Below are 280,599 nucleotides of genomic sequence, written 5' to 3' on the forward strand. Positions count from 1 at the left end.
GGTACTTTTTCCAACTGGAAGTATGCTTCTAGGACCAATGGTTCGCCAGTAAAATGTCATATGCCCCGTTATCTATGCGCCCTGTATATTCTGTATATTAAATATAGTACGGGTGTGTGGTGTAGCAGTAGTAGGTAGGGCCTCCAAAAAATGGCTCGGGGATCCATGATGTTCTAAAGTCAGCCACCTCGTTGGGCAGTTTGCCTGTTGTGGCGTTGTATTTGTATAAGAATGCGTATTTTGGAAGCTACAACTGACATTTCTCAATGAAACCATAATCATTTACAAACAAAAAAAAAAAAACTAATTTGGAAATAATACAAATTTCATCCAGTACAGTAACTTGATGACATCGTGCCATCTTCAAGCGCAGAGTCTACATTGACTGAAAATGATTTATTTTATTTTTTACTGTATTCTGTTTGTTTTGCTTTTTCATTATTTTCATAAATTAAAAATTAATCAAATTAAATTCAAACATATTTATACTTCAGACAATTTTTGAATAACTATCTTCTAATGGGAAAACGGGGGGGGGGGGGAGTAGAAAATTATTCATCTTCGCAAGGGGGGCCACAGGAATGAGAAATGGGTGAAAGGGGGCCATGGACAAAAAAAGGTTGAGAACCACTGGTCTAGCCTACCACGAAACTAGGCTGGAAGAGGTCTCGGCAACGAGATAGAGTCTTGCGTTCATAGTACCAGCCGAGGAGGCTATGGTCTAGCTTACTCAATTTCGTTGACAAAGGTGGGTGGGTCAGTGCTTTGCTTGTTTATGCTGATAAGGGGTCAAAAATGGCCAAAATTCTGCTGACGTATGGCTCCAAACAGTTACGAGAGTAAAAAAAAATGGTGGTGGGGAGAAGAAAAAAACGGGAAACGAGAGAGATTGTTAACGCTTACTTAATTTGATAACTTTATAACCAATGAAAGGACACAGTTTATATTACAGCTGCTAAGGATTTTGTTTGCATAAAGCTAGCCTGTGTGCATTTCTCTCGAGAAAAAGGGAGTCAAGCCGTCCGAACGTTGTACTGAAAGTTTGTTTAGAGTTCATGTAACGTGCAGCCGGACTCCAGTAACATCATTTTCCGTGTAAACTAATTTTTTTCGTTTGCAATTTTTAGTTAAATGGGTTTAAAAATAACATGTCGATGAGGAAGAATGATTTTCTGGACTACAATAATTAATTTGTGGGCAATGATATTGGAATATAGAATGGCTATTATTTTTGTAAATGTTAATATAGTGACCTACTAGCGTTACATTTCCGAAGATTCCAATAGAAATACTCGAGACTAACGTTTTGATATGTAATGACGGAGGGAGTCTCGGAATAGTGTCGTAGAATAGTTGTATGATAAGTGTCATAGAATAATAATAACGCAGACCTTACATGTTACATAGCAAAATGTTTATTGAAATCTGCAGAAATCTGACGCTACACACACACACACACACCTATTAAGACATCCTGTAGCAACAAATACATTTTGTTGTTACATGAATGTCGGATACCTTTTAGAATTCAAAAAATTAAATAAAAATTGAGGGAAAGTAAAAGCTTTTGCAATAAAACTTCAACTGGCAGCCATATCTATGTGATGGCCAACCTCTTCAGTAACTTTTCCACAGAACGGAAAATTGGCTCCATAGACAATACTAAATTCACCTATATTTCATAGTTACCTGTTTAAATTGATCAATTATTATTGTCAGTGTAACTAAAACTGCGGAAGAAGCCCAATGCAAAAGTTTGGGCTTTCTTTTGTTGGGTCAATTGATACATTGTGTTATTTGTGCCCTGGTTTAAAAAAATTAGAAACCTTTAACTTGTGAAGAGATAATATTATAAAAAGATTTAATGATCGAAAGAGTGAGATTATGGAAGTCTATTGCTTTAAAAAAATTTAAGGAAAGTTAGAAGTTACAACTGAGATAAGACCTGTGACACTATTGATTCAGCGGTTCTCAATCAGTCAAACTTGATTATAACTACATCGAAGATTTAGCAAAATTTTGTCGTTATAACCTAGATAGACGGTTTCAAGACCTTTATAAGTTTGAAAAATATAATCAGATGCTATCGAACAGTGTGTAAAAAAGTTTTATATCTAGAGTGACCATATTGGATAGAAGTACAGGAAATTTTTAGATCATAAATACGGGACATCGCCAGTTCTGATCACTTTTACCATTTCTTTCGTTTTTTGGTGACAGCTGGGGAATATAACACCCAAGTTCCCTTTTCAGTTTGATTGTATGAAGCATAAAACATGTCTAATAAAATAAACTGTACATTACTGAGTGAGAAAAAGATATGGAAAGCTAGAACAAACCTTGCTATTATTTTAAGTATCAGAACATAGAATGCATACTTGAATTTTTATTTTTCGCATAGATTATTCAAACACAAGTACCATGGTTATTGTTGACATAGATCAACCTAGGTGGGATCAAGGCACTTACTGGGGCAGAGCAAAACATTTTTTCACCACTACAAATCCAGTAAATCTGCTGTGCAGCAATGAAGAATTAGAAAAAGCTAAAGATATAGTTTTACGATGCAGGTACCTATTTACTTTGACTGTCATAATTATTTAGTTAATTATTTTGTTTATTTATAAGTAGATTCTCGATAATCTGGCCATGTGCTAGTCCGGCCCATCTAATAATCTGGCATTTTTAGTTGGGTTTTCTTTGAGCATATAGAAGAGGAAAATGTTATTTCATGACTGCACAAAAGTTTATATTATTTAAATTGGGCTTTTTCAAGTAATCTTCCACACCCTGCTCTGATATGTACTAGATTAGCAAGAGTCTACTGTGTATGTTTTCTTAATTTATATAGAATCTTTATGATTGTTTGAGTTTTGCAACAACTTAGTTTTTCAAACAGGATTTCTTAAACATCTCTTTGAAACATTTTTTCTCAGACTCGTTTATATTTTTTTAATACACATTATTGTTTTGAAATATCTCCTTATTTTTCAAAATATAATATTTGTAATATAAAACTACAATAGCTGATAAAAATAACTTCTTTAAAATATCAAATTCAATAATAAAACAAATCAGGGTATTTCTTTCTGTTTGGAAACCAATGCCTTGATGGTCTAGAAGTATAGGAAATTTTATCTGAATTGTCAGAAAATAACTGATGTCAAGTCAATCAATAGCTTTTTTTTCTATTCGCCATTGTGGTGTTTCTCCATTATTTCAGCAATATTTGGAAACTTTGTTTACTTTTGGCATCATTTTTGGCGATAACTGGCACGTTCTGTATTTTCCCGTATTTCTCTCTAGGAAATATGGTCAGCCTACACATATGCAAAGAAAAACTAACATATTTTGGATTCCTTAAAAATCTTCTAAGTACTGTTATTTTTTACTTTTTTTTAAAATTAATACTCTATTGACTACTATTTCTGATTTCCTTAGAAAAATATGTATCTTGAAATTGCGGGAGGTTTCAATGAACACTATTCTTATAATGAACCCACCATTGCATTCCTTTTGCAAATACAGTCATATCCTGTTTTAACAAATACCGTTATAGCAAAGATCTCATTATAATGAACACTTTTCTTATCCCTCATAAGTTTACATAGGAACAATGCAAAAACCTAGAATTGCTTTATAACAAAATTTCCTGATAACGGAGTGATTTCGCTGATCCCATGGAGTTCGTTATAATGGGATTTTACTGTATTAATCCAAGAAACCCCATCAAATGACCTGTCAAGGTTGTGTATTGAGAATATTAGCTACACAAAGAAGCACAAAATTTAAAATTACCAGTTAAATGAGATTATTAAAGAAATTAAAAAATTTTAAAAGCCAAAAAAATTATCCTAGACTGAAGAGAGTGAAGTTGTGAAAAATTATTTGATTTTTCCAGTATGCTGGAAAATACAGGGTTTTCTGGCATTCTGTTCAACATCGTCATTTTCGGGCATGCTGCAAAATGCATGAGAATGTGGTAAGTTTAGTCAAGTTTAAACGTTTGGAGTAAATTGGTTTTCGTTCATATTTTTATATTATTTAAGAGCTGGAAAATAGTAATTTGTGAATAAAATTTTATATTTCATTTCTCACTAAGTTGGTACATTTTTTATTACAATCATTGAAGCTTTTATGAAAAAAACAATTTAATAAGAAAAAATTTCTGATACTGATAGAAAGTCTGAGAAGATTGATGGTTTAACAGTAGATGAAATTTGGAGAGCAAAACATGTGTATGACTCAGCATTTCATCCTGATACTGGTGAAAAAATGATTCTTATTGGTCGTATGTCTGCTCAAGTACCTATGAATATGACTATTACAGGTTGTATGTTAGCTTTCTACAAGTAAGTACTGAATATACTCTTTCACACCTTATTAACTTTTTGATTACTACATTCAAGTATACTGGAGCAAAATACAGATGAGCTCATTAAATAGAGAGGTCATTATTTCTATTGTACTAGTATAGAGTGAATTGTAGTTGACATAGATCTTTCCCCATAAAAAAGGGGGGGGGGAAACAGATGAAAGAGAGAGAGAGAATCTTTAAATTTATTTTCTACACTCGCAAGTGTCATACTAGGAAGAACAACTTATCATAAAATCTCTTTGTTCATCACTCTAATTTAAAATTAGTTTGCACAGCAAAATGTTAACATAACCCACAGAAAATGTTTTTATATATTGTATACTCACATGAACATTTAATAATTTTTTGCAAACCAGTACCCTACCCTAGCCAGGGGTCTGTCCAGCTGAAATTTGGGTCTGTTTTTTGGACTCTTCACAAAATTCTGGATTTCCAAAACAGACCCTTCACAAAATAGAAATTAACAAAGCCATTAATTTTAAATTAAATTTATTTTCTACAAAATTAACTAAATTGATTTGCTTCCCACAAAATTACTTACTTTTCACAAATTGGACCCTATGAAAAATGTCTGGACAGACACCTGCTAGCTTAACTAGTGTACATGCTGAAATACAATTAAACCTTGTTATTGCACTCCTAATGTTGTGCCAACCCCGCTTAGCACCAGAAAACTTCAGTGGAAAAATCCTCCATATGTAACAGTAGTTCTCAAAGTATGCACTGTGGCTCCTAGGGGTACCATAAACCTTTGTCAGGGGTGGTGCGCAAGCCGGAAATATTGATTTGTGTACCTACTTAGGGGTCGTTCAAGTATTACATGAGCAATTTTTCAGCCATTTTTGACCCCCTCCCACCTTGTCAGCAAAATTTCATTATCTGCCCCCCCCCACCTCCTATCATATATTGGTGGACCCCAAAGCAGAATGTTTTGCGATGTTCTGCAACGGCCCTCAGCTGACATGTTCTGCTGTAAAAATTCGCATATACATAATAGCAATTTTCTACACTTTTCTTAAAATTCTTCCAGATTGTTCTGCAACAGCACTGGTTGTTCTGCGACGTACGTCGCACATTTCAGCATATTCTGCTTTGGGGTTGGTGGGATCAGAGACTGTATATGGGGAGGGGGTACATAAGAGGGCTTCTGCTCCCCCAAACGATAAAAAAATATTTAGAAAGAAATCAAAATTACAAAAGAAAATACCTTTATATGCTATTATAATCAATTTGTTAACTTCAATGCTATTCGAAGGCTAAGAACTCAAAATTTCCTTTTAAGAAATTCCTTGTGATCCACCCTCTAAGCCATATAATGATAGCCCGTGGACCAAATGTGGCCTGCCCCCTCAAACCTAATTTTGTAAAAATTAATTAAGCGGCACATTTTTACAGATCGCTTAGGTGACCCATGGCACAATTCCAGAGTATTTAGGCAGTCCATCGCACATTTTTTCAGATCACACAAGTAGGCCTGTGGCACATTCACAGATCACTTAAATGGCCTGTGAAACAGCTCCCGAACACTTAAGCGATATCGAGGAGAATATTAGAGAATATTCTCTGGTATACTATTATAAATAACTTGAGAATATTCTTATAATTTCTTGATGAGAATATATATATATAAATAAATAAATAAATAAATATATATAGATATAAATAAATAAATAAATAAATATATATATATATAAATAATAACGTGATCCTCACGTATACCCAAGGGATCAGCATGATCCGTCCAGGGGATTTGTTAGTGTTAGTAAACATCTATGCCCAAACCGGGATTCAAACCCAGACCTGCACAGTGAGAAGCTAGTTCCTTAACCACTCGACTGCCAGGCGGCTATTCTCCTGTTATCTATAATATAGTTAGGTATAATATCCTTGAGAACATTCTCTGGAAGGACTACTTTCATAAATTACTGGGGAATATTCTTATAGAAAGTAATAAGAATTATTCTGAAGTTATTAATAATATTCTTCAGTTACCGAAATCTTTCCAGAGGGTATTATCAAGAATATATGTAAAATAACATGTATTATAATAAATAATCTCAATAAATAACTTGAGAATAATTATTTTTGATAAGAATATTCTCTAGTAATTTATAATAGTGGTCCTTGGAAAGAATATTCTCAAGAATATTCTCTGTTCCCGTCAAGAAGATGAGAATATTGAAGTTTGTAGATCACAATATTAAAGTTTGTAGATCACAATATTAAAGTTTGAAAGCAAGAAAATTAAACCAACAGGGCTGAATTGCATAACTTTTAAAGAAATGTGAGTGATACAGAACTTAAATGTATGTGCATTGAAGAAAACAACAGTTCTGTATCTTCTTAGAATGAATGTGATTATATAAGAATAGCTTCCTTTATCAATCAACTTTGATTTAATTTCTTTTGTTGTGAACTTATTTCTGAAAATTTATCTAATTTTAAAATAATTTTTCAAGATTTTAATTTAAAGGTTTCTAAAATCTTTATAACCAAACTTTTAAAACCTCTCATCATGACCTGGAGAATATTCTTGAACTAAAAGTTGTCATTGGAGGGTGATTATACCAAAAATTGTTTTGTTGTAAATGTTTCAGGCAATGAAAACTGATTTATATTTCACAATATAAACAAAATTAGTAAAAAAATTTAAATTATGTAAAAGAAAAATGAATATTCTCGATTATTCTCCAATTTTTACATTCAGGAGAATATTCTTAGAATATTCTATCAGGAGAATATTCTTAGAATATTCTCGTTCTCCGATAATATTCTCACCTCACATCTCTACCCTTGAGTGACAGTTGGAAGTCACAGAGTACTTAAGCGACCCCCAATGCGGCTCTACATCACTCAAGTTACCCCTGCACATTCCCAGATTACTTAAGTGATCCGCGCCATAATTACGGATCACTTGAACGATGCATGGCACAGTTTGAGAATACTTAAGCAGCCAAAAAACACATTTCTAGATCACTTGAAGGATCCACCAAACATTTAGAGATTACTAAAGTGGCTCTCTAGGAGACTTATCAATAGGGAAATTGTTAGTTCAGGTGCCTAAAACCACCAACTTCAAGGCATGAATGCGAGCCGATCCCCCCATTAAAAAGTCTTGTCACAGAGAGCAACAGGCCTACAACGTTACAAATATTCAATCATTACACTTCACTCACAATTTGAAGTATAGATGGCAGCACTGAACTATTAAACACGACACTAGCTACACACTCAGACTGTTAGGTGCACTCACTTTGTCCCAGACTCTGCCACGAAGCTGGGCTGGAAGAGATCTCGGCAACGGGATAAGTCCGGTGGCAGAGCCCCTGGCAGTCATTCAGGTGCCATTAAGAATATTTCATATTTTTATAAAGGGTGGTTGATGACGTAAGCATCATCCAAAGCCCCCTCCCCCCTTGTCATCAAAAGTCAGCAAATTGGAAACCCCCTCCCCCTATTGATGTTGACGTAATACTTGAATGACCCCTTATGCTTCGAAGTAGTTCTTTTATGAATGCACAATATCTACTAAATTATTCTGGTGAGCCGCAGATGAACCATGGATAGGGCGGGGGGAACCGCAAGTGACGAAAGTTTGATAACCACTGATGTATAGGGATCAAGCGGGTTCAACCCTAATTCGTTATAACACACAGCTTGTAAAAGCATCAGAATTCTGAAAAATAAATGGTGTTAAACCTGGGTCAAACTGCATATAGGTCCAAGATTGTAGATTGGTCACAACATTGTCAATATTTTAAACATATTCATCAGATTCATTTGGTATTCTCGGAATAATTATTAAATTATTCTTTCCTTTTTAATTTTCAAAATGTTCTAAAGTTAAATTAGTTTTAATTTAATGCCATTGAATTATTAATTCCATGACTTTTGATAATATTTTATGAAGAAAAATATTTGAATGTGTTAATAGTAAAAAAAAAAATACTATTCATATGGACAAATTGTGTTTGGTGCTATCTTTCATATTGTTAACTTCACTTAGTTGGTAAGGTGCACAAAGGGTCTATACACTTAGTAAAAACATGGCAAGGGAGAAAGAGTTTTGCTCCCTTATTATCTGTCGTTAGGGCACTCCGAAAGTAACAATTATTGATGCCACCATCCAATTTCCAAATAAAATTATGTTGGAAGAAAAGTGTAATATTTCCACAATTTATAAAATATGATAGCCAATGGCGATTGTATTTTAAAAAATAGTGATTAGGTACACTGTATTAATTGCATAGCATTGCTGAATTGATTTCCTTTAAAAAGTTTGGGATTTTGTGATCAACTTCCAAAATAGGAATTATATTTATATATATGACATGCCCTGACTGACTGATTCACTGATTCATCATCGCCGAGCCGAAACCACTCGAGTTATGAATATGAAATTTGGTCAGTAGTTTTATTTTATGAAGTAAAGACCCACTAAGAAAGGCTTCTTCAAAATTCGACCCCTAAGAGGGTCATAAAGGGGTTCAAATGTTATACAGAGAAATCATACTGAGCCAAAACCGCTAGAGCAATATTTATTTAATTTGGTTGGTAGTCTTATACGATGACGTAAAGACTCACTGAGAAGGATTTTTTCTCAAAATTCAACCCTGAAGGGGGGTCATAAAGGCGTTGAAATGCTATGTAGAGAAATCATGCCAAGTGAAAACCGCTGAAACTATAAATTGGAAATTTGGTCAGTATCTTCATTTTATGATGCAAAGACTCGCGATTGAAGGGATTTCTCTAAATTCACTGCCTAAAGAGGTGTATAGGAAGAATTTTTGGATTACCAAATATACTCGCTCACGTGAGCGAAGCTGCGGGTAACAGCTAGTACAATATACATATACAGAATACCGTTGTAGCAAAAATCTTACTGTAATGAAAACTTTCTAATTCTCGAGATAAGTTTACATAGGAACAATTTAAAAATCTGGAATTATTTTGTAATGAAATTTCTTTATTACGAATTGATTTCTCCTCCAGTTTGTTATATTACATTGCTATATATATATATACAACAGGATTCGACTGTATTTGAACGTGCATCGTTAGTTTTTCCCCTTTCAACATTTTTGGGAGTGTGGTCTCCAGAATGTTATGGCATAAGTATGAGTTCAAATACAGTAAGCCTATAGTGAACACGTCTTGTAATTAACTTTCCCTCTAGTTTTCGTTTCACTTTCACAGACATGTTGCTTCTGTGAGCGAAATAGTATTATGCCATATCCATCAAAGGTGTTTTTCATAATTATTTTGTAACAATAGGCCTATAATATACCATGGGAAACCAACTTAAGTAAACCCGAAATAGAGAGACTACAGCTATAGTTAATGTGGAAAAAAAAACTGACTAAGATAACATATAACTATAATATACGGAACAGTAGATTGAGCAACATAACAATTATTTATTTTATTTATTTACAATATTAACAAAGGTAAAATGGAACAGGATTTGGAGGCGAGCAGGGATATGTGCAAAGATGCGACAGACAAATTTAAGCAATAAAAACTCTAGCCAGACAGCCTTTACTTTGGACTTCTTGTGATGTTGCCACAAAGAGAAAAATATTTTATAAGTACTGGGTGGGAAGGGGGGGGGGGGGTTAAGACACCACATTACTCCCCCCAGTGAGTAGAAGAAAGTGATAGGTAATGACAAATTGGTTTGATGGGTCTTCCTGAACGAGTCTGTTGTCATTGAAGTTTTGATTTATCAGTCTCACCTGAAGTCTTCACTGTCATAGTAAAATAGACTTTTTTCTCTTCCGATGAAGAGGAAGTGAAGACCCCGGATGAGGCACTTGATTATCGTTAGGATTCCCAAGTGACTTGAGATAAATGAAGGTTCTCAGTGAAGCAGGGTTTCAACTGGTTTGTGATGTTTTTTCTTTGCCATTTACTGAGAATGTAGTACTGCTCTGTCCTTCTGATGACTTGGTATGGACCTTCGTACACAGCTTGAAATGGTTTTCTCACATTGCACCGGGCCGCAAAGTTTCAGGGACCGCAATTCTTTCAAAAGAAACCATTTTCTTTCTCAACAGGAGTTTTGGAAATTTTTGATTAAAATTTAATTTTTTTTCCATTAAACTATTATTGATTGTGAAAGCCCCAATATCATTTTTATTGTTATTAGGTATAGCATTAGCTTATTTCAAACAGGAAAAGCATGTATGCAGGTGGTCACATTCTTTACCCCTGAAAAAAGTCTGACTTTTCCTTCTGCCATTAAAGAAATGCATTAATCAAAGGGAAAAAATGCTTAGGACATCAAACGAAAAGGGACACCACAAAAGAAATCTTGTAATTTTCCCCCTTGAAAACCTCCCCTCTTGTTGAAGTTACCATCTGGATCTGGTCTGGAGGTACCAATGGTGTGCACAAGGTGAATGTTTGTAATTTCATCCGGCGGTGCTTCCACTAGCCATAGAAGCCTGTGGCATGGACATCTCTAGAGGACGACTGCCCTGGAGCGAGGCAACTTTGACTGTCCTTCAAAGTGTTAATTGCATGCCTTCCTGGGAACCTCTGAACTGTCATGATGTTTCCCTAGGGAGCAGGGCTGTAGTGTGCCTTTTTGGGGTTCTGGGGCAGACTTTTCCTTCGAGCCCTTCTTGAAAGGGTGGTTATTAAGCAAAATAAGTGTAAATTTTTTGGGCCCTCCCATTCGGCTCTGGGCCCTAGGCAGTGCCCCAGTTGCCCCAGCCTAGTTACGACCCTGCTAGGGAGGCTTGAGAACTTCAACATTTCCCAACACCACCATCTGTGAATCATTGTCATATATTCCAGAAGACGGATATACAATGTATGAATTCTAAATTTTTACTACTGAACTTCCGGGGGGAAAAAAGTAAGACGTCTTTCTCTGATTTATTTTTCTCAATCTAATTACTCATTTAGTACAGTACCGACATTAGAGATATTTTGTTTCATGAACAGAGAGTTTATGCATAAAAACATTTAAGAGCACAAAGGTCTGAAAATTTAGGATGTACGCTATGTTGCTTGCATCCCCGGTAGTTCAGTCTCTGATAAGAAAATGCGTTTGCCAACTATGTCTGAGGTTTAGGCTGATTGCAGCTAGTGTTGTTAATATTCGATAACCTATACCAGGGCTTAGAGAGGTTTGATTGTATTGAGATTACAATCTTGGATTTTATTTGTGGCAAGAAACTCTTGGTTTTAAACAAGTAATAACATTGGAGAGCTCATATATAGTGAATCCCACGCGTTTTCCAAAAACTTGTCATAAAAAACATTGTAGGCGGGAAAATACTTTAAACGGAAAAATTCAATAAGTGTTAGTAAAAGTTAGGAGATTACAAAAATAAGTCGTACTAAGCGAGAAAACTTTCTAAGTGGGAACATTGAACAGAATATACTGCAGTAATTTTGAATTAATCTATATTTTTAAATACAGTTCTAATGTGTTTCAGAATGTTTTTCTTTATTTTTGGGAATCCCAGTGCTTGATTCCTTTTTCGATATTAATTTACATTAAACAAAAACAGCAATAAAAGATTTGAAAAATGATCAGTTGTTAAATTGCAACATATATTTGATGAAGATGACGAAACGCTTTAAAAGTTTGACAAAAATGTATGTCTGGTCAATATGATTTGAGCCACGATGCAGGTGGACCTCGCTAATTGTTATTAATCATTTATAAATTTTGTCAAATTAATTAAAATAATTCCCTCTCAATATATCGTGTTTGATTACTAGAGCCTGGAAGTTCAGGAATTTTTTTTTTGTTTATTTTCAAGCTTTTCTGTAAAAATACCTTTTTGAAATACTGCAAACAACTATGGCTATTTATTTTACATTGATATTTTTTGGTATTCGATTAAATAGACCAGAGTCACCCTCAGGCGTGTGCGCCTGATGTGTCACACAGGGCCCCCCACATGCAGGAGTCCCGTACCCAAAAGCAGAATGTTTTGCGATGTTCTGCAACAAGCCCTCGGCTGACCGAAAATGTTCTGTGGTAAAAATTCGCGTATACATAATAGCGTTTTTCTACACTATTCTTAAAATTTTTCCAGATTGTTCTGCAACAGCACTGGTTGTTCTGCGACGTATGTCATACATTCTGCTTTGGGGGGGTCCCATATATGTGGGAATATTAAAAAAAAGTAAATTCTTTTCCAGCAATAGCACAAGGTAGCTATGTTTCAACTATAGAAATGATAGTGATTATTCCAAATAAATACATAAAATAAACTAGAATTATTCGCAACTCGGAGACCCACAGATAATTTTTTCTTTAGGCTTCACATCTGCTAATGGCAGCCCTGGAATTGATCTGAGGGACCTCAAATACTTTATTTTGGGCTTGAAATAATTTAACTTGGATAATAATGCAGTTATTACAAACTTTAATTGCAATTATAGATGGATTAAGTGCAACCAATTTTCCAGCTAGTTTTTGGACCCTTAATACCTTAGTTTATTATTTTTCCTTCCATAAATTATAAATGCCTTTTTAGTGCCTATTTCAACCGTTTTCAGTGCCTAAAGTTCCGGGCTCTATTGATTATGATATCATCTATCAACGCGTTCCTGAAATAATGAAAAAATGAGTATAATATATAAAATGAGTTCTTTATGAATTTTTTTTTTCCCTTTCAAGATTTTGTTTGTAAGTCTAAAAATGTATAAGTTGGGGAGCGACTGCATAAAATTTTTTGTAGGGGCTGCAAAAATTTTTTTGCACCGGGCCACAAAGTTCCTAAGCCCGGATATGGATGGAGACATCAGTATTTTTTTTCTATATCATGCAAACATGCTACATGTTTTGCTATATCATGTGCGTGCGGGAAAATAAGGGTCACCAAATATAGTCAATGGAGCCCCCCCCCCCCCGACTTTAAGATATAACTATAATATACGAAACAGTAGATTAAGCAACATAATTATTTATTTACAATATTAACAAAGGTAAAATAAAACAGGATTTGGAGGACAGCGGGGATAGGTGCAAAGTTGCCACCAACAAATGTAAACAAAACTTTAGCCAGATGGCCTTGACTTTGGATTTTTTGCGATGTTGCCACAAAAAGAGAAATTATATTTTATAAGTAAGACACCACACAGCTATAACGTGTCTAGCTGTAGTTTCTCCCATTATTTTGGGTCTACTTAAGTTGGTTATCCATGGTATATTGTCTCACCCAAAAGGCAATTTTTTTCTGTCTAACAATAGGCTTATATATGTGACTAGCAAACTTTGAAAAACAAAATTAGATGCAATTAATAAATGTCCATTTTTTGTATTATTTTTCCTATTCACAATTAAAACGTTTAGCCCCTTAAAACCATCCATACTTTGGCATAAAAACAAAAAAATTTCTAATATCTTCACATTACTGCACCTGTCTTTTCTTTGTCTTCCAAAAAAGTCTATGGGAGGTTGACACAATAGACTTATCTTTGAAAAACACAGCACAATCATAAGAGATGAAATTAGAAGAAAAACTTGATAAGCAGATAATAGCAATTTTGATCGTATGACTAACTACACTGTAGGATGTTCTCACTTTTCAGGCAGAGGAACTTTTCTGCAAAGTAAATTTTGTTCTTCTCTGATATGGCTTTGTTGGGCAGCATGAATGTATTCTCATTGGTTGAGAAAGCATGAAATACACAAATTATTAAAGCAATTATTAATAGCATTATTGTTTTTCAAATTATAATTTTTTTAGCACAGTCAACCTGTTTAAAGATATCAGTACAGTATGCATTTTGTGTAAGATCTAATCCATATTTTCTTATTAAATTAGGTATAGTGGACTGAATATCTGGTCCCTTGAATTTTTTTATAGCAAGGTTTTGTCTGTACTAAATTCAATATGATACTTTGTGACAACACATCTAGTTTTATTGTTCCATTGAATATGATTTGGTTTTGTTGATTGTATGTTTGCATAGTTTTTTTAATATTACAGAACTACCCCACAAGTGGTTTTCTGGCAATGGATAAATCAGTCATTTAATGCCATAGTCAATTACACTAATCGAAGTGGTGACTCTCCTATACCATTGACGTGAGTGATTATAATGGTTATACAAGAATGTTTTGTGTTTACTATATCATATTTTTAAGATATTTTTCATGTAAATTCTCAAAATTTTTACACTTTCAGTTAAAAAAAACCAAAGATAATAGTAAATATAAGCATAAATAAATAAATAAATATTTTTAAATGTCAGATTCACAACCAAATACACTTTTTATGTGCATATACCCTAGGGTGGCCCTAAGCTATAGTTAATTTTCCAAACCTTAACATTTTGCTGCTTCCTCTCCAATCTTGTTCCAATAAAAAAAAAAACTATCTAAAATTTTAGCTCAGTCGGACAACTGCTAGGCGACCCTCAAATGCCTTAAAGTTAGAACATAGGCATTGTTAATTCCCTATATGCAATGAGTAATTCCATTCAAAAGTGGTATACTCTTCCTATCTTGACCATTTTTTCTCCTCTTAGAGAAATTTATGAGGACACATCCAGGCAACCCCAGTAATTGTTTAAAAACATTCTGAATCCAATTTCCCAAAAAATTTGTCCCAATTTGAAAAATACCTGAAATAAACACATAGAAAAATTGAGAAATATTAGGTTTTTTAATAATGCATGCAACTTCTATAGGCGAAACACATTTTTATTTCCAGCTTAATAATTTTTAAACAATCAAAACATAATGTGACCGAATGAACATTGAACATTATTTTTCCTAAAAGAGAATTTAGTAGCAGTTGGGTATTTTTTTTACGGTCTCTGGCACAATCTGTGTAACAGATTATTACTGGGGACGATTTTTCTTTTTTGAAAAATTAGATTTAGAATGTTATTAAACAATTGCTGGGTTTGCCTGGATGTGTCCTCGGAAAATTCTTTAAAGGCCTCTTTACACGTACGCTTTTGCGCGCGCGCGATAGCTGTAAACAACTTCAGAACCGCCTTCAAGAGTGTGCGTGTAAAGGCGAAAAAAGTGTGCAGTTAGGAGTGCGCGCAGGAACTGGTCATTCCAACGTTCAATCGCGAACTCAAAATTGTACGCGACAAATCCCTCGTCTCTTGCGTCGTCTTCCTTCATTATCATTCTAAAAAAAGAGATGTATAAAATGTAAATAATTTTTTTCAGCGATATTAATTGCAATTTTTTTTGTCTTGAGTCTTTTTGACGATTTTTCTTCCTTTTTCCACCGAATTGTTTCTTTTTAAAAAAATGATAAATTTGTTTCAAGTGCCATAATTACATTTATTAGGTTATTGCAATAATTTTCGAACTTTGATTTGGTTCCTTTACAAACATTATTATATCAGATTTATAGATATGTTAAATTACTATTATTTTGATAACTTCACAAGCTTTCATTTACCCTCAGGGTGTGGGGAAAGATTTAAAATAGTTTAACTAGGGGCTGTTAACCCATAAGTTCTATTTTTTTTCTATTTAAAGAAAGTAATTGCTTTTTTTAATAGAAAATAAATATTTTAAGAAAGATCAGTTTTTCAAAATTTGAAATTAACGATAGAAGTATGTACATAAATCCATAATCAATGCAAAATAATGTGAGAATAGATGAAAGCCTTTCAATAATTTGGGGCCCCTTTTGGATTTGGCACTCGTTTTATTTCCGTTCACTCACCAGTTAAGACGCCTACCACTGGCTACAGAAATTTCGAAAAAAAAACCATTTTATTATTTAGAAATTTATTCAATAAGCATATTTTTAAAATATGGATATAGATCTGGGGAACACAAAGTTGATGTTGATGTTTTTAAGTCGCTGTTAAAACGGTTAAGAACATCTGATTTAAATTTGATAGTATAAATTTGACTTCAACACACTAGAAAAGAAAACTTTAAAAGGGAAAGAAAGTTGTTGTAGAAAAAACTTCCATTATCTGAATGTCTGAAGGTTAACAATGATACTGTTTAAAAAGAAGCACCCTGTTCATTAGATCCAGCCAACTCTGCATTCATAGCAGGTGTTCAGTGGACATTGTGCTGTATTTTTTCATGATAACATCACAAAAGATGTCCAAGGTCAAGTGATGTGCAAAATACCTAGTAAAAGGGATGTTTCGAGTTATAAGATTACCGCCGATTTCATTTAAAACCAAAAACCACTGAATATCATGAATGATATCCAACTAAAAATGTATTGCTATTCGCACTTTTAATTTTATTGCTGTCATTACACTGGTAAAAATATGTGTATAGAGCTGCAAAAATTTGAAAAAATTATGCTTCAATTTATTTGTTATTTTTTGTATTGTTATGAATGGCTTGTGCTCGGCAACATTAAACTGAAATGATTTTTTGAGGATATGAATACAACCGAGAGAAGTTTATGAATAATTTCTTAAAAATATCTGAAATAAAGCAGTGAAAAAAAGTGCAGTGAAACCTCAATATCACGATACTCAGCGGAACAAGGAAAAAATATTGTTGTAGAGGGATTATCATTATATCGGGAGGCAGCAGTTTAACATTAGAATATAGATATTTCCAAAAAGATTTGAAGATATATTGTTGTAAAAGGATTTATCGTTATATCAAGAATCGTTGTAGCGAGGTTTCACTGTAATAATTTTATAATGCTTTTATCTATTTTTCTGGCTGGTAGTATTAAAAAAAACATCGGCTACACAACCGAGTCAATAATTGATGGAAGAAAAAAAATCTGATTTTTTCTTGTTTCGGTAAAATTATAATATTAAGATTAATTTAGAGATTAATTAGAGAATTTAATAAACAATTAAATTCAGAAAATGTAGTTAAGAGCTAATTACAGCAATTAAAGTCGAATCAAAACAATAAAAATTTGAAGTTAACGATCACAGAAATTTTATTTCTCAATTTGTAATCAATTGCATAAAAAATTACCATAAATCTGTAACAGTAATTTCAATAAATAATTATTGAATTTTTTAAAAAAACAAATAATCTACGTAGTAATATAATAAGCTTTTGAAATCCATACTTTTCCTTTGGCCAGCAACGTGGAGTGTTGCGCTTCCCCTGAAAGTCCACACGCCATGCAAAAGCGTATGAATTTCGCCACATGCTTCCCTTTACACACACAATTCTGAACGGGACCTTCTTTCGTGCAGGAGAGAGCGTGCGCAAGAATGTGTCTCTTTTTACAACGTGCTCTTGAACAGCGCATTCCTAACCGCCCTCCAGTCCTTCGCGCAAGAACGTCCCACTCCGGGCATGTGGGGAAGATTGTCGTGTACGTGTAAAGGGGCCTTAAGAAGAGAAGAAATGGTCGAGATAGGGAAGAGCATACAGTTTTTTGAACAGAATTACTCATTGCTTATAGGGAATTAACATTGTCTACTATGTTCCAACTCCAAGGCGTTTGAGGGTTGCCTAGCAGTTATTCGATTGAGCTAAAATTTTGCACACAGTTTTTGTTGTTGATTGGAACAAGATGGAGGGGGAGCTAAACTTTTAAAAAGTTGAAAAATAAGGGCCACCCTAATATACACTGCCGGGCATTTGAATTGTTCCTTCTTATTGTTGCATTTATATAATCTTAAAATTTGCATTGAGCAGAGGTGCCAACTGCTATGGATTGTAGTTTCTACAGATGGCCCCACTCAACTATGGGAGATACTCTTAATACTATGGAAATAGTTTTTTCTTCAAATATTTTTTTCCCCAAAAAAATTAGGGTCTTTGGGTTTCTTGCTGTATTTTACTTATTTTCATTATTTTTTTTGAAATCATGTTGATCTTTATCATAATAAATTTGCATACATATGTAAGAGAGTTCAAGAGAAGACAAACTCAGACTTGAAAAGGGTCGGTGATCAAATTTAGCGTACCGGCGGGCACACATATGTAGGAGATAGGGGTGCTCTCTCTCTCCCTCCGTCCCTTCACAATATTTCATATATCCTATATACGCATGCTTACTGGAAGGTTAGAGGAATACCATGACGAGCTTGTGCTCCAGGCTGACATCAGAGCATGATGATTGGGCCAATAACAAGTACCTAATGTCAGACTTCAAAAAATTTGAAAAGTATAAGAAATATGTGAAGTCAGTCCTCCGGAAATGCTTGTGGTTGGTCCCTGCATCTGGTAAAGGTGGTTTTGGATCCACCCGTTGCACTACTCAATGCCCAAAGGCATGTGCTGTAGGGTGGGATTGCATTAAATCTTCATGAATTACTATAGAATTTGGCAACCTCACAAAGTTGCTCTGGGAATGGGGGGCTCATGTTGTCTACTAGATTCCAGGGCCTATGAGGTGCTGTATTTAAATAAACATTTAATTGAAATTCAAAAAATAATTTGCGAGTTTTTTAATTGGACTATGTTTATATTGTCCCGGGGAGAGGTACCCCCCTCATGACAAAAATCAACATTCATCATTACTGAGAGGCTTCATGCCAATATTAGCATGTCTGATTATGCCAAGATCCTGGAAAAAAAAGAAAAGTATGCCCCTGGAAGTGTATATAAAAATCATGTATCCCAGTAAGTATAAAAGGGAAACCATGAGACCTTGTTTTAAGTATACAAATTGAATTTTCCCACTGTTTCTGTGCATAAAAAAAATTGTCTGTAAAGAAATGTAGTAGTTGTATGAGCTACTGTGGTGGTCGAGTGGTCATAGTGATGGACTCGCATCATGAGGACTTGAGTTCGAACCCCACCGCTATCACGGTGGTCTTCTTGTAGCATATTAAAGCGCTCGAGTCCCATATTCAAGAATCCAATTAATTCAAAAGACAATAATAAGTGTACTAGGCAAGTTCCAAATCACAATATTGTTACAGCATATTTTAAACAAGTTACATGTTAGAGTTAAATATAAAGCATGTTAGTTCTGAAATTGATGCCAGTAACAATACGCTGATTTGCAAAATAACATGAAAGGTCTCGCCCAATTCAGCCGGGGATCATCCGTTTTCAGCGATACATCATGGACCTAGCATTGGCTAGTCACTGGGGGGGGGGGGTTATTGTGGGTGACAAGACGGTAAAAATGTAACGTGAGGCCCAAAAGGGGCGATGCCTTACAGGCTGAATTTGGTTTTCTGTGGCTCCCAACTTCAAGGTGCGAATGCGAGCCAATCTCGCTGCTAAAAAGTCTCACCTCAGAGAGCAACAAGCCTACAACTGCACAAATATCCAATCATTACACTTCATTCAAAATTTGAAATTCAGATGACAGTGTTAAAAATTCACACACAACACTATATACACCCTTAAACTGTTAGGTACACACATGCTCACAGTTCTGGACAACTCAAGTGGTAGTAAATTTCCCATGGCGATAGTCCAGAGTTGTGCTCGGATTGAAAGAAAGTAGTCGTATGAACAGACTTTTAAAATTTATGACAGAAGAATCATACCTCACTGGAACTGACCAAAAAAAAAAAAAAACTTTTGTGGCAGCCTTCCTAAAGGAGAGATTTTTTTGAGTGAATTTGGGTACATTGCAAAACCTTTATCAGCACACATGCATGATTAACATATGTTCTTGCATTGCTATTCCGGTCGGTCGCCTATCACCATCATGTTACACTGCACCTTTTCCATTGAATCTTAAGTCTGCATGTGCTTGTACATTCAACTGCAACCATTAAATCTCTGAAGTTTTGAATGCTGTTGCTTACCTCTTATCTTCAGGGCTTGCCTGCACTAGTTTCCATCAGGACAATGCCAGACTATACATGAAATACAACGTATTATAAAATAGTGTTCCTAAAATTTTCTCCACAGACAAGTGATAGGAAGACACATCCAGAAGCTTGTATGCAAAGCATGATAAAAATGTACAGTGCAGTTTGCCAGTTGAACAATGAAATCCTTGTCAGGTGATAAATAAAATCACTGGGTGATCCACAGAGTGAAATGAATCTGAGAACACTGACAATACCTCAATGTGCATTAGGTTTCACCACTTCCACTGCCTGTCTGCTGTCACTTATCAAACATGCCTTGCCAACGATTGCCCAATGACATGCACATCACAGACCACTTTTTTATTTACAACCCAAATTTCACAACATATAAGATTAGCATAGTCATATTCTAAACATGCTTCCACAGCTTCTTTCTACAATGTCAAGCAATAGCAATTATTGTCCACTGTGACATCTACAAAAAATACTGATTTCTTTATGTATGACATGATGTTGCTTTCCACTTGTTGATGCAAGATGTACAGAAAACTGGATGTTGTGAAGATTTTTATTTGAGATGTTGGTTTTTTAAGGACGGAAAAACTCATCTCTGCCTCTACCGGGAGTCGAACCCGGGGCCCTTGATTACTGGACGAACGCTCCCACGCTTTAGTGAAGGAAAATCTTTATCTCCTCTGTAGCTTAGTGGTGAGAGCACTCGTCCGACAATCGAGGGACCCGGGTTCGACTCCTGGTAGAGGCAGAGATGAGTTTTTCCTTCCTTAAAAAATCAACATCTCAAATAATAAATATCTTCACAACATCCAGTTTTCTGTATATCTTGATTTCTTTATGTTCTACAAGTTAAACAGGGATTTTTTTTTAGTACCAATCAGTCTTTATTCTTTATGCTGTTTGTATTATATTGACTTTGATGGTTTTTGACCTTCAGGGTGTTAAATTTTTCATAGCCACTAGTAAATTCTGATATTTGGACAAAAAATATAAAATGGTGTACAAATAGTTTTTTTTTTTTTTTGCTAATTAAAAATCTCTGTGCAGGTGCACACACACGATAATAAGATATACAGAGTAAAACCTGTCTATATGATACTCTAAGGAATCTAGAAAAAATATTGCTATAGACAGATTATCATTGTAGACAGTTTGAGCATTTGTGCTATTTCCTATTGAATAGGAATTCTGCTGGGACCAAAGGAAGTATTGTTGTAGGCAGGTTTATTATTATAGACAGTATTATTTAGAAGACACCAACGAATAAGGCAAATACACAAAAAATAAAAATTTATTATTTTTTGTGTATTTGCCTTATTCGTTGGTGTCTTCTAAATATTCTTGGGCAAAGTGGATCAACTCTTCTATAGACAGTATTGCTATTCACAGGTTTCACTGTATTTACACTTTGCAAATATTTGTTTTAAAAATAATACTCAATTTATTACAGTAAGTAAATATAAAAAAGCTCATATATTTACTCTGAAAATATGAGATTGAAATTTAGTAAAATACACAAGCACTGTATTAGCACGTAATTTTAAGAAATACTAAAATTAGACCTTTTACATTAGATTAGATTTTTTAGCTTTTCATGTTGCAACTACCAATAATGGCAGGCTGCACTCAATAGCTTTCATGCTTTCCACTCACATTAGAGTTTTGATCAGTGTAAATATTTAATCAAATATAAGGTGTGTTTCAAAATGATAGAGCCATATAAAATTTTCTGTGAATTACGGAATTTATTTTTTCCAAGTCAAGGTTCTTTTTTATTGAAAAATCATTGACCTCACAGTAACAAAATTCAAATGATTTGATATAAACAGTCGAACCCCATTGTAACACAACCATCTGTCCCAAAGAATTTTGGCACTATAACGAGTTTGATATTACATCGGATCATGGTTGGAATAGTGTTTCAGAGAAGCTTCATTGCATAAATTCAAATGTTTATTATGAACTAATGTATATCTTATTAGTGTTACTCAATAAATAAAATAACCTATTTCCAACGCATTCAGTTTTGAGATGAGAAAATTCATAAAATTGTAAAAACTGTACAATTATTTAAATATTTTGTGATATAAAACTTAAGAGATACATATACGCTTACCTTTTTAAAATTATTTTACTTCTGCATGAATTTAGTGACACATTTTATAAGTACAAAAACAAAATAAACTAAGGGAAACAATGGTGGCATTGTTTTTTAGTCTATACAAATACAAATACAAATACAACGCCACAACAGGCAAAATATTGGTTTGATAACCACAAATTTCTCGTTTTCCAGATATTGAAAGAACTACTCCTTTTGACATGATTTAATGAAGCAAATCAAAGGAGTGATAGCACTCGAAATGTAATGACCAGCTATTAAAAACATGCACTGTTGAAAAACTTTCCTTGAACAAACTGGGACAGTATGCTCATTGTACACTTTCCCTTATCTCTAAATCTGTTTCATTGAATACAACGGTTGTTTTAGTCCCTATGCATGTTCAGGTATTCAATGTGCTCTCTAAGACACTAATAGTAGAACCTAAGTTCTGCTCCAGAGAATTGGTGCAAGAGATACACAGAAAGAGACAAATAATTCAAAAGAGCGACACAAATAACAGGGGTCGCCAAAACAAGTTGAAATTGAATTAATAGAAAATAATTTTCAAGGTATTTAAAAAATTATTGTGCAAAATATACATAGAAAATGACCAAGATGAGAAAAAAAAATTAAAGGTTTGAGACTTTACAATGATTTTTTAAGAAAAGAATCAATGAGCAGGGCACCTGTATACCTACAGTATATTCTGATTTTGGTCACAATAAACATACATATACACTTGAGCTCTTTTCTTTTCGTTTACCCCTAAAGAAGATATTGGAAAGCCTTCTATCTCTTTTGTATTACTGTAAAAATGAAAAAGAATGGAGGAAATCATCTCCCTTTAAGCACCCTATTTTTCTACTGACAGGAACAAGAGAAACTGATAGTTTTTTTTGTGGGTGAGTGTTTGAGACTGGGCAGTTCATGCCTATTTTTTTCCGACTTCTAGTGAATATACGGAATTGAATCACCAACACAGTACATGTTTGAAAAAAATATGAAAGTAAGAAATATTTTAAAAGGCGAATGAATATATATAAAAATCTGTGATTTTTAGTGCCCGCTTTGAATAGTGATTCTATGCTCCAGCCACGTTTTTACCCATCACATGAGGAGAACCAAATATACGTACTCATGTGGGAAAACCCATGTACTTTGGCACCCCAGACCTTTGGTCCGGCGAGCCAGACTTTCCCATGCAGCTCGGTAGCATTGGGCACGCTCTAGAAGGGGTGCCAAATTCGAGGTGAAAGGACGAAAAAAAGTTAGGGAAAATTATTCCTGTCTACTCTTAGGAGGGGCATCAGGTCTGAGTTAAAAGAACAAAAAAAAAACTTTATTCACCAAAAAAAAAAATTAGGGAGAGCAAATACTGTTCACTTTAGAAGAGGTGCCAAATACAGGGTAAAAGGACAAGAAAAAAATTGAAATGATATGCTATATCTATAATATGAAATCTCACCGTTCCTTTGAACGCATCAAAACAAGTCCCGATTGAAACAAAAGTTTTTTTTGATGGAGGATTGATCAGGGTTAACTTAGAGATTTTATCTCTCACACCTGAGTGCAATCTATATACTCTTCCATGTATGTGTGAACCGAAAAAGTCTAACAAACCACACATACACAACTGAACACCTTTTAGAGTTTCATAAACCTAAGTTCAAGATACCCAGACCTGGAATTAAGCAGGTGCGTAAGATAAAAGCGGTCTGGATACTACCTAGGAGTCATCTACCACTTTATAGAGCAGGCATCTTCAACCTAGCGAGCACCCATAGTGCTCTATGCCCATGTATAATTTCGTGCTCACGAGTATTTAATCTCCCAATTAAACACCTTGTACAAATTATATTCAAGGATTAAGATCATCCTGATTTCATTAATTTGGGTGTCGAACTTGCCATAAGGGTGCTCTTCTTTTGATGATGGGTACAAACAGTAATCGCGACTAAAAAAAGGTTGAAGACCTCTGGTATAGAGCCAATCCGAAGAGCTTTCAAAGAAGAAAACTTTATTGTTATTAATACTCACAAAGCTGTTCTTTATTTTTAATTTTAGCAAGATAGTATTGTTTAAAAAAAATCAGCTCTCTTGGATGATTAAAAAACTTATGTAATGTTATAATATTGTTTAATATTTCTTTTTCACATCAAATTTTCCAACCAGAAGTTCATCAATGTCAGTTTCCATTCCATACGGAAATTACAAGTTGTAACAAACACTTTTTTTTTTGGAAATTTTTCATCCACAAGAAGTGAGGATTCCTGAATTGCAGAATTTATGTGTAGGCCTACTTTACAGGACACCCGGGGCCGTATTAACATGGCACAGAGACGTAAGTTGCATAGGGCTTCCATGATAAGATCCTTACAATGATTTATGAATACAATTATACAAATTAAGAGGTGGTTCTTAAGCCCCCTTTCATTTTGCTTTGGAACTATGATGCTGTTGTGACACATTTTTTTTTATAAGCATTTTAAAAAATTGTTTGTATTCTGTATAGAACAGCCTCATTATTACCAAGGGTTCTGTGGAACAGCCTTAGGCTGCGTTCATAGTGGAGCGAAGAGGTACGAGTAACAAGAATTGCGACCGGGAAGAAAAAATGCATAGGGGTGGAGGAAGAGATTTCCGCACATAGTAGAAGAGGATAGAGAAAATGGCCAGATGAGTTTTGAAATGTAAGGGTGTGATGATGATGATCCCTTCACAGAAAAGGGAAAGAATAATATGGGAGAAGTGGACCAATCAGTAGATAGTGAAAATCGGCAGATCGGGGTGAAAACAAATGTGTGTTCAACTCCTGCACCTATTTGAGTATCCTTTTTCTCGCTCGAGTTTTTTCGGTGTGGAACAAAACAAAAACATTGTTTTTGTTGCTAGTCTATTATGCACTCCCGTATCTTTTGTTGTCTCGCTGTGTGCATGCCTTAGGGTATGAACATAGTGTATGCTGGTTTCCGATTCTGCAGGTCGGTGCCGTTGCTGATTGATTAAAAACATAAATTTCAGGTTTTTAAAAAAATTTGCAACAATGCCAGCTCACAGAATCGCAAATGAGCATGTACTATGTTCATATCCTTATCAAGGGGCAAGAGAAAGTATGGCATGACTGGACTCACAAATTTTCAAAAATTTGTAATTATTATAAATATGCCAATATAATATAAATTATGTCAAATAAAATTTAATGTTAAATAAAGTTTTGCACCAAAAACAGTTTGCACGCATGACAAAATAATCAGACAATTCAATAAAAAAAATTTCAAAATAAAATAGTCAATTATATATATATATATAGGGGCTGGCACTGTGATATCACAAAACTTGCATTCTTGTGTGAAATATACTTGTTCATGTGCCTGGAGGGAGGGCGACACCATGAGGAGTAGGAAAAGGTAAACTGTCTTTGTCCAACACAAACTGCCATCCCCTCCACCCAATTTTATTTTCTTAAACTGTCGAAACTGTATTGACATCCCCGAACACAACCTATCTGCTTCTCTAAACTTCATCACACAATCAGTTAGAGGGAAAAGAAAGTGTTTCAGTTTTTGTGATGTTTTCTTTTCCTCACAGAAATTCACTGTTATGTCGCTATAGAAGTTTCACTTTAAAAAATAGTGTTAGGTATAGTGAAACCTGTATAAAACTGAAGGTCAAGAGACTGAAATTATTTTCCATTTCAGACAGGTTTCCGTTTTATAGAGGTGCACATGAAAATATATGCAGTGATTTATTTCTATTGTTTACGAAACTTAAGTTTTGAGAACATTGCCCTAATTTCTCTAAACCAACGAGTATTAAATAGAGATATGCATATTATTATTTTGAATTTTTTCATGTTTGCTGTTTCAAATAACTATACATTTGAAGTTTCATATTTAATGCACTAATAGTTAAACTTCAATATAAAACGTTCTCCTGAATCACAATAGAATGAACACTTTTGTCAAAAATGAAAAATTTTCCTTCATCTGGTGTTTCATCTATTTCTATTATCTTAACTCTTCTCTTTCATTTACTAAGAAATCCCTTCTCTATACCCATTTCTTCAGCCAAATTTTGTACTTCCTGGAAATTTTGTTCAAAACCTGTATCTCAAAGCCCTTGTAATGCACTACATAATCCAACAATTAATTTTGTTCTACAATCTATTGAAAAATCTTTCTGTTGTAATGCTTTATTTTTTCGATCGATGCATTGTAGAATTTTATTCCATTTAGAAAGAGTACAGATAAATCTGATTTGCAGAATCAAAATTTTTGTATTCGATACAGCTTCCAGATTTGAAAAATTGTTTACAGTCTTTTCATTACTGCATGTAATTGTAAATACAGCGCCTTTATATTACATTGGCCTTTGATGACCACCTTGTATCAGAAAAACTTTTAAGCGATAATTTTAGGCACTTCATTAAAATGTCCCAATGTGTTGAGGACAAGAAAAAATCAAATAATTTCTTTGCACTGTACCAAAAATAATCATTTATGGAGTTGTAGATGCAACATGGACACCAGCTAAATTTAGATTATGAGCTGCACAAGGTACTAATATTGCTGAATTATTAATTTCCAAAATACATTCACTTACTCCCTTATATTTGCCGGCCATATTGGCACCGTTGTCAAATGTTTGCCCTCTGCAATCCTGAATATCAAATTTTAGTTTAAAATTTCAGTTGATAAACCTTCTCCCGTTTTTTCATGTGACTGAATAAAGTTGATGAAGCTTTCTTCAATCATTACCTTTCCATTACAGTCAACATGGACATATCATCTGACTCATTCGCTCTTTTCTTGAAACATCAGGGGGTGTAGTACTCTACTTTCTTAATTCTGCATGATTTCATTTCTAGTTTTATCCCCAACTAATTTTATTATTTCATTTTGAATTGTGGGTGAGAAATAAGAAACTGAACATTTTTTATGTTTTTCAATATGTTCCTTCAAATTAATATTATAATGGCCAGCAAATTCAATCAAATTTAAAAAAATGCTGCAATTTGGATCTCCAATAATTTTATTTGACCTTTAAGAGCAATATTATTTTTGGCACAGAATAGAATAGCATCCAATATTTTCAATATTTCATGCCATATCATTTTTTTCTTGTTAATTGAATGAACTACATAATCATCAATTGCATTTCTTGATATTAGATTCTTTTTTCTATCACTTTCCATTTCACATACAAATTTTGGTGCTCCAGAGAATTTTCTTGTTGGGGAATAACCGGATGAAGATGCCTCCAATCATGAAATCCTTTTTAGTGGGTCTGAAAGATTATGCGATTTGTGTCTAAAAAGCATCCAAGGAAAGCAAAATACTGCATTTTGATTGATGTATACATATAAAATAACATGTCCTGACTGATTTATCATTGCTGAGCCTATAAACACAAAATTGGTTGTTTTATTTCATGACGTAAAGATTCACTAAGAAGGGGTTTTGACCCCTAAGGTGGTCATGAAGGGGTTCAAAGGTTATATGGAGTAATCATCCCTGAAGCTATAAATATGAAATTTAGTCAGTTGTCTGGGTTTTGTCAGTTGTCAGATTATTATTTTGTTATGTGAAGACTCACTAAGCAGGGACTTCTCAAATTTCAATCTCTGAGGGGGGTCATAAGGCAGTTTAAAGGTTACATGGAGCAATCATGCCATGTGCTGAAACCACTGAAGCTTATATTTTATGATGTAGACACTTACTAAGACAGGATTTCTAAAAATTCAACCCCCTGAGGGATCATGATAGCTTCAAATGTTGTATGGGGAATCATCGGTGAGTAATTTTCAGATTGCTATATCCACACAAGCGAAGCCGCGGGTAACAGCTAGTGGAATATAAAATCTATTTTCTTTTAACAGTTTTTCCATTAATTTCTTTAACATAAAATCAGTCCTTTGTAAATTTTTGCCCTGAATCATGTGCTTTCAACATGTTAAAATTAATGTCACCTTGATCTGGACCATGTGTGACAAGGGAATATATTAATATATTTGTAGTACCAGGCCAGGAATGGGGATCATTGTAATTTAGCAGTATTTCTTCTACAGTAGAGCACATATTTTGTATGGTATTATCAATTTGTAAGACTACTTACAAGAGGCTCGTCCTCTTGCGAATTATTACGGGACAACTGTAGTAAAATATCTTGTGTAGCAGTGTAGATTTTTCTTCTTGCAGTGGCTCCTTGTGTTTTGCTTCTCTGAGAATTGTCATTCATTGAAGGGGTGGATGTCAAATGTAGTGTTGTATCATCAGCTTGTGAAACAGTAATACATTTGACCTCTTCTACACTTTTTCCGCTCTCTCTGGTGTTTCTGTTCTTAGCCATTTAACAAATTGTTGCGACATTGACTTGCATTCTTCTAATTTTAATTTCCTTATGTTTCTCTTTTGTACACCCAACAGTTGCTTAGACATTTTTAAGCTAGAACTTAACAAAAGTATTATTTTCAACATATTGCCTGTACAAGTATAAAACTGTTCTAAGATACTGTAAACTGTATGGGGCCGTTCAAGTATTACGTAAGCAAATTTTAGCCATTTTTGACCCCCTTCCCCTTATCAGCAAAATTTCGTCATCAGCTCTGCCCCTCTGAATCCTAACGCATATTGGTGGGATCAGAGACATACACAGCGGGCATACGGAGGCTTGTGCCCTGCCCCCGACGATCAAAAATTTATTTTTTTAATGCAAAAAAAAATTTTTTTTTAATTGAAATTTCAGAAGTACCATTATATGTTATTATAATCAATTTCTGTTCATTTCAATGTTATTTGAAGGCTATGAACTCAAAATTTATCTTTAATAAATTCATTGCGACCCACCCTCTAAGCCCTATAATGATAAATCGCATAAATGCACTTGGCCTGCGGACCAAATATGGCTCTGGGGGTTATCTGATGCGGCCTGCCCTCAAACCTAATTTTGTAAAAATGAACTAAGTACATTTACAGAACGCTTAAGTGTCACATGGTACAATTCCAGAGCTTTTAAGCAGCCTGTGGCACATTTTCAGTTCACTTAAATGACCCGGGACACAGTTCCAGAACACTTAAGCAATCTGTGACACATTTTCAGATCACTTGGATCCGTGAAACATTTAGAGATCACTAAAGTGGCTCTGTAGGGCACTTATCAATAGGGGGAATGTTATTTCAAGTGCCCACAAACTATCAAAATGTTTTCTTGTTTTTGGGGCACTGAGTATGATGCTATTAAGAATATTTCATATTTTCATAAAGGGTGGTTGGTGACATAAGCATCATCCAAACCCCCTCTCCCATGTCATCAAATCGGAAACCCCCTCATCTATGCTGACGTAATACTCGAATGACCCCTATACTAACTATTATTCATAGAGCGAATGCAAGCACGTGACAAAATATCATTTGATAAAAATTGTTTTTTCGGGTTCGAAGACCGTCGTCCGTTTGAGTTTGTTCTCAACGTTTCCCCAACACTAGTGGTTGGCATCATCAGGAGAATTGATAAACTGGATCAAAGTCAAGTTTTCCGGAGTCTCAGGTTGTATTTATGCACATAAGTGGCTTGAACTACACTATTGTTTTGCGATTGGTCAGTTGATTCTATGGCTGACAGCGTATTGTAAACAGTTGTTATGCTGGTAGAACCTGATTGGCCGAGAGATGTGGAGTTATCTGATTGGCTGTTGTCATCATTCTGTTGCTGGACCTTGAAGGGGAAGGTTCTTGTTCTTCTGAGAGCTGGTGTCCAGGATCTGCTCAATTTCAAAGTTTCTTCTCTTCTATTATAGCTGTTTTTGTGCTTGTATATTTCAATAGCCTCTCTGTAGATTCGTGGGAAGAAGTGGTCAACATTAGCTATTACCTGTGTTTTGCTGAACTGTACACTGTGGTTGTCGTAAAGCGCATGCTCTGCCACCGCCGACTTTTCTGTTTGGCCCATTCTGCAGCATCGTTCGTGCTCTTTTATTCTCGTGGCCACAGATCTTTTTGTGGTTCCAATATATACCTGACCACAGGTGCACGGTATTCGGTAGATCCCCGGTGTTGATAGAGGGTCACGGTGGTCTTTTGCTGATCGCAGCATTTCACATATTTTTCTGGTTGGTTTGAAAATGGTCTTTATACGATGTTTTTTCATGACCTTGCTGATTCTTGCCGTCACTCCGGGGATAAAAGGCAGCACAGCTTTTCCAATTGATTGTGACTGCTCATTTTCCGTTGGTGATTCCTTGATGGAGCGTAAGGCTTTCTTGATGTCGTCTTTCGTGTACCCATTAGAGCGGAAAACTGATTTTAAGTGCTCAATCTCTTTACCTAGATCTTTTCCTTCACATAGTCTTCTTGCCCTCTCGATCAAGGTTTTCAGTACGCCTCGTTTTTGGTGAGGATGATGATTGGAGAGCTTATGCACATATCTGTTGGTGTGAGTAGGCTTACGATAAATGCTGTGGCCTAAACGTTGACCTTGACGGCTGACCAGAACGTCCAAGAACGGGATCTGTCCTTCTTTCTCTATTTCCATAGTGAACTTGATGTTCGGATGGATTCTGTTGAGATGGTCCAAGAATCGGTGTAAATTTTCTTCACCATGCCCCCAAACAACGAATGTATCGTCAACGTAGCGGAGCCAAATTGTTGGTTTGAGAGGTGCTGTTGTTACTGCCTGCTCCTCGAATTTTTCCATAAAGAAGTTGGCAACTACCGGGCTCAAGGGGCTTCCCATAGCTACTCCATCCGTCTGTTCATAGATGACGTTGTTCCAGGTGAAATAGGTTGTAGTAAGGCAAAGCTGGAAAAGGCCTACTATATCTTTTTGGAATATTTCATCGAGTAGTGCTAAGACGTCTTTCAGTGGCACCTTGGTGAACAATGATACGATGTCGAAGCTCACCAGTATATCATCAGGTTGCAAGTTGATATTTCTTATTTTTTCGACGAAGTGACCAGAATCTTTCACAAATGTGCTTGTTTTTCCTATGTGTGGCTGCAAGATGGTGGTTAACACCTTGGCTAGATTGTAGGTGGGAGATCCAATGGAACTCACAATCGGCCGCAACGGAACCAGTTCTTTATGTATTTTCGGCAAACCATAAATGCGAGGAGAAAGTGCTTCTGTTCTGCAGATACCTTTTTTCTCATTCTCAGGTAAAGACGAGGATTTTACCAAACTGTTCATCTTCCTCAGGATCTTTTGTGTTGGGTCTTTTTTGAGCACTCTATACGTTGATGGATCCAAGAGTTCTGTCATTTTACGGCCGTATTCTTCTGTCTTCATTATTACCGTTGCATTTCCCTTGTCTGCTGCCAGAATGAGAATATCTTTATCGGAGTTGAGGCTCCTAATCGCTCGTAGTTCGGCTGCTTTTAGATTTTTCCGGGGTGGCTTGGCTCTTGTCAGAATTCTGGATGTTTCTACTCGTATTTCTTCTGCTTGCTCTTCTGGCATGTTTCTCATGGCTGCTTCAACATTTGCGATGATTTCTTCAGTGGGAATTTCACGTGGGGTGATGGCAAAATTTCCTCCCTTGGCGAGCACTGATACTTCGTTTTCTGTAAGCACTCGATCTGTCAAGTTCACCACAGTCTTTTTCATGTCCATGGGTGTATGCTCAAACCGGCATTGGTTGATCTTATGAAACTTCACTTTTTGACGTTCTGTGTTGCGGTTGATGTGGTTCTCCATACTCCTGTACGTGATCCCATCGATTTTATTCCAGTCCTCGGGACTCAGCTTGCTACTCAGGTGATAGAATATATCCAGTATGTTTTTGTCGGTTCTGGCAAGTTCACTTAGCTATGCAAATACAAAAGTACCTAGAGAAATAACAAAATTGACAGGGTTATCCAAGCATGTTCGTCATGTGTCTGTTAATGAAATCCTCGAAATATTGCAGTCAAATAATCTTAATATTATTATTTGCATTCTTACCTGTTTTCACAAACACATATACACAAAAACACAAGTATAGGGACTACATAAGGAATTTTTTAGTATTTCCTGGCATTTGCCTTATTTGATGGCGATTTGTTTTTAGTATTATCAGGCAAAATCATCTACTCTTCCTTAGTGACTACATTGCTGTATGCACACTGCAACCTAACCTAAGTTGGGCAAGCTATCATAGGCACGAAAATATCAGTCAGTTCTGCCATTCATTCGAATGTTCATGTTGGTAATCACAGACATCTAGGGTCTAAGTAAGACAAAATCTAATCACCAAACTGCACAGTTGAAAAACGGAAAAATTTAAAAGTACAATTTCTTGTGAATAACATTTTGTGCTGCCCCTTCCAAGTGAGTCCTGTGCAGGTGCACTTGCCTAGTTACAGTGCTGTGTAGGGATCAGAATTCGGAAGAGTTGGTTTCCTAACGGTCCTGATCTTGGTCTTTTGGATTGTCGGGTACCATGTCTTACTCAAGTGCAGCCCCTCTTTGCTGTTGAAATTATCTTTGTGTTTATAATGATCTCTATAGCTTCACAGTTCAGCTGGGAGTAGAAATGTGTTTGTGAAGTGAGGATATCGATGTCATGACCCTTGACGAAGGCATGTTCAACAATAGCAGATTTTTCTGTTTGCCAGGCGACAGTGGTTCTAACCTCACAGAGCCTCAATGCTGTTGTCACTAAACATGCCTTCCTCAAGAATTATGACATCCACTTCCAAGACACTGATATCCTCTCTTCAGAAACACATTTCTACTCCTGGCTGAACCGTGAAGCTAAAGAAATCGTTAAATATAAAGATAATTTCAAAAGGAAGGAAGAAGGGCTTCACTTGAGCAAGACATGACACCCAACAACCCGAAAGACCAAGATCAGAATGATTAGGAAAACAACTCATCTTAATTCCAATTCCCACCCACTCAATCAGAAGTCATCGCTTCCCACCAATATCAACACATCACTTGCTCAACGTCACAATGACAAAGTTGATCCTTCCGCATTTCCAGTAAAAGTGTCAGTGAATAACAGCCATCAAAGGTTGTCTCCTTGCTTGTTGAAAACTGCACTGAAGACATCCACTGCAGTAGTGGACGTGAAATATCTGCTTCAAAGAAGCCTGGAACATGGCATAACAGGCAAACATGGCAAAAGGTATGAACCTTATTATTCTCCAGGGCTGCTGCTTATGAAGTCCCCCATTTTCCCTATTAAAGAATGAACAAAGCCTCTCTTTCTGGGATGAAGGTCACACAAGGTCAGAGGCCATCTTTCTGTGGTCATGCTAGGTAAACTTGTATTCAGAAAAAACGAGAAAAATACATATGGCTCTATCATTTTGGAACACGCCGTATTAGTGATTAAATATATTTCATGAACTGTAATGCTTTTTGAAAGTCAGCAAAAGATTATGGAACTTTGTAAAATTTTGCATGTAATTATTAGTCATTGCATGCAACTAACAAGAGGTAAGCAGTTGAAAAAAGCTTAATTTTATTTTTCTCTGATCCATCTGACCAAGTTAAACCATTTGCACTTGAGTAGCAAGTGAGTGTTTTTTTCACATATGATTTGTTTTCACTACAAGTTCTTGCTAGTGACATTGATACATTAGGGTACAGGGGCGTAGCCAGAAATTTCATTCGGGGGGGGGGACCAAAGTGACAGGACAATGGATTTGGCCATCTTTTTCCCTTTTTTTGGTCATTTTCTCACATTTCGGGGGGGGGGGGGGCAGACCTTCAAGTCCCCCCCCCCCTCGCTACGCCCTTGTTAGGGTAATCTGAATTTTATTATGTGTCTTTCTATAAAATTCAATAAAACTATTTCAAAAGTGCTGATTAGATCAGGCAGTTTTTGCTGATTATTATTGCGTATTTTCTTTTGTTAAAAATGAAGAAAACTAGCTGTGTGTTTATACGTATATGATAGAAGTTTTTCTGTCCAGCGCAGAACTGGTTTTTGGTGCTTGCGTTTTCAGTATTTGTTAACACAGAGCAAACAGTTTTATAAATTACACTTGAAGAGAATTTTAAAAAATCTAAATGAAAAACAGACTACACATGCTTCTATTTTAACCTCTAGTTTCAATGAAATTCATTTGAATAGAGAGCTTCATGTTTTCCTGTAAGGAATAACAAAGGATTGCAAGGTTCGCTTTCAATGAAATAAGTCTGAAATAGAGAAACAATGTCACTCTCCATTGTTCAGACTTTGTACACCTGAAACAGCATAATTCTGTGGTATTTGTCTCCAGATATACTCAAGTTGCATCTTGGTGATTATTTTGTGAAATACCAATATAAAAAAACACTGAACTCTCTGTGTATTTAAAATTTTTTGTTTTTCAATTTGTAGAGTCAATTTGAGTGTGTGGTCATTCTATGTTGCGTGTAAAAAGACTGAAATCTTTCTGGAAATTGTCTTCAGTTGCTAGTTTGCCTTGTAAACATGCTCAGGTGCAAATGGTTGAACTTGTTTTTTTTTTTATTCAAGATGTTCTGCCTTGTTCACAAGATTTTTTGAGCTTTTTTTATGATAATATATTTAGAGCTTGCAATTCTCACTATAATCCACTTTTTCCCTCTATGTTAGGCAGCTTGGTACTTCATATGTTCTAGCTACATCAGGTGCGCTTGTAACAGCATTGGGGTTGAATAGTTTAGTTAAAGTATGTTGATTTTTTTTAGCTGAATTATTTTATTGTAACAATTTTTAGATAAATTCCAGATTTTAGAATTTTGATTAGAATTATAACTGAATATTCAGTAATTTCAACCAGGCTTGAATATCAAAATCTTCATTATTTTGAATTCCTGTGAATTATGTAAAGCTCCATGTTGTAAGCTTCTCAGGTTAAAAAAAAATTGTATGAAAAAAAATAGTTTCTTTACATTTTCAACATAATTCAGAAAATACATTTTTATTTAAGCTGAATTTTTATCTCAACATACACTGAAAAACTACTTTTTTCCCCTAGCTTTTCAGTGCATATTGACTCATTGTATACTCAGTCGTATAAAAAAGTTTAAATTATACTGTTGGATGGCTTGTAACAAACACCCATATTACAAATTTTCATATGTAACAAAAATTCTCCACGAATTTTGCATTCCGATTTCAGCACAATACACCTATAACAACTTTTCAATTGGTTTTCAAACATGAATTCTTTGTAATCTTGTCGGAATCTTATCTGTAAATTTATCTTTCTGCAGTATCGACAACTTGTAATATCCCATTATTTTTTCTTGAAGGCATTTTTGAATTCTCACTGTAAAATTCCTTTAATTTAATTTTTTTTACTGTTCTCTTAAGTTGTATTTTGCTTACAGAAAAATTATTAGGAAGAAAAGATAAAATGACTTCAGCACGAAGGGGTCTTGGACAAATCAGGAATAAAGAGGGGTGGGACCCTGTGAGTAGGGCCAAAGATATTTAGTAAGTGAATATATTTAAATTTTAAAGCTCCCAAAATAAAGGGGCCCTGGTCAAATGCTTCACATCCCTATGTAGAAATTAGACCCTTTAGAGATTATTTATATAACCTAATCTAACCTCTAAAATACCTTTGGTGTACATTCACCAATCTTTGGCTAGATTTGGACAATGGTTATAGTGGTGTTATATTGTGAGCAAGTTAATATTGAGAATGTCCTAGCTCAAAATGCTATCCACATTACTGTGCGTGGAAAGCCAAAAATGAAGAAAAGGTAAGATATCAAAGAAATTTAAAATTCCTTGAAGTTCATTATCCATGATTTTGAAGAACAAAGAGGTATCGGAGAAAAAATTTTCCAACTGTGAACTGATTATCTGCAAAAAGAGGTTTCAAGAAGGAGCTGATATAGATATGGAAATAGCTCTTATTAAATGGTTCGAAGAAATGTTCAAGTGACCAGGGCCCTTTTTTTTCTAAAAAGCAGTTGGGCGTACATAAAAGGATTTTAACACAAAACCTTTTAACAGCTACAATCACATTTAAAAAAAGTAACGATTGACACATCTTTGCTTATGTATTCAATTACCTAAGATTTAATCCAATTGGAATGAGATAAAAATTTAGTTTATTGAGAGTTTTTATTGCTTCATCTTTATTACTATAGTTTTATATTCAATCATAGTGTTATGAATTTAATATGTATTTCCTTCAGAAAGCACCTCCTCTGATTGGTCGATTTGTTCCATTTTGTGCTGTAGCTGCTGCCAATTGTGTCAACATACCAATGATGAGATTAAAGTGAGGATTTAATATGTTCTTTATGTCAATCTAATTAACTTCATTTGAAATGAGATGAAAGTGAATATATATATTTTTTGATTTGGCAGGCATACAGTATCAAGGGTTTCATATTACCTATTTGGTAACACAATAAAGAACCAAGGATATATATATAAAGGCAAATAGTGCAAGGAAAAAATCATGAATCCTAATGTATTTAGACATGCTATAGGTGTTGTCTTTAGAAAGTATATTTATCCACTATGATGTTGGCCAGGTATCATGGGAGTGAACTAGCTTCCAATGCTTATAAAGAATAATCTGATAGACACTCCTTATTTATACTGTTTATGACTATATATGGAGAGAAAGTGAAATTTTGGTTCCAGCTTCATGAACAAGCAGCGTTTTTGCTCCATATCTACAGAGGAAGATAAGGAGTTGGGAGAACACACGCTAAAATTCGGGTAACAATATTTTACACTTGCAATGGCATTGCCTTTGTGAAAAATCCATATTTTTCCTTTTTTGAAAAATAATCTAGATACAATTATAAGAACATTTAAAATACATCCATTTTCTTATGCAAACAGCAATTACTTTCTTTTGTGAGAGAAATGGGTGATTTACACCTTTTTCACTTGTAAAATGCCAATGAATTTTTTATTCTGCGATTGATCAAACTCAATCTGAAACTGACATATTAAAAGTTGTGAAACTGCTGTAGATATAGTCATGAAGCATATAAGTATTTGAAGAAAATTATAAATGAAGTGAGACATGATTTGTTAAATTCTTGAAACTGTTGGCCTTGATCAATCACAATTGGTGATTGTGTAATAAAATCCTGTTTTGAAAAACAGAATAATTTTGATTGACCAACGCAAAAACTGTCTTATACATGGGAAAAATCAAAGTTGGTCTGGGGCAAACATGATTCTTCAGTAATTAAGCTGCATTCGAATTTCTCTGCTGAATTGTTATGCTAAAATAGCACAAGTAATGAAGTTTGTGCTGAAATATATGTATTTAACTAGGAAATATAATTCTTAAAAAAATCCACTAGTTATGTGCATGTATAAAACCTTGTTCAATAGCAAAACAAATAAAAAGAGTGACGAAAGCACCATCTAAAAGGAAAAAACTTTTAATGCATAATTAGCCAGATGAAAAGGCACTAAGGGAAAATAATTCTCCCCCCCCCCCTCAATTTTTCCCCTTTCATGTTACATGGTCTCAAGGATAATTCTCAAGCATTATGATGTAGAGGTGCACCAGCTTCCATTGCTCATAAGGAATAATCCGAGAAAAATTCATTATTTTAATGAGTTTCTCTTGGGTTATTGTAAGTTTAGCATAAAATTACCTGACAAAAAAGATTTTAAGATTATTATTCTTTACAGAGAATTACGGGAAGGAATCCCCGTGGTTGATGAAAACTCAAATAAAATTGGGGATTCCAAAATTGCTGCCAAGTGGGCCATAATACAAGTTACTTTGTCAAGGATAGGCATGGCTATGCCTGGAATGTGTAAGTACATATTCAAATGAAAAGTATTTGAAGTCTGAGAAATAAATGTAATGATGAAGAAATAACAATTCAATGTTATTCTTAACCCAGAATAAGGATAGATTTTAGATTTTGGTTAAAATATCTTTTCATCTTATACAAGAAGCAATATATTTGTATAATTATTCACTTTTATGTATTTATAGTCAGTATATCACTTTAAAAAAAAAAAAGTAAACACGTTTTTGAAATTTACAGTGGAAAAAATACCTATGTACATTTGATGTTTGTTATAACAACCATTACCATAAGTACCAAATGTTTTCTTATATAACGACCATTCAATATAACAATTTTCGATGAACTGATGAGGGGTGTTATAAAAAGCTTTTCTTTTTACTGTACTGTGCTGTTGATGCATATGTTTAAAATATGTTACAAATTTTTATTGTACAGGCATCCTTCGCTTTACTCAATTAATTAGTTCTACAAAATAATCACATACAATGAAATCATGCAAAGTGAGTTGAATTTAACATGGGAGGAATAGGGGTTTGTTTTCTTCAGAAGGATTAAAAAAATTGAACCCAACAGCAAAGGAACTTTTTTTAATGAATTAGTTATTCAATCTTATGAATAAATCCCATGAATTTATTCATTACGAATGAATTAATACTTTTGCTGTCTTCACTACTTCTGATTTGATTCTGGTCTGAGTGCTGATGTTTTATTTCCTAAAGAGTCTGATATGACATGCTGATAACGTTTTTAATGAAACAGTTGGGATTTGGCTGACAAGCAGCATTTTTTGTTTCTTTACAAAAACTTTAGTAGAAAAGCCAGAAAATTCTGCATTTTCTATTTCTAGTTTCTCTGGAACTGCTTTTTTGATTAAATTTCTCATGGCATTGTGTCAATGTGTTGTACCAAATATTGTTCGTGTTCATCAGTGAGATCTGGTGAGTTGTACCTGAGAATTTCTTTCATTATTTGTCTCAGTTACATCATCAAATCCATCATATTTAGTCATCAAAGAATTTAACTATGTTATATGTCTTCGATTTGCAGGGTGCGGTAGCCCAGGTTGATAAGATATTTGCCTGAAGTACCAAAGGATGTTTAGAGGTGTCGCAAGTTCGGTACCTGGTTCATGGTTCGTCCTTGTCAGAAACTTGCCTGACACAGGAGTACAAGAGAAACAGTGACATGACCACACAAAAAGATTGTTACTGCAGGGAGTCCCACATCGAGGGATTAGCTCACCAACCTCTCGATGAGTATGAAAAAAGGCTGCAGTTTGGAATCTGCAATAAATTGTAGGTCCCGGTCTAATTAGCCATCATGTGCAGAAAATGACCGTGGTGCAATAAAAATGATCAATGATCTTCAATTTGCAAGCCCATTTCCAGGATTAAACACCAAGCCAAATTTTGCAGGTTGGAATTCCTAAAATAAACTTTTAAAAATCATGTTATAGCAAAATCGTGTAAAGCAGTGATTCCTGCTTTACACGATTAACTTTAAACGTGGGCGTTAACGCCCCCTGGGGGTGATGGAATGTTCCAGGGAGGGCGGTAGAAGCTACGGGTATAGCATAGGATTCTATGGGTGAGATTGCGTTGGGAGAAAAAAATTTCTGAAGAGGGGGGGCGATGGGAGAAAAAAGGTTGGGAAACTATGGTGTAAAGCGAGGGATACCTGTGCAAAAAAATGATTGAAGTTATCTCAATATGCCACAAGTTCTGTCTGCTCTTTTCACTGAAAATCAGTCTTTATACTACTTATTTTATGTGCAGAGAATCTTTAGTTACTTGATGTTGCTGATTCACAAAGAACAGGCAGACATGCAGGATGATATTAAACACAATCTAGGCATCTGCCATTTAAACTTCTAATTCAAAAAGTAGATGGCAGCACTTCAAACACAAAACAGGCATACGTCAGACATGAATACCTTGGGGGGGACACGTGAACATATAAGCATAACATATGCACCAATTTTTTTAGAAATTTCCCAAGAATGTTTACAAGGTTCATGCACGGTTCAGTAGTAACTACTTCATATGCATGTGTACATTATTATTTTATAAGCTTCAAGATCTATTGAGCTTCAAATATGTCATGTGTTTGAATTTTACAGTGTATTCAATTTTTTATCATCTTATCCAAAAAAGTGAATTAACTGAGAGAAGACATAAGTAAAAGAACCCCCTTTCACATAAGTAGGTATCTACTACAGAAGTGTGGGAATACCAATCATAATTTTTTCTATCAATATTATATTTCAGGTTCATTAATATGTTTGTATTTCACTATTTATTAGTACTATGAATGCATGAAGATTATAAAATATTCAATACAATTTAAAAAATTGATTACTTTTTGTAATATCAATCTTGGTATTCATTCAAATTACAAAATCAAACTTTTCATCTTTTTTTTTAAATCCAATAATTGTCAATTTATTTAAACTTATTAATGGATGGATTTGAATTAAATGATTTAATTGAATTTTTTTCTTATTGCTTATATTGTTTTTTCATATTACAGTTTCAAGTTTATCTGGGATTTGTCTGTTAGTCTTCAGGTTGATTTTAAATAACATCTTTTCTTGAAATTTCTACACCATACATTCAGTATATACAGTCGAACCCCCTGATTTAACAAATCAATTAAATGTGACATTTTTATTTGTTAAATCAAGGATAATCATTATATCGGGGTTGAGATTAACACAAATATAAGCACAGAAGTTTCTAAAGAAATTTGTTAAATTGAGGAATCCATTTAATAAGAATTTGTTATATTGGGGGTCCAACTGTATACAGTTTAATTGCTTGATCTTTTTATTTATTTTAGTGATTCCTCCATTCATCATGAATTATTTGGAGAGGAAAGGAACATTAAAGGTTAGTTCTGCACTTCATTGCATGTTAGGATGACAATATTCAGAATTTCTCGTTTAAAAAAAATCCTCTTAAAAACATAATTCAGCTAATGTATATTTGAAGTTACTTCAGAAATTTAGCACTCGTATACGTGGATAGTATTATAGATATCTTTTCAACTTTTTTCCAAATTTTAAGCCCAAAAAATATTGGGGATTTCTTATGCACATTAAAATACAGTAAGTAAACTGAAGTTGGATATCCAGAAACTTTTGATGGGATTGAGGCCATAAAATTTATTGCCATAGCATATATTAACATTATATACTAACTTTCTCTTTCAAGCAAATTACCTTTGCTTGCAAGTAAGGGTATGAATAAATTAAAATTTCTAACTTGTTAGAAATTGTTTTATATTGGCAGAATTGAAGGATCACATATTTAATATTGAGTCATCTTTGCAATGTAAATCTGGCAGCAATTAAAATATCAACATTGATGACTTGGCCAAAGTTAATGACATAGTTAGGTCTATTGTAAATGAAGTTAAATCATAAAGTTATCAACTGCATGGAAGTCCAGGGTCCCACCACTGGCATGAAGGTAAACACTTTAAGCGTCCAACATAAAACAAACACATTTTTCAACATTTTAATATATAACACATTTTTAATATTTAATGTATAACTTTTCAAAATAAGGTGCATCATGTCTCATCGCTGGGTTGCAGCTATTTGAGAAACTTCCCCCCCCCCCCAAAAAAAAAGAAAATTAACGAGCAACACCAACAGACCCTAGGATCACCCATACAAGTGTAAACCAAGATTTCGATAGGACATCAGCAGTCTGACCTCTGATTCTGTTCTCATGCAACTGCTGGACTTAACAAACTGGCCCAAGCCGGTATGCCAACCTCTAGTACTGGATAGGGTTTCTGAGTTGAACCTACAATCATTACTGTAATATCCCAAGGGTGAGGTCAGAAGAAATTCATTGGGAACCTTGTATTAGAATATGCTGTAGCCCTACGGCCATCTGGAATGGGCGTTCCAGATTACCTCTCTCTTTGTGGGAATTGTTTTCATAGAGGAGAAATAACAAACACTTTGTCAAGATGTGAGAGTTATGGCTGTAGTTAAATTATTTTTCATTGTCTGTGTCTCGTGCATACACTGCATAGTTTATAATAAGTTATTATTTCTATATATTTTTTTTACAGAGATACCCGTGGATTAACGCTCCAGTACAAGTAGGGCTGTGTGGAATATTGTAAGATTTACTTTAGCTCCCTTTTCACCATGCATCTATTATAATTGTGGTTATTTAACCGTATATAACCACTTAAAATTATACCAAGTATACTTGTATGTGATCAAGTAAACAAGTTATTTGAGTGCACATAGCATGAAGCTGAAGATCAACCCTACAATGAGAACAAAAACAATTCGAGAACTTCGGGTGCATGTAGGATTATTTGTTAGATACACCCTTCATGGTCAGAATGCTAAATGTTACTTATCGGTCATTGTAATGAAATGGTTGCTAAATGTGGGGTCCTTATAACAAGTGTCAACTGTATTGTATATATAAGTCCCAAATGTTTTAATATTATGACTACCTTATATGAAGGAGAGATTTTTTTTCTGGGTATTATATGCCAATATTAACTCAGAAAGAAAAGTCTGTGCGGTCTCTGCCGGGAATTGAATCAAGTCCTCTTGCAAACTGGGCAAGCTCGCTATCCATATACACCACAGAGACACTACCATTCCTACATTATTTATGCACTGTGGCATGACATACTGAAGTAGAGTCTCAGTAGCTTCCTTTAACTTCAGTAAAGGGTCCCCAGGTGGCAAATTTATAGGCTATCCTATGTGTTTCCCTTTCAATACAACAGCAACTTGATATAACATCAGTTTTTGATGGAACAATGGGGTTGTACCTAAACTGATGGTCAGAACTGTAAGGGGTGATAGAACTCTTATTCATCAAAACAAACAACTTTCACCTTACAATATAGGGTTGGAAAGCGAGCAGCGAAAGGGGCACCTTTTTTGGAGTGGATGAAACGTTGCCTTTTGCAAAACCTTCATTCATCTGTTATTTGTCCTTCAACAGGTGCTGCCTGATTTTTTACGAAATGTATCAGCAAATCTTTGAGTGATTATGTGGTTGCAGCACATTTCATCGGGATTGTGCAGAACTACTTGGACATTGCCTTCCCAAACAGATGGATTGGCTACTGTGAGCCTATCGCTTGGTCTCCCAGTTCTTCCTATCTGTCCTGCCTGGATTTTTTTTCTCTGAGGACAGCTAAAAAACATCTTTTATGAGATCACCAAAGGACCTTGTTGTTCGAATTAGTTTCGCAGCTGCAGATGTTTGTGAAATGCCAGGAATCTCCCAACATGTTGTAGCGTAGTGGTGAACTCATTTTTGCCAATGAGATAACAAATCATTATTCCTGATTAAATGATTTTTAATTTTAAATAACAATATATGTACATTCTACATTTTAATTAAAATACTTTAAGTGTCGACCATGTTGGTCGCACATCCATTCACTATCTCGGTTCGTCTCTCTCTGTCTAAGTTCTTATCTCTCGTTAGACGACGGCGTACTACCTCTACAGGAGCAGGTGTTTCCAACCGGCAGATGTTTTGACTGCACCCGCCGGGGCAGTCCACATATGTTCAAGGGGTAGGATTCAATGGACGTCACAATGTATGCGATTCACTCGATAGCCAATGTGACGCTTGTATTGCGGTTGATGGTCCCTCCTTTGAGCATTTGTAAATTTTTCGATTATGAAGATTCTTTGTCCTTTATTATTCATCTTTACTTTCTCCATTTTCACAATGTAGGCGCCCTCTGGTAGCTCACTGCTTGTTTTCTAACCCCCACATTATATGGTGAAAGCTGTTTGTTTTGGCGAGTTCTATAATCCCTTACAGTTCTGATAATCAGTTTAGTTACACCCTGTGTACATGTATGCTTATACAGGGTGCATAGTTAATGCCTCTCGCCGCAAATTACTGGTGAACCATTCATCCTAGAGGCATCTAATTAGAAAAAGTACCCAAATAGTGTGATAGTGTGTAGTCTTCAGATATATACATTTTAATAAGGTGATCCTCTCACGCATTCCCAAGGGATCAGCATGATCTGTCCAGGGACTTTGTTAGTATTAGTAGACATCCATGTCCGAACCAGGAATTTGAATACGTCATTCATATTGCAAGGGGATTGTATAGTTATTAAAATAAAAAAAAATTAACCTTTTCTACGGACACCCTGTCCTAAATACTTAATTGTAAAGTTGTTGCCCTGTCTCTCCTGAGACCAACAAAAAAAAAGTTACATGTTTCCAAGTGCAATATTTGCTGAGATATTTGAAAAATCTGAGAAAAGTTGGCAAAGAACAGCACGGACGAGGGAAAGAAGCATCCATTTGTTGTTCTCTCCTAACTTTTCTCAAACTTTTGAATTCAAATATCTCAATGCACCTAGAAATGAGGATTTTTTTTTTTGGCATCAGGAGAGACAGTGCAATAACTTTCTAATTGAGTTTTGAGGACAGGGTGTCCATATAAAGTTATTTTTTTAAATTTTAATAACTATACAACCTTTTACAATATAAATGTAGACTACACATTATTTCAGTACTTTTTCTAATTGGATGCCTGTAGGATCAACGGTTTGCCAGTAATTTGCAGCTAGAGGACTTAGCTATGCGCCCTGTACATTGATCTATAGAATGTGATGCAGTATCATTTTTCTTTTTTTATTCACCATGTTATGATTTACATAAAAACAACTTTTGAAAACTAATAACTCTTTTTTTTTTCTTTACAGTTTAGTTTTTGCAACCCCTCTTTGCTGTGCTCTATTTCCACAAAAAAGGTGAAAATATTTAGTGTTTATACGACTTCAGGGGTCCAGGATTTAATCATAGTCTTATTTTTGTGAAACTAAAAATTTTCATTTATAATACCTTTAATTTAATAACTCCACAATTTATTCTCTAATGCGATCATACGCAAAGATTTGTTCACAGATTAAAAAATTTATATACCCCAAAGCAGAATATGCCGAAATCTGCAATGTACGTCACAGAACAATTAGTGCTACTGTAGAACAAGCTGAAGAATTTTAAGAGAGAGTGCAGAAAACACTATTCTGGGGGATTTTTACCGCAAAAAATTTCCCCAGTCAGCCGAGGGCTTGCTGCAGAACATTGCGAAACATTCTGCTTTGGGGTTTATATCAGCATCACTCTTTATGAGAACAGGAACTCTCATAAAATCAGAACAAATATTTTTCTCAGAGACGTACAGGTAAGGGCAAAACAAAAAAAATTGAGGTATTAACAGAAAATACATTTATATGCTGTTTTAATTCATTTCTTTCAATTTAACAGATTATTTTTTTTGGAGGTAGGTGACTACTACTACTTAACCGTATATGCACCATGCACATAGATTTTTCTGCGGAATTTCTGACAAATCAGTGTATGCTGCAGCATATGTTCTGAGTGTATGTCCTAACATATTTGTGTTTCCGGAGTTGTGCTTTATTCGTGTTCTTGCTGGTACTGCCATCTGTCTTCCACATTTTGAAGTGGAGATCGGAACTGCTCGAGTTTTCTTGTTAGTATCACATTGAAGGTCTGTCTGCCCTCTGGGGAGACAGGTGAGTGAAAACTTCTCTAGAAGAGTGCATCCTTCCTTGAAGGTCTGTTCTGCAAATGTCTATTCCCCCCACCACCACCCATGAAATGGAATCTCTATATAAGACACCCATTGATTGAAACATTTTCCCACTAATGGGGAATGTCCATTAATAGGTAGTGAAATATATTGAAGCCTGTTTTTTTGTTTGGTTTGGCATGATCTGTGTGGACTCGTGTATCGTGGGAGCAGTCAAAACTTAGTTTTCACAGGTGCAATAATATCTCTAACAGTGGTTGTGATTGATGAGATAGGAAGTCTTAGCAACATGCATGCATGCCTGAGAAGGGCACTCAAGGTCAAGTTTCTGGCATCGCTGAATGAAGTACTGTAAAATTGTAATTCCCATGCTTTATTTCTTAATATTTGTTTTTGTAGACATGGAATTGTATGAAAATCCTATTTTCAGTTCCAATAGTTCAAAATGCTGTCTTTCACTCATGGAATTTTGTGGAGAATCCATTTTTCAGATGCAGAATTTTGTGAAGTGTCTGTTCAGCTGGACAGCCACCTTCAACATATGTTTGCTGTTTGTAAACTTTATTTTCTTTGCTTGACTTTTTATCTATAGTTAGAATCAAAGTAGTTACTACAAATTACAGTTAGAATCTAATTAAAATCAAAATATTATGACACCTGTTAAAAAAAAAAAGAAAACCTGCCGAAAAAACCCTTAATAACACTTCTTTTTTTTTTTGGGGGGTATGAACTGTAGATCCTCATGTGTATAAAATAAGTGTGGTGGGACAGAAATGATGTCCTATTTAAAAATTCTCTTCAGATTTAAAATTCACGTAAAATACATACAGGCATGAATTTTCAATCTGCCAATTTGTTGCTTCCAAATTTGAAAGACAGATTTTAGCAGAAGAACACATATTGTACATTCCTTAAAACAATCATCTTTGCGTTAGGAATACAACACATATGCAGCACTTTCCAGCATGCACCAATTCATTAAAATTCCCAGAAGAAATGTTTATGAGGTGCATGTGCGTTCTAGTAGTTAGTCTTGTGGTATCATTCATATTGCCCGATAAAGGGCATTATTTTCAATGGGATGGATAGGATGGTCCATGAACTTTTAGTACACTGCCAATCGACTGCTTTTACAAGGGGACACCAGTATCAATTGGTGAGGGACAATACAAGGTTATGGTGTCGCAGGGATTTTTTCTCTAATAGGGTTGTTAATAAATGGAATAGCTTACCACCGGAGGTAGTAAATTTTAACACAATTGACACGTTTAAAAAGAAATATGATAAACATGTTGGGGTAAATCGAGAAGCTATCCATACTTAGAATCAGACAACCATAAGTATTCTTTATGGGCATTGTGTAATATTTTATCATGTGTATATATTGTTTATAATTTTTATTAATTGCATTTTTAATTGTGTTGCTATATTTTTGAAATATATGACATCCATATTTTTATGAGCAACTTTTTCTCAGCCACCTCGTTGGGCATTTTGTCTGTTGTGCCGTTGTATTTGTATTTGTAAAGCCTGGAAAATCGGTTTATTTATTTATTTTTTTTTTGAATATTGACATGTCACATTGAATAACTTTTTGTATGTGCCAACATGGTCCATGCGATCCTTGGTGTTTCGAATACTTGATGATGTGTAATTATGTCATAAATTTTCTAGTTTCTGACAAAACTAGAAAAATATATATTAACTTAAAAAATAAAATCAGAATGGATGAAAAGATTCTTTGATAAAAGTTTTTTTAGTACGTACGTCCAAATTTTTTTTTAATCAAGTTCTATCGAAATTGTCTTTTTTTTTTTTTTTTTTTTGCTAACTGAAAAATGCCCTTTCTTCACATGACTCGCCATTCTTAGCTTGTCAAGACAGAGCACAAACTTTTGAAATAACTTTGTTTCCTTGCCGATTCCAAACGTTCTAAACATGCAGACAGCACATTTTTTTAATGGTATTGGCTACTGAAACTTTTCCACACACACTCTAAATGGCTTTATTACCTCCTCTGTTCAAAAGGAACAGATTTTTGTTTCCCACTTTTGCTTGTTTGTCTCTAAAGAGCTCAAGGTCAAATCTCCGAATTGTGGTTTTGGGTGACGAGAAATAATAAAAAAAATTGTTGTATCAAAAGGGCTTTTATTTATTAAATAAGGGTTTGTGTGTGTGTGACTTTTGTTTTTGCCACCATTTTGGTAAGAATTTGTTGAATCAGAGTTAGTTATATCAGAGTCCGTCTGTATTTAAGTATATCGAATAATTTGTGTGTATTTATACATAAAAATTTATCTTTCTAGTTCAATATCTGTGACTAGTTTGGAACCTGAACTACAAGCCATTTTGAAATCGCATGAAAAGCCAGATAAAGTTTATTATAATAAAGGTCTCTAGTTTTTCAACATGGGGCTGCTGTATTTGTTTTTGCATTTCTGTTATCTATGTTAATATTCATAGATTATATATTTTATTCTTTGTTGGTGGTGGATTTTTTTTTTTTGTTACGTTTGTTTTGCATACTTTCTTATACAGAAATATGTTATTGTGGTATTTCTTTAAAATAAATGTTTGCTATAGTCTCTTTGGTGCTAATTAATTTTGTTGATGTATTATTTTTGGGGAGTAACAAAATGGCATTAATATGGCTTTATGGCCGCTTCTGATCATAATCATAGATTGTTTCATGTTATAATAAATCAAGGGCCATTTTCAAAGTCCATTGTTCATGCTTTAACTTGTTCACATCATTTTATGACTGATTTTGGTCGAAGTCATCTTTCACTTTGTGACATTTTAAATGACCATTATGATGCATCTCACACTTTTAAATTCAGTTATTGATTTTTACAAATTATAGTTGTTTACAATCTGCGTCATTGTTTTATTGATATATGTGCTTTATACAGATACAAGGCCACAACAGGTAGAATGCCCCTATTTTCAGTGAGTGAAAATTTCAGTTTTAAAACAGGTGGGCGAAGAAAATAAATTCTACAATTATTTTTGTAGCACATCTGAAGTTTTCCCTGAGAATGAAGCTGCATTCCCTTATGGATTCACTGATAATGACATTAAGGCACATTTATGATTTTGCCGCTTGCGGACTATACGAGTTTTTCCGCCTTTATCCCAATTCTAGTCTAATTTTCTTGAGTACTCTTTCGTCGAATTTGCCACTCTGTGCAATAACCCGCTTGGTCTCCTTCCACTTCTGCAAGTGCACCTGTGATTCTAAGTCACACTTTTGGTCACTCCCAAGCTTACACTCTTTAAGTTGCTCATTTAGTCATTCACATTCTTGCGCACCGTTCTGGTCACTCACATGCTTGCACACTGTTTTGGTCACTATTTTCATTGCTCACTGACATAGTTCCTTGCTGGGTTGCTCTTTTGATCATTTACTCATGCTCTAGGTTATTCTTATGGTCATTCACAAGCTTTAGCTCACTCACTAATCTGATTCCTCACTCTGTAGGTCATTCTTTTGTCATTCACATGCTTGCACAAACTCTATAGGTCACTATTTGGTCGTTCACAAGTTTGCACATGCTCTAGATCACTGTTTTGATCATTCACATGCTTTTGGTCATCCACATGCTTGCACGCTCTATAGGTAAATCTTTAGCTCACTCAGGAGCTTGCAAATTCTCTTTTTGGTCACTAACTGACCTAGCCTCTATCTATCTAGGCAGAGACGGATTTATTGAGGGTTAAACAAATTTTGCCACCCTTGTCCCAATTTTCTTGGCCAATCATTCTTCAAATTTGACGCCCCTCGGAGCTAGCCGCCCTGGGCTTTGGCCCGCTAAGCCCCCTATAAATACGCCACAGCAGGGGCCTTCACAGGGTGACGCTAACAGGGCTCAGGATGAATCTCATCACTTTTTGATTTTAAAGTCTACAAACTCACTATAGTGGGGCCTAAAAATATGAAATATCTGAGCAAAGGGCCTTCCCCAAAAGAAAACCTAGCTCAAGAGCCCTGCTTCAGAAGGTGAGCTTTTGAACATAGCCTCTCTATAATATGAAAATAAAGGCCTCCGCCGCATCCAATAATTTGAAGCCTTTATAAATTTCAAATCTTTATCGGGTGTGAATAAATAAGCACCTGGATCAAACGTTACAAGTCGATCCCGCTAATAGCATTTCTCCAAAAACCGTCATAAAAAAACGTTGAAAGCGGAAAAACGCTTTATACGGGAAATCAATGAATATTAGTGAAAGATAAGATCACGAAAATGAATCGTACTTAGCGGGAAAAGGTTCCAAGAGCATTGCCTTGACCAGATGCTTTTTTAGCATTTTACCCCTCCTAATGTTGAAGGGAGGTAAAAGGATGAAATACACTCCCCCTCCACGGTCCAGCGCCCGGGGCACCAAACCCGCCCTACAAGTTTCGGCCCTGAGGAACATTATAAGCGGAATCCACTATATAAAATTGATTATGTGGTGTCGGATGTGCTGCGGGAATTAAATTTAACTAGGAGAGGAATCTTTTCAGACAAAAAATCTTAAAATTAGTATTGTGCACTTGATAATCATAAATTATTTAAAAAATGCAAATCATTCCATTTTCCATGAAAGTAAGTTTTTGTTATTTAACGTATCCGTGGCGGAAAAAAGTGTTTTTGAATAGGTTTTTGACAACCATAGTCTGCACAAAATTGAAAGAAATTTATTATTTTAAATCGTGCAATATTAGAATTTCATTAGGAAGTTTTTTAATCTTAAATTTTTTTTAATTATGCCCAACAATTAGTACCCACAAATTTTATTGAAATATGCGCTAATTGTTTCATGTTATCGAAAACAATCTGTACGTGTTCCAATAACTTTTCAATGTTATATTTTAATACTTATGAACTATTTTTATATTTTATCTTAACTTTCTACTCTCCCATAAGCCCGATTTACTATTCAGTATTTTGTGTGTTTCCAATGTATTGTATTGTTTTGTATTTCCTGATTAGTAATTCCGAAACTCGTGCTAAGGTGCTTCCAAATTTAAGTTTTCGTTCTTTATGAGTTTTTCACAAATTTATGAGAAAATTTGAGAAATTTTCACCAACGAGAAATTAATGTTTGAAGATTGGGAGTAATTTTGATGCTCTTCAGTCAGAAGCGCCTTCACGGTTTTGCCGCGCGTGGGCTACACGAATTCTGCCGCCCTTCTTCCATTCTAGTCTAATTTTCTTGACAATATATACTCGTTCCTCGAATTCACCACCCTGCGCTATAACCAACTTGCCTCCTTCCCTACACTCCTCCACATAGGTGGAGATAGACTTGAAAGTCTTGGGGGGCGAAAAACCCGAATTTCAACTTTTTTTAGCTTGAAATTCGGGTTGTTAACCAATCGGAGACGACGCGGGTGCACTATAATCGCGCCCTAAGTGTTGACAGAAGGAAAACCTGCCTTCTTACTGAAGCCAAAGAACATAATTTCAGTCCCACGGAAGACTGCATCCTCAAGCCAAAAAGAAATAGAACTGCGTTCCGGAAAGAAAGTGTGTTTCAATGTATATATAACTCGTCAAGAGCCTGTGATCTCTCAGCTGGAGGGAGGGGGGTGGCCATGTAGCTACCCTTTTCATCAGTATTTTATTATTATTACTTAGTATAGTGTGGAAACAAGTGTAATTTTTGGAATCAAAGCCGACCATCACTGTTATTTGTTTACTTTCGTCTTACCGACACGTCTAGGGAATGGTCTCTGCAGCCGATAGCCCTGCTTAATTCAACTGTAACTGTAACTGTACCGACACGTCTGTCGCACGCTAATAGTGTTATGTTATTAATACTTGTATAAATTGTAAATAAACGCACATGTAATTAAAATATATTAAAATCAAAATATATAATTAAAATTCGATAACTAGCCGGCTCTCCCACCGCACAACGGCACGTCCTACACACCCATATTAGTTTTCTCTGTAACGGGTAAAGCTGATAACAGAAGAATGGTTCATTGTTTTCAAAGAACCAACTTTGATCTTATGAGAGAAATTTTAGCAGGAGTTAGAATCAGTTGGTGTGGTACGTCAATGGAAAGAATTTAGGGCAGAACTATCCTCTGATTTACATGACGTCATAACCTTTGTTCGTAAAACCCGCGTTTGTCGCAACCCATTTGGGCTAAGGAAAATTTGCATAATGTTCATATTGAAAAGAAAAGGGTATTTAGAGAGTATAAAAGTGGAACAGGTGACCTGTCACCATTTACTGAAAAAAGCAGGGCATTGAAGAGGGTGATTAGCGAAAATAAAAAGAAAGTTGAATCTAGGCTAGCAGATAACACTGGCGCTGATCCAGAATGATTTTTTAAGTATGTCAACAATGGATGTAAGGGGACAGTTGGCCCCGTCTGAATAGAAGGATCTGGGGTAGAGAGCAATGTAGGCATGTGCAATGCTTTCAATGACTTTTTCGCGTCGGGTTTTAATAGGGAAGATGATATCGAAAGTACGGGTGTGTCATGGGGTGATAAAGTCCTCAATGATATTCAAGTGTGAAAGTACTAACACTTCTGAAAAATGCATGTGCGAGCAAAGCACTAGGAACAGATGATATTTATCCTCTCCCACTCGAAAACCTTGGAAATTATTATCAAAATCCAGTTGGATAATAATTGGTGGATATACCATAATAACGTATTGTCGCAAAACCAGCATAGGTTCAGGAAGGCGAAGTCATGTGTAATTAACTTCCTTTGCTTCTTTGATCACGTAAGTAAGACTTTAAGAAATGGCAAAAACGTCGATGTAGTTTATCTTGATTTCCAGAAGGCATTCGATGGGTTCCATCATTGTAAAATCTTGAAGCGTTAACGTGAGATTGGGATGGGGGCAACTTGTTGAATTAGATAGATTCGTGGTTGTGAGAGATAGGTCACAACGGGTTATGGTGAACGGATAATTTTCTGATTCTGCAGGTGTCAAAACTGGAGTTCCTCAATGACACGTCCTTGGTTCCATTCTTTTTTCACTTTTTTTCGATAAACTCGGTCAGGGGTATCTATGGGATTGTTAACAAATTCACAGATGACGTGAAGCTAATGGCGGGAATCCAAGCGACAGTAAGATGCCTCAGACGAACTTAATGATTGCAGCATGAGCATGACCTTTAATGTTGGTAAATGCATGGTTACTTATTTTGGTCCGCACAATTCACGTTTCTCTTGCGATTTGAGTGGTATTACTATCGCGGATGCAACTCAGGTTACCGATTTGGGAATTGGGCGTCTCAGGTTTTCTAAATATTGTTCAAAAAAGCGAATAGAATGCTCGGTTTCATTCTTAAAAAGGTCTCTTCGTGTTCTTCCAAAGTCGTTTTTCCGCTTTTCCGAGGCTTAGTTCGTCTTGCACTGGAGTATGCCGTAAAGGTTTAGAGATCTTACTTACAGAGAAACATAGACTTGGTTGAGGGGGAGCAGAAAAAAGTTACGCGTGCTAAGGGTTTACAAATTCCTGACAGTTTGACAAAGAATTCCTCCGGAATTGGGAACGGGAAATCGTAATTCCCGAGAAAACTCTAAGCACCTTCTCAACCAAGTCTACATTTCTGTGTAGGTAAGGTCTCCAAATTTTTACGGCATACTCCAGCGCAGGACGAACTGAGCCTCGGAAAAGCGGAAAAATGCTTTAAGGCGCGTATACACTAGCGTGCAGATCTTGCAACGCACGACCCTCTGCAACGGTTCGAATCCGCCCGTGGGTACACAAACTTCCTTTGTGTTCCTTTCTTTCTTTGTGTTCCTTTCTTTCTTTGTGTTCCTTTGTGTTCCTTCCGTTCGTTGAAAAAACCGGTTCCAGGTGCTGCGTCCAGTGCGTGTGAAAACAGCTCAAGAATCGTTCGCTACACCGTACAAATTACTGAACAACCAATTGCGAATGCTTTTATTGCATGATCTGCGCGCTAGTGTATACGTGAATTTAGGAGAATGCGAGGAGACCTTTTTGAGGATTGGATTCACAACTCCCTTCGTTTATATGACGTTGTTTTCGGTCTCGATTGCTCTTTATAAACTTTTTAAAGTTAAAATATTTCATTTATGCGCCACACAACTTACATGACGTTTTCATGACACGAATCCAAAATTTATAATTAATTGATTAATATTATATTATTATTATACACTGCTCAAAACAATTAGGGGAGCAAGCAAAAAAGTGAAGAAAACCATGCGAGATAGCCACGTATTGGCATACAATGGATAGTACACGCGTATCAATGCGCAATACAGAAAAAAGACGTAAAAAAATTTGGAATTAATCTTTAATTCTTTGAAAATATGGAAAAAACATGAAAAGATGATTTAGGGCAACAATTTGGTTACATGTAAACGGTAAAAAAAAGTACTGTTTAGACATGATGCATGAGTTTTAATAGGGCGTGTGGTCTCCTCGAACAGCTAAGACTGCTGCACACCTGTTTGCCATGGATGCGATGAGGTTATCGATCAGACTTTGGGGAATACTGTTCCACTCCTCAAGAAGTGCAATCTGCAAGTCTCGGACAGTAACGGGCGGCCTTGGTCGCGCAGCAATGCGTCGTCCATGCTCGATTGGATTCAGGTCAGGAGAGCACGCTGGCCATTCCATACGCTGTATTGTTTCAGCTTCAAGCATGTTCTCCACCAGACGAGCTCTATGCGGTCGGGCATTATCATCCTGGAAAACAAAGGAATCTCCAATGGCTCCAGCGTAAGGGATGACATGAGGTCGCAGTATCTCGTCTGCATACCTTCGGGCCGTCAAAGTGCCATTCCGAATGATATGCAGGTCCGTACGTCCGCCTATGCTGATTCCACCTCATACCATCCAACCAGCTCGTCTGTATTGTGACCTTTCACGAACGAATGCGGGGTTATTTCGAGTGCCCCTGTCCCTCCATACCAGAACACGTCGGGTGTCACCCTCCAGACTGAATCGGGACTGGTCTGTAAACAGCACTTGGCTCCAATCATGTTGCTCCCAGTCTCGAAGTTCAGCAGCCCATCTTCTTCGGGCCGCACGGTGGCGTGGGGTCAACGGAATGCAGACCATTGGCCTACGTGCATAGAGCCCTCCCTCATGAAGCCGATTACGTACTGTTTGGCTGGACACCCTTCGTCCTGTTGCCAAGAGCAACCGTCTTTGCAGCTGCGTAGCATTCTCTGTTCTGTTTCGACGGGCTGTTAACCGTATATACCGGTCATCAGTTGCTGTAGTGGCGCGTGGCCGACCTTGCCCTGGTCGACGTCTAACATTTCCTGTTTCTTGGAATCGATTCCACAGCCTTGCAACAACACTTCTGGCGACTCCAACAGCGTCCGCGACACTACGTTGTGTTTGCCCGGATTCCAGTCTGCCTATAACACGCCATGCCATGGAGTCCGGTAAATCACGTTGTTGAGACATCCTCAAGTCACCTTGTCTCAAAAAAAAAAAAAAATACTGCTCAATCGAATTTCACAGTTACGGCAGTAAAACAGACGTTTCTGCAACATCCCGATTTCTGCCCTTATCTCCTTTTTCTGGTTTTTGACGTCATGAACTTTGATTTGCATATGAAGTTTTCTTCTTCCGTTTCCTGCTAGGCTTTAAATTATGGATGATTCATTTTATGTTACTTATCGGTATACATCTTTGCGTAATTTTGTTAAAACCATGTGCTCCCCTAATTGTTTTGAGCAGTGTAGTATACATTTATAAATTATTATAAAATTAATGATTTATGCAGTTAAACGTAGAAGGTTTACAAATCTTTGCGTTAAAGTTCAAATTGGCACCCGTGCTTGTGTACTTGACTCTCCTGGTAGCGACCCTGGCACCAGGTCCTAAATTTTATTGCAGTTTGGCAGGCTCCGAAAACCTTGTACGATTCATATTTTTCCCGTTGCAGATCAAATTAAATTTACGCAGCATGCAAATTTTATTTTCCCTAATTTTCCCACAGTTAGCAAAGGCAAAAAAAGAATGCCTTACCTTTTGTATAGTTTGAATTACAGCAACACTAAGATGGTTTCATTCCAATTCTGTTGATTACATGCTTCATCACTCCTAATCACTACTGATAAATATAATATAATTTATACCCACTAACACAGAATAAGCATTCGAGAATTCTGCGTTTTAAACTGAGTCTAAACGTTTGAGATTTGTAGCTTCAACTGTAAAAAGTGATTTTTCCCCCACTTGTACAGCACGGGTTATTTTTGCCATTTAAAGCCATTCAGATAGATAGGCCGATGGTGGTCAGTGGTCATTCCACTTGAAAGTTAAAAAAAAGCAACCCCCATGCCGGCAATTGCTCTTTTATTTTCCTGTAAGATTGCTAAAACAGTGGGGTCAGTTGCGAACGACAAATTTTTCCAGGGAAGGGACTCGCGGGTACTAAATTTAGGCAGCGTAAAGCCATAAAACTTCCTCACACAATCACTTGCAGGTAGTTAAATGAAAAGAATAAGTTTTAAGGTTGTGGAAAGACAAGAAAGTATTGAAGGGTATTCGCGATTATTCTCCATGGAAAAAGGACTTTTTAAGTAAGGCCATTAAGTAAGGGGTGATGATGAGTGAGGAAAATATATTAGGTATTATGCATGTTTTTGACTTTAGCAGAGAGCTTCCGTTTTTATCAGAAATGGACGAACCCCACACATAGAATAATTGGTATAGCTATTGACGCGCTATAACACATTTAGAAATCACAACAGTCCGGAATCGTAACACTGTCCTTTTTTCAGATATTATCACTTTCGTTCATCTCTCGTGTTTCCACTTCCCCAAAACAGTATTAAGATTTCATGGTGGGCAGGGTTGCTAGTACAGTTTACTCAATCTGAAAGCCCCTCCCCTCTACTTTTTTTTCCTTTTAATCTATTATATATATATATATATATATATATATATATATATATATTTCTCTTCCCCCCCCCCACCCCACCATCTCTTTTCCAAGCAATGCTACGCTATAGGTATAGAAGATAAAGTAAATTTGCAACAAATATTCCTATTGATTTTTTAAAAAATCTTTTATATTTCATTTCTATTATTAATGTATCACAACAGTAATTTTCCCGATTTCCCGGGAATTTTTCTTCGGAAGACAACGGGCAGACGGGAATTCTCGCACTGAAAACCCTACGCGTGCTCATCATCTATGATTGATAGGAGCCCTTCTAAGGGTTAAAAAACAAAGCCCTACTGGTTTACTCGGAAGAACTCAACCTAAATTTAGTAGGCCTATCATATGTGTCACGAGAATGATTTATCAGTTATTTTAATTTAAAATGTAAAAACAGTCATCGTTTAATTATTTTTTTTTGTCACTCCATGACGATACAATATTATTCCAACGATGGTTAATTGGACTAGGACTTGTAATATAAAGCCTGTTTCAAATGGACCCATCGACACGAAGGTGGAATGTTTACCACTTGACTGACTGGTGACGAAAAAAAACCTTACAGTCTTTCACAGAAGGCTTCTCGTGAGAACCAAGAATTGTTGCACCTAGCTTCAATTTAATTGTTCCTAATATAAAGCAGCGTTTCTCAACCTTTCTAAACCCAAGGACCAGTAAAATATCTGAAACAATTCGACGGACCACTTGTGCCCGTATTACAGGACATTCCAGTATTTTCAGTTGTTCGAATTGTTTATACATATGCCCAGTTTTTTCAACGATGCGTATTTAAATTTGTAATGTTTATCGAAGTCGTGATAAACTGCGCTTTCATAATTATTATGATAATTACGGCTACAAATATTCATCTTACGTATTTGTCAGGTTCAACGTTTTTTTATCAATTTTTCAACGATTTCAACATTAAGGATTTTGCTGACTTGTGACAATGTTTTTGACATTTATTTGTAGATCATGACATTTGGCGACATCCCGTACTTTACAGTACTTAAGATCCCAGTTTCCCTTGTTTTTCTCAATGAAATACAATTGAACCCCAGTTTAACGAATCGGAAGAAATCCACAATTTTATTCGTTAACCCTTACAGCGGCAATCCCGAGATATCTCGTCAAACTTGATCTGTTTTATTTCAGTCAGCCCGAAATATTTCGGGTTCTTAAAACTCCTTTATTTCTGCATTGATGAGCCCAAATAGGCATTGAAGTTGTTTTTACAATCAAACATGTTTTTCACACCCCCTGCATTCGATCAACTGCCAGTGGGCGAGTCAGCATTTGTTCAAAGTTAGATAACAGAAGGAGAGAGAGAAAGAAAGAGACTGTGTTTTTTTTCCCTCTTCTTTCAATTTTCAATTTCTAGTTCAAATTTATTTTACACACAATTTGTGTGAATACATATTATGTAATGTTAATGACAACCAAGGAGACGATGTCCCGTACTGGTTGTTACAATGTGAATAGGTTTATAAAATACAGTACAGTAATTCTATTTTCAGATGTATGATGGAAAAAAGTACAAAAGAGAAAGATAGTAGTTACAATAAAAATAGAATGAATAAAAAAATAAAATATGTTAAAAATTGTAATAGGATAATGTGTATCAAAGGATAATCACATGCAACGGTGGAGGTGCTATAAAAATTACATATTAGTAATATCAACATGAACTCTTCATATAGACTTAATATGTACCCAAAATACCAATAAATGAATAAATAAAAGTATGTTAATGATATAAATCATAAATATGGAGCTAGTACATGAATTTGTACAGCATTTATGGAAGATAATTTAAAGATACTTTACAATTTAATTAAGCAATGTTAGAGGATGAAATTAGAAATGAGACAGTTAATGAGTTCGAGCAGATAAAGTTTTAGGCGTTTTTTAAAGGGAGTAAATGCAGAAGTTTCAGTGATTTCTCTGGGTAGATTATTATAAGAATTTTTCGGAATCAGAAAGCTAAAGTGCTTTTTAAAAACATTTTTATGAACTAATGGCAGTAAGTACAGTAGATGGCACTTAGACGAGCAGATGTACGAGATACATTAAGAGTTTATGAGTATTGGCGTTTTTTTTATTATTAACAAGGATTTATAAAAATGGAGATAAAGCACTTGGAAAATTCTTAATTGATGAAATTGATTAAATAGGGGAGTAACATAATTATTTATGATGCATCTGACAGCTCTTTTTTGGAGAGAAATAATAGGCTTAATATTGGTTAGATAATCTCCTCCCTAAACTGAGAGACCATACATTAAATATGAGAGTGAAACATTGAATAATAGAATTTTATGGGAAAGTGATTATTAATGTACGGTTTCAGATGATAGAGCTTATGTAAAACGAATCGGAGCCGAGTTTGCAGGTATTTAATATGCGAATTCCATTTCGAATTTTGATCAATATGAACGTCAAGGTATTTAATGGATGTTACTTGTTCAAGACATTGGCACGTGCATGAGGTGAAATGATAACAGACATGGAAAGTTATATCATAGTTGATTTGTGGAATGGATTGAAGGGGAAAATTAATAAATTTGCTTTCCGTTACATTTATTTGTAGATCATTACATTGAAACCAATATCTAATTTTGATGAGGTCATTGTTAATAATGTCAGTGAGTGACAAATATTCCGTTTCTGAATAAAGTATGACTGTGTCATCAGCAAAGGTAATAATTTTACCTACTATTTCGAGGTTACAAAGGTCGATAATGAAGATTATGAATATCAGCGGGCCCATTACCGATCCTTGAGGGACTTTTTATTTGCATGATATTACTCAGAAAGCTGTTGCATTTTACTCTCTGCGTTCTATTGTCAAGATAAGTTTCCATAAGCATATAATTTCGAGAGTAGAATACTATGATTAAAACTGTCAAAGGCTTTTTTGATGTAGAGAGAAACGATGTCACTCTCCGCTGTTCATACGAAGTACGAAAGCCTGAATAATTAAGCGGAGATCAAGATGTAGTTCGGAAAGGAAATTCACATTCCTCTGTGGGGAATCGAACCACCAATCTCTCATTGTCCGGGCGAGTGTTCTAACCATTGAAGTACAGAGGACAGCCATTTTCATTCCTTAGAGCATATGTATGAATGCTGACAGTGCGATTTTTGATGTTGGATCCTAATATTTTATTCGTTAGTTTCCAGGTGACGTGTTGGAATTTAAAAATTGTACTATATAACAGTTTTGCTGAGCTATTTTTATTTTGTCTTTGAGAAACTTTGCAACATTTTTGTAGGCATGATTGAATAGTATATCGTATGGATATTTTTTAGTTTTTGAATATAATTTTGTTTGATCTCGATAAAGTGGGCTAGGTCTGAATTTATCTAAGATTTGTAAGATTTCTTGTTAGGAGTTTTATGGTAGTGTATTTAGAATGATTGTTTATTATTGTTTGAAAAGTTTTAACATAAATTCATCAAAGATGAATCCGGGGATGCGCTCTTGAAAATAAAGTAATAGTTTTCTAAGTAAGATACTAATATGCGCGCTCTGTGAAATTCGTGTTTCTAATGTAATTGCCCATCTTATCATTTGATTTTAAAGCATGGTAATTGTGAAGTTCAAGTTACAAATAATAAAGAAAAATTCTATGTTAATTCTGTATTGTGAATAGATGATGAAATTTGATTAATTTTATTAGAGTTTCGAACAAAGATGTGATCAATGTAAGTTTGTGAGGGAGATCTAGTTACACATTCACATGATTAAGGGGTATGATAAGCTAGCATGTCCTGATAGTCGCAATGGATACCTGAGGTATTGTTTAGAATGCCTCAGGCTATATAGTGGCCTATTATTAGTACATCTCTGCATTTATTATTTTTATCATGATTTCAAGCTCTTCAATAAATTGCTTAACAGGATAAGAATGTGATCTATATAAGCTAATGATGTGTTGAGAATTTTAGGGTATAATCATAAAGTACTATCGATTCTCCAAATTGCATCATGAAATTGATCATTTGATTGAAATGGAAAGATTTTTTAGTATATGCAAAAATACAGCCAGAACTATTGTAATTTCTGCACCACGTAAATAAATTAAATTCTGGTAATATGTAAAAACTGATCTTGTCCTCAAAAACCCATACTTCTGATAATACAAGTATACCAATAAAATCAAGAAATCATTCAATAAAACAAGTAGTTGGTCAAAGAAAATATATTTACACACTAAGCAATTTGCACCTCAGAGGATATCAAAAAGTATATATAATTGAGTTTAAATTATTAAACCCTTTACGATCAGGGACGTAATATTGCGTCCAAGTTCCAGTGGAATAAATTTAATCGAGCTGACTCTTTCTTCAACCTCTTTTTTTCTTGATGGCGAAGGCTTATTGTAACCCTACGAAAAAAAGTTGTGTGTTTGTTTTCCCCCTCTGTTCTCCCACCACCATCGTGATATCTCAACGAGATAACGATCAACTGATAACGATGATGGCGGTTTCTCTCAGCTTTATCCCCCCCACTTCATACACAGACACATTCAGTATAATACAGTATAATACATCTTTCTCAGAACAAATAATTTTCCTAGATTTTTCTAAAGCATTGACAGGGCGCCCCATAATAAACTTCTACTAAAACTTTCAAAGTTTGATCTAAATGTTCAACTGCTTAAATGGGTGGAGGCCTTCCTCATTTAACCGCAGCCAGTTTGTCTCATTCAAGGGTCAGAACTCCCCATTTCTTCATATTAAGTCTTCACACCCCAGGGTTCGGTCCTCTTACCATTACTATTTCTAATTTATATAAATGATCTACCTGACTCCATAAACTGCCGTATCAAACTCTTCGCAGATGATTGTGTCATTTACAAAACAGTGTCCAATATATCCGACCAATCTCTCCAACACAACCTTAACATTATTTCCGAATGGTGCTCAACCTGTGAATTGCCCCTCAACTCCTCAGAAACAGTTTTTACGAAAGTTACCCGTAAAAGAATTCCCCACGCTGGGGAATTCTTTCCCCCGAATTATTACTCGATAAACAATTCTTTGATCTCTGAGGTTTCCCATTTATAAATATCTTGGCATTATAATCTCTTCCGATCTCCGCTGGAATCTTCACGTTGATTATATTTTTAATGAATGTCTCCAAAAACTCTTTTCCTTCGTCGTAACTTGAAAAACTGCACCCGTCATGTCCGTCACCTGTGCTACCAGACATATGTCCTCCTTGCTCTCTTCTATGCCCCGTGAAACCTGGAACCCCCCCCCCCCCATACCCAAATCAACATAGACAAATTAGAATCTATTCAAAATAAGTCCACTCGCTTCATTTTTAACTGTTGGTCTTCGTTTGTCTCCATATCGGAGCTCAAGCGCCAATTCAATATCCAACCGCTCTCCTTTCTTAGACTCATCTCTCGTTTAACTTTTCTTTTCAAAATCCTCCATGGGTTTTTTAATACCGACACTTCCAACATTCTAATTAAACCCTCACATTTCTCTGTTTTAGACTCAACCATTCCCAAAAATTATATACAGCCCATCTGTTATGTATCTGGCAACACCAGAAAATACAGTATTATGTGGTACGAAGGTGGCAACACTTCAAGGGAATGACAACATGGCGGGAATGAGATGTAAATATTGTTCCGTAATAAAATAGTTAAGAATTATCGTTCATCTCATGATTCACTACCGAAACGGCACATAAAAGACAATAAACCATTTTTGCTTCTTCAGATTGTCACAAATTTAGCTTCTTCCCAAGAACTATTATTGATTAAATCAACCTACCACCAAATATTGTAGATAGTACTACGATTTCCGAATTTTCCTGTATCATCAATCGTTATTTTCGTCATACATAACTTCCGCATCATCTTGTATAGGCCTCGGTCAAACAATATTGAATAAATAAATTTAAAAAAAATCCTTCTATTTCATATTAACTAATATAATTAGAACTATAATCCTTCTATATATTGTACATAAGAAGTGAGAAAGAGAACACAAAAAAGTAAAGGAAAAACTACAAAACACGAGTTTGTAAGGTGAGGGCGAAAAAAGCAAGGCACTTACTAATACTCTCTTATCCAATATATCTCTGTGATATCAGTATTCCTGATCCTCTCCAACCTTATCTCTTTTTTTTTGTTTTTCCCTTTCTTCCTTTTTCAACGTGGAATAAGGCTTCTCTATTTATCGCCTATACGTTTAATGCAGATCATTCAAATTTATCGTCAACTGCTTGTACTCGAAAAGGTTAAAAAAAAATTTAAAACTTTATAAAATATGGCACGTTACAAAAATTAGATTGAAATTTCAAATGTAAAAAATTTGGTAAAAGCAACATATGCATTATTTTGATTCGACACATTCATTTAAGGCCTGTATTACACTATAAAAGTTTAGTAAAGTCCTTTTATAAAACTTGAAAAATGCAGCCAATAAAACCACCGATTACATTTTCTAGAATGTAACCAATAACCTTATTGGTTAGATTTTTCAAGTTTTATAAAAGGGATTTTATCAAACTTTTATAGTGTAATACCGGCCTAAGAAGGATATGATTGTTGAGAATAAATTTTCTGGATGTAATGTCGAAACTAATATTTGGAAAGAAAAGTAATTTGTCTCCTCCGGGAATCGAACCCGGTTCCCCTTGCATACCGGGGAAGGGAGCTAACCAATATGCCAGAGACACACTTTTCAACTCCTTATAATCATTCCTTATTACCATCTCTTGGTATGATTGTTATAAAATTTATTAGGAAACATGGAATCTCAATCTTGAGAGCCCAAATACATAGATATATAAACTTATTCACTAGTGCGTTGTAAAGATCGTCAACATGGTTTACTTTGAATATACTCTGGATTTCACTGATTCCTTTAAATATATTTTTCCATTACGAGTCCAACAGAATTTGTAATTGCTATCCGTTTTAAAATTTTTAGCATGATGGAATACCTATTTATTATACGGTGCTAGGTGTTTTCGGTTAAATACATAAATACGGTTGGGTGCGAGACGATCTGAAATGCACGCATCTTCGTTTGGCGAGCTGCATTATAACATAGATCACGTTTGTTTCTAAAAGTAAACTGGATTATATTATATACAATCGGTTTCATCCTGTCTTTCCTTGAAGATGGAATACGATGCACGGCACTAATACCTCCCACTAGTTCCAAAGGATTCAAATTTTGAAGAATCGTAGTTTTTGTTCTCCATGTCTTCTTTCTCAGTCTCAGGAAGTTCAAGGATTTATATGTTGTTTCGTCTTGAATATTTTTGCAGTATCGGATTTTTTTATCTCACTCACACACACACACGCGCGCGCAATTCAGCATTTTCAGCTTCTATTTTCATTTAATTTTTCTTGTATTTAGAAATTAGAACCCTCTGCTGTGCTACTTCAGATTTTAGTGCATTTTATTTTAGAGTGAGCCGAGAAATTCTCAGTCACCAGATCAGTAAGAGATCGGATGTGATTTTGGATCATTGAGGCGATACATGTGACCAGTTTTGTTGATTCTGGTAGTAAAGAACTAAAAAAAGATATCGCTTAAAAAAAAAGAGCACTACATATATATATATATAGTTGGGTTTAAATTGGGTATTTGTAAGGTTTCGCTCTTTTGATTAGAGAAACAGTCAGCAGATGACGCATACACCATTTATGGGTTTTTAAAATTTGGTTTAGCTGCATGAGATGCCGATGCTTTTTCATTTTGCTGTGTTGTTGTACGAGATGTAAGATATACTCTAAGAAAAGCCCGACAGAGAAATTGCCCCGAACTTTTCACAAAATATATTCAACTGAAAAAATCTTTCCGTGATTCATGCATTCGCAAAAAACATATATATTTCCAAGAAATCCACCATAAAATACAAAATGCAACTAATTCCTCTGAATTTTGGAAAGCTTTGAACATTTTTAGACGAAATGCATATTTTAACCCCTTACTAATTTATAAACAATGTTGGTTCGATCATTTCTCTAATCTCTTTGCGGCCCGCTCACCAACTAACCTAACCCACTCCTTTGCCCACCCTTACTTTAATAACTCGTGCAGTTTTTTAGAGGCGGCCATCTCAGTTTCCGAATACTTTTCAGTGCTCTCATTACTGAAGCGTAATAAAGTTCCAGGGAGCGATAGCATCTCCAATGAATTCTTGACGAATTTGCCTCCTGACGGATACACATTCCTCATTAAATTGTTTAACTTCATTTTGGAAAGCGGTGACATTCCTCGGTCTTGGTCCGAAATAATAATCTCACCAATTATGAAAAAAGGCTCTCCGTTGGACCCGAGCAATTACAGAGCTATATCTCTCTTGAATTGCACCTCAAAATTTTTCTCCCTTATACTAACGAAAAGGTTATATCATTGGTCAGAACAGAACGGGATCCTCCCTGAATCTCAGGGTGCATTCCGTAAGAACAGGGGTTGCACTGACCACATTTTCACACTTAGCTCTATTGTTCTAATCCATCTTCGAAGACCTGCTCGCAAAGTTTTTGCGTGTTTTGTTGACCTAAGTCAAGCTTTCGATTCTGTTAACCGAAGCATTTTGTGGCGGAAGGAAAAAAAAAAACCAGAGAGAGAGAGAGAGAGAGACAGAGAGATATCTGGGAATAAACCATAAAATTATATCAAAATTTACGATCTGCTTTCAATGATGCTCGTGCAAGGGTAAGAAGCACTAATGGGTTAACAGATTCTTTCCCTGTAGCCAGGGGAATTTCGCAGGGCGAACCTGCCTCCCCCCCCCGCTTCTTTTTTCTCTTTTTTTAGCTGACATTGAAAAATCTTTTTGTCAGCCAATCTTCATGTCCATGGCATTTCAATTAATAACTCCACTGAACTTAACATCTTCCTGTACGCAGATGATATTGTAATACTGGGTGACTCAAAAATACAGTTGCAAAAAAAAAAATCAATCTTCTTGACTCACATTTTAAATCTAACCACCTTACTGTTAATTTAAACAAAACAAAAATCATTGTATTTAGAAAGTCTGGCCGTCTCGCAAAAAATACTAACTGTTTTTGGGATAACGTTAAACTCGAAATAACCAGTAGCTATGTCTACCTTGGCTTCCATTTTTCATTTTCAGGAAAATTTTCATTAGTAGCTAATTTCATGATTAAAAAGGCTTTTGCGGCCATGAACCAACTACTTGATTTACTGCGTAGCTCCAGAAACACCTCGCTGTGTGTGGCATTCAAATTATTCGATCTACTCTATGTTATGCTGCACCGGTTTGGGGTTTCTTTTATGCTGATATGCTGGAAAGGGTTCGTACGAGCTTTCTGAAAAAGTTATTAAATATAGGCAAATATTGTCCTGGTTATCTTATTAGACTTGAGCTTGGTCGCCACCCCATTGCCACCCAAATGTTTAACCAACTTATCACGTATTGGCTTAGGCTTCAAAAAATGGACGAAAATCGTCTACCAAAAATTTGCTTTCTTGAACTCTGCCGTCACACAGATTAGGAAAACTGGGCAAATTTAGTCAAGACCCTTCTGAATAACTGCGGTCGACCTGATATCTGGTGCACACCCACTCTTTACCTCACTCCAGTAGCTTTAACATCTCTTACTAATAATTATTCTGATATATCTCTCCAAGAAGACAGATCTCGACTGTCTGCTTCAACATTTTTTTATTAGGCAGAAAAATAAATCATTTGAAGAATTCACGTTGAATAGAGATGAGTTGAGGTCAGCACCGTGTTTAGAATTAAATCAAGTTTTTTAAAACAATATAATATTTTAGTTAAAATGTTCGTAATGTAGTACTAAATAGATGAAAATCAGCAGTCAAGAGCTCACTTGTGTTGCTGCAACCTCGACCACCGTTGCCACCAAACTGGAAGCGCAGCAAAGAAATATACGCTCTTAGTATAAATAATACAAAAATATATTTTTTTCCAAATAAAAAGCCTTCTGCCCCTTCCTAGAAAGACCTACACTTCATGGCTGGTGCCTATGACCTCTATTTTTGCCTAAATTTCAGAAAAAATTCGTTAAATCGATCAATTCCTTGAATACAGGAGTTCGTTAAATCGGGGTCAGACTATATGGCCATGTATTCAATTGAATGTTTTTTCGTCAAGTACACTTGTTTACTACGATTTGAAGTAACCCATTATTTTTCTCCATCCTTCATCTATTTTTGCAGTAATTGGAAAATTTGTCACAAATTACACCTTTTGGCTACAATAAGTGATATTCCGTATTTAGGATCACATTTTCCCGCATTTTCCTTGCTGAGGTATGGTGAACATGATGGTATATGTGGTGAGGTATAAGATACAATTTCTCTCTTTGAACCCATATGGATATTAGTTATATAAATTACAATTGAATAATTTTTCATTCAGCTAAAATCGAGTTATTAAATCTGCTGGCAGACCATCCATGCCATCGTCGCAGACCATAAGTTGAGAAACACTGTAATAAACTAATACGGATTTGTGTTTTTAGTGATTTTAGGTAGAAGAAACTTTTATCAATTAGGTAAAAAAGCAATCACAGTTTATATTTGCCTCCCAGAGACGATTCTTTTCTGATCTTTCCCAATTGACAATCATATTTGTGGTGACACTTATCGTTTTAGGATCGAGATGTAATGTTATCACACACACATCGAGGATCGCCGACAGGCGGCGCAGTTCGAATGCAATTTAGGCGAGCGGATTCCGTTGGCTCGCCCACTGCAACTACAGGTTGGAAGCAATCCGCACACGGCCTGGCGCCAACAAGACTGATTGCGAATTTATTTTCCACGTCGCAAGCACGTCCTCGGGATTTCTTCCGCCTGATCCTTCCCCCATACATCTCCCCCCTCTAATTTTCATTTTACTTTGTCTTTTTCTTTCAGTCACGTAACTACATTAATTCAGTCAATCATGGTCGTCGGCAACCGAAGGAAGGTAAGTTTTACGTCTTTTCTTACGTTAAGAACAACACGCGATTATTTAAAACATTGCTAAGTTTTAACGCGCTTACAGGATTCATTCTCGATGATTTCGACGTTTTTTTGTTGAGTTTTACGGGCGAAAACGAAACTTGTGTTTTTGCCTTCTTTCATTGATGTGTGTATTTTGTTTATATACACGCCGCTCTTCTCAAAATCTATACGAAATCGGCACGTTTTTAAAAAACGTGCTTTTGCCACAAAGGCGTTCAAATATTTTTTAACGTTTAAAAACTTATTGGTTGCAATATTTCATAGTATTCAAATTTCGAATTTAATTTTTTTTCATGTCTAGAAATGACCGTTTAAAAAACCGTAACACCCTCGGATACAGAGTTGTCTGGGATGTCCACTCATGGTTGTAAATGTGTAAATCATTGTCTATTTGTCTAATAATATCTGACACAATACTGCGTTTCTTCGGAAATAGTTAAAAAAAATCAAATTTTAATTTCTCCGCGGGGCTTCTATGTTACTAATACTGTTCAAATGTCTCCGAAAGAATTAGTTTTCTGGGTGAAATTTTTTCGAATAATAAGTTTTTGACGTTCTAATTGTAATAACTCATGAGACAATATGAATGAATTTAACCAACTTGGCAATTATGTGTTTAATGGACGTAATATCTGGGATCGTTTAGCATTGACAAGTGCATGGTCGCTTATTTTGATTCGAACAACCCACGTTTTACTTATGGTTGGTGTTATTCCGGATGCAAAACTAGGATCACCGTGATCTGGGTATTCTTATTGACACTGAAATATTTTCTGAACACTGCTCAACGGTGGTCAAAAAAGCGAAAAGAATACTCGCTTTCATCCTTGAAAAGGACTCTTCGCGTTCTCCTCCTCGTCAAGTGCCTTAAAATAATGTGGTGTGACAAAAAATGAACGAGTGTATAAATCACTACGGTGTTACTGCACCACAAAACTCTCGTTAAATTTACTATTGCGATTCGTAAGAATTTAAATCAACAGTTTTTTGTAGTGAAACAACTAACAACATAGCATTCTGTAATGTAACATAAGAATTTGTACTGTTCATTAATTATGCTTGAAATTTTTATTTCAAAAACATGAATTTTATTGCCAAGATGTTTTAGATGAAATGAAAAAAGAAATTGGGGTAGGCTCTTGTGTCATAGACAGGGTCGCAAGTTTTAACATGAATACTTTTTTTGTGCCTTGAATCACGTGGTAGGTACTGACATAATCATCATCGGCTTTGTGTTTGGAATAGCTAACAAACGATACCAATGCAGTCTATTTTCGTTGTGAACTACTCGAGATATAATGGAAACAATTTGTTACGAATCAGGGCAGCAGACCTGGTGTTTAGACGGGAAGAGATATTGAAATCTGAAAGTTATCATTGAATGCACCTTTGCAATGTGCATCCGACTGTACCATTGTTTTTTACGTGCACTGCGTACTTTTTAAGATATGAGCCTTAAAAGAATTTCGTCGCCTTTATTTTTTTGCGAATGCTCCCAGTATCGTCAGATGATTTAAAAGACGTATTAATTTCAAAAAGTTTTATATTTACGTTAGATGGGGCATTCGCATCGTCTATCAATCTAAGGATTTAGTTGGTATAGAGCAGTGGTTCTTAACCTTTTTTCCCTTAGTGCAATACGATATTTTCCCGCACCCCATTGGATAATGCGTTTTCTATTTCTTAAAAATTTTTGTTTTTCTGCAATAATTATTCCATTATTTACATTTGTTATCTATTAATTAATACCTATATTTGATCGAGTCCAACATGGTAAGCTCATGAAGCGTTTACGCGAGATTGGGATTGGGGCAACTTGCTGAATTGGATAGAATCGTGGTTGAGAGATATTTCACAACGGGTTATGGTGAACGCATAATTATCTGATTGGGCAGGTGTCAAAATTGGAGTTCCTCAAGGAAGTGTCCTGGGCCCATACTTTTTTCACTTTTTATCGATAAACTCGATCAGGGTATCGATGGGATTGTTAGCAAATTCGCAGATGACATGAAGCTAATGGGGTTAGTTGGGAATCAAAGCGATAGGGAGTTGCTCCAGACCCACTTGAATAGGATTGGAACATGGGCAAATGAATGGAGCATGAAGTTTAGCGTTGACAAGTGCATGGTTGCTCATTTTGGTTTGAACAGGCCAAGTTGTTTCTCTTACGAGTAGAACGGTATCACTATTCCGGATGCAACTAGGGTCACCGATTTGGGATGTCTCATTGACGAGCGGCTTAGATTTTCTGAACATTGTTCAGCGGTGGTAGAAAAATCGAATAGAATGCTCGGTTTTATTTTCAAAAAGGTGTCTTCGTGTTCTCCTATAGTGATTCTTCCTCTTTTCCGAGGCTTAGTCCTTCTTGAACTGGAGTATGCTGCAAGGTTTTGGAGACCATACCTACAGAGGGACATGGACTTGGTTGAAGGGGGTGCAGAGAAGAGCTACGCGTGTCCTCGTTGGCACAGAGAGACTTTATTTTTTTAATTTTACTGTTTTTATCTATTTTCCACAAGCGGCCGCGGAGCCCTTGGAGAGTGCACAAGGAGCCCCAAGGGCTCCGCGGAGCACCGGTTGAGAACCGCTGTGCTAGAGGAAGCCAAAAGATGAAGGTGCCGAAATATCTAAGATTCATATTTTGTGAGAATGAAAAAATTCAATTTTTATCATCATTTCAATTTTCCTGAATTACCACAGTTAACATGTTGCAATTTTTTCTCATCTCGCACCCTTAGTTAAGAACTACTGGTATAGAGGCAGCCGTAGACCATTTGTATAAAAAGAGTTCTATTTTCTAAATGGTAAGAAAGCAAAAAATTACCACAAACATTCAGACTTTCGCATAAGGGTACGCTTATAGTGCACGCTCGTTTCCGAAACAGATAGTGGGGGTGGTTTACTCGTGCCGGGAGGGTGCACTAGTACGAACACTAGTGCGGCTGTACTGTTTCCCACTGCTCTGTACTCTTTGTACTGTATACTTTTTTTAACTTGTCAAACCGGCGGGAGGAAAAAAGCGAAAAAAATGCTGACGTAAAGAAAAAAAAAAGCAGTTTCGATTTGGCTTTTACACTGTGGGCATTGTATTTTCCTTTCATCTTCAAAAACATCATTGTTTATTTGGTTGCGTTCCCATCCACATGTAATGAATCAAAAATTAGTTTCTTCTGCAAATTATTTCATCCAATCTATTCATATAGTTTGAATTTCTCTCACAAATGTAACATTTGTTCCAACTTTTTTTCAATTATTATTTTGGTAAAATAGGCAATTTGCCAAACGGGTGGCAGAAAAAATAGGAAAAGAAATTGTCCATGTGTCAACTTTCAGGAGCAATTTGTGTCTTCGAAAAGGAGTATGGTGATAACCAGGACCCGGATGTTGATGACATGCATTTTTTGGGGTTTTTTACTTTTAGAGCATTTTTTTTAGTTTTGGGACGTTTTTTGGCATTTTCACGATATTTTTTTCAGTTTTTAAATTTTTTTTGACAATGGAAAAGATTGAGAAAATTATATGACTACTGATTGTGTGTGTGTGTGCATTGAGCACTTATGAAAACATATGCTTGAATTTTTTGGAAAATAAAATAAAAGATGCTTTTTGGCTTCCTAACCATAATCATGTGCATACACATGATGTCCTGGGGGGGGGGGGGAAAGGGAGGGTCATATTTTTCGTGTTTTATTGGATAAAACCCTATTTCCCCTCTTCCAGTACACCAGTGGTGCCCCCCCCCCCCAGTCTAGCAACAGGGCAGTCCGATCAGATTCTTCACAGGATTCTCAATACCGAATTTCTTGTGAAAAAACAAAAATGATAAGATCCATCTCGAGCCTCCAAGCAGGAGCCCTGTAAGCCCCACCAGGGGGGGGGGCATATCGCCAGTGTTCCTAACCGAATCATGAATTATAACTTGTTTATTAGAAAACTTGTTATTTTTGATGAAATCTAAACGAGAGAGAAAAAAAATGAGAAGAAAATTTACATATATGATTTTGATGCTGTCAAAACTTCCACTTCGATATTATTAATTAGTTTATCAAGAAAACTTTGTTTTATTATTTTGATGGCATTTTTTTAGTCATTTTTCAAGATTTTTAGAGCAACAACATCCTGGCCTTGGTGATAGCATAGTAAATTATTTTCTTCACTCTAACAATAATGAATGTAAGTAGTTTTCCGCTGTGAACGTTGAACAGCTAGAATAATGATCACAAATTTAAATTTGATTTAACACCTTGTAAATTATTGATTTTAATTTGATAATTTTACCTTGTCGGGGGCCCACGGGCCAGCTTTTGGCCATCCCTGCCAAAATGTATTAAAGAAGGGTCTTGAAAAAATTTATTATTTTTCCCATCCACTCTGGGCCCAGTTAACTCGCCTCGGGAAGCGGTTCAGTTAAATAAATAAATAATAATAATAAAGTTAATATAATCACTTTTTCTTCATTAATTAACAATATTTATAATTAATAATCAGTCTGCCGGATCGATTTGGAGGATTGAAAATCCCTTCAGATTACAAAATGGATGCATGTCAGCTATAAGGTTGGTACGGTATTACCTTTTTTTGTTGGGTTTTTACCGCCTCTGGAAAAACTAAATATAGGCCTAGTATAATTATTTTGTAACTATAAAAAATATTTTGATCAAGTTCTCCCCTTAACAAAGAAAGAAAAAACATATGTGGTGAATTCGTAAACTTTTCTCCTAACTACTTACTGATATGTTGAACGATTCTCTTAATATTTTCAAAAATTTATCAAATTACCAATTTCAAACTTATCAGAGTACCAACTTTGAGTTTTCAAAAGAAAATTGATAAATATCATTTTATGTTAATCAATGAATCTCTCTCTCTCAGTATCTTCTTTCTATATATATATATATATATATATATGGCTCACAATCTAGTTCAAATTCTAGTTAGACACGCGTGGAATCTTTAACCAGAAAGAATTTTTCTTTCCGGGGCTTTTTCTGCTTTTCACAGACGGTTCGCGTAAAGCGGCGACACGTTATGCAAATGAACGGAGCGTTCCCCCATTCCCATTAGTCCGATTGCCGGAATCGGAAACACCAAGAAATTTTTCCCCTTAGTCGTTCGAACCCTGAAAACTGAAGAAGTTTAAATTCAGGATTTTAACCAATCGGAGACGACTAGGGTTTCAGAATCGGAAACACGCACGCACTACGTGCACACCCTAACACAGTACACGTGTAAAAATACGCATTCAATGATAACGCAAGCAGAGCAATGTTTCGTTTTTTATGCGTGAAAAATAGTAAATAAATACAATAATTCAGTAAGTTCAATAAATACATTCTCTCAAGTAAAAGCAAGGCAAACTACAATTTAGAAAAATTTAATTCTTAATTTAAAGAAAATTGAATTCCCAAAACAAATTGATGAATACTTGGAATTTGCCAAAAATACTTGCTAGTAATGAGAGCAAAAAAGAGAAGACATGAACAAAAAGACCAGAATTTATGTATTACTTTTGTTATAAATAAATAAATACATTATATGTTGGATGCTGATTTTAGACAAGAAATGAAGGAAACGTTCCAAATAATGAAAAAATATTTGGCATTATATTATAAGAGCAAAAATTTTGATAATCGAAGTTTTCTGAAAACTCATTGTAAAAAGCTTTTTTTCGAGCATCAAGTGTTTATCTTATCACAGTAAGAAAAGTGATAGTTTTTTAAAATTTTGTCAATATGTAATTTAATTTTGTCAATATGTAATTTAATTTTGTCAATATGTAATTTAATTTTGTCAATATGTAATTTAATTTTGTCAATATGTAATTTAATTTTGTCAATATGTAATTTAATTTTGTCAATATGTAATTTAATTTTGTCAATATGTAATTTAATTTTGTCAATATGTAATTTAATTTTGTCAATATGTAATTTAATTTTGTCAATATGTAATTTAATTTTGTCAATATATATTTTTACAATATATACTGTATTATTTTGTTAACTGTTGGGACAAACTTTTTACGCTTGAAAATTGTTTTCTTATCAGTTCTTGTGTAGTTAATGTATTAATAGTTTTTATTTAAAACTATTAAACATAATAATAGTTTTATTGTGTAAATGGAAATGAGTTAAGTTTGAAATGATTGAAAAATAATTTTTGATAAAAAATAACGTTTGTAGCATATATCAATTTTTGAATAACTATTGATAATTTCATTATCTGTCTGACACGTGTTACTCTGGAAATTATTAATTTGTGTGTAATCAGAGAGAGAGAGAGTTTTTCATATTTCACTTTAAAACTCTTTGGAATTGGAAGAATTTTTTTTCTCAATGTTTCGTTATATCTCTACGTGTTGCTATTTTTGTAACGAGAATCAGAAGCTCTTGAAACGATAACGTTACGTTTTACATCCTAATACTAGGGAAGAAAAGAGAACGATACGATAATATTGGGTGTCTTCTCCTCCTTTGGATAACATTGAAATATTGCGTAAGTGCCTTATCATCACGCGATGAATGTCTGCGACCTCAAGTGCTTCGAATCTTTAGATCATTCTTTTCAAATCATTTATCAGGCACTACAACTATTTATAGTTTTTTTTTGCAATCATTAGAGGACAGAAAATGATTGAATCTTCTTTTTTTCATTTCATATTTCATCGCAGAAACTTTATTTCCTTTCATAATATTAGGTCAGAGTGAAATAGTTTTTCTGATTTGAAAATAATAATAAATTTGCATTTAAATTCATGGTTTTTCTCTCAAATACTTCCCTCCGGAGTTTCAGCAAATGTAATTTTTTTCCTGTAAAATAACTTTCCAGCAGAATTTTGTTTATTTCATCAACATTTTGACTCCTTCTAAACCCTACACTGGTTTCGAGTACAGATAATTTCATATCACAAGCATTATTTGCGAGAGCGATGATAGAAATAATGGGAATCATTGACTTCAATATAAATCCGTCTTATAATTGCATTCAAAGATTCTTAAATTTTTTTGCTGTCACCAAGATTTTGAGATGCCTATGAAAGAGAATAAAAATAATGATTATTATTCATTTAGTTTAATTAGAGTGAAAATAGCCTTTTAAAACATGAATTATAACGAGAAAAGAAATTATATTTATTCTTCATTTTTTTATCTTATTTAAATTTCTTGTTAGCAAATATTTAGATTCGGTGTTTGCTAATGCATTTAACTCTGGTCATTTTAATCAACTGCTTTAAGAAAAACTGAATATAAATACTGAAAATCCCGTATACTTCTTTAGATTTAAGGTTAGATGTTTAATTTGCAAAAAAAAATTAATTGAAAAAAGAAATTCTGTTGCAGTATCAATATCCTCACTGGTGTCTTAAGATAAGGAAAATGTGACAAAGTTACCTATTATATTTTTACGCATTTTCTCTTTAACTGGTATTTCCCTACGTGATTATATGAATGTTTGTTCATTTGATCGTAAAGAGCTCACTAAAACAGATTCGTAGAGATTAAAAAATATGAACAACGTGAAAAGTTCGATTTCTGCATTTGATTTCAATATTACTTCCCATTCAAGGTATTATAGTTTTACTTTTCCCCTCAATCAAAAATGATGATTAATGAAGGGAAAATATCGAAAGAATAACATTTTATACGCTGTTAACAAAATGTTTAAGGGGCAGATGACAAACCACAATGAGACAATTGTATCAAATGATTATTTATTAACTAAACTATTGTACCCTGCAGATAGGGAAGTTATGCATATGAATATAGCATTTACAACAAAAAAGAAAAGTATCTTGAAGGCTATACCTAGCGAGAGATAGACATGTTTGTCCTTGGAAGGCACTTCTTCTCAACTCTTCATATGTAAAGCAAAAATTACAAGGTTAATTTTAATTGATCGTCCTAAACAATTTACGATACGTCTCATGCCTCCTATCACATACCAATGACAAGAGCTTCCTCAATCAATTTAGTAATGTTATTCAATAAAATGAATAAAATTATACAGATATTTTTCAAATTTCAATGAAAACTATATTTGCGTAGAAGGAAAAGTTTTTCCTTACAAATGCTGGAAGATTTAGTGTTAATGTCCCGTTAAATATTAAACTTAATGGAATATATTTTGAATGCATTTGATTAAATCATTGAAAAAATTGATGCTGATCTGGCTGTTTTCTTATTTTCTTGAACATTTACATAAAGGTTTCTTTTCAATTTCAAGACCTTGCTGCTTCTGTTGATGTCAATCAAACCACCTCCTTGAACTTTTATAGGTCAATTTGATTAGCATACGTGTTCGTAATTGTTAGCGTAATTATTGTGCAGATGAACTTCAGATTATACAACTTATATCAAGATACACTTGATAAATGCGGAGTTCAAATGTCGAAATCAAAGTAAATATTAAGTCGAGTCTTTTGTTGTAGAAACTGTCACCACGCATAAATTTGGGTTTAAAATTATTGTGCTTAGAATTAGAACATTTTGAAGAAAATTCCATCAACGAGACAACACAGACAAGAAAAACGAAAAAAATAAATAGCTTTTTTATAGTAAAATATTAATGCACAATTTATAAGACTAATTTTTTTAGATTAGTTTTAGATTATGTTATTGAAAAGAGTTTTTTGTTTGTAATAAACTAAACTTTATTTTTTGGTGTAAGGTAAGGTGAATACTCCAATTGTGGTATACATCGCACATCAAGAATCTGGACTCAATTAGAATTGATGTTTACAAAAAAAAAAAGAAACATATATTACCGTAATAAAGATTTCAATTAATTTTTTTATCACTGAAATACGATATTTATTCATATCAAAAATGAACTAATTTTAAATGCCTTATAAATTTTATTAAAATAAAATTGTTTTAGTTCGGAAATAGTTCGAGTCAGTATTCTACAAGAAAGTATTAAGGTGGACTTAGCACAATGGAGAACTTCGTGATATACATTTACGTACAATTAGAGAATTACAAAGAATTGAAAAAATAGATGGAAGGGGGGATTGTGTGTATGCGTCTGTGTCAACGATGACCTTCATTTTTTTTATGTAGTAATTAAATTAAATAAAACGTAAAACATTAAACTACAAATATAAGATCTTATACAACATTGCTTGAAAACTTGTAAATAAAATATTTTTCCTGTATTTCTCAGTTTATTTCTTCGGTGGCAGTTCGTCTTTTTGATTTGATCAAGTAAGAAAAAGAGATGAATAAACATGCTCACGACCCAAATTTTATTAAAAATCGCATTTTTTGTGGTTCTCTTTGAATAAAATTTTCCCCCTCGTAAGATGATCATACTTAAATATAAAGAATCACGAAGTGATTGTGCTTTCAGTGTTTCTTCGGATTTTATTTCAGCTATATTTATGAACTTTTGGACTCTCGTTTTTCTGAAAAATTGTGATTTGTAGGTCCTTTGTGTTTCGAAATTTACATTCACTCTCTTTTGTTTGTATGTTTCCATAGTGAGTTATCTACGTGATATATTCCAGTTCTATTAAGCTTCGTATCTGAGATGTATACCTCATGGTAATAGAATATAATTTATTGCTTTATTTTAGAAGGATATCCATATCAACGACTACCGCTGTCGCGTACGGGCAAGGAAACAAAAGTTAAACGAGCAAAACAAATTTCTTGTGGTATTTAGCATAGCTAAGCACGTTCTTAAACTCGTGCATATACACATTTTGTCCTTCAGCAGTTTAACGTTTACATGTCTGTTTAATCAGCCGCGTAATCCATCATGTCGACAGCTGGGCTGATTCAAGTGTTAATGAATGTTGCCTCCGACATGTTTCCCTTTTTAGCTTTCACTGATCGAGAACCGTCTGGAATAACATTTCTCGATGCATAATTTAATGTTGTATTTTCAAAAGGAAAAAAAAAATGAATGTAAGGAATGCATATTAAATATACGTAATTAAAAAAATACTTTGATCTTTTTAGAAGGCCAAGAAGCTATGAAATTTGATTTGTAATTGAAAAAACCCCTATGTAATTAATATAAAGAGGGAGCACTAGCAACATAGCACAGTATCATGCATTATTAATATGCTATAATCATTAGAATATGCTATAATCATTAGAATATGCTATAATCATTAGAATATGCTATAATCATTAGAATATGCTATAATCATTAGAATATGCTATAATCATTAGAATATGCTATAATCATTAGAATATGCTATAATCATTAGAATATGCTATAATCATTAGAATATGCTAGGCCTATAATCATTAGAATATGCTAGGCCTATAATCATTAGAATATGCTAGGCCTATAATCATTAGAATATGCTAGGCCTATAATCATTAGAATATGCTAGGCCTATAATCATTAGAATATGCTATAATCATTTCAGTGTTAAAAGCACTAACCTCATCAAAAACTGAAGGTATTGTTGAAAACAATAAAATAATCATTATTGATATCTTTCCTTAATTTTTTGACACATATCGGCTGAAGTGATGAAAGAAGGTGTTTTTGCTATTCATTTCAGTCTTACTAGTAAAATTGAGGGCTCATGCCAAGGTATATTTTGTCATTTTCGGCGTAAAATATACATATTATTATACAAATATGTACATTTATATGTACAAATATACACAACAACATTTTTTCAACATCCTTCTAGAAAAAAGTAAGAAATTAAAAAAAAATTTAACATTTTATTCGGTGTGATTATTGTTTGATGGTTCCTAAAATTGATGAATGCGATGAGCATGAGATCTATCTGAAACGTTTTACAGGACTACGGAACGTTCTGATAGTAAATAGTCCTGTACTACGAACAATATAAATCCTAGTTTCCCAAACTTTTCGTTCCCCATCGGCCCCTTCTTCAAAAACATTTCTTCTCATCCCTCCCCAAATTAAGCTTCCCATAGGAACCTATACCTATACCAAACTTATTTTGCTAGCTTTGTGGAGAGCTTTTTACTAGTTTTTAGCTACTGCTCTCTTCCCGTTCCCTGCCCCAGCTTTCTTCATCACATCATAAATAAAACTGTTCTACTGTGTCCATTAAAATACAATTTTTTCTTTCTCTCTTTGTATTTTCTTTTAAATATTGTAAACTATGTAATTTAATTGTAAACTTTGACTTGTATAGTTTTATCGTAATTGACTGGGAAAAAATAAATTATGTTATGTCACAGCTGCTACCGCCCCTGGACCATTCCCTTGCCCCCAGGGGGCAATATTGTTTGTTCACTTTGGGATACACTGATATAATACTAAAAAATGAACGGTAGTAGTCATTGACTTGAAATTTCTCTGTCGGAACCAACTGCGGTCGCAAGCCAACGACTTATCGTAGTCGTGGCAATATGGATAGATTTTAATGGGTTTTTTTTTACTTTTATCTATCTGTTTATTTCAAAAAATGAGAACATCCTAGAAGCTTACAAGTGCAGTTCATGAAAGGATCAATCCCAATTTTACAGTAAAATAGTTATCCCGATTTAGTCTTCTCTAATATTCTTCTTGAGCATAATCGCGGTAAAAAATTTGAATTGTGTCAAAATTGTCAAAATACTTGTTTAGAAAAAAACCAAAACACCTGAATGAAAATATCTTATTGCACAAATACTTCTTTCCAAATGGACATCAACATATTCAAATAAGAGTGTTGCGCGTCTTTTTTGCTTACATAGGCGAACGTAGACCATCTAACCCAACATTTACGTTCCAAAAAAAGAAAAAAGGTATGTTTCCTACAAACATAGAACCACGTGTACTGAATGCTTCGTTAGTATGGGAAAACACGTGCTGATATCAAAAATACAATGTCTGTAGTTTGATCATGGATTTTTTCTATCATGGCATATTCGGTAAATTTCTGATATTATCATAAGCACAACCTTGACCCATGGCCCTCAAAGCTGCTCCGATATATCACTTTGCTGGCTTCCCTTCAGTATGACACCACAATGTCTCGATGGATTAGCACCAGGTACCATTAGAGGCATGCACAGGTAGGGGCACCGAGAGCCTCCCCCAAGACTATCAAAAATTAAAAATATTTTTGAAATAATTTATTTGTAAAATAATTAATATACCGGAAGAAAACATCTTTTTTGCTATTTTAATCAATCTCTGTTAATTTGAAAGGCTTTTTGAAGGTAAGTAACTGAAAATTCTCTGGAAGAAATTCATGGCCCCCCCCCATACCCTGCATGTCCCCTCCAAAGATTAATTCTGCGTATGCCCCTGGGTACCATCATATGTATTACATATACTTACCGAAGCATCGTCAAGGTTTCATAAGTAGTATATCCGAATTCTAGATAGAAACTTCGTTTACCATCTTGAAAAAAGTATTAGGCAGGGTGCAGCATACTGGACCGATACGACCGCGACGTGGAACGAAATCGACACGGATTGGTTGAAAACATGAAATCATTACCAGTTTCATGTTTTTAACCAATCAGTGTCGATTTCGTTACTCGTCGTGGTCGTATCGGTCCAGTGCCTTAACTATTATTTTTATTTATTTATTTAGGCGAGATAAACAACCACAAAATCAAACAAGACAATAACAAAAACAAACACTATTTGACCCAAAGGGATGATCCTTCTATGGGTCATAAAGTAACTTACAAGATTCATGGCAACATCCAATTATACAGAAATAAACAAAATAATAAATAATTAATAATCAATTTAATATTTTTTTTTAAACCACAAGAACTACTTGAAATAGAAAGTAAATCTGTTTAAAACGGAGAAAATAGAAGTTCAATTCTTTCGATTTGGTTTATCTGTTTTGATATATATATATATATTAGGATTAGTATATTAGTACAATGATATTCCCAGTTGCACTCTCATATTCTGGTCAAGAATTTGCTTCAATTGGTTGTTCTGGACTTCGGCCAGGATGTAACGCATGGTACAAACAATTTCTATAAAAAATATATATAGTCGAGATTTTAATGATGATGCAATAAAAATAAAAGTCTGATCTTAACGACTGGACATATCACATCTTGGCGGAATGAAATGAATTATCAGTTGTTATCTAGCTAGTGGCGCGTCTAGCATCTCAACCAATCACAATATCTCGGCAGCTTGGCTATCCTCCAACATTTGTTGTTGATTCGACGGAATAGCACTTGCTGAATCTTTTGACGTCACTTGCGACATAGACCTGCTTGTAGCAATTTTTTTCTTCTCTAGTTTCTCCTTTCGTCCTTCAGCGGGCGACACAATTCTTAAAGACTTCTACGCTCCACCTCTACTACTATGAGTATCACGTGGCAACGAGGAAGTGACGCACTTTCCTGTCTGCTATAGGTTCTCTCGTTCCGATAGCAATTTTTTTAGTCCATTCCACATGCGATTTATACTCATATCAGAATGAACTATTTTTAATGAACCCAATATAGTGTCATTGGAATGAGAAGCAGGTCATCATTCAAAAGATATTTGAAGATGAGCAAAAAGAATGAGAAATGGATGCCTGATTGCCATAAATCGATGTTTTAGAACACGATATTCAGAAAGCCAAAATCGGTACGTGAGAACGAGACTTTTTCTATTGCTATTAGAACCGAGTTTAGATTTCCTGAAGCTCGTTTTGATTGTATTCAACCAGCTTTCCACACATTAAACATCAAAATATTCTACGTTATCACGAAAATACGAAAAACAAACGCACCGACATTAATGATTTAGTCTTAAATTTCTTGAACGAATTTTGATTATTAAAGTTTCAAAAAGTTAATTCAATTTTTTTTAAAACACGCAAAGACGTTATTACTCTCGGTCATTTATTCTTGACTGGATGACCAATATATAGTGATTATATATAATGGAGAAAAATACGATAAATTCATTAATAAAATAAGCTATCAGGGACGTTGGTCGCATTTTAAAGTAATACAAATGGTGGGAAATTTTTTTTCTCAGTGCCATCTACAAAGAAATTGATTACAATATTAACAGATAACATTCTTAGTCATCAACTGATTTTCAAAAGCTAGCCATCAAAATTACATAAGGACCTAAAAAAATCTAGATACATATCAATGTTTGATATTGAAATATGAATTCAAAATTTATTGATATTCAGACTTGAGCATAATAGCTATACTGAGCGTTCGAAAACAATATAGGCTTAATATCCTCGAAAGGTTGTTTGTATCTCCAAAATTCGTGAGCAGCAGCAACAAATGAAAACACGTTATTAGAGATGCTACATGTACCAAAGTGACGCGCATGGAAATTGTAGGTGTGTTGAAGGCAGAGACCGTTCCTTGCGATTGTCATTGGTCGCGACGTTTCTTGAAGACTTAACGTTCAAGGATTTCCTTACAATGTTCTTTGAAACTTTATTAGCTGTTACATGAAAAATAGTTCTCAAAAAGTTTGAGTATAACGTCGATACACAAAAGATTTACGTCGAAATACAAAAGATTTACGTCGAAATACAAAAGATTTTTTTTATAGCATATATAAACGCACCAACAAAAAACAATTTTTTGCTTCAAATAAACTTACGAAAAATTGTACATATATCTGATAATACTTGTAGTCATATAAAGATGGGAAAAATGTTCGAGTTTAGTTTTATAATGTAAATACAGACATACCTCGGTACAGAGCCATCTTGACGAGTTTAGGCTCACGTTATTTTGGGCCTCTTTCTATAAATAAATATATAGAAAAGCTCCAATTCTATATATTTTGGAGGAAGAATTGGTCGACATTCAATAAAGTATACAATAACGTACAGAAATATTGAAAAATACCCGCATAAAAATATAAGCACACACTAAAAATTGAATAAAAATTGAATAAAATAATATAAATAATTTCAGAGTTAATAATATAAATAATTTCAGAGTTAATGAAAATTTTTGTTAATTTGGGAGTCTCTGTAAGAATCTACCCGGTTGATCCACTCGTTAAGATGCCACTGTTTCGTTACTCGACATTTTCAGAATTTGTTACGTTCGGCACTCGTGTGTGTAGTATATTTACAACAATAAAAAGTCTCTCCAGTCGAGCATATTTGAAACCCATCAACCTATTCACCCGACTCTGAGAACCTAAAAGTGTCCTAGTGAATGAGTTCGGTACTCGTTGGTTTTGGCACTCGTCATGAGTTTCGGAACGAACTACCATACCAACAAGTACCGAGGTACCACTATAAAGAGTTGAACTAGGTTGTTAAGAGAAAATTAATTAGTAAGATTATACAAATTGAAGACTCATCATAAGACATCCTAATAAATGCAACACCTACCAACTACATATGAAATTGAATTGCAGTATAATGCGATTTTTAGTTAGCGCATGCTAAAGAATCATTTTTCCGAGAATCGGATCGAGAACTCCGGTGATACTGACTCACCTGAAAGCATTTCTTCATGACATAGAAAACGGTCTCTTTTGAATACAAAAGCATTTCTCATTCAAAATGCAAAAATATGTTAATCCCCCGAAGTTATCTGAGCTCGAGAAACTTTTATGTTGCATGAGTACGCATCGATCTTTGAAAAAATCGAAGAAAAAATTTGGAAAAATTTACTGGTTTTGGATTGTTCTTTCGCCACGTTAAGTCTTTTACGAACAAAATTATATGGGCTAAAAAATTCTTATTTCAGCACTTGTAAAAGCGTGAAAAATGCTGAGATCAGTTGTGATCTTGTATTAAACAAGTTCTGTATATGTTTTGTGAAAAAAAATGATACCAAAAAAAAAAAGAAAAAATGAAGTGAAGCCCATGTTGAGGAGGACGTGCTACGCATTTATTGGATTTTGATCGGCTGCATGGTGTACCCAACATTTTACTTGAATACAAACGAATAATATGTCCTTGACTTCTTACCGTAATGAACTTGATCTTTGCCTGACATATGGAATATTTTTGGAAACATTTATAAATATATAAAGCGCTTTTTAATGAATAAGGTGACATGTATCGCTTTGCCTCCGGCCGACTTCTCTGACACGCAATTACGTCAATTCGAAAATGGAATTTCGTAATGCTTTACTTGGTTTTTTTCTGGGTTTTTTGTAGAAAATTTTCTACATAATATTTTTATTTTGTTTAGGTTCTTGCTTTTTTTCTCGTTTTACTTCAACGTTATTTTTGCTTAGTATGCTCTTTGTTTTCTTTTATTCTTTGAAATCAAATCGGGGGTTCTAATTTTTCGATAGTAAAGCGAATATATTGAATTCCTAACGACTTTTCAGCTATTATTTTCGTTTATATACTCTAGAGATCAGTGTTTCCAAAAGTGGGCAATGGTTTGGGGGGGGGGCAGTAGCAGTGATAAATTTAGTATAGAATCCTATGGATGAATTTGATTTGGGGGACGATGAGAAGTTTTTTGAGGACGAGGGCGATGGGGGGGGGGGGGAACAAAAATTTTGGGAAACTATGCTCTAGATTCTAAATACCATTATATCTTCGTTGAGTATTCATATGCACATTCGAAACTCAGATTCAACGAAGTTCTTCAGTTATACTGTACATGCTGAAAACATTTTCCATCCAAATTTTTTTTTCCGTCCTGGTATGCAATTATCGGTAACAATGATACAGTTGTTGTATTCGTTCATGTACAAGATTCAGATACACCGTAATGAATGGTTGAACGATAACGCGATACGGTGTATGTATGATTCTGAAAGACAGGTCAATAAATTATCAATATCATGGTGCAAGGCTATCTACCAAAAAAAAAAAAAAAAAAGAAGATAAACCCTTTGGGATTTACGTCAGACGTCCATTATCAATATCAATTACCATGACTTTATCAAACACTCGAGAGGTTTGAGTTCTCGAACTTGAAAATATCCTAGGTCAAATGAACGTGTATAGTAATAACAATTTCGGATAATTAATTTATATGTTATAAAGAATTTATTTACAATTACCCACATAATTATATAACTGAAAGACAAGAGGAAATTTAGACAACACTGGTCTACAAGGTTTTTATAATATGGAAAAATTTAGCTGTTCTTAAATAATTTTTGGGTGACTTAATTAATTTTCCATGCCTGAGTTTAAAAAATGGCCATCACGTCTAGTTTTTTTGTTATATGGTATTTAACATTGAATCTTTCAAAATTAGCGTATTTAAGCTATATGTGTGAAATGATAATATATATACTAGAGATAATCATATTTTTATTTTTTTCCATCTAAAACTTGGAGAATGGCAACACTGGTTTTATTTCTAATAACAACCGGATTCTCCGTTTTTTCTTTTTCTTAATTAAAAGAGAAACGCACACGCTTTATGTTTATGCAAACCCTTTTAGTCAAAAAATGGAGATAAGTTATTGTTGCAGATGCATTGATGTTCCAAATAAGCTTTGCATGTTTTGCAGCCACCACTTTATATTAAATTGGGACTGATCCAAGAGAAGCCCCAATTAATATAGAGCGGAGAGGCATAGCAATAACATAGGCGGGAGGGGGCATAGGGGGCTTGTGCCTCTCCTAAGAAGATCAAAAATTTAAAAAAAATTAACATGTTTTGGCAAAAAATAAAATATATGGAAAGACTAATAAAATACTTTACCAGCTATTTTAATCAATTTCTGTCAAGGTATCCGACTACGTACGAAAGCACTTTTCTATACAATGGTACTGGTGTGAATTTTAATAAAATTTTTTCATAGAAAGTATCACAAAATGGTGAAAACAATAATACATTTTGAACTACCTATGTCATTTTCTATGAAAAAGTCCTTTTTATGTCACATTTTAAGCAAAATTCAAGTAATAGTCAAAACACGGTTATAAAAAAATTCTATCGAGGAATAATCGAATTGGTGTGGGTTGTAGTGTATCAGACTGTGAACATGGTAACCAAAGTTCGAATCTAGCTCGTAGAAGTTATCAATTTATAAGACAACCATAAGTATTGTTTATGGGCATTCTGTAATATTTTATTATGTATATATATTGTTTGTAATTGCATTTTTAATTGGGTTGCTGTATTTTTTAAATATATAACATCCATATCTGTTATGGGCATCTTTTTATCAGCCACCTCGTTGGGCATTTTGCCTGTTGTGGCGTTTTTTTTGTATTTGTATTTGAATGTTTTGTTATTTTCACAGAACATTCAGTTAGTAATGGTGCGAGTTATGAATCAAAATTCAAAGGATTGTACGGTACGCTCAAAAGTTACACTCAAATCTGTTAATGTGCGTTTGAATTTTGTGAAATTTCATTCTTCATATTGTCTATAAAACACTGCAATTAGACAAATACATGTGATAGACCTTATATTTTGGTTCCTAATTTTAATATTACAGAAGAATATATCATGTTAAAATTTCGTAATGATACAATGAATAGATTTTTAGAAATTATGTTTCAAACTCAAGTAAAATGTCGAAAATAGCATTCTTCGTAAAACTCGTTTAAAGTTTTTATTCACCGATACTTGCATGTAAAAACGCATCACTAAAGTGTACGTAACTTCAGTTCTGAGAGTCATAAACAAAAAACAAGGCCTGTTTTGGAATTACAACAAAGAGAGCTTTCATGAAAAAAAACGATATTTTTTGCAAAATGACGTTTTCAACGTAGTCGATACCTTAACTTTAATGTTATTTGAAGGTGAAAAACTAAAAATTTCGCTGGAAGAAAATCCTTGTGGCCTTTCCTAAGTTGATCCTGCGTATTCTCTTGGGGCTGATGGAAAACATTATGAAGTTTATGGACAAATCTGGCCCAGGTTTCTCGCACCTGAAAGAAATATTTCCCAAAATTAAATGAGACAAAACTATAACAAGGAGTATTTGTAGGTCCTCAAATAAGGAAATTACCGAGTGATTTTCTTTTCACATAGAACTCTCTGCATAGCAATCATTCACATTTGCGATGAAGGGGTTTTTAGGGATCCACAAAAAAGGAAAATTACCAACATTTCATTCAAGACATACTCTGTACAAAAATCTTGGATACCGAATGTGTCTCCAAAATTCCATTTTGCTTTTTCCCTATTAACCTGGGAGCAGTCAGTGATGAACAAGGATAAAGGTTGTACCAAGACAATCGAACTATGGAGAAGGCAGATGGGACCCTTCAATGATGAATGATTACTGCTGATTTTTGCAGAAAGAAGACACCACAATACATAAGAGAAAGAAATGAATTATTTCCATAAAATACTAGAAAAATGTGTGTAAATTTTGTTTTGTGTGTATATGTTACCGCTAAAGTGTAGAAATCAGTTATTCTACAGATTATCTAGGTATCAAATCAGCTAATCTGCAGATTAGCTAGGTAATGTGCACATTAATGGCTTTCGAGCTTTAGCGGTAACATATATACATGTGTACTCTATGGATATTATATGTATGTATGTATACGTGAAGAAAAAATTTTTTTTTTCTATTTTATATACTGTATAACGATGTAGTATGAATTTGATAAAATAACTATATCGTAATAAATGTATAATGTTTAGTAAGTTTATAATCTGTTATTAAGAATATTCCAATTTCGTCCATTTTCAAGATGTGTAAGTTTTTCATTGTGTGCATATATGTATTTCAAAAAATGACCATCATGCATATAGGAAACTGTACGTGATGGAGATATTTTACGTTGATATTTGAATTAAGCACCCAAAAATTAGTCTAAAAAACTTATTTCACTCGTGTTATAAAAAAAGTTAAAAATTGTTGACCACAGTAATTTATGACTTCGATACTGAATGGTAATTCGTTTTTACGATACAGCGTTGTTTATGTAAATGTTATACGATATCTGTCTAAAGAGATGATGATTCGGTCCTAGCGCTGTGAAATAACTTTAGCGGTTTGATTTATATTTCCTATTATGGTTTTTCCTGTCATATCTATGAGGTTCTTTCTATAAAAGGAGATTTTTAGAATTTTTGTGAAAGATCTGTTGCCAGAGAGGTTAGTTCGGTAATCATTATTTACTCATGCAGTTACCTCTGATTGTCGTATGTTTTTCTGCTCAAGTTAAGAAGAGATTAAATACAAAAAATTCTATTAATATCGTTTATAAAAAAAATTATGTTTATAATTGTTGTTTAATTTGTGAATCGAGCTTTGTTTGCCATACAGGAGAGAGGGAAAAGGGTAAAAAGGATGGTCCACGCACTTTTATGGCACTTGAGTAATGAAGAGTTTGCTTTACGTGATAAGAGATGGGACAACTTATTTATCTGTCAACTGAAGGTCAACTGCTACTTCTTGATAAAAACGAGGTCTCACAAAAGATGCTCTAATCACTCGATAAATTACTGGTCTCGGAATCTTTTTATGTATTTTCCTCTCTGCATTTTTTTTTCAACCGGTGTTGTAACATCAATTAATCCTTTGGTTGAATGAAAACAACCAGCAAGCAAAAAAAAAACCACCGCGATCCAATGAAAGTCAAACGAGGAAAAACTGCGTGAATCTCATACACTTTGAAATCTTGACATGAACCATTCCAATTATAGTATAATATTTAGTCCTGTAGGTCTATTCTATTCCCGTATTCCAACAATTTTGAAGACTGATATCGTTCAAGACGTGGATTTTTTTTGTAGGCATCAGAAAAGAGAGGGCAACAACTTTTTAATTGTGTTTTTGGGCACACGGGGATTGTATAAAAAGTTAATTTTTTCATTTTAATAACTGTACAACCTCTTGAAACATGAATGACGTATCTGAGTTCTACACGTTATTTGGATGCTTTTTGCAATTGGAAGTATGCCTCTAGGATCAACGGTTCACCAGTAAAATGCCGCACGTGCTGTTATCTATGCACCCTGTATATGAAATGTATATGGTAGGCCTATACTAGTAAAATATGTATGTCCATAAAATATGGATGTATCTATGCAAAATATTGTCCACACACGATTTGATATAAGTTTGGTGACGGATTAGTGTCGAATTGTGAGACTCAACTATACACATTATTTTATTTGTTGCCATAAACTTTATTTTTTTTTTACTCAATGGAAAAATATAATGGAATAGTGAAAATAAAACCTATATCATCAAGGACTGAGAAAATGATATAGGCTATAAGAAATAGCTTAACCTTGAAACATGATATCAGTTCATTTGATGAGTGGATTTCAATGTGTCAATTGTGACCTCAAATGCGTGTCTATAAATGTGCCACACCCTTGGATGTCATGCAAATTTCAAGACGTATGGTGAGGGAAAAAAATATAATTTCGATATCAAATCGTTCAACTTTTATTAGAATAATTAATAATTTTTAATATGAGAAATAATCTCGCGAATAGAACTACAGCTACGGGATAACAACCGCATCTCGTAGTGAGATGCGCAGTCAATTTCAGAAGCGGGTAATTTCAGTTGCGTATTTACAGGGGGGCTTAACAAGCCATAGCAGAGGGCCGGCAGATTTGAGGAATGAAAGACCAAGAGAGAAAATTAGTAAAATGTTAGGAGGGCGGAAAAATTTTTATAACCCTCATTAAATCCGCCTCTAAAGAGACAGGTAGGGATTAGGTCAGTGAGTGACCAAAGAAGTGACCTAGAGAGTTTCCAAGCACGTGAATGACCAAAAGAGTGACCTGCAGAGTGAGGGACAAGGTCATTGAGTGATCTAGAGCGTATGCAAGCATGTGCATGACCAAAAAGAATGACCTAGAGCAGCCATCTTCAACCTGTCGCTCGCGAGCACCACGGTGCTCCCTGACGCATCAAGAGTGCTCAATACTCATGTCCGATTTCGTTCTCACGAGCACTTGATACACGCTTTAATTAAAAACCCTATAAAAATTGCTTTCAAGAATTACAATTATGCAGATTTAGGCAAAACTACCGTGATTTCACAAAACTATGGTCCTAAGCCACATCTATGGTCCAAACATCCGTGCTCACTGAAACATCAATAATCGAAATGCTAACAACATCTAGTGGACTATTGAAATTCTAAAGCAAAGAGCATAGATAGTGTAATATTTTGATGTGGTTAGAACGCACTCTGTCCGATACTTCGCCCCGCTGTTGGTTAGGGTTATGTTTTATAAGTTATCTTGTCCAGCTGCAAACTTTCTCGGCCACAAGTAACTACAAAAAGCTATTCTTCGTTCTTGATCTTCTTCTTCTTCTACATTCCAGGTAATTTAGTATTTTCATATGTTTAATGAATATGTGAATGAATGACGGTTGCACATGCATTGTCATATTTATTGGAAAAATAATAGAAAATAGTACTTTGTTTTCAACTATGGCCCTACCATTTTTATGAACCATAGTTGTGTTCGAACTGTTGGTTTCAGTTCTTTACATTATTAGCTTATTTTCGGCCGTTGAAATGTCATTGGGGGCAAATACTTGATGAATGGAAAATGACACCACACGGAAGAAGCAGAAGCATGCCAACAGTCCCCAAAAATGTATTTCCTCCATTATTCACCCTAGATAACTAAACATCCGACTCATAGACTACAAATTAAAAACAAGTAGCGTAACTTAAAAAAAAGAAAATATGCTTGTTTTTAATTTGTAGTCTATGAGTCGAATGATTAGTTCCTGAGTAACACTGATTTAAGTTTAGTTATCTAGAATTAAATAAGCTGTGGAATAAATTTCACAAGTCACAAGACAATTTACAAGCTGTGTTCAGGAAAGCTGGCGTCTTTCCTCTTTGTGCAGCCAAAAGTCCTATCACGCCTGCCATCATATTCCTATCCTAATGCCACGGGCCCAGATGAAAGTGCTGTTTTAGACTCCTTCATAAAATATATTGAAATGACGAGGAAGCAAGCAGTAGGACAAGAGACATCCGTAAAGAGAAGAAAGTAGAAGCTTAATGTTGAGCCAAATCAAAGTATATCAGCAGAAGAGATTGGAAAAACTTTCCATCTACTTCTCGTGTTGCAATTTTCTCAAATAAAAAGAAAGTTTCTCGCAAGGCGAAGTCTTTAGAAAGTTCTAGTGAAGAAGATGAAGATCGATATTCCTTGGTCTTCATATACTTCACTGAACTTGTCAAACAATGATGAGGCCTTTGAGGACCCAACAAACCATGAGATCCTGTGTGATGATTATATTCCTGCAAATGATGAATTTGTAATTGTAAATTACGAGGAAGAATACTGGCCTGGTCAAGTTGTGACAGTGGAGGCCAATGGAGCTCATGTAAAATGCATGACAAGATCTGGCAACCTATGGAAGTGGCCAGAAAATGAAGTCTTTTATCATACTGAAAAGGATATTGAATAATCAATACAAAAACCAAAGCAACAAAGCACCACAAGGAAATTCTCCCATGTCCTGAGCTTAAGGACAAATGGGGTTAAGTAAAAAAAACCCACGTAAATTTTGGTAATGTAAACAGAAAATGGTTCTTTTCTGTTTTTTGTTTTAATGATTTAACTAATGCTCATTGATTTTATTTTGATTTAAATTGTAATTTTTTGTAAGAACAAGTGGTTGCATTGAAATAAATAAATATATAATTTGTTTCTGTCTTCTGCAAATCTGTATTTTTTATTAAAAACGATTCAATATTATATGATATAATATTTGTAACACATTCTCTCAACTATGTTTCGAAAGCTATTTATAACACGGAATATTTGATGGACTACAGTTCGGACTTTATAACATAAATATATGGTCCCAAATTTAATTTTTAAAAATCCATATTTGAGCTACATAAGGAATAAAAAAAGTGTTTAATATTAATGCTTGATCTTTTTACAGGCAATATCAGCAAAAAAAAAAAAAATGAATGGCTTGAACACAGAAGTTATGATGATAAATCTAGAAAATTTTAATGTTATTTTGAACCATAGTTGTGTGAAATTACGGTACGTCAAAGTTGCCGCGTAAAGGGTGCTCCTCGTTTGATGATGGACATTGGCAGTGCTCGTGACTCGAGAAAGGTTGAGGACTCCCGACCTAGAGCATGTGTGAACGTGTGAATGATAAGAGTGACCCATAAACAGGGATGGGCTTAAGTATTTTGCGGCTCGGTGCAAAAAAAAATTGCTGCCCCTTTGAACAGGGGTTTACCAATACCCCAGGGTATCCATGGGTACTCTGGTGCCCGAGAACGACTGTAAAACTACTTCGTGGTCATAAAAAATGCCATTTGGCAATACATATGGACAAAAGTGTCCGCTTCCCAGTGAAAAAATTGCGAGTGCGCCCCCAGGCACTTGAAGGTTTAGAGCTCTCAAGGCTAGAAACTGATTATCTACCCAGGCCCTCAACCTTAGAGGTTCTCTATCTTCGACTGAACTTTAAGCTATTTTTTTGTTAAGAAGTTGAAGTCAAAATGTAATAACCCACAGGCGGAAAAACCTTAAATGCGCCTGTGGATGATTTATTTTCTCGTGTTTTAACGTGGATCATGTTGATGGTGGTTATTGACTTTTGCCGTATTTCTCTGAATAAGCATAGTAGTGTGATAAAAAATGAAAATAAAACACGTAAATCTAACGCAAACACGCATAAAACTAAAAACTTTTAGAAATTAAATTCTAGTTTCACGTGATACAGGAAAACCTGGTTATAACGACATCAAAGATTCTATGAAATTTTGCAACCAAGGTTTGAAAGACCTTTTAAATACGAAAAATATAATCGGATGCAATCAAATACTACTCATGAAATTATTTCATTATGATCATAGGCGGAAATAGACTTGGAAGTCTGAGGGGCATGGTCATTATTTCTGGGGGGGGGGGGGGTAACGGCACGATGATGATGTCAATTCATATATGCATATATACATTGGATCAGTCAACTTCACCTTTGACGCTGGGGGGGGGGCATGCGCCCCCCCCCCCGTATCTCCTCCCATGATTATGATTAGGAGTGACCATATTTCAGCGACAAAAATACAAGAAATCGGGATCATAAACACGGGAGATTGCTAATTTTTGCCAAAAAATTTATCAATTGTCAGCGAAATTGCCGTAAATTGGGCATAAATAAACCCCTGTTGAGAAATAACGTGCCGCAGCATGTTTTCATTTAACTGAAATGTATTTAACGAAAGGAATAAGTTGAATATGACGAAAGTGTGATATAAATATCTGTAGTGTGTGTCATATTCATTATAATAATTCATAAATTTTTTGCTTCATTTATCTCCATTCCCAATTTTAATAAAGATTGTGAATTAAACTATATAAAGCGTCGTAGAGAAAAAAACGGGGATTTTTTTTAAATGTCGGCAAAATTACGAGAAAATATGGGAATAAGCAAGATGGAGCGTCAAACGCGTAATAAATAATTTTTTTCACCGTTAGGAATAGAACATCTGACATACTTCCCTTGACGTGATGAGTTCTAGTTATAGGGATTTTTTAGGAAAACGTCTGAAACGGAAGCAAAAGCGTCAAAAAAGTATCTCGTAATTTCGACGTCATTGCGTTTTTATTGACGTTTAAACCAAGCTTCATTAACATTATTCTCTATGGGAATCAACCGGAACCGCTAACTAATGACATTTTTGCTTGGTAGGTGTCATTATTGTCGTTGAAAATAAAAAGCAACTTTCAGAAAACACGCTTCTTTAACATGATAGCAGTTTCGAAATGATGGAATGCCACCTTTTCGAAGGTGGTGCGCATAAATGACTAAATTTATTGTCGAAAATGGCTACTCCATTAACTGTAACATTTTAACTTGTTAAACGTTCTAGAGTACTAAGTACAAGCGTGAGGAGTATTTTGTTAGGGACCACTGCTGAATACGGACGCATTAAATCTTTTCTTCACATATTTGTTAAAGTATTTTGGGCTATAAGCATACTGATGTTTCAATATGTACTTGCTTGCTGAATACGAATTATTTTATTTCATGTCTAACTTTTGATTTTATTCGATTTCAGATCGAATCACTTACTCGTGAGTTTGTTTTAACCAATGACCAGCTGCAAAAGGTATCTGCGTGCCTCCTTCACGAGTTCCACAAGGGACTTGCGTGGGAGACTCATGACAACGCAGCTGTGAAGATGTTTCCAACTTATGTCACGGATGTTCCAAACGGAACAGGTAAATCTTTTCGAGCACTTGTGTTTCTATACACGTATTAATTAACCTTTAAAATGTCCGCGAACCCTATCATATAAAACAATCTTTTGTATACGAATTTTGCGAGCGAATTTTGACTTTCAGACTTCAAAATCACCGTATTTTAAAAATTAATTTTTCGTTTGCCGTTTTGTGCATTTTTATCTCGCGAAGATGTTACTCAAGAAATAAAAGCGGGTAGGAAACTCTTCAGTGCAATAATCATTCTGGAATGAGTAAAAACTAAACGAAACATTTATGGAGGTAGTTGAATCATTTTTTTTTTTTTTAAATGTCGAGTGCTCAAAAAAAAAAAAAAAAAAAAGAGTTCACAGTTTCTCAAATGAACGCATTTATAAATTTTAATGCTGTGGGAAAATGGGAAAAAAAGCATTGTGAAAAGGCGACACCGAAAATAATTTATTTTTTTCAGAAGAAAAAAGTTTTGTTTTTTTATAAGAATTTTTTCGATGTTTATCTCAACTAATCTTTTGTTGAAAAACGATTTATTTTCGTCCAATATCATTTAATTCCGACCCTTGCGTAGTTAAATAGAATAAATGATTACGCAATTCGAAGGATATTTTTAGATAATAGTTCAGAGCGGTTTTTCGATTGATTCCAAAGTAACCTTGAGCCTACTGACTGATAATTGCAAAGAAAAATCTACGTAAACAGGAGTAGTGAGTGAATATTAAAAGGTATGAACTAGGTAATGTAAACAAGGAATGCATTGAAAAGACGATGCAAAATTATGCTAATGAATTCCATGTTATTATGTAGTCTTGAATGCAACTGGAATGCTAATTTTTGCTTTCCATTATTCGTTCTTTGAGACATCCCACGACGTTCTGAATACTGAAGAACTTCGTTTATTTAATTTTTTGAAAAATTTCTGAAATAAGTTCAATTTTTAGTGTAATTTTCTTGAAATTAATAACTAACAAACGTAAAACACCCGACTCTAGATTTCTACCAAAAAGAACGTTTATTAAATATTCTACGCTTATTTAAAGCCATTTAAAAAATTGCTATTTTAAAAAAAGCTATTTTAAATTTGCATGTTCAATGTGACGTTAGTGTTACACTGCTGCAATTTCGTAACCTGTGTATAGGCATGACGTTTCAAGTATACGGATGTGGTGAATATTTTTGGATTTCATTTTTTGCGGTGTACAAGAAGTGAAACTTATATATAGATACAAGTGTTTTATTTATTTTTTCTCCTTATAAAAAACTATCGACTCAGATTAGCAGAAATCCCAGTGAATTCAAGTGGGAACTATACAGATTGCATAGGTAACAGGGTGTATGGCATTTTACTGGCGAACCGTTAATTCTAGAGGCAGACATTCTTACAAGAAAACGTATTCAAATAAAGTGTGGTACTCAGATGTGTCATTCGTGTCGCAAGGGGTTGCATAGTTATTGTAGTTATTAAAATAAAAATGTTAACTTTTTATACGAACACCCTGTGCTCAAGAACCAATCTACAAAGTTGTTGCCCTGTCTCTCCTGATGCCAACCAAAAAAAAAATTCCACGTTTTTAAGTGCAATATTTGTAGAGATATTCGAATTCTAAAAACGGAGGAAAGTTGGGGAGAAAACGGCGTTAAATACGCCGAATTATCTGCATTTTTTCCCAACTGTCCTCGGTTTTTCGAATTCAAATATCTGAGTGAATATTGCACTTGAAAATGTAGAATTTTATTTTGTTTTCATCAGGAAAGAGAGGGCAACAACTTTCTAATTTGGTTTTTGAGCACAGGGTGTCCGTATAAAATGTTAAGATTTTTATTTTAATAACTATACAACCCCTTGCAACATGAATGACATATCTGAGTACTACACGTTATTTGGATACTTTTTCTTATTGGAAGTATGCCTCTAGGATCAACGGTTCACCAGTAAAATGTCATACCCCCTGTTACGTATGCATCCCATCCTGTATATGTATATAGTATCGTATTTGACAAAGCAATTTGACCGTTTGCATTTTTGTGTGAGTGTATGGTCACTAAATACTTAATTAAGGCTAAAGCACATCGAGGAAACCAGCTTAAAGACAGTCAAACATTTGAAACTTAAAAATGAGAAATATTTTTTTTAAATATATAATAGAGGATTGCTCACCTGTCTAGATGTCTAGAATTTTTCTTTTCCGTTCTTGTAAAACGTGTTTATCGCATCATTCATTCGTATGGCGTAGAAGAGTCGAATCTTTTGACACATTCAATGATTTATTACGTCTCTCTCTCTCTCTCATCTTAATTCTACCTATTTTTTTTGCTATGATAATAATTGGCGTCTGTATGACAGCTTTCAAAACTGGACTGGCTATTTAAATTTTTTTACGCGTCACACAGAAGAAAAGTTTTCTTTTTGACTATTTTTTGGATGTTACATACTGTATATTAAATATATATTTATACATAAATTCACACATCCGCGTGGAGACCTAAAATAAAAGTTTTACTTTACTGTATAATTAAATGTTGGCATTATATTGAGATAATTATAATGAAAATAAATTATTTAAAATAAGCCAGAGAAAGAGACAAATAAAATGCAAATCGTTTTTAAAGACATGAGTTAAGTAATTACACTTTCGAAAAATGAGATATTCATGTGCATTGTTTGAATTAAGATGGTTAATTTTTTTCATTTGGAGGTTTTTAACTTTACTTTTGAACTGATAGAGACTTGAATAATTACTACCTTTTTATGAGCAAATAATTTCCACGTCAATGAGAACTTGCAGAATTTGGGATGGTTGTGCATCAATTAATTTTAAATTACCTTATTTTCAGAACAAGGAAAGTTTTTGGCACTTGATCTTGGTGGCACAAATTTTCGTGTACTTCTAATCACATTGGAAGGTGAAGATTTCCAAATGGAGAATCAAGCATTTAGCATTCCAGAACATATTATGCTTGGCACTGGGACGAAGGTAAAGTTAATACGCTTTACGACAAACTATTTTGTTGGTGTAGTAAAGCCTAAAAATTATTAAAAAGATGAAAATTTTCAAAAAATATATATATTCATACAACTTAAAAAATATATAATAAACGTATGTGAGAATAACGGAAATATTTTCTGTCACTTCATCGGTCATCACGTATTTCTATCAAAATTGTGAAAATTTTGATAGAAGAGGATTTGATAGAAGAGAACACAATTCACTGTACGTTAGAGAAAAGATACATTGAAGAAAATCACATTCAATTCAAAAACATTTGACTCAAAGTATAAATGTTCAGTTCACATGGTATCTTCTTGTATAATCGTACTTTTTCCTATCTAATATCAGAATTTGTGTTTTTCAGTTGTTTGATCATATCGCAGAATGTTTGTCAAATTTTATGGAAGAACAAGGAGTTAAAGACATGTGTCTTCCACTTGGCTTTACATTTAGCTTTCCCTGCAGGCAGGAAGGCTTGGCTCGAGCTCGTCTGACTCAATGGACAAAAGGCTTCAAATGTTCCGGAGTAGAAGGAATTGATGTCGGCCAACTCTTGCAAGAAGCTGTGAGGCGAAGAGGAGTAGGTACCTTTTCGTAGTATTTTTCTATCGGAATTCCGTCTTTTGCGAATAATTTTCAGAATATCAAATTATCTTGTCTCGAAAACACGTCGAAATGAATACTGAGAAACTCAGTGATTAACGAGTACTGTACGCAGTTACACTTTTGAGAAACACGAAATTAATGAAAATACCGTAACTTCTTTTTTTTCATTTCTCTTACAAAATATTGTTCCATTTTCACAGGATATTGACGTCAATGTCAACGCTATCATCAACGACACAACTGGCACACTGATGTCCTGTGCTCATAAAAATAGGGAATGTAGAATAGGTCTCATCATTGGTGAGTACCTTTGTTAAACAACGTGTTTTTTTTTCAGAACAATTTTTAAAATGTTAAATTTAAAAACAAATAAATCGAAATTTAATTTACAGATATGTAGTTTATTAATCAATAAACTGTGTTATGTGTGTGAATACGCAAAATTTTAGAAATAGTGAACATTTTTATAAGAGTATATTATGAGCTGATATGAAAAAAAAAAAAAAAAAACCAAAGAAATACTATCCTTACATTTCAGGGGAAAATAACGTCCCGCTTATTATACTGTTATATGATCGTTTACAATCGGGTTTGTAAATCACGCTCTACACGTTTTTATATCAAAATATCAAACTGCTGGTTTACATTGTTGAGCGGAAAAAACTATTTTAAATGGTATGCACAATATGTGTGTGTGTGTGAAGTGTTGCAGAACTAGTGATAAGCAACGCTATACAAATCTCGAAGCACTACTCACGTGTCACAATTGTGAATTTCGAGGTGCTACTATCACAAACAGTATACGGTATGTATGAGGCCAGTAATGTAGGTGTCATGAAAATATTTCGATTAGCAGAATGGGTAAAACTCATGATATTATGATTTACACACCTTTGATCACGGCCTTTGATCAAGTGTTATAGGTGCCCCACACAGCCGTATCATTCGTCTCGATCGAAGCTAGACATTTTCATCCAGATGAATGAGATGTCAAATAAGACTGTCAGTAGACTGACCGGACAGCGCGCACTTCATTATTTGAATTTCAACATTACCGTGACGATCAAACCGTCGATGATTGAAGCAAGTACCATAGAGTGACTAGTTCCATTTTTAACTGCTCGACGTGGATGAGAGACTGAGAATATGACGGCAGCTCTATGCAGAGACGGCTCGAGAAAAAATCTCTACCCGCGAGGGGCTTAATTTTGGCGACAAATGACAACGACAAAGCTTTTTTTTTATCCTTTCAACTCGGATTTTGCGCTCCTCCTCGAGCGGCGTTCCGTGCGGCCCAAGAGCTACTCCTGGCTCCATTAGGCTATGCATCTTACGTGCTATATTGTTCAAGGCCATGGTGGCTCAAATAATGGTTTGATCGTAAAGTATCTTGATACGTACAAGCCGCCGTCCATCACCTGAATCCATTTATGCCTATCATGCATCCCGATAGACGTGGAGTGTATCAGCAGGACAACTGTTTTTCTCACGGTTCCAGGTTCTCTGCTCTCACTCAAGAAGCAAGCATTCAAAGGGCTGAACGAATCAGTCAACTAGAATCCTGGATTTATATTCTCTTTAGTACGTTTTGGGACACTACGGAGAAAAGAGTAAGCGTGTATTATCCAACTATAGTCCCCACATCCTGCAGCAGGGGCCCCTAGGCTGAGATCTTTGGCGGGCTCCCGGACCGAAGCCACGTCAGTTCCACTCTTGAGGGAAGCCATGCATACAATATAAGTGGGCTCGTATTTCTAGGTCAATGACACTTCATTGTGTATTACAGGATCTATCAATTCTGAATCATGCTGTTTGGAAGCTTCACATTGACTGTAATTGGGATAACAACTAATCTTATAGCTTTCGGTATTACATATATGCATAGATTTTATAACTTTTTGTTAGCCGGAATTACAGTATAAAAGTTCGACAAAAATCTTTACAAAATTTGAAAAAACAACCAATAAGCCTATTCGTTACAGTCGTTCGAATATCACCGATGAATTTATTGGTTTAATTTTTGAAGTTCTATAAAAGAACTTTTATAAACCTTTTAAAGTGTGACCCCGATCTTAACCACATCTTTCAAGCTTTTGCGTTTATATTTAACGCAAAAAACCTATATATATACGTACTACTGTTTAACCTATTTGAATAATACATTCTAGCGAATGTAACCAATAGTCCTATTGGTTGTTTTTTTTTTCAAGTTTTAAAAGTATATCAAACTTTCATAGTGTAATCCTGGCTTTAGGTCGGGATTACACTTTAAAAGTTTTGTGAAAGCTCTTTGATAAAACTTGAAAAATTCAACCAACGAGATCACCGGTTGCATTTGCTTGAATGCAATCGATGCGCCTATTGGTTGAATTTTTCAAGTTTGATAAAAGATCTTTTATCAAACTTTTATAGTGTAATCCGTTGCACTATAAAAGTCTTAAAAAGTTCTTTTATAAAACTTGAAAAATGCAACGAATCAGTGTATCGGTTGCATACGAACGAATGTAGCCAATATGAAATTGGTTGCTTTTTCAAGTTTTGTAAAAAATCTTTTGTCAAACTTTTATAGTGTAATCCTGGCCTACGAGCGAGGTAGTGAAATTAAAAGGGAGGATGCAAATCACAAACAGTGTTTTTCAATGTGATCGATACCGATTTCCATAGAACTATTTCAATTTTTCGAATCTTCAATTCCAGGCACAGGTACAAACGCCTGCTTCATGGACACAGTGTACGTCAACGCAGGTACCCGACCAACGAAGACCTCCTACATGGCAACTGTAGATGATGAAGTTGAGTTATGGGATCACGATAAAGTAGAACCGCGTCAGGTCATAGTAAATACTGAATGGGGTGCGTTTGGTGATGATGGCTGCCTGAACTTTTTGCGCACAAAATACGACAGACAAGTCGATGAAGGTTCATTGAATCCGGGAAAACAACTGTAAGTAATTCTGCTTTCATCTCTATAAAATATGGATAAAATAGTTATATATACCATGTTTCCCCGAAAATAAGACCTGGTCGGTCGTATATTAATTTTTGCTTCAAAAAATGCATTAGGGCTTATTTTCGGGGTAGGGCTTATATTAGGAGCATTCTGAAAAATCACGCTAAGGCTTATTTTTTGGCAGAATAACTCTTTTTTTGAATGAAGATAGGAACAAAAACATTTTTGAATGAAGGTTATAGAAAAATCGACAAAAAAAAACTGCTTATGGCCGGGATTACACTATACAAGTTTGATAAAAGATCTTTTACAAACTTACTGATACGGATAATGCCAAATTGGCTGCATTTTTCAAGTTTAATCAAAGAACAAAACTTTTATAGTGTAATCCCGGCCTATGACAACGGCATTCATTGGGTAGCTGGAATATGCCATAGGCTGGTATTACACTATAAATTTTTTTTTTTAGAAAAGTTCTTTTATAAAACTTTAACAATATACAATAAGCCTATTCGGTTACATTTGCTCGAATGTAATCAACACGCTTATCGGTTGATTTTTTTTAGTTTTATAAAAGAACTTTTCCAAAACTTTTATACTGTAATACCGGCCATATGTTGTATTTTAATTTATCATCACAAACGCTGTGAGTATTAATTTCCTTTGATAAAAATCAAAGTCTCAAATTTATCTGTTTACGTACGCCGGGATTACACTATAGAAGTTTTTTAAAAGCTCTTTGATCAACTAATAAGTCAAAGGTTGCATTCGAGGGAATGTAACAGTTTTGCTTTTTGGTTACATTTTTCAAGTTTTATAAATCTTTTGTAGTGTAATCCCCCCCCCCGGCCATAGTCTATTCACCTCTCGTCCAAGGAAGCCTACTTGGGTGTGTGTGTGTTAACAGAAATTTAATTTTTGTTTATATTATAACTTATCTCAAGTATAAATTTCATTTACTGAGAAATTGAATTTTCCAGATGTTATGCCGAAACTAATATTTGAAAAGAAATGTGATTTGTCTTCCTTCTCCGGGAATCGAATCCGGGTTCCCTTGCATACCGGGCAAGTGCACTAACCAGTACACCAGAGACACACTTTTCAATTCCTTAGGGGTCATTCAAGTATTACGTCAGCATCGAGGGGGGGGTTTCGGATTTGCTGACTTTTGATGACAAGGGGGGGGGGGGTTTGAAGGTTGCTTACGTCATCAACCACCCCTTTTTGAAGATATGAAATATTCTAAGCTGCTGACGAAATTTTGCTGACAGGGGATGGGGGGGGGGGGTCAGTGTTTTGCTGACTTTTGCTGACAAGGGGGTCAAAAATCGTTGAAAATCTGCTTACGTAATACTTGAATGGCCCCCTTATAACACGCATTAGCAGCGTGAAGCGCTGAGTGGAGACTTGGCAGCCTCCTTTAATTACAGCAATTTTCGCCCTAGTTGGCGTTTTTGTATTAAGAGAAGGTATGTTTAGTTTCGGCATAACCTCCAGAAAATTCAATTTCTTAGTATATTTCGGGCCGAAAATATCCCATCTCTTAACACAAAAACGCCAACTAGGGCGAAAATTGCTGTAATTAAAGGAGGCTGCCAAGTCTCCACTCAGCGCTTCACGCTACTAATGCGTGTTATAAGGACTTGAAAAGTGTGTCTCTGGTGTATTGGGTTAGTACATAGACTTAAGATATAAATAGACCGCGCACGCTATTCATAAAACTTGTCGAACGTGAAGAAAAGATGAGCAGTATTGTCGGGGAAAGAACAGGTTCTGCGCTATTACATTTGGCGCATTTTCGCAGAAGCTAGGATGTTGCTGTGACGAAATTTGACTCAATTCGATCAAGTTGATGAAAACTTTCCTTCATTTTTTCAATGAATTTCACTCATTTTTATGTGAAATATTTAGGGAGTATCAGATTTGAAAAAATAAATTCTATAAAATAAACAAATATTGGAAAACGGAATTTTTTTATTTTCCATTAAGGGATAATTCTTAATAATTTCTTAACACATGGGTTTTTAAATTTTAATTGAATATATAATATTTGAAGGAAGTGAATATAAACAGTATAAATTTCATGAAATAAATTTTTTTGGCACAGTTTTTAATAGCTTTCTAAATATCTATACACACACAGGAAACAAAATATTGTATACAACAAATATATAATGTTTATGTTACTGTAAATTTGATAAATCCGTAGTGTGCGTTATCTTCAGAAATTCTGCATAATAGTTGGTAAATATATGCATAATTACCAATATTTTTAGTAAGTTTGATGAATTTCGTAGCATTTATCACTTTTTACGAATGAATCGAATAATTCTCAAAATGAAGTTAGTAAGTTTAATGAATATGGAAAAAATCCATGCTGAAATATCACTTTATTTCAACAACTTAGTTCTGTCCGTATGAGATGCGTGCACTACACATATTTCGCCATAAAAATTACATTAATAATAAATGCGAAGATAGAGAGAGATTTTTTTTCATCGCCTTAGTTCATGTTGGCTTTTGCTGTATTTATCAGCATATGCAAACATAACCGTTACGAAGAGGGGTAAAAATACTATTATTTTTAGAGGTTGTTATGCATTTTTATGCAAAACTGCAATTGTCTAGAGGGTGCGTTTTCCTCACATTCTATTTAAATAAAATATTTTTCATAAATTTCTCCTTCTGAAAAGCATATTTTCTTCCAAGTTGAGCAAAACTCGAATGAACTCACTAGCTCGCCAAATCTCGCCAAATCTTGCGGAGACGTATATTTCAGTTAAAACTTCATAAAACTCACAATTTCAATCATTTATTGCCAAAAATTCTATTAAAACATTTAATAATGATTCATGACATTTGAATTTTACCAAAACTTGGAACTTTAATTGAATTAAATCCAAAATGGAGTCGTTAAAAACTGAGACTACGTCAGAAATCCACTGCATCGTCAATTTAATATTCCAATTTTTAATTTATAAGAAGAGGAATAAGCAAAAAAGTATTCCCTTGTGAAAGGATACTGGTCCCCCTTTCCTAAACCGCTCAGAACATCCGAAAGCTGCGCAAGTGTTGGCCATTCTAATCAAAAATAAGACAGCGCGTGTAGATCGTCATACGAGTAGCCATAAGGAAAGCATTGCCAGCGAGATTCCCTGACCAGCCTTTCGACCGGAGTCACGTGACTCCGGATCTTTGCTTCACATTGTAACCCCTCGCGCGCACTCTATAGTATTATTACTCTGTGGGTTAGTATGAGCAGGTCCACTCCACTCATAATTATTCGTAAAAACTTCAACTAATTGCCTTTATATTCAAATAATTACGAATAATTATGAGCGGAGCGGGCCCGCTCATATTTCTCCCTTCCCACAAAAGAAACCAACTACACCAGTTTTGGTTTCGCTCAAGAATCCCCCATAATAGTGCGAGTGAGCCACCAAATAGACAAGTGAAACCTCCCATTCCTTAAAGAATGTCTTGGGGCAGAGTAACACCACATCTCCTTTCCCTGTTTCTCTCGTGGGTTCATTATATGAGATATCTTGTCCAGCCCTAGAGCAGCTAAAAGAATTTTTTTTTCTTCAGTTCCATTGAAGATGCTTTCAGAATACATCTGTTAAGGTTACAACACATATGCAAAAACAAGCAAAGAAAAATAGGGGAAAGTGACCTAATGAGATACTTTTTCTAAAATAGCTTTTCTGATTCCCTGATGAACAATTTCTTAATCCTGTCTTATATTGATTTTGTACACTATAAATATATCTGATTCGAAATATTGATTGAATTTTCAGAAAAAAATATTGCAAGCACACATGCTCAAAAAATTATTTTATTTAAATGTTCGAATCAGGTGTGTTTTTAACAGGTTACCCAATATGAGACGCCAAGGGTTCCTAATATGAGACACTATCCATTATTGTGCAGTCACACCAAGAAAGAAACATTTGCATGAAAAAAGTTATTTATTAAATTTAACTCATCATCCAAATTGAAAAGATAGTATAACAAATTAAATTTTTTACGAATAACAAACATTGCACAAAAACTCCTTAATTTCTCCACAATCCTCGTTAGACCATCGTGAGCATAGCATACATTTTTCCCACTTCTCTCCATGGGTGTCCCCTGAAAATCGAGTTGAACAGAACATGCATTCTCTCTGGATCCCACTCATCGTAACTAAAATCTGAATCATCTGAGTCCTGTAGAGTTGTTCTTCGTCATCACGTTTCGTCTTCACTCGAATCTTGACTTTTCTTCTAACAACAAGATTGGATGAAGTTGGTCATTTTCAGGAAATGTTCGTACCATGTCGTAAACATGTCGCTTTGAATCCATTTAGACGGGTGGCAAGTTGAAATTGAGCCAGAAGTAGCTCCTTCCATTAGAGAATGGAGCATATTTTTTCTAGGAAACACAATTAGTGGAGGACTGTACAACCCCTGCGTATTCACACAGGCCACAATTGTAATCAATTTCCCCTTTCTAAAGAAGTCAGGGTGTTTGTTTTCTACCATTTATACGGCTATAACTTTGTTCTTCTGCTGCACCACTGTGATCTCTGTCTCATCCACGTTAAATAAACGATGTGGAGCATGATTTATTTTCTCCATTTCTGGTTCAAATATGTCGAAGAAGGCGTTAATACTCTCCATATTAAACCCCGTGGCCCTAGCATGTGGCAACCCTTCTGTTTTTCTCAGTGACAAATTGGGGTGTCGTTTTAAAAAGCTGTGAAGCCATTTTTGTCGAGCTATTTTTTTCGCTTCGTTAAATAGATGACTAATTTCGTTCCTCACAGCTAATTGGAAGGCCATATGTTTGATGTCTGCACAACGTAAACCAAAAAAGCGTTCAGACATAATAACGCACATATGACATAATAATAAGACATATATTGCGATAATTGTTCCTCCAACTCTGCAGTCAAGGCCGTCTTTCTCCCCAAGCTGACTCCTATTAGTACCAACCGATCTTGCATCTTCCACATACCTTTCAATCGTGTCTTTTGGCACGCCAAATTCTTTTGCAACCTTGAGGTAACCCATCCTTTTCTCCTTAACAGCATTAACTGCTTCCACTATCGCTTTTCGGGACCATTTCTTCCGCTTTACAAGAGTCATCATAAAAATGTTAATTTGCTGAAGCCAAAGCAAATTCCATTGATAAGATAACCGGGAATACATGAGAAGAAGTGGTACTTTAGGCGTTGTGTACAAAATGAGGTCTCAATATGAGACATACCATATTAGGGGCTTCATTGTATCTCATAATGGGCACAACCAATGTTTAAGAAATATCATCGAATAAATCAAAAAATAAGCAAAACAATTGAGAAATCGATACATGAATATGAAACTACATGTAATGCTGAGTATGTGCTAATAACGAAATGTTTAAAAATAAATTACATCGTGCGTTGTAAAGTCCGTCGAAAAAATAACTTCTAAAACTCTTGTGCAGGCTGCGAAGTTAAATAGGCTCCTGAAGCTGAAGCCGCATGCAAATGAATAAGGTTATGTTGTTGGCAGTTCTATCTACCGTCGAGCTAATAGTGCATGCCTCTAACAACAGATGTTACCACCGTACAAAAGAGGTAAAGGGGTACCTCATATATATACACTGCTGGCCATCCAAATTGCAACACCAAGAAAGACAAGAGATATCGCAACAATATTTATTTTGTAGATAACATGTTGACCAAGCATCAAATGATTAAATTTATAGACTTCTGTGAAGTGTGGTTCCTGCCAAAATCAGAAGCCAGAGTAGCCACCATTGTTGGAGATCACCGCTGCCACACGCCTCGGCATTGATTCAAAGAGACTTTGGATGCCTTCTTAGGGTACAGCAGACCAAGCAGCTTCCACACGTTGCCAAAGTTGATCTCGTGCGGCAGCTGGGGATGTAATCTGGGTCAATCGTTGAGCAACCATGGACCACATGTTTTCTATCGGCGAAAGATCCGAAGAGCGAGCTGGCCAGGGAAGCAATTCAATCTGGCGATTGACGAAGAACCTTTGGACAATGCGTGCCACGTGTGGTCGCACATTATCCTGTTGAAATATGGCTGTGGGCAAGCCCTGAAGGTAAGGAAGGACAACTGGCTCCAACACCTCGGAGATGTAGCGCTGGCTTTTTAAAGTACCGGCAATGCGTACTAGAGGAGTACGAGAGTGATATCCAATACCGCCCCATACCATAATACCCGGTGCAGGACCAGTGTGGCGGTGCATAACGCAGCTGTTCAGCATCCTCTCTCCACGGTGTCTCCAGACTCGAATCCGACCATCGTGGTGTTGCAGACAGAAGCGTGACTCGTCAGTAAAGACAATTTCATTCCATTGTGCCGTCCACATCCTTCTTTCATCGCACCATTGGCGGCGGAGACGTCTGTGGTTCTGCGTCAAGGGTAGACGAAGCAATGGACGTCTTGCGGACAGACCACTCTGCTGTAAACGGCGTCGAATGGTACGCGCAGACACTGGGTGATGCGGTACAGACTGAATATGCTGTGCTATGGTTCGTGATGTGGCTGAGCGATCCGTCACTGCCATACGCACAATACGCCTGTCATCACGTGAAGTGGTGCACTGAGGTGGATGCGATCGAACACGTCGGTCCGTCGTACCCTCCTGCATCCAACGATTACATATCCGCATTACAGTTGTTTGGTTTCGTCCAACACGACTACCGATTTCCCTGAAAGATAATCCACAATCTCGGTAGGCCACTATCCTTCCTCTGTCGAACTCGGATACTTGATCAAAAGATGGTCGCTGTTTTCTACGAGGCATAATTGATCGTTTTTTTGAAAAAACCACAAGAAAAACACAATTGCCGTACTTCAAATCGTCGAAATCTCCAAGCCTTAAATAGCGCTTTGAAGTGGCGCCACAGGCGCGCGTGATGTGCGTCTGCGCTGAAATTCTAATCATTTGCATATCTCACCTCCGCTAATGCATGTTGTAAATTTCATATTATTTGCATGCTTCCTTCAGGGTGTTGCATTTACGGTGGCCAGCAGTGTATTAAGCAAGTATCTCATTATACGCCACTTTCCCCTATATATACACACAGTACACTTATATTAAAAAAACTATATCATTCGTAATTAATCAAGTGCATGATTAATGTTAAAAATAATAATAATGCATAAACACACTCAAAAACAAAGGAAAAAACATATCTGAATATTATGCCCTGAACTAAAAACAACATGTAGGCCTATATATCTCGACAAATACGATGTACTGACACTTTTTTTTTGTTCCATAAAATCAAGAGCCTAAAATACTTAGTGATGCTTTCAAATAAAACCTTCTTTTGCTCCCGATAAATAAAATAATGTAATATACGCATAATTCGTTTAAAGTGATCATTTCCCTCTTAAGCATGCTATTACAACAGAACACATAAAAATGACTAGGAATCCAACAGCACATATTAATACACATATTACTTCCTGCTTTCCACCAGGAAGTAAAGAGTCCTGCTGGAAACATTTGGCCCCATCCTGAAAGGAAGCCCGGTAAGTCAAATCAGAAACATGGTCAATTCATGAATTCTCATCGTTCGTTTAGTTCAGTTCTACGTGGGAATGTTCACTATTTCTCACTGTTGATGGCACTGTCACTGCGTTCTCATCGTGTTCAGTGGAAATGTTCGCCATTTTCCAATATTGAAGAAGACACCACTGCCTGTTGCACAATCCGTGGATATCATCCACTCAAGTTGAGATCGCTAACAGTACGAGCGACGCCGGTGTGTTGGTTAGGCGCCCTACTTCATCCACATATAACTGGGCTGCCGTCCGTTGCCTCCGACCTTTTGTAGCTGCTGTAGACCGCAGCTTCCAGTCTCCTCCAACTGCTGCTGCTTCTGTCCGCAGCCACGGGTTACTCTAGCGTCCCCGATTATCGTTAAGTGCATCGGCCCCATCACCACACGATAGTGTAGTAGGTAGGGCCTCCAAAAAATGGCTCGGGGATCCATGATGTTCTTAAGTCAGCCACCTCGTTGGGCAATTTGCCTGTTGCGGCGTTGTATTTGTATTTATATACACATATTTTTTTCATACCGCGCTCTGTTGAGCATCCTGTATATACATTAAAGTTTAGCTTTATAATTCATATAATAATTTTATACAGCGTACTACATATTCTACACATAAGTTTCCCTCCTTACTGTATTACCTCTAGGGCGAGTTGTGGAATCACTATCTTGTCTCACCCATAAGGTATTAATTAGACTTTCCGCCAACCGGTCACCGAGTCGCTCAATGAGTAATTTATCTTTTTCCTCAATGTGACTCGTGTGTGAAGGAGCTAACCAGGATATTAATTTATTTACTACCCCGTCGGGTTCCTCCACATTGCCCTGACTTGTACCCAGTCCCTCAAGATCTAGTGTCTTTGGCCTGGTCTCAGTGGTGACTGTTCTTCCCGTTCCGCACTTCTTGTTTGCCCACTTGATAGGGCAGTGCTGCGAGGACGAAGATTGTAACGTGTTTGTTGGTTGTATTCCCTTTCCATTGCCCTTGGATTGTTAGTGCTCGGAGAGATCTCGCTTGGGGGTATGATGGTCAGCCACAGTCCGCTCGTTTTCACCTGGGTGTGAAACACTATCGGAGGTTATTTCATTCTGGCCATGCTCATCTCTCGACACCCCACCTGTCCTGCGGCTGCTTGGGGGGTCTTGTGCATCAGTAGTCTGTTGTCCAGAGCCCTGATAACAAACCCAATTCATCTTCATCCACTTCGTCTCTCTCATCCTTGGGGCTGTCTACTTCTCTTTTTCTCCCCCCCCCCTTCCCTCGGCAATTCCAATTCTTCTCTTCTCTCCGGTCCCCCTTTTACCTGCTCCACATCTCCATATTCAAGGAAGTGCAGACCTAGGATGGCAAAGAGATCACAAACGAGGACCGGGGTGAGTACACCAATCTATTGTTCCCTTAACCCGTAATGTCCAGTTATGTAATTGTTGAATTGGTATGTAGAGTAACGTCTCAAATACATTAGATAAAGGTTACCTGCGATTGTGCTGATAGCATAAAAAATTTGTTAAGGAGATACGTTATAGTCTATATTGATGTCTGCTGTGTTAAATTTCTAAATTAAATATTTTTTATAGTAAAAAAATATAATAAATATTAATAAATAATATTAAATATTTTTTTAAAGTAAAAAATATTTAATTTAGAAGTTTAACACAGCAGACATCAATATAGACTATAATGTATCTCCTTAACACTTAAAACTTTTTTTATGCCATCAGGACAATCGCAGGTTACCTTTATCTAATGTATCTGAGACGTTACACATTACATACCAATTCAAAAATTACATAACTGGACATTACGGGTTAAGGTAACAATAGATTGTTGTACTTACCCCGGTCCTCGTTTGTGATCTCCTTGCCATCCTAGGTCTGCACTTCCTCCACACGGCACTACGGCCCTTTCATATCCCGCAACTCTCTTCCACTCCCCCAAATCCAAGCCCGCTCCTCCGGCTTTTTCTCCCAAACTCCGGGAAAACTCCAAAATTTTTTCCTTCAAAACAAATTTTCAACTTCCATATCTTCCTTCTTTCATCGGGTCTCCCCATTTTACCAAATGTAAGTGGATAGGGACACACAGACCCCGCGAATATTCGTGATAGAATATAACCCTGCATGTGGTTTGAACCGCAGCCAACTCCTTGGGTATTTTGCCTGTTGTGACCTTTGTTTTTGCATTTACACATGATATAGCAAAGCACCTATCAATTTCAGCAGAGCAGTAGCGTGCCTTCTCGGGGCCACGAGGCAGATTTTTCCTCGGGGCATCTCCTTGAAAGGCTTATGAAAGATTATAAGACGAAATAAGTGTACATTTTCTGTGGGTCCTTCTTCAGCTCGGGCCCCCGGAGCAGTACCCCAGTTGCCCCAGCCTAGTTCCGGGCCTGTGGACGTGCATCAAAATCTTAATTCCCCAATTTGGGAACCAATGGATTGAGCAGGTTGATTCCATCCCGTGCCTCCCAGATCGCCCGATCTTTCTTGTCTCGTTTTCTTTCTGCAGGGAACATTTGAAAATTGTCGTTTAAAACAAGCTCCCACAGTTCGCAAAGAATCTTGCAACTTTAATATAACTATGTCATTTTATTTTGCAACGTTTTGTTTCTTTTTGTGTATTTGCAGGTTCGAGAAAATGATTTCGGGAATGTATATGGGAGAAGTAGTTCGTCGAGCTTTAGTTGATCTGACCGCGAAAGGCTTATTGTTTGACGGAAAAATTTCAACTCAATTGCTCACCCCTTACGCTTTCCAAACGAAATATATTTCAATGATTGAGAGGTAAGTGCTGGATTGAACAAAGTAATATTTTTGTCGTTCGATTTTTTGATGATTTCAAATTAAAAAGAAACTTTTGTTAGGATCCACGCTATAGAAGCTGAAGAATATTAAGGGAAAAAACTATTTCTTAGTCTATATAGCCCTCATGTGCAGAAAATGTGATCAGGTGCAACAAAAATTAATAACTTTCTTTCACACAGAAATGCCTAGAAGGACGTAAAGAATATGAATCTGAAGTTCCATAGAGCTAAATTTTCTCTTTTTGTAAATCTATTTCAGAGATCTCTGAAAGTGTAGCTTCTGAGGAACACCTTATTATTAAGTTTTGCGGAAATTATGAAACAAACAATTTTTCAACTGTCATGTGTTAACTCGTGTTTTAGTTAACGAACTTGGCTTCTTTGCTGAACATGCAATGAGAGAAAACCCGTTTTACCGGTTCCATTTTATTAGGAGCCATATGGAGAGCATTTAAAAAAACCTACATTTTCCCTAATCTGAAAATCTTTCAGGGACAATTATTTTTGACAGTTTTCTTTTAAACAATAATTTTTATTATCTTCTCCATTATCACATTCATTATTATTGTCATTACATTTTCGCCCCAATTTTATTTTCAACCTCGATAACTAAATTTCTATAAATTTTTATTTTATTCTATGCTTATTTTATTCCAAAAACCATCAAATGATACATTTAATTGTACGAAAAATTTATTGGTAAATTAATTCAGGATCCAAAGGATTAAAAAGCATGAGCATATTGAGTTTAGTCTAAGATTTTACATCGATCTTAAAAAAATATATGTATGAATGTGTGTGAAAAAAAGTAAAATACGTTTTTTTCTCCTGAAAAAAAATCCAGTGATCGAAGAAGGGTATATGACGAAACAAGAAATGTCTTGAATCTTTTGGACCTTACTCATGCGACTGACATCGATTGTGAAAATGTCAAACTAGTATGTGCCAGGGTATCCACAAGAGCTGCTTTCCTTGTTTCTGCAGGTAAATAAATAAATAATTCTTATTTTTTTCGCTTACGTACTTGTTTCATTAGTATTCTTATATACATGTGTGTGTGGTGTCCATTCTTACCGTTGTCTATTAGCTAATTCCTTAACCCTTAGTTTTTGACGAAACTTCCAATCACCAAAAAAATTTTAATGTCACCCATCATTCCAGAAGCTGTTTTAGTAAAAAAAAAAAAGTTTCTAAAAAAATTAAAATTTTTGTACGGTCCCTTGGTTGCTTAGTAGAATATTCATTAGGCACTGGCATGTGAAACAAAACAGAAAAATCCATTCCTTCACGATCAAAACTGACCCATGTATAGCTAATCAAAATTAAAGCACTTTTTTGTTGGCTGGAAAAAAAAAGGGAGGGGGGGGGGGTTAACATATGAAATTTATTACGCATTTTATTTCCATAATAGTTACATTTTTAGCCGCGAGGTAACTCTTCAGATGAGTTAGTAGTGCTCTCAGATATCAAGGGCTACCTGTTGGAGAAAAAATGTAACTAGGCGCTCTCTCTCTCAAAAAAGGGGTCGGAGCATAGTGGGTCAAGTCATTACCTCTAAGTATCTCTAGGAGGTCAAGCCATTATGTCCAGTAAAAATGACAGAACTATTACTTTCTCCGTGTTATTGTTGTCCCTAGGATCTTGATAAGGATTGATTACCTCCATCGCTTTCTTCTGGATCTGCGCCTGACCTGGAGTCGATTTGCATCATGGGGGGGGGGGGTGGAAGTGCTGTAGCCCAAGTCAATAAGATACTCATCTTGGTACCAAAGGATGTTTAGAGATGTCACGAGTTCGATACCCGATTCGTCTTAGTCAGAAACTACGCTGGGTACAACAGAAACGGCGACATGGCTACAGAAAAAGATTGCTACTGCAGGAAGTCCTACACCAAGAGGTTAGCGTGCCACCATCTCGGTGAGTATAAAAACGCAAAGATATCGAACGCTGCCGTTCGGAATTGGCAATACATAGGCGGAGATAGACTTGGAAGGCTGGGGGCATGATGATGTCAATCCATATATACATTAGATCAGTCGACTCCAACTTTGACGCTCCCCCGTATCTCCGCCCATGCGGCAATATATTGCGGGTTCCGGTCTAATTAGCCCTCATGTGCAGAAAATGACTGTGGTGCGACAAAAATGATTAAATACATCAGTGGGATATCTGTGAATAAGATCTATTGATGGATACCATTGGCATCTATCAGTGTTGCACACTTCGGGAAACATTGTGTTAAATGATTTCGTTACGAAACTGTGCTGCATCCCGTTACCCAACCAGAAGAGCTATTACATTTATGGGGTATTATTGGACTTCTTGAAGATTTTCGTAAGTCCCCGACCCGTGTTTAGCGCACCAACCTTTGGCGACTGCGTCCTGCGCCGGCGTTTATGGTGTTACAATTACCATTTCAACGCCATTCATGGTTTTTGTACCACGCCGATCATTTTGCAATGCATAAAAATGAGTGTTGTCATTGGAATTTTTCGAAATTTTGGTTTCTGTAACTGTAACCCCGAGAGTTTTGTTTTTCTTCTCATTCTTCATTGCATACTCAGAAACACCTATATCTCGAATTTCATTTGCATTAGTTGATTTTTGCGGCCAATAGAGGCTCGTATATCGGCGAAGTTATTGTATGACCACCCTGTACATGATGGGTTCTGTATATACCTGTGGTAAAATAAATTTCTGACTACTATGTCAACTATTAGCTGTTCTTGTTTCATGCCTTCTATTTATTTCATTTGATTATACATTATTTTATCAAATCATATGTGTGTGAATGTCCCCTCCTCTTACTGATTTAATTTTATTTTCTATAGCTGTAGCAACAATACTAAACAAAATTAAAAGGCCACACACAACAGTAGGAGTAGATGGTTCAGTTTATAAGTGTCATCCACACTTCCACGATCTAATGGAAAAGAAAATTGAAGAACTTACTGTGCCAGATTATAAGGTAATTTTCTGAATTTCACTATAATTTTAGTAGAAATGATGCAGTTGTAGTAAACAGTATCTTCATATATAGTCATTGATTTATTATCCTCCTTCCTTAGTCCAAAATCGATTAAAAGTACTTATAATATATTGTGATAAAAGACAACGGGGGGGGGGGGGGGAGGAATATCTGATATCCTGCAAGACATGGACCATTTAACCTCTTTTCATCATGCAGAATTAACGCATCCTATTCTAATTTTTTAGTTACCATAGGGAAGTTATATTCCATGTTCCAGAAAAACTAAATTTCTCAACTGAAGATGCAGGGGGGCAGCAATATGCATAATTATCCAGCACTATATTCCACAAGGGTTGATAAAGTTTCTATACTATAACATTTAGACCTCACAAAGCAACTTCAAATACATTTTGGCAACTTTTAGCCGTAGTCATTCTTATCAAATCTCCCCCCCTCCCCGCTCTCTACCTTTGTAACATCAATATTTCATTGGATATGCATGTGTAAATGAAATAGCACCAAATTATTCAACCAGTGAAACTTGAGGGCTTTATTTCTTAAGAAAATTGTTGTTGAAAAACTTGGCTGGATGAGTGTTTTTTTTATACTAAAGATACCATTTAAGTGATTGAAGAAAAAAATAATTTTTCATTCTGTTTATTATGACCGATACTTCTAAAAAAAAAAAAGAAACAATACTCGTTTTGTGAACTGAACTGCAATCGCTGTTTCCGCTGCACTTATTTTTAGGCCGTTCTACCGGTCTTATCAGCTGGCTTTCTAGAGAAAAATGTCACATCCAGGAAAAAAAGACATATTTGGGATGTATGTAAACATGAGTACATTCAAGAGTTCAAGTACCATGATGAAATTTTTCAAGTCTGAAGAAATAGTTCGTGATTCTGCCATGAGGAAAAAGGACTGTTTGATCTCTTTGAGCAGGGATCAAATATTTTCAATTTTTACAGGGTACAATAGAAAAAAGTTGAACATATTTATACTGAATATTATTTACAGTAGCCAGGGGCTATGGAGAATATTCTGGGGCTTACCGTGTGGGTTCATAATTTAGTATCTCAGCTAAAACTTGGAGTTGCAAATTGTGTGGAACTGAGATTCAACAAGTTTCTTTATCTGTTCAAATATTGTATTCATTTAAAGGTCTCATCTCAGGTCTGCGTTATGCATAAACCATAATGTGCCAGTCATTCTTTTAAAAGATTTGTTTTCAAAAATTTGAAGGGTACTTAAGTTCCCCTTCCTGGCGAATGCCCAAACTGATTAAGCATATGTTAAAGTAGGACATATTACAGAATTATAAAGTATGAATTTATTTTTGAGCGTTAGTTTACTCTGGGGAAAGTATATTCTATTAACCATTCCAAAGTTTTTGTGGCTTTTAGCCGGGCATATGTGTGTGCTTTGAAATTAAGTTCTCGGTCGAGTATTACACTTAGAGATTTAATGTGTGGTTTGGGTGTTTGTTTCTCATCTACAATCTCTAATTGGTGGTTTAGCCCTTGTGGTGGATTTTTTCGCTTATGGAACCAAATGAAGTAACATTTACTGAAATTTAACGTTATGTCAGAGTCAGCGCAATAATCTTCAACCATTTCTTAGAGGTTATCATATGCTTTTTGCATGTCTCTGCAGTTCATGAGCTAAAGTACATCATCGGCATACTAGCTGATTGTACCTCTCTAAGGCCCAGGAAAATCATTGATGTGTAACAAAAACAATTGTGGGCCCAAAATGCTCCCTTGAGGGGACAGATGCCCTAATTGTTGAGAGAAAGCCTCTGACCTGGACTTGGAAAAATGCTTGTTTTCTTTGTTAGGTCAATCATTTTTGCAAGTAAAGTTTCAGGATTGGTCCAATTGAATGCATGAGCAAAGTCTAGGGCCAATCAACAGATGTAATCTTTATTATTGACTGCGTTCATTAGAAACTATGTAGTTCTTAGTAATTGAGTAACAAGGATGCTCTCTCCGAAAGCCATGTTTGGCCCTAATGATAGAGTTATTGGGAATCTCACGGCACCTATTTCAAGGCCGAAGCACACTACACTGACCGATGTGATTTCATGTCATATCAGAATTCACGTCTCTTGACGTCACATCAGTGTAGTGTGTTTCAGCCTTAAGTGTCAATATTCGATCTTGCATTGCTTCAATTTGTTTCATAAAAATTTACTTGCCGTTTTTTAGTTTGATTTGATGCTTTCTGAAGATGGAAGCGGACGAGGGGCAGCTTTAGTAGCAGCCGTTGCTGAAAGATCAGAGTCCTGGTGCAAATAAAAGCAGCAAATAATTATCAAGTGAGTCTTCCATGGTAATGAATGCAAACATAAACGTGACACCAAGATTAGTTGCCGAAAATTTTTCTAAAATGATTTTGCATTTAGAGACAGTGAGATTTATGACACATGCTGAAGCCAGTTTCTCTGTAAATACAAAATGTTGATTGCTCAAATAATATTATGAATGCCATTTGTTTGTTATGTTTAGAGAAATATAGAAAAAACTGTTTTATTTATACATGACGACCATATCAAGGACATATGACAAGGAGTTGACAAATATTTTGTATAATTTTGTTACTGCTTTATATATACACACATCATTCTCCAATTTTATTTTTGCTTCATACCAGATTCTGCTTATTTTCAAAAAAGCATTTATAAGGAAATATTTTGATATGTTTTTATATATAGGACAAATATTGTACCATCAACCTTTTCAGTGTAAAATGTTCGTTTGAAAAGTGATGGTGATTGTTGAAGTTTTTGAATTGCACTGATTCGTATCAAAAAGCAATTCACAAAATTGTTACAATAGTGTAATAAAAGAAAAATATTTTTTTTCAAATCATTTAGTTGCCTAAATAGTGTTTTGAATTCTTTTTGGACAGGCTGCAATTTTGCTGGGATAAAAAATGCTTTGCGCATCTCTTGTACTTTAATTGTAGCCATCATGATATTTCAAAATATTTCAGAATACCTAACTGGAAAAAAGCTTTCAACTCTTTAGTTGCTTTATAATTATTAGAAATATCATCTCTAACATTGCTTCATACAAAAAAAGGGAGGGGTGTCTGTCCAGCACCTCCTAGAGATAGAAAGCCTCTGCACTGTTTGTCATAAACGTCATTCAGACTACTTAGCAAGTTTGCACATTTTGAAATACAGCATCCTATTTTGTTTCTTCTTATTTTGGCATAGAATCTTCCTCATTGACTCACAAATACCACATAGTGATTAGATGTGGGGCATAGAAATTGCCAATTCTGAGCCCGATCATTTCTTTTCCTCACAATGATGATACTGGCATGAGCAGGGAATATTCTGAGGGAAAATGGACTACTTACTGACGTCACAAGCAGACTGCGGAGGCCTATCTCTAGGAGGTGCTGATCTCTCATCGAAAAATGGATGTGAATACGTAATATGCACCTTGTTATAATGCAAAACAGGGCCAGCACTAGAGGGGGGTCAAAATTTGAGGAGGCGGCAGTTGTAGGTGGGAATAAAAAGAACATTATAGGATTATTTAATTTTAAATTTGGAAGGGGGCGGGTGGCAAAAATCCTAGTTGCGGCAGAACGATCTATCTGGTGCTCAAACTTGAAGACATATTTGCCGTGAAGAAGTACCATGGAATCAAGAAAGTACCAATTATCTTATCAAGATTTATCCTCATACAGGGTATCCTGTAAGTGCTAATTCAACTTTTATCTCATCAACCGTTCGTGACAAAGGGACGGTTTCAGTTTAAAAAATTACTCAAAATGTGTTACAAAAACTCATGCTGCACCAGTTTTTACAGAAAATAGTGACACAAAATAAAAAAAATCTAAATTTTCAGTCTGTCCTCTAATTTCCAATTAGAAAGTTGTTGCCCTGTCTTTTCTGAGTTTGGGAAAAAAATCCCATGTTTTCAACTGCAATATTCTCCGAGATATTTGAATTCAAAAATCGGAGAAAAGTTGGAGAACAGCATAAACTAACAGACAATGCTCCATTATGCTGTGCATCCTTATTTTATTTCATTATGCTGTGCATCCTTATTTTATTTCATTATGCTGTGCAACTTTCTGATTTTTGAATTCAAATATCTTGGTGAATATTGCAGTTAGAGCGTGAAATTTTGTTTGTTGACCTCCAAAGAATCTAATTGGGTTTTTCAGGACAGGGTGTCCATTTAAAAATTTAGGTTTTTTAATTCTGTGAGACAATATATTTTCACTCTCAAAACTGGTACGGGGATTTTTAAACACATTTTGAACATTTTTAAAATGAAACCATACTACTACGATGGACGGTTGATGAGATAAAGGCCGAATTAGGACTTACAGGAAACACTGTATGCACCTGACTTTTACCTGCACCATATATATTGTGAGATATAAGTGCTTGAAACGTGAGCAATCTTCGTTATGGGAATATTCATGTCAATTTCCCATTGACTTGCTGTAAGGTCGTCAAGTTCCTTCATGTCGCAAACTCTAAGTGCTTTGTTATTTTTGTGCATAGTATGTGAAATTGATAGAATAATAAATATAAAAAGAAGTGGTTTTGGCAAGAGCAAAAGTGGTTCTGAGGAGTAGTTTTCACCAGCTGAAGGCGTAGACCAGGTTATCTTGACGAATTGATTTCATTGTCTCTGTGGTGGACTCTACTCCACTCGTCCTTCACAGGCCCATTCTAATTAAGCTGCCTAATAATCACTTTAAAAAATCCTTCTTGCAAATGTTGTTTTATATGACATCCATTTACAATATCTTGCACAGAAATTTTAAATGAACACCAAGGTTTTTTTGAAATCTGTTCGTTTGCTTGTTCACAACACAATCTCACGTATCTATGTTCATATACAGGGTATTTAATGAAGAGTTTCCGAAAACAGACGGGCTGGAACCCAGTCAACACCACTTTTGTGGGGAGAAATTTTTTTTCACGAGTCTGCCCCCCCCCCATCAACAATAAAACACCAAATAGGTGAGAACTGAAGTGAAAAGAAAAACTTCATTGATACAAGAAAAAGAAATTTGCACCACCAAAACTGTTGGCAAACGCTGCCCAAAAAACCTCCACCTGCCAAGAATTTTTCAAACCAGCCCAATTTTGCAGGAAACCGTCAATCTGGCAACTCTGCAGATTTCCAGCATTTGTACATATACATAGGATTGTCCTGTATTTCCAAGAAATGCCCAAGTGTCCCAAAAATGTTTTTTTTCTGTATTCAAATTTCTAGAGTAAAACTGTTCAAATATCCCGATTAAAAGCATACGAATGTCTCTTGGTCAATCACATACCGTATATACTCATGTATAAGCCAAGTTTTTTTGTGGAAAAATTTGTTCCTCAAGTGGGGGGGATTGGCTTATACTCGGGTCAGTTTTTGATGAGAAAATTTCAACCCCACAATCAGTGGTCATTTTTGTAGCAGTGTTCGAGAAACCAGCATTATTGGTATGGGATATGTTCAAACCCCACGGAACTGATAATGTCAAAGCCGAGGCAAAGAAATCGAAAACATCATTGGCTTTGATACCAGGTGGGCTAATGTCGATTGGAAAGCCTTATGTGAGCATCAACAAGTCTTTCAAAGATTATTCGAGGAATTTGTGGATCGAATAGATGAGTTCCGATAATAAAGAAACTACAAAAAAAAGTGGTTGTCTTGAAGAAACCTGACATTGGCCTAGTGTGCCAATGAGTACATGAGGCGTGGAATTCTGTTTCCACCAAAATTATCATCCGATCCTTCAAAACGTGTTGCATCAGCAATGCAATGGACGGAACTGAAGATGATATCCTCTTTGAAAGTGACAATGGCAATGACAGCCCAGATGAAGATGAAAACAAAGATGCCGCACCCCCTATGATAATCTGATGATCTTATGATGAGCTTGGAGACTCAGAAGAAACGGATTAAAAGGTTTTAATCGTTTTCTATTGTAAATTTCGGTAAACTATCAATTTTTCATGAAAATATAAGAATTCTTTTTCTCTGAAATGTATGGATTTTTTGGAGTCTGCTTATACACAGGTTTTAAATTTATTGCGATTTTGGTGGTCCTGAAGTGGGGGGGAGGGGTTGGCTTATACACGAGTATATATACGGTAATTCAATTTCATTTCCCCTACTCATAATGCCTGCTACATTTTAGAAATACAATGACACATAATGACCTGTTTTCTGGTATCAGAGACATAAAAAAGATAGCATCCTTTACAAAAAAATTCTAGTACTGGAATAGCAATGAAAGGTTAGCTATTGTATTGGTGCCACCTGTTTCAAAAAGAAACAAGCAACTTCCATTAACTGTCAGACTCAAAAGCCTGATTATATGAGTCAGCAGGTGTTACAATTTATTTTTTGAAGCCACCAGTTCATAAAAAAAAATCATGCCACTTTTTTTGAAAAATTTTTGGGGTCTGGTAACCCTAGCAAACATGCTGTGTCAGTGTTAACAATTCGTAGGCTTCATTCAAAACAAAAAAAAAGAAACTACTCACATAAAGAATGCACAAATCTAAAAGTATGTAAAACAATTGCAGCATTGTGACGAAAATTTTTATTCCCAATTCACCAAATATCCCTCTCAGGCCTTTTTTAGTTAGCTAAATTGAGGGTTTGCTGTATTTGTAAATACCAAAACTATAATAACAAGTTGAATCAAACACAAAAATGCACAGTTTCTACTCCTGATATAACCATTGGTTAATATCTTTCATTATGACCAAAATCCTAAATCAAGCTATAAATGCTTCAAGAATTGCTGCTAAAGGTCATTATTTTGTAAAAAAAACAAACATTGCAAGTGGAAGAATCAAGGAGGAACAAAGGCTAGAAACATTGGTTTGGTGGTAATCAAAGTCTTACATACAGTTGGGCTCAAAGAAAGGAAGGAGTGTGAATGAAGCTTTTGACTTTTTCTACCACATAACCAGCCATACCACAAAATGAGGCTACTAGTAAGCCTCCTACTAGTAATATTTCATCCAGAACAACTAAACTGACACAAAAAAAACAAAAAAACAGGAGCTTTGTAATAGTTATTTTTAAGCGTATCACTAAATAAAAGTAATATCACAGTTGTGAACTATTTATTTTACTTCATTGTGGGACAAAATCTGCACCAACGAGTTTGAAAGACAATATATTTGACTGTGGGGAAAAATCAATTCTTAACAGACCAATGTACATACCACATATAAAACAAACATGTGAAAAGAAACAAAAATTGCAAAGCTTTTAAACATGAAGCAAAATGTCAACTGGATATCCAGTTTCTCTACATGCATTGACATTCATGTGACATGAAATAAACAATCTTAAAAAAAAAAAGTTAAAACACTTATTCAACACAGTTCTTCTTGTTTTATACAGGAATGATATAGGAAGCATTAATAACTTGCACAGTGATGTTAAGTCTATTTCCAGGGAAGCTCAGCATCTTGCTGAATTACTCAAATGAAAACTGAGGATCCCAAGTTTCTGCTCACATATAAACTGGAAAAAACATAAAATAAAAAAAACAACATATTAATTAAATAATAATAGTACATAATAGAAATCTTATTTCTGAAATGAACATGAAAACCAAAATTTTTAAAATGTTAACAATACTTCCTTATCAGCATTTATTAAATAAAAAAGTGATTTGGAAGCTGCATTGTTGAAATGTGAGAGCTATCTCACTACAAAAGGGTTGAAGTTCTAGGTTATAGTCGCTATGGAAAATCAGTTCAGGAGACTTCCAAGCTCTTTAGGGCCATATTCACCAACATGGTTTAAACTGCAGTCACAATTTTTGGATAAGAGATCAACACAAGATTGGTTAAAATCCTGAATTTAACCAATCCGCATCGATCTCTCATCAAAAAATTGTGCCTATAGTTTAAACCATGTCTGTGAATAACGCCCTTAAACTCCCCTTAACCCATATTTGCATGAAATTTGGAAAATTAAGAATAACATATTTTTTATAGATATTTACTTTTTTCAGCTATCACAAATCAGTTGCATCATAATTAGATTATAATATAGTATAGTACACAAAAATACTATACATTTTATAATTAAGTTGCACATGGGGGTGCGGTAGCCCAGGTCAATAAGATACTCCCCTGAAGTACCAAAGAATGTTTAGAGGTGTCGCGAGTTCAATACCCAGTTCGTCCTTGTCAAAAACTTTCCTGACATGACCACAGCAAACCATTGCTGCCACAGGAAGTCCCACACTGAGGGGTTAGTGCACCAACCTCTCGATGAGTATGAAAAAAAAGCTGTCGTTCAGAATCGGAAATAAATTGTAGGTAGACAAAAATTGCAATGGAACACGATGTCACAAACCACTTTGAGAGCGTGAAAATCGCAAAAAGCGCATGCAGGTTTCGACGGCACGCTGGAACGACAAAAAGTACAATAATAAGTACAAAAAGATTTATTTGATTAACTATTACATGAGTTGTTGGAAGTGGCGGCCGATGACATCATTTCACGGTCTACAATGATGTAAAAATGATTCCTGGACACGCTCGAAGATACCAGGTATGCTTTTGATGTCTGCCGCAGCGACGACAATCCGCGCTATGAGATCCTCCGGTGTGTCCACGTGAGTGATTTAAGGTGACCCCATAGGAAAAAGTCACATGGATTGAGATCCGGCGAACTTCGAGGCCAAGCAACGGGTTCTGCATGTTCAATCCACATCCTTGGGTATGTAACACCAAGGTGATTACGCACTTTGCGGGAAAAATGTGCAGAGGCACCATCATGCATGAACACCATGCCTCGCTGCACTGCAGTCAGCACACATTGCAGCAATTCAGGGAGGATGTGTTGCAGAAAAAGAAGGTACGTTGCTCTATTCAGGCAGCAAGTACAGCCCCAAGAGATAATCACAGATGATTCCAGCCCGGCACTAAACCTTGTTAAGATTTCCACGGTACACTAACATGGGGATTATCCTGATTGACTGCGATCAACTGACATCCACCTTTAGTCTCCTCTGGACTCAGAGCCTGCATGCATTTTTCACAATTTTCACCCCCTCAATGTGGTTTGTGACACCATGTTCCATTGCAATTTTTGTTCCTCTTGATGTCTACTAAAACCCCCCTGAGTTTGTCTGTCCATTAACAGAACACCCTGTATTTTAAAACTAGTTACCAAAATTAACTAGGATTCAGTAGTTTACAGTTTCTTGTTTGAAATTGTGAGTGAATATTTGTACCGTTGTAGGCCTGTTGCTCTCTATGGGGACTTTTTAACAGGGGGATAGGCTCACATTCGAGCCTCGAAGTTGGGAACCACAGATATAGATGGTGCATCCACAGGGCCAAAATCTTTTTCTGGGCCCATTGGATAATAGCTCACTGGATGTGAAAGCTCTCTTGTGGAGGAGTATGAATCTGTAGATTGTTGGATTCTAGAAGACAGTAAGATGCTGAGTCAAGATCAAGAATATTGTATTTATTAGATATATCTAAAGCAATAAAGTCGGGACACTGTCCAGAGAATTTGCCAATTCGAGATCCTGGTCGTATGTCACATTCTAGATGGTTAAATGCAGCCAAAAAAGTGGTAAGGGTGTAGGCCTACATAAGTTAACCAAATCCTTCTCGAGAACCTTAAGCTATCTTGAAATCATACATGCCTGTGTGGTTCCAAATCAAAAAAGAAAAAGTATTTCAGTGATGCACTAAATATGTTTTTCCAGCAGTTCAAACACTGCTGTATTTATTTGATGACTTACTTAAAGTTATTAATCCAGTAATTAAATGTAATGCATTGTTTGCACACCCTGAAAATTCAATGTTGGCTATGATCGTTGATGACAGAGAACACATTTCAGAGAGCTTGGATACAGACATATAATAATATATAAATACATGAGATCTACGCTGTTATCAAAATCAGTTATGCCTGATTTCTCCCAAAAGTCAGACTTCAAACATGTACACTTGGAAAAGAAACAGTACAAGAAACTGTAAACTGCAGAATCCTAGTCAATTTTGGTAACTAGTTTTAACCGTCCATTGGGCTTTAATTTTCTGTTGAATCATTCTCAAAATGGCACGTCTAAAACACAAAATGTTCCAAAATTGGCAGGCTTCTCTAGTAAAACACGTTACCTACCCTCCTTGCAAACAGTGGTATATGACACCACAGGCAGTGTGGTGATAATATAAACATTGACATTTCAGTACCACCCAGCCAGTAACACTTTTTTCTTCCATGGTAGGAAACCTTTTCTTTCCCCTATGGTGTTTGCAATACAGCACATTCAAAGGAGGTAAGAAAGAGTCTCCCCATTGACTCCAAAAACTGGTAAAAAAGAACTTACACTCAGAGTTGTGTTCGTTTATTGACTTTTCATTCATTTCTCTTTCAGATAGATAAAAATTTCATTGTAAAAAATGCTGTATGAATTCTATTTTTTCTCCTTTTTCTTTTTGTACATATTTTTTCTTATTATCAGAATTTTTTATTTTGTTCTTTGTGTGAATATATTTATATATACAGCATATGTATGAAGATGGAGCCCCCAAATGTAAAATTTTATAATGCATAAATAGTCTTGACTCTGGTATCGGATAAAAAAAATTTAGTAGCAATACAATGATCCTATTATTCACCAAATTTAGATTCCCCCCCCCCCCATATAATTCAGTTGTATTCAACATATATTATTGTCGTAGGATCATGACAACAAAAATGATTTTGTCGATCATATCTGAGTGACAAAAAGGAAAACTAGTAAAAAATAAAAAGGCCCGGCATATGGAAGGCTGCAGCTACTTGAAATTACTTTTTCCCATTGAAGGGAATTTTGTGCAATTTGTGTGTTACTCTCGTGTTTCTTGGAAATAGCCAGAAGTTCCTATGCATCTGAAAAAAATAAACTCTAAACATAAAAGTACAAAACCCTTTTCCCACCATTTTTAGAATGAATAAACAAAACTGGGCATCTCGTGACCAATGCCAAAGTATGCAGCATTCTACCGAAGCCACTGTATTTCTTTTATGGCTTGGGAATGCCTATAGCCTGCAGTACTTGAATATAAACATGACGGTCTTGTTGAAAGGACACAATAAAATACACACTCTTTCTTAGAGTTAATATTAGTATAATTTTCTGCTCTTGTGATGTAGCCCTAAAGGTATACCTGAATAATGAATAAGAAGGGAAATTACAGCCTGTCACTCAGGGCACAAAGGGTTTTGGCGAAAGGAATTGGCTTTCACAAACATCTAGAAATGCTCTCACCCAGAAAGGGGCTGTTCAAATATTATGTAAGCAAATTTTTAGCCATTTTTGACCCCCATCCCCCCCGTCAGCAAAAGTCAGCAAAACTCTAACCCCCCACTGTCAGCAAAATTTCGTCATCACTGCCCCATACCCCCCAACACATATTGGTGGTTATCAGAACGTACGAGGGAGGGGGCATAGGGGGATCGTGTGCCACCCCCAGACGAAAAAAAATTATTTTTTAAAATATTTTTAAAAGAAATTTCGAAAGAAAATACCTTTATTAGGTTATTATAATAGATTTCTGTTAATTTCAATGCTATTTGGAGGGTAAGAACTCAAAATTTCGCTTTAAAAAATTCATTGTGACCCACCCTTTTAGTCATATATGGTAAACTCTTGACCCACAGACCAAATGTGGCCCTGAAGGTTATCTGATGTGGCTTGCCCCCTCCCCAGACCTAATTTTTTAAAAATGAACTAAGCGGCACATTTACAAATCGCTTAAATGACCTGTGGCACAATTGCAGACATTTAAGTGGCCTGTGGCACATTTTAAGATCACTTTCACATTCAAAGAAAGTAACCCACGACTCAGTTACAGGACACTTAAACAATCTGTGGCACATTTAGAGATCCCTTGAGTGACGTGGCAGTTTTAGAGCACTTAAGCGGCCCCCAGTGCCATTCTACATCGCTCAAATTACCTGCGAAACATTCCCAGATTACTTAAGTGATCCGTGGTATAAATTACGGATCACTTAAGTGATGCGTGGCGCAGTTTCGGAGCACTTAAGCGGCCCGGAAACATTTCCAGAGCACTTGAAGGGTCTGTGAAACATGTAGAGATTATCAAAGTGGCTCTGTAGGGGACTTATCAATAGGTAGAATGTTAGTTCAGGAGCCCAATAACTATCGAAAGGTTTTTTCCCATTTTTGGTGCACAGAATAAGACATCATTAAGAATATTTCATATCTTCATAAAAGGTGGCTGATGATGTAAGCATCATCCAAACCCCCACTCCCCCCTTGTCATCAAAAGTCAGCAAATCGCAAACCCCATCCCCCCATTGATGCTGATGTAATACTTGAATGATCCCAAATGACATGGAAAATTTGGACGTCTTGAGAAGCTTCTGCTAAAAAGACGCTTAAAATATAATGTACATTACACACACACACATGCCTACTTTAGATGACTGTTTGGGTAGGGTGTGGGTGAAACTTGACGTGCAGCCACCTGCTTGTGATGGTCATTTTGTTCTGACAAAACAGGCGAAAAGCTGTACAATGAAACTTGCTAAAATTTGGATAATTCCTGTTTTTCGAACACGTTGCACGACCAATAGTCATTGAAATATTAATGATGTTTTAATTTATTTTACTTTATTGAACCATAAAATAAGCATAACAAACTTTTGTGTGTCGATCATAGACTTTTAACCAGCATTAAACATTTTAAGAAAAATGTTCAATTTTGTCAATTTCTATAAACTGCAAGTACGATGCACGACCGGAAGATATCGACCGATTTTAAAAAATTTTAAGCCGTTTTTCTTCTTATTAAAGGAGGCAACTTTTTCGCACTATATCCATTTGGAAATAAAAACTTCATTTTTTCGACCCACCCTAATGTACAACTATCAAATCTTGCTAAACTGCAAAGTACTGTTCATTAAATATAATGTCAAATCATTCTAGCCTCCTATCAGCAATCCATACCAACAAGCTAAGGTAGTATTAAAAAGGGGTAATGGGGGGGGGGGAGGGATGATGATAATAAATGGACACCCAGCAAATGTACAGGGTGTCCTGTAAGTCTTATATATATATATATATATATAGTTTGTTATCTTAATTGTTCGTCGCAGAGGTATGGTTCTAAGTTGAAAAAATGCTCAAAATGTGTTCAGAAATCATTTTTCACCAGTTTTGAGAGTGAAATTATAGTGTATCATAAAATAAAAAAATCTGAATTTTTACACAGCCCCCCAGGACTCTTACTTCCAATTAGAAAGTTGTTGCTTGGTGTCCCCTGAGGTAAAAAAAAAAATCCATGTTTCTAAGTGCAATATTAGTTGAGATATTTGAATTAAAAATTTGAGGAAAGTTGAGAAAGAACAGCATAACTGAGGGAAAGAAGGATTGCCCGTTAGTTTATGCTGTTCTTTCCCAAGCCTTCTCTGCTTTTTGAATTTGAATATGTAAGCGAATATTGCACTTAGAAACATGGGATTTTTTTTGTTGGCCTGGGGAGAGACAGGGCAACAGCTTTCTAATTGGAAGTTAGAGGAGAGGGAACTTGATGAAACTTCAGATTTTTATTTTATGACACTATAATTTCACTTTCAAAACTGGTGAAGAGTGATTTCTGAACTCATTTTGAGCCTTTTTTAAATTAGAACCATGCTTCTACGACAAATGGTTGATGCAAAAAAGACCAAATTAAGACTTGCAGGACACCTTGTATAGTGATTCAATAATGCAACATGCAATATAACACAAAAATGTACTCACCCAATACCAGTTCCAACAACAATAGATAAAACATTGGTGATGATCAAAACTGACAACATTTCAGAGGAAAACAGCCCACATTTCACAACTTTTGATTTCCGAAAGCTAAGACTGGACTTCATATTTTGCTTTCCATGGTGCAATTTCCATTCCCTGAAAAAAATTAAAAACTTTTTTTTTTGAAAAGTTTGTTTAACATGATGAAATAGTACATAATAATGTGAGAAAAAAATTCATCAAGAGATCCTGTGGTTCTGTACTGAGGAACACGAAGTATCGATGAATAATTACAATGCAATTTCAAGGACATAACAAATAAAAATATAAAAAATTGTTATATACATAGAGATAATTCTGCATCTGTGAGCAAGTATACAATCAGAATACAGTACAGCATTTCAGATATACAGTATATTTTCATATACATTATAAATGAAGAATATGAAATGCTAGAATGATGTGAGAATTGTTTAGCGAATTTGACAATGGGAAGTAAACAGCAGGAAGTGTACTTAGACATGGATAAAATTAGATTTAGCACTGACCGATAAAGCTCTGTTTTTTCTCTTTTTTTCAAAAATGATCATTGATGTTAGCTATTGAGAAAAAATAATTTTTTTTATAAGTTTTTTCAGTAACAGTATGGAAGGGGAAAAAATAGTATCATACGGTAGTTTGTTATAAAATTTCAGAATAAGGTATGTAAAATGGTTTTTCTTCACTGTTTTATGTGTATTAAGGGAATATTTAGAATGTTATTTTATCTATTTGATGTCCTTGATAAATTAAGGGTAAGACCGAGTTGTTTTTTAGTAAGTAGGAGAATCTATTTATAAAAGTATAAATACCGCAATGGGATCATGTTAAGTTGCCGGTAAAGATCAAATGACAGAGTTGAGTAATTGCCAGTTAGTGATCAGATTATTTTCTTTTGAGTCTGGATGATGGGTCGCAACGTACTGATGTAGTCACTGCCCCAAACAGTTAGTCCATATAATGGATGAGAATGAAAAAGGGAATAGTAATATGGCAGCAAAAAATGGGTATTTAAATAATGTTTCAGATAATAAAATTTATAAACTATAAAACAAAGTTTTGATTGGATGTGTTTTACATGAGACTTCCATTTAAAATTTCTATCTACAACAATACCTACGTATTTAATGGAGCTCACTTGTTCTAATGGAGTACAGGTACATGACAGATCATTAAGACAATTATGAAAAATGAGATTACAATTAGTATCTAAATTAGTGAGGTTTGAGAAACTAATGCATTTTGTTTTCAGAATATTAATTTTTCGAAATCATTTGAATAAAACCAATTTCGGACTTTGATTAAATCGTTGTTAATAATATGATTCAATGATTGATGATTGTTCCCAGAATAAAGTACAGTGTCATCCGCAAATGCGAGTATTTTGGCGTTGAGTTCAAGGTTACAGAAAGCATTAACATAAATAGTAAAAAGTAATGGTCCAAAAGTAGTTCCTTGTGGAATTCCTCTGTGCATGTTCACTGGACTACTAATATGTTTACCACACTTAACAGATTGAGATCTATTATTAAGATAGGATTCAAATAATTTATGAGCAGTTCCTCTAATTCCATATGTGTGCAATTTAGCAAGCAATATACTGTGATTGATGGCTGTCAAAACATTTTCGTATATCAAGAAAGATTGCTATCGTTTATTTTGAGTTATCTAAGCTATCAACTACAAATTTACTAAATTCAATTAGTGCGGTTTCAGTGCTTTTGTTTGGCAGGAAACCATGTTGATTTTCTGAGAAAAAATTAACATTTAAGTAGTATACCCTACATCTTATGATGGATTCCAAGATTTTGGATGCCGTACTGAGAACTGAAACTGGTCTATAGGTGCGCGCTGAAATTATTCTTATCATTGGCTTTATACAAAGGGGTAATGATTGCCTGATTGCCTTTTTGAGTGAATCTGGGAAAACACCACTTTGAAAACAATTATTAACTAGATCAGAGAACACCTGAATGACGTTGTCAGGAAAACGCTTCCAAACTTTTGAGTTCATTGCATCTATGGAAGATTTTAGTTTGTTAATAATTTTCTTTATTTTAATAATATTAGTTGAAGACAGGGCCATCATTTCAACTTTTTCCGGGGGGGGGGGGGGGCAAAGCACATGTATTTAATGTATGTATATATATTTGTATATACAGTAAAACCTCGTTAAGTCGTCACCCGAATAAGTCTTCACTCCGGTTAAGTCGTCATTTTTCTTCAGGCCCTTCTAGCTCTCATAGACAACAATGTTATTAAACCCTCGTTTACTCGTCGCTAATTTCGGTTAACTCGTCACTATGAGAAAGTTTGAGAAAGAGGAACAGAATATTTTTATGGCTCCCATTAAAAAAAGAGCTTATTAACAACATTGCCATATGCTTAAAAGTCACCATAAAATCCTATATACCCAAACGGAACAGTTTAAGTGACAAATGTTATGCTGGGAAAGTTAATTTGCCGACTAAGGTTTTTGGAACGTTGGGGACTGTTCAAGCTAGATCTCATTTCTGCATGGGCTCTACTGGAGAAACTGCAAGACACCCAGGCTCTGTCGCAAGAAGCAACGTAAGCACTTCGCCCCCCCCCAGGGGGGGACCAGGGCATTTCCGACAAAACCAAAATTTATTGATACATCAAAGATTACATATAGTGCAAGGAAATCAAACATTATGTAAATCGAAGAAGCAAATTAATCAAGTTAAAGTGCAACAGCTACGGATAATAAATTACCATAGAAAGCATGAATCTACTAATTTAGGGCTTGAAATTTAAACAAAATATCTGTTGAAAAAAATCAGACATTCTTTCCCAGTTGATGTCTTTTGTTTACTTTTTCACAAGTCAAGTGGTTAAGACGGCATTTGCCGTCACTGATATACGTAATGGTGTTGCCTACAATGGCATTTGCTGACACACAGACTTTTCGGTCTTTTTCACATAGATATGAAGAAATAATTTGTCATACATGTGCTGCCATCTCTGTGTACAGTCATCCTTCTACTTTATTATCTCATCACTAGATGGAGTTGACAATTATATTTCAAGGTCTGAGATTATTATTACTATTATCTTTGTCATGTTTTGCAAAGCTGCATCCCCATCGCTTTTGTTTCAATTTACAACTCCCTTGCAAAGATACATCTGTTTTATTACTCATATGTCTTTTAGCAAAGGTTCAACTACTATGGTTCCACACATATCCATCAACAGCATTTCTTTTAGTCAGAGGACATTATGACCGCCCCTCCCCACTTTTGGGGTGTCATATTATGTCTGGACACATTCGAGCTATAAAAAAAATATTTTAATATTTCAAACTTCCAAGAAAAGGAAAAAAAAGGGAAAAAGCACGTGCATCTTCAAGAAAAAAGTGGGCACTGCGGGTAATGCTCGGAGAAATTAATTGGACAGTTGACTGGTTAACTGCTCAGGGCCCCTCCACCAAGTCAAAAGTGTTTGAGAATATTTTTTAGTTGTATCATAAACTACTGATGAAGAATTACAGCCTAAAATTAAATTTGATGTATATGTAAAATTAATGTGCAATAGAGAGTTCTATTATGATGAAAGCTACCTATTCTAACAGTTGCTCTATTAGTCTAAATTAAAAATTGCTAGTATAAATCAAAGTGTACAGTACATTTTACCACAATAATTTAAGTAATAATAGATAAAAAAGAAAAAATTGCTGTTATTTTTTCTTTTGCAATCTATAAATTTTATTAATATTGTTATGTTGATTCATACTTTAATAAATGTCATATCACTTTGAATTTATACTATTTTCACAACATCGCACATTAAAACTGACGGCACTCGGCTTAAGCAGTCATAATTTTTCGATAACTTGGGGCGACGACTTACAGAGGTTTTACTGTATATACCATTTTTAGTGTATTTTCAGAAGCCGGGGGGGGGGGGAGAGAAGGCCCCCCTGCCCCCCCTAAATGACGGGCCTGGTTGGAGAAAGAAAAATCGAATTTTGAAAACCATGCACGCATTGCTTACAGTCATCTATAGAAACTACAGTATTTCTTCCAATACAATTGAAATAAGAGTTAAATTGATTGGCAAGAATCAGAGGTTTAACATTTTCTGGAAGTGAATTCTCTTTGTTCTCAGTGCCTAGTATTCTATTAACAAACTTCAACACTTGATTAAAGTTCATTATATTCATAAGTGAACTTCTAATCTCACATCAGATAATGAAGTAAAGCTATCACAATAATAAGGATTCAGATTTCATCAGTGCAAGGAGTAAAATTATACTGCAACAAACCACGAGAATCTTTATATTGCATATGTGTAAATTTTTTTGAAAATATATGCATGTACAAAAAATAATCAAAACACAGATTGTAACATGTTAAGTTTTATTTTATTTTTTTCATTGCTATAGTCAAAATAAAAGAATGTGCATGCTATAATACATGTGCCATCTGTGTAATACACATTGAGATATTGTTAAAACTTTAAAAAAATCGTAATTTTACCAGGTGAAATACACTCAATTGATTTGTTACACTTGTGTAATTAATTATGAAAAAAATGCCTCTTTTCTCACTGAAAGTTTTATCACTTTCTGTTTTCCACTAATCTTCGAGAGAAAATTCAAAACCTGAATAAATCTAATTTCTTTTTATTCTCATAATGCAAATAAAAGTTTGAATTTGCAACACTAACACACAATTGCATCCTCCCTTCACAAATTTCTCTACTTGGTCTGTATCACTATATGTAATGCAAGTACTGCAAATTAATAGTGTAATCCCAATATCGACAAAAATGGACACAATGCCCTCCATTACATATAGACCTCCAGACAAAAATAAAATTTGTAAGCTAAGTTCACTATTACTTTTTCATAATATTAGAAGACGACTAAAACTTTAGTGAATGATTTGTGATATACATAGGTAAAATATATAATTTTTTTTAAAATTATTACACATGAAAAATGTTGAATTACAAAGAATAAATAAAACCTCTTATTTGATATAAGAATGAAAATGAATAGAGAAACAATTGAAAGTAAACATTTTTTGAGATCAAAACTTTACTTGGGAGGACTTTGGTCAGGACGACTGCTCCAATCCCATATCCAATCAGTGCTTCCTTGTCTTCTACAAGGTACAACCTATAAGAAGATACAAGATAGGCTGATATTAGATAGTTAAACATTTTGCATTAATTTTGATTTAGTCAGAGATTAGTTAATTTTTTAAATTAAAAAAAGTTAAAACTGGCTAGTCACCATTGGTACTTCTAATCAGATATTGTAAATAATATACAGTGTGTCCTGTAAGTGCTAATGCAGCCTATGTTTCATTAACCATTTGTCGTAGAAGTATGATTCCAATTTAAAAAATTCTCAAAAAGTATTCAAAAATTACCCTGTACCAGTTGAGAGTGAAAATACAGTGTATCAAAAATAAAATCTAAATTTTATCCCCATCCTCTAACTTCTAATTAGAAAGTTATTGCCCTATGTTTATGTATGTAGCTGTAGTACTTTATATTATATTCTTCTTTTCTGTATAGCCACTAGATGGCATCGCTTACACAATTATTATCTATGTTATTTTGTCCCACCTTTTGAGGCATACGTTTTTTGTATCAGCTTGAGTCAGTCGTTCCTTTGCTCATGTATAAATAAACCTTTTATTACAATTGACAACGATGAACTGCAACATCTCATGTGGCCCGCTCGGTCCCCTTATCTTAATATAATTGAACCTTTGTGGGGTATTTTGCAGGCCAAAATGTGCAGTAGGTTTCCACCTCCAAAGACACGTTCTGAACTAGTGGCCTTTTTCCAGGAGGAGTGGCTACGTATCTATGAATGTTGTGCATGGCTTGTATTTGTCCATCCCACGATGGATACAAGCTGTAATTAATGAAAAAGGAGGGCCAACAGCCTATTAATAAAGATTTTGCCTCATTTCACAGTTGTTCATATTATTTTGTCCAACCCCTGTACATGACCAATACTGGAAGTAGTTGCTGGCCAATACATGTATTTCCTAACATTTTGGGTACGTCAGTGATAAATGCTTGGATTTTGTACAGACAAATAAAAGGGAATAAAATCATTTAGCGAACTTAAATATTGCAGTTATGTGAAGAACTCGCCCCCCCCCCCGCTGGGTATTTCAACTTAAAAACTACAATGCCAAATGCGATAATATGCAACCTATATAACACCTATTGATGGAGATAAAAAACGACAGAAATGCCAAATAAGAAGGAACTGCAAAGTGAATAAAATGCTTCAATCTTGTACAAAATGCAAAAAAAACAGTGTGCAGCAAATGTGCATCAAGAGCTGATTTGTACAGAATGCTTTGCGTGTTAAATTAGAAAAAAAATAACAGGTCAGTGGTTTCACCCTTTATTTTGTGTTATTACTCTGTCTTAAAAATGATATACCGTGATTTAAAAAAGGTATCCGAAAATTGCAAAAAAAAAAAAAAAAACCTATGGGGTCATGTAGATCCCATCCTGTTTTTCTAGTGTTAAGGGCATAAATGCATCTTTTAGAAGTTTTTAGGGCATAAAAATCCCAATCCTAATCATAACATAAAGTTAAAAAATTAAACATAAGAATTATGCAATAAGACAGATGTTGCTGATGAATTAAAAAAAAACTGAGTAAAAAAAGTTATACCAATGGGTGAAGTATGTCTCCTACATGATGACCATCCAAAGGAGGGGTACATGGAGACTTTGGACTACATGGAGTTTTAGGACTGTAAAAAGTTAAAATAGATATTATTACTTAAATACATGATAATTCAAAACTAAATTTGAAGGCTGAAAAGAAACAAACAGTTTGTAAAAAAAGTTCTACAAACTTCTCCAATTTGCAACAAAATTTTTTGGCAGATTTCACTCTTAATTTTTTTGCATGAAGAAAGTAAATATATAAAAAACTTTTGAGAAATATAAACAACATTATTTATATCACAGAACAGAAACAACAGAACACAAATGTTAGGAAGCTTAAATTTTCAGCTTCCTATATTTCACAATATTTTGTATTATCCATGCTTAACCTATTTGCATCCACAAGCAGAATATTCCATAAATTTTCATTGTACCTTTATCAGCAAATATAGAATAGCCTCCAAAATTGCTTATCACCGAAAATGAAATAATCTGCTCGCACCAATGGTCACTTTGCGCAGAAAAAAAAAATAGTTGGGATGATATAATTTGACTGGGTTCAACTAATTCAAATAAGTTCACAAATTGCAGTTTTTCCTCAGGTCAGTATTTTACTGGCACCAGGGACAAATCTTCAATCCTGCGAACTACGCTGCTATAGAGGGATACCAACTGAAGAAGAGGGGCAATTTTTTTATCACCAAAATATTATTTGCTTACACTTATAAAATGTTTAGAACCAGCCCTGACTGGCACATAAAAACTAGTTTCCTAAAACCTCTTATGTCTGGCAATGACGAATGAGACAGCCTTTATCTTTTCAATTTAATCCCAAGTTTAAGTAAATATTATTTGTCATCAAAAGTAAGGATGTAATATTCAAATTGTCAGAAAATTATAATATTTCACATTATGGCATTTCAATTCAAATAGCCATGTTACACTGATTTTAAAATTCCCTTTTTTCCAAACTGTTTCTGAGTGAGTAGCAATATCACCAAGACAAGTGTTATGGTTTTCTTCTTTAAAAGCTGTTTTTTGGATTAACTTGGAGTAGGTGTAGAGTTATCAGATACAAAAACTGAAAAAGGGAAATGTCTGCGCACACCCTTGGTGACGTTACTTTTCACAATTTTCACAACAGATGGGCCACTATACTGACAAAAACACTATCTTCACAACACTTTTTCCCAACTAAAATAGAACCATGAAAAAAAAAGACAAATAATGTTATGTCTCCCTTCACTTATAATGAATTGTTTTCCCACTGTCTGGTTAGTTTTATTACTTTGCCTACTTCATCAAACACCAACTCTGGCCATATAGCTATATATTGCAATTTACTGCCATTAATGAGATGGGTTGGAAATGAAGGTGCTGTCTATCGGCAGTCACCCCAAGTTCGTTAGGGAAAATATCTTATCTATATCCTCCCTCGGGTTCGAACTCCGGACAATGACAGCAACCATCATGGTGGTAGATGAGCATCATCACCATTAACTTACTACTTTGCCTGAAGCATGAAGAGAGGTTTCTTTGGTCAACAACCTTGTCTTTTGTTACATTTATTAGCATTTCTGAAAGCTTTCATAGCAGCCTTGTTAAGCTCTCAAGTTTCTTTTTAATTTCTGGAGTGATGCTTTTTTGCCAAAGAATCACCTACGATTGTTATTTGTATCCCATTTTCTTTATTTCTGAATGGAAGAGGTAACAGCCCGCCCCCCCCCCCCCCACTACTTTAGTACATGACATTAGCTGTTGGTGAGCAAACAAGGGTATTCTCAAAGTGGATGTTGCAATTTTCTTCTTGCAGAGCTGTTTTTCAGACTGCCTTTTTTCATATTAACCTTGAGCAAGCTGGGCCATAATTAGAATAGCATTTGCCCTGCTTGGAGGCAATTTGAGTTCTTGTATTCTGGGGAATTTGATGGTGATTGGTGAAAGTTTGTGACCATGTGTAGAAAAAAAACCACTCATAAAACACACTCATATCAATGAAGAGATATGTATTTCAGAGTGAAAATAAATTTAGTCAAATTGTGTACATGTGTATGATGAAAGAATATATAGATACATACAGATGAATAGGTACCCACTTTATGATGCAATTTTTTTTCAAAGAAAGGACAAAGAAAAATAATTCCACAATCCATGAGTTGTAAAAACGTATGAGGACCCTCAAAATGGCACCAAAAATGAAGACATTTCTTATTAAAGACAACCCTAATTTTAGGGGGGCCTTCCAAATCCTAAGAAAGCCACTGGTTTGCAATATTGCACCATAATAGTGTTGTTGTGGTCTGATGTGTGGATCCTGAACCTTTATCCTTTTATTGGCCATGGCCACTTTTGCCTGGGCTTCTCAAATTTGTGTCAGTGGGATGTGCAGATCCATTCTTATGTGGAAATAGCGTGCAATTATATTCTAAAATATTTTTGTGCGTAAAATACAGGGTGATTCAGATGAGATGAGATGGGGAAAACTTTAAGAGGTGATAGTACACATCAACACAAACAATTGCAGACGTGCCAACTTTTGGAATCCAGAAATCTGGAGATTCTCCCGAGGGGGGTACACCCTCCCCGGCACTCATAGACTTGATAAAAAAAAAAAATCACAAAATAAAATTTTCAAATTTTTTAAAAAATCAATTAAGAAAGAGTTCCATCCCCCCCCCCCCCAGGCATGTTCTGCATTGTTCCCTGAGCAGAATATAATTCTATGTCAGTCTTTCCATGCATCCATGCAGAATAGAGAAATCACATCTACATACTGTTCATAAAACATAAGTGTTTTCTTTCGTGGATGCTATCAGTGATTGATAATCTTGGGTATATGAACTCTTAAAAGCTTTATATTTAGCTTTATATAGCTTAAACTTTTATATTTTCTTTCTGAAGACATATTCAATTGGAGGAACAATTTAAAAACTTCAAAATGCAAAGCTGCTGACGAAAAAATTTATGTTTACTGCACGGCTGTTAATGGAATACAATAACGATTATACAGGAAGCTCAGCAACCAAGGTCATGTCCCCAATAAATGATTGCAGATAAACACTACGTAAACAAAGTCCCATCTTTGGCAGTTGTTAAATGCAGTCACCAAGACTTTTTTTATGGCTGCTCGATGGAAATGACCACGGCTGTCTTCTATGGGTGTTTTTTTTAATGACGACGGCAGTCATTAACATCATGAAAGCTCACGTAAAATCTAATTTTCTTCCAAAATCCAGAGAATTTTTAACAAATCCGGAGAGCATGAGGAAGGATGAAAAATCCGGAGTCTCCCGCCTATATCCGGAGAGTTGGCAGGTCTGCAATTGCCATCAAAGAATGCATGGTCCAATATGAAACACAAACGTTAAAACAACATTTCTGTTAAATTTATTGGGAGAAAAGGAACACCATGCATGCAAATGTAACCTGGGGAAAAAGAAGAAAATGTACACAAATCTGCGTCACAGTGAATAAAAGGTGCGGATGCCAGACTTGTGAAGTTATTCCAGTGTGCAACCGTTCTAACAGTTGTAATGTACGGGATAAAGACACTTTAGTAATACTGAAAGAGCAGACGTGCATTTCATTTACGGAGCTGCAAGCGAAACCTTTGCTTTTATGTGTACTACCACCTCTTAAAGTTTTTCCCCATCTTTTCTGAATCGGATTGGGCAACCGCCTGTGGGGAAAACTCTCACCGTACATTCGTGCTGCCTCTGTGATACTTCTCTTTGCAGCTCTGTAAATGAAATATATGTCTGCTTTTTCAGTATTACTAAAGTGCGCCACTATCTCGTCTCGTACGTTACAACTGTTAGAACGGCTGCACGCTGGAATAACTTCGCAGGGCTAGTGTCTGCACCTTTTATTCTCTGTGACGCAGATTTGCATACGGTTTCTTCTTTCCCAGGTTACATTTGCATGCACATGGTGTTCTTTTTCTCCCGATAATTTCAACAGGAATGTCATTTTAACGTTTGTGGTGCGGCCATTTCGAAATGTGCTAGCATGTTTGCGTTTCATGTTAGACCATGCATTCTTTGATAATAATTGTTTGTATTGGTGTGTACTATCACCTCTTAAAGTTTTCCTTATCTTTTGTAAATCACCTGTATGAAGTAGTGCAAGAAATAATTACCTGTTTTTGTTCAGTTCTGAACTAGTTTTGTGTCTGTGATTTTAATGTTACACTTTGATATATTAATTTTAAGATGGGCAATATTGAGATTTTGTTTAACCAAGGTTATAGGGACTCCTGTGTATTTAGAAAAAATTATTTTTGACAATTTTTTTTTTCTTATTACCAAAAACCTGAATGGCTCAGATTATTTTGAAATATATGCAATAATTATGATCATACCTTTCCCTGGATGATATGGCACTACCTCGCAATGAAGATTGATTGCTTTCTCTTTGAGCTTCTCTCAAAAGTTTTTCCAGTTTACTGCTGTTGATAAGAGAAGAAACAGGAGTGGCTCTTCGTTGGTGTTCTCCAACACTCAAATCTACCCATGAATCTACAAATTTTAATGAAATACATTTTAATAAAAACTGACATATGTATACACATATATCAGATATTGACAAATGGGAAAAATTTAAGTGAAAGCCAAATTTCTTAGAAGTTAAGCATATTTTTTTCCAAGAAAAACCACTTAAAAAAAACCTTTTAACTTTTTTTGGGAGCAGGTAACCCCCCTCCAGTTTATATTGGTAGAAACACAGAAATAAATTCAGAAAATTTTTTGTCCTCAGTCTTGAATTTGGTGTAATCACATATATAGAAAATTTTGGGAGCCAATGTCAATTTTTTAATCACTAGAAATATTTAACAGCCTTACAAGACTATTCATTCAAAAAATATATTTAAATTCTTGTATAGACTGTTTGAAAATAAAATACAGTGAAACCTTGTTATAATGATACTCTGCGGACCAATAAAAAATATTGTTGCAGAGGGACTATCGTTATTTCAAGAGGCAGTTCAACATTAGAGTAAAGACATTTCCAAACAAGACTTGAAAAATATCATTGTAGAGAGATTTATCATTATATCGAGTATCATTGTAGTGAGGTTTCACTGTATTTAAAAGGGATTCCCTTCATTCACTCTTTAAAAAAAGCTATAGGCCTACTAACATTACTTCCTCGCTAAAATAGAAAATAGTTTGTCTGGGACAGACATGGACTGAATTGGAATGAACATGATCGATTTAGCCAAATACAGTCAATGCTCGATTTTTTACAAACTAATTTTCTGGTCCCAAACAATACACTATTCCTTTTAAATGTCTTTCTTATTTACAAACAATTTTTCATGTCTATAAAAATGAGCATCAACTGTAATACAATTCTCCAGTTCAACTTCTTTTTCCAAATCTTGTGGGTACAGAAATAAATTTGAGATAAAAAGAGTTCCAGCAGGGGCCCCAGGGCTGTCATTTCACCTTTTTCCAGGGTGGGGGGAAGGGGCAAAGCATGTGTACTCAATGTATGTATGTATATATATATATATATATATATATATACCATTTTCAATGTATTTTCAAAATGATGGGTCTGGCAGGGGCGACTCCTAAATAGAGCATGAAAGTGCATGACTCAAAGAAAATTTTGGGTCATTAATTACTAAAATGAAATTTGACAACAGCATAGTCAATTAAAAGCATTTTGAGAAAAGCTTGAAAACCTCTGACATAGGGTTCTTGGAGAGAAATGTTTCCATGAAAGAGGCTAATAAAAAAAATATATAAATAGATAAGAAAGAAAATACGTAGTTCTCGTTGCACTATATACTAAATGCTCGAGATTGTAACTGACCAGCAAAACTAACCTTATGGTGACTCACTCATTCCTTGCACTGATAAATGAATGAAACCAGTTTACCCAGTCAGTTATTTCTCATATGTTTGACCCAATGCAACCGTTGATCAGTGGGTAACCCCATCATGTGCTCTAGGAAGACATGCAGATCACTATGTTCATATGCCTTGATCTCTTGCACTGTGAATTGTGTCGATTCACAACTTTCAGAAAAAAGAGAAGGGGGCGAAAACCAACCCCAATGTTGAAAGATATTTATCAGTTGTGACTATGTTTAGATTCACAACGAAAATCTAAGGGAAATTTGAGTTGCTTCTGCTAAAGAACCAACAGAAAGTTTTATAGACAAAAAGTTCATAAGAAGTGCTATTTGTTATTTATATATATATATATATATATATATATATATATATATATATATATATATATATAAGTACAGCAATATAACACAACTTAAGTCGCCCTGTATTTATGTCTAATCCAAAAAATATATTATTTCCAATTACAAGCATTTTGAGCAAAGCTTGAAAATCTTTGACATTGGGTTCTTGTAGAGAAATGTTTCCATGAAAGTCTAATAAAAAAAAATATCAATAGATAAGAAAGAAAATATGTAAATTGAGAGAGGGAGGGGCATTATCATTGGAAAAGTTCACCATTACTTACATCATCGGTCTTGAAATGAATTATTGACATTAAGTTGGGGGAATTACTGTATTCAAAATTAATTACTTAAAGCCAAGTTTCCCTAGGATCCGGTTTTCTATGCTGGGTGCAGCGTGAATCACCCGGCGCGACATGCCGTCCACTCACCAAGAGGAAAAGTGGTATGACTGCTTTTCTACAGAGCGCAACACAGTTCACGCCAGCGCTTTACATCAGGCATGATTGGTCAACTGCTTCTGGAGGAGTCAAATGTGTCATGCACCACACATTTCACCGATCTTCTCTTTACTTTTGTTGTGTTTTGTTTCCCTTCCTTTCAATCTCCTTTATTTCATTGTGCAAAATGGCAAAAATATATGAATATGCAGACGACAGAACCGATGATATGGCATGCTAGGAAAACAAACACATACCATGATAAAGTTACACGTTAATTTTACTGTTTTTTTTCCTCAGCGGCTGCGGAGCCCCTGTGGAGTGCACATGGAGCACGGGTTAAGAATTGCTGGCTTAGAGAATATGGATTATAGGATGACTTAGTTAAAGTACCAAAAGTATCAAAGTTTAAATCATCACGGATAATTTTATACAGCATAGGTTATATCGGGAAACGAGTCTGTGAGTAATAAGAGGGTGAAGATTACGTTTTGTGTAATTTAATAAAATGTCTCTTGCTCAGATAGACTTTTAAATGAGCCTATTGTAACTATGCAAAAGACAGATTATGACTATAAAAATCAGAGAGAAGCTAGGACTACAGTGATGTCGGAATAGGGCTGCTGTGAGCCACCCACGGTATTTGGCAGCATTGATACAAGCACCTTCAGCGTTGATTCAAAAATCAAAAATTTCCTGCATAAAGCTCAAGATGAGCACCCACAGGTTCAAAACACTTCCGACACCCCTGACAATCAAAGTCTATCAAACAACACAAAATAACTGATGCGTTTCGACCGATTTCTGCGAAATATTCCAAGAACACACAAATACAGTAATTTATATATTAATAACAGTACATGAATAATCAACTGCAAATTTCTAGAATTGTTAACATGTTATTCATTCATGTATACTCATAAATGAATTTGTTAATGATTTTTTAAAAGAAAATATGAATTAATTAAACAGGCATATTACTGCTTTAGATATAAAAAATTGGGATATGAATAAAATTTGATCCGTAACTTGGAATTGCACAGGTTCCAAGGAGTCCAGATTATGGAGGTTCTACTGTTACTAACCTTGAAAGGTTAATCCATTCATTTTAAATTGAAATACAGTATTTTGCGGTTACAACATAATTTTAAAATATGCATTGGTTTGGGTAACCTTTATATCCCTCCTTGCTTATAACATTGTCCTCCTTTCCATTTGATTCAATCAAAAAAGACTAAATATAGCTTCTAATCCTAGAATAAAAGTTCTCCATTAGCTAAAAAAAACTAAATTATTGAAAATTCAAGATAGAGTAATTATGGAGTATGAAGATTTAAGTTATCAAATTGTTTAGGGAGGGGCTGGGGAACACATTCAAAGAATAGTAATAAAGTTATTTTTTTTCTAACAAAGCTTGTGTTGCAAAAATCTCAACGTATAATATGACAAAAAGGATAATTATCAATTTCCTTGAATTTTTTAATGTAAATGTCTGCATGCAAATTGTCGGCACGAGTGCAGTACATTGGCTAACCCCCACAACGGCCTAAAATAGTTTGTTTATATTTGAGTCAAATCTACACACACACGCGTACAGAGAATTTCTTGGGGGAAGGGGCATTCATAATTTTTTTTCATTAATTGGGGGGGGGGGGGGGGTTACTGCGAAAAAGCACCAAAATTCTGGCTTAAGGGTGAGGGTTTCAAATTTGTGTTAATTTTTTAAACTTAAATTTTTATACCAAATTCATTTATAAACTAATTACCACCCAAAAATTTTAAAAAATCCAAATAAAACATATTTCAGTAAAAGAAAAAAAAAAAAAAAAAAACGATAAATTTTTCTGGAAACAAAAAAAAAACCACTTGAGGCCACAAAAACACGAAGAATTCGCTTTCATCACAACACCTTGGAGATTTGCTCCTCGAGATACCAGTTACAATGCAAGGAATAATATCACTGTTACCGCGTGCTTTCTGTATTATCTAGCTGTATAGAGCTTCCTACAAGGGCATGATCTCTTCTGAATATTGGAAAAGGAGCTTGTCAACTGCATGGGTGACAATTTTACACAAAGCAAGTAGGGGAAGGAAACTGTTCATGCCAGCCGGATATATACAGCATTACCCACAATTTCGACATCTCTTTTTTGAGCAGCTAAATATGGCCTTGTCCATTGAAGGGTTAAAGTGGTATGAATGAGGCGTTTTATAAATAATATTTTTAATGATTATTACACAATGTAATTAGCACACACATATTTAATTTCTTTCATCTTTTATAGTCTGAATTTTTTTTTAGAAAAGTTAAAAAATATACTAAAAATGCCCCAAAACTTGAAAAAATTCCCTTAAAGTGAAAAAGTGCCAAAAAATGTAAATGTCATCACCATCCATACCCTGATTATTACTATTATCCAGGGGCGGCTAATAATGAAGGCGCAAAGACATGCATCCCCCCCCCCCCAAGAGAATTTCCAGGCATCAGTTTGATGCCCTAAGTTATCTGAATGTTAAATTTAATGTCTATAAACTAATATATATATCCCATGGGTTTTATTACTGTTTGATTGAAAAAATATTCAGAAGCGAAATGCCGTTTCCATTTACAGGAGAATAATTTAGAAATTTTAGTAAGAGATTCTACGAAACGACAAGTTCAGTTCATATTTTCGGCGCTCGAGAAGCAGCTTTGAAAATATAAGCACTATGTAAGTACGGATGTAGTAGTGGCGAGGTAAAGAAAAGTCCCATACAGTTTGTTATGTCTTCCCCAGCGTGCTAGACTTCACGTCCCCATGATGGTAACTAATGATAAATTTCCCATATCCGTGAGAAAAATTGGCTAAAATTGATCCACGAATAAATTTTATTGACATTTGCAGAAGTTTTGAGTTCAAACAAAAAAAATTATTTTTTAATTATATATGCAGTTTAATAATTTACAATAAGAGTACTTGACTACATATTTTCACCCATAAGCTGGCAGCACATTTTTCAAAGTGCGTGAAAAATTCATTCAAAAGAGAAATTTTTGAGGGAAATTTTCCTAGAATATAACATAGCTGCCAAGTTTTGAAAATGGTAATTAGGGAGATTTTCGTGCGGACCCGTATTTTATACTATAAATCAACTCCCTAATAAATACAAAAGGGATTTTTCCAAATGAAATACGGATTTTCCCCACATGGAAGTTAAACCTTTGGGAATAAAATCCCTATGCAAAAAACAAGTGAAATTAGAGGCCAAAACTTCAATGGTGATCTAAAAAAATATATTGTGTTCAATCAGAAACAATGTGAACAAACATTCTGCGTGAGTGACCCCAAAATCATCAGCAGATGAAGGGAAAAATGTTAATTTTCGAAGACTGACTTTTTGTGACACTTGCTGATGTTCTTTTGATTTCACAAGGGTGATGTCAGTCTTTCCACCATGACCGATGTTTATGTCCGTAACCCAACTTGTACAAAAAGAAAAAGTCTGCCCTTTTCTGGAACGTTTGATGAAAGGAAATTCATCGGGGAATAAGTATCTTTAAAATTGATTAAATTTTTTTTTCTTATCGGTATTCATGTTTTTTTATCGCACGTATGCAACTTCAACAAAAGAGAAAGTTTTGACCACATGCACATCATCATAATCTTCAATTATCCAGGACTATTAGCTGCTATAAAAAAAAGCTATTTCCCTGCACAATAAGGCAAACAACTTTTCTTGTTACCATCAGAGGATTTGTAAAACTTCCTTAAAAAGGAATTTTCCACTCTTCACCCATTTACGACGTGTGACGTCATTTTGAAAGGGGAAGAAAACAGAGGCAAGAGACTTTTTGCTCCACAAGAAATTCCTTAGGGATTGTTTTCAGAAGCAGGGATTTTTTAGGGACAATTAGGGATTTTTGTGATTTTTGTAAAAATTCGGGAGATTTAAGAACTTTTCGGGAGGTCGAGAGACGAAGCTAAAATTTCGGAGATTCCTGGAAAATTCTGGAGACTTGGCAGCTACGGCGTACTAGACTCCATGCCCCCATGATGGTAACTAATGATAAATTTCCCATATCCGTTGAATGATGATCCACATCGGAGGCTGCCTGGCGACTTACAAATCACCAGGGGTGGTATGTGAAGAGGAAAGACAAGTGTGTGCATGTGCGTGAGGACTCGGCAGTGACAGAAACGTTCAATTCTGGTCAGGCCAATTTTTTTCGGTAATTTGTATCCACAGTGTATATTTTGAGTAAGGTGTGTTATAACTGGGGTAAAAATATATAGAAGTGAATAGGACAAAAATCTTAAAACACAAAACCGTGTGGAATATCCACAGTATATGTTTTAACCAGTGTGTTACTTGACTTGTATACCACCACTGATGAACTGGCTGCATGAATTGCAGGGAAGCCCGATATATGCCCAGAACCTTCCAGAATGCTGATCAGAATTTCACGCACAGGGGGATGCGAGACCAGCATTACAGCTCTTGGATGCACTTTGAACACCATTTTTGACCTCTGTTATTTGTTGAAATGCATATTCACTAACGTGGTGTGTTTTCTGTGTATGCTACTGCATCATTTCAAACTCCGCATTGCTACGTCATCCCGAATCGTTTGGGTGTGCCCTACCCTTCCTAGAGGTTTTTAATCCTGCTACCGAGACCCTGTATAAATTCAACATCTTGTGTGACTATATACTTCTATACTGTCAGGCTGAAAGTGAATTTTTTGTTTTTTTTTATTTTGACAGATGTATTGAAAATAAAATTTTACTACACAAATTATTGAATTAATTAGAATAAATAAATTAAAAAAAACATTTGTGTGGAAATTAACTACTGGTGTCTTAGAACAAAATTTTGTTTTGCCCCCCCCCCCAGAACATTCCATCATGATCAGAGCCCTCACTGCTATTATATTTGCCATGCTTTGCAAGGCTGCATCCTCAAGCATCTTTTTTCTTTCCAATTTCAGATTTTCTTGTGAAGATATAGCCTACTTGTTTTACTTACCCGTATATCTTTTAGCAAAGGTTCAGCTGCTATGGATCCATACAAATCTGTCAGCAGCATTTCTTAGTCACAGGACATATTATGAACCTACCCACCCCCTCACTTTTAGGGTATCACATTACATCTCAATATCCCCCCCATGATATTTATGTTTTGCAAAGGACCCTCTCCTTAGCAGTGCATCATATGGGCTATTTGACACTTCCTACCATATAAAAAATGTATTTTTATTGTTTGTGACTTTTTAGTTCAACAATTTGTCCTCAGTTTGTCTTTGCTAAATATAGACTATTTATATTTTAGAATATTTTGATATAAATTTTTATAGCTTCAAATTTCCAAAAAAAGGAAAAAAGCATGTGCATCTGCATAAAAAAAGGCACCACTGGCAGGGTCGGGCTTAAGTATTTTGTGGTCCCCTTAAACAAGGTCTCTCGTTCCCAATGTCCATGAACACCAAGATATACGCCAGGTTTATATTGGTACCCAGGAATGGGAATGAGTATCGACTACTATTTCATGGTCATAAAAAAATTAGACAAAAAAAACATTAGACCAAATTGTGGCATGGAAATCGTGAAAACTCAAGGCCAGAATTCTCGATTTTAGAGGTCTGGGGTAAAATTATAAGCTGTTGCTTTGACAAAATTAAGTCAAAACGTTACCTCAAATGTTAAGAAGGTAGTCTTAACGTTAAAAAAACATCAAAGTATTTTTATCCCATTTTGCGACCCCTAAACTTTAGCGGCCCAGTGCAGTCTCACCCTTCACACCTGTCTAAGTTCAGCCCTGACTACAGGTAACACATGGCGAAATTAATAGGCTAGATGACCGGTTACCGCTATTCAAAGTGGAATGGTCAGTAGAATGCTCAAAAGAAATATAAAAATTCAAAAGCAATATAAGTTTGCAAATTGAAAATATAAAAGTCAAATCAGCGATTAAAAATCATGATGTTGGAAAATAAATCCTGTTTTTAGACCAATCGCTATTGTCTACTTCACTTTTCTAGCCTTTTTTACTGCAAAAAGACTAACATTCTGCAGTTCACTGCAGCATTTTTCCTGACATTTTATGAAGGCAAGCAATATTCAAAATTTAATCTTTTGATTTAGAGAATTTTTTTAGACAGCTCCCTTAGGGGTTCTTTTTGAGCTTTTGATGGTCTTAAATTTGCACGAAACAAGTCGCCAAGTTGTCATTCACCTTGCTTATGGAATCATTAAATACTTCTCTTTAAAACCTTAAGATAATTAAATGTACAGTGGATCCTGCTCAACAAGTTTTCAAAAATCTTCATAAAAAAATATTGTAAGTGGGAAAACGTTTAAACAGAAAGTTTCAATGAGAATTAGTTGGAGTTGGGACCATGAAACTAAGTGGTACAAAATTGGAAAATGTTATAAGTGGGAATGCTATTAGCAGGATTGACTAATCCAGGGGTTTTGACAAACTGAAAAAAAAAAAAATTAGGCGCCAGGCCTGGTTTTTTTCTAAGTCCTTATGATGTTTTTCTTACCTTTCTTAGACTAAATATACAGTCAGGCTCGCCTATAATAAACATGCATATTATGATTTTTAACATATAATGATGCTTTTCCATGTCACTTGAATTTTGTATCAATTGTCGATGCTATTTTGATTGCTTATAACGCACGCCAAATTTCAACATATTACGCCTACAACAAATTTTCAACCGGTTTTCTCTCTCAAAGATGACTTTCGAGGAATTTCTTTGTAATCTTATCTAAATCTTCTTATCAGTAAATTTACCTTTCTTCAATGTGTATAGGTACAACTAATAATACCCTCTTTATTTCCCTAAAAGACATTCTAGCTGGGAGTTATTGAATACTGTGTGAAATCATCTTCCATCTCACACTTCACTTTTTTGTTTACATTTTTCTTCTTCAATTCCTGTTTTGCTGACAGAAAATATTATCCGAAAGAAAAGAGAATAAGGTTATATTCCCAAGAATTCAATTTCCAAAACACCTTTAGTGTGTGTGCATTTATCAATCTTTAGCTAGATTTTTGGACATTATATATAACAAGTTAATTTTTGTGAATTTCAAGCACAAAAACACTGCCCATCCCTTCAAAAATTGAAGCTACACAGTTAATCTAAAAATGGAAAAAAATGAGTTATCAAAGCGTTTCAGGATCCCTCAAAGTTTACTATTCACGATTTTGAAGAGTTTTTGAAGAAGGAATAGACTAAATGTTTTCTTATGCTAAACTGAAAATCTTCGAGGAGAAATTTATAGGAGCAGCTCTTTTTAAATGGTTCGAAAATAAGAACAGAAAAACGTTCCAGTAACCAGACACTTCGTAGAGCAAAAACATTAAATCTTGCATGTTTATAAGGCTGGCCATTACGCTATAAAAGTTTGTTTATAAAACTTGAAAAATGCAACCAATAGAGCGATCAATTAAATTCGCTCGAATACAACAGATGTGCTTATTATTTACATTTTTCAAGTTGTATAAAAGAATTTTTATTAAACTTTTATAGTGTAATACCAGCCTGAGACAAAAATGATTTTAATGCCCATAATCATATGAAGAAAAATACAACAAATTTTCATTTTCAATGAGTTTAAATTCTATTTATTTTAAGAATGCTCTGGTTGTTGAAAAATGTGTATATCGTGCATTTAAATCATGTTTCATTTTGCTAAAACACATAATTTTTAAGCCACATGCAGACATAATGAAAAGTTTTGCTGTTTTTTCCGACTTCGTTATAAGCCCGTCTGACTGTATTAATCACACATAGAAAATTTTAAGCACCAATACCGATTTTCTAGTTGCCACGATGATCTGGGATTTGTCAAGCCCTGCTGTAATCCACCAAACTTGTTTCCGCCATAAATAAATGACAGCTGGGGAGAACGCAAAGTCAGCAGAAAAATTAAATAGGAAAGGTTAGTAGTAAGTGATAGCTATGTGAAATGAATAATTGAAATCTAAGCAATAGTTTTCATAGAAGATCAGCTTTCTTCCTTTTTTTAGCAATCGGGTAATTTTTCTCAACTTCGAGTACACATTTTGACATGTTAATTTTTACACAAAAATCTAATACAACGAAATAACATAAAAATTTAGAGAGAAAAAAAAAACATTTGCCTTCATTGAACTCTTCTCAAATGTCACTTCATGTTTAAGGTGTCAAATTTAAAAATACTTGAGCTGAAAAATCAAAGAATTTCTACTATTATGCTGAAAATGATTGTATCACAATGAGAAAACGATATATGCAATAATAATGGATCGCCAGAAGTGAATGTATTGACAATGTAAACAATGGCAGAGAATAGTAAGTGCACAAGCTGCTGTCATTGCTCTGCTACGCATCTGATGATGAGAGGCAGAGAGCCAGTTTTCAAATCAAAACATCTTAGATGGCGATTAAAAGCAATGGTTATTTTTAATAGAAACAATTTACCATTCAAGCTCTCATCTTCGCCACTTTTTGCCGACAACGACATCCTCAAATTATTGAACACCAACGAGTTTTGAGCGCTTTTTTTACCAGAGCTACAAATACCACTCACTAAAACATCATTCTGCCTCGCGCCATGTTATGACGTCATTGGCACGTGATCAAAACAATCACGCCATTCCAAAGATCCGTTCCCTATACTTGGCTATTTTTCAATTTCCTGGTGTCAACAATTGGCGAGATAATTCCTTCTTTAAGGTATCCGACTACGTTTTCGGAAAAAAACATTTATTATTATTATTTTTTTTTATTTTTTTTTTTTCTGAAAGTTTTTCTTGTGATTCCGAAACAGGCCTTGTTTTGTTTATATGACTCATAGGACGGGATTACACTGTAAAAGTTTGGGAAGAGATCTTTTGCAAAACTTGAAAAAAAAAAAAACAATAAGCCTGTTGGACACATTCGCTCGAATGTAACCAACGCGCCTATTGGTTGCATTTTTCAAGCTTGAAAAAAGATCTTTTGTAAAACTTTAAAAAAAACAACTAATAAATAATATTGGTTACAGAGAGATATAGATGGCTTTTTTCTCAGCCAGAGATATCAAGGAAACAATTATTTTCCGGATATTATGCTGAGGTGAGCAGGGGACTATCCTCCGCCCGGACTCGAACCCAGCGCCTCACGACACAGTGCGTGAAATTAGGAAGGCAGATTCATGTGTCTCCAGTGGTGTAGATGGTAGCATGCTTGCCCGGTGTGCAAGAGGGCCTGGGTTCGAGTCCCGGCGGAGACGTGATGACTTTTCTTTCCGAGCTCACCTCAGCATAATATCCGGAAAATAATTGTTTCCTTAATATTGGTTACATTCGCTCAAATGTAACCGACTACTTTATTCGTTGCATTTTTTCAAGTTTTATAAATGAACTTTTATGAAACTTTTACATGTGTAATCTCGGCCTTAGGACGGTATTAGGCTGGGACTACACTATAAAAGTTTTGTAAAAGCTCTTTGATAAAACTCGAAAAATTCAACCAATGAGATCACTGGGTGCATTTGCTCGAATGCTACCAATAAGATCATTAGTTGCATTTCTAGAATGTAACCAATAATCTGGTGGTATTTTTCAAGTTTTATAAATGAACTTTTTGAAACTTTTATAGTGTAATCCCGGCCTTACACTACAAAATTTTTCTAAATGTACTTTTATAAAATTTGAAAAAATTCAACCAATAAGATTATCGGTTGCATTTTCTCGAATGTAACCTATGAGCTTTATTGGTTGGATTTTTCAAGTTTTATAAAAGGGATTTTATTTAACCATACATTTACAGTGTAATGTCCAGTCTGCTGCTGGATATAGAGGTTATGTCTTCTCGTTATCCGACGATTTCGATTTGAGGGCTGCAAGGACACGAAACTATAATACTTATACAAGGCACAAACATCGCCATTAGGTCTGTTGCATGTTGAATCGAGAGCTGGTTTGCTAACTTCTCGGCCGCGAAGAACCTCGTGGATAATAAATTTGAAAACTTCAAAAGCATTTCCAAATTAATTAACGAAAAACAAATGCAAAAGTCGACATATATCAGAGAAAAGACCAAAATCAGTCTTTTACATACACTCCCCTCCTCCATGGTTTTAACAACTGGCTGCTGCGAAGATGAATTTTTTTGGAAAGAGAGAAAATTCAACTGCCTTTACGGGGAATCGAACCCACGTCCTTTCACTTTCCGGGTGAACGACTAGACTACGAAGGCAACGAACCTCTCAATCTTTCCTTGGAGCTCATGTATACTGAAAGGGACCTGACTGACTGCTACTGGTGCTTGGAGCTCATGTATACTGAAAGGGACCGTACATGGACGGCCGGACCTGACTCGGGCCAAGCTTACAACTGCCCTCCCTTCCTCCCCCAATGAAGAATATCGCATGATAAAGAGTTTTTCCTATTCGTGAATTTATCTATGTTGAAAAAATGATTTTGTGCATTTTTTATCGCAGATATTCCATCCGAATCGCAGAAAATCGGTTAGGGGACTCAAGTATAAATTATTTGTAAGATTTCAAGGCAGCATCACTTTGTGATTGGTTTGCGCTCATGTATTCCACTTCACTTCTGAGACGGCTGTGTGAATATCATTTGATTTTACTAATCATCAATCATTTCTTACTTAATCGATGCTCTCTTTCTTGTATAAAAACCATTCTCGATAAATTCATTTCCCATTGGGAGGTAAAATTAAGGAAGCAAGTCTTGCATAAAATACGATTCAGCAAACCACACCCCAAAAAATTTATTTTTTCTCAGACAACCCACGAGTTAATTGCCCATTATTAAAATACAGTGCTGTATACTATAGATAAGCTGGATATAAGATAACTCATTATACTACTCAAAGCTGAAATATTGCACTGGATTTTAACAGCATCATCATATCTTCAATTCATCATCACTATTGATTAATATTTGGGAATGTAATTTTTTTTGTTCAAGATTTTCTTGCATTTCATTGATACTTTTGTTCGTTGTTCTAAAAAATTTGTCAAGCATAATTTATTTCAAAAAAAAAAAAAAAAGCCGAATTTGACTAAATAAATATTTATTCAGTTGGTTATATATATATATATATATATATACATATGTTTAACAGGCAGCATGCTGGTTACTTCCTTTTTTCTGATAGATGCATCTATATTTTTGGTTCTCATTATGTCTTTCAATATATGAAAACAAAAATGCATATATATAATTAAACAGTTTTAGTTTCGGAGGCAGATAGAATACACATAATAAACAATACGTATTTTGCCGACCGAAACAGATGTTCAGAGCCGGATTAACCCAAATGAAGGGGCACTAAGCACTCAAGTAATTTTGACGTCTCCCCCCCCCCCCGGTCCCTTTTACTTTTAATCTTAAAGCATGGCACCGTATGACAATTATATCTGTTCACAATATTTGTGTGTAAGTAGGCTATTTGGCAAGCAGGTATTTTAAGATGGGGTAGGGGGTGAGGGGTTTCGACGAAATGAAATTTTTTTTTGCCCAAAGCTTACGATGCCACGGCTCGGGAGCCTCAAGTGTCTTGAAAGCCCCGTAGCAATTTGATCTGGTTAAAATTTTGGGGAGAGTGACTATGCAAATTGGGGAGAGACAGGTATTTACAGTTGGGTTAGGGGGGAAGGCTCAGAAAAATTTGTTTTACCCGGGGCCTATGATGCTGTTTATACAGCTCTGGGATTACTTTATGGAAATAGAGCGAAATATCAATCCGAAAACTGAGCATTAACGCGAATTGTTGTTCGCAATTAACTCAGTTTCGCTGCTTATGTGTCACCCTCAGGGCCGTAACTAGAAACAAAAATTTACTTAACATCACTTAGAGCGGGGGGGGGGGTCTGTATCCATTTTGGCATCCCCCTCCTCGTGATTTTTAACAGAAAGAGAGTAAACTCGACGCCCTTCCTAGTCCAGTGCCCTGGGAACAGCCCCCCCCCCCTTCCACCCTCCTTTCGATTAAAAACCTTCAATTGTGCATGTTCCTAAAATTTTAGGATTTGTACTGGATGGTTAACGCTGGAAAAAAAAATTATATTTAAAAACAATGTAGGATTGTACATATAAAAGGAGATGAAGAATTATACATTTAAAAACAATGATTGGATCATTTTTGTTGTGCCCCCATTCTCCTGATGCCCTAAGCACGTGCTTATTTTGCTTAATGGTTAATCCAGCCTTGCAGATGTTCGCATAGCACTACTTCTAGACGTTCTCAAAGCACTATTTATGTCTATCCGATGTGTTGTTTATTCAGTCTTTTGATGAGTCTAAAAACACGCGTCTATTCATGGGCAGCATTTTTATTTGAGAATTCAGGAAGAAAGAAGAATTGTCTGTGAAGCTCTAGCAAAGAACTCTCAAAACCTAATAAAAACATATTTTCATTTAAAATATTGTCTGTAATAAAATATCACTTATAATGGCTCTCAAGATCAATCCCGCAAGATGACTTCAAAATATTCTAGTTATCGTAAATTATTATTATAATCATCACATTTATCGTGAAATAAAAACTACGTTGTCCTTCAACGGCTCAAAGGCCATAGTGTACTTTCAAAAAATAAAACGAGAGTTAATTAGAACAAGATAAGTTATTATCTAGAAAAAATAATAAACTATATTATTCCGTACGCATCGAATTATAGCAAAAAGAATGCGCGAAAGTAAAATCGTTGATGTGTTGTGTGTTTCCAAATTAAAAATTTTCCAAAATTTCCGATCGCTTTAGAAAAAATAAATTTCCCTGAACATTATAAACTTCATCAGAAATTAATCTCATAACCAAATAATTATAAAGTGATATTGTCTTTTTCTTAAATTAAACACATACAGGGTGGTCACAAAATAACTCTGCCAGTATACAAGCCCTAGCGGCTGCAAAAATCACCTAATGTTAATGAAGTTCGAGATATAGATGTTTCAAAGTATTCAGAGTATAAAGACTTCGGGACTCTGACCGAGATGCCCGACCGAGTGGTTTGCACACCACCCCCTTGGTGCTTCTTCTTTCTTTGTCTGCGTCTTGAGCCGGGGTTTATGATGATGCTACAGGTACCGTTTTAGCGCCATTCATGGTTTTTTTACTGCACCAATCATTTTGTAATGCATAAAATAGAATGTTGTCTGAATGTTTTGAATTTTTCAAAATTTGTCACTGTAACCGTAACCGCGAGGGTTAGAGTTTTGTTTTTCTTTTCGTTCTTGAGTGCATACTCGGAAATACCCTTTTGCGGCTGCCACGGACGTGTGTATCAGCAAAGTTATTTTATGACCACATTGTATTCCTCACAGTGAAAGTATTTTATTTAAATGTTGAACGGTTAGTGATGGCTAGAGCCCGGATTATATGGATTAATGCATATAAATGCATAAAATCAAAGAATTTTTAGAATAAGTGCATATTTTTGAAGGTTTATTTGAGCTCTCACTCTGTTTTTTTTTTATAATTCATCAAATAAATATTGCTCATAATATTTTCATAAGATCGGTTTTTTTCCGAAGGTAGGATTTAGCGAATTAATAGATAGCCTATTTGTAAAGTACATATTTTACGAATATTAATCGTTTTGTTGAAAGGCTATTTCTAGAGATATGTCAAGACATTAAATTTTTTTTTAGAAATAGTGTCAGAATTCTTTTTTTACTGGTATTTTTGTTACGTTGCCACAGAGTTGGTCGGCTGAAGTTGGTTTTCTGTAGTTTCCAACTTCGAGGCGCGAATGCGAGCCGAATTCCTCGTTAAAAGTCTCGCCACAGAGAGCAACAGGCCTACAACGATACAATTATTCAAGCAATACACTTCCCTCATAGGTAGGAAAATTGACGGCACATGGCAGCTCTACACATGACAATCATTACACAGAAACCGACTTCACGTTAGGTCTACAACACATACATGCACAGCTTCCAGCATCGCCCAGGTCTTCGACCACCTGCTAAAACTCTTTATAGAGACAGAGCGGCGGTCCATCATCTGGTTAGGAGGAGGAGAAGGTATTTTCGTTGCTGAGCTACAACAAACTGGAAATTGAGAATGCCAGAATAAAAAATATGTAATAATTATTTGCATATGCGTTGTATACATACGTGGGGATATTTTTTTTCTGTGAACGAATGCATATGTGCACTAAGAAATATAAAAGTTGCATTTTAAAAACACATTTGCTTTTTTATGCATCTTGAATTTTTTATGCATGGTGCCTATTTTCTCATTTTTTTGTGCATATTTTGGAATTTCAGCATTTTTTAGTGAATATTCTGGGGTCACATATTTTGGAATTTTAAGGACATATTTTGGCATTTAAGCGCACATTTTGACATTTTTAAGTGAATATTTTGGCATTTTGAAGTACATATTTGCATAATTTTAGAGCATATTTCGCAACTTTTTTAGTGCATGTAATCCGGGCTCTAGTGATGGCAAACGATTTTGGTGCACGGTATAACGCAATGAAAATTCCTATCCGGAAGATCTTTCAACACCGGATGAGGGAAATAATTGGAAAGTAGTTCAAGCAATTAGAGTGTCTGCGCTGAGTCTGCTCGCGACGAATTCATTACATTAACACGTGTTGATAGGTGCACTTTTTTTGGCGCCCCTTTCATTGTGTCTAACATTTCAACACCAGATTTCCCAATAATCCATCGGTGACTGTTTAATGTTTCGAAAGAATAAAAAAATTCATTCGTCAGCTCTACACCAAGGAAGAAAATATATATTACTTCCAAAAAATAGAATATTTTATTTTTTTTGCAATTATGTGAAGGCGTTTTTTTCTCGTGTTTCCTCATGCAATATTTACATATTTCGATATTCAATTCACGTGTATTTTAATAATATTGAAAGAACAAAGTGAATGTTTATGCACATAACGAAACCGTTTGCAATTAATTTTGCAAAGTGAATGTAATCAATAGGCTTATTGGTTGTTTTTCAAGTTTTTTTTAAAAGATCTTTTATCAAACTTTTATAGTGTAATCCCGGCCTTAATTGACCTTCTCACAGGGCTGGAGCCATGTATTCCTCTCGCCCACTTTGTGAGCATTGAAAAATTCTATTTCATCATAAATTGCCAGTGAGTGAACGAACGTGAAAGAATTTCACCCTCAGATTTACCGAAGGTCGGGATTACACTATAAACGTTTGATAAAACTTCTTTTATAAAACTTGAAAAATGCAACCAATAACCGTATCAATGTAACCAATAGGCTAATTCGTTGTTTTGTTCAAGTTTAGTAAAATATCTTTTATCAAACTTTTATAGTGTAATCCCGGCCGAAGCGTCATTGCATTTCTCAGTTTCATAACAATCACTCTTCCGAACTTCTTAGACTCGTTAACCCCTTAAGAATTTTTTTTTCATATCGCCCTCACTTGCTGAGCCAACCCATAAAATCCCATAATCTATCAGCAGCTGCTACTGTCCCCCCCCCCCCATTACCTTCAAGGGGCAGTATTGCTCATTTCGGGAAACACTGGTTTAAATGAATATAGGCCATGCCCCCTCCACCAAGCAAAGGCGTATTTACAGGGACACTAAGCGGGCTATAACCGAGGGCGGAAAATTTTAGTAATTGGTGGTCAAAAACATCAAATTAGAACGGGACGGGGAAGATAAAATTTGAATAGCAGGCAGCAAATCCATAAATCCACCTCTGTCACCAAGATAGAAGGCTGACAGGGATCCAGCCTAGTGGCCTGGGACTCAATCTTATCATTTAAATTTTTTTCATACCTTAAATTTGCAAGAAAATGAATATAGGATTTCTCATTATAACCCTGTTCCATTATAACCTACCTGATATAGGACTCCTGATCAGGGCGTAAAACAAAAATCCACGTTGTTTTCCTTGAATTCCCTTTCCTTGAACCTAGTTTCAGTTGTGATAACATGATGACATACGTGATGACATACAGGCTCATCCCATGACCCGCGGGCCAAATGTGGCCCTCGAAGTCATCTGATGTGGCTCGCGACCTCAAATCTAATTTTGTAAAAATAAAACTAAGCGGTACGGTACATAACCAGATCACTCAAGTGACCCGCGGTACATTCCCAGACCACAGTGACACGCGCTACATTCCCAGACCACTTAAGTGACCCGCGCTACATTCCCAGACCACTTAAGTGACCCGCGCTACATTCCCAGACCACTTAAGTGACCCGCGCTACATTCCCAGACCACTTAAGTGACCCGCGCTACATTCCCAGACCACTTAAGTGACCCGCGCTACATTCCCAGACCAGAGGTTGGAGCTCTAGAAAGGGCGTCAAATCCGAGTTGGTAGGGTGATAAAAAGCTTTGCCAACCAAAAAAAACGTGGGCATAGGGCGCCAAAAATAGGCCCATTTGGGTAGAGATTTTTTCCCGAGCCGCCCTGTCCGTGGCAAATTCTCACATGGCCTGCGGCATATTTCCAGATCACTCAAGTGACCTGCGATACGTTTTAAAACCAATGAAGTGGCCCGCAGTCTCCAAAAGGTTGAGCACCCTTGGTCTAGGGAAGAGGTCTTCATCCTTTTTCTAGTCACCAGCATTGCCTGTACGCATCATCAAAAGAAGAGAACCCTACGGCAAGTTTGACCAGCGAATGCATGAAATCAAAATGATTTCTATCCTTGAATGCAATTTGTACAAGGTGTTGGAAAATTTGTACAATTGGGACGTTGATCAAGTGCTAGCGAGCACGAAATCGAACACAGCATATAGAACATTACGGGCGCTTCAGAGAGCATCGAGTTGAAGATGCCTGGTCTAGGATCATAAACGTGGGAAGAAGTTTTCTGCTTAATCCATCTCTATAGGAGAGAGAGAGAGAGTAACCCTAAAATACCTGTGGGATGAAAAAAGTATTGTGTTTAGAAACGAAAACAAAATGTTTGGTGAAAGACGTTGGCGATTTTTTTCATCCTTTCTTTAGGTCATCGTACAAGAACAGTGTCTACGTGCGCGACGTGACTGAGAAACGATTGATCTCTACCTGGTAGCTGCCAGCAACCATGTGCATTCGTGAAACATGACACGCACGCGCTTTTCACGTATTCAAGTACTTTTCCAACGATGGAGCAGAGACATTTCGGAACACTTTTTTTTATCCATTCTTTCAAATCGTGAACTAATCACATGATAGACTGCACATCTCTTTTCTATGATTCAAACATTTTTCTTATTTATTTATCCTCGAAATAGTCAATATTTTTCTTTTCTTCCATTTTCGTAAAAAGAAATTTATTTGAATCAATTTGATGTTTATACGTGATCATTAATTTTTTTCCCCCTCTGGAAGATAAAAAATAAAATTTCCACCTGAAACGTTTCAAAAAAATCCTTGTGTTGTTTATTTCATTTATTTGGTCATCGTTGGTGCGTACGTGCATTTTCTTAAAAATGAAGAGGTTAGAATTCTACGCAAAGGTTTGATATTATATTTGTATTTTTAAAATGAAAAAGTATATTGAATTTCTCAATTGCGTGTTATTTTGACAATTTTTATTATCTGTGCCTATCTGTCTCTAAATTAAATTAGAATATTATTATTTTTTAAACTATATTAAAAACTTATTGCAAGCTCAACCGAGAATTTGGGGAAGAGATTTCGACTTGAAACAATGCAAAAGAGAAATTAAAAGTTTAGTTCATTAGGTGAAGAGAACCTGAGTTTTTTTACTGACGCCGCACCCACTTACTCATTCTACGTGAGAAGATGGCCTTGGCCTGCTGTTCTCAAGAGTAGGTTTTTTTTGCACAACTCCTTCGACACCTTTTTTCGCTCTCTCACATCGAAAGCATCGTACACACAGAACTTTCTCCTATCTCTCTAATTATTTTATTCAAAAATTAAAACAGTGCCGTCTTAACGCATGAGCCCATCCGAGCATGGCCCGGGGACCTCAAGGAAAGAAGGGGAACTTATAGAAATGAGAACCGGTTGAAATTTCCGAAAATTCGGCAGGTAGGGCCTCAAAAAAAAATCACTTGTTCCGGGAGGCACATGATGCTCTCGAGTTGGCCTTGAATCGAAATATGAACATGGATGAAAGTGACCATTGCAAAATCAGTGAGCTATCAATAATACAAAAGATGGAGAAAAGGCGACGTTCATGTTACCATGGTAACCAACATGAAAATACCCAACATTCTCTTTCTCTCTACTATACGTTAAAAAAATTCTTCAGAGAAGGAACTTGTTGTATTCGAATTATTGATTGATTTCACCCACACTAAGAGACATGAATAGCGAACATTAATTTATCGATGTTGAAAAAAATCACCAAAACAGAACGCACTATTGTTTCAAATACATACCATTAAATATTGATAGCGTTACATATTAATACAGGGTGGGCAAAAAGTCCGTGCAAACCGGTAAAATAACCGAAATAAAAAATGGTTTGCAGGGTTAGCATCGCTAGGTCACGGGAATTTTTTGACAAGAAAAAAAAACAGCCGATAGGTGGCACTGACGTACACAAGTCGAAGAAAAGATACGCAAATAACGAACAGAATGACTCCAAATCGTTTATTACAGCAGTATGTGTTCCACATGAACACCACCACTGGGGATAACACATTGCAGGCGAGTCACAAATCCAACAACGGCAGAGTGCACCAGGTCCACATACAAGGTTTACAACGGTGAGCTGGTTGTGGATTAGGAGCGCAAGTTCTTATAACCGTCTCATTTGCATATTTCCAACGAAGTTGCTCGTAACAGCGCCACCTATCGGACGTTTTTGAGTTATTTTTTTGCTGTCTTAAAAAAATTCCCGTGACCTAGCGATGCTAACCCTGCAAACCATTTTTTTATTTCGGTTATTTTTCCGGTTTTTATTTATTTTTAAAGTTTTTACGGACTTTTTGCCCACCATGTACCACATTTTTTGTTCCTCTCTAAAAATTGATAGTGATGAATCATCATGAATTGGATGTCAAGAACGCAATGCCGATTACGTGTAGATCGTATACAAAATTCAATGACAATATTTCATCCTTTTTCTCAGTTTCCTCTTTACTACGATCAATAAAATTTTTCTTATTTCCTCGGATTTACTATCAAACAAACTATTACTAGAGTGAATGTCATAGTGAAATGGAAATCATGCTATTTATGAGTATAAAGAGTATTTAACGTACGTCTTTTTGATAATAATTGATGTATAATTTGCGTATAGAAGTATGTAACATTTTCAATGATATTACGTAGCCCGTTTATTTTTAATTAAATAAATTGTGAATTATAATGTTATAAAATGATTGAATAATTTTAGTCGAGGGAAGGTACAGATGCAGAAGGCAACTTGAAATTATTACATGTGAGGAAATATAGTTTGCAAAAAAGAAAGAGATGCTGTCGGCACTGCCTCCGATTATGTAAAATGGGTATACTTGCTAAATTGGGCCTGGAATTCTTACGTCTACTGCCACTAATCGAAATAATTAGTTTTTTGCATTGCATCCGCAAAATCGATTATACAACCTCAAATTTAAAAATTTTTTGAAACTTGCTTCGGCCGAGAGAAAGAAAAACAATTAAAGCACGTGCATGGTTATGAGGGAGTTGATTCGGGAGCATCACAAGTTAATTTCAGTCTTTTCCACTATCTTATGCCCGAGAGAACATTTGGTTTGATCAAACAATGCCAATGAGAACGGTGATGCTGCTTTGGCCGTGAAAATAAGGAAAGTGGTCGGAAATCTGTGTAGTGTGTTGAAAGGTAGTTATATTTGATACTGCAGCTGCTGAATTTTTCTAACAATAACAGCAAAATACGTCATTCAGAAAATAACATAATTGCCAGTAGTTTATTTTTTAGTAGTTTATAATTTAGTAGTTTAGCTTTATTTTTAAGTAATAAATAAAAGTAAATGTTGAAAATTACCTCAGCAAAATTGTTTGGAAAAATTTCCATAGTTAAAGGGTAGAATGGAAAATCATTGTGGGGAGGGGTTCTTGAAAATCTGTAAAATACCTTTAAACAAGTAATTTAGGATCAATTTATTTTTCATATTTTCAAAGTTATCATTCTGTTAATGATAATTGGAAGAATATTCGATTGGAAGAATATTCGGTCATCTCGCATCAATCTATTTAAATGCCAACAGAGCGACAAATGAGAGCCGGGAGTTGTTGGACGGGATATTTGTGAGTTGGAATACGTGCTTGGACGCACACACTTGTAAGTGTTCTCTTTCCCCTTGAAATCTATATTAAGCGTGTCGGCAGTTTTCAACTAAGTCTAAATGAGTGTTCATATCTTGAAGCAATCTGCGGATGTTGTGAAAGAATCGCATTTTAACGAACCCTTGTAGCCTTATTTCTACTAGATAAGTTTCGAGTATGACTTCATATTTTCTTCACTGGTAAATATTGTATTTACCAATTGCGTTGATTCTAGAATAATTATGAGTGATTTACATTTGGCGAAAAGATAATTACTACACATATATAATCTCATATTTTCGATGCCGACAATTTGCCGCTGAATTTCTATTTAAATCTTGTTGATTCAAGAAGAGCAATAATTTTGGAATCTTCTCTTATTCACTGCGTTCGACTCTTTCTGTTCCCGTATTTTGCGCAGCTCTTCTTTTTCTTCTTCCTAAGAAAAAAAAAATACATATATTTTTTTATTGAAGAAAGTCTCCATACAAATAGGCCTACATTATATCTATATATTTTTATGCCGCAGTCAATATTATGTTCTAATCATAATCAATAAAAAGATTAAAGAAAGATCAAAAGAAATTCTAATCACATCCTCAATGAAAAGATTGGACGCTTTGTGCATTATCAATTAAAAATGTTGGTTCACCATGAACACACGTGTGTATAAAGTCGAAGTAAATGACAAAGCGGTAAGAAAGAGATGATAAATATATTCAACCCACTAATGGAGACGAAAACATATATTACTAGTAGCAACTATGTAAGACATTCATGTGGTTTTGACTTAGGTGTGATTTTCATTTGTTAAAACATTAGAAACACCAAAGTTTGAAATGACACGAAGTTCAGACTAAATTTCGTTAGACAAATTGTGGGTCATCTTTGTACCATTTTTCATAAATTTCAATGATTTGATGGATTTAAATTCAGAAATAAAATTCAGATCATCAAAACCATATTTTGTGCCATAATTTATTGTTAATTATCTATGTTCGATCGAATCAAGATAAAATGATTAGATTCACTTACGTTGTGTTGCAATCGTAGAACAAGCGTTTTTCGTCCATCTGCAGTAATTTGAGAATAATTTCTTTGTTGCTCTAAGCATTCTGAAGGGGTAACTCCTCTTTCTACAACCAAAACAATTCGAGCCCACTGAAAGAGTTTTACAAAAACAAAATACATTTCTCAACGTGCAAGCCTGATTTCTTCGAACATTCAAGTTACTACAGTGCAGTTTTACAGTATACTCTAAGACAGGGATTCGAAACCTTTTTCCGCCGTGACCAAAAATCAATAAAATGATCAACTAGTCTACTCATGGGTCTGTTTGGTTTCCGAAATTGTTAAAACCAGAGGCCATTAAGTGCGTTTATAACCGGACTGTAAGTGAATTCTTACGAATCATAGGTTAAGAACTTCTGACATACGATCAATTTTACTTATCCACACACATTTCTTGGAGAAAAACCCACTAATTATATTAATCCTAGACGTCAGAAAATCTTTTTACTGTATGACAATTAAAATAACGTGTATCTGATTTGTGTGCTTCAGGTCATCGAGATTAGAGTGATTTTTAATTCGAGAATAATCGTTATTAATTCATGAACGCAAGTAAATAAATATAAATCTTATTCAGTATTTCTCGGAGAAAAGCACACTGATTATCCCACACGTTAGATAATCTTTATACAGTATGACGATTGCCATTTATGTTCTTGATCCCACTAAATATGTTTCAGTTGGTGTGTTCAGCATATTAAAACCTTGCATATTCAAAATTATTATAAAAAATTCAAAAGAGATTCTTCTCCTTTGTTACTTAAAATATAAACTGCAGAAATTTTTCGTTAATCATCATTTTTTTAAAGAGTAGAATAAATCAACTTGAATGTTCATTTTCACGATTTCTGCAATGCATAAATGCATAATAAAGATAATCTTCATACAAATGATCATTTCTCAGAAAAATTAATTAAAAAACATTTCATGTCTAGTTTTATAAGATAAAAGAAACAGGTCTCTAGCAGTGAAGAATCTAAAGAATAATTCGAAATATTTTTATTACTATCACATTCATTTGTTAATGTAGCAAAAATTAGTCAACATTGAATTTTCACCATACTACATAGTTCCTTATTGTATATATATGTGTTCGGGTTCTCTTTTATTTATCAATATATAATTTATGTTGTCTAACCTTCGCATTCCCAAGATGGGGGAGGAGTCAATTTGATCATACAGCGAAATTTTTGTATTTCTTTTGCGATTAAATTAAAGCGAAATGTATAAGATTCTAGATATTTTTTTCGTCAATCTTATACTTTTTCGTAAATTTGAAAATTCTACCACTTTACTTTTTTAATTTCCGAAAATGCCGAATTGGGCAGTCACGTGAAAAGTGATAATATTGATTTGTCATTTTTTTCAGTTTATTCGCAATACCCCCGATAGATACTTCAGCCTTTAACGCTTTCATATTTAGAAATGCATGCACAAGCAGACATTGATTCGGAATTTCTGAAAAACGAACACAAATTACTTTTTATACAGTATTTTTTGGTGTTCTTATAATAGATCAGGGCAACCGAAATTTTAATTCATCAAAAATATTCAAGAAAAAAAATTTAGTTATTATAATTCTAATAAACGTGGATTATCTTATTATACCAGCATTTATTTTATTATTAGCATTTTTTTTATCCTAAAACATTTACTACGCCACATGCACAAAATGACTATCTTGAGAACATATGGAAGTTTTTTATCTTTGTGCTGCTGTGATATTATAAAATGTGCTATAGTCAGACAAAAGAAATAAAAAATAAGTTTCAAGAAAAAATGATTTAAATACATTTGAAATACACAGTGTAATTATACCTGACGCATCCATTCATTACGCCTTTCTGCAATATCTTGGTACGTTTTTCCCATCATCGCTATCAACATGTTGATCAGAAGAATTGCCACTAGTATCATGTATATGATGAAAAGAACCTGAGAATTAAAATATTTATTGAATTGGATATAAATTTTGTATGGTTTTAAAATATGTTGATATGTACAGTAATATGTTGTCACTTATATTAAGCATCAACTAGAAATTGTACATGTAAAACTAAAATACATAGAAAATGAAAAAAAAAACCCAGTCCACATATGGTTATCATTTAAAGCTGGATAACTTTTCGATTTGTCTTGCAGTGAGTATTTTTTTGACATTGTGGCAAACTGCAACGGTGTAATTAAGCTATTTCATGTTGTCTAGTCACAACTCTATCTGTGAATAACTACGACATCGCAGCCTGCAATCATTACTAACGAACCGAAAATGGTGCGAGACTTTAGTTTCGATAGGCACGTTGTCGAATTTGGCCGTTTATGCCGTTAATGGTCCCTTGTCAAAGCACTGGATCGACGGTGCCCAAATAGCTCATGATCCTGTCTATCTCTTTAAAGCTCTTAAAAACATCTGTGTCTTACACCTTCGATTTTCCAAAGAAAATATATCTGTGATGGCAGACTCTATTTTAGTGTATCGTATTAAAACAGTGATTTTATGGTAAACCTTAAAAAAATATAAAACAAAAACGTTTTTATATAACCTCCACGTAGAAAAACACGAATGGAGCATAAATGCAATAAAAAATAGTCTTAGTACTGTGTTTCAGCTGCAATAAATGTTTAATGGAAACAGTATTATCAATGGGATAAAAGTTATGAAATGAAGTGCTTGAAACTAACCACACAAGATCGAAAAAATATTTTCATGTTATGACAAATTTTAGAAAAAAACACACATGCGATAGATCAAATGCTTGTTCATGGAAGTAGAAAAGTGTTTGATCTTTTAACAGTTTTGCCCGTATCACGAACTTGCAACATGTTTTGAGCGCATCTTATTTTCACAACTCGTGTGTGTGTTCATAATCATCACACCTCATTTATTTTAGCTTATTTTTCGACTAATATAATAGATGATGTAACTCAGGAATCTTCAACCTTCACACCCGGTGGGCCAAATTTAAATTTCCCACAAAGCCCGCGGGCCACCAACTCATTTATGAAACATCTTAATAGAAGGGGCCAATGAGGCCCCGAGTTAAACAGGGAAAAAATAATTGAAGACTCACCTATTCTCAAATTATTTCTTTTATTAGTTATCAATTTTGATTAGTTCTGAAATAATTTTTTTCACTAATTCTGAAAAAGTTGATAAGATTGATTAATTCTGATATTAATTATAATCTAAAATCCCTTCAAAAGATTCTTTAATTATTTATTTCGGTAATTAAAAAATTATTTTCCTTATCGGTATATATCTTGAGATAATTCCTTTCAATAATTATGCAATTACTCTTTTATTGATTGTTAAATAATTTCTTTCAGAAAATACGAAACTATTTTTGTCATGGATTTAAAAATTATTATTTTTCCACTAATTCTGAAATTATTCGTTTCAAAAATTGTTTCAAAAGTTCAAAAATTGTTTCAAAAGTTCAAAAATTATTTCTCTCCGGATTATGAATTTCCACCAATTTGTTCTGGAAGTATTTCTTTATTTATTCTGAAATTATTTTTTTCATTAATTCTGAAATTATTTTTTTCATTAATTCTGAAATTATTTTTTTCATTAATTCTGAAATTATTTTTTTCATTAATTCTGAAATTATTTTTTTCATTAATTCTGAAATTATTTCCTTCATGCATTTTGAAGTTATTTCTTTCATGAATTTTAAAATTATTTCTTTCATTAATTTCAGAATAAATTGTTTTGAATGTTTTCAACCATTTTCTGAAAATGATCAACGGGCAACGGCAAAAAGCTCCGAGGGTCAAATGTGTCCCACGGTCCTTACGTTGAAAACCCCCCGATGTAACTGGATCATAGAATTAATTTCCTCCAGGTTTTATTTATTTTTTTGTTATGACCCTTAGTGATGCTTCACACATATTTTTCTGATTTCGGAAAAAAGTTAAGGAATCTAACGAACGGTTTTTTAAAAGACCCTACTTTAAAGTAGCATACAGGCGAAACCAGTGATCAGAAAAGTGTGGAATGTTGTAGAGGACTTCATGAAGTGATAGGAATTTGTTTCGGGGGGGGGGGGGATTAGTTGCACATGTCGCCACCAGAGGACGTTTCACTTTGAATACCTGTAGTAAACATGTAAATTTATGTGATGTCACGCAGCAGCTGTTATAAAACCTAGAAACATTCGCGGAAGTCTTGTTTCTCAATGTGTTTGCTGCTCACAATCACGATAAGTTTACGAGATCGCGCTTTCTTGGTCAAATTGTTTTACCAAAAGAGCAATTCCTCAGTAACTGCTCTACGGAAATATCGGACTTGGAAGAGGAGTCGAAAAGGTCCAATGAATGTTAGGAACCTTTGGAGTATGATAACGAAATTTGAAACCACAGGATCGTTGGCTGTTTGTCCCGGAAGAGGAAGAAAACCCGTTTCTATAGACGCAATACAGGAGGTTTGGCTTCAGGTGGAAGAGGACAGAGCTTCAAATTCTCGTGTCAGGAATTCAGCACAGGCTATGGATAGGCCACGTTGAACTGTCCATAAGATGCGGAATATCCTCCGATATTATCCGTACAAACTTTCATTTGTGCAGCGGTTGCTTCCACATGATTATGACGCTCGACTCCGGTTCTCACTGCAGTTTCCAGCTGGCGTTGAGGTCGATTCAGAATGGCCTTGTAATATCCTCTGGACAGACGAAGCGCATTTTCACTTGGATGGTGCAGTCAATAATCACAACTACCGAATTTGGGAACCAGAAAATCCGCACGCTATCTTAGAGGTTGCGTTGCATTCCCCAAAAGTGACGGTATGGTGTGGATTTGCTGCATCATTTATTCTCGGTCTCTACTTCTACGAGGAGTTACGTTCTACAGGTCCAGTGACATGTTCGATCACAGGGAAACGATATGCATTGCTGTTACAGAACGAAATAGTTCCGTGTCTGCAAGCACGTCACGGCCTTACAGACACAATCTTTATGCAAGATAGAGCTCCTCCACACATTGCAGTGTGTGTTAAGAATGTTCTTAACAGAGCCGTCTTATGAGCATCATGGGTCCCCGCGTCAAGTGATTTTTCTGAGGTCCTACCAGGCAAATTTTTGAAAATTTCAACCAGATCTCATTTTTGTGAGGCCCCCTTTTCTCTTGAGGCCCCCGGGCCGTGCCCCGGTGGGCCCATGCTTTAAGACGGCATTGGTTCTTAAAACACATTTTACAGAAGAACGTGTCATCAGCTGGCACTTCCCTAATCTATGGCCTCGTACCTAAATCGATGCGATTTTTGGCTTTGGGAGCATTTGAAACGTCTGGTAAGTCGTTACAATCGAAGAACTTCACCTAACTTGAAGGCAGCATTTCACGTCACATGCTGAGCATTTCACCACACACACTTCTATCAGTTGTGGAACATGCCATCTTGCGATTTCACATGGTATCTGAAAATGATGGCCATCATGTGGAACATGTTTTGTTGCAGTAACAATTGTAAAAGTGTTTAACAATTGTTGAAATTGTAAACGTTTGCCTAAATGTGTCATTTCTTAATAAAACGTCCTCTGTTGGCGACATGTGTATCTAATTCTCTTCCCCCCCCCCCCCCGAAACAAATTCCCATCACTTCTGAAGTCCTCCACAAAATTTCATTTTCTGATGACTGGTATCGCCTGTAAGCTACTTTAAAACAGGGTCTTTTAATTATGGACGCCTTGTATTTAAAAAAAAAATTAATAATTTTAATTATTTTCCTTCTCGGTATGTATCTTGAAATCATTTCTTTCAATAATTTTTATGCAATTACTCTTTTATTGATTGTGAATTAATTTCTTTCAGAAAATACGAATTATTATTTACAAATTATTTTTTTCACCAACTCCGAAATTATTTGTTTCAAAAATTCTAGCCAGTAAAAAGAATCGACTTTTTTCTAACAAAAAAAAGAACCCCTTCCATTCTTTATTGATTTCATTGTTGGTGAATGAAATTTACATGTGTAGATTATACGTGAGAAATTACGGTACATGAATATGTAAAACTGAATAGTGTGTGTGTCAGTAACAGTATATAATTAGAAGAAATTATTTTTCCTTCATTCTTTTAAAAGTTTTCCTTATTAATACAGTATATCAGATTTATAATCACGATCATGTAAAATATTCAACACGCAATGTTGAAGAAACTACCCTGAAATTTAGGTTTGCAATATTTTTTTTACTACGCATTGTATGCCTACACTTTTATCACAAAAAATGTTGTTACTACGTCTTTAAGAGATAAATAAATGTAAACAAATGCCGAAAGAGGGAATGTGCTCACCTGCCATCCGTTTTTCTTATCGTTGTGATTATTTGATAGTACTGTATACCAAGAAAAATGATCTAATAATTGAAAAAATTCTTTTATTTCGTTTTTATTTAAATTAAAGTGATAAATTAATGACATATTATGGTTTTATGTATACCTGTTTGCATTCAAATGAAGATCAAATTCTTATTTTATATAACATATTGAAAAATGAAAAAAAATCTCATTGAATATATAAAATATGTTTGTCTACTTTTTCTCTACTGCTCAAAGATTTTTTATTGCCACTATTTTCAACAAATTCATAAATCATCAGAAACTTACGAGAAAAAGTCCCGAAATTCAAAAGTTACTTAGACATATACAAATATTTTATTAAAATTTGAAGTAAATGAATCCTTATTATAAAATTCTAGGACTTCAGGCAATTTATGAGGCAATATCAAGTTTTCTGCGGTTTTTCCCTATGGGAAATACTGTAAAATTCACTTCTCAGTTGGAAAAAATCATTATTTCTTTTGATTTTCTTAACGTTTTTTCTTTGAGAATTATCATTATAAGTCTTGTGAAAATTGAGGTCAACACGCAATCAAAAAATAAAAAAATCACTTCATTTTCAATCATTCTTAGTTCATTTAAATGCTTATGAAATTTATTTTGTAGTCAAGGAACTTGGAAATTACATTCTTCTTTTTATTCATTTCAAGCCATGAAAATTACAACACAAGGCTAAGGGGCCGTTCAAGTATTACGTCATCATCGATGGGGGGGGGGGGGAGATCGAGGGTCAGCGTTTGCTGACTTTTGCTGACAGGGGGGGGGGTCAAAAATGGCTAAAAATTTGCTTACGTAATACTTGAACGGCCCTTAAACATAAATTTTGGAAGTTCTTAATAATTTATATACGGGGTGATTATAAAAAAACTATCCCGACATATGGGCCCCTAACTATCATACCATTCACAGAAACTGAATGAAATTTTGGCATAAGGTATTTTGAGGTATGCGCTCAAGAATGATATGGAAAACAACAGTGTCACTCTAACAGTTACGGTTACAGTGAGAAAATTTCGAAAATATCAAATGGCAACACCAAGTTTTTTTGTATTGGAATGCGATCTCCATACTGAAAAACACTAAATAGCGTTGGAATGGCACCTGTAGCACGAAAATCCCCGGAGCTAGGCAAGGAAAAAGGACTTTGCCGTGCACCAGAGCATTAATGTTCGTTTCATTCGTCACACCGTTTCTTCGGCTGAGATCCCAGCCTGATTAGTCCTCCACAAGGTCATGTGGAAAATTTGTGAAACACAATAAAATGCTTTATTTTATGCTGCTTCTCTGTCCTTATTGGTTGTCCTCACTTTTAGCCTATCTACCGCCGGTGATTTTCATGCTACAGTTGCCGTTCGAACGCTATTTAGGGTTTTTCACAATGGAGATCACATTCAAATACAAAAAACTTGGTGTTGCCATTTGATATTTTCGAAATTTTCTCACTGTAACCGTAACTGTTAGAGTGACACTGTTGTTTTCCATATCATTCTTGAGCGCATACATCAAAATACCTTATGCCAAAATTTCATTCAGTTTCTGCGAATGGTATGATAGTTAGGGGCCCATATGTCGGGATAGTTTTTTTATAATCACCCTGTATATATATATAAAAGGTTGCATTAAATAATGTTTGTTTTCATGAATATTACGATGTAAAGAACCGTAATTTCAAAAACACTTTTTTTTTTCAAGACATGTTTATTCACCCTGGTTTCGCTAATAATACACACTCAGTAAGTTTTGCTGTTTAATGGAATCCCCGCAGAAAATTTTCAAATGAAAATAATTAATCACAAATGCTTCAAATTGCAGTAAAAATCTTCTAGCCTTAGAAAATTTCTTTTGAGCGGAACGCTTAGCATTGGCGCATTGATTTTCAACATTTTATTTCATCTCACGGCAAACCTAGCAATATTTTTTAGATGAATGTTTTTATATTGTATATGTGTATTATATACGTATATACAATTGTAATAATGAAGTATATATTTTGAATTTTTATCCGGCATACTTTGTTTTCTTCCACATACACTATTTCTTTTGTTTCTTAAGATGAATTTAGAAGCTTATATGTGCCAAAATCCTGGAAGACTTGCCTTTGCTGCAATGACATGATCCGTATACTGAAACTGGTCATACATATCTCCGAATTCGGATAAAGACATAACAAACATGGCAAGTATACTCTGAAGAGGGTCATCAAAATAGCTCTGTTTTTCTCCTTTGTACGACAAGAAGATGACATAGTAAGCTGTGGGTGATGAAAAAAAAATTAGCTAAGTGTGAATAATTTAATAAAGACAATTTTAACACAATTACCAGAGTGATAGAAAAATTGAATACCACTAACTTTCACTTGCCTTGAGAGAAGCCAAGAACGAACACGGTATATATTATGACGAAGCAAAGAAGATCTGTTACTATCATTTTATAGATCATTACAACAAACGGACCGACAATTTTGAATCCCCTGTAAGAAAAATGCAAAAATAAAATGTTTCATGATAAATAGAAATGTATGGAGATGTGTCGATTTTCAAAAATAGTAAACAGTAAAAATTTACATTATGAACACATGGAAAATCGTCTAAATAAATCGTGTTTCAACATTGCGCAAATGCCGAATTTTTTTGTTTTTCCCGGTAAATGAAGAACTGTCAGAACAGAAGCCAGAAACTGTCTTGCTAAAAATGTGTTGTGATGGATAGAAATGTTAGTGTCATTAACTTTCGTTTCGTAAGAAATTGCAAAATTATCCCACGTAGAAGCTATTTTCGAGCCATTTTCATCATATGTTCAGTTTAATGTACTCTTTATGAAAATTTATTTATGAAAATTAGACTGTTAGTTTTGGATTTTGCACAATGAAATTATTTTGAAAATCATGTTGGTTTCCTATATTCTTCTACGAAAGTTTACATTTTATTCGATTATCTCATTTATTTGCATAATTTATTTTATACATATTTTTTTGATGAGGTTTCCCCATTCTTTAAAGTAGATTTCTTGAAATTTCCTTTTGTATTTAACTCCTTTCTTTTGATGCCGTTTTCTTTAGTTTTAGCTTTATTGAGAATCGTGTACACTTACAACGAACTCTGTAAAAAATTGCGAGGCACCTTAGATCTCATGTCTTGGCACTCAATGATTTATTATCGTGAATGTGATTAAATGTTTTTAATCGATTAGGCTAATAAAATTTCTACGTATTTCCACAAAGAATCAAAAAGTTTCTATGTATTAGAGAATAATTAAGTGACAACTAAGTACATTAAAAACATTGAAAAAAATTTAGGGAAAGATAATATATGGAAATGCGTAATATATGTCTTCTCTACTTCTTTCCATACTAAGGAAAGTGATCTTCCAGAAAACTGTTAAAGTGCAACAAAGGCTAATATTATGTTATTAGCTACTGTGTTAATGCAACCAACTTCATTCAGCCTTGAAAGGCAGTGTTGTTTTTCCTACTTGTTTGTGACGCAGGCTCATCTCTCTCTCTCTAGAGCTAAGCTCCTTAATTCAAAGGCTTCTATTCTCTAGTAATGACTGTAGACGTAAGGTACCATAAAAACAGAAATTCACGTGACATTCCTGAGTGGTTTTGATTGGTTTCTTGGAAAGTAGAGAAAGATGATCTCGCAAAACGATAAATGATTATATTCTTCTCACTCAACGTATCAGTTATCAACGAGTAATATCCGAAAACAGTTGCTCAAGTATCATTCCCTTTGTGCGATTGCGTTGGGCCGATGTCATCCGGACATGCGTTTCAATATTTATTACTTATTCTATATCAGCATGTACGGGGTGATTATAAAAAAACTATACCGACATATGGGCCCCTAACTATCATACCATTCACAGAAACTTAATGAAATTTTTGGCATAAGGTATTTTGAGGTATGCGCTCAAGAATGATATGGAAAACAACAGTGTCACTCTAACAGTTACGGTTAGTGAGAAGATTTCGAAAATATCAAATGGCAACACCAAGTTTTTTGTATTGGAATGCGATCTCCATACTGAAAAACACTAAATAGCGTTGGAATGGCACCTGTAGCACGAAAATCCCCGGAGCTAGGCAAGGAAAAAAGACTTTGCCGTGCACCAAAGCATTAATGTTCGTTTCATTCGTCACACCGTTTCTTCGGCTGAGATCCCAGCCTGATTAGTCCTCCACAAGGTCATGTGGAAAATTTCTGAAACACAATAAAATGCTTTATTTTATGCTGCTTCTCTGTCCTTATTGTTTGTCCTCACTTTTAGCCTATCTACCGCCGGTGATTTTCATGCTACAGTTGCCGTTCGAACGCTATTTAGGGTTTTTCACAATGGAGATCACATTCCAATACAAAAAACTTGGTGTTGCGATTTGATATTTTCGAAATTTTCTCACTGTAACCGTAACTGTTAGAGTGACACTGTTGTTTTCCATATCATTCTTGAGCGCATACCTCAAAATACCTTATGCCAAAATTTCATTCAGTTTCTGTGAATGGTATGATAGTTAGGGGCATTTATAGTGAATCATTATTAATAGTGCATTTATAGTAAATCATTATTAATAGTGCATTTATAGTAAATCATTATTAATAGTGCATTTATAGTAAATCATTTTCAAATAGCTGAAAATAATGGAATGATTTTAAACTTTAGAAGAGTTCACCAGCATCACACTTTTAATGAAAAAAATGATTTTTTTTTCACGCTCATTTCTTAAGATATATATCAGTCAGTCAATTTCAACTTGAGTTTTTCTTAAAAAATAAAATAAAATGACCAAATTAAAGTAAAAAAGAAATTGTGAAACAACAATCATTTGACAGCAAGTAAAGTTGTGAGATTTCCCAAATGAGTGAGATTTTCCGAGATTATACAGGGTTTACCGAAAAAATTACGTAAAAATTCACGAATTCTGTGAAAATTAACTAGCAGGTTTATAACAACACTTATCGATAGAACAGTTGAAGAAGTTTTTAGCCCCCCCCCCCCCCCCAAGTCTCATTCAGAATTTTCAGTTTGTTAACTTCTTACTTTGATATCACATTTTATTTTCTTATTGACACTTCGATTCATAGGATTCGGTGTTTTACAGAATTCGAAAGGGGCCACAAACATAGTTCCGGCTCTAGACCCCTGAACTCATTAATAAGTCCCTGAACAGTTGGGATTTATAGAAAATTGGAATATTCAAGAAATCACAACTAGTATAGTGCCTATTGATCATGCAATACTGCCATGTACAGGGCGTCCATAATTAAAAGACCCTATTTTAAAGTAGCCTACAGGCGAAACCAGTCATCAGAAAAGTGTGAAATTTGGCCATCATTTTCAGATAACGTATGAAATCACAAGATGTCATGTTCCACAACTGACCGAAGTGAGTGCGGGGTAATGTTCAGCACGTGGTGCGAAATGCTGCCTTTAAGGTCAGGTAAAGTTCTTGGATTGTCCCGACGTAACCAGACGTTTCAAATGCCCCCAAAGCCAAAAATCACATGGATTAAGGTCGAGGGATCGGAGAGACCATAGATTAGGGAAGTGCCGGCTGATGACACGTTCTTCTGTAAAATGTGTTTTAAGAACATTCTTAACACACACTGCAATGTGTGGAGGAGCTCCGTCTTGCATAAGGACTGTGTCTGCAAGGCAGTTACGTGCTCGCAGAGCCGGAACAATTTCGTTCTGTAACAGCAATGCATATCGCTTCCCGGTGATCGAACATGTGACTGTACCTGTAGAACGTAACTCCTGGTAGAAGTAGGGGCTGAGAATGAATGATGCAGTAAATCCACATGATACCGTCACTTTTGGTGAATGAAACGCAACAACGTGACCTATCCGACACCTGTGCTGCACGCCTGACACTAGTGCTGCTACCATGAGAATTTGAAGTTCTGTTCTCTCCCACCTGAAGCGGAACCTCCTATGCTGCGTCTATAGAGAAACGGGTTTTTTTCCTTTTCCAGGGACGAACAGCCAACGATCCTGTGGTTGCAAATTTCTTGTTATCATACTCCGAAGGTTTTTAACATTCATTGGACTTTTTCGAATCCTCCTCCAAGTCTGATATTTCCGTAGAGCAGTTACTGCGGAATTGCTGTTTTGGTAAAACAATTTAACCAAGAAAGCGCGATCTCGTAAACTTATCGTCACTGTGAGCAGCAAACACATTGAGAAACAAGATCGCTGCGAATTTTTCTAGGTTTTATAACAGCTGTTGCGCGACATCACATAAATTCACATGTTTATACTGGTATTCAATCACACCCTCTGATAGCGACATGTGCAACTAATTTTTTCCCTGAAACAATGTCCCATCACCTCATGAAGTCCTCCACAAAATTTCACACTTTTCTGATGACTCTGGTTTCACCTCTACGCTACTTTAAAATAGGGTCTTTTAATTATGGACGCCCCAAACTTGAATTTAAATCGAGTATAATTTGGATAGTCTTTTTGCTACAAAGGAATCCCGTATGATAACTTAGTGCTATAGATCTGTCTGATCTTTGGTAATAAGTTTATGAATTTGAATAAATGTTTTTTTGCATTTCCCTCTAGCAATATCCGACGAGTCTGAATTGCACTGACCTGCAGAAAAATAGGAAATAAGGAGCCGTAGAAAGCATCACAATGACTGCAGCCACATCTTCCGCTTCATGCTTGCACGTGAACCGAAAAGGAACAGAAACCATCAACACAATACACGAAAACAAAAAAAGTACACGCGATGGAACTGTCATCTGAAAAAAAAAAAATAAACGTTTGCACAAAATTAAACATTTATAGATGACCAGTGAATCTTTTAAAGTTATATTTTCCAGGTTCAAAACAAGTTAAATCACGCACAGTAAATTAAATCAAATTCAGAAGATAGAGTTACCGAATCAAAAGTTCGAAAAATTGGTCGCTAGCCTATTGTTCAAAATCAACGAAACAGCATCACTTATCAAAATGTCTTTAATTATGTTTGAAGAAATTAAACTTGAAGCTAAAAAATAATTCAAAGTTGAACTAATTATGCTTCTTAATTAGAAGAACAAACTTTTTCTAAAATTACGCATCATCGAGAACATATTTAGGATGTGATTGGAGAGGAACATTTGTTATTTATCGCGGAGCACACGTAGAGAAAACAAATTCAGGAAAAAATAAGACGACTAGAAGTACAATATAAATAATGTTTAGCCATATGAAAAACTTCATATTCTTTTTAAAATGAGAAACGTGGTTGCATTTTCTGTTGTTTAAGCATTATACTTTTCAGGTATTCATTTTCTAGGAAACTGGATGACAATAATACCAGTTTTTTCACCGAGGACAATTCTTTAGCTTTTTATTTCGGAGAATTTATGTGGATGACCATATCAAAAAAAAATTGTTTATAAATATTTCACAACAGTTTCAGAGCTTTAACCTCTTGGGAAAGAAAAAAAACTTCGCGAGAGAGATAAAGTTTAACTAATGCATCTACTGTTTGGGTGGCTCTTATCTCTCATATTTATACATATGCCAGCTCTTTTTCTGTAAATAAAGAACGTATGGGCCTGTGTGTGTGTGCGTGTGTTCTCGTTTTCTTCTTTCATCTCAATCCGGACACGCGTTCTGCTTTTTACAGAGTTCTATCTTTGCGTGATCTTGAACCATTCGGCGTTTCCACGAATTTTTGAAAATGTGTTTACATAGGACACATGTTTATTAGTCGCGTAGAAAATGATATTTAAAAAAAAAATTGAAACAACACGTGTGTGTAAATTAAATTCATCTTCAAATGAAGCTGAAATAAATAAAAAAAATCGACTCATACATACAAGGTTATTAAAATTTGAGTCCAAAACATTATTCAACATGAAGGTTAAAAATTAAAATTTTAATCATTATTTAGAATAAAAATATGAAAACAAAAGTAAAAATTAAAAAAAATGAGAAAAATTGAATGTGTCGTTAACATGAGAGGTCAAAGTCAAAGTGGTGTAAGTCAATTAATCCTCATTTTGGGAAAAAGGTGGTTTTACTAGAATTTTTGTCATAGGTTTCCCATGTTAAAAATTTGTGATTTCACAATTTGGTGGTGAACTGTGAACTATTGAAACTGTAACTCAGTTCAGTTTTCTTTTAACAGTTTGGCACTTCTAGATTGCATTTCTGGACTTGAAGAAGATTCAGAATTGCTGAAAATATGACTCTCTTATACCACTCTGACGTTAATCCCCTCACATGTATATCATCAATATGTCTCGGGAAATTTTGTATTCTATTTTTCTTACAAAATAGAAGGTTGTTATTATAATATCACAAGTCTTTCATAATAATATTCGTTCAGAAACTGAATATTATATGCAATAAGTTTCTAATGTGGGAATATTTTACACTTTTGGGAAAAATATATACATGTGATAAATTTTTGTGAGAACTTTCTCTAGGGCAATAATTAAAAAGAAAACAACTTTGAAATTTGAAATGAGCTTCACTTGTGAAATATATCTTGTTGATCCTCGTAAACCAGGGTTACAAAAAACGGCTTGTGAAAAGGTTAAGTTTACTATGCTAATCTTTGGAGACTCACTTTATTGGGAGTCTGTTATGCTTCATCGGTATTTTAACGAAAGGCGATTGACTAACACCATCTATAGCAGAATCTGATATAGATGGTGTTGGATTGACTGACTTACTAAGTTTTCTATGAAAGTATAAAAGCCAAGGAAACGAGCTTCACGAAAAGCGTCCATCAAGTAAATGAAACCTCCCATAGCAGTCAAAATTTCAAAACACCATCGAATCTGAAACGAGCAAATGAGTTTGATTGTGTGTTGCACACAAGTGCAGCTTCTTTCGCAGAAATATAAATAATGCGAATGTACAAAAATACACCCAGTGGCCAAAAAATTAGGAAAACCCTGGAGGGGGGGAGGGACACTGAAGCAATTGATACTCTGAATCATGTTTCAATCTGAGATAGTTCCAGCCCAGTGGGAGGGTGCATTGTCCTGCTGGAAATAGCCATCATCATCAGGAAGCATTATGGCCATAAACGGGTGCACGTGGTCAGCAACGATGTGGAGTTAGGAGCTGACATTGACGGATGCTTACAATGGAAATAAAGGACCAAGAGAATACCAGTAAAATGCTCCCCAGACCATAATTCCACCGCCACCAAGTTGAACAGTTGTCATGTGGCATGACGGATCCACGGCTTCGTGCTGCTTGGAGAAGAAAACTTGACTCGTCAGACCAATCTTCTTCCATTCATCAAGTGTTCAATTTTGGCTTTTTCTAGTCCACAAAAGCCGTTTTGCAGCGAAATCAAAAGGAGTCTTGTTTGTCACCAGCTATTAAAACCAATCCTTTTAAGATCCGTTTTGTACAGCGTACGGATATGCTTTGCGATGGTCCTGAGTTGTATTGCGTTATAGCTCTTCTGTTGCTGCACACAATGCGTGTCAGTCGTCTGACATCTCTTTCGTTCACAAGCGATTTCCGCCCACTATTCCGCTTTCCGCTCGAAATTTTTTCGGCTCAGCTGCCGAGAAAAGCCAAGAAGATTAGCGGCTTCTGATATACTGGAACCTCTCCTTCTGGTGCCCACAATCATGCCACTTAAATCTCTTGTTTCCTCCATGAACAGGCAAATAAGGAACGTTAACTGGTGCTTCTGACCAGGAGAAATCTTTTTAGTAATTCTGGTTTATTACGTCAGTGCACGTACTGCACGGACGAGTCGAAGTTTGAGTGACGGGTGTTCCTAATTTTTTGGGCACTGAGTGTATATACTATATAGAGTACTGTTTATATACAGTATTGTTTTTCTTAAAAGTAAAATATATGAAGAGTATCAAAAATAATTAAAGTTTACCTGTTTTTAGTTGCCTATAGCCGTAACTATTCTTGAGAAAGTTATGAAAGTTTGGAAACCAATGAAGTGATGGGAAAAAATTAAGAGCAATAAAAATGAGTTTCGACATTCACAACTAAAGGGTGTTTCTCTCCAAATTGTAGTGCACATGCTAATTTTTTGCAAACATGTAACCAAAATGCTTGCGCTTCACTGTAAGGTATCTAAACATTTCCAACACAACTAATCCACACATTTTCATTACTTCACTAAAAAATATAATGCTGAATTTACAAGAAGTTGCTTTAGTTTACTTTTTTTCATGATTGTTATTATACCAATAGCTACATGGACATCTTCGGTCTTTAAAGAAACTTTGAAAATTCTCCTCATCCCTTAATTAAAACGTTCCCAAAGTTCCATAATTTCCTGATGGGTAGTTAAGGCTGTAGACAGCTCAGAACGCTAACTTTAACTGTAGACACACATGCAGATACATGAAATATTAAAAAGCAATTGGTTGAAAAGAAGTCGGTCGGCGTGTTCAAGAGTTTTTACTGGAAGTTTCACTCTCTCGGGTGTTAGGCTTCTTCAAGTGTAACGAATATAGAAGAACTCACAGGCAGAACATTTCAAGACGCTAGTCCAGTTAACTATGATCGTCGCGAAAGAATTACATGTTCCGTATGAAAAAGAATGTTCCAAGGATACGCATTAGCTCCTCAGATTTTCTAAAACATAGATGTTTGTGAGAAAATATTTCCTAAAGTTCTACTAATATTTAGTTTTCCGCTTGAAAATGAGTTGATTATCTTAGGGCTATGATATTATAGCTAAAAATCCTGCTTTATTATTTTTTATAATTGTTCAACTAAAACGTTGGACATTATTATCACTTAAGACATGTGTAATAAATTCTCGAATAGTTTCCGTCAAACATTTTTTGAAATTCCCACGTCATCTTGGATAATGCATGTCGGGATAATACCATCTGAAGCACTATAAGCTTCTGTTACGTAGATTGATTGTTTCAAGTTCAGACGTGATTTCTACATCAAGAGTTTAGACAGCTGTTTAACGAACTCTACATACCAGAAAAACCCGAAAAGATACGAGCTCAATAACTCAACTAGCCTCGAGCAAATTTCATTCTCTGTAGTGACATTCATCTGACAAACAACTGAATTGGAATAAAAAAAGAAGAAGCATAACAAAGGGCCGGAAAAGGGATGAAAGTCCCCAGTTTTCTCATTTGCATCGAGTTAAAATGACGTACCAGGTTGAAAAGATCTCTTTCCAGGGTACAAACCAACTCTACTGCTATAGAGTTGTTACGCGTGAGAGCTGGAGCGTATAACCGCTTGTCGTTACGCAGGCGATCTTTCATATTCCCGGTTGCAGGCTGTCACTAAATCTCTATCTCAAGACCTACACATTGCAGCTCTTTTTATCCTTAGTAAAATAGCTATCGATGAATAAACGAACAAAACTAGGCAGCAATTAAGAACTCGACGAAAAATCATATGTGCAATGCTTTTCTCTAGGTTTTTTCTTCCTGTGATAGCCCGAGACTGTAAACTAATAGAACTTGAACCAAAACTTTTCACGATTTTGAGTTACAAATTCTTTTAAAAGCTTTACTTTATCCATCCCAAAAACTCCCTTATCCAGTTGCACACACTAGCAAAAGGGTAAACTCTACACATGCTTTGTTGACCTACCTCAGGCATTTGACTCCTTGTAACCGTTCATTGTAGAATGAAGGATGATAAATGATGTATGGAGTAAACTCTATTCACTTGATGTGAGCTCTAAGTTTCTGACTATATTCTGTGGTCTTTATCGCAATGCTAAAGCTAAAATAAGAACAAATAAGGCCTTACAAGCTCAATAGATATTAAAGGTCTGTCCCACGACGCAGGGTAAGGCAATTAAAGTAAAAGATAATAAAAAGTCTTTGTTGGACATAAAACCGCAAAAACCACAGTCGGCGTGTGTTCCGAACAAGTACGGGATTTCCTTCACGCCGACTGTGGTTTTTGCGGTTTATGTCCAACAAAGACTTTTTATTGTCTTTTACTTTAATTATCTTACCCTGCTTCGCGTACCAAGAATCGTGGGACTGGGGCTTAACAAACGGTGTTTCGTAAGGGAATCCGTGCCCCCCTCCCATTTTTGCCTTGTTCATAGCAGACCTTGATAATATGTTTAGTTTCAAAGTCAGGTCTTTCAACTGATCATAAAAATGAAAAAAATGAACTATACAGCCTACTTTACGTGGATGGTATTGTGTTATGGCAAAAAATGCAGTATATATATCTCCAGAAAAAAATTAACTTACTTGAGCTGTACTTTAGGGAAGTCAAGTTACGAGGAAATTTGAACAAAGCTAAAATGATAATTTTCAGGGTTGGCGGAAAACTGGCTCTTGAAGATAATTTTAAGTAGGAAAGCGAAAATCTAGAAATCGTGAATAAATACAACTATTTAGGTGTTATTTTTTTCATGCTCGGATTCTTTCTGGAAAAACACTGATCGTGTTGTGTCCAAAGCTAAAATGTGGCTGCTATTTATTATCTGTTCCCGTGGCATTAAGATTGTTTAATCCTCTGGAAACGTCGGTTATAAATTATACTGCGCCAATCTGATCATTGGATCACTGGTTACACATTGAAAAAGTTCAAGACTTGCTTCTCCGTAAGTTATTCGCAACATCCAGATATTGTCTCGGCTACATTCTTTTACACTTGAATCCATCAGACGCTTAATATCAATTTCTCTTCTAGAAACTACACTCTTAATCTGGTACAAAATTCTAATGCTTCCAGATAACAGAATCCGCAAGATTTGTTACACAATGCCCTTTGAAAACGCTCCCCTCCACTGCATAATGGTCGCAACCGGGGCTTTGATTATTTTGAATTCGCTCTGTACAACTGGACTCTCATTCGTTTGGAATTTGCAGGTCACGTCGGAGGTACTCAAGAAATATTTTCCTATAATTATTTCAAAATGCATAGACCTAACAATTAAAAAAAAATCTTTCATCAATTCTGAAATCAACTAGATGCACTCACCATAACGAAATACTGTATTTTTCAGGTTTACATCGGAAAATTATCTGATTTTTTAATATACCTATGGTAATGGAAACCCTTGATGTTTCAAAAATAAGGACGGATAGTTGTTTTTTACGTGTTACACAAGCGGATATAACATATTAAGTCCTAACGAGGATTGCCCTATAACTGTAACTATAACTTTAATCATTCTTTCGACATATTCCATATTATTTTTGAATATACAGTATGTGTCCATTTTTTAATTTACAAAGAGCTGTGTTTTTTTAAATCATGTTTTCCGCAATCCCATTAGACAAACCTTTATTTTTAAAATATCGCATCTCTCTGAAAATCAAATTGGAAAGCCGTTTCATTTTTGTAACGATATTGTGAAGTTTCTGAATTTATTATTTTGATGTTGTTTTTTATGAGTTGTATACTAATGATTTTTAACCTATTACGGTAATTGTGTACATTTTATCTTTGTATGCCACCCTTGCATGGGCTTGGCCCCATAGGCAAATAAAGCATCTACGAGAATTTAATATTATATTAATTCTTTTAAAATTATAATTGCTTGGAAACCATTTACAATTATTTTTTTTCATTAGTTACTCCAATTAAGCTGAAGACACAGTATTCAAAGACATGGTGAAAAACTAGCTATATAAGGCAAGTGGATACAATGTAGAGATGATTTTACATAGCATGTATGAATAGAGTTTAACATCATCTCTATAAAATCTAATAATTACAGCAACAATATCTGTTTCCGAAAAAGTAGTAGAAAGAAGTTAGAATATATTATGCATTTAATTAATGATACGAATCATCATGTTTCACCCAGGAATATTGAGAGAACCCTGCATATACAATAAACACGGTAGTAGATAGAAGACTATCGAAAAAGAATGAGAATTCCATGACTGATTGTAAAATTATAATAAAGTATGGAAAATGATCTACAGAAGGGGATTCAGCTGTGATGGTGGCACCTACGTAAAAAAATATCATAGTTTTGAAAATATAAATACCCTAATTTTGATATGGCCTCTAATCGAAAAAAAAAAACAAAAACAAAACAACAATGCCAATAATTAAAACTTGCATTTTCTTACTATACAATTCACCTTGTTAAATTTGGATAAAAATTTAACGAGATATCGGCAATATTTTAGATACATTTTTAGTATTTTTACTTTAAATTCTAGAATGAACCGAAGAGCTTTCATTCGTTCTCCGGGAAATTTGTTGCATAAAATTTCTGTGAACAATCCTTGGAATGTATATACTTCCGTTTGGATATTTTCTTTTTACAAATTACTGTATTCGAATATTTCAACAATCAGCAAAGAAGTTTATGCAGTCTAATATAGATTTCATAACTTTAGCATTAGTGTAATGTTTTATTCCTGCATTTGATATTGTTAACATGTTCTGTTAAAAGAAACAGAAAACCAAATTTCTCTGCAAAAGCAGTAGTTTATTATCTTTCTTTTAATTTAATTTGGACAAGCTTTACGGAGCTTTTCTGATTCGAACCGATACCCGTTCACATGTGAAAATCAATATTATTTACATCTAAAACATAAGATAGTAACTTTCGTCGAGTTGAAATCTTTCTACTTTTTGTTTTGGTTTTTAATCTCAATAACCATGATGAATTTAAAAGATTTTTTGGGAATTTCAGTCCAGATATTTCTCAGGTATTATTTCTTTTTGGCAATGAAGACTTGGCAAGCACCCGCTCATTTGAAGACAACACTGTTTCGAATTTGTGCGAGAAAAATGATACAGTGCGAGTTTTACCCTGCTCAATATCGCTTTCATTTCTCAACTCGTTTATTTTAGTCAAGCTACTGGAAGTGTCATTACAACTGGAAATAATGTAAGAGGTGCGCATTTTTACGCGAATATTTTTAACTTGACGTTCACCGAGGAAAAAAGGTGTAACAATGAAAACAAAACGGAATTTCTGCATATCATTATTCCATAAACTTAATTAATTATTCTTTCATTTAACCTAGAAATTGATAAAGTTTATTTTATCAATCACCAGCATCTGTCATTGAAAGGTTACATCTTAAGCAAAGTTTATAAAAAGTGCAAAGAGGAATATTTAACATATAAATCGTTTAAAAATCTAATTTTAATGACTTTGAGACAAATTTTATGATAAATGTAAGTTTGTTTATCGATTTAAATGAAAAAACAGGTGCAAGATTTTAACACTAATAGTAAGAAGTGATCCTCATTCCCACTTTTACATGAAATTAATTTCCCCGTTTACATTAAAATTTATTCAGTTTTTTCATGAACATTGAAAAGTTTTCAATTAATTTTTCACATTTCTTTATAAATATTCCGATTTTTCCTTGAAAAAATATCAATGTGCAGAAGCGAAATTTAAAAATCAATTATTGCTATTCATGTCATTATTAGGAATACTTAGTACGAAATGATACAAACAACGAAAAATCGAGTAAGGAAAAAAAGTATAAATGGAAAATTGCCTGATCAGAATAAGTGATGTTGCTGCTTCCGTAAAGTAGATAACAAGCATTTCGTTGGTGAAAACTCATGTTGCCATGTTCAGATGTATTTTGTAATGATGTATCTGATGATTGTTCCGAGTGCTGAAGAACAAGATTTTGTGAATAATTTTTAATTGGACCAGGTCTTTGAACGAAACAGCATGCGGACACGAGGAAGTACATAAAAAACATTGCAAATTGACGGTAGAATCTGAAAACGAAACATTTAAGTAAGATTATTGCTAAAATGCTGAGTAAGCATCAAAACCTTTACGAGAAAGCATCAAAATACCTAGTTACTGATCATATTTTTAGCAAAATAAAGAAAAGTATATAACTCTATTTTCTTACCTAAATTTAACAAATGTATTCCACTTTGCATTTAAAAGGTCAACCAGTAGACCATCCAACATATCCAGATGATTTACTTTCTCCTGTTACATCAAGTAAATCTGATTAACAACTCGAAAAACTAAGAAAACACGTTGAATTAGTTTTGTAGCTTTTATCGCAACAGTAATTTGTTTTTGTCTTGAATAACCTTTAATGTTAATAGTAATAAATCCTATAAATATAAAGAGCTTGGCAGTGCGTAAAGTGAAAATAATGACCAATGTCTCGGTTCTGTGCGTGTTTGAATAAAGTTTTTGTGCTAGAATTTTAACCACGTTAGAATTGAAAGAGGGCTGTAATTTGTACTTTCATAGAAAGCGTTACTAAAGAAGAGAATAAGAGGTGACAAAATAGAAAAGAAACGTCCGTTTGGTAACAGTTGTTTATCAACCTTCATTTCTGTAGGTTACTAACATTTACGAGAAAGCAGTTGTGCACAGACGTCGTTCAGGGACATTGAAGACAATAACATAACTCACGCTCGTCTTTAGCATTACACCATCTCCCAAAACTACGAAGGAAATGTTCCAAATGGATGAAGCGAAAAAAACATTTTTTTCCAGATTTGTTGATACAGCAAAAAACTGCAGAATCTCAAAATAGATCTCAGAACTTATCGTTTGAAGTCTCATAAAATGGACGATACTTTCGTGTACTTACTTACTTGTGCTCATATTTTATGTACAGAATGCATATTTTATTATTTTTGTTAATAAGATTAGTGAAACCTATACAGGCAACCGGCAAATACATTTACGAGTCACGAGTTTTTTTTTTTCATTCAAATTTTTTAAATTATCAACGTGAAATCCCTAAATTCCTGAACATAAATATATTATAGAAAACTAACGTATTTGTAAATTTTCAAGTCAGTTGGATATATAAGCTGTATTAGAATACTTACTCCATACGCTACGAGATTAAGGACCGAAAGCTTATTAATTTCGCCATTCTCGTTGTTGATAGTGTCAATTTCTTCTAGAGGATAAGCGGCACAAGTTATATCACCGAGTTCCCAATAGATGTCTCGTTGAACATTTAGAATATGGAAAAACATCTAAAATGAGAATGTAATTTTTAGTTTTAATGCGAACGGTAATGTAGGAAACACCAGAAAAACAGATGCTCATGACACGGAAGATTTCATTCCTTAGGAGGACTTCCATAGTCAACAGGCCTACTGATATTATGAAACACGCGTTACATTTTTATGCTAAATTTTTATATATGCTATGTATATTATATATGTAACTGCCAAAGCTCGAAATTGGCCAATTCATGACGGGGCCGGACACTGCACGAATTAGCCAATTTCGTTGAATATTGACCCGGCCAATGTCCGAAATTTGGACATTGACTGGCCAGTTCGTGAAGTGGCCGGTGATTCCTGGCCAAAGTCCGATAACATAAGACATGATTCGGGATCATCGTCACGTTGGAGTGTTTTTTCGTGATAATTATGTGCGCGTTAGCTATGGCAGCCCATAAAACCGCAGTCACGATACAGTAATCATTTTTTCCTCCAAAAATTGGCAGAAAAACTATATGCTTATATAATTATTTTTATAGTTTTTTTCTCTCAAATTTGACTTTTTTTTTCTCGTCACATGAAGCTGATCCAATACAGCTGCTATATATAGACATATATAACACGTTTGTGATTAAAAAAATGTATTTGGCTCCTACCGGGCCGTCTTACATCAGCACGTCGAGCTTTGGCCAGGGATCTCCGGCCACTTCACGAAATGGTCGGCGAAAGTCCGAACCATTTCTGCAATTGAGACTTTGGCCAATTCGCGAAGTAGCCGGCCCCGTCGCGAATTTGCTGCACTTCGAGCTTTGGCAGTGACATATACTGTACATATAATATATACATTCATATGACGCACTTTTATTAAACTGGCAGAGATACGGGCGTCAAAGGTAAAGTCGATTGATCTAATGTATTTGCGTATATATGAATTGACATCATCATCATCATACCCCCCCCCCAGCAATTATCGTACCTCCAGATTTTCAAGTCCATCTCCGCCTATATTTTATAATTTTTGTTAATTAGATATTCTTTATGGCATTGCATTCTCGTTCATCATTTTGCTTCGTTCTAGTTGAACATACAAGTATTTTTGTGTGTTACCTATGTAAAACTCATTTTTCTTATAGAATTTTTTAATAGCGAATCGAAGTTGAATAGCTTTATTCCAAATATAATGCATGGCTAAGTACAGTATATGCAAGAATCGTGATTAGTGTCTAGAAAGAATTGCGTTGCCCACTCGGGGACGTTATTTATATTCACGGTACTTATCGTTCTAAGACTGCGTGTTAGAATTTTTGATCTGCACTGACTTACTAATACACTCTACTCATAACCGTGGATTTTACACACAGCTTCTACTGAACGTGAAAACGAAATATGAAAATTCATGAGCCATAACAGCTGTATATTTTTCACGTTGATTGTTATTTTAGTGAAAGTAAGAACGTTTTCTGTTGTTTTTTCCAGAAGCGTAATATAAACGGAAGACCGACCGCATGTGCAATGTCTTTATTTTCTTGGAAATGGTTTTAGTCCTTCTAGTTGTTACTACGTTCACGTGATTTTAGTAGGCTTAAGCTATTTGGTCGCGCGTATCTTATTTAAAAGTTTTTTAAATACCTTGTGGTTATTTTGTTTTGATTCTTTGTGTTTCCAAGATTTTTTCGAGAAAACTATTGCGTGAAAAAATGCGAAGGAAAGGTATGTACCCTCTCCAGCTGTTGCTGTGATTCTCGAGAATCTTTTGAGGTTACTTCTCGCTGTGTAATGGAGAGCACGTGTAGTTCTCGTGCTTGAGGATTCGTTGTCGACCCAGGCTGACAGAATGACAAATCGGATTGTCATTTTGCCAGAACTTAGGCTTGTTTTCCTTGTGTCATTAGTGATTACTAGATGGTGCTGCTACACATTGTTGATGTTAAGGAGTTAATGATTATACACAAAAAATACATTCCTTTTTTTTCTTATCCTCCCTACACTGATTTACTATTTTAGCAGGATGCTTCTCAACCTAAGAGCAACTCTGAATACGAAAAGAAAAATCTAAATAAAAAATGTTGAAAAAGTAATTTAAATTTCGAGATTAGAGAACGTAAACAAAGTAATTAGACTCTCGTGAACTTGGCCATGGTGTCCAAGATACTGCGTTAGCCAGGAAACATTGCCGTAGAACACATAAACAAATACATCTCTGTAATTTTAAGTCGCAGTTAAAAAAAAATCGAGGTAAAAAGAGAACTTCAATACAACTTTTATAAATTCTCAAAAATACACCTGGACGTTTCCATTTGTACTCATGTCCTACGTTATCAAGGCTTTTATACGCTTTAGTAAAAAACCAAAGTCTTGTGTGGAATTAATATCGTTGTATGAATTTAATAATATACTTTGATATTTTTATTATGCATTCATATCACTAGAAAGAAACATTTTATTAAGTAACATGACGATCGCAATCCTCTTATTCCAGATAATACACAGTCGAGACTCATTAATATGAGCATCAGCTTATATCCAGAAAAAGAGTTTCGCGTAGTCCCAGGCAGCAGCAAGATGTTGGGAGGTTGTTATATTTAATATAGATCCAAGAAAAAGCAGACTGCAGTTCATTCAACAGAAACTGTGCGTGGTGAACGATCTATAAAGCGAACAGTTATGATGGAGTTCTAGAGAATTGGGAGAATCAGGGCAGGCTTAACCATTAAGCAAAATAAGTACCTGGTTAGGGCATGAGAAAAAAAATGGGGAACCGCAAAAAATTATCAAACTTTTTTTATGCACAATTTTTTTCCAGCACCAAGCATCCGGCAAAAAATCATAGAATTTTCGATTGATTGCATAGTTGAAGACTTTCAAACGAATGGCACGTATGCAGAAAGCTAATAGTATTTCAAAATAGAGATCACATTAATGCTGAGTTTTTGGAATGAGATTTCATGCAATTTCCATAAAATAAGTTTGGGCCTTCTTAACAGCATCATAGGACCCTTGGGCATACTGATTTTTCTGAAGCCTCCCTACCTAGCTAAAAATACCTGCCCACCAATTTGTATGCTAACTCTCGCAAATTGTAAACAGATCTAATTATCATGAAATCCTTGGGGTTTGTCCGAGTGACACCCACTCATCAAGAGTAAGCAAAGTTCTACAGAATAAGGACGTGAGTTAAAAATGTACAAATCTTTATGAGTCATTAGAGGATCAATTGCATGGTTTCAGGGAAGATGAAATGAATAGGGCGAGTATGAGCGATAATGAATTCAGGAGCGTTATCTTATCGTTAATGATTAGTACCCGTGTGGGACAGTTTCGGCGCCCCTCTGGCGTATAAGCTGCACCAGTAAAATAATCCCGAAAACTCGCTGCTTTGTTCCCAGCCTGATGGAATACATCAAAAATCACGGTTTTCTCTGCGAAAGATTCAGTCCAGTTCACTCAAAATTTTTCTTAAGTTTTTTGCAATGTTTGTGTAATTATTTTTCTCTTTCATCCCTATTTCGGTGAGCCTTGCGTCCGCATGGGTTACACAGCCTAGAGTCACCCTTTTGTGGTTTGATCTAGATCCTCTAGCTTCCATGTACTCAATGACTGCGGTTCACCAATAATAAGGTACCTGTGAGTACTGTAATATCGGACATGTTAAGATTCAGTGGTTGCTTTTGAAGCAGGTTTATGAAAATCTAACAAGCAGTTGATGGGAGAATATATTTGAAATGTTTTCAAAAGATTTTGAAAAAAAGTCTAAAAATCTAAGGTCTGTCTTTTTGAAAACTATGAAAGAAAAATTCAAAAACTTTACAGATGTTCCAAAAAAAAAAAATTCAGGAGATATTATCACCGATTTCTCAAGAAGGGAAAAAAAGGGCTTAGAAATATTTACATCATAATTCTGCCTTAGGCCGGGATTACACTATAAAAGTTTTGTAAAAGCTCTTTGATAAAACACGAGAAATTCAACCAATAAGATCACCGGTTGAATTTTCTCGAATGTAATCGATGCGCTTATTGGTTGAATTTTTTCAGTTTTATAAAAGATCTTTTATCAAAATTTTATAGTGTAATCCCGGCCTAAGGCCGGGATTACACTAGCTAGCGAAGTAGTAGTCGAGGTAAAAGTGCTTAGTGAGAACGAGAGAAGTGTATTTATACACCTCAAATCGGTCTTTTTCTCGGACCAATCTTCAGCTGGAAACACTTCGTCTATAGACAAAAACTCTGACATCACAACATTTACATAAACAACATAGTTCCGAAAATAAAGGGTTTTTTTTTTGGAATGACAACAAAACGTAAACAAACGGGCAAGCTGGGCACAGCCCCCCCCCCCCCCCATCACGCTAGTCAAGATTATACATGTTGGAAAAAGGATATGTAAACAAAACAACCATTCCGGCGGAAGTCGCAAGCTTTTTTAACCGCCGAAAGCAAGCACCATTAACATTATAAAATTCAACGAGACCATATACCTCCTCAGAAAGAACCCTTCACTAAAAAAAATAAAATAAAATACGTTACATGAGAAATTAATTTATTTTGATGGGACATCAGCCACCCGACCTTGGTCAACACCATCTATAGCAGAAGGTCTCCGCGCGAAGCTCGTGACGTCACTGAAGAAGATTATCTTCTAATCTCACCTATGGCCATTGGATACACCACAAAAAAGGGTAAAGATGGCGCATGCGTCGGCCAGATAGTCATTCAGATAGATATCCATGGACGTCAGAACTGTGTCATCTTAACGCATGGGCCCCACCCGAGAAAACACCCACACTCCCTAAAGAAGAATTTAGGGGGTGTTGCCGATCACGGTCCGGAGCCTCATGATAACGATATCTGGATACAACTGGTAAGTATGCAAATTGGTAGGTGGGTGTTTCTAGCAAACGGGGGGGGGGGGGAAGGGGGTCAAAAATGTGAGAAAAAGACCGAAAAAAGGGATAAAGATGGCCAAGTCCATTGTTCTATCACTTTATTCCCCCCGAAATTAGAGTGGTCCGCCTCCGAACGAAATTTTTGGCTACGGGACTGAGGCCATGCATTCGTAGCACTTCTGGCTTTGACACCCCAACAGATTCCCATATCAGAATGTATACCAATCACTCCAACAATCGAGAGTACATCCGCATATATTTTTTTTTGGTGGGGGGGGGGGGCGCACTTACGGTAATAGTTTTTTTATACATTATAAATTTTCATTCCGTTCCGAAATTCTGAATTTTCATTCCATTCTGAAATTCTGAATTTTCATTGATTTTGGAATTTTCCTCTAAAAAGAAATCATTCCAGAAATTTGCATTTTTATCAAGAAAAAAATAATTCTGCAATTCTTTGTATGGGTATTTTTCCGCATTCCTGTATATTTTTTAACAATGTGTGAATTTTTGGTGCCCTGTTCGTCCTTCCAGAAGGTCAAAAATAATTTATAATATTAAATTTATATTTATGCCACAGAAACCTTCATACCATTCTGTTATCGTATATAGTAATAATTTACACACGTGTACAAGCACAATAATTTCATGTTTATAATATGCCACAAAAAATATATCGTAAAAGTTGCAAATTAAAATAATTATATCCTGTTCATAGTATGATCTCCTCACACTTTGAAGATTAGTGATCATACAAAGTGTTGAAAACATACATATTTTTGAAAATTATTGTTATCCTCAAAAATGGAACGCGCACTGTAAAAGGAAAAAAATATTTTTCAATGCAAAATTGTATTAGTGTTTCGAAAACAATGAAATTTGGAAGTATGTAGTATGTTTCTAAAATAAACAGCTCACCAGTAAAATACTATTCGCCCTGTTACCTATGCACCCTGTACATGAATTGGTGTCATCATCATCATCATCATGAAGCTGGGGGAAGGGGCATGATGACGGCGATGACGTAAAGCAGCGCTGTACAAATCACAAAAAATCAAGGTGACACAGAAGAAATTTTTACTCGAATAAAGTTCCAAAATGATATTTCTTTTGACTTTTTAAGGGCATAGTAACCCTCTTTCATATTGGCAGATATGCTGCTATAAATTCCAAACATTTTGTGTTGCTCTCGGCTTGCAATTTAATAAATAAACAAAGAAAATTATAGGCACACCGATACCAATTTTTTAGTTGCCATGGTGACCTAGTGCCTGGGATTTGTCTAGCCCCGATGAAAAGTTTACATCATCACCATCATCGTGCCCCCCTCCCCAGAAGCGTATTTACAGGGAGGCAAGTTCGAAGGGGCAACAAATTTAAAGAATGAATGGTCAAAAAAATTAATAGAATGAGAGAAGGGCAGCAAAACTTTTATAGGTCCGGGCGGTAAAACCATAAACCCGCTTTGTCTAGAGAGTGAGTGATCAAAAGAATGACTAAGAAAGTGTTCAAGCATATGAGCGACCAAAAGAGTTTAAAAAAACGAGATTTACCTAGATTGACCTAGAGATCGAAGGACCAGGTTGATGAGCGTCCGAAAGAGTGACCTAGACCTTGCGTAAGCACGTGAGTGACCAGAACAGTAAGCGGTCATGTGAGTGACCATAAAAGTGACGTAGAGAGCGTGTAAGCATAGGAGTGTCCTAGAGAGCGAGAAACTAAGTCAGTAAATGCCCAAAATAGTGACCAAGAAATTATGCAAGCATGTGAGTGACAAAAAGAGCTTCTAAGAATGTATGCAAGCATGGGAGTGACGAAAAGAGTGACCTAGATCGTGTGCAAGCATGTGAATAATTAAAATAGTGACTTATAGTACGACTAGATCAGTGAGCAACCAAAATAGTAGCCTAGAGGATGGCGAGTGTGAGTATGGGAGAGAATTAGACAGCGAGGAAACAGGTCAGTGAAAAACCAAAAGAGTGACTAAAAAAACCAAGAAAGTGTTCAAGCATGGGAGTGACCAAAAAAGTGACTTGGAGACAGAGGCGCATTTCCAGGGCAGGGGCTAAGGACAGAAAATTTGAAGAATGATGGTAAAAAATTTGACTAGAATCAGTATCGGCCTTAGGGGTGCGTGACAGGTGCGGTGGCACCGGGCTCCGCACTCACGGTAGTAGAATTGAAAAATATAAATATATCAAAAAACACATTTTTCGTAGAAAATAAGGTTTCTGAGCTTCAACTGATTCCATTCTAGAATTTTCATCATTTTTGGAATTAATTCTTTCATCAATTCTGGATTTGTTTCATACTTTGTTAATTTCCATCTATTCTAGATTTACTTCTCTCATTAATTCTGCATTTTCACCTATTCTAAATTTTTTTCTCTCATTAATTCTGAGATTTTTTTCTTTGATTAATTCTGAAATTTGATAAATTATGAGATTTTTCTTTCATTTATTCTGAATTTTCATCAATTCTGGGATTTCTTCTCGATTAATTCTGAATTTTTATTAATTCTTGGATTATTTTTTCATTAATACTGAATTTTGACCAATTCTGAAATTTTTTTCTTTCCTGAACTTTTTTCCCTTCATTAATTCAGAATTTTCATCAAGTTTGGGATATTTTTTCTTTTACTAATCCTGAATTTTCATTGGTGGATGCTGGAATTATTTCTCATTTTTAATTTATCAATTTTAAATTATCATTAGTTCGCAGATCATAGGTCCTAATTTTCTCAGTTTTGAAATAATTTCTTTCATCAGTTTTTAATTTTCTTTTATTTTTAATTTTCTTTTATTTTTAATTTTCTTTTATTTTTAATTTTCATTGATTCAAAATTTTCATTAATTTCTGCGTTAATTTACATGATTGTGTTTATATTTTTTTGAGTGGATGTTTTTAAGTATTCCTGAATAGGCTAATCCGTGATAATCCATGAATTTGTGAATGCCGATTCCTCCCCACAAAATATATGAAATCGGGCTAAAGACCCCCCCCCCCCCGAAATTATTTCCGCACTGGGCCACGCGTCTGTTAAGGGCGGCCTGACTATAATAGAAGAGCAGCAAAAAACCATAAATTCACCTTTGCCCCCACCCCAGCCTTTCATGTCTATATTTCTGAAAATGATAGGTAAAAGTCACATCTCAAAAATCTTTCGTTTACAATGGCTGATGCAGGAAGATCGGGTGAGTCCGATTATTCTGTCAGGCAATCGACGGTATTAATAGTTATCGATTTTTCGCTATAAAAGAAATACTGTCTATTTTCTTGAATTTTCTCGACTCGTTTCAAAGCTCTGCCATGGCAATTTGAACGTTGCGCCATCTATCATTAGTATACTAAACTAAAGACAATGATTTCGTGTATAGAAAGCCTCATTTTTTCCCTAAATCGTCATCAATATGCAAGACTGGTTGAAAACGAATCGACGTCACCGAAGTAGAGCACTTTTCCTGCCCGAAATAATTTAATAATTAATAATACTAACAAATTCGACCAGACATGTTGGAGTTTTTCCTGAAAATTTAACTTTTGAGCGAAATGTAGTTTTGCCCGGACTTTTCTCTCCTGCACACATACATGCACTTACACACCAATACATAAAAATACGAACTCGTCTTTCCCTTCATACGGGTCACCCAACGGGGCCCAGTTTGTAAACCAGCAGATGTCACTAATAATTGAGATAGGCCCTGCCACAAATCTTTCATTAACGTGACTGGTTCTGGTACATGCAAGACTATGTAGGAGGTCAGAAGTCTCCTTTGTTGACAAAAGTTTGCATACTCAGTTCACAATATTCTAATCGGATGGTAATATCCACTTTGATCCATGTACGTGTAGCGCTGCTTTTGCAATTGCTCTCTTATAGTGAAGGCATGTGTAAGGTGAGAAAAAAAAGAGTCCCTTTCTTCAGTTCTTGGTCAGTTTCTTTTTCAACGCATTTCACTAAGTTTTTTTTAGGAAAAATCAGCGAAATGCGACGAAAAAAATCGAAATCCAACACTACAGACTTGAGCGCAAGCTCTACCAACTTCGCGGAAAACTTGGAAAATTTTCAGCCACATTAAGCGACAAGTCGAAGTCCCCGATCTATCGACTTCGTGAAAAACATGGGCGGAGATACGGGGGGGGGGGGGGGTCTATCACCGCCTATGGTGAAAAACTTGGAAGAATGGCAGCAGTTCCGGATAAAGCCTAAGTTCAGTCCAGCCCTTCTACGACTCGAAACTTCAGAAATGGAAAATGGCCCTGGATCCCCGAAACAGGAATAAAGCACGCCTGTTCATGAAATCCAGCAGAAGCCGATGAACTCTCTCGTAACTCAGCAGCTGAAATATCTAGATTATCTATGTACTTCTGACTCAGTTATAATTCCACTTACGACATGTTTGAGTCTGCCAAAACTCGCTTGGAGGACGTCATGAACCTACCTGAACTCAAAAAAAGAAAACAAAACTTTTCTGGAGAAATTCCTTCTGGAAGCAGGGAACATCTTGGTCGAATGATCCCTGACTTGTGACATCCCCATCGTGACTTTTGGGAAATCTCTCAAAATTTTAATAAATATACTTTTTCTTCAATTTCCCTTGACCATCTTTTCTCTATCAAAAAATTCTTTGGAAAAATAAAAGAAAGAATTATTTCTGGGAAATTATTTTCTATAACTCGAAAAAACAAATAAAATCTCTCAATCTATTTTTTCCGAACTACTAAAAAAAATCACTAACTTTCATCTTATAACTCTTCACCTACTCTCTTTCTCTCACTAACTTTCTGATATTATCTATTATCGTGGGCGGAGATACGGGGGGCGGGGCAGCGTCCAAGTTAGAGTTGACTGATCTAATTTATATGTGTATATATGAGTTGACATCATCATCATCATCATCGTGCCCCCCAGCAATAATGTGCCCCCCCCCAGACTTTCAAGTCTATTTTCGCCTATGGACATTGATATACATTTTTAATAATCGATTATTTTCAGCCAATGCTGTTAGACCTAACTCACCAGCCAATATGGTGAGTGGTGGTCGAGTGGTTATAGTGACGGACTCGCGATGCGAGGATCCGGGTTCGAAACCCACAGTGGTGGTCGGCTGAAGTTGGTTTTCTGTGGTTCCCAACTTCAAGGCGCGAATGCGAGCCGATCTCCCCGTTAAAAAGTCTCGCCACAGAGAGCAACAGGCCTACAACGTTACAAATATTCAATCATTACACGTCACTCACAATTTGAAGAATAGATGGCAGCACTGAAATATCATACACAACACTAGCTACACACTCAGACTGTTAGGTGTACACACACTCACTTTGTTCCAGACTCTGCCACGAAGCTGGGCTGGACGAGATCTCGGCAACGGGATAAGTCCGGTGGCAGAGACCCTGGCGTTCATTCATTCAGCCAATATGGTGAGACTATGACGAATTGATGTGACGTCATCAAACAGAGAACTTTTCCTGCCTTAATTATTTAATAATCAATAATACCAACAAGCTCGCCCAGATATGTTTGTGGTTTTTCCTAAAAAATTAAATTTCTGAAACAAGACATTTTTAAATTCCCGGGCTTGTCAAAATTTTCACTCTTCTAACATACACGCACTTTTCACAAACACATACATCTACGATCTCGCCTTTCCTTTCATGTCGTTTGTAAGCCGCCAAATGGCCCTGAATAAGGGCTAGGCCCCGGCACAAATCTTTCATTCTTGTCTTATCTTTCAACTCTCTACATTCACTAATTTCTCGGCAGGAAGACTTTGGCAAGTAATTCGTGATACACATCAGACAGTTTCATTCTAACTCTTCATAAATTCTGAATATAAAAAAAAGAAAGATTTTCAGCCTGAAGATTCAAAAATCTCGTTTCAGAACAATATGAAAAAATAAAAATAACGTCATGATTCAACATTATGAAACCAGTTATGTGAGAAAGGAAAACGAAGCTGTCCCATTGTCCTACATCCCGTTCGACCTTGAGGGGCATATAGTAATCTTACTGGGATTTTTAGTTATCAATCGGTTATTGTTATCAGAAACTCCGAGACCCGATGTGATCACAAAGCAGTGTATACTGTAGTTCAGAAAATTGTTTGAAAGAAAAAAGAAATTTTATCCAAAATAATAGAGCTTCAATGAAAACCGAATGATTTTTCGGTTATTAATTGTTTTTATTGTTTTATTATTTTGAAATTATTGCTTAATTGTTTTGTATTTATTGTTATTGTAGCTTATTGTTATAATTTAATTAAATTTTAATTTCAGTTACCGTATTTTTTTATTGTTATAATTTTATTAAATACATTTCATTCAAGACATCCAAAATACGGAAAAAAATAAGTGTCAAAATACTCATACTATGATTAATTTCTGGAGTAAAATGAATTACTGTATTATTAGAACACTGAAAGAAAAGCTAGAAAATAGATATGCTATGCCATAAAAATTTCATGGAAAAGAACCTGACAGAGCAGCATTGTCCAGGTCTTCACTGCGTATCAGATCATGCTACCCAAGATATTTAATGTTAAAAAACTAAATGTATATAACAAATACAAATACAACGCCACAACAGGCAAATTGCCCAACGAGGTGGCTGACTTAAGAACATCATGGATCCCCGAGCCATTTTTTGGAGGCCCTACCTACTACTGCTACACCACACATATCCAGCCCCCCCCCGCGGAACCCCCAACGAATCGGTACATGCGGGAATGTGCGTGTACGTGTAGCGAAACCTGACGTGAAGTTTTTTTTTGTTTCTCTGTAATGCTTGTTATGTGTAGTGCTGCCATCTGCCACCAGTTTTTCAAACTATGAGTGAAGTGTTATGATTGAATGATTTATCGTTGTAGGACTGTTGCTCTCTGCGGCGAGACTTTTTAACGGAGAGATCGGCTCGCATTTGCGCCTTGAAGTTGGGAACCACAGAAAACCAACTTCAGCCGACCACCACTGTGGGGTTCGAACCCGGATCCTCGCATCGCGAGTCCGTCACTATAACCACTCGACCACCACAGCGGCCTTAACATAACATACTTTATTACGTTATTGAATGAAATATGTACCTCTTTTCTTGCTAATTTAGCAGCCAGAGTGAGAGGTGTTAACTCTTGTCTGTTTTTCACATCCATAGAAGCCCCGAGTTCATGGACCATGTCAAACATGTTCTAAAAAATATATAAGCCATGATATGTCATAAAAATGGTCCGAATTTTGGAAAAAGCACATAATTAATTTTCAGAAACACTGTAACTCCATATGTGGTGAATAAATTTAGTTTGCGGATCGACAGTTTGCCTTTACAGGTCGATAGTCTGTGCTTTAACGAGTGTGGAAGATTTAAGTGCAGATGTCATGTTCAAGAACTTGTGTTGTCAAACTAATAGAAATGTTTCAGAAATCTATTTTACGGTAACTGAATTATTGATTTTTGTAGGCGAACCGAGTTTTAACCAAGAAAAACTTATGTCAAGCATTATTCAAGGTGACACTGAAATCGGAAGTAACACTTTTTAATCGATTAAGCATCATTTCATCATTTTTTTTGTCGCGATATGATCATTGTCTGCAAACGAGGGCTAATTAGACCGAGACCTAAAATTTATTGCCGATTCCGAACGGCAGCTTTTTTATACTCACCGAGAGGTTGGTGCGCTAACTCCTCGGCGTACGTGGGACTGCCTTGCGGTAGCAATCTTTTTCTGTGATCATGTCGCCGTTTCTGTTGTTCATTTGATCATTTTTGTCGCACCACGATCATTTTCTGCACACGAGGGCTAATTAGACCGGGACCTACAATTTATTGCCGATTCCGAACGGCAGGCTTGTTTTTTATACTCGTCGAGAGGTTGGTGCGCTAACCCCTCGATGGGGGACTCCCTGCGGTAGCAATTTTTTTGCTGCAGTCAAGTCGCCGTTTTTTTTTTGTTGTACCCCTGTGTCAGGAAAGTTTTCTGACAAGGACGAACCGGGTATCGAACTCGCGACACCTCTAAACATCCTTCGGTACTTTAGGCGAGTGTCTTATCGACCTGGGCTACCGCGCCTTCGATAAAATATCAGTTTCGCAACAATTTTGGGTTACAAGATTTCCAACTACTTTGGAAAATATGTTATGCCACACACTGACGCTGCCCACAGGTAAACAAGTTTATGTGTGAAAACATTTTCACCTGTAAAAAAGATGAAAATAAACGTAAAAATAATATTGAAAGTTAATTTACAATATTATCTTGAATGACCATGATGTGAAGAGTTGTATTTCCATTGGTATCTCGTAAATCTGGATGAGCCCCCTTTGCTAGCAGTAAACGGTAGCATTCTTCTTGAGATCGACACGCTGCAAAAGGTAGTGGATATTCACCCCAATAAACGTATCTACAAGAGACACAGAAAACAAAGACATAAAACCGATTATATTTGCAATGAACTCTTAATTAACAAATTCTTCTATATGATAAAATCATTACCATGACTTATTTTTCATTCCTCTCCTACTAAAATGCTTCCTATACAATGAAATTTTTAAAATCTCATCTTGTTTCCAACATCTGAATAAATTCTAGTTATTTCTAGTTGTTTCTCAAACTTTCTAAACCCAAGGACCTGTAAAATATCAGAGATGATTTAACGGACCTCTAACTTACAGCATGAGCTGCGTGACCATAAAATACGTCCCGTAAAATACAGGACATGTCTTTATTTTTTTCTACTCCGACTTAAGGGGGTTGGTGCACGCAAATCTTCTAAAAAAACACATTTTCGAATTTTTCAATTCTCAAATACAATAAACTTTTCTGCGCTTAACTGTGCTCGAGTTTTTGTTCTGCCTGATTAGAAGTACGTTCAAAAAATTTTAATAAAAACTGCTGGTAAGCATTATACTGTTGTACATTCGAGAATTTCAAAACTTTTACATAAGCCAGGGCCGTAACCAGAGGGGACAGAAGGGGCAACTGCCCCGGGTGGCAGTTTCAGGTGGGAACAAAGAACACCGTTACAAAATTATATAATTTTCAAAGGTGTAGGGGCGGCAAAAATCTTAGTTACAACCCTGCATAAGCGAGTCTACAAAATTACACTGAACATATACAAATACAAAAACAACACCACAACAGACAAAATCCCCAACGAGGTGGCTGAGAAAAAGATGCTCATAAAAATATGGATGTCATATATTTCAAAAACACAGCAACCCAATTAAAAATGCAATTAATAAAAATTATAAACAATATATACACATGATAAAATATTATACAATGCCCATAAAGAATACTTATGGTTGTCTGATTCTAAGTATGGATAGCTTCTCGATTAACCCCAACATGTTTATCGTATTTCTTTTTAAACGTGTCAATTGTGTTAGAATTTACTACCTCCAGGGGTAAGCTATTCCATTTATTAACAACAATATTAAAGGAAAACTTCCCTGCCACACCATAACCAAGAATTGTCCCTTACCAATCGATACTACTTCACCAAACACCAACTCTGGCTATATCGCTATATTGCAATTTACTGCCATTAATGAGATGGGTTGGAAATGAAGGTAATGTCTATCGGTGGTCGCCTCAAGTTCGTTAGGGAAAATATCTATATCCTCCTTCCCTTGGATTTGAAACCGGACCGTGACAGCAATCTTCACGGTGATAGTTGAGCATCTTACCACCACACCACTCGGGCTACCAATCGATACTTGTGTCCCGTTGTAAAAGCAGTCGATTGACGGTGTACTAATAATTCATAGTCGACCTATCCATCTCGTTGAAAATTTTGAACATTTCGGTCATATCTCTCCATCCAATGTAAACATATTAAAAAAATGAAATCTCGCTTCATAACTCAAGCCCCGTGTGCCAATAAAGACACGCGTGGCTCTTCTCTGCACCCCTTCAACCAAGTCTATGTCCCTCTGTATGTATGGTCTCCAAAACCTTACAGCATACTCCAGTCCAGGACGAACTAAGCCTCGGAAAAGCGGAAGAATGACTTTAAGGGAACGCGAAGAGACCTTTTTGAAAATGAGACCAAGCATTCTATTAGCTTTTTTGACCACTGCTAAACAATGTTGAGAAAACCTAAGCCGCTCGTCAATGAGAATTCCCAAATCGGCGACCCTAGTTGCATCCGGGATAGTGACACCATTCAACTTGTAAGAGAACCGTGGGTTGTTCGAACCAAAATGAGCAACCATGCACTTGCCAACGCTAAACGTCATGCTCCATTGATTTTCCCATGCTGCAATCCTGTTTAAGTTGGTCTGGAGCAACTCCTTATTGCTTTGATTCCCAATTACCCCTATTAGCTTCACGTCATCTGTGAATTTGCTAGCAATCCCATCGATACCCTGATCGAGTTTATCGACAAAAATTGAAAAAGTATTCGGCCAAGGACACTTCCTTGAGGAACTCCACTTGTGATGCCTGTCCAACCAGAGAATTCCCCGTACACCATAACTCGTTGCGACCTATCTCTTAACCACGATTCTATCCAATTCAGCAAGTTGCCCCAATCCCAATCTCGTGTAAACGCTTCAAGAGTTTGCCATGTTGGACCCGATCGAATGCCTTCTGGAAATCAAGGTAGACAACATCTACATTTTTGCCCTTATCCAAAGCCTTCGTCACGTGATTATAGAAGCAAAGGAGGTTAGTCACACATGACTTTTCCTTCCTGAACCCATGCTGATTATCCGACAATACATTATTCTCGTCTATCCACAGCGCCAACTGCCTTTTAATAATGATTTCTTAAATTTTCGAGAGGGAGCTCGTCAAACTCACTGGACGATAATTGGACACAGCTTTTCTCTCTACTACCCTTTTTAAATATGGGAACAACATTACCACGTTTCCAATCCCTTGGGCCGATACCCTCAGCAACACTACTCATGTATATCTGTGCGACTGGCCCCAACAATTCATTAGCACATTCCCTGACGACCCTGGGATAGATATCATCTGGTCCTGGTGCTTTGCTTGCACATACATTTTTTAGAATATGTAGGACCTGCACGTCTTCCACTTGAATATCGTTGAGGATTTTATTACCCCATGCAACACCCGTACTTCTGAATCTTGAGAATTGCAATGAAGATCTTGAATTATATGTATTTTTGAACATAAAAATACTTTTCCCACCCTTCGTAGTTTGTACGAACGGGTAAATCGACCCATTCATGATCCATGTTGTCAGACCTGCCAGACTTTTGATCCTCAGGATTAAAAAAAACACCGGTCGCTCTTTCTTCGTAGTTAGCTCCATGATCTAACAGAAATTTCACCATGACCGGATCTTCATTTACAATAGCCATGTGTAAAGCACTTTCACCTGAAACATTAATTTAAATTACTTTTGAAACAAAAACCTAAGAACAAGTTAAAAAATGCCGAAGTTTACTTTAAGAATAGCAGAATAAAAAACATGCCGTACATGTACGCAAAAAATGTCAAAAAAACTCCCTAAAAACTGTGGATATGGAATGACGTGTATGTAACAGTGTATTTTAACACGTTTATTTCCTTTGGGTATTTTCAGTAAGAAATATAAGTTTTGAATGTAACCATGAGAGGTTAAAAAATGTGTGTGTGTGACTTCCATCCTTTTTTCCCAAAATTTTTCTACTAGAGTTGTGCTTCTTAAACTTTTGTTACCCGTGGCTCTCTTGCCTAATTCATTGTTCATCTGCAGGCTGCCACTCCCTAGAATAGTTTAAAAGATGTTTTCTCTTATAAAAGAACCACTACAAAGCATAAATAGGTACACAAATCAATATCTCCAGCTAGCTGCGTAGCCCCTGACGAAGGTTAGGGACACCCCTAGGATCCACGATGCACACTTTAAGAAACACTGCACTTGAGCAACTTAGCTGTGAATATTATGATAAAGAATATGCGAGAAAATTATTTTGGTATCTCTTTATTGTCTATTCTCATGGCAACTTGCTTCTCAAGGTAAACAGATCGATGTGCGGTGAGCGACCTAATACCGATAAAACAGTCTAAAATATGCAAGTGCTGTGATTTGCTCATAATTTCTCTTTCCTCATTTCACGCCTCAGCAATGAAATTCATTGGAAAAATATCACTTTGGCCTTGCAAATTACTTATATGTATCATGAGATGCTATAAAGGCATGAAAATAAAAAATGAAAATTGAAGAAAAATAATTTTAAAAGAGGTAAATTTATAGCACTTAAATCAATATAATGTTACAGTATAGAGTAAAAATAATACAATAGAAGGGTGAATTAAAAGTTCATTAAACTGAAGAAACCAAATAATCAAGACTAAATTTTAACCCTTTAAATCTACCAGATTATGAAAAGTACGTAGAATAAGAAGAAAATGATAATAAATATAAATGAAACTATATTGATAACAAATATAAGTCAAATTATAAATATAATGATAATAACACATACACCATGTTTCCAAAAGTCTGTGTCCTTTTCGGAGTTTGGACATTTTCTCGAATTTTTAGAAAAATACTAGGCAAATCGTTCTGAATTTTCGGTCATATATGTTAATACTCACCATTTCCAGTGAAAATTTAGTCACGAGTGCATTTAGGGGACCGATAACAAATTAAATAAGAAAAGTTTTTTGATCAACCCTGCATCAGAAAAAGCAGCAAATGCCTTGCAACTTTAAAAAATGTATTGTACAAACTTCTGTGCATTTTTGCGAGAATAGCACGTATATTCACGAAAATATATATGCTTTCTATAAAAATTCCTATAACATTTCTATATAAATTTGATTATAACATGCAGAGTTTTCAACCAATTTTCACGCAATTTACAGAAAATATGACGCTGTACATGAGACATACTGCAAAGAAATTTATAATGTGAAAAAATATTATTGAGATATAAGTAATTTTAGTAAATGATTATTAACTGCGCATGTGCACGAAAATTATAAACTTTATTTTCCACAATTTGATAGCCAGATAAATAGTACAACTTATATAAAAATTTTAACTGAACGTCGGAAAATTCAGAAAATATACGTGATATTATGCGCTGTAATTTTTGAAACTTGCTGAAAGTAACCGAATAATAAGGGATTTTTCACAAATTTGTATACGATTATTTGCTGTTATTTCATTTTGATATCAGTTTGTTTATTTTGTCATCGTATATGCGTGGCGTGGGCATCGGATAGCCACATTACCACATTTATGCTACTTCTTTCACATAGCATCAAACACGCGTCTTCGCTCATTCGCGTACGCTGTGGGCTTAATCTCGAAATAATCAAATAACAGAAAATAATCGTACACAAATATTTGTGGAAAATCTCTGATCATTCGGTTACTTTCAGCAAGTTTCAAAATATCACGTATATCTTTCAGAATTTTTATATATAAGTTGCACTATATATCTGTCAATCAAATTAGGAAAAATAAAGTTTATGTTTCTCGCGCATGCGCAGATAATAATCATTTACTATAAATACTTATATCTCATTGAATAATGATTTTTCACATTTTAAATTTCTTTTCAGTATGTTACAGTGTGTCTAATGTATAGCGTCATATTTTCTGTAAGTTGTGTGAAAATTGGTTGGCATTTTTAAGCAAAACTCATGCGATGAAAATTGGAATTTTTATAAAAAGCATTTATATTTTCTTGAATATACGTGTTATTCTCGCGAAAAATTCACAGATGTATTTCACAAAGTTTCTACAATATTTTTTTTAAACTTGCAAGGCATTTGCTGTTTTTTCTAATACGGGGTTGATCAAAAACATTTTTTTTTCTTATTTAATTTGTTATCGGCCCCCTAAATGCACTCGTGACTAACTTTTCACTGGAAATGTTGAGTATTAACATATATGACTGAAAGTTCAGAACGATTTACCCAGTATATTTTTCTAGAAATTCGAGAAAATGTCCAAACTCCGAAAAGGACACAGACTTTTGGAAACAGTGTAGTTATTATGGGTAAATTATTTGGTAGGCCATTTTTTTTTACCGTATTATCTCGTATTTTTCGGCATGCCGGGAAATTCGAGTCAGGAAAATTCTTAAATATCCAGGGTATTACTGTATACAGTAATGTTCCATTGGAAACCGGATTGAATATTGTCCCCAGCATTGAAAAACCGATCAAAATAATCTCGGTATACGATCATCAACTAAATACGGGAATTTGGAGAAATTAGTTTTGCCATTGATGCCTATAAGGAAAATGTTGATCAGAACGTCAGTGAATGTAATTAGTCGTGATCTCGTTATCTCCGGAGCAGTCACTTCGAGAACCTCATCAGTTGATTAGCTTTTGTGTTTTTTCGCAGACACTTACAAAGATCCCGTTCTATTGCCGTTCTCCCAAAATAAATTATCCAAAGCAACAATTGTCATCCCGTATTTTGTTATAATTTATTTATTGCTGATTTAACGGAGCTTGTCTAACAGAAAAAAATGTCAATTAAAAATAAAGAGCAATAAAATATTTAAATAAAAAAGGGGATACAAATGGGATATAATCGACAGCTGATTGTTTACAGTAGAGAATTGGTTATTAGGGGGGGGGGGTGTCACTTGAAAAAAATTGCTATCTAATGATCATTATTATGAACGTGGTTGGTTGGTACCAGGACTTTCCTTAATAATGATAATAATAGCAATTGAGATATACGACAATATTTATTTAGCATATGGCACCTGTAGTTTTTTTCCGCGCAGTAAATATATTTATGAAAAACAACTTTTTTTTATTGGCATTTTAAATCAAGTTTTGCTATTGAAATAACTTTCGTACCTATATATCAGCTGTGAATAACAGACGAACTGACGAGCGTAACCAGGAAACGCTAAAAACATGAACAAACAAAGGTCGTAAACATTTTTCTTTGTTTGGAACTATATTTCGTTCAGTTATTTCATTATAGAAAAAATCATGCTCTGATGGTGACTGGCGAATTTGGTGATATATCTGACAGTTTTATTTCCAGCATATGATTATACGTATAGCGCCATTTTACGTGCATCATCGAGAATAACCTGCAGAAACGAAGCATCGGAACATTTTGAACTTAGGTTCCCGATTCTTTCGCGTATAAAAAAAATTAACTTCTAAGAAATTAGTAAATTAAAAATGTCGCGTCAATTAATAATTTAGTCTTTGAAAGTGTTTGAACGAAAATAAACAAGATATATATACGTACCATAATATTCATCGCTCTGATATATGTCATTTACAATTTTAGGAAATAATTTCACTAGACGTTTTGCCAGTTCCACGTAGATAGGTCCGTCTGATAAGAAGCACAGATGTAAAGCTGTTTCGCCAACTGAGCCACGCTTCGTAAGATCCCAACAAACATCACGATATTGAGGATTGTCTGCAGAAAAAAAGTATGTCAATTTTGTGTTTCCTTAAAAAACTTTAGTGGCTTATCTCGATTCGAAAGCTTCCCCCTTCGCATATTTCAATACAATCATGGCATTTAAACAACGTGTAATTATGTCTAATTATATGATCTGTTGCAATCACGATTTGTGATCAGGTGACTTACCAATAAAACAAAAGCTATCTTAACACATGGACCCATTTCAGCATAGTCCGGCTGGCTATGAATTCCTTCCCCCCAATAGGGGCTTACGTGATCAGATCTGGCAATATGCTTTTTGAGAGTATGTTAATATGTAAACTATTACATCTGCTTAGCACCGGACCAAAAAACACTACTTTGCCTGGCGGCCCATCAGATGTGTTGAGATGGCCCTGAATAAAACTCTCACTTCAGAGAAGTTCAGGATTGTCCGGATGGTCTCTAGCTTAGGAATGTTTGGAGATTGACTTTATTAAAAAAATTTGTTCACTAAAAATTCACAAGAAATCAATTCAATAAGTAGGAAGGGCTTCGCTCTTGGATGAGGGGTAGGGGACCTTGAAAAAGACAAAGGGTGGGCCAGAGAAAGAAATATGTTCCTAAAAGGGCCATGGACAAAAAAAGTTAGAAAAAAGAAACACTTCTTCACAGACGAATAAAATTTTTATATTTTCAATCATTTTATCCGGATAATTTACTATATACAGGATGATTATAATTAAAGTTCCCGTACTCTGAGTAGTTTTTCTCAAAAACTGCTCATGCGAATACAGCCAAATTTTCAGGATATCTTAAGGAGACCATGGGGGAGAGATTTATGCAATAAAGAAATAGTTCAATTTTAGAACATCAGGTGAATAGGCACTTTTTTTATTGAATTTTCCTTTTTTCCATGGTCCATATAGCGTATATACCAAGTTTCGATGGAATACCTCCATCAGACGTATGTAGCTCCCATTCTGATGGAGGTATTCCATCGAAACTTGGTATATACGCTATATGGACCATAGAAAAAAAGAGAATGCAATAAAAAAAAGTGCCTATTTACCTGGTAGTCAAAAATTGAACTATTTTTTTTATTGCATAAATCTCTCTCTTATTAAGATATCCTGAAAATTTAGCTGTATTCGGATGAGCAGTTTTTGAGACAAACTAGTTTTTTTTTTAGAGTACACGGGAACTTCAATTATAATCACTCTGCATGTATGACTTTTTAAAACAATAGTTTCCAATGACTTTGGTGTCTCTAAAATTCAAAACTTTCAAGTATTTATGATATGGAAAATTGCCATTGTGTAAGTTCGTAAATGTTCAGCAATTAGTTGAACTGGAAACGATACTTAAATAGAAACCACATTGGAATTCAACACATTGTGTATTTAATAAGCATTTGATATTACTGTATATATTGATCGAAATCATGCATAATTTTAAATTGTATTTTTAATTCATGAATAGAGAAAGGAATAATTGTTACCTTTCGATTGCTTCTTTCGGTGCTCGTCGATTTCAACCACAGCAAGTTGCTTATGTTTTGGTCTGTCATTATTTCGAATTAGCACAAGCTCGGTGATGGGTATTTTTCTTCCTCTGCCTCCGTTGTATAAGAACGGTGTCACCCATTCGCGTATTTTATTGTCAATCTAAAACAGTTTGTTCAGTTAATGGAAATTTGACCGAGATAAATACATCAAATACTATGAATTCAAACTCTAGTCGGATATGTTATCGTGGCAAAAAGCATCGAAACTGAAAATTAATGATTAATTTATAAATATATAAAATTGATAAATTTTCTCACATGGTATCATTTTTAAACGGTAACAAACTCTAAAATAGAATATTACCATATATTTATGTAAGAAATTATGGGTTTTCATATTTACTCATGAATGAATAGTGGGACTATTATTGTTCAAAAGTCTCGAATGTCTTTACTTATTCAATTATTACAGGTTCATTAATTAATTAATAATAATGAATCAACTTACTCCGGTGAAATCCTTTATTTTTGCAGCTTCTTTAAGCAAATCAACGAGTCTTCCATCTCCTTTGACATCGATCAAAGAATAAATTTCCCGTGAAACACTCTCTGCTTGTTTTTTGACGCTCGAATCAACGACAGTATTTGCATTACCCATCTAAACTTTGGATATCAGTCAATTCTCACTATATATTTTTCATATACAGGGGGTGGAGATCAATAGAATAGGGATAAAACTAAAACGCATTTCTTTATGTGCAAAATTGAAAAAAAAATTGTAAAACTTTTGTGGATATACCTTGAGACAAAGAAAAATAACTGACACTATTCAGTTAAGGTATCTACAAGATTGAGAACAGGACAAAATAGCAAAATAGACCTTTTGTCATTCTACCGTCGATGAAGAAAAACAGAAGGAATAGTAAAATAGAACTCACACATATATTATCAAACAAAACTGCTTTCTTGATACGTTGTTACGGTTACTGAAAGCGAAACATAGTTGAGTTTTTTCATCCCTATAAATCTGATTGATGTGCTCCTCTTTCTCGATATAAGTATTTAAGGGTCATCATGCCGATGATAAGATCATAACATAAGTACTCAATTGTCTTATTGTGTGATTTGGAAAAAATCAACAATCGAGCGTTTAAAGATAAACACTTTCCAAATATACGATGTTGCGTATGGACACAGGAAATCGAAAATTTCTTTCTGCCCCATTAGTCCAAAAGAGAAAGTAAAATTGAACATAGATGAGAGACAGAAATGGAATTGCATATAAGCCATAATTTAATATACAGGGTGTTCTGTTAATGGACCGACAAACTCAGAGGGTTGTTAGTAAGCATCAAGAGGAACAAAAATTGCAATGGAACATAGTGTCGCAAACCAAGTTGAGAGGATGAAAATAGCGAAAAACGCAAATCTATGTTACATACCCAAGGAGGTGGATTGGACGCGCGGGACTTGTTGCTTGGCCTCCACGTTCGCTGGATCTCAATTCGTGTGACTTTTTCCTATGGGGTCACCTTAAATAACTCGTGTGGACACACCGGAGGACCTCATAGCGCGGATTGTCGTCGCTGCGGCAGACATCAAAAGCATACCTGGTATCTTCGAGCGTGTCCGGAATCGTTTTTACGTCGTTGTAGACTGTGCAATGACGTCAGCGGCCGCCACTTCCAACAACTCATCTAATAATTAATCAAATAAATCTTTTTGTAGTTATCATTGTACTTTTTGTCGTTCCAGCGTGACGTCAAAACCTGCATGCGATTTTCACCCTGTCGACGTGGTTTGCGACACCATGTTCCATCGCAATTTTTGTTCCTCTTGATGCTTGCTAACAATCTTCTGAGTTTGTCGGTCCATTAACAGAACACCCTGTATAGCGTGTCTAGAAAATCCTTATTCGGGCCTTTTTTTCTCAATCATCGTATACAGAAACTTTCTATTGCAAAAATATTTAAAAGGAAAGAATATTCATGTTATGGTGAACCTATACAAAACTGAAGTATGACACATAAATTTTTGAAAAAATTACAAAGTTTAACTTTTTGTATTTTCGTCAAGGCTCTATATAGGCATACCTGGAAAAAGATTCTCTTTGCAAATATATATGACAAATAAAACAAGTTTCATCATCATATGAGGAAAATTAAGCGAGATAAATTTCAAATTTCTCAGTTTTTTTCGATTTTTTGGTGCTTGAGAGACTTTCAGCTGCCAATTAGGGGTCTTTGCAAAAAAAATATAAATCGGAATAATTAGAAGTATGTTTTTACCCCTCTAATGTTATCGTTTAAGACTTATTAGTAAGTGAAATTCTCTAATAATTTTGTTACACATTTCATATGCCGAAACTAACGAGTCAAACTAATTACGTGTTTTCAAAAAAGTAAATTATGGTATTTTATTGATAAAATTTTCTTCGAAACAGTGGAATATCAATCATAATCGCTCATGGGTGATACAGATAACTCATTATTTGTTCGAGTTCTAATTTAGCTGTTTTGCTGTTCGATTTGTGAACAACCTCTGAATCCTCCTCTAAAACTTTATTTGTTTTGCGATGACTCAAGCAAGAGTCGTGCAATCAATCGACTTCATTTTTGTAAATCGTGATCATCATTTCATTCCTTTTCTCCAGATGCCCCCCAAAAGTTTTATATCACTGAGCTATTGAAATGTCTCTTACACAGGGTGCTATATATAGACTGGCACTATTCAGACATATGTACCGCTCATTCTGATGGAAGTATTTTGATGAAACTTTGTATATAGGACATATGGACCATGGGAGAAAAGAAAGATTCAATAAAAATAGTTAATTTTTGACAACCAGGTGAAAAAGTGGCGCTCTTATTTATCTTTTTCCTATGGTCCAAATAACGTATATACCAAGTTTCAATGAAATAGTACGCCCACCACAACATGCGCTACATAGGTCGGAGTGTGTCATTAATAACTGTGTATAATTAAGTTGAGTTGAATTATACTGACACTGCTCCGACCTATGTAGCGCCCGTTGTGGTGATGTATTTCATTGAAACTTTTTACAGTCGACGCCACTTATTAGAATCACTGATAATATTATCATTCAGATGTTGTGATTACTTTTGCAAGGAATGGAATGGACCAATATCATATCATGGAAGAAAATCGTTTATAGTTATCGGGACTTTGGATAATGTTATCAGTTTTTTTTCCATTAAAAGTATTTTTTGCGTATTCTGCAGCAAAAGTTTAACCAAACTTAATTTTCTTCTGTAAATTATCATTATCAGGCTGCTAGACTATGTGGGAGGCTAGAAGGTGTTCTCTCCCCCTTCCCTTGTTGACAAACATTTCCGTATTCAATGTCGTAATCAGACCTTAGTATTCGCTGTGATTCATATATGTGTGGAGCTTCTTTTGCAATGGCCTTCTCATAGTGAAGGAAATTGTATGGTGAAAAAGAAACAACTTCCTTGAGTTCTTGATCAGTTTCTTTCAGTTGACCATATTCTAGTTTTTTTTCCCAAGAGACTTTCTCAAGGGATCTATGAGTATATTGAGAAAACTGTGTACATTAAAAAAAATATCGTATTTCGTGACAGCTCCCTTCTAACGCCTCACAATGGCTGATTAACAAAAATACAAAATTTTAGCTAAAAAAAAAGAGGTCCCGTTTTAAAATTGCATTAAAAAAAGGAACGATTGGACATTTTGCAACAAAATTATGTGGGTTGGACAAATCTAAAAAACATTTACATGCCCGGTCGGGCATGTCTCTTGAAATAATACATGCCAGAATCAATATTTTACATCCCCAGAAAACATTAGTCAGTTTCACTTCTAGAGATATTTACTTACTTCATCGCAAAAATCTTCCTCTTTGTTTTTGCTATTTATTGATGAACATATGCAGATAATATAGAAAATTAAGAGCATTGCACTACATTAAAAAAAGTTCAAATTATTCTTTTGTTTGATGAAATCTCAAAATTTACTACAACGCTAAGAAATTTCCCACGTGGAACGATTTTGGACACTCCCCCCCCCCAAGTTTGACCAGTGATACCACCTAGTCGGGAAGCCGAAACACACTACACTGACGTGACGTGATTTCACGTCATGTCAGAGGCGTTGTGACTTCTGATTCATAGAAATTCGGTAACGTGGGAAATCTACGTCACAAAATTTTCTCGAATCAGAAATCACAACGTCAGCGTAGCGTGTTTCAGCCTTAAGGCTGGTGTTACACTAACCTTGACAAATGCAACCAATGAGCATATCGGTTACACTCGAGCGAATGCAATCGATAAGCTCATTGGTTGCATTTGTCAAGTTTTCTAAAAAAACTTTCATAAAACTTTTATACTGTGGGCTAGCGAAATTTCCCTTTTCCTAATAATTTCCCCCTTACATTCAAAACAAATGTGTTGAAATGTATTGATGAAAATATTTACTGAAGAATTTAAATAATGAGAAATATATATATACAAGCAGGTATATGTTTTTGCATATTCCTCATTTGTTTGAGTAACTCTCAAAATTTCCCATAAACCCTAAAAATTGTTTCCCTATTTTTTGGATTTTTTACATGCCTTCGTCGGATACGTGGTCGAAAAAAATACCTGCTCGAGCGGAATTTTTACATGCCCTGGGCATTTGTCTCGCCCTGGTGGGTAAGAAAAAAATTTGTCCATTTTTACCAATACCCATTTGTCATACGTGCCGTTCAACTAAACGGAATGTATGGGCACTATGCTTGCTAACGGGACTTTTTTCGGATATAACTATCATTTGGTTATTGTTATCAGAAACCACGGGTCCCGATGTGATTACATTAAGCAGCGTTGACTGAATATACGTTATTTGGACCATGGGAAAAGATAACTGCGATAAAAAAGCACCACTTTCTCACCTGGTGGTCAAAATTGAATTGTTTTTGTTATTGAATCTTTCTTTTCCCCAGGGTCCATGTCTTTATATATGCCAAATTTCATCGAAATACTTTCATCAGGATGGGCGCTACATACGTCTGAGTAGTGCCAGTTTAATTATAACCACCCTGTGTAAGTGTGATAATTAAAACTTGGTGATATGTTGTGTGGTATAATTGTTGCGTGGTTCCATGTTGCTTTTTCTTGACATCTTCAAGAGCAAAGAAATTTAGAAATAAAAGTTTCAAATATAATATCATATTCATCACGAGCCCGCTTATTATTCCGTGTAATTTCTTTTTTCCAGCTGTATAAAGTGACTTTTCACGAGCGCGCGCGACTGTCGGTGACATAGGAAAAGGAGACGCTATAAGAAAACCGAAAAATCTAGGAGTCGGTCTTGGAAAAAGGTTTTTTAACAGCAAAAGGAACAAAACAGGGGTGGCCTTCGCGGAGTCGCACGCAAAAATGGAAAACTTTTTTGTTTGCTTTTTTTGACACGATGACCTCGAGCCAAAAATGGGTCAGTCTCGTTTTGTCCGACACTCAAGTAAATTTCTTTTTCACGCTCGGTAGAGCGTTGCCACCAATGTGAATGGACATCCACCCACAATAACATCGCATACATACGTACGATGCGTAATCATTGCGGCAACGGCTCATCGGCACCATTCTTCCTATCCAAAAATCAAGGATGAGAGAATCACCTTCTATTGGTGCTTCGATTTTATAATGAGAAAATATCTACGTACTTAATCATGAAAATAATTCAAATATGATTTTTTTTGTAAAAAAAGCAAATAAATCCCAAACACACCTTGTAGAAAAGCTCTTGGACCCTGTTAATAATAAACAATGTTATAATGTCATGGTGGAAGAATGGTGGAACATAAAAAAATATATTGTTCCGGTGTCATGAACGTTGTTTGAAACTATGTATAAAAATCCGAATAAAATATTTATAAAGTTTAAAAATATCTCAAGTTTTCTAATAAAACCATTGAAAACGAATTGCGGAAGAAATGGATCCCGAACAACAAACGATTTCTCACTATTCTCAACGATAATGTTGCAGTGAAGTTTTTAAACGATTGAAATTTAACATTTTATTGTTTGTTTATATATTTTTCAATTTCTATACTTCATTTAGGATTCATAATTTTGGAACTTGCTTGTAATGTATATACAGTCGAATACACATAAAATACCCTGGAAAAACATACAGTAAAACATACAGTTTTGTAATTCCCAATTTTCGTCCCATTTCATTTCCATATATATTTCTTCTGTTATTACATACCTCGCTTAAAACATATACTGTGGATATACATACCTAAAATGCTCTCCTAAATCAGAAAATAATTCAGATATAACATACTGCCAACAAAAACCTGGAAAAATGAAGTCTGAATTGACCTTATCTGTATAACATGTATTGTATGCAGGGGATATCTTGGTTTTTTTACAAGCAGTGGGACTTTTATGATAACGGAAAATTTATTGTCGAAATAGTTACATTAACTGTAAATAATTACATTAGCACTGTAATGGTCTACAGCTAAAAAAGTCTAACCTGTTTGTAAAAATATAACTATTCTGACAGAAAAAATTATGTGTTATTTAAAGATTCTGTCTATATATTTTTCTGTAGAAACTGCATGGAATATGCTCTTCAAATTATTGAATGTTTACTTTTCTGTAACATTTGGATCACTTGGCAGATGCTGTAATGAACGAATGTTGTGATCGGTAAAAGCAGAAATCCGTACTGTTTTTTTAAAAGCGTCTAAAATTTCCACCTAGAAATTTAGGGGAATGAAAATTGAAATGTGATGCAAAATATTGAATTTTTAATTTTAAAAATACGAATCATACCAATCATTTTGACACCTCATTTTTTCACCTTTCACTCTCAGAAATGTGTTGCGCAAAATTTGAATGCCCCCAATTGGAAAGGATTTTGAAACGACGCGCTTATAGGTAGAGGCGGATTAAGGTCGGTTCAAGCCCTAGGCGTAGAAGAAAATATTGGACCCCTTAAATTAGAAAAAGTGTAAAGTTAACGTTTTGCGAGGTCCTTCAGAAATCGGGGTCCAGGACGCGAGCCAGGTGTGCCCGCTGTTAAATCCGTGTTTTCTTATATGCAGTTTTCTGGTACTCTTTTGTTAACGACTTAAGATCTATTTCTTTTTAAACTTAATGAATGATGGTAATTTAATAAAAAAAATTATTTTATTGAAATACGAGCCAGCGCACGCGTATGTAAATGGAATTTCAAACTCTAATTTATAACAATTTCCGTGTGCTCAGTTGGAACCATTTCCAAGTTAGAATTGTAGAGAAGTTATCAAACAATATCAAGTTGGTGTTTATGCATTGAAAAACAGTGGTCATATCGTGAAGATGATGATAAACAAGAAATTTGAAAAGCGGATGGGAAAAATGAGATAAATATCAGAACAGAGAACTCACTAGACACCAATGTTTGAGAACTATTTCATATTATGGATGAAGTAACAACCCAAGGAAATGAGGTTAAATGATAAGGAAATTGAATATCAAATAAATAAGAGACCAGGGAATATCTCGACATAAAACAAAGGAATTTAAACCCGCAAAGTTTTGTAACACGCCTGTGATTATGCACCACTGCCAGTCGTATAAGAATGATGGTCTGATAAAGTGTGAAGGAAAAATAGTGTGAAGAGAGGGGGAAAAAATTAATCTCACCAATTGGTATCAGCAGGGAATTGGGAGGAGGACGTCCAGTGCAGTTCGGACATAGATGGCCAGAGTGAAGCAGTACAATTAGGTAGCCACGCCTACCTTCCAGTGCAACTGACCCATCTCCATTTCTTCGAATAGTTAATGACAAAGAACAGTTTTGTACCTTTTCTTATGCAATTTAGCATAAACTTTCGGAACATAAGTACCAAATTATCATTCCAGTTTGTACATATTTGAAAGAAGTAAAATCCGTAATAAGCAATTGTCGATGAGAAATTTTGTTTCTCGACTTTGGAAATAAAATAAAAAAATTAAAAATATATCCACGCACATCTGACAGCTCTAAATTTGGGCGTGCTAATTAGAGACTAAAAACTGGTGGGAAACATATGTTTAAGTATACAAAAATCATCTGGAAAATATAGTTGATTCGAAGAGGAAAGCAAGATTGGCCGTTGACTATAACTCGGCTATTTTCGATGCTGAAAAATATCCGAAAGTGAAACATATTTTCAATTTAGATGGTTCAGCTCAAATATTTTTAGAGTAACAATTAAGTAGCGCGTATAGCTGAGTCTACATTATTTTATTTGCTCGATTATTTTCTTTTCCACCTACATTCAAACCAGTTAAGACTTCAGGTCACAGCTTTCCACCGGGCAAGATTCTGGAACTGTGGCGCAAGTCTTTTCGATGTACTGAAACGAAATGAATTCTCGCATGCAGCTGTTTGGTTGCTTGTCTCGTAACACGTCATCCTATCCACATTATGTGGGAGATAAGAAAATCACTCAAGAACAGCGCGTAGCATAATCTGGATTTAACTTAAGGTGTCGTGTCGAGAAAGAGCCATTGAAGTAATGAACGTACCGGAAAAGAGATAAGGGGAGAAGGCATCCACTGATTTCTTTAGGCTTGTTGTTGTATATATATGTGTTGATGATGATACCAGCAATCTTCAAAATTAGAAGAGGCTAATGTAATGTTGAAATGAAAATACAGTACTTTTTACTAATTTTAATAACAATTTGATAACCACGAACCTGAACATTGTTTTTCAACTTTTAAAAATTATGTGGTAACGCTCACTACACCAATCACACACTCTTGCTTTAAATACATAATGCTGCTAATTGGGAAATTTTTTTTTCTTGGGGTGATATAAAGTTAATTTGTTTAACAATGTAAGTGTAATAATTGATCCCCAGTACCGTAGAATACAAAATCGTGTTGTAGCCCCCCCCCCCTCCCTTTAACATATTAAGCTATGAACCGTGACTGTATTTTTTTAATACGCATTTTCATTTGTCATTTGTACTCCCGCTTTGGAATGGCCAAAAATGGTTGGGTGAACAAATTTCTCTGGAAAAATATCAGCATAATATAAAACGTTTAATATATTATAAAAATGTCTTCTCTGTGTGTGTGTTATTGTACTTGATCACTCACGTTTTACGCTTTCGTGCTTAAATTAATAGTCACGTGTTATCATACGACTTATTTTCTCTTTCTGGATGCTAATAGTCACGAGGACGACCTTCGATCAAGTTCTGGAGTAAATTGAATAAGTTTAGGTATCAAAAAGTTTTTGTATCCATTGTATTTTGCTGCGCGCAATTCTGCCAAATATGGATCGCGACAAAACCTGGACTTGATGGGTGGGTACGTTGATGTTGAAGGCCACTTCGGCCAGCCAAGCGCACTCAACTATATAGTCAGAAGGAGGTGAAAAGAAAGAGAGTGAAGCTCATGGAAAATTTCACGAGGCAAAAAGAGAAACGCCGTCAAACCTCGTGCTGCTGCTGCCAGAAATGCTTCGCGGCCAACACAACATTTCGACCATCTACAGTGAAACATCATGAACGTTATGAAACACTAAAACATCATTAGGTAAGTAACCCTATTTATTATTACTTGGAATGTACGAGAATTACTTTCGGATAACATTCTGTATGTTTGGCGAGTTTATTTTTGATTGTGTTGGCTTTCTTGTAAACAAAGTAAACTTGCAAAACAAACAACATTCCAGGTGAAAAATTTTCATCGATTCAGTTAGTATTCAACTGCTCGCAGTTTTAAATCTGAAAAAAAATTACTTTGTAGGTTTTCGTATTTTTATAAAATTCATTAATTTTTTTCTTGTCATGCAACTAAAATTTAATTTTTTTTTTTTGTTCACATCACTTTTTGTTTATTACTGAGAAACTGAGAAAACATGAATCAAATGAAACTTATCATCACACAGAATTATAACCATTTTTACATTCTTTTAATACGTTTAGTCAGTATAATTCCCTTATTTTTATGTGTATTCAAGAATTTTCCAAATAAGGTTTCAATTTGAATCATATATGAACTGTTATCACTTGTTTCGCGACAGTCTTGTGATGAAAAATCTGAAATTTTACACAGTTAGGTCTTCAAGCTGCGATGATAGCAAGTTATGTAATTGAGATTTTCTTTGAAAATGCGATTTTTTAATTATGATTGTGTGAGTAGGAAAAATTTGAACGTTTGTGTGGGATATTGCTTGGGAAAGAATAAATTTTCTCATTTAACTTTCTTGCTACCTAAACGGTGAAATGAAGAAAAAAATCCTATCAATCGGTAATATTTTATATCAATATCTATTAATTGTCATCGACTAAGAAAAATTAAATAAAGGATATGATATAAAGTAATTTTTTTTTTTTTGCAACTTACTTCATTTTTTATGTGCAACGAGAGGAAATGAGATTGATATTTTCTGATACCGTAATTTCCTGTATGAAATCCACGGGCTATCTAAGAAAAAAAGTTTTTTCCCGTTCTACGGAGGATATTTTTTATTCGTTAACAGGAATAAAATTTTCAATCAAAAAATGCTATTCAATTTTTTACTCATTCTTCGTAACTTTCCCTCGGATACAGGTTTAAGAATAAGGTTCAAGATCCCATATCCTGGACATGGGCGAGGATACGGGGGAGGGAGCGTGGGGGGCATCATCATCACCGTGCCCCCCCCCCCAGACTTCCAAGTCTATCTCCGCCTATGATTCTGGAGCAGGGATTCTAGACCGAGATCTTTATTAGGCCTCCATTTCAAGATTTTTAGGGGAATCCCTTCCTAATACACATGTATTTTTAATTAAGAAAACCCCAATGAAAATAAGATTCTTAATGGGCCCAGGAGCAAAGCGCGTCAGCGTTCTTCTATACAGGTTGTCCCAAATTGTACAGCAGATATCTCTGCAACCGTTGGCATTAGAGACATGCTTTCCATTACAAAAAATTTTCAAATATATGTATATAGTGTTGAAAAATTCAAAAATAAAACTTTTCAAATGCCAGAGTATGGCGCCCAAGACAGCTGTATACACATAACTAGAAATTATAAAATAAGAAGAGAATGAAAAAATACAATGAATGGAACAATGAGAAGGTCGCTCTCAAAGAAAAGCATAGAATTACCATCAGTTATCCAGACATTTTTGCGAAAACAAACTTTGGAAGTTGAAATGGCAAATATGAGAAAATACAAAAATTGAAAAAACTAGAAAGACACGAAAAAAAAATATATATATATATATATATATATACACTTTGAATTTGACACACTTTGAATTTGACATATATATTTACAACTTTGAATTTGACACCCTCAATCACTAGCGAAAACTTCAAAGTCAAATATCTCCGTTCATATTGCACTTAAAAATATTAAATTTTTGTAAATGATTTCTCAGAGTCACACTTAAAAGTTTTAGCACACACAGTTTACATAAAAAGTTTATTTTTCTATTTTTTTATGTATACGACCCTTTGGAAAATTTTAGACATTTTGTGTAACCCCCCATATCATTTGAAAACTTTTTGTAATTAATAGTTTGTGTCTAAAGTCAACGGTTGCAGAGATATCCGCTGTGCATACAATTTGGGACAGCCTGTATGAAGTCCGTAGAAATGACATATGTCTTACCAATATTTAATTTCTATCCATCCACGCTCACCATGTGCCGAAGAAATTGGCAGAAGAAGAAGTAATAACCCTGAAATGCGGGCTGTACATTGGCGTAGTCTGTACACAGGAAATTACGGTAATTGATTTGGGGTAAGTGAAGTAGTTTTTTCTGTCTAGCATATTTCACTTATTATGAATGATGTTTCAACACGAAGATTTTTTTTAAACTTTATGGTTCCAAACTATTCACAAGTAGAAATTTTACTTCCCAGTCAATTAACAAATGTCTAAATCAGTGGTGCTCAAACTATTACCAGCCGCGGGTCCCTCACCACGACAAAGCTCCCCACAATAGTCTAAAAAAGAATTGCTTCAAAGCACTGAATAGGCAAATATCAATGTCAACAGCTCACCATGACTCCCTCGACTGAAGTTGGTGACACCCCCCTCCCGGATAAACGACGTAAACTCTGAGAAACTCTGGTCTAAATAATATAATGCGTATTTTTTGAAATTATAATTTGTTTTCTTCGTATACTGCATTTTTAAAAATACTTTCCCAAGAGATGCGTGTGATCCGTCCGGGAAATTTAAAAAACCCCAAAATTATACTCAAGTGATTTTACAGAAAATTATAAAATTTTGACTTTTTTTTTAATGATTTAAAATATCTTTGTTTGTAAATCCAAAGAAATATTATCAGAGCTGTTTTTTAGTCTGTCTTATTTGACATCAGTGCTCTAGCAGTAGAAAGTGAGTCAAAATATTGTATAATTGGTTGAACATTTTGGTTATTTTTGCTTCACTACTTTGCCTCCTTCATTTTATGCACATGTGGATAATTAAGACGGAAACATACTGTTTAAAGACATTCCTGGAAAGTATTACTTGCATGTCTCTAGTTGAAATTCACACTCAGGACTGTCAAAAGGGGGAATCTGGTGCCCTAACCTCTCTACTGCATGAATGCATTCGATGAAGCAATGAAGAGGATAGCAAAATAAGTAACATTGATCCATGAAACAAAGTAAATTTACAATTGCGCAATAATCAGTGATAAAAATATTTTCACGTTAGTCACAGTAAGAGGAAAATCATTATGTTTAGGATAACAAACTCTTCGCAAGTTACAAAGAAAACTACCATTAAATAGTAACACATAATGTGATAAAATAGAACTAATAACATTTTTTAAACATGTGTTTCCCAAAATCTTGACATTTTATGATGCGCGCGTTCAGTTACACATAACCGTTACTTTTTGATGAATATCGTTTCATATTCTAATACATTTTCAAACAATATAAAGTGTGTGTTCCATAGATGTATTTCATTAATCCTTGGTAACCTGATAGAAATAAGCGGGCAAGAGTTGGATAATCAGAGAGCCTCATTTCTCGTTTTTTCTAATCTTTCTCAATTTCAGACACTCACTTGGAATTCTGACTGTATCAAATTGGGATAAAGAATTTTGAAATTCTTTTTTCATAATAGAATAGTTAGAGGCCGTTCAAGTATTATGTAAGCAAATTTTTTGCCATTTTTGACCCCCCCCCCTTGTCAGCAAAATTTCGTCATCAGCTCTGCCCCTCTGAATCCTAACTCATATTTTCTTAAAGGGTGGTCGATGACGTAAGCATTATCCAAACCCCCCTCCCCCCCTTGTCATCAAAAGTCAGCAAATTGGAAACCCCCCCCCGTCAATGATGACGTAATACTTGAATGACCCCTTACTAATAATATCAATACTCTTTAGGACTTTCGTAAAAGACAAACTTTTTTTTCTAGAATATGCGTAAAACAGTTTTTTAAAGTACGGAATATCGAATATAAAAGTAGACAAATTTTTTTTATTTTGAATGGTTTGGGAAATTTTGAAAATTCAGCGACATTTACTTCATGAACTTCGATTAGCTTACCAATCACGTTTTTGGATGATCGTTGCAAACGAATTTTGTCCGGATCTTTTATTAAAAACACCGTTTTTATTTCTTTATTTTTCCAATACCACCCCAAGTTTTTTTTTGTTTTTTTTGTCATTGATTAGTTTCGACAATGAATTCGAGAAAATATAAAAATAGTTATAAAAACTTTAATGTGAATGAAGGCCGTCTGAACTGATCTATGTTATTGGTCGTTTTTTCGTTATTGAAGCTAAAACATATCTCAAGGGAGCTGGGGCGATATCAATAACGTTGACATCAATCTGCTGCATGTGGGGCGAGTTACTTTGTTATTTGCCGATACATGAGAGATAGCTATTATTACTATAGTAAATGAGAATCGGCGGCCTGATTTTGATTCACATCAACTCGCATAAAAATAAATATCGATATGGTGCGAAAGAGAAAAAAAAATGGCCAGACAATGTGCTCGAATTTCGTTAATAAAGTAAAACTTTACTATATAGAACTAATAATTAAAAATATAATGTGCAATGAAGTACTTCCCAAGAAGACAAAATTTTAGAAATTAATTGTTTTGTATTTTATGTTTTAGCGAAAGTACTAAAATTTTAGAATGGTTAAAAAAATTATTTGAAGTGTACTAATTGCAAATATATATAAAAAAGTCACCGTTACACATAAATGATTGGAAAAATATTTCTTATACGTAATATATCTTAAATGAGACGTTTAATAAATACTGTTATTGCTGACTCGAATATCAAGAAATGATAACTCATGAATGAAAAGTTTGTAACAACAATCAGTAAAGTTATTGTTTCGAGCCGACAAATTTTGATTTTTAAAGGATGATGTTGTAAATATGGATATAAAAATGATCGTTACTGGAATTGAAAATAACAATAAAACCAACTTGCGAGTTGTTGTACATCCACGTTCGGTATGTTATTAAACTAATCATATGTCCAACTTTGATAGAGGTGTTTTATTTTCGTGTTTAAAATTTGAATACCGAAAAACAGCTTTTCCAAGTTAATTTTATGCATATTAGATTTTTTTTAGATGGGAATTTTTCTCAATAAAAAACCCTCTCTCTATAACGATATTTTTAAGAGAATTTGAAACCACTGCAATTTTATATTTATAGCTTTATTTTTATATTTAGCTCTAAATCGTATTGAATTTAATTTTAACTTCTCGCCACTTATTTTCATTCTTCCAAGAGCGTCTAATAGCATTAGTGTTTTGCACCATATGATCACCGAAAATGTTGATAAAGCTGTTGGTATTGCCTCTGTAAGACAGAAAAGCGCAATAAAGTAAACTTCTTCACAGGGACAATGAAACTGAATGAATTTCATTAGTCAACTAATTAATTACAGTTTTTCCTGACGGATAAATACTTTAAAGCGAGTTTTCTGATGGTACTAACAATGCAGATTTAGAAAAGATGCCAAAAAAGCATGAATTTGGTAGCACGTGATAAGAATGTTGCCTTTCAATGTAACGATAATCTCTCTGCAATGATATATTTCCTTGGCCCGCAGAATATTGTTGTATCGAGGTTTCACATTATTTGAATAGAGAAAAGAGGAGAGAGATTTTTTCAAGCCCAGTTTTCTTAAGAGTAGGTTTTCAGCGTTTTCACACTACACACGGCATATAAAACCTAGTCTTAAGAAAACCTGGCTTTAGACTATGAATACGTAGAAAACAGAAATTATATTGAAGAATTTAATCCGTGCTTTTGCCTCTGTGGCTTTCATTCCTTTTCAATTTCTTTCTGATTCAATTGTTGTTAGAAGTCTCGGTCTGGTGAGATTACTTTTCAAAGGTTTCCCAAACTATGTTGAAAAAATTCAAGAATGTCACAATGAATGACCCCCGGAAAACAAATTTTTTAAAATTATTCTGCGATTCACATGGGGCAATGACTGCATCGACTTCATTTTGAGCACGATAACCTTGAAACTATTTCCACCTGGCGTTTAAAAAAAGTCCATCATCAATAAAAACAGTTATCAAACTTTATAATTTCATTCAAATATTTTTACACAGTACTAAGTAACATTTTAAGTCATTTCCAATAAAACATCTCATCATTTTTCTTTAGCGTCTGGCAATTATACATTCTTGAAAGTGACTTTTTTGTTGTTACAAATAATCAATTGCATTGTTTTGTATTTTCATTTTATTTAACATTTTTTCAGTGAAATCTACATAAAAAGAAGTTTCTGTTTTAATTAGTGAAAATTGATCTATTTTATTAGTTTTTTGTAAAAACTTTGTTTTCTCTCTCAAAGTGAGAATACTGTACCTGATATTTATAAGTAGAAGATTTTACAAATTTATAAATCCGACTGAACAGTTGTATGTTCAAGCCCCAAATAAATCATGAATGCCTTTATAATACTTTATGATAGATATAATAATAATAATATCTCGTGAGAGAATAATTAAAATAATTTAAAAAAGAATCTTTTTTGCATATATGTTAGGGAAAAACTGATTAATTTGATGATTTGTGGTTATATATACTGCCACCGACGATTTCGGTAAATTTGAGGACTAGTTAATGTTTGCATCAATCACATTCATGATAAATAATTTTTATCGCACATATGCATATGCTGTATGCTCTCAAAATTGAATTTATGTGTATTACGACTAACATCCGAAGTCTAGACTCTTCGGGAAGTGGCTAGGCTTCGAACTTTGATCTTAACATATATTGGTTTTGGAGAAGATAACAATATCACTAGTTACAACAATTTACACCTCCCGATGCAATCAATATTGCATAGAAATGAAATTTTAAATCTTGATAGTAAATTTTATCCGATTTTATTGGTAATTATTTTACTGCATATATATAGTATATCTGTAATTCACGTTAAAAAAGCATTTGAATTCATTAGATAATATACCGCTGCGTGTTATCTGCAGCTATATTTTTTCCTGAGAGGTTGGAATAGAAATAAACGTTTCAAAAATTGGATTGTAAAAAATATTTTTTTTTAAAGATTTATTGATGGCGTATAGATTTGAGTATAAAAATCGACATATTTTTTCTGCGAAAATGCAACCAACAAGCTCCTTCGGTTCAATATGATTTCATTTTCAAAGTGGCAAGAGAGAGATTCGCATCTGCGGATTACACGCCGCCGAGATTATACGTCGGAAATTACGGTAAATCCCATTTGAATAGTTGTAATTTTGCTTCCCATTTCCATAAATTTTCAACGCGTTCTAAAATGTAATACCCTCTCAACTTTATGCCTAGTCTGTTGCGAAAATTCGCCATAAATAGAGAACGAAGATGTAGAGAACGTGACTCTCCTTGACGAGGTGAAGCGTTTTCTATTCAAATCACGTTTGGGCGTTTTTCTTTTATTGAAATAGAATGACCTCGTAAATATGTGTTGGATATTCATTCTTTACACAAATATATATACACCTTTTAAAAATATATATATTTCAGTATTTTTGTCAATAACTCAAGATGAGCTGCAGCATTTCAAATATAGATGGCACTACAACCTAACCGAAATTTTCTCTTATTATTAGGGCTCGGAATTTTTATTAAAACCTTAGAAATATGCAAGTATTTATTACCTAAAAAACATAGAAATATTTACCTAAAAATATAAACATATGCCCCAATAAGTTTTCTCTATATTTCATTTCTTTTTTAAGCTATCATTTCTAATATTATTCAGTTAATCTGATTAAGAAATTTCGAAGGAGTTTTAGTCAAAACTATCTCCCAAAATTCAAATAAAAACCACACCAACTTCATGCTAAATTAATAACCTTCTAGTGGGATCTAGAATTGCACTGAATGGGATGTCTTTTCAAACGACATTTCAAAACAATCAATGACACCATAACAATGGCATCCTTATATAATGACATGGCTTTTCAATGAAATCCTTACATAATGACATGGCTTTTCAATGTCATCCTTATATAATGACATAACTTTTCAATGACATCATTATATAATGACATAACTTTTCAATGACATCATTATATAATGACATAACTTTTCAATGACATCATAATAACTTTAGTTTCTTCAAATATCTTCTCTTTACTTGTTTACTTATTAAACTATTTTGCAATGGGTCTTTTAAAAATTTGAAAAAATTACCAAACGGAGTAATATTCGAAGTAGCCTCGTCAATAAAGCAGATGTTGCTGGTTTCTGCAGTTTTTTGCTCTAATTCTCTCTTTTTACTATTCATTCTTAGCAGAATTGGAATGTTGCTGCAAATTAAATCGCTTTTGTTCTGGAAAGTTTGTTCTAATAAAATTTTTGAAAATAAAATAGAACCATAGGTGTTGAAAATATTCTCATCAAACTCCTGTGTGAAAGAAATTCCTTAGATTTTTTCTCTGAATATTCAACTTGGGCAGGACTAGAATTGGAATTTTATGGATAAAAATTTAAAAAAATAACTTTTTTACTTTAAAACCTGATGCAAAAACACTATTAAAAAGATTTTCAAACGATTTTTTCTTAATTTTTATTTTACCGTGATGAGGGGAAGGGAATGGGGGGTGGGGTAGGGGCAAAACCAAGTTTGCCATTCTTGATAAAAGTCATAGTCATGGCGCCGACTTCAGGCATGATGAAAATGCACTGAACTCGAAGATTTCGTATGACCAAGTGACCTTCTTGCACCTGGATTGGCATGTCATCCATAGTTTCACCCTCCGATCCTGAACAAAGGAAAAAAAATTTTTTACAAAAAAAAAAGAAGAAAAGACAAGGATTCATCGCTTTTTGAATAACATGGCTACAGATTAACATTTTTGGCAAAAAGTAACCAATTGCTTGAAAATTCCTAAAATATATGACATCCATACTTGTTATGGGCGGGTGTCTTTTTCTCAGCCACCTCGTTGGGCATTTTGCCTGTTGTGGCCTTGTATTTGCATTTGATTGCTCAAAAATACCCGATAATTATACCTTTCTCGAAATCAGAGAGCTCCGAACTGCGCGGCATCTTGCATGCGACTAATGCCGATGTTGTTTCCTACACGATATATACCGGCGGAGGGCGTGACGTATCTCAGGACCGCAGACATCGTCATTTGCATAGGTGTCCAAATACTTATTGGTAGATAGTGTATAAGACAGGGCCATATATAACAAGGGCTTTCTCATTAGGCACTGGAGCTGGTACCAGCTGACGTCACGTGTGACCTCATTAGCCTACAGAACCAAGTGCGCCCGATTTGCTTTCTTGTTAATTACGGTAGTTTGCACAATCGCTGTACTGTGTCCATTTTATTGAATTATTTCGAAAATTATTTTTTCCATTATTTTCATTAGTTATTTGTATATTTATTGGCTTGCTTCGTTCAACCATTTAAACATTTAAAATAAGAAATTTCGCATTTGCTTATAAGGTAACTTTTACTGAGAATATTTTTCTCGGATTCATTTCAGTTTAATCACGTTCGTTATTCCATTTTTATTGGGTTGATTGAAAGCCAACTCGAGACAGATAATTTCAATTATCTTCTGAACTTTCCAATAATTGATAATAACCTGTCTGTTTTGAATTTGATTAGGTGTAGCGTTAAGAAGTGTTGTCCTCATTATTACCAATACAACTGCAACATAAAAACCTGGGAAGACAGTGGTGTTGGAGCCGGGTGTGCTGTGGAGTGCTGTAACACCCTTGGTAATTTACGGTATGGATCTGAGCACTCAACTAAATTGATTAAGAAATCTAAATTTCCTATGTAAAGATCAAGACGATGACCCACAAGTTCCAAACACTTAATAATTTCAAACCAAATAATTTAATTAAATTACAATATTGTAAAAAGATTATAAAAATATTACATGCGCATATCTGGTTGACGCCCCTGATACAGAAGAATATATTGGGCCCCTTAAATTAGAAAAAAGGGTAAAGTTTGGGTATTTCGAGGCCCTTCAGAAGTTGCCCCATGGCATTCGCCCAGTGCGTCTGCCATTAAATCGACACATCCTAGAGATAGAAGGCCTTCGCACGGGTTGTCAAGTTCATCTGTAGCGTCATTATATATAAGACACACTATCTAGCAAGTTTCCCACATTTTGAACCACAACATCCTATTTCATTTCTTCTTAGTTTAGCGTAGAATCTTCCTGGTTAGCTCACAAATACTGCATGGTGATTGGATATGGGGGCATAGATATCACCAATTCTGAGCCCGATCATTTATTTTCTGCACAACGATGACACTGGCACGAGCAGGGAATTTTTTCCCTGTATATTCTGAGGGAAAATGGACTACTTGCTGACGCCACCAGCAGCGTGCTGAGACCTTCTATCTCTAGCAGGTGCTGGTTAAATCCGCCTCTGACTAAGACAACACCATAAACGAGAAATCTCTCTCAATTATGCTGATGTCGTCTGCTAAAAAAAAAGCAGGGGCGGACATCACACAGCACTTTTGAGACCCCGCGAATGAGCCAAGTCAGCAAGTGCAACATCAAAGGAATAAAACAGCCCTTACTATATAGTCCTGCATGTAAAATCGCGAGGAACCATCGTTGCGATTGATATCACGATGAATTGACACTGCTACAAACTTATACCTCGACGCATTGGAGTTGCAACAAATTTGTACCACGACAAATATACGTGTGACGAGTCGAGGGCGACAAATTGACCGGCTACGGACAAAAGCAATGAGATTCGGAATCAGCACTCCAAAATCATCCCAAAATGACTGAAGTATCTTTGGGAACAAAATCAGTGGTGATCAGTATAATTTATATTATCAGTAATAATTATGAATATAATTAATTAATAATTATGAAACTGTCAGCTAAAATGAGAATTCTCGCGAAAAAATAAAAAAAGGAGCACGTCAATACAGTGCTTTGATTCCATCTTCTGATCTATATAGTTTCAGGCACGCAATGATAAGTGGTGGCCAAGGTCTCTGTATTCTTACACGCGAGATTAAAACTAAATAATAAAATATCATTAAAGAACATTTATTACTGGGGAAAACAGTGAAAATTAAGTTTATTTTTTTCTATTCATGTATTTTATGTACACTTTACTTAATTACTTTGACTCTTATTAATTGTTTATTATTGAATTTCGGTTAAGTATTATCTTGAAGGGGTTTCTGTTGATAATTGATATAGTGCATATACATTCAAACTCAATTATAACGGCATCAAAGATTCCACGGAATTTTGTCGTTCTAGCCAAGGTTGATGTTTTTAAGATCTATTTTTGACAAAAAATATTCAGAGGCAATCTCAAATACTTTGCATGAGGGTTTTATTTCTTTATTAGGGTGACCAATTTAATCGAAAAAAATACGGGAAATCGGGATAATTAATATGAGACATCGTCGATTCTGGTCAAACATGTTGCCAAATGATGGCGAAATTACCACACATTCATTATTTACAAATAACCCTTGGTGAGGAAAAAATGCTACAGCAAGTCTCTGCTAAAATATATTTCACGGAAAAAAAAAGATTCTCGCAAATATGTGAGATGAATATTTATAATTATATTCACTATAACCCAATGTGTAAATTATGCAAATTACCTTCATTCCTGATTCTAGTAAAGATTGGGAATTAAAGCAGGCTTCGTTGAAAAAAAACAGAACATTTTTATTTTAAAAAAAATAGTCGGAATTGGCGAAATATGGAAGTGTTTGGTATAGTGGTTATGTAAATGAGTAAATCGGAACGTCAGACATGCAATAAATCTTTTTTACCAACGTTAGTTGTAAATAGAACAAAAGACAAACATTCCTCGGATGTGATTAGATCTAATCTAAGGAATTTTTTCGGAGAACGTCATTGTGTGTGTGTATGTGTGTATGTGAAACGGAAACAAAAGTGACAAAAATTTGTCATTATATCCCAAGTGGTTGCTTTTTATAGATTTTATAAGGTAAATTCATAAACATTATTCTCTATGAGAATCCGTCCAGACTGCCAATTATTGACGCGAGGTATCGTTATTACCGAGGTCTTTATAACCGAGTTTGGCTGTATATGTATAATGTATGTATGTGGGAATTATCAAGTGGTTGTGTCATTTGAAAAATTTATTCAACTGTGTTTTATCCTGAATTTACATAATTTACGTATTTTTTAAAAAAAGGAAAGAAAAAAGTTTTTTATTCTGTGAGAGAGCATTCCCGCCATATATACATACACAAAACTTAATATACAACTCATTATATTTATTGATATGTTTATAAAAATATTATAAACATAACTTTCATATTATATATAATATCGACTTCTTAATTATTATTTACGGAATCAAAGTATCAAAAGAGCTATATCGTATTGGAATAATTGCAGCATGACAGGATGTTCAATCCATCAATTTATTTAGCGTCATTATTATTTGCTATTATTTATTTAGCAAAATCTGATTCGACAGCCTCTTTGGCATACTGTTTAGACAGCTAATCAGGTTGTCGCATTGCTGTCCTAAAGGATAAGATGGTGACACGCAAATCGCTATGAGAAATGGTCGTTCATAACATTTAGATATGAGCAGTGATTGTTTTGCTGATCTTCTGTAAGTAAACGTGGTTTTCATATGAATAATGAAATTGTTGAACTGTTTTTTATGAATAAGAGTGTTCTACAGAGAGGGAGAGAGAAAGATAACATGGACAGGAAACTATCGTAGAGAGCATGTCACTAAAGTAGAGGAACTTTGGTTTGCTACTGTACTGGCCAAAACATTTTTGGTTAGAAAAATGTTGATAAACTTGATAATATACATACGTATAGTTTTGATATTACATACGCTTCGCCGATTTTTTTATTATTATTATTCATACAAATTTTTTCCATTGTTTGCATAAATTCCGAATGAGAAAGTAAATTAAACTTCCAACTTTGGTTAATCCACGTGATTTCTAATATGGCCAACTAGTTTTTGAACAAATAGTGCGAGCATAAAATTTATTTCATATTCTGAATTATTTTTCAACGGTGTAAAGTGTTAACCAATGTTTTAATATACCATTGTACACTGTAATTTTCTTCATTTTTTCTACATTTTTTTCAATATTCAAATGGTTTTATTTTGCCTGACTGATAAACAGAAACGAGTTTTATCTTTTCAGTGGCACGTTTCATGATTACCACTTTGTTTGCAAGAGTGTATTCATACTTGAAACCGTTGGAGAAACATCACCCAAGAAACATTTTTTTCAACAATACGAATCGAAATGACGGAAGAAACTGAATCAACTGGCATTTTCAATCGCAAGAATGCAACTACGCAGTGGGATGAGGAATTAACGAGGACTAAGAATGGAGAGGTTGTAAGTGCCATAGGTAGAACCAGTGCTGCTACTCAATGGAGTGACCAAGAACCCCCAAGAACTCATAGCGCAGGAACACAATGGTCTCCTGTTGACATAGCCACCATGAAAACAATTCCAGGTTATGCAGGTGAAGTAATAAATTTTGAGTTCTCTTTCAAATTTTAATCTTAACCACTCTTTGATAATATCAAGTAGATTTCGATTTTCAATGACAGCAAAAGTTATAAGTGCTTCAGTGTTGTACCAAGCTGATATATTTCACTTTATATAGTAAATTACTTGGACATAATTACAAGAGTTGTGTTTCTACAATATTATGGTCTTTCCTTTTAGTATAACATTTTTTTCAATTTATCTTACATTCATCAGCCTTTTTGTTTTAATGTTTTATTTCGTATAATTCGTATAGTTCATATTCATATATACAGGGTGTTCTGTTAATGGACCGACAAACTCAGAGGATTGTTAATAAGCATCAAGAGGAACAAAAATTGCAATGGAACATGGTGTCGCAAACCAGGTCGAGAAGGTGAAAATCGCGAAAAGCGCATGCAGGTTTCGACGTCACGCTGGAACGACAAAAAGTACAATAATAACTACAAAAAGATTTATTTGATTAATTATTACATTAGTTGTTGGAAGTGGCGGCCGCTGACATCATTGCATAGTCAGTCTACAACGACGTAAAAATTATTCCCGGACACGCTCGAAGATACCAGGTATGCTTTTGATGTCTGCCGCAGCGACGACAATCCGCGCTATGAGGTCCTCCGGTGTGTCCACACGAGTTATTTAAGGTGACCCCATAGGAAAAAGTCACACGAATTGAGATCCAGCGAACGTGGAGGCCAAGCAACAAGTCCCGCGCGTCCAATCCACCTCCTTGGGTATGTAACATCGAGGTGATTACGCAAGTCGGGGGAAAAATGTGGAGAGGCACCATCATGCATGAACAACATGCCTCGCTGCACTGCGGCCGGCACATTTTGCACCAATTCCGGGAGGACGTGTTGCAGAAAAACAAGGTACGTTGCTCCATTCAGGCGTTCGAGCTAATTTATGTCGTCCGCAGAGCGTGATCCTACCCCAGCGCATGCATTTCACGACGCTGCTTACGTCAGATATGGTGAGCGAACCCACGAACGATCAACGGACATCCACCTTTCGTCTCCTCTGTACCAAGAGCGAGCTTGTATGCGTTTTTCGCCTTCTCAACGCGGTTTGCGACACCATGTTCCATTGAACTTTTATTCCTCTTCATGCCTACTAACACCCCTATCAGTTTGTCGTACCATTAACAGAACATCCTGTACATATATGTATATAACATAGAGATACAAAAGAGCTACTGAATTAAAAACCAAATGTATTCAAAAATTCAAAATTAAAACATTTCAAAAGCCAGAGTATAGCGCCCAAGGCAGCTGTATACACCTAACTAGAAATTATAAAATTAGAAGAAAAATGAAAAAATGATAAATAAAAAATAAATTGAACAATGAGGAGGTCGTTCTCAAGGGGAACCCCCCCCCCATTGTTCCAAACAGCAAAAATGTTTCTAATGATGGTAAGCCAAGAATAGGCATTAATTTACCATCAGTTCCCCCGACAGTTTTGCGAAAAACAAGCTTTGGACGTCAAAAAGCAAATATGAGAAAATCCAAAAATTGAAAAAACTAGAAAAACACGAAAAATACATTAGTAGCACAATATTAAATGGACACCTCCACAAAAGTGTGTTTAAAAGTTGAAAAATAGAAAAAAATAGAAAATAAAAATGTAAAACTTACCTGAAACTTAACTTTTTAATACTAATGTCACAAATAATGAGCCACATGGCGTAAACTAAGAAGTCGAAAAACGTGGGTGAAGTTTGAAACCCATAAAGGAAGACGGATAACCGTTGCCACTCAAGACATTTAAAAAGTCAGAAAATGCTTTAAGAAAATCATTTACATTATTGCATGTTTTTTTAATTCTTGATAGTTGTGCAAAAAATATATTTTTCAGAATTCTAATACTACTATTAGAATTGAAATCAGAAAAAGAAAATAAACTTCAAATTTTTTTAAATTCTTTTCTTTTATCAAAAATTCCAATAAAGGCTATTTCATTAGAGAAACAAATTTTAAAATCAAGGAAATCCGCAGAAAGGGGGTCAGGATTGGTTCTCTTGAGTGGCAAGTCTATGCCTATTCTTGGCTTACCATCATTAGAAACATTTTTGCTGTTTGGAACGATGTGGGGGTTCCCCCTTGAGAACGACCTCCTCATTGTTCCATTTATTTCTGTATTTTTCATTTTCTTCTAATTATATATATATATATATATATATATATATATATATATATATATATATATATATATATATATATAATAAAAGCATTTATATGTATTTTTTATGTTAGGTCATTTACCAGGAAGGCATTATGTTACACCCGGCAAAACATTTCGTAAAGAGATGGAATCTGTTCTCGCTCATTTTCAACCCAAATCGACAAAGATGAACATCATGAGCCGACATACGTTACCAGTTCAGCAAAATGAAGTGAAACAATTGAACGATCCATATTTTGATCCAAGGCCACCTTCGACTTACACTAGAAACTATAATCCCATTCCAGGATATCAAGGGTTTGTGCCACGCGTTCGGACGTCAACGTCTAGTTTAGGAGTTCGATACATCAAGGCTGTGGAGAAAAGTCTCGAATCTCTTCACGCATCACATGCACACGTAAAAGAAATATCCAAACAAGAGGATATTGGAACATCTCCCAAAAAACTTTTAGATCAGCGACCTTTGCACACTCCGAGACACAGACCTCATCCTCATCATCCTCAGAATGCACAAGATGGAGAGCAGGAAGATGATTGGAAAGCAATATATAACAGACCACCATCAACATATCTAAGTAACAGCAGAACTTACATTCCTGGGTATAAAGGTTTCGTTCCTCGTTTGAGAGAATCGGCGAATGCTATCGGTGTCCGTTACAGCAAAGCTGCTCTCATGTGTCTCGAAGCATCGGAAAGAAAGAAACCGCAACGGCCTCGAACATATCCAATGAAAGGTAGTCAACATAATTCGCCATCACCACCACCATTGCATGAACAGGACGGACAAGAAGGCGTTGACAGGAACAATGAAATCGCTTCACCCACCGATGACCCTGTTTCTACTCAGAACGTGTGTCTGAAAGAGGATCACGTATCATTTGAAACTTCGGAAATGAGAAAAGCTTTAGTGGCAGCAGAAAAGACAAATCATATTTTAGACACAGATCGCCCTTACCGTCAAGAACACGCTTACTATTTGGGTAACAGAAAGCCTTCAACCTATATGTCAGATGAAAGACATCCTATTCCTGGATATCAGGGATTCATACCTCGCATGAGAGATTCGCCATCAACACTCGGATTGCGGTACACAAAAGCTGCGATCAAGACCTTAGATGATTTACATCGGATGCAGAGACGAGAATCAGCAGCTGCCCAATGAAATTTTTCAAAACTGATGAAGTAGTTCTTGTTATAAAGTGATGCTATAGTAAAACCATTTCAGTCAGAGAGAATCATTCAAGGCTACGGGTAGAATGGGAATAAGAAATTTGGTTGTATCTTCCCCTGTATACGCAAGACAATGAGGGCTTATTGAATAATAATCAATTAGTTAAGAGTGCGGTAGTGAAAATAAAGCGGCAACCACGCACTTTGCATTACTAAAAAAGTTTCAACACTTCCATAATTCAATGATTGAAAAATGAGGATTGTGTTTGATTTAACTCTAATCTCCCAATTGCGTAAAATGCTTAAAAAGTTAAAACTAATGTGAATTACCTATCGAGTTTCAAGTAATGCAAAAGGCGGTTTATGTAACTTGAATGAACAAAAAACATCGGGGGGGAGGGAAGAATGTAATCTATCTGGAAAAATAAAAGTTCTGATAAGAATTGAAAAACAAGATTTGGTCCCAGTTGTCAAGTGCGTATAACTATATACTAAAAAAGTTCCAAGTGGCGTAATTTTTATATTTTTGAATCCTCGTGACAAAAAATGGGGATCGATTTCCCTCGTTTGAAAATGATTTTAAATCCGAAATCATTGAAAACCCCCGTTTGAACGATAATAAAATATTTAAAACATATTAATTATTTTTCTGATAGTATCCAATTTATACATATATGTAATTTATATGATAATTTATTTTACGCAACCTAATTTCTTTTTATCTTCATCCAAAGGAAGTATTAAGTACACATTTATACGTATAAAACCTTGAATGATATTAAAATACTCATCCAAAAAGTTTAAATTCAGGTATATATATTATTGATGACTAATCAAATGAGTATACTGTGATAAGGGGTAGGGGGCTGTTCAGAAATGTATACATGTTTGTATCAGTAGAGAGATAGAGGGTCTATAAAAAAAATAAAATACACTGCCAATCTCTCTCGCATTCTTAGAGTTCCTGAAATGAAAAACTAACTTATATTTGGGGGGTTTTTTTCTGCTGAATTAAAATCATGGGGGGAAGCAAAAAAGAAAAATCTGTCTGTGCAGCAATAACTTTAGATCCCATAAGTATGTCAAAGTCTTACGATTTCTCATTCGCTTATGTTTGTATTCACGTGACCAGTTCGTAGCATTTAATAATAGGTTTTAGATTTGTTTTAAAAATTGCTCTGCAATACCGATCTCAATTCGGCGTTGTTTGAAGCTTAATTCAAAATGTCAAAATCCATTTTTTGTTGTTTGTGTAAAATCAGTGATCACTACTATATTTTATGAAAATTATGAATAAAATCTAATTATCTTATTTTTTTCTGAATGTTTCATCGTATCAATGTCTCGTTTCTAAATTACAATTCAATTATAAGAAATGTGTATCTTTCGAAGAAATAACTTCAGCGTTTCAACGTATCAAGTAATATGCATCAAAATGATGCAATAGACAAAATGCCTAACGAGGTGGCTGAGTCGAAAAAAGGAAAAGTAAAAAAAAATTGAAAAATATCCATATATATCATTGCCAAGGCAAATAATTTTGATTAATACACTGTATAATTCATTCATCAGCATCACCCTAACAACTGCAGAGTTGTACTTGAAGGAGATAAAATCGAGGTCGGAAAGAGTTATTTCTTAACGTTATTCTTTTGTTTTTTTTTTTCCGACAGTTCTTAGATGCAATGATTAAAAATTTGTATAAACACTCATATATGGATTAGTTTCGAAAAACCATGTGCAACTATTCTTATTCGGGTTTAACAAAAGAAGACCGTTTCCAACAAGGTCGTAGTTTTGTGTAAATGGCAAAACATATCCATGGCTTGATTATCATTAAAAATAAAGTATAGTCATTGAACACGAGCTGCATCCGCAATATTTATTACACTGAGACAGAGTACATGTTAGTCTATGAAAGACCACATTTCAACATCAACATGGACATCTGAATAAAAATTCTGAATATATTTTCATCAATTTTCGCAACATCAAATGTGGCTTTACTGTTTCAGGAAGAACGTATTAACTTTTTAGAATCAATTTCATCATCGAAGAAATTGTATCGATTTCTTTATAAATCCTCTCGGGTAAGGAATCTGTTGATATGATTTTCCATAACAATGTGGGAATGGGATAAAGAAAAACAACTATAACAATAAAACAGCAAAACTGATGGAAAATATACTTTTCTGTGACCACTTTTAACTATCTTTTCACCATCACAAAACGTACAGTAATGATTAGGAATAATAATATCTATCTCAGTATCAATAGAACACAAAGTCTTATGGATGTGTACATTCTATAAATATCGCTCTATCAAATTGTTAATTTTTTTTAACTAGGGAGAAGTCGATTATAATTTTTATGTGTAATAACATTTACGAATTCCCATCACAAAAATAATTTTTTATACTGCTTTTCCATTTTATTTCTATTAGAAAAATAAATATCTTAGTAAAAACTAAAGCATGTCGAGGTTCAATCATGGCAAAAGACTATATTTAATAAACATACCCTCGACAGCTCGGTAAAATACCTAAAATCTTGAAAATGAAAAAATATACCTTGTCCACTAACAATATTTTGACGTTTTTAAAATAAAAAAAACAAGTATTCGCAAAAAACATAAATATTTCTCGAAAATTTTTGCAGTACCCAATCAACATTGACAGCGTAAAATTTCAGATTTCGTATTGCATTGCGAAATGCAAATAACTGTTGGAATACTTTTGCATCCCAGTGACTGGGTATTGGACCCGTATTAAAATAAAAATTTTGTTCTTTTGTTGAGATATTCTGCTGCCAGCAATGAATAAAGTGTTGGAGAAAAAATAATAATACATAGCGAGCATCGTTTTTCTTTTATAATGTACACATGACATTCAAACACTCAGACATTTATACATACTTTTATGCTTAGGCTTAGAACTATGCTGCACATTTCAAAATAACTTGTACTATGTCGCTAGAGCAAATGCACATCGAATAATTTAACATTTTATTTTCGATATCATCAGTCATATTGCACCACGTAGTAGCAAGTTGCACACTCATTCAAGCAGCCATTTGCGAAGCTTTATATTTGCTTATGAAACCGATTAAATAAAGTTTTTCCACGGTGGAACCTTCAATAAGAAAAATATCCCAGTAGTCTGTTCCCAAGATTAGAAACGTGTCTCCTTGAAACAAAGCCTTAATGTCCACCAATGTATGCTATGTGCGAAAAAGTCAAAAATGTGCATGGAACAATGATTCAAACGGTTTCACAATTACTAATATAATAACTCACCACGATTGATTTTGAGTACTTCGCTCTCATGGGAATTATAACAACACCAGAGATTATGAACGTTCTCAACCGAAATTTATTATGTACTTACAACAAATCCCTTTTTTTGTCTCGCAGTAAAATTAATTTTATAAATTCTCCTCGATGGCACAATATCATCAGGCAAGATCAGAACTCTGCAAAAAAACACAGTCAACAGAGAAAGAGGACAACATTAACGCCGATGCAGCGTATATACGATTGACTGAAAGACGATATACAACACGTGTTACACAATACAACAATATGATAAATTCCAGACATTTAGGAAAAGAAATATTTATCTCATAAGAGTGAGAGCCATTCAATGCTAAGCACCCAGTGCCAAAAAGACATATATAAACCCTTGGAAGCCTTCTTTCAAACTTTTTCTTCTTTTTCTGCAGCAACAACTACCAAAATTTTCTGCAAACCACGCGTGGATGAACCTAGAAGCAAAATTAAAATCAACTATGATTTTAACCTTTCCTTCGACATAAAACATACGGTCAAATAAAAATTAACTTAAAAAATACTAATCACTTTTATTGACTATAGTATTTTAAAGTCTTACTGATGAAATTCTTTATACAAGTGGGTTTGTTTTCCCAATAAATGAACAGAAAATACACTGGGACCCCTGTAGCTATAATGAGAGCACCGAACCCTGAAAAATAAAACTATAATTGGAACGATGCTGAATTTAAGCACAGAAGAAAACGAAATTTGCTATAAAAATATAAAAAAAAATCATTGTTTCAGCAAATTCAAATTGAGTATATCGTGTATAAAGCATCACTAGCATTTCGATTTCGAGTATCCATGCATAGAAAATGTAAACACGACGATCCATGTTGAAAAATTGTAGATAAGTAAAAAGGCAAAAAGAACAATACCTGTTCCAACGGGGTCAGCTATCATCGGAACTATTGTTATAAATATCGATGCCAATATGTATATGATAGGGAAGAACAAGTTTACCTGAAATCAAATATTTTGAATTAAAATACATTTCTACGATTTTTTTAATTATCCACAAAAGAGAACACACAGTTGATTTCTTGATGGTGTGAACAATTATTTATATCGTCAAGAAATCAACTGTGTGTACGCTATACAGTGTATATAACTGACTATATAGTGTATCTTTTGTATTCATTCACTAATATAGGTTAATTGTAAGTTGAGAAAAAAAAATGAAGACCACACTCTCCCTTCCCCCAGGAAACGAATTTTTTTATTATAATTTTTGAAATTTGAAAATTTCAGTGTTGGAATTTAACGCCATTTTCTTCCTTTTTTTTTAAATTGGTCGATGGCTATTATTATCACGAGGAATTGTTTCATATATAAAACTCTTTAAATAAGAATATACACATTCTTGTTCAAGTAATAAATATATAATCGGTATAACTTCCAAGCTTATATACTTTAATAGGTCTAGGAAGCGAAGGCTGCGCCCAGCGTAGATATGGAAGGCAGGCAACAGCTAATCCGATGGCTAGCCACGTCGCGAATCCAACATAGTTGATAAGAGCATAAATATCACTAGAACAAAGATACAGTAGCGACAAGAGAGCCTGCAAAATAAAGTGTTAATTATGATTAGAGAAATTTTGGAAAGTACAAAAACAAAATTCACATGCCACAGATAAATAATGTGGTGAAAATGCTTTTTTAAGATGTACAACAGTATCGGCTATCATCGAGCAAGAGCCTTTCATGAGCTGCAAACTATTACTTCTACGGTAAATCTAACAGCTATAAAATGAGAAACTATACAATATAAAGCTAATTTAGATAAAATCATATTGCAACTTTTTTAAAAATTTAACTTATGAATTTTTCATGTGCTATATTTTTGGATTAATTTTGTTTTAATGATTGAAGAAATATATCCAACTTTGGCATAAGTAGACTTGAATACAGATTTATTGCCAGAATTATGGGTTTTTTTCCTGAGATAATTATCATTTTTTTTGAAAGTTTAAAAACACAAGTTTGATTAAATACAGGGTGATTATAAAAAAAACTATCCCGACATATAGGCCCCTAACTATCATACCATTCACAGAAACTGATGAAATTTTGGCATAAGGTATTTTGATGTATGCGCTCAAGAGTGATATGGAAAACAACAGTGTCACTCTAACAGTTACGGTTACAGTGAGAAAATTTCGAAAATATCAAATGGCAACACCAAGTTTTTTGTATTGGAATGTGATCTCCATACTGAAAAACACTAAATAGCGTTGGAATGGCACCTGTAGCACGAAAATCACCGGCGGTAGATAGGCTAAAAGTGAGGACAACCAATAAGGACAGAGAAGCACCATAAAATAAAGCATTTTATTGTGCTTCCACATGACCTTGTGGAGGACTAATCAGGCTGGGATCTCAGCCGAAGAAACGGTGTGACGAATGAAACGAACATTAATGCTCTGGTGCATGGCAAAGTCCTTTTTACTTTTTCCTTGCCTAGCTCCGGGGATTTTCGTGCTACAGGTGCCATTCCAACACTATTTAGTGTTTTTCAGTATGGAGATCGCATTACAATACAAAAAACTTGGTGTTGCCATTTGATATTTTCGAAATTTTCTCACTGTAACAGTAACTGTTAGAGTGACACTGTTGTTTTCCATATCATTCTTGAGCGCAAACCTCAAAATACCTTATGCCAAAATTTCATTCAGTTTCTGTGAATGGTATGATAGTTAGGGGCCCATATGTCGGGATAGTTTTTTTATAATCACCCCGTACATTAAAAATATATTTCTGACTGATTTTGATTTATACAGCATTCATGTTTTTAACTAATTTTTGAATATTTGAAATTTACTCACCACAAACATGACAGCGGGTGATGGAGTCAAATGTGATACTTGTATCATGTTCAAAATTTCTGGCATCTGACCTTGTTCGGCACCAGCGTAAAAGAGTCTGAAAGATATTATATCGTATAAGAAAATGACCCTCCGCCAAACTTTTATTTGGGAACAAACCGAAACAAAACTATAGATCATGTAAAAGCTGGAGAATTTTTTAAAATAAAATTTCACCGAGCTTAATTTATGTCATTCATGTTGCATGGGGTGTGTAATTATTAAAATAATAATATAAACTTTTTATACAGACATCCTGTGCTCAAGAACCCAATTACAAAATTGATGCCTTGTCTCCCCTGATACAAGCAAACAAAAATTCCACATTTCTAAGTACAATATTTGCTGAGATATTTGAATTCAAAAAGCGGAAGAAAGTTGGGGGAAGGGGGAAACAGCTTTAAAGGCGGATAAAACGGTTCACCAGTGTTTAACGCTGTTTTTTCCCAACTTCCTCCGTTTTTCGAATTTAAATATCTCAGTGAATATTGCACTTAGAAACGTGGATTTTTTTTTGTTGGAATAAAGAGAGACAGGGCAACAACTTTTTAATTGTGTTTTTGAGCACAGGGTGTTCGTATAAAAAGTTAGCATTTTTATTTTAATAACTACACAACACCACATCCCTTGCAACACGAACGACATATCTGAGTACTGCCCGTTATTTGGATTCTTTTTCTATTGGAAGTATGCCTCTAGGATTAACTGTTCGCCAGTAAAATACCGTGCGCCCTGTTACCTATGCCCCCTGTATATGAAAATATTTTGAAGCACAAAATGAGATTACATTTGGAAACTATATAAGATTGCATTTAATAGAAAATCTTTTACTGCCAGGCAGTGTTTTTTATTGTCACAATTTAAATTTACTGAGCTTGTGGAAAGATAAATTCGATTGGTATAAGCATGATATAAGTATTGAGACAAACCTGGAAGAGGTAAAAAGAATTCCATTCACCCCACCAAACGTAGACATAGCGACGAAGACAGGAACCACCCATGCAAATGATCCATATAGTCGGTCGGCAAAAGTCTAACAAAACAGAATTTCAAGATTATGGGTAATTTTCTTTTAATAATGTGAAACAAATCCATCAGCAAAAAAAAAAAAAAAAACACAGAGAAGAAGAAAACAAATCGCTTAGTTCACGTAACAATGATAGTGACTTACAACAGCTACCGCTTCTGCACCTAGCACCTCTTGCACAGACAACGTACTGTGGAAGGCTACAATAGTCAAAGTATAGACCACCGTACAAAGAATACAGGAAATGAAAATGGCTCTTGGAAGATTTCTGAAAATTAAACACATTGTGTTAAGCTTGACATCAAATCAGTCGAAAGTTCCACTCATAAAAAAACTGTGAGTTTATTATATTTAACCCTTTCACTGCTACATTATGAAAAAATCAAATACTTATCATGTAAACTTTTTTGGTAGTTCAATTTAGTTCTAATTGAAGCCCAAAAACAAAAAAAAAACAAAATATGTTTTTCAAAAATTATTTGGTACACAACGAATTAATTAACCTGGTACACTTGAAAGTTCCGTCAGCACTATACGCTTACAATAAAAATTAAAAATGTCAATTTAAATATGTTGAATAATACATAATAATGAATATTTATTTATTTCGCCACAACAAAAAAAGCTATAGTTTGTTTTATACATTTGATAGGGAACATTTTGTAAAAGCAGTATTTTACTGCAATACACAAAAATGGAATGCAGTAAACACTTTTACAGGGATGAAACATATAACTGAATATTTTATTAATTAATATATTTAAAAACTACTACCCCTTTCAAGAAATGTTCATTCACCCACGAAAAACACTACCAATGCTACGTTTAAAACACAAAAAAAAAAAAAAATGTTTTTTTCGATTGGAAACTTTTGTTAAAATCAATCATTCTGAATTCGGAATAAATAGAAAAAATCATAAATTTATTACAATTCGGACAATGAAAATCAATTTATAAACTTGTAACACCCACTTTGTGAAAGGTGATCGATCACTGCTTCAAACAAATGTGTTGACTCGAATTATGCAAATGAAGTAGCCAGACAATGTAAAAAGTGAACCAAACAATGTATAAAAAGTGAACCAAACAATGTATAAAAAGTGAACCAAACAATGTATAAAAAGTGAACCAAACAATGTATAAAAAGTGAACCAAACAATGTATAAAAAGTGAACCAAACAATGTATAAAAAGTGAACCAAACAATGTATAAAAAGTGAACCAAACGGGTTTTTATCGTCACAATTTTTTCTGAAGTGTAAGAGATGGCTTCCAGAAGACATCTTTCTAATGATTTTAAAAACGGGTAGTTTCTACGTTGAAAGGTGATGTTTCTCAAAGGGAGGTTGCCAGCATCTTCAGCTGTGCTCAAAGTACGGTGTGCTGCCTTTGGATGAAATATCTGAGGGCTGGCGGGGTGCAGAAAATTTGTCTGGATCTGGTCGCCCTTTTCGATCATCTCCCTGTACCAGAAAGGGAGATGATAGAAAACTGATCGCAATTGCCAAGAAAAATCGCCGTGCCACCTCGAAACAGCTGAATGCAGAGTGGGTGAAGTACAACGTCCGTGTCTGCAACCGTACCGTACGCAAACGTTTGCTGCAAATCAACACCTAAACCTAATTTAACTTGGCAGAAGAAGAGGTCTCCGTTGCTATGGTGTAGAAACCACGTCCACTGGGGCGTGAATGATTGGAATATTCATTTTCAGTGACGAGTCAAGAATTAGCTTGGGGACTGGAGATGGCTACAATAAATTCGTCTGGAGAGGAACAGGAGAAAAGTTTAAAGATGAGTGCATTTATAAAAGAACTAAATTTCGTCGCTCGTTTATCGTGGGGAGTTGCATGACAGCTAAGGGATTAGGGGAACTGAGCATCGTGAAGCGTACAATCAACTCAGAAGTCTACATGGACATTAAAACTTTTTGATTCCCAGTGTTGACAATTGTTTTGGGGATTCAACTGTCTTTACGTTTCAAGACGACAATGTATCTTGCCGTCGCAGTAAAAATGTTGATAGGGATCTAAGAAGTGCGAACATTTCAACGACGGATTGGTCTGCCAGAAGTCCAGATATAAGCCCAATCTAGAATGTCTGGTACCAGTTGAAGAAGAGGGTAGACTCCAAAAGGCCTAATAACGTCATGGAACTGAAGCAAGCAATTAGAGACTGCTGAAAAGAAATTTCTCCGTCGTACTGCGGACAACTTATTGCTTCTATTCTCCAAAGGATGAAATCCGTCATCCGGGCCAAAGGTGGAGTTACAAAATATTAAATTTCTTATTTTAGATCCCATAATCGATCACTTTGTTCCTCAAAACTGAGGTGATCGAACATTTTTTCTAAGGTGTTACAAGTTTATAAATTTGTTTTCATGGTCAAATTCTAATAAATTTATGATTTTTTTCATTTATTTCGAATTAAGAATGATTGATCTTTTAACGAAAATTTTCACTCGAAAAAAAGAATTTTCTTTTCTTTGTTTTTGCGTTTTAAACATAGCATTGCTAGTATTTTCGTGGGTGAACGAACACTTTCTGGCAGGGGTAGTAGTTGCCCCACACTTGTGCTGTCATCTGGAAATCGTAAAGTAGTTATACAGCCTTTATATATCAAATTAGAAACACCCAACAACCTATTAAGGGATGTTACGGGGGTTGAAAAATTAGTGGTACTTTAAAGTACCGTCGGTAGTTGAAGGGTTAAAAATTTCCAAGTCTAAGTGTATTCAAGGGAAAATAGTTTTTATCTCCAAAGGATGAAAGCCGTTTATTCAATTAATTTCTGCCATCAATTTCAAGTATGAGATTCACAGAAAAAAAAAAATTGGAGGGTTTCCTTAAGAGGTTTTACTTTGTTATTCACTATAGCAAATATTATACTTTCAATAACATTTACATGCGACTGAAAATTTTTCACTGATGTCAAAAAGTTCCTACATTAGTTTTTTTTCATTTAATAAATCGATCCTGACAATCTGACACCACAAAAATCAACTTAAATTAATTTGAATGAGTTTAACCCTTTCAATACTAACGGGATATACAGGGTGTCCTGTAAGTGCTAATGCAGCCTTTATCGCATTAACCGTCCGTCGTAGAAGTATAGTTTCAATTCAAAAAAAATGTTCAAAATGCATGTTGAAAATGCACCATTTTTAAGAGTGAAAATACAGTGTGTAACAAAATAAAAAAAAAACCTAAATTTTTATACGGTCCTCTAACTTCCAATTAGAAATTTATTGCCCTGTCTATCTTGAGGACAACAAAAAAAATCCAAGTTTTAAGTGCAATATTCGCTAAGATATTCGAATTCAAAAATCAGAGAAAAGTTTGGGAAAGACAGCATAAATGAGGGAAAGAAGCTTTATCCGTTAGTTTTTGCTGATCTTTCATAACTTTTCTCCGATTTTTGAATTCAAATATCTTGGTAAATATTGCACTTAGAGACATGGAATTTTTTTCTGTTGGCCTCAGGAGATACAGGGTAACAACTTTTTAATTGAAACACCCTGTATATATCCCAGTAAAAGATAAAAAATCAGTTTTGAAATTGTTAAAAGTTATACCAACTTGTGGGGATCTTTTAATTCTTCAATAACGAAATTCAAGTAATTCCTGGAAAATAGAAATATGTATTGAAAACTTGAAATAAATTTGAAAATATTTTCGAATGATTTAAAATATAATACGTGTAACCACATTTCTTGGGATATTCACCGTCTAGCTCACATCAATTTCACTATTCTGTTTGTGAAAAAAAGTAAAAAATTGTTAACTTTTTGACTAATTTGTAACGAATTTCAACGGGTTTGCAAAAGTTATGCGTTTGACAAACAGCGTGATACTTTGCAATTCTAAAGTTAGTACGCGAAGGACAAAGCCTTATGGAGAAACATCAGGGAAACATACATTTAATGTTTCGTTTGATTCGATAGAAAGAGTTCCGTCAAAAAACGTATATCTGCTAAAATACTCTATCAGCGAGTCTTGAATATTGTATAAGTAACCTTTCCAGCAAATACAGTAATACTCCGACACGTTACCCCGAGTTGCACGATTTCACTGTTACGCGATTTTCTGCGCAAAATGCTCATTTATGAAATTCAAACATAATAACGGGATTATTACTAAAATAGTAAAGATTATTAAGTCATAGTTGAGTGAAAAATTGTTTTATTCTATCAGAACATCATATTTGATGAAACTAATTTTTGATAGTCTACAGAAATAAAACTGCCAAAATTTAGAAGTGAAATCCCAAAGGCTTGTATATAAGTATGTTATAGTATGTTCCCTTTTTACAAGGATGGTCAAAATTTTATACTTGAAGTCCAACGTTATATCCAGTCTTAAAATTTTCGTTCATTGCGATGTTCATTAATGATAATTCAATTTTTTTTCGATGGACCAAGGTGTTATCAAAACATTCAAAGGGTTAAACGCGTGACTTTGATTTGCACAGATTTTAGAGAATATATTCTTTTTTCTCTACCGGAGACGATTGCAGTCGCAATGCGAGTTAAATTTTATCAAGTCATAGTTGAGTACCATAGAGTAGTACAGCCATGGTAAGAAGCAGGGCAGTAACTAGGATTTTTTCAGCCCGGGGCAGTTGCCCTCCCAGCCCCCCCCCCTATTTCCGGCCCTAGTAAGAAGGAGTAAAATAGGTACTTTTCTCAAATTTCGGTCCCAATTAACTAATAATCATATGTATTTCTATGAAAAATCATACCCCGACCTACGCGAACCCGACCCCCTCCCCGAAAAAGGTAATAAAACCAGATCAGTATCATTGGATTTATTTTTAAAATGCCTATTGGACGACTCCATTAGCTTCTACAGGATGATTCAGAAAAGATGGGAAAAACTTTAAGACGGGGGGGTACACACAAAAACAAACAAACAAAAATAATAGTGAGATATAGATGGCTTCTTTCTCAGCCAGAGATATCAAGCGACATATCTTTCCGAGCTCACCTCAGCATAATATCCGGAAAATAACTGTTTCCTTGAAAAATAATAGTAGTTATAATAATAATAATTTATTTTTTTAATTCAATTTTAATTTTTATTATTATTTTTAAATTTATTTCTATTTTTTTTGTTTGTTTTTGTGTGTACTACCACCTCTTAAAGTTTTTCCCATCTTTTCTGAATCACCCTGTATTTGCGTTGTGAAACTCTCGAGATATAGCGTAAAACAATTTCATTACGAAAGCGGCCCGCAAGCCTGGTGCCGAGGCCAAGAGGTATTGAAACCAAAGTAGTATTATTGGATTTTTTTGTATTAACGAGATCTACCTGCAGACATCAAAACACTGGTGTATTCTGAATACTTCCTGACAGGGCTGGAACTAAGGGGGAGCAGGTGGGTCTGCTCCCCCGGCCGATGGATCAGATGGCGCGCAAATTTCACCCTTCTGACTACGCATTTAACCTTCCTTTCAACATTACAAGGGGGCGCCAAAATGCGTGCTCGCACCGGCTGACCAAGCACCCAGTTACGGCCCTGCTTCCTGAGACACGAGCGTTTTAAGGACTTTGTCACGCAATTTTTTGCGAATGCATCCAGTATCGTCAGATGATTTAAAAGACGTATTCACGTCAAAAAAATTATAACGTACCCGAAAATTTCTTGAACCATTTGCACTCAAGACACAGGTTAAGTTAACGTTGGACGGTTAAAACAGGTTTTTTTAGTTCCTGATTTTGTTTCAGTTTACCGAACAGAAAGAGCCAGGAACCACATGTTCACATAATGAGCTTGACTGAGGAAGATCCCAGAAGTCATTAGCAAAATATAATAACTACGTGTTTGCCAGGATAAGATAATGTAAATTTCCCGGTGGGTAGGCCGAATAAGTTTGGAAACATCTTTTTTTAGAAGAATAAGTTTGTGAATGAAGCGAAAAGGGCATTGCACGTAGTGTCGACGGGAATAATGATTAATGCTTTCACATATCTGGTTTGTTGACAACCAGTAACCACACCCAAGTTTGAAACTTGAAATTTCATAGCTTAACAAGGTAACAGCATTTCTCGATACAACAATTAAATTTAAATTCGCCCTCCACCCCATGCTTTCCTTTACCTTCAGTGCTTACGTCCATGCTAAGATAAATACAAGAAATACGGTAATTAGACGTCTATATTTACATGTTTTCTACACAAATCTGCACCAACTTTTATTAACCATATTATGTATCAAAAAGTTCCCGACTCGAACGTTAGACTACATTAAAACGTTGGCGTAGATCAACAAATGTCGATTATCGTCAAAATAACGGCTTGAAAAAGATGGGTATTTCTCTTCAACTTCAATAACGACTCCAGAAATGTTGATTTCAGTAACCATGGTTCCTGAACAATATAGAAACTTTCTTTTTCGCCTTTATACTGCATTTTATTATTTCTTCAATGGTTCTTGATAGTGTGTAAATTAAAAGAACCCCGCGAGTCGTCATGTACATGTTGCGGTAAATGTGGTAAATCGGTTATTTTGTATAATTATCAACCATCTTGGTAACTCATCACTTTTACTGGCGACTATGCATAATACCCAAGCATCATTGGTAAATTTGATAAATGTTAGAAAAAATTATAAGCAATGAAATTTGATAAAATGATACGTGCTATCTGGGTACGATCGTGAAATTTGTTAAATGAGAGTTCATTATATCGGGGTAAAATTGTAAAATTGCTGAAACTACTTTGTTATATCGAGGTCCGACTTCAGAATTCGTCAAAAAAGGAGTTATTTCGACGATGTAAGGCCGGGATTACACTATAAAAGTTTGATAAAAGTTCTTTTGCAAAACATGAAAAATGCAACCAGTAAGATCTATTGGTTACACACATATTCGCTCGAATGTAACCGATGCGCTTATTAGTTGCATTTTTCAAGTTTTGTAAAAGAACTTTCCTACAACTTTTATAGTGTAATCCCGTCCTAAGGAAACATTCGTTAAATCAGAGTTCATTATATCCGGTTCAGACTGGCTCACAAGTATGATCATTTAAAAATAAATCTTATCACAGCAATGGGATCGATTTATCATATTTGCCAATACGAAATGGCGATTACGCATAATAACCAGCAAATTTGATGAATTTAGTACGATTTGTGTTCTAAACGACACTTGCGTATTATGCATAATCGATGGTAAAAGTAATAAATTTAAAGAAAATTACCAAACTTACGAAAATGGTCGGCGATCATGCATAGTAACCGGATTAATCACATTTACCGTAACACACACACACGAGACAGTAATCTCATAAAAAAGCACATTAAAAATACTTGCAAGTATTTTTCTGCGTGTTTTTGTATATTTTTTCTCGTAAAGCAACGCGTTCTATTCAATTTTTGAAATGATAACGTTACTTTAAAAACTCATAGAAATCTCTGTTTCAAAATAATTAAGCATTCGCATATACAAACGATATAAAATATGAACATGCTCAAATTTATTCGATTTTTTTGTTAAATTATTTGGAAACTGATTAAAAAGTCAAAATCAGCTCCAAAATTTTATTTGAAAAATGCAAGATTTCTCTTATGTACACGTAAAGTCTGATTTTGAGCTTTTGATACCTAGAATTCTGTAATATTGCGAGAGAAAAAAGGTATAGTCTCATTGCCGTGTATAACAACTCTTGCATGAAATACAATTAAATTTCAAAAAGTTTTGGGGGGGGGGGTGTTTTGAATTTCATGTCTACTAGACAACGATGATATGCGAAGTGGCTGAGCTTTCTGATTACTGATAGCATTTTGAATGCATATACAGTGAAACCTCGGTACAACGATACTCGATATAATGATAACTCCCTCTACAACGATATTTTTTGCGTATCTTGTTTGGAATTGCCTATAGTCTAATGTTAAACTCTTCTCGACACAACGATATACTTTACTACGATAAATCTCACTATAACGATATTTTTCAGGAGATTGTAAAACTGATGCACAACGATAATTTTTATATTTCACTCCCTCAAATTCACCTTCAATATATTTTTAAATTCCTCACCAGTTTCGGTTCTTTCGATGATGATTGGTATTTTTCACTATCTGTATACCCTCCAAAAGTGTTAATGAAGTTGCCGTTAAGTTTCGCTTCGGATGCAAATGGGTTGAATGCAAACTAACACGAGATTTATGATTGAGAGAAAAATGAGACGAAAACCTATCAAAATTTAACGTTGCCTATCATCTCTATTACATGACTATGGTTGGGATTAGACTATAAAAGTTTGATGAAAGATTTTTTACAAAACTTGAAAAAAACAACCAATAAACTTATTGGTTACATTTTTCAGTTTTATAAAAGAACTTTTTGAAAACTTTTGTAGTGTAATCCTGGCTTATGAATGAAATACGTGCTCAAAAATAACTGTTTCAAAAATAACCTGTGGGGCGTGTTCAAATAACAAAGGCCACAACAGGCAAAATGCCCAACGAGGTGGCTGAAAAAAGATGCTCATAAAATATTATGGTTGCCCAAGGCCGGGATTACATTATAAAAGTTTGATAAAAGTTGTTTTATAAAATTTGTGCGAAAATTAAACCAATAATCTTGCCGGGTGCATTCACTCGAATGTAACCGATACGCTTATTGGTTGCATTTTTCATGTTTTGCAAAAGATCTTTTATCAAACTTTTATACTGTAATCCCGGCTTTATCCACGTATGAATAGCTTCTGGATATATCCCAATATGGTATTATCCGCACCTGCAAATTTCTTTAATTTAACCCATTAGCTGCCACGATCCCCATTTGGGGATTTTGGAATTTTACGTGCTTTACGTTTACAACTTTTTGTGCATATATATAACTTATCCGGCCAAAAATTTCAAAAAAAAATTTTGGCAGTTAATGGGTTAAGGGGAAAAGTTTTGTTGAACGAAATATCGCTATGCGTAAGCTTCAGTTCATAACATAATATATGAAATAAAAACACTGCTAACCTTTCAATTTGAATTTACACAAAACAAGACAAGATCTATGTTAGATCTTGGGATTAACATTCCTGCAATAATCTGTATATCACCACTTATTAAATCTTAAGGAATAGAAGGGGCTGCTTGTCATGACTTTTAAAAAAGAATCTTATACTCCTTCCCCTTGTAAGAAATCTGTTATCTTTGAAAAAAAGTTTAAAAAAAAATGCAATTTTATTACAACCTCAGGAAAATTATCTGTAGGTAAATACAAGGGTCTATAATCTGCACTAATAAATTCAGATGATTTTTCTAAATGTATAATCCGCGGTATATTTTAAATAGAGGATAATTAGAATAATTAAAACCGAAATGCAACGATTAAAAAACACTCACCAACCATTATATGCAAATAATCCAGAGTAGAAAGAGAGTGCTATCTTTGTAATATCGGTTTCGGAATCATCAAAGTTGAAATGTTCGACATTTCCTAAAATTCATGAATAAATTTTTATTGCAAGCACAAAATACGCGTTTCTTTTAAACAAAAAATATAATTTCATGATTTTCATATTCTTTGCTAGATGACTAAAATATATTAATTGGTTCATTTTATCACATCATAATCTGTTTTACATGGGCAAATCATAACGGTACTGAAAATTCAGAGACCATCCAGAATGTCGATATAAATACATTATGCCTAAATTGGAGAATTGGGATCTAACCATATCGAAATGTATCTATATATGTATTGAATGCATAACTTTTATGTGTGTTCCATTGCGTTTATCTCGTTACATACAAGGTGTCCTGTAAGTGACGGGCTTTATCTCATCAAACGTCCGTCGTAGAGATATGATTCGGGTTTGAAAAATGCTCAACAGGAGTTTAAAAATTACCCTGTACCAGTTTTGAGAGTAAGAATACAGTGTCACAAAATGAAAAAATCTACATTTCAATATGGTCTCCATGTGCTCTAACTTCCAATTAGAAAGTTGTTGTCCTATCTCTTCTGATGCCAACAAAAAAATTCCATGTTTCTAAGTGCAAGTGCAATATTGTCAAGATATTCGACTTCGAAAAACGGAGGAAATTTTTAAAAGAACATTGTTAAATGCGGAAAAACCGTTTTACCCGCTCCTTAAAGCTGTTCTTTCCCAAATTTCCTCCGTTTTTCGGATTCGAATATCTTTATGAATATTGCATTTAGAAACATGGATTTTTTTGTTGGCATCAGGAGAGACAGGACAAAACCTTTCTAATTGGTTAGAGCACAGGGGATCGTATAAAAATTTAGATTTTTTTATTTTGTTACACACTATTTTCACTCTCAAAAATGGTACAGGGTAATTTTTGAACTCCTGTTGAGCATTTTTCAAACCCGAATCATATCTCTACGACGGATGGTTGATGCGATAAAGGCTGTATTAACACTTACAAGACACCCTGTATATAAATCTCGTTTACTGCAGATCTAAAATAAAAAGAATAATCCAGTGTGCGCAGCTGATACAGGAAACAGCTGATTTCCAGTGATACAGGAAACAAAAAGAATCGTTTGAATTTTTGATTTTGAGTATATTAATTTCAGGTTTAATTTTGCATTCATATTCATATTACTGAAACCACCCATAATGGATACTCTCCATTAGCTGACACACTTTTTGGTCCATGGGCGCCCATTATTCAAAACTGCAAAACAATTTTTTTTCTCAAATTACTTGGAACAACTGAGCACAGATGGCACTAGACAAGTGGGACAAACAAACATCGTCAGCGTTTGGAAATAGTCCAAAATTTGAAAAAAAATAGAAGGAGTTCCGATTTGTTTACTACCGGAACTTTTTCCTGTTCCATGCGACTCGAATTCTCTAGTTGATCTTTACAAACTATGAAAAATAGAGCCATTAAAATAAGATAGTTTTAAAAAAATTGCGGAAGACTGCAAAGAAAAGAAAAAAAGATGAATTTTGATCGAGTTAATGAACATTTCCAGAATTTATGTTCATCATTTTTGTAGTTCAGAATTATTAGCATGGCCTAAAATTTGAAGCAAGTTGTAATTAAAATAGTTTTTAAGCTACCTCTGTACTACCTAGAATATTTCTTACACTTACCGTAACTGAGAGCATAAAATCCAGTGCCGATGATAATAGCTAGAGCTGCTAGCTTTCCATAAGTGAAAAGATCTTGAACACGAGTTGCCCATTTGACATCCCAACAATTGACAAAAGTCAACAAACCTGTCACAGAAAATATTTTTAAGACTTGTAATTTGATTGAAATTTCTAAATACCTCAGTAAAATTTGACAAAACTGTCCAAAATGATACTTATTCCAGCATGAAATATTAAAAATGAAGGGATAACTCAGTTTATGTTTAATTATCGAATTCATCAACGTTCAAAAAGTACAAAAACATTGTTTACTATCTAATCGAGTTTAATAAAAATTACAAACGAGCTTTTCTTGAACTAGCATTGTATGTAGTGGGTCCAAAAACCAGTAGGGAACTCCAGTGGCGTGGTGGCAAGTTGCTCGTCTACCACCTTGAAGGGTGTAGGGGAAGAATATAGGTAACAAGATATTTTTCTTAATGATCTTGAGGTGACCACCGATAGATGGCGCTTTCGTTTCCAACCCAACTCGTTAACGGCAGTAAATTGCTGTACAGCGATATGTCCAAAGTCAACGTGTGGTAAAGTAGTATTAAAATGGTCAGCTACATGGTAGTAAACCCGAGAATGAACTGCAGATAAAACTTCTTGGCAATAAAACTTGGATTTTTTAAATATCCGAAAAGAAGGTGTAATAAAATTTATTGTTCAAAAATGTAAGAGAAAAAATATATGCCTATCTTCATCAATTCTTGAAAATTTTGTTTGAGATGAACACATTTTTTAATTCTATCCCTGAGTTAAACATGTGACTACGAATTAATTTTTTTACCCCCATTTACTAGAAAAATGAACAAGAATAGTATAAACGATGGAAAGAGGTGTTATCCGTGAATTTACGCCGTTCTTTCCCAATTTTTGTCCGATTTTGAATTCAAATATTTCAGCGAACACAAATCAAAACAATAAAAACAAATCACTTGGAAACGTGGAATTTTTTCATTTTTTTTGGCCTCAGGAGAAACTGGGCAACAACTTTCTAATTGGGTTTTTGAGCCGCGAGGATAGTATATAAAAAGTTAATTTCTTAATTTTTTTATTTATACGGCCCTCAAACTAATTTTAAGATTTTAAGTAACCCCGTTATTTAAAAACTTTTTGCGATTGAAAGTAAGTTTCTAAAGTGAACGATTGCGCAGGGATATCTGCTGTGCAACCAGTTTGAGACAGCCTGTATGTCCCGTTAGTAGTCTAAGGGTTGGAGATTTTGTATCGGAACGTTCTAAAAAATAACAACCGCAAATTCTAAGCATATAATTTTGTCGTACACGAGCGACAGTGCATTAAAAATATTTTTTAAACATGATCCCCACGTATTCGAAGAGATCTGCACCATCTGTCCGGGAAATTTGTTATCGTTAGTAGACATCCATGCCCGAACCTAGACCTGCACAGGCAGAGACTGATTTCCTAACCACTCGACTGTCAGGCTGCAAAAACCGTGCCTTTGATTGCTTTGTTTTAAAAATGATGTTTAATTTCAATAGTGCTTAGAAGTCATAAAAATACTTTGAAACTTAAATGTTGCCTTTTTAGAGATAAAATCACGAATGAAAAACCAATCAATGTGCAAATTTTTCCATCTAATAGAACGCGTTCCACTTTTCCTTAATTTTCTATAATAAACTACTGCCTATGGAAAGAAGCACCAATATGAGAGAAAATTGAAATCCGTATCATCGGCTGAAGACACGGAAATAATTGGGGAATTCTTTCTTAAAAGGTCGAGAATTCCCATTTCTGTTGTACTCCTTAAAAGAGAGAACGCTGAAGGGAGATGAATGGGGCGTGGAAGAGAACGGTGTGATATATATGCGCCGCTTTTCAGGAAAGCAGTAAATGAGAAAGCCGATGACCTACGTCCTTCAGCCAAGGACGATTCTTATATCGCGAATCGATAAAAGTTCCGCGACCGTCTAAATGCAAGGGAAGATGAAGGTAGGGATGACGACAGCGCAAAACACGCCAAAAAAAAGAAAAAAAAAACCTAGAAATTTTAGGAACTCAACTTTATACGGTGCAAAGAAAAGAGAGAGTTGGACGGCGAAAAATTTCGATCGCTTCAATGCGATGACGTAGTTCTCACGTCATTTGACGAATTTTGAGGTTAAAGGTCACCTGTACGGTGTCGTGTTTTGTCACGTCAATCGTATAAAAGCTTATGCGTGGGTTGAATGGCGCAAAAATAGTGAAAAGCTGTACCCAAATCGATATCGAAACTCCTACTCATGTGGGTTAAAAGAGGTGCTTCTACCTCACGTCACTAAATTTAGTACATGCATTCGAGAACTAACTGTAAATCACTTTTTTTAACCGTAACGATCATTCTTCAACAACTTTGCATGAAAATTTAGTTGAATATAATTAGATGAATATAGATTTTTAACATATGGCCGGTTTATAACATGGCCCGTTCATACAATGCAATGTTATGATTTGGATTATGTTACGTTTCAAGACACTGAAATTTATTAATCAGCTCAATATTCCAGTGATAAAACTCATTCTGTTGGCAGACGAAAACTAAAGGTAATAAACAACAAAAGTTTGATTGTTCAACACATTGTTGCGTTACAACAAGCTGAAAAGCGGAAAAACTTTCACAAGGGAAGAGTGGCTAGAATACGAATCTGATGAAAAAATTAACCATTCCAATTCATTTATCTTTAAAATGTACATATTTATTAAACTGAATAAAATATATTAATGAGTGAAATTAGAAGTTTTGAAACAGTTCAATATTAAATTGTCTGATTAAAAGTTCAGGACCTCTTTTGGCGCGCGTTCAACATTAGTTACGTGAGTTGAATGATCTCACAATGAATGAGTACATTCAGTGAACCTTGCGGGAGAAAATATCAAGAAAAATTGATCGAAATTTTAAATAGTTTTTGCTTAAAACTCTCCGATTTAAAAAAAGTGTAATGAAATTTATAAGATCAAATTGTAACTAACAGAAGTTGGTTTATTTTCAAGAAATCAGTTATATATAAGGCTTTTTCAATTGTCACTTATACAGAATCTATCGCTTCAATAGTTCGAATTGTCATTGAAACGTTCAAGATACAAAATGTATGAACTTTGTGTTCACGGTGTTGTAAATATTATTTCCCATACATTTCAAATAGGTAACTTTTGCGCAGCTATAGCTATTTTACAGTGAAAGAAGCGTTGTATCTAGAGACAGTTTTATACTCATTGCATCATAATATAGTGCAAAATAGAATTAGTTTGTTAAATATACGTGTTCATTATGTTTCACAAATGCATATCTAATATTATATCTCTCTTCTGAAATTTCGACTGTTCTGCACAACTATGAGTGTTTAATGCTTGCTACACCGGCAAATGTCATGTTCGTAAATGATAGCATATTTTCGTCACATCCGTTTACGGCATGATGTTTTGACGTCATATCACTCAAATATGGGTCAATAGTTGAATGATCCTCTGGAATAGACGAGACGTTACTAATGAAAGCTTTGACGACCGAAGTTCTGTATGTTTGATCGAATGCATGTTGGTAACACTCATTTGATTCAGACAACTCGCACCGACCGTTGGACGGATATGCGGGAGCTCTTGCCAAAAATTTATTGGCTGCTAAAAGTTTATATCAAAGCTTTTAAAAATATGCGATTCTAAAGGAGGGAGTGTTCAAGCAACGTCGTAATAAGACTCACAAGTCTGCTCAATTTTTCGAATTTATCATTCTACGTAATTTCAGACGTAAAGGTGGTTTCTGGAAGAAGCACCTAGCATTAAGCATCTCTTTAAATGTTTTAAAAAGTGGGATAGGTTTTTTTTGCGACAAAAATGTTTGATTTTCTTTTAAACTTTTAAACCGCTTCTTGTAATTGAAACAAAGTTTAATAAATGCTTGTAAGATCCACTTCACAAGAGAAGACTTCAAGAAAATGTAATCAAACTAAAATAACAGTTTGATATTTTTGTCAACAACATTCACTGAGACATTGTGAAAACAACAATCTTTTTTTCAAGATCAATAATTTTCCTATAAATCGAATATCTTCGAGGTTGGTACATGATTTTTTTTCTTAAAAATTGAATCATTTAGGACACGAAGTAAGAAATTTTGCATCGGTAAAAACTTTTTAGCTTTTCGACAGGACACAATTTCTTTATAACGTAGGCAAGAATTTTTACTGCAATTCTCAGTTTCTGAAAATTCAGAAATATATTTCAAGGCTATATTTAATAAATATATGTTGACTTATCGAAATATTTGAAATTCGTGGACTCCGTGAAATATCTTTCTTGCATAAATATGAATCCTTGTGCAAAATAAAAATTTTCACCAGTAACTAAGATCAGTTAGGTTTTGCAATGCACCAATTAACGCGACAAATATAAATTTGACTGAGTGGTTTCTTGTGAGTGGTAACAATTTGTTGTTTGAGTGGTATATTTTCTTTGATATTGAAAACTGAAAATTCAAATATATCTGATGTCTACAGTCACAATGCTTGTAAAAAAAGGTCCGCTTTAAAATCCCAGTTGGACACGAAAATCCCCAGAGCTGGTGACCACTGGAAGCTACTACAACCGAAAACAAGTCGCGTGTATGCGCAAGCCCGCTTAGTAGTCTTGCACATACACGCGACTTGTTTTCGTTCGTGGTAGCTTCCAGACCTCGACTTCATAAAATCTGCTAAATTATGGTGGTGGTTACCGAATTTTGGCTGTAAATATACTGTACTTGGAATGATAAAGGAGTCATTAAAATAAAATAAAAATGCTTTTGGATTTGATACGTTTAAATTATAAAGTGAAGCATGACCTTTAGTAACATACACTTTATAATAGTGATAAAATAACGAACATGTATAGCATACAAAAATGATATACTGTAATGATAGTAATTTTGAGGCAGAATTGTGATCTTTTAATAAATTGAAGAAGCAAAAAAAATTAAGTTAAATGGAGAGGGACATAAAAAGGACACTACAGCATTTAATTCACTTGATGCTTCCATAAATAATCTTTCTAATTCTAATTGGAGAAGAGTGGGTATCATAAAGTATCTCGAAATGCTTCATCTTTTATTTATTACTTTCCAGTGAAGCAAACTGCTGCGTCTTCATGAAACGCAACAGCTAAAGTGTAACTTTTAGTTACGTGTAAAAATAAGAGGTATTCATTACACAACTAAATATTTTAATAGCTTGAAACTGAAATGTAAATGCGACTATCAGACTAGTTTAATGACGTCAAACTCGGATTCAACTTTTAGCCTATGGGGAATATACATTTTTGAAATAACGCATATAATACAAATACAAATACAAGGCCACAGGCGAAATGCCCAACGAGGTAGCTGTTTTGTTTTTTTTTGTTCATTTGGTTGATCTTTATTTTTTTCATTATTTTTTTAAGCTGAGGATCAATTATAGTTTTGGCTGTTGTTTATAAGAAAACTGAAAGAAAAGGAACAATTCTACTTATATTTCTTATAAATTCAACAGTGAACAAAATCAGGACTTAATTTGTAAACATGAAATCTCTCCTTTGTATGTTGCTAAAGAACTTGGAGAAAAAAATTTGATTAGAAAAGAAGAACTAGACGATACTGTAATGCTCTCTCTCAAAACATTTCTCCCTCTTTATTTAAAGTCAACATAAAAATAATGAACTGAACCCACTTTATGCACAGACCTCAAAATGATGGAAAAGAAATTTTTGATTTTATGTTAAAAAAGGAAAAAATTATAACCAACGAACAAATTGAAAGCAAGCATCCCGTATAGTAACACATTGATGAATTTTGGTTGATAATTACCAAAGTTTGAAATTTCGCAAAATGAGCAACTGGTTGATAAAAATTTTATAAAGCTACGGCAACATGATATTGGTGAGAATAAAGCAATTATACTCACAAATACATAAGCAAGCCAGAAATCGTACGGCTGGATCCGGTGGGTCACAGTCAGGGAAAATGGGCCGGAGCACGTAGAACGAGAACGTCAGGGCCACGATCGCCTGTGAGCACGGCCGCACTATCATACACTCTACCCACAAACGCAAAAAGGCGACAAAAGGACCAAAGGATTCCATGATATATGCGTAATCAGCTCCCGTTTTGGTTATCATGCAGCCAAGTTCCGCGTAGCAATAAGCTCCTACCATGGAAAAGATTCCAGAACTAACCCATACCACTAAAGATAAACCTACGCTACCGGTTCCCTTTAGGACTCCTTTGGGGCTGACGAATATACCGGAACCTATGATGCTACCTACAATCACAGTGATGCCGTTGACAAGACCCATTTTCGGTTTGAGACAAATAACGTCGTTGGATTTGGGAACCACGGCAGTTGGATCTCCCGCCTCTTTATCAGAGAGTTTCTGTTCATCCTCCGCCATTGTCTCGTGACTTTAAGCGAGAGGATACGATCCTTCTGGATTCGGGATGCTGTTCTGCTTCTCTTCGGTGCTTTGGCAATGCTCCCACCGTCGTCCGTTAGAAAAAATCATTAGAACGCTTGCGCAAAACAATTTTTGTTGACAGCGCCGCCTTTTCCCGAACATTGGTTCCGTTCAAAAAATTAAACTTGATTTCGAGCAAAAAAAAAGCGGGAAGATTCAGAGTTATAAATAAATGGAAAAGGGAAAAAAGAATTAAAAAACTGACCTACAGACGGGCAAAAACTGAAATTAATGTAACTTGAGGAATTTTACGCCACGTTAACAAAATGTGGACGGAGTGGAAAAATGACGTGTAGAAAATAGTAATGACAGAAAAAAAAACCACAAATACAAGTACATCGAGTTCGCTTACAACATACCCCCACTGGTGATTTGAGAAGCTTATGTTATAACCGACGTGTATGTTATAAGCGAGGTTTTGGCGCATGTAGCAGTGTACACAGGGTGTCCTGTAAGTCCTCATTGGGTCTTTATAGTATCAAGCGTTCGCTGTAGAGGTGTGGTTCTATTTTAAAAAACGCTCAAAATTTGTTCAGAAACTACTCTGTACCAGTTTCAAGAGGGAAAATATAGTGTCATAAAATAAAAAAATCTAAATTTTTATACGGTCCCCTTTCCCCCTAGCTTCCAATTAGAAAGTTCTTGCCCTGTCTCTCTTGAGACCCACAAAAATATTCCATGTTTTTGAGTAGAATATTTGCTGAGATATTTGAATTCCAAACTCGAAAAAAAAAGTCGGGAAAGAGGTAGGTCTGCATAAACTAACGGATAATGCTTCTTTCCCTCGTTTATGTTGTTCTTTTCCCCCTTTCCCATTTTTGAATTCAAATATCTCCGCGAATATTGCACTTAGAAATATGGATTTTTTTGTTGGAGAGACCGGACAAGACTTTCTAATCGGAAGTTAGAGCACGGGGAGCCGTATAAAAATTTGGTTTTTTTTAAATTTTATGACACTGCATTTTCACTCTCACAACTGGTGCATACTGATTTTGAACACATTTTGAGCATTTTTTAAGTTAGAACTGTACTTCTACGACAAACGGTTAATGCGATAAAGGCCTAATAATGACTCATAGGACACCCTGTATAATGTAATATTATATATGTAATGTTATATATGTAATGTTATATATGTAATATTATATATGTAATATTATATAATGTAATATTATACAGGGTGCATAGCAAACAGGGGTCATGGCGTTTTCCTGGCTAACCATTGATCTTAGAGGATGCGTCCAGTTAGATAAAGTTTCCAAATATCGTGTATTACTCAGATATGTCATTCATGTTTCAAGGTGTGTTGTATAGTTATTAAAATAAAATGAAAAACATTGTATACAGTCTCCTTATGCCCCAAACCCAACTAGAAAGTTGTTTACCTGTCTCTCTTGATACCCAAAAAAAAGAGAAAATTCCATGTTTCTAAGTGCCATATTCACTGAGATATTTGAATTCAAAAAATGGAGGAAATTTGGGAAGAAACTGTGTTAAACACGGGTAAAATGGTTTTTCGCATTTGACGATGTTTTTTCCCAACTTTGCTCCATTTTTCAAATTCGGATATCTCAATGAATATTGTACTTAAAAATGTGGAATTCTTTTTGTTGGCATCAGGAAAGACAGGGCAACAATATTGAGATTTGTTTCTTGAGCACAGCGTGTTTGTATATAAAGTTAACATTTTAATTTTAATAACTACACAACCCCTTGCAACATGAATGACATATCTGAGTACTACACGTTATTTAGATATTTTTTCTAATTGAAAGTATGCCTCTAGGATCAACGGTTCACCACAAAATGCCATAAGCCCTGTTACATATGCACCCTGTATATTAATAGTTAATATTTTAATAATTGGAAAAATTTACGTGACATAGCAATGATTGCAAATATAAGGAATAAATAAACAATGTAAATTATAAATGTAACATAAATTTTATTCGAATATAATAGTATTACGAGAGAAAGATCAATATTTTAACAAAACACAATTATTTTACATATCTATCAAAGCCATTACAACCTTTTTCCTGTCGGCGAAATAATGTTTCAAAAAACACAAATTATTCTGTCATCACTTAGATTTGTGCGCAGTTTAATAACAAAAAGACGTGCTGTAGAAAATGTCCATTTTGCTTACATTGGATCAGGGCCGCAGAGGGGGGAGGGAGTCTTTTGCCGGACCGGAGAGGGCACAAATTTTCCCTTTCTACCTCTCCTTCAACATTACAAGGGAGCACTTGCCCAGCTGACCAAGCATCTAGTTGCACTCCTGCATTGGATTACATCTAAATTATGAGCAAAGATGAGAAACTATGCACGAAAGCTCTTTAAACAGCGTTTCCCGAAGTAGGTAATATCGCCCTTTGAGAGCGATGATGAAACGGCTATGTGGGAGAGGTAGAAGTCACAGATATAATATGAGATCTTCTGGAATGTCTGAAGCGGGGCTGGGGTGAGAAAAATATTATCTGAGAAGGAGGGGGGAGACAAATACGCTTGGAAAACTGACTTGAAAGAACTCGAGAAATAATTACACTGGTTCATAATCTTTTTGCTGATATAAATTATAATGACATGAATTTTTATTTTAATTTGGTATGAATTTTTGGTGATGTACTACCCGAGTTTTTGGACTTGAGAATTTTTTTTTTTCGTCGATGTTTGCCGGGAGTATAGTGGGACTTCGGTTATCAGGGAAGTGAATTTATCGGGTACCACATACAAAAATTTCAAACTTCACGAAAGTAAAAGAGAGCCGAAAAAGAAATTACTTCTCAGATAACAAAGTTGAGGATAATATTAATAATATCAAGGAGTGTAATACAGGGTGTTTCAAAAAGAATTACCCGATTTGAAATGCGTATATCACGAAAAATATTGAACATAGACATTAAGATTAATTTTATATTACATGGCTAATCACAAAGTTTTTCCTACCAAATTAAAGGTGCTCAATATGTCCACCTTGGGATGCACGGCATATGTCTATACGGTAGTCAAATTCATCCCAAACTTTTGCGCGGGCATGCTTGCATTCATTGCTTCCATGACTGCTGTTATGCGTATCTTCAGTTTCGGCTAATGTAGCTGGAAGGCGAGGCATATAAACATAGTCTTTTATAAACCCCCACAAAAAGAAATCGCACACTGTGAGGTCCGGTGACCTTGGAGGTTAGTGATGTTTAACTGAATCGTCAGGTCCCGTACGGCCGATCCATCGTTTAGGAATGCTATTGTTCAAAAATTCTCGAACGTCCAAGCTCCAGTGTGGTGGTGCCCCGTCCTGCTGGAAAATGAAGTCATCCGAATCGGTTTCTAACTGTGGGAAAAGCCAATCTTGACAAACACTGAAGTGGCGGCCGAAGGAAGAGCGTTAGCGCTATCTGTCGGCAGCTGCGTGTGAAACTCGAGATTTCCCTCTTTCTACCTACCTCGATCAAAATGGATTAAAAGCTGAAGAGCTACGATTTTTTTTAAATCGGATGATTCTTTTTGAAACACCCTGTATTATTCGGCAATAAAAAACAGAAAGGACCCTGGAAAAGTAGAACTCCACCCCCCGTAATGAATATATATTTTTTACATTTGCTAGTGAGTATATACTTTTTCAATTCAGGAGATAAAATTGTGAGTCCCCGAGTAAATGTCCCACTTGTCGCTGTGGAAATCAAGTCCGGCCAATTAAGTAAATTGTATAAATATAAGGTATTTTTCTCTCTATTCTTTACTAAAGCTATGATTGTTGGACATGAATAATATGAGCATATACAATGAAATCATTTCAAGCATGAATATATTTCATTCGAACTATTTTGTGATTTTTCCAATGTTGCAAAAAAAAAAATGTAAGCCTATTATACGAAATTCCTGGAAAGACGGTAAGATTCCCGAAAAACTCCCGGGTGCATTTTAAGTGTGGGATCCCGGGAACCCTAATATGCACACAGTGACAATAGGGTTTTTTAATTTTTTATACAGACTAATTTCTGTTGAGTTTAGTTTAGAAGTATATTTCCAGTTACAAAATTTTTCAAATGACGTGCGGTTTCTTAAAATGTCATAACTATTTTAAGAAGCTGTATACAAAAACAGTATTGTGCGCTAAAACTTACAATTAGTAAAGGAGCCTTATGAAAAATTTAGATAAAAAAAGCACATTCACTTTTATTCATTAATGAATTATGTACTAATCAAATAAGAAAAACCTATTTCTAATTCTCAAAAAAGTGTAAGTTGACATTTATACTCTTCTCTAGTTTTATTTTATCGACTATTTATTTCTCAAGAATAGATAGTAAATTTTCAGTTTGAAACAGGAACTGTAAAAAATTGTTTTCATTGATTCTTTTATATACAGGAAACTGGATATTGAATTAAAATTTCCCAATCCTATTGAGGAGGGCGTTCTACTGGTTCAAATAAGTCCAAATTCGAGCAACAGAGTTTTAAATTCAGTTTTTCCACCGCCGGGACGCGGCCCGATATCGGGCCTTGACATCAATCAAACCGGGTAGTGATTGATTCACTGTTTCATTATGCCCATTTATATCCCGTTAGGCGTATGTATAAATGGGCTTCCACTTTATAAAATTAATTAAACTAGGCCGTAGGCTCTTCCAAAGGTTGAGAATCTCTGGTCCAGATTGTGTGCTAATCGTTTATTCCCCAAACGTTTTGTTCCATCGCCCCCTTGTTCGGAGAAATTTTGTCTGTCATCGCCCCCCAACTCAAGCGAATCCATAGGATCCTATGTTATACTCGTAGCTTCTATCGCCTCCCTGACCATTCCATCGCCCACCAGGGGGCAATATTGCCCACTTTGGGAAACACTGGTTTATTGGATTTGCAAAATAGTATTGGTGGCACTCCTATCCACAAGTTATTCTATATTGGTTTAAGGGGGGTGTCACGACCCCTGAAATCTATTTTTAAAAGATGACTTTGAAAAATATTTCATTCAACTTCAAATCAAATGCAAAAAATTGCTTGTCAATCGGTTCGTTGGTTATTTTAAAATGAAAGAAAGAAGTAATGAATTAAGGTGTAAATCAAGGCTGGACGCCAGGCGCCAGGTCACCACGGCGACTAAAAATTGGTATTGGCGCCAAAAATTTTCTTTGCAGTTACTAATTTGCAGGCTGAGAGTAGCCAAAAATGTTTGGAATTTATAGCAGCATATCTGCCAACATGAAAGATGCCATGAACTATGCCCTGAAAAAGTCAAAAGAAGCATTATTTTTTGGACCTTTTTCTTCAGGTAAAACATTTTGTGGCGCATAAAACATTGTTGCGTTGCCTCGATTTTTTGGCGATTAGTCCTGCCCTGGTGAAAATGTATACAAGACGCTTTGAACGCCATTTTCCTGATTGCAGTTTCTGAGCTCTTCCGTAAGATTAAAAAATAATTATTGCACCAAAAATTCCGAAATTTTGCAGAAATTTTTTTATTGTTTCAATTTTTTACATAAGTACAAGATGAGACAAAAAAAAATCAGCCAAGGGGTGTAGAGACCCATATTGGATGATACATTGCAAATTTGTAATGAATAATAAGGAACACAATTGCTTATTAGTGAACAATATCAACAAATTAAAACAGAAAAACGATATATTAGAAAAACACACACACAGTTTTACGAAAAGAGGGGTTCGAAAAAAAAAATCAAATGTCGAAACAAAACTTCCGCATAATTTGTAGTATTTTTGGCAACAGCATGGAGTGCAATTATATTAAATGCACATTGTACATGATTTTCAGATAAGTACAAATAAATAACAAAAATCAATATAATGTTGCAATGCGCAAAATCAAATAGATTCATAATTCAACTGATTGAGGAGCATAGAGAAATCAAAAGAGAAACATGTGTTTGTTATTCGTAGAGATGTGAGGTGAGAATATTCTCGGAGAGCGAGAATATTTTGAGAATATTCTCCTGGATGTAAAAATTAGAGAATAATCGAGAATATTCACTTTTCTTTTAAATAATTTAAATTTTTTTAATAATTTTGTTTATATTGTTAAATATAAATCAGTTTTCATTGTCTGAAACATTTACAACAAAACAATTTTTGGTATAATCACCCTCAATGACAACTTAGTTCGAGAATATTCTCCAGGTCATGATGAGAATTTTTAAAAGTTTGGTAATAAAGATTTTAGAAACATTTAGATTAAAACCTTAAAAAAATATTTCAAAATTAAATAAATTTTCAGAAATAAGTTCACAACAAAAGAAATTAAACCAAAGTTGATTGATAAAGGGGAAGCTATTCTTATATAATCACCTTCATTTTAAGATACAGAACTGTTGTTTTCTTCCATGCACATATACACTTAAATTAAGTATCACTCACATTTCTTTAAAAGTTGTGCAATTCAGCCCTGTTGGTTTAATTTTCTTGCTTTAAATATTGTGGTCTACAAACTTCAATGTTCCCATCTTGACGGGAACAGAGAATATTCATGAGAATAATTCTCTCAAAGGACTACTATTATAAATTATACTAGAGAATATTCTTATCGAAAATAATTGTTATTCTCAAGTTATTTATCGAGATTATTTATTATAATACATGTTATTACATATATTCTTGATAATACTTTCTGGAAAGATTTCGGTAACAGAAGAATATTCTTATCAAGGAGAATATTCGAGAATACTCTCTGCTAGGACTATTATTAATAACTTCAGAATAATTCTTATTATTTTCTATAAGAATATCCCCCATTAATTTATGAAAGTAGTCCTTCCAGAGAATATTCTCAAGTATACTATATGTAACTATATTATAAATAACAGGAGAATATTCTCATCAAGAACTTATAAGAATATTCTCAAGTTATTTATAATAGTAGTCCTACCAGAGAATATTCTCCAAAAGATTATTCTCGAGAATTTTACATCTCAAGTTATTCGACATGTGCTAGTAAAATGAATCTCCGATCTAGCAACTGACCAATAGAAATATTTTTAAAATTTTTTGAAATCATATATTTTTGAAATTTAATTTTTTTTCAAACTTTAAAACTTTATAAAATTCTATAACGAATAGTAAGATATACAGATAAGTTCTAGTTATAAAGTATTTGTATTGCGAGACATTTTTCATGTTTATCGAGTCACAATCCGTTGAAACTTTTAAAATTTTTGCTGGTAATGTGAGAAATTACTCGTTTATCAAAACAAAATTCTCCTATGCCTGTGAAGCCTGGGAACCCCACACCCAAACCAACATGGACAAATTAGAATCTATCCAAAATAAGTCCACTCGTTTCATTTTTAACTGTTGGTCTTCATCTGTCTCCATAACGGAACTCAAGCGACAACTCAATATCCAACCGCTCTCCTCCCTTCGACTTATCTCTCGTTTAACTTTTCTTTACAAACTCCTCCATGGGGTTTTTAATATTAACACATCCAATATTCTAATCCAACCTTCACATTTCTCTGTTAGACTCAATCATTCCAAAAAATTACAGCCCATCTTTGCCTCTTCAGATTGTCACAAATTTAGCTTTTTCCCAAGAACTATTATCGACTGGAACAACCTACCATCAAATATTGTAGATTGCACTACGATTTCAGAATTTTCTCGTACCATCAATCGACACTTTTGCCATATATAATTCCGCATCCTCTTGTATAGGCCTCGGCCAATCAATATTGTATAAATAAATAAAAATAAATAAAATTAGTTGACAATTTTTTTTCGTCTTGCGAAACACTCGTAAACCAAGTTACTGTTACTTTTTGCTCCTTTTCTAGCAACTTCATGATTTTTAACTTTTTCTTCGGCAGTTAAAACATTTTTTCCTACAAAAAATAAAGAGCGCAGCAAATACCAGGAAAGGAAAAATGCCAGTAATGCACTTAGACAGTAGAGTACATACTTGCCAACTATTACGGAATTTTCGTAGTTTCTACTGACTTCTACCATAGAATACTCAACTACGGCGAATCGTGAAAAACTACGAAAATCTATTTTTCTTTTTTAGAAACTTCTTTTGTTGAAGGATTTCTTTGAATTTCAGTTATCCTCTATGGCGTCTTTATATACTTCTTCTAGTTGCATCTTCTATAGCAGCGAGTCTCAACCTTTTTTGAAGTCCTGTTTAGTATACCATTTTTATGGCGGATCCCTTTAGGTCTCTTTTTTTTATTTATTTATCAAATTTATTGATTTATTTTATTTTCCTCGAGTGGCTGCGGAGCCCCTGGGAAGTGCACACGGAGCCCCAAGGGCTCCACGGAGCATCGGTTGAGAACCACTGTTCCAGAGCATAGTTTTCCAAACTTTTTCTTCCATCGCCCCCTTCAGAAATGTTTTTTCTCTCATCGCCCCACGATTCAAGCAAACCCATAGGATCCTATGTTATAGTAGTATCATCTATCGCCCCCTGAACCATTCCATCGCCCACCAGGGAGTGATATTGCCCACTTTGGGAAACACTGTTCCAGAGGCTATACATTATCCTATCGAGTATAAAATGACGTACAGAAAACCGCATCTTCAAAGAATATTAAATTTATAACGAACATCCAATTTACATAAAAAAGTGCGGTTTGCACTAAAACAACTTACCATGGCCTAGAGTTCTTTTTCACAAATAAAAATAATGTTCAAATTTCACTAGCAATGACCTTGTAAAACGAAAAACTCGACATCTATGTACAGGGTGTCCTGTAAGTGCTAATGTGGCCTTTATCTCATCAACCGTCCATCGTAGAGGTATAGTTTCAATTTTGAAAATGCTCAAAGGGCGTTTAAAAATTACCCTGTACCAGTTTTGAGAGCGAAAATACAGTGTGTGACAAAATAAAAAAAATCTAAATTTTTATACGACCCCTTGTTTTCTAACTTCCAATTACAAAGTTGTTCCCCTGTATCTCCTGAGAAGAACAAAAATAATTTCATGGTTTTTTAAACTGAAATATTCACCGTGGTATTTAAATTCCAAAATTGGGGAAAAGTTTTGAAAAGGCAGCATAAAAATGAAGAAAAGGAACGTTGTCCGTTGGTTTTATTGCTGTTCTTTCATAACTTCTCTCCGATTTTGAAATTCAAATATCTCAGTGAATATTGCAGTAAAAAAAAAAATTTTTGGGATCAGAAGAGACAACGCAACAACTTTCTAATTGGAAGTTAGAGAACAAGGGGACTGTATAAAAATTTAGATATTTTATTTTTCCACACACTATTTTCACTCTCGAAACTAGTAGCGTGTACTTTTTTAACACTTTTTGAGCATTTTTGAAATTGGAATCATATCTCTACGACGGACGGTTGATGAGATAAAGGTCGCATTAGCACTTACAAGATACCTTGTATATAAAATTTATTTTCTGTGTGTTGTGTGTGTATGTTCTCTGTACAAATCTACAATTTCATACCAATCTTTGCCAAGTTTTGTATGTGTAGGAAACAGACCTCAACTTGAACGATAGGCTACTTTAAAAGTTCATCAGAGTTGGGCAAATGCATGATATGGTCAAAAAATTCTCTAGCAACAATGACTTTTGGAATGTCTACTTTTGTTACCTTGGTTCCCAAACAATAATTTGTCATTTTCTTAATGCGCCCAGCATATGAAGAAAACACCCGGGCAGTGCCAGGTATTACCGCTAGTTTGATATAGAATGTCAGATTCACAATTATTTTTTCCAAAGTGGAAGGAAATTGATTTGAATTTAAAAAAACGCCACGAAAAAAAAGTTTTTGAAAAAAAACTTTTCGGGAAAATTTAGTGCCCCCGAGCTAGACTAAAGGGAGGCCAGAATTCACGGTTTAACCGCTCCTTCTACATTACGAGGGTGTGCCAAAATGCGGGCTTGCCCCGGCTGACAAAGTAGCTATAGTCCGTTTCAGGTTAACTTTGCAGTGAAGAGGAAGCTACGAGGGAACCGCATCACTCGTTGCTATGACAACGAAAGCCTCTTAACCTATGTATCGATGCGCGGCCTCGGTAAGGTATGGCTGATTCTCGCCAATCTCGCAGAAAAAAATATTTTTTACGTGTAACGTAATGCTTGTAGAAAAAATTAGCTAATGAAAAAAAAAAAAATCATTGTCGATACTTTCAGAAATCAAAGTTGTGGTTTTTGAAATCATTTTTTTTAATTGAAAAGTATCTTAGTAACTCCTATTAACCCGGTTTTCACGTTTGAATTTGGGAATAGCCCCAAATAATAATAATAAAAATGATAAGGAAAAATTTAGAATTCTTTTACTCACTTTTCTTGCCGAAATTTCCGCCGCTCACCCACCCGAACGCATATACGTCGATGCCACTTGTTATCACTACAGTTTTAGTCATTTTTCACGGATTCCCATTCTATGGAATCCTCACTTGACGTTGTAGAACTATCTGATTCTCTATTACTTATTAATTGTTGTTGCTCCAACATGTGTTCCATCAGGCCACCTGCAATCCAAAATTCCTCTCCTTTTTCAATAACGTGCTTTATGCATTATTGCCAAAAAAGAACGGAGAACGTTTTAGCGAGTCTATCTCTGGTGAAAAGCAAGATACAACTGTCACAGAAGAAAAAAATACACTGCAAGCCTAAACCATTGTGGGTCTCTCCCTCTCGCTTATTTATATTTATCTGGAGAGACACTGAAGGGTCATCTGGAGGAACAGACTCTGCTGTGGGGGAGGAAGTTGGTGTGGGTGAAAAAGAGACATTACTTATGTCAACACCCTCCGCTATCGGCTATTGGAATTCAGAAACCACCCCTATCCTACGAACACGGCAAGAAATAGATATAGAAAAGGGGGGGGGGTCTGGAACCGTAACCTACCCCCCATAAAGACATCCTCTGACAACGGTATCGGCGCTGTCGTGAAAGAGGGACACTTCCTGTAATCTATGAGTGAATATCTGAATTCGTTGGAGGTTATTTTCGCGAGAAAAAAAAACCTGATTGAATATTCGTCTGGGTGTGTAGGCCTATAACTACATGCAAAACTGAATGAAAAATTGTATCGGAAAAAATTCAACAAAATGACGATATAATATATATATATATATATATAACTCTCTCTCTCTCTCTGAGCAATCAAAAAAAAAAAAAAAAGCACGATAGTGATATTGGCGGGGAAAATTTCTTGGAAATCGCGCCAAAATGCTCTTGAGCTCGCCATGGATTTTTGATAATGGTAACCAATATTTTTCTAATTTAAAAATTTTAAACGAATATACATTGGTTCAAAACGGGTATTTTTTCAGTATCTTTTTCAAAATCATAAAAATAATTTGAAATATTCTATATAAATGATCATCAGAAACCTCCGATGTATGGGAACTATATTTTGCGGCGAAGGAATACACTCTCTACCTTTCTCTCCACTGCAAAGTTAACCTGAAACAAACTATAGTTGCGGCCCTGATTATCTCTATATACGCTGACCATATTTCCTCGAGAAAAATATTGGAAATTCTGTTCACAAATACGGGAAAATACAAGACATCGCCAATTATCGCCAGACGATCGCCAAATTACGAGGAAATTGCCAATTATGGCACAAAATTTTCAAAAACACCCCCAAATAGCAGTTTCGGACATCCCCCTCTCCCCAAGTTTAAAAAGATTTTCAGAAAAGTTCGTTTGTGGGGATTCGAGAATTCCGAATATTTTGTTCCTCAAAAATCGATTCAACTTCATTTTTTCGTGCCGTACAGTTTAATGAAATCAAACTCTTTTTGGAGCACATCTTTGAAACTGAATATACGGTTTTTGTTTTGTTCTGTTTTACCATTTTCCGACGCTTGAAAAGTTTCTGGAACACAATCTTAATCCTAAATATTATATACTAGAGCTGTTGGCAACAAAATGCTCTTTCCCTACGACGGTGTTACTCAAAGTGTGCGTCGCGGTGAGCTGAAGATAGGCTCATTTGTGGGCCTATTGATGCTTTGAAGTGGTTCATTTATAAGTGAAAATATCCACTAAACATGAGGAGCCGCAGATGAACCATGAACTACTCAAGAGAACCGTGGTTGACAAAAGTTTGAGAACCACTGCCCTACGATATTTAGATAAAGGTAAAGTTAATAGAGAGCTAATAGGACCTCCCTTGTGCCAGCAGAAAAAGCAGAACTAAAACTCAATTTCTGGAACTCGAACTGGTGTGTTAGTAAGACACTCCAAGTATTATACCAATACGTGTAATATCCAAAGAAAATATAAATATTTTTTTAACGCTAAAAAAATAATGTTAACTTGTCAAACTCATAGTTAATGAGTTATGAAAATTACCTATCAAAGTTTTGATGGGAGTAATGAATTCAAGTAAACACCGTTTATAAAACCGGAAAAAATGGGACATTTTTGCAAAAAAAGTCGGGATGGCCACAGAAACAGAAAAAAACACACGATTGTCCCGGGATATACGGGACGTATGGTCACCTTATCTCTATATTCTCTCTATATTCTTTTTAGAGGGTGTTCTATTAATGGACCGACAAACTCAGAGGATTGTTAGTAGGCATCAAGAGGAACAAAAATTGCAATGGAACTTGGTGTCGCCAACCACGTTCAGAGGGTAAAAATCGCGAAAAACACATGCAGGCTCTAAGTCCAGAGGAGACGAAAGATGGATGTGAGTTGATCGCTGAATGTGTTCGTGGGTTTGCTCACCATACCTGACATAAGCAGCGTCGCGAAACGCATGCGCTGGAGTAGGATCACGTGCTGCTGAAGATGTAAATTAGCGCTATTGCGGTAGTAAACACGTGTAGCAGTTAGTTATCTGTTTCAATGAGTATCGTGATCGCTGACTACGAGAACGAGGAATACGCTGATATGCATCCGATTTACGGTCGAGCAGATAGCAATAGGCGCTTAGTACAGTGGATGTACTAACAGTAATATCTGATGAGGCCCGGTAGGTGCGTAATCACCTCGATGTTACATACCCAAGGAGGTGGATTGAACGCGCGGGACCCGTTGCTTGGCTTCCACGTCCACCGGATCTCAATCCGTGTGACTTTTTCCCATTGTCACCTTAAATCACTCGTTTATGCGACGTCTGTGGACACACCGGAGGATCTCATAGCACGGATTGTTGTCGCTGCGGCAGACATCAAAAGCATACCTGGTATCTTCAAGCGCGTCCGGGAATCGTTTTTACGTCCTGAAAAAAGCCTGTGCAATGACCAACAACTCTTGTAATAATTAATCAAATAAATCTTTTTGTTCGATCATTTTTTGATCATTTTTGTCGCACCACGGTCATTTTCTGCACACGAGGGCTAATTAGACCGGGACCTACAATTTATTGCCGATTCCGAACGGCAGGCTTGTTTCTTATACTCATCGAGAGGTTGGTACGCTAACCCCTCGATGGGGGGGGGCCCCCTGCGGTAGCAATTTTTTGCTGCGGTCAAGTCACCGTTTTTGTTGTACCCCTGTGTCAGGAAAGTTTTCTGACAAGGACGAACCGGGTATCGAACTCGCGACACCTCTAAACATCCTTTGGTACTTTAGGCGAGTATCTTATCGACCGGGCTACCGCGCCCTAAATCTTTTTGTAGTTATTAGTGCACTTTTTGTCGTTCCAGCGTGACGTTGAAGTCTGCATGCGTTTTGCGCGATTTTCACCCTCTCGACGTGGTTTGCGACACCATGTTCTATTTCAATTTTTGTTCCTCTTGATGTCTACTAACAAACCTCTGAGTTTGTTCGTCTATTAACAGAACACCCTGTATTATGAAAGCGGAAGTAAAAGAAAAAAAAAATCTTGAGCAGTGTTGTGGTTTCCCTTGTATTTGACTCTGTTCATTTCCTTTCATTTTTACAAGTTTCCCTTTTAAATATTCCTCGCTAAACCCAAGCTACAATGATAAAAACCTACTCGTGATGGATTTGCTATACAATTAGCATTTTTTTTTTTTTTGCAGTTTAAGATATATCACAAGATTACAATATATAACATATTATTAGTCGACAAGAGCCCGTGGCCTGTATAGTCGACCGTAGACAATTTTCTATGATCAATTTGTAAATAAAAGAACCGGGCCAAATGTGTTAAAGAAAACACACTCAGCACTTTCAGTATTCAGAAAATACATTTATACAAATACAAATACAACGCCACAACAGGCAAAATGCCCAACGAGGTGGCTGATAAAAAGATTTCAAAAATACAGCAACCCAATAAAAAATACAATCAACACAAATTATAAACAATATATACACATGACAAAATATTATACAATGCCCATAAATAACACTTATGGTTGTCTTATTCTAAGTATGGATAGAGCTTCTCGATTTACCCCAACATGTTTATCGTATTTCTTTTTAAACGTGTAAATTGTGATACAATTTACTACCTCCGGGGGTAAGCTATTCCATTTATTAACAACCCTATTAGAGAAAAATTCCCTGCGACACCATAGCCTTGCATTGTCCCTCACCAATCGATACTGGTGTCCCCTTGTAAAAGCAGTCGATTGGCGGTGTACTAATAATTCATGGTCCATCCTATCCATCCCATTGAAAATTCTGAACACTTCGATCATATCTCCTCTACACCTGCGTTCATCCAATGTAAACATATTCAAAAAGTCTCTCTTCATAACTCAAGCCCTGTGTGCCAATAAGGACACGCGTAGCTCTTCTCTGCACCCCTTCAACCAAGTCTATGTCCCTCTGTAGGTATGATCTCCAAAACCTTACAGCATACTCCAGTCCAGGACGAACTAAGCCTCGAAAAAGCGGAAGAATGACTTTAGGAGAACGCGGAGAGACTTTTTTGAAAATGAGACAAAGCATTCTATTCGCTTTTTTGACCACCGCTGAACAATGTTCAGAAAACCTAAGCCGCTCGTCAATGAGAATTCCCAAATCGGTGACCCTAGTTGCATCCGGGATAGTGACACCATTCAACTCGTAAGAGAACCGTGGGTTGTTCGAACCAAAATGAGCGACCATGCACTTATCAACGCTAAACGTCATGCTCAATTCAATTGCCCATGCTGCAATTCTGTTTAAGTTGGTCTGGAGCAACTCCCCATCGCTTTCATTCCCGATTACCCCCATTAGCTTCACATCATCTGCGAATTCGCTAGTAATCCCATCGATTTAGCATCAATCAATATAAATAATAATTATAAATATATATACATTCTTATTTACAAATACATTAATTATATACATTTACAAATACATTAATTATATACATTTACAAATACATTAATTATATACATTTACAAATACATTAATTATATACATTTACAAATACATTAATTATATACATTTACAAATACATTAATTATATTCAAATGCAATTCTCATATATAATACATTAAAATAAATTTCTTATCTGATGGTGATGAGTTAAAATTATGGCACACGCCGGCATACAAGTAATAAGAATTTAGCTATTGTATATTAAAAATATACGTCAATATCGTCTATTGATAAGATTAATTTGAAAATGACTTTTTTAAATTTTGTATTTCTAAAGTTAATGCATTGTAAAATTTAGGAGCCAAGTAGTAAAAATGTTTCCGAAAAATTTCTTTTCGACAGTGCGGTATAGTGAAAATTTCAGTTGGTCGTCGCAAAGGTACATTATTATTTGCTATAATGATTTATTCCGGTATAAAGTGAGAAGAATTCGGTATATAACATTATATCTCAAAGGTAATAAGTTTAAGGTTCTGTATATTGGAGTATGTTGAGGACAAATTCTATTCATGGTTCTAAAACATCTATTTTGAATTGACACTATTGATTGCAAATTTGTTTTATAGTCTCCACCCCAGATTATTATAATATAGTTTATATATATATATATATATAGCAGAATAAAACAAAGCATAATACAAATCATTCAAGAAATTGGTTGTAACTTTGTGTTTGAGATAAAAAAGTTTATATACAATGAAACGAAGTTTCTTTGAAATTTCATCAGCATGAGTTTTCCATTTTAAATTTTGATTGATATGGAGACCCAAGTGTTTAATTACTTCTACTTTAAGTATTTTACTACAAGGGCAGTCAGAGTTTATAGAACAGGTTGGGCTATGGAGTTTTAAGTTTAGATCAAGTTCAGTGTTAATTAAATTAATTTTAATTTTAAATTAATTTTACCAAACAAAATAATTTATTTTGCTTCTTAAATCCAGAACCTCGCTAAAATTGGGCTCGCTGTAACCGGGCGTGATGGTATATGCCGGTATATGACCATACTCTCAGATTATGTTTTTATAGTCTGTCATGATTACAATTTTCCCTTTAATGTATTCATTCTAAAAATCAAAAAATCCCATTTCAAATATTAATTTGAAGTTAACATGTTAATTAACATCTTCCTACATTCTTTCCCACGCTGAGAATCGCGGAGCATTCATTTAATTTATATTAAATATAACTTGTTGGGATCCATCAATAACATTGACGCCAATATAAAGAATAATCATGACAAAAAAAAAGTCATCACGCCATAACATCCTTGTTTTTCAAAATATCTCTGGCATTAGAAAAGATGCAACGTTTCATCTTGTGAATCACTGCTATCGAACCAATCCGGATTTTACCACTTTGGAAATCCAAAACAACTTTTCCTTTTCATTCTTTGGTTTCTTAATATGTGATGAGTGCAAAAGCGCCTTATTAACCAATCACATTAGTTGTTCAACTGAACAAAGAAACTGGAACTAAAACTTAACTCTGATTTAGTCTGTTGAGATTTGAGACAAACAGAACACACCAAGGTTTCTAGAAGAGAACACACACACTCGTTCTCGTGAGTTCGATGAGGGTGTAGTCCTTAGAGTGTTGAAGTGCTAGGCACTTCGAGATCCTTTGTGACGATGCGTCTTTAATTTCTTAATCGCGAAAGGCACTTAGTGTGTGAAGCGAGATCATGAGGGAAACATGTGAGGTGCCGTAAAGAGAGATGTCTCGGTAAATGGCCTTAAAGGCCATCGCTCCAGGTGGTGTCTGGTGAGTGATCAACATTTACTTTTTATTTTATACAAAAATTGCCACGTTTTTAAGACAAATAAATTCAATTGGTCAATAAATCAAACGATGTCACAAACGATGTGATGGAAAGATCAAGTTTGAGCATTTGCAGTTATTTGTTGAAGACTCTTGCCAGCACCTCCAAAACAACATAAAAAATGTGGTTTAAAATTCTCCCTGGCTTAACTGTCACCCTTTACTGAGGCCGCGCCACTTAACAAAAATTCAATGCTCAGGCCATAACTCCTGCTTTCACGGGACACAGCGCTCATGCCTTGCAACGTTTAATGCAAATCGTATAGGTGCATCAACAATAGAAGCTATTCAAGATTCATCGAAAGACTGGTTATTTGTGGAGATGAAGATTACAAGGAAGAAAATTGATCACTGCCAAAGCCTCCTAGATACTACTTCTAGGAGGCTTTGTCACTGCCCCCACGGGGACTATTTCAACCTTGGAGCGTATATATACACTCATTACCATAAAAATTTGCGCACCAAGAAATAATTGTGGGATCAAAACGAAAGTTGGCCTGAAGGTACATGTCGGGCAGATATGCAAATGATTAGAAATGCAGCGTGATTGCGCTTTGCGTAATGCCACTAGAGGGCGTTGAACTTCGTTCTCCTTGGAGTATAAAACAGGTAAGCAGAGCTTGCCGGAGTGTATTTAATCGTTTGCAAAGGAAATGCTGAGGTAGACATGCCGTTACGCGGACTGTCGAAGACCATATGAGCAGTTGTCAGAGTTCGATAGGGAAAGAATCATCGGGATGATGGAAGCTGGGTGGTCAGCTCGGCGAGTAGCTCGTCAACTAGGCCGTTCTGATTTTACTGTGAGGAGGTGTCATTTACACGGCGACCAGGTTCAGGACGCCCTCGACAGACCAGTCGTCGAGAAGACCGTCACATCATCCGAAACGCACGCGTAGAGCCAACTGCCTCATTGGCCGCTATCCAGACACAGGCAGCAGCTTCACTACGGGCCCCTGTGTCTTCCCGAACCATTGCAAGGCGCCTGGCTGAAGGACATCTGGTATCACGGCGCCCATTACGTGTGCTGCCAATGACACCCACCCACCAACGCCTTCGTTTGGAGTGGTGTCGAGCATGACGGGATTGGACTGCAACGGAATGGAACCAGGTCGTCTTCAGCGACGAATCGAGATTCAACTTGAGCAGTGATGACAATCGTGTTCGTGTGTGGAGGCCCCGTGGTGAACGCTTCAATCCTGCCTTCGCTTTACAGCGACACACCGCTCCCACAGCTGGTGCCATGGTATGGGGTGCCATTGCTTACGATACACGGTCACCCCTAATATTGATCCATGGCACAATGACAGCCCAGCGGTACGTCCATAACATCCTTCAGCCACATGTGTTGCCACTCATGGCAGGGCTCCCAGGAGCCATTTTTCAACAAGACAATGCTAGGCCACACACAGCAAGGATGTCACAAGACTGCCTCCGCCACATTACCACCCTTCCCTGGCCTGCTCTATCCCCAGATTTGTCACCAATCGAGCATATCTGGGATCATTTGGGACGGCAAGTTGGACACCCTACGAGGTTGGTCGAACTAGAGGCGCATTTACAGCAACTGTGGAACGAGATGTCTCAGGACATCATACGGAACTTGTATGCCTCAATGCCCGCTCGTATCGCATCGTGCATTCGCGCTAGAGGGGGTCCAACAGAGTACTAAAACTTCTGTTCATCTGTACTTTTTTCTGCAATAAATGATCCTTTTTCTTGGATTTTCTAATCACTTACTTATATCAACGTAGTACTTACATGTGTAAAATTTCGTTTCATTTTGACGACTTCTGGGTGCGCAAATTTTTATGGCAATGAGTGTATGTTGAAAGGCACCGTACATGGACAGCGTCAACAGTCAACTAATAGCTCGTGAATGACAAAGGCCAACCAGATGGCCATATGCATATAGAAACGTCCTCTCCACTTGCACTCGTCCGGCAAGCGAGAGACCGGGGTTCGAGTCCCCGTGGGGGCAGTGATGAATTTTCTTCCTTGTAATCTTGATTTCCACAAATAACCAGTCTTTCGATTAATCTTGTATTGACAAGTGGAGAGGACGTTTCTATGTGCAATAGAAGCTATATCTTAAGTTCTCACTATATTGCGCATAAGGCATCGGAATTTGACTAGAGCAGGGTTTCTCAAACTGTACGCCGCGGCGCCCTGGTGCGCGTGGTGTCAGGGGCGGTGCGGTGACCCTGACGAAGATTTTTCGAAAATATTCTTTGTTAAAAAGCTCTGGGGAGCCGGTGGAGCTCGCGAATAATCATTGAATAGGAAACAGGGTGCCGCGGGTGGAAAAAGTTTGAGAACTGCTGGACTAGAGGATAAAGGTACTGCATCCCCCGTCCCAATAATTAACGAATATGCAAATCCACGAGGCGCCCTTAAATCCTATGCATATGAGACGTCCAGAAACCCTAGCCCTCTTCCCCAATTTGCTCTTCAATCACGCCTCTGTTTCATATAGAAAACGAAACGATAACGGATTGAATAAACATTATCACCAGACCCTAATCTGTTGGCCCTGTAGATATTACCACTAATGTGTAATATTATGTCTATGCGCCCGAAGGCCTCGCGTGCATAGGGAGTGTCGCGATAATGGCAGATTGGTATTATTATTTTCGAGAGTCAGTTCGAGCTATATATAGGGACCCTAGTATATCACTGTCGGGGAACCGAGACGGTTATTAGGACATCCCTGCGTATCTCATAACTTTTCTTCAATGTATTTTCGTTTAAATAAAATTAAATACAGAGGTTGAATAAAAGAGTTATCTCATAATTATTGTTAACAGGGCCGCAACTAGATACTTTTTCAGCCGTGGCAAGAACGCATTTTGGCGCCCACATGTAATATAGAAGAAGCAGTTAAAGGGTGCATTCAGTGCCCCCTTCCGTCCAGCGCCCGGGCACAAGACCCGCCTGCTCCCCCTAGTTGCGGCCCTGATTGTTAATAAGGCCTACCATACCGAATAAAGGTTTGGTAGTCTACAAGAAAAAAGATGGTTCAGAAATTAGTGAGAATTTCTTCGATTAAGCAGTTAAATTTATTTGGGAAGACTGCCGCAGGTTGACCACCCCTGCATATTTGACATTGAATGAAATTTCAATCGAGGATAATAGTGACAATTTTTGAATATATGTATAATATATATGATAATATGCATGTATATATGTATAATATATTTGTGTGTGCATGTGAAATATATAACATCCATATTTATTATGGGCATCTTTTTCGCAGCCACCTCGTTGGGCATTTGTCTGTTGTGGCGTTGTATTCTATATAACGATATTACTTTCTGGTCCTGATGCACTTTTTATGGTGTTAATACACAGTTGAGTCACATTAAAGTGACCACCAGTTACAATTTATACCCACTAAAATGGTTATGTGTGCAGCACATGTGTCTATACAGTTCGTGCAGCAGCAAGATGATTTGGAAGTGACACAACAGGATCCTAAAAGGTTGTTACATTTGAAGGGTTCGGCTATTACATTTTTGCAAAATTGGTTTTTGACTAAATAACGTTTCATAGTTTCCATTACACGAATGTTCCTCAAGTCAGTTCCTGCAGAAACCAACATATGTCTCTAGTACCTGACTTTACTCAACTACAACCGTGAGTTCTATAATTAGAAGAATGGTGTATGCCACCATTGTGTGTGTTCATTGTTTTCTTTAGTTAAATTCCAAGACGGAATAACGGTCAACGTTACTTCCAGGCAAAAAAAAAGTGCCCTAATCAAGTGATAACTTTCACTGCATCTCGTCTGAAGTTTAAAAAAAAAACGACCGCGCTGTTCAGCCGAACTCTTCATTTATCTAGATCCAAGTAGACTGCAGTCAATTTAAAACTGCTGACAAAGGGCAGAAGATCTATAGAGAGAACGATGATGATCGAGTTGGGACGAAATGTGGTCAATCGGGATCAAGTCTGGAGAATTGAAAGACCAGAAAAGTATTTGTAATTGGTGTAACACTACAATTTTCAGATAATTTAAGGTCACCTATTATGCTATATTATCATTCTGGAAGATCACATATGCCCCAGATAAGACAATAAACATAAGTTGATGTATATTATCCGCACTCCACTTCCATTAATCGCAGTGATACCATTTGTCTGATTACAGTACACTCAAATGACACCAGCACAAATATTCAATAAACTTCTCAGAATCAGACATATTGTGGTGCTTGGCCAAGAAGTCGACTGTTGTCTTTTTTTAAAATCTGATAAATAGCATTTTTAACCAGTGACAGTAACAAATGTTACATTTAAGAATGCTTATATATATACATCTCATTTTATGTTGTCTCGGTGTGAATATAAAATGAGATGTATATATATAAGCATTCTTAAATGTAACATTTGTTACTGTCACTGGTTAAAAATGCTATTTATCAGATTTTAAAAAAAGACAACAGTCGACTTCTTGGCCACTATCCGACTTCTTGCTACTATTGCTTTTTTATAGCCCAAACACACTCAATGTCAAAAATAGGTGGTCAAAATAATGTAACTCGACCTCATGGCCCCCACCACCTGTAGCAGGGCTCCTTAGGATGGGATCTTTGGCAGGCCCTCCCGAACCAGACTCTCACGGGCCCTTATTTACTGAATTTATAGCGTAAAGAAACAAGAAATGAGAATTATCATGAGCCCTGTCAGCCCCAACCTTAGGGTTGGGCATGCTCGATCTTATATTCAATCTATAAAGGATAAATCCTTTATAGCGATACATTTCTCTGGTTTCTTATATTATACAGGATTTTTACTTTATCATGTTAATCTTGTCTTATCTGAAGTTAGTTAAACTGTGAAAGTGAAACAAAGAACATCACTGAAAATACTTTTGAAAAGTTTAGTTAGTATTTTAGTTTGTAAATTAAAAATTTGGTAAAGAAAGAAATTATGGTATATGTACTCTCTGATCCTATTCCATATACAGTACATAGCAGTTATTATTTTTCAAAGTAGGAGCAACTTAATGAAAAATTTTCTAGATAAGCCTTCATAATAATGCAACAGTTTGTTATGTCACCCATCAAGGTAGCACAAGCTGGTTTTCATTCATAGTAATCATTATATCATGGTATGTAACAATGCATATTATAAAAGTGCACACAGTGGATATATAGTTGGAATGCTTTCTTGCATTTATAATTTTTGCGAGTTTAAATGTTGTTGTTTAGGGGTTATTCAAGTATTACATCAGCATCAATGGGGGTTTCCGATTTGCTGACTTTTGATGACAAGGGGGAAGGGGGAGTTGGATGATACTTACGTCATCAACCATCTTTTATAAAAATATGAAATATTCTTAATGGCATCTCTTATTCGGCACACCAAAAACGGAAAAAAAATTTTCGATAGTTATTGGGCACCTCAACTAACATTCTAGCCTATCTATTGATAAGTCCCTTACAGAGCCACTGTAATGATCTCTAAATGTTTCACAGATCATTCAAGTGCTCTGGAAATGTTTCCGGGCCACTTAAGTGCTCTGGAACTGTGCCACGCATCACTCAAGTGGTCCGTAATTATACCACGAATCACTTCAGTAATCTGGAAAATGTTCCATGGGTAACTTGAGTGATGTAGAACAGCACTGAGGGCACTTAAGTGCTCTAAAACTGTGCCACATGTCACTCAGGGGATCTCTAAATGTGCCACGGATCGTTTAAGTGTTCTGTAACTGTGTCGCAGGTTACTTAGGTGATCTTTGAGGCCTACTTCAGTGATCTGAAAATGTGCAACAGACCACTTAAATGCTCTGGAATTGTGCCATGGGTCATTTAAGCGATTTGTAAATGTGCCAAATTAGATTTGAGGGGCAAGCCACATCAGATAACCTTCAGGGCCACATTTGGTCTGCAAGTCAAGGGTTTACCATATATGGCTT

General features: G+C 35.2%; 6 protein-coding genes and 1 non-coding gene across 8 annotated transcripts; 4 read left to right on the plus strand and 3 right to left on the minus strand.

Annotated features, from left to right (window-relative positions):
- Positions 1–616: 616 nt before the first annotated feature.
- Sfxn1-3 (Sideroflexin-1-3) lies at positions 617–48,033 on the plus strand. Of its 2 annotated transcripts, none has more exons than XM_089239725.1 (11): positions 617–748; positions 2,402–2,570; positions 4,182–4,352; positions 14,338–14,436; positions 34,711–34,786; positions 36,270–36,355; positions 37,741–37,868; positions 40,707–40,756; positions 41,955–42,004; positions 44,595–44,642; positions 47,755–48,033. In XM_089239725.1, exons 2-11 carry the CDS (start codon positions 2,422–2,424, stop codon positions 47,846–47,848), a joined length of 951 nt encoding a protein of 316 aa, XP_089095851.1. In that variant the 5' UTR covers positions 617–748; positions 2,402–2,421; the 3' UTR covers positions 47,849–48,033. The 2 variants fall into 2 exon arrangements, with proteins under 2 accessions (XP_089095851.1, XP_089095850.1); XM_089239724.1 differs by lacking the exon at positions 617–748 and adding an exon at positions 776–1,095.
- On the plus strand, positions 20,739–20,810 carry TRNAV-GAC (transfer RNA valine (anticodon GAC)). Its single transcript has one exon. It is a non-coding gene; the product is annotated as a tRNA-Val (tRNA).
- A 19,044-nt stretch (positions 48,034–67,077) lies between the features above and the next one.
- Positions 67,078–116,075, plus strand: LOC149080586 (hexokinase-2-like). Its single transcript, XM_089239723.1, has 10 exons — positions 67,078–67,286; positions 93,171–93,333; positions 96,163–96,302; positions 96,682–96,897; positions 97,124–97,223; positions 99,621–99,867; positions 110,062–110,217; positions 111,082–111,221; positions 113,069–113,205; positions 115,416–116,075. The coding sequence occupies exons 1-10, from the start codon at positions 67,263–67,265 to the stop codon at positions 115,503–115,505; spliced, it is 1,413 nt and encodes a 470-aa protein (XP_089095849.1). The 5' UTR covers positions 67,078–67,262; the 3' UTR covers positions 115,506–116,075.
- Positions 116,076–120,302: 4,227 nt separating this feature from the next.
- Positions 120,303–148,960, minus strand: BNIP3 (BCL2 interacting protein 3). Its single transcript, XM_089239727.1, has 6 exons — positions 148,796–148,960; positions 138,056–138,212; positions 133,697–133,778; positions 132,090–132,166; positions 126,988–127,140; positions 120,303–120,725 (listed from the first exon to the last, which is right to left on the minus strand). Exons 1-6 carry the CDS (start codon positions 148,836–148,838, stop codon positions 120,683–120,685), a joined length of 555 nt encoding a protein of 184 aa, XP_089095853.1. The 5' UTR covers positions 148,839–148,960; the 3' UTR covers positions 120,303–120,682.
- An 11,703-nt stretch (positions 148,961–160,663) lies between these two features.
- nan (transient receptor potential cation channel subfamily V member nanchung) lies at positions 160,664–207,164 on the minus strand. The gene is given in 16 exon segments (XM_089238793.1): positions 160,664–160,961; positions 161,558–161,683; positions 163,412–163,528; positions 170,023–170,177; positions 170,287–170,396; positions 174,524–174,675; positions 176,605–176,712; positions 183,340–183,571; positions 183,712–183,794; positions 184,658–184,810; positions 196,746–196,847; positions 197,904–198,057; positions 200,820–201,009; positions 204,856–205,108; positions 206,538–206,666; positions 207,015–207,164. Coding segments are annotated over 16 exon segments (2,307 nt in total). The 3' UTR covers positions 160,664–160,868.
- Positions 207,165–215,955: 8,791 nt separating this feature from the next.
- LOC149080589 (uncharacterized) lies at positions 215,956–234,105 on the plus strand. The gene is made up of 3 exons (XM_089238667.1): positions 215,956–216,054; positions 229,141–229,471; positions 231,753–234,105. Exons 2-3 carry the CDS (start codon positions 229,246–229,248, stop codon positions 232,841–232,843), a joined length of 1,317 nt encoding a protein of 438 aa, XP_089094793.1. The 5' UTR covers positions 215,956–216,054; positions 229,141–229,245; the 3' UTR covers positions 232,844–234,105.
- A 607-nt stretch (positions 234,106–234,712) lies between these two features.
- LOC149080590 (large neutral amino acids transporter small subunit 2-like) lies at positions 234,713–257,662 on the minus strand. Its single transcript, XM_089239728.1, has 11 exons — positions 257,099–257,662; positions 251,142–251,267; positions 249,418–249,511; positions 243,648–243,692; positions 240,218–240,341; positions 239,976–240,079; positions 239,008–239,104; positions 237,595–237,744; positions 237,061–237,145; positions 236,739–236,831; positions 234,713–236,613 (listed from the first exon to the last, which is right to left on the minus strand). Exons 1-11 carry the CDS (start codon positions 257,583–257,585, stop codon positions 236,546–236,548), a joined length of 1,473 nt encoding a protein of 490 aa, XP_089095854.1. The 5' UTR covers positions 257,586–257,662; the 3' UTR covers positions 234,713–236,545.
- Positions 257,663–280,599: the final 22,937 nt, after the last annotated feature.

This window comes from Pholcus phalangioides, unplaced genomic scaffold (genome assembly GCF_987345545.1).
Source record: "Pholcus phalangioides strain wild (caught in Gottingen) unplaced genomic scaffold, Ppha-v1.0 ptg000011l_1, whole genome shotgun sequence".
Taxonomy (NCBI): domain Eukaryota; kingdom Metazoa; phylum Arthropoda; class Arachnida; order Araneae; family Pholcidae; genus Pholcus; species Pholcus phalangioides.

What these genes read in the sequence shown, in the direction of transcription:
- Sfxn1-3 (XM_089239725.1), top strand. Translation starts at nt 2,422, where the DNA reads ATGGTTATTGTTGACATAGATCAACCTAGGTGGGATCAAGGCACTTAC. An exon ending in GGTTGAATAGTTTAGTTAAA is followed by an intron (nt 34,787 to 36,269) that starts GTATGTTGATTT and finishes TATTTCCTTCAG; the next exon opens with AAAGCACCTCCTCTGATTGG. An exon ending in GCTCTATTTCCACAAAAAAG is followed by an intron (nt 44,643 to 47,754) that starts GTGAAAATATTT and finishes TTATCTTTCTAG; the next exon opens with TTCAATATCTGTGACTAGTT.
- LOC149080586 (XM_089239723.1), top strand. Translation starts at nt 67,263, where the DNA reads ATGGTCGTCGGCAACCGAAGGAAG. An exon ending in TCGTCGGCAACCGAAGGAAG is followed by an intron (nt 67,287 to 93,170) that starts GTAAGTTTTACG and finishes ATTCGATTTCAG; the next exon opens with ATCGAATCACTTACTCGTGA. An exon ending in TGCTTTCCTTGTTTCTGCAG is followed by an intron (nt 111,222 to 113,068) that starts GTAAATAAATAA and finishes TATTTTCTATAG; the next exon opens with CTGTAGCAACAATACTAAAC.
- BNIP3 (XM_089239727.1), bottom strand. Translation starts at nt 148,838, where the DNA reads ATGTCGTTGTCGGCAAAAAGTGGCGAAGATGAGAGCTTGAATG. An exon ending in CCTGACCAAAGTCCTCCCAA is followed by an intron (nt 127,141 to 132,089) that starts GTAAAGTTTTGA and finishes AATTTTTTTCAG; the next exon opens with GGAATGGAAATTGCACCATG. An exon ending in GTTGTTGGAACTGGTATTGG is followed by an intron (nt 120,726 to 126,987) that starts GTGAGTACATTT and finishes TGTTTTTTCCAG; the next exon opens with TTTATATGTGAGCAGAAACT.
- LOC149080589 (XM_089238667.1), top strand. Translation starts at nt 229,246, where the DNA reads ATGACGGAAGAAACTGAATCAACTGGCATTTTCAATCGCAAGAATGCA. An exon ending in AACAATTCCAGGTTATGCAG is followed by an intron (nt 229,472 to 231,752) that starts GTGAAGTAATAA and finishes TTTTTATGTTAG; the next exon opens with GTCATTTACCAGGAAGGCAT.
- LOC149080590 (XM_089239728.1), bottom strand. Translation starts at nt 257,585, where the DNA reads ATGGCGGAGGATGAACAGAAACTCTCTGATAAAGAGGCGGGAGATCCA. An exon ending in GAATTAAAAGATCCCCACAA is followed by an intron (nt 240,342 to 243,647) that starts GTTGGTATAACT and finishes TTTAATTTTCAG; the next exon opens with AAATCTTCCAAGAGCCATTT. An exon ending in ATTCTTTTTACCTCTTCCAG is followed by an intron (nt 239,105 to 239,975) that starts GTTTGTCTCAAT and finishes AATATCTTTCAG; the next exon opens with ACTCTTTTACGCTGGTGCCG.